A 288,358-nucleotide genomic window follows, 5' to 3' on the forward strand; every position below is an offset into this window, starting at 1 on the left:
CATTATTTATGTTCATATTTGTGCAATATTTAATTTTTAAAAACCCAAACCTATCTATACTATACATTTTATCACATATCTAGTCACTGTTTCCAACAGTGCTATCATTTTTCATGGAAGATCATAAATTTGTGCAGTCATTGTGTTCCTCATCATTCTGTGGTGAAATAAATCCCTCTCTTGCATTGCCCATCTTCTCTAAAAGTATGGAAAGATCCACTGGGGAGCCAGAGAACTGTTTAAAGTATGACTCACACATAAGGATGGGTCAGTCTTTGGTCTGACTTTGGAGGAGAGTTAGAAAAGTGAAAGAGGTAGAAATTCCACTTACTTTCATTTACAGATTTCTGCTTTAAAAAAAATAAGAACTACTGATATGAAGCAGAATATCACTGTTTCAAGCTATGCCAGGAATTTTCAAATGAAAATAATTTTAGGGTTTATTTTATAGTAAAAATAAAAGCAAAAACCTTGAAAAGTAATGTACTTGGTCTTATAATTAATTAAATATGATTGGTTTACATGCGCTCACATATACATATTAGTATTTATATGTTTAGATACATAACTGTGGAAAAACAGCTTAGTAACTATAGAAAAGATATATTAAAGTCTTAATTTCTTAAAGTAATTATTGTTGTACTAGGGCTTGTGTAGCAAGGGAAAATCAAACACTGCTCAGATTAATTTTTTTACCTGGTAGACTTTGACTCCTGTAGATAAGGTTTGGGTTAGCTTTGGGCTTGTTTCTGGAGGATGATATTATGCTTTGACAGGCATCTTTAGAGACTGGACAGCACGAGTTAAATCCTTGGTGCAAAGTATTTAAATTTGATGTTGTTTTTTCTGAAAATATGCCAAATAAATAATTATCCTTTATTTTTGCTAAGTGCAAAGAGTGCAATTCTAGGAAACTGGAAGTCTCAATCACATTTTTGTGTCTTCAAGTTGTATTATTAGGAATTAATCATTGATTTGCAATGAAATACCACAGCTGTGAGCTTGGAATTTTTCCATGTTCTTCTTTAGATTTTTCTTGGTCCTTCCCTCTATCTCCCGTACACAGAATTGTATTCTGCTCTGAAAACAGTGAAGAAATTCCTTAAGTTTTTCTTTTCCTACCCATATTTTCTAAGTTCTGTGGAAAACTCATGGTGTAAATATTCTGAACTCTCTCTCAGCCTTCTGATTCAGCATCACTTTGCATGCCTACACAATTTTGTCCTCTCTCTTCTATTTCAATGGCTCCACATTCAACATATTAATTTCTACATAATACATATTAATTTCTACATAATATATATTAATGTGAACCCTAAACCATGAATTCTGAAGGAACTCCAACCATTATTCATTTTGACTATTGAAAAGAAGTAATTTTGTGCTTAATGTTATCCAGCTTTACCTTCCAGACTTTGAATATTCTTATTCTTTCATCTGCTAGGGTAATGATGTTGTCTTCAAATATATTTCTCAGAAATATAGTTATTCATAGTATAATCATGTCATATTCTGATTGAAAATGTCAAATGCTTACAATCCCTCAGCGTCTCTGGTGCCTGCTGACTTTTGTATCCAAGTTTGCAATGCACTTCAAAACCTACTGCTGAGTTGCAATGTATGTAGCCCATCTTTATGCCTTACTTTACACAGTTTATGTCTTACTTTTTTTGTGAGACCAGGAAATCAAGACGCCTCTTTTTTTTTTTTTCCCCCTTTTGTCCTCTAAAGCTAAACCTAAAACACAAACAAGTTCTAGTTCTTTCTGAGATAATTAGTGGAGCACTGAATAACCAATTAAAACCCATTCTGTATAAACACCAGTAAATATAAAGGATATTGAGAGATTATATTATCACATAGTCCATGTCTTCACAGATATTTATTTAGGACACTTTTATTTCCATAAAAAATGAAAATAAAAGATAAAAAAATATAACCACAGATACCTGTGCAAGTTTTTCACATTTTACATGGTCTGAAACAACAACTTTTTCATTGTTCTCCTTTCATACAGAGAGAAGCATCTTGTTCGAGTAAAATTATTATGGGTGATTCAAAATAAACATTAAAGCAACCGATATCACATGAACTCTAGAGAGCATAATCTCTCAGTGTTATGACATTTTAATGAATTACTTAAGGTAATTGATGCAATTAAAACATTTCAACTTGATCTTTTCTTTTTGGGTAATCTTCAGTTCAAAAATACCTAATGCAATTGGGTCATTTTTGATGAAGGGCAAGTGTTGGATTCTGCCAGCACTTTGAGGTTAATCAGATGACCAAGCTTTCCTCAGAAGAGAAACTTAAGTCTTGGTTTTTAAAATTTTTTAAAACAGAAAGATTCTAGGCATATTTTTCTACAGAAAATTCATAGAATCATAAAAACACAGAATGGCTTGTTTTGGAAGGGTTCTTAAAGATTATCAAATTCTAAACCCCCTGCCATGGGCAGGGACACCTCCCACTAGTGCAGGCTGCTCAGATGTTGCAAAGGAATCACAATTTAGATAATACCATGTTTCATATTTTGGAAGCTGGGTGCAGATAAAGTGCCTCATCTCAGGCTTCTGTGAAATGTGCTCAACCCTTAACATTATCAGGTCCTTTGCTGGAATTAATTAGTCTCAAAGTCCTGCCTAATTTTTTGCTCTTTTGAGGATGTAAATACAGCCTGATTTACATAAAATACAGCAACACGTAAAGATGTTGATATGAATGACAGAGATTTGTTTTATCCAAACTCTAAGGCTCTGTGATTTTAGACTTTTTTTTTTAATTGTACATCCCATATTTTAGTTGGCAGTATTGAACAACAAAACTGTTAATTGAAATCCATAAATTCCCATTGGTGCCAGAAATGATGGTCTAGTCCTGTGAATTACATTGCTATGTTGTATTTAAAAAACAAAGTACTAATATTCTGGTAATTTTATTATTTTCTTCACCATTCTAACAGTTATTTTTCATTGTGCAATTATGGTTTAATTACTTTCTAACACTTTAATCTATCAGTGCTCTGAATTCAGTGAGGAGGAGGTACAGCTGTTAATACATTCATGGCCAGTTTCAGGGAGATCATTACTTTACAAGAATAGCCTCTAATCATTTCTTAGCACTAAGTTCTCCTGGGCGTGCATGGACTGCAACCGCATTTTTAAATCCCTTGATACACTTCTCAAGGAACTTGCAAGCAGCATTGCATTAGATTTTGCAAAAAAATATTCTCATCCCTCAAATACTATAGTTACAGAATCTTTGGGAATTTTTCCTCTAAAATTGTAGTTCTTCAATATAGATCAACAAGCCTTTCATGAAGAATAAGACTTTCAATCACTAAACCAGAACTGTAAGTGCTGAATAGCTTCTAACAGGTTTGCTACCAAAATCCCCTTTGTTTCTACAACTACAATGGGACAAATTCAGCCAGAGTATAATCTAAATGTGGCATTCACACTCTCTGAAAAAATTCCTTCACCCAGGATTTTTCTCCTGGGAAGCTGAGAAGCCTCAGAGAAAAGGAAAACAATTTTCATCTCATTTGCTTCTTCTGTGTTTTGCTCCTATGTGGGGAATGTGTTTGGAGATTGTTTACCCACTGCTGATTGTTTCATTGGACTCTGGTGTGAGTTGTTTTGACTCATTGGTCAGTTGGGGCCAAGGTGTGTCAAGACTCTGGAAAGAGTCACAAGTCTTCATTATTCTTCTTTTTAGCAGTGAGTAAGTATCTTTTCTGTATAGTATAGTATAGTATAGTATAGTATAGTATAGTATAGTATAGTATAGTATAGTATAGTATAGTATAGTATAGTATAGTATAGTATTTTTTAATATAGTATAGTATAGTAACATAATAAATCACCCTTCTGAGAACATGGAGTCAGATGCATCATTCCTGCCTTCGTCAGGGCATTCCAGCAAATACAATATCTAAACTTCACAAACTTCAGAATTCAGACATTTTACAGTAGGGCAGAATGTTAGTAAAAGTGGTATTTTCAGTATCACTTCTAAGATGTTAGTTTCAAAAATGTAATGGGAAAGTTGTGCTGAAGCTGTGCAAGCCCTACAGGAGTTTAAGCAGGATGAAATGGCAGGTTATCAAGGTTCACAATATAAGCCACATCCTGGCTTCAGAAGTAAGCAGAACAGACTTCATTATGGCACGTGAAGTTATGAAATTTGTAAAATACACATGAATATTTTTTCAGCATTCAAAATCAAAATAAAAACCTTAAAAACTAGAAGGAGATAGCTTTCTTGTCAGACATATTTTGTTTAAAATTTAGATTTATTTTGTCCATAATTTGAGTTTCTTACCTATCATCAAGATTTTTGTTTTAGTAAATTGTGCCAATATTTTGGTATTAAATACATTCCTAGACTAAAGACTGTATAAAATACAAGTTCCATGCTTACAGTCAGCAAAAATCAAAGTCATTGCTTTCGCCCTCTTTCTGTGCTCATTGATATTGCAAAGCTCAAGGAAAAGTAGGTGACCAAAAAACATGACAAACTCTCAAAGCACCGGCCTCCACACTGCAGTATGTACTTTTCATTATGAATGTTTTATACACGAGATGTTCAGCAGCATGGATGCTTCATTAGCCCTGGGTTGTGCAATCCCCAAGTATAAAGTTGGCCTCATTTTCATAGGTGCTCACAGCTCATTATCAAGTCTGTGTAATCTTACATTTGCTGTAGTGCTCTGTAAATCAGGCCAGCATCTTTCAGTAGGGGTAGCAATTAAAAAGGAGATGTGATGTTCAACTTGTATGATAAATAAAACTGAATGTAAGTACAACTCATTTATCATACACAGTAGGGTATATTCATGTTGTTGAATGGTTCTAACAGCTGTTGACAAACCTAATAAAAGAAAATATATTCTGTAGAAAACTTAGGAAAAAATATATTCATGTATGTACACAAATATACATACATATCCTCTAGCCCCAGTGCAGACTCCACCTCTTAATCCACCATCCCAGCATTTTATCTTCTCTCTCTTTAACCATTTTCCTCAAAATTTCTACTCCATAGTCTGTAGTCACTGATAATTCCCTGTATTTCTGTTGTACATCTCTGCTTTCCTTCCCCAAAATAAGACCAGCACCTCAAGTCCTTCAGCTATTAAGGCACATGGTATGTCTACAGTACTGAGTGTGTACATCACCATTACCTTCTTTCTATGTCTTGAAGTAAGGCATTTTCTGAGCTGCTTATATTCCTGCAGAAGCAGTACTACTAGCTCTTTAAAAGATGTGGCCCAAAGCAATTTGTGCATTCACAAACAGTTTTAGAATTTCCCTCCCTTACAATGACTCCAGTTCTCACATGATCCTGGCAGAATATTTCTTATTCTGTGAAAGAAGCAAACAGTTTGACTTACCAACCTCCCTGAGATGTGGGTTGTTACTGAGTGGGAGCTTAGTATGTAAAGTGGCTTCAGTTTTTCAGCCCTTCCTGCTCCTCAGGAAGTGCTTTGCTGCCGCTGCTCCACAGGGTTTTCATTGCCAGTACCACTAGAAGAGACAACCCCAAAAGGCACGTGATGCCTATGTGGATTGTGCTCCCCCTGCTTGGAGAGCTCTGGTATGATGGCAGTGAAGTAGCAGTAGCAGAAGTTACACCTTCATTTTCCACTTTCACAGACACAAAGAGTGTGTCTTGCTTCTAAGTGTGCTGTCAACTGCTACAGGAAATATTTCCTTCAGAGAGTTGAAGAGTTTGTTTGCAATTGCCATTATCTTAATTGTGTGTTATTTGCTTATGTAAAATCCTAAATGGGAAAAGCTCACATCATTTTAGAAACATTGACGATTTAAGAGTCATATGTATATATTTTGAGTACAGTCTTGTTTTTAAAGAGGCAGTTCTCTTAACAAGAAAATATTCTCATGATTTGTAGAGCATCATAAATAGTTGAAAAAAAATAAAAATCAGTGAAGAGTTTGATAATAATTATTGCCCAACAGGAGCCACCATAAGTTGCATTGATAAAAAGTGACCTCTTATTTGTAAAAATTCTTTGAAAGTGTTAGAAGTATATTATTATAAGTGTATAGGAAAAATAGGTAACTTGCATTTATTCAAACTTTGATTTAATTTTCTTCAGTTTGCTGATGTCCCAGCTATGCACTGGAAGGAGATTCAAGCCAAAATTTAGAGATTCTGAGCTGAGACAGAAGGAAAGGATGACGCATTCTCTCCTAATGTCCAGGACAGACACCTCTCTGCTTCTGGTCCTATTTTGTTCAACACCACAAGTGTCTGGGGGATCATCCAGTTTCATAAATTACTGTGAAAAACTCTCTGGCAGCCATCTCAGCCAATGTCTCCAAGGATCCCCCATGTTTCCAGGCAAAGCAATGTAAAATCACAGTAGTTACACACTTTCATGAACTAGAATTTTCCTGTTGCATCCAAAAATTTGTCCAGTATCCCAGACCCAACTTTTAGAGGGAACAAGTGATCCTGCTGAGGGCTGGGATCATAGGGGCCTCAAAAGAGGAGGTGGGTCTGCCCACATGACATTGCACGTTAAAGATTTACGACATGTATTTGGATGTCTGTCCGAAGTGGATATGGAGTGGGAGCTACAGGCCTGGAAGAAGGTGGGGAGAGTATGGGGGTCAAATGTATCTGCTAAACTCTTTTTGCTGCCTGAAAACTAAACATGAACTGGGAGGTAACAAAATAGTAGTCTTTGCAATACTTGGAAAAAAAGTTTAAATACTGGATAGCCTGGAGCTATGCATGAAGCTGCTACCTAAATTTAATAATCTAAATTAGAAGGTTAATGTGGAATTCACTGCACCAACTTCTGGCATTTACAACATAAGCTGAAGGCATCTGCACTTAAGAAAGTAATTTGAGTCTTCTTTTTAAGGTCAGCGGGAGAAGCAGAAAGTGATTCATTAGACCTATTACAGACATGCAGTTTAAAGAAGATTTACTCCCTATTTTTCCCACTGACCTTGAAAGGAAGCCTTAAGTGACCAGCACAGCTCTTCAAATCTGCATTTGCTTAGACAAATCTCGTTTTTAGGCTCTCTGCATAGAAAACTTTCAGTAAAAGAAACAAAGGAGAAGCCACCTTTAGGTACTTTGAACTGTCATCTTGCTCACTACTGACCACAAAAGAAAGCCAAAGACAGTTAGATTTAGCATTGCAGTTACATATTTACAAATTAGACATCAATAATTCCTCTGCCCTCATTTTTCACTGCTTATTTTTGCCATTGGTGACAATCTGAGAAGTCAGAATGTATTGCATATTAATGAAGTTGGTTGAAGATGTAGATGAGGTTTACATTACTTACAGCTAGAAAGGACAGTGAAAAAGACAATGAAAATAGACAAATTGGTAGTGTGGCAAGCAGAATACAAGAAACAGGAACTCTGGAGAGTTTAAATATTAGCATTATAAAATATAGATTTTATTACAGGTATTAATAACTTTGAAAAGAGCAGAATGTAGAGAATGACACAAACTCCCTGTGTAACCAGTGCCCTCTTCCTGTCTTTGAGGTCAGCTGAAGTTAAACACAGCTCCTTTAGTAAGAAAAACACAAGTTTGGGGTTTTTTTGTAAGGATTCAAAGATTTAGGTAGAAAGGTACTCATTAGAATGTAATCTTCATATTTAAGGATAAGTGAACTTTTGAAAGAAAATTGTTAAGATGAGAGAAGTGGCAAATACCCAGCTTCTCTTTATGTAAAAAGGAATTTAATAAGGAGTGGAAAAGTGAAATCTAAGCCTATGGTGAATACAGTAGAAAATTCCTGTAAGCTGCTCTGCTTATATACATGAATATGTGCCCACAACAAAGACACCAATTTCTGTGAATTGAGGTGCTCTGAGAAAGTCAAAGTCATCCTCCTGAACTTGAACCTGTCAAAGGAGATAAAAGCTCTCCAATCCATAATGAGATTGAAACTTTGATGGATGCCTGTCCTTTGGGAACAGCTCACAGGAATCATGAGTTTACAATGCTGTAGAGTAATCTTTGTTGCTGTCAGACAAAGAGATGATAATATAGGGTTATGCTCATATTTAGTGTATTCCCTTGATGCTTCAAATTGTCTCTGTGTACTATAGGCTGTAGAGTCACCTAGACTAAACAAGTTGCATAAATTAGAATATAAGGAAGGGCAGGGTTTTCTCCCTGCAGAAAGGCCTTTGAACTGAATCAGGCTAAATCTAGGTCAGTGCCTGAAAAGAATCTGTCAGCACTCCACATACTTCTAATAGTTATCAGCAAAAAGTGTAAAAGCTTGGCCTACAAAACCCCAGCCCAGCTTCCAGCTGTGACCACAGTGAAAGCACTTAGAGGTTGAAGCTTTTTTTTTTAATAGACCCATTTTGATCACATCCTCCAGATGGAGAATGTAATATATGTGCTGCTTTTTCCTGAAGGTTGATCCAAAGTGTTTTTTAAGGAGCCTTACACCTCAGCTTTTGTGACTTGCATCATCTGAACAGTTCACCTGTCCCTCGGCATTTTCAAGTGAGAAGATGGCTTGAACTGATGTAATTTGATAAATTATTTTCCAGTTACTTCTGCTGTTCTCTACATATATTCTAAAACAGGTGATTGAAAAAGCTTATCAGACACTTTCTTTAATAACCACTAGATCATGTTTGCTGCAATTCTTATTTGTATAGAGATTTTTAGCCTAAATATACCTATTTTACAACATTAATTACAACTATCCAGTATAATTATCTTTTTTTTTGTTTTCTTTTTAGGGTCAAGTATAAAACAAAAATCTTTAGAGCAGAAGTTGATTTCATCTTTTCGTCATCATAAATATCTGGTTACATGAGTTAGATTTTTCTGCTATATATGTTAATAATATTCATAGAATTCAAAGTCAGAGAAATATTTAAAATGTCTGTTTGAACTCTTGGATAATATTAATATTGAATTGCTGAGAGTCATTGCTACATCTGACTTTCAAAATCCTCATTTGAGTACACCTTTTAGAAGGACATCAGTCCTAACTGAAGGTGATGAAGAATTCATCATCTTCCATGATATACACCCTCACTGTCTCACTACTAAGTATGACATAATTTTTGCAGCTTGAAGTCTGCTAACTTCTTTCAGTTGTTGATTCAAATTCTGATTATCTGTAAAATTGCTTAATCTTTTTTGGAACATCATGATCTTGACACTTTTTAGGTGAGAGAGCAGTTGAGGGAAGCAAAAGGCCACTGAAATCTATTTCTATCTAAAAGGTGATTTGATCCTAAGCATCCCTCTTTTGACTCCTGGTCTCAGTCTAAAATGGAGCCTCTTCCTTTCCCTCATCTGGAAATAGCAACAACAGTGTTTTTCAGTCACTGTTTTGGCAAACCCAACTTTCTGTTTCCTCCAGGTGTTTATTTGTTCAGTTTTTTGATGCCATGGAAAATCATTTATCCCATTGCCATTTAATTGTTCTTCTCATGAGACTAGACACAATATACATTGAAATTCATTCTCTGCCACGAAAATATTATTTAATAGAATAAGACTAACAAAAATAGTGACATATTCTCATGTGGGTGTACAACTGTTCAAAATCAGATCCTAAAGTACACACTACAAATGACTAATATTTTTTTACATCTAAACTCCATTCATAAATAGTATCAAAGAATTTTCCATTTATGTTCACATACTCAGTGCGTGGGAGATGAAAGTTTATTTCAGAATTTTAAAGTATTTTAAGGCAGTCTGTTAAAAAGATGCCAGCCGCACAAAATCAATACAAAACCCAGAAGAATAGCAATCATGTTCTACTATTCAAAAAGGTGCCAGTTACACCACATGCACATTTCATCATTTGCTACAGGCCATATGATAGCAACTTTCTGTTTACTGTAATAACACAGAAGGCTGATAGTTTGCTGATGAGGGTTTGTCCAACTCCTAAATTCTTGGGGAAAAAACCCATTAATATAGAAAGAAACTGCCTCACCCAAATTCCACTATTGTTGTATGTCTATGTTTCTTCTCTTCTTTTTCATTAAGATCTTATGTACCATTTACATACACATACACACACATACAAATTTCACACATTCTTATTTTTTTTTAGCTAAAAGATAAATTCAAAGAAACAATTATCTGTGAAAATGGTACACCAATATATGATTTTCAGAACTGCCTTCCAGTGTGTAACAAGAGCAAGTTCATACATATGCTGTCTTTTATAACTTCCTTCTAGTTTTCTCTTCATAACTTTGGTAAAAGTAAAATGCAACAGGGCTGCTACAGGATGGAAATAAAAGAAATTGTAGACAACAACCTGAAAAACAAGAGAGCCTCAGACCTCAAGAGGGGAAGTGGTCTCACAATACAGTGTCAGATATTACTGTGATTCTGTACCCGAACATAGCCAAAGAACAATAAGCCAACATGCATATTATATTTTGAGCATGTCCTAATGTAGTAATAAGAGACTCTTAATACTCAGCTTTCTACTTGCTGTCTCTGTTTTCGAAAACTGCCTTCAAATTTACATTTGCTTCTACACTCTCTGCAGCACCCTTTTACACTTTGATTTTTCTTGTACTCTCTAAGAGCAATGAGAAGAAGAGAAGGCGCTCTTTCAATTACTTTTTTTGGAAAGAGTTGCAGAAATAGACTTTTTTTCTTCTTTTTGGCCTTCTGGCCAAATTTGCAGCTGCAATATTGAATAGATCTCTTTTGGGGATTAGATACTACTGCTGAGGTGACTTCTCAGATTAAACTGCCTTCTCCTTTCTTAGGTCTTTGAAATAAATTGTAATATTTGGGTTTGCTCCAGTTGACATTCCATTTGTGTTATCACATCCCAGATTAACGCATACTCAGAAGTTATTGCTAGGAAGAGACTTGTAACTGATAAGAAATGAAAAAACGCGCTGACTGTAAATGCAATTAATGCCAGTAGAACATTAGGGAGCAAAAGTTTTTTAAGTCCGGTTCTGTACAGTACCACTGGTGGTCATCTCAGAAGGGTATACAAAGCAAATTCAGATTGGTAGCCATATAAAAGAGAGGGAAACACATTGATAAAATATATCTTTTGTCAGAGTGGATCAGAATATGGTGAGTCAGGATACTTCTACTTATTCTTATATATACTTAGAAGATACTGGGTAAACAATCAAAATATATTACTTATGGAGCATTTTTAATCATGGTAGAGAATATTTAATCAGTTTTAGGCAAGGAAAAATATATTAAGAATACTCTGCAAGAGATTTATTTATGATAGCAACATAGTATTTGCAGCCTAAATAACGGTGCTTATATTTTTGCATCCATGTCAAAGTATTGGCATTATACTTTGGATAAAAACTGATGTTTTGGCCTTTATTTCTGAGAGTAATTTTAGTATTAGCTTTAAATAGCATCAATCTGTAGAAACTCACATTGGTTGTTGTGATTAATATAAACTCATTGAAGCTATTTCTCCTGACCCTAGGATCATAAAGCACTTCAGAGTAGCAATAAGAAATATTTTTACTGGATTTGTGCTGTTTTACATGTTTCCTGAGTGATTTTTTAAAGAAATCTAATGTTTTTATTTATTTTACTGATAATAGTGGCAATCTCAAAGTCTGTATTATAAAAAATGTGGTAAAAATTTGTTTGGCTACACAAGAACAAAGAACTACCCAGGAAGCTTGCACAGCTTTTTGACAGTGCCCAAATGCCTCTCTCAGCTATGAAGCCTGTTGGTTTCCCTGACTTTCTTTGAGGAAATAGATTTCAGGAAGGCAGAGAATAATTTTGAATGGTTTCTGCACTAATGCACTGATGGTATCTGCAGTCCAGAATAAGCAATTAATAAACTTGAGAATTACTAAGCTCCTTATTTCCCTAGTGTAGAGGGAAGATGTAGAGATTGTCTTGCATGAATGTAAAATGCAGCCCATTACAGAATTTAGCAAACTAGCAGTGTCCATAGAAACAGCAAGAAACTTCTCATGTAATCCCCAATTAGACTTTATTATCTACCTTTTGCTCTGTGTGGTGTTTCTAGATTGATGTGGCTGCTGGCATTAGTATAAACAGAAGCTTGGATTTTTTTCTGAATTTACTCCATTATGACAATCCAGTATGATAAAGAATTTGTATCTCTTCAACTTTGGAAAGGTTACTAAGTTACTAAACAGAGACGAAATAGCAACAAGGGGAGATGAATTGAAGGACCAGAATCCTGGTGCTCATTAATTTCTATTGTTCAAATGTAGGTTTCAGGTACTGAAAGAGAGCCTTCTGTCCTAACTGATGTGATGAAAAAGTGCCAATGTTGTGGCTACCACTCATGACCAAGGAGAAAACCCAGCACTATCAGATAACAATTATATACTCTACCTTCTCTGCATAAAATTTTGAAATGCTTTTGAAAATATATTTCACACAATTGTTGAAATGTAGGTGTCAGTCTGTTGCTGACACTTCTGTATTCTACAGCTTGCATGCTTTTCCTGACAAAAGGCACAGTTTTTCTCATGGTAGTGGCCTTTGTCTTCCATTGTGTGGTCTGGTTTTGCAGCCAGCAGCCAGAAAAGTTGGGCTGTTCTTAGTAAAGAGTGCAATTTAGGGCATTCATTTAGTACTGTCTTGTACAACTACAGTTTTACAGCCTCGTTTCTAGCTTGTAATAATGCCCTAAGGCTTGACTAGTGATGAAAATACCATAAAGCTTTGGAAAAATGAAGGTAACATTACAATATGTACTGAGATATTTTATAAACAAGGATGAGCCTCCGAACAGGAGCACTGCTGTAATTGACCATACAGGACAGAAGTAGTGAGGAAACGGACATGTTGCCTTGATGTTGTGGGGGTGGTTTGTTTATTTGTTTTGCATTCACTTTTGTTGCTCAAAATAATAATCAGAACAGCAATGCCAGAATAAAATCAATGCCCAGCAATTTTTATTCAGTTGTAAACAAACTTGCTCTCCTGTAGCAAAAATACAGAAGCATTTGCTTACATAACCATTAGGGAAAAAAAAGAAAAAAAGTTTTTCTCTCTTCACCTCGTTGTTGGTTTCATTTTCAGAAAATCTGGTTTTGCATCTTTTAAAACATGTTCTTTCCTCTTGGTCAAGAGAAACAAGGGGTTAATTTTACCATGAAAGATATTTATGTGTTGATTATGTCTAGCAGGCAAAGGACTTTAAGAAAGCAGGCTATCACAAAATGCATACTTATATGGCTCAGTTCAGCATTTTGTGTAAAGTCTGTCCAAGTAAAACTGTGATATAACTTTAGAGTTTCCTTTTCCCCCTGTGAATCCAAGAATGCGCTTCAGTACTTGTGGTGTTTCTAAGTGTCATATAAACCCACAGACAATAAAACTGAGAATCAGTTTTCTGAAGCATCTATATTGGTTGCTTCTCTGCTTGTTATGTAGATACTGTGTGTGCTCTCAGGTATGCAAGGCCAATCAGGGAGAAATTAGTGAAAATACCATAGAATTATCCATGACTTTTCTGATGTAGCACTTCTATGGATTTAGTGAAACCAACATGCTTTTTGAGCAAGTTTTTATAAAGTTTCATGATAATCATTCATGGGAAAGGATAAAATATCTAGTATCTAGCTCCAGAGGTACATGGAAAATACTCTGTGCGTAACTTCTAATATTTAGAATTTATAAAGAATTTATAAAGTTGCAGTTCACTTAAGTGGAGCATTAATAATATGTGCAAGTAATTATATCATAAGAATTCTATTTTCTTCTCCCTTTTTGTTGTTAATTTCTCATAAGCGTCACAAGCCAGCAGTAAAATCATGTTTATTACAAACTGGTGGTAACGTGCAAGCCAGTAAATAAATTGTTAAAGCACTCAGTGCTGTCAGCATCCTAAATTAATCAATATACCTCTTTGGTGAATATTTAGCTATCTTTTTTCATCCATCGGGAAAAATGCATAAAACCCCATTAAGATATGGTATGCTATGCATGAAAGAACTATCAACAACACATTAGTTGGCCCTTTAATTCAACCATGTTTATGAGGCTATTATTACTCAGTGCTGCACTTGAATGTAGCTTATTAATATTGTTTCAGCCAGTTGGATACTGAGCTTTTCCCAGTCCCATATAGAATTGGAAAAACTAGAACTACCTTTGCAATTTACTTTCCCACAATCACTTCAGTTATGGGTTGGGTTGTTTGGGGTTTTTTTTGACTGGGGAACGAAAACTGTTGCCCATGCAATATTAACCACCATTACAAAATGCATGCTGTGATGGTGATGGAGGGGGGAACATAAAGGACATAAACTTTTCAGTGATGCATGACAAGAAACGTATGGGACAATGATAATGTGGATGCTGTGGACATGTCAGCAATCCCTGGTTCCATCACTTCTTCAGCACAACTTGTGTTAAGTAGGAGAAAGATTTTAATTTTTTTTTTTTGTGGACTTAGAAATATCATTGTGAGGTAGAATTATTATTTGCCCATCATAAGAGATGATGGAACTATTGCAGTTTTGATAGTTTCCTGAAAACCACTATTCTTTGGAAAATGTCAGGAAGAAAAAAAAGGGGAGATTTAACTTTGTATATTCTCTGTTGATTAATCTTGGGGGAGACAGATTTTTAATTTTTTTGTATCTGTCTTTGGAATTGTATGGATTAGATCAGGATGCTGCCCAGTGATTCAAAGAAAATATAGGCAAATTATTTCAGAAAATTACAAAATGTGGTCAGCAGAATGCAAAATCATTCACAAAATGTTCAACTACCTTCAGTTTAAACAACGAATATTTCTTTTGATTTTTATTGTATTTGATACTTTTTGATGAAAAAATATTTGACATTCCAAAATCACATCTTCAGAGACTTTGAAGATAATACAGAAAGGCAGTAAATACGTGTTTGTACTCATCTCCATAAAAATAGGATCGTGCTTCATTCTGTATAGGAATTCTTTCCCTTGTGAACTGGGAGAGAATACTGTTAATCAAATATGAAAAAAAAAGTCTGGTGTTTGATGCAAAGTAGAATTGCACAATTTTCTCCCATTTTTTTCCACCCAGCATAATTTATAGTCCTGTGCAGTCTCAGTGAAAGAAGGTTAAGAAAATTTTGAGTTAAAATCTCAACTGCTCTGAGTTGCAGAAAATGTAATTTTCATTTTTATTTCATGAACCAAGAGTAGACCCAGAAAAATAGATCACATAGAACTTAGTAATTCTAACTAACATGCAATTGCCTGATTGCATTTTAAAACTACCTAGGCATTTCTTGAAATATAGTGTAGTGTGTTCATTAGTCATTGATCATCAATATTAGTTATAAAGCACCTGTTTAAAGTAATTTTTGTGGAATTGATGAAGTATGAAAAGAATAAGGTTTTTAACACAAAGTCACTGAAGAAAACTGCAAGGACACATCTCCATCGTCTTTATTTCATTTTGCTTACAAATTTCATTTTAAATATGTTTATAGATATTTCATTTACCTTAGTACAGCAATGATCACTTAGAGCATTACCAGCTCTGACTATTTAAGAAGTGGACAGAAGCTCAACTTCTGCAAAAAAAAATTCCCCTTTCTGATTGTAAACTGAATGAAAATAAAGGAAGAGAGGAAGCGGAAAGTGTTGCCTTACTTTGCAAGATTATCAACAATCTATTTTTTCTGTAGAAAATTCTCATTTTGAGCTTTTGCCTTCTTTTGTCCTGTGAAGCTATGTCCTACTTCCTCTTATGAGTCTTCAGGTCACCACAAGACACCAAAAATGAGATGGGAACTTGGGTGTATACAGTAAGACCAGTCTGTTAAAATTAATGGGATTCACAGAGAGGAAAAGTGCCACAGGCAGCAATGGGAATAAAGGACCATTTGCTTTCCTTTTGCAGGAAGAAAAGCCCTGCAGCCTAGAAAATGTGCTGCTGCTGCTTTTCTTTATATCCTTTTTTTTTTCTCTTTTTTTCTTTGTCCTTCTCCTCCGTGGGAGGCCAAGTGGACACAAGGTAGAACGTTGCTCCAAAGTACAGGAGTCATGCTGGGAGTTCAAGGAGAATTCTTAGCCTGTAGTTGTGAGCCCATCCATATTACTGTTTCTCACTGGGAGAAGGTAGAAAGGTAGACAGAGCTACAGTATGTAGGCCTATTTTGAGACAAGCATACAGTGCAGGGACTGCTCCTATCCTCTAGGTTATTGATTAATCCACTCTGTTCTTTGTACATGTTTAGAAATACAGAAGAGTCAAATAAATACCTGCTTTCTTCCCTTCCCTTCTTTCTCCTCTTTCCCTTTCCCTTCTCTTGCCTTGCCTTCCCTGCTCTATTGTACAGAATGAACTGTATGATATGGAAACATGGAAAATGATGAAGTTATTGCTGTCCCAGACAGCAGTTTGTACCGATATCCTAGCTTCCAAGTTTTCTGCCTGGTTTCTTTTCTATTTTCATGCTCTTTCTGTTTGTTTTTCAGTGTGTTGTTTTTCCTCTCTGATACAAAATGTCCAATAATGCCAAGCAGAAGACTGGCAAATGCTTCAGCTTTTAAGGCAGGCTCTGTAACAAGCTATTAGCTGTTCTTATTCTATGGTACAAAACTACAGAATCTATAGATATGTACTGCAGTCACAAATATTGTAGCTGATTTCCAAGCCCTAATGATAAGCCAATCTGTGAATTACAAAAGTAACAGCACTGCTCCTCACTCCTAAAACAGTCTGGGAAACCACAAATCACCTCAGGAATTGCTGTCAATGGCCTAATTAGTACAAAAGCAAGCAACTGAAGTCTGTAAGGTATCCAGGAAAAAAACCCCTTGTATAACATTATTGACAAATTCAATAATTTCAAGAGGATGAAACATGATATATCCCCAAATGCCAAAATATTTTGCAATATTGATCTTTTGTATTTGCTTTCTGTTTCTCTAAAACCATGAGGTGCAACTGGGTCACATTTTCATGATTTCTTCTACAAACCTAGGTTACTCCCCTCCCCCAAATAAGCTACATGCAAAATTCTTTGCAGAAAAATATTTTGCATTGGATTCTTTGCTTGGTTGATGTTTTTTAACAGAATATTTTTAATGGCATTAGGTGGTCTTCCAAATTACCATGGGTCAACCAGCTATTTGATTATAACCTCCTTAGACTGAGAAATAAAGCCATGACATGGCTATGGGATATGCTTGTATGAGACACAGTGGCCCCTGTAGTGTGCTCTAGGGATTAATGACAAGCCTTTCCTTTTTGTAAAATTAATTTTGAAATTTTCATAGTTGAGTTTCAACTGTACATAGTGAATGATGGTTCTAAATAAGAGGGCTGGGTAGAGCAGCTGTTCACAAAGTAAGGAGACTGCATTCTGCAGTTCAGCTTGAGTAGTTATGCATTAGGTCTTGGCATTTCTGCATAATCTGGCCTGGAGGGAATGGAGGATGCTCCAGATCTTCCTCACTTTGTAACTGGTACCGGGGTTATTTTACCCTGAATGTAAGTGTCCTCTCTGCCAAGCCCTACCCACAGCAGTGTTTCTTCTTTTGTTTGTGAAAATATCTGGAGGCACATCCCACTGCTCTTTCAGATGAGCTACATCAGATGTCTTTTCCAGCCAGTTATTTCAGTTCTGTAAAAGATATGTTTGAGAAGAACACTGGAGGAATATCAGCTCACAGTGCCTGTCTCTTTGCTCATAAGCAGTATGTCAGGCGGTTAGTGTTCAAAGAGTAATTTTTACCTTTTTTATTATGCTTTTCTTGTCCCCATTTTGAACTGCTTTACAGTTGGTATTACAAGAAGAAATTATTTAGGTTTACTGCTTTATTAGATTTGGAAGACATATTTATTATTATTAATAACCGAATTTTTGAAAAAATATTCTGTAAAGAATTGTTCAAAATGGATTCCCTTAACATATTCATAAATATTAAAGTGTCCTTCCATACATTACTGGTAGAGAAAAGTAAATATTAAACTTTTACAGAATTTAGTTCTTCCTTTTGAATGATAAAGCTAAAGTATATTAGAAGAGTGTTGAAGGTTATTTCAAAATCAAGTGTAGGTAGTGATATTCTCATCTTGAATTGCGAATCCCTCACAGCAGACTGAAAAAGTTTAATTACAGTTTGAATAAAGAAACTCTGCTTAGGGAGATCGTTACATCACAGGCACGAATGCTAAACTGTTGGTTAAATGCTAAACTGTTTCCCCAGCCTCTCTACTCACTCCTCAGTCCATTTTTCTTGGAATCCAGCTAGGTTCTATAATGTTGCTCAATTCTCTTCAGGCTAGTCCATGCTCTTTGTTTCTCATGCTCAGACTGGGCCCCCCTGTCTTTAACAGACTCGATAATGACTTCAGGCTCACTTCAGTTAAGACACACCCTCAAGGCAGGCAGCAAAGGAGGAAGTGCTGATCTCTCTCTGGTGACCAGCATTAGGACGTAAAGAAATGGAATGAAGCTGCATCAGAGTAAATTCTGACTGGACATTAGGAAAATGTCTCACCCTCCCTGTGAGAGGGTGAATCACCAGGCTTCCCAGGGAAATGGTGACAACAAGAAGCCTGCCAGAGTTCAAGGTGCAGCTGGATGACATTGAGCCACACTGTTTACTTTTAGGTAATCCTGCAAGGAGCAGGGATTTAGACTTGATGAGCCTTATGGGTGCCTTCCAACTCAAGATATTCTAAGATTCTATATAATACTGAGATTCGTTTATTGATTTTGACATGGTGCTAGCCAGTCAGTACCACATTTGCCTAAAGTTAGAGTTATAGGGAAAACTCTTGAAGTAGCCATGGAACCAACAGAAGGAACTTATGTTTGATCAATACTTTGATGGATGTAGCATTTATGGGATAGCCTCAAAACAGTATGTATTGAATTGCAGAAAGACAAACCTGAGACTTCTCTAAAAGCAAACTCTTGTCCCTTCTGGTGAAAACCCCCTGACTGCCTTCAGCCAGTCCTAATTAACTCCCACTTTGTAGTTCCCATTATCAGAAATAATATACTGTTTCTAAACTTCCTTTCCTTTTTGAATGGACTCTTGTCTTTTATGCCTTGCTGTTAAGACAGAGATTCAAGAAGAGAGAATCTTTTCTAGTTCTGGTTCCTAACCCCACAGAAGAAATAGAGACAGAAGAAGCCTGTGAAAACTCTGTTGGGACGTGACATTCAGGTATTCTTTACCTATATAGTTGCTTAGAATTTCATGTGAGCTCTAAGAAGTACATAATGGGCAAACTGTGTGAATTAGAAGTACAACATGGTCAGTTGTGGATGGATTTTTACAAGAAAGGAGGAAGCACATTCCTGGTACAAAATCAATCCCTTGTAAATTCTACTTCTCTACCAAAGCATGGAGCATATTAAAGCTCTTAAAAGAAGATCCCTAAAGTGGTCTTACTTTGATATCTTAAAACGTTTCAAGAATTTGAATTTGTAAATTCTAGAACACCTGATAAATTTGGTTGATGGGTTTAAGCATTTATGTAACTGCTTCAGGTTTTTCAGCTTCTAACTTTCATTACATAAGGGTAATTAAATACTTTATAGAAGAGAAGATGAGTACTGCAAATTAACTGGAAAACAAACAGCAATAACCCAGTATATCTGCTAAATTCTAAGATACCTTACACTGCATCAATCTTTTCTACTTTTTCCTCAGGACTGTCACAATTGTAAATGTTTTCTGCATGAAAAAATCTTAGTGACGCATCTAGGGATTATCTGAATCCTTCTTGTGCAGTACAAAAAGGGATCATATGCACCACAACAATTTTCAGGAAAGGGTAATATTCATACATCAACATTCAATAGCTTGAACATTTACAATTTCCAGGCTTTACAGTTGTTCAAAATTCGACTTTGAAAAAACTTCTATTATTTTTAATTTTCAGTCATCTAAAGAAATCTGGATTTTTTTCCTTTCTAGAGTAGAGTACACAAACTGTGATGACTGCAGTCCCTCCTTTGCCAGTTTTCCAACTTCACAGGAGTTTTAATATTTCATTTCAAGAAGATTTTGTTTAAGCCATCGAGAACATTTATGAGGAAAATGAACTCTTCCCTTTGAATACATTTCCTGTGGATTTTATTAGAATGAAACACATTTTTGTACCAGAAGTTGGCAAAGTTCAGCAGGAGCACATCTCACATGTCTTACATTGTGGCTGTGATAGGTTGGAGCTATGGCAATTCTGTCGGGCTCCGCATACAAGGGCCTAACCATATGATACAATGGAGGAAGCACTGCTTGCAGAGATGATATCCATGCTCCCTCACTCAGCTTTTGTCTTCCAGTATAACCTCACTCCAAGTGAGGGTACAGCAAAGTGAGGATGAGCTAAGGGTGTTTCTTTGAAGCTGTGGCTCTAAAGGCAAATGTATTGTGTCTATTTATGTTAATCTGATCCCAGAAGTTCATAAAAGGGAAGACTATCCCATATCCCAAAGATCTCAGACAGCTTCGGTCCTTTCTGAATCACAGTCATCAATGATTCAGTGTTGGCCACTTTGGTCACATTAATACAACTGCACAATCAGTGTATATTCAGATGGGTAAAATTAAGTATGAACCAACAGATTTTCTGGCCAGCTCCAGCATGTCCCCTTTTGAATTTGTTAAATGTAGCAGAAATGTATGTATGAGGAAGAAAAATAGTTTTAGGGCAGAGAAAAAGATCATTCATCCTTCCCCATTTTTCTGTAATGTGACATACTATACACATGTATGTTTCAATCTTGAAACCAACTACTGCTTATTGAGGTGAAAAGTTTTTGAGAGACAGAATATTGGCAGCTTTGACTCATGTCCCCTAATATAATCAAGAAACAAAGCTGAGCCTAATGAGGAGATCTGCACCAATGAAAAACCTAACCTTGACTGTTGGTATTTGCATTTGTTGCCTCCTTTGAACTAGTTTATCTTGGTAGAAATCCCCTCTAGCCCTCTAGCTGTAAATCTTTTTATGCTAGGAATCTGCTTCATTTTTGTTGTCAAGGTAGATGCACTTTTCCAAAAAAATTTATTTTTGCCTTGTATTGTTACAATCCTCACGCTAATACATATTGCTTTCTTTTTATCACCATCTTATTACAAGTGGGTTTTTTCCTGTTAGCATTTGGCACCCATAATTATTCATTTCCACCTCCTTCAAATAACAGCTGACATATTCTGCATTTTTGTTTTTCTGTACCTTAATTCTCCTTCATTCTGTGTTACTTTGTGAAATAGCATCAGGGCTGTAAAGTAATCAGGAGTTTGTAATGCAGCTGTCAACATCACATAATGAATTTACCGAGTCCTGTTGAGGCTGTACCTGTTTGACAGCACATCTATGGCATTTTCAGCACCTTTGCTGGTACTTACGTTACTAAAGCCCTAGTAGAGAAACATAGTGAAATCCTTTACTGCATGACTACTGGGCTGAAATTTCCTCTGTGGTGTGCAATCATTACCACAAAACCATGGTGCTTTTTCTGGCTAAAGAATGGAATGAATTCCAGGAGATCTTATCTCAATCTTTAGGTCTTTTACAGGCTACTTAGTAACTTTTGACATGTCTTCTTTGTATCTCAAATTTTATCTGCTAAAATGGCATAATTGCTTCTTTTCTTTCTCTGATCTCTGACTTGTTTATTCCGATAGAAAGCTCAAGAGGCAGAGAGTATCACTTATAATATATCTATGCAAAACCTTGTACACAGAATCCCAAGATGTCTGTCACAGCAAATGTGAATGAGACAGTGTCTGTAATTTTTTTATATTATACCTGAGCCATAATGTATGCTAGGCACTGAGTAACAAAAACCTTTAGAAAACTTGTCCTGAAACGTTAATCATGTAGGTAGTCTTCTGGGTCAGTCAAATTTTATATAAAATACACTTATTTATAAGGACATGATTCTCTGCAACTCAAGCCACTCTAAATCCAGGCTCCCACAGTCTGTTCTTCTTCTCTCCTGCACCAACTGTGTGAGAACATTGTCCTCCAACTCTGCTCTTCTGTGTGTAGCCGGTCTGATTCAAACACAATGACCCCAAATGCTGTTGGATCAGTTGGGCCATGGTACAAAGATAAGCTTGTAGTTAAAGAATATGTGTCCTATTGCCTCATGAGTCTTACTTTAGGTGCTGTCACACCAATAAGCATCTTTCTGGTCACACAAGGAAGTCTGATGTAACACAACATAACTCTTGTTGGGAAGAAATGTCTTTTGTGATCTAACTTTCTGCTTTCTCTCAGTGAAAAATATTTCAGTAAATAAGGACCCTTTCACCTGTATTTCACTGGAAGCCACCATCCAAATACTTATAAACACTTCAGTGAAAAAAGTTTTAAATCAACTGTATCTACAGGAGACAGGATGGTACAAATACAGATTAATCACTTTTTCTTCTAAGTTTTATTTCTAAGTTCTAAGTTTTATTAGAAACTTCTAAGTATTTATTTCTAAGTTCTAAGTTTTATTAGAAAACTTAGAACTTAGAAAACATGTTGTGTTAAAGCTTTTAATAGTGTAGCTTGCAGTTTTACATTATTTAGAAAGTCCTGAGCTAATTTCCAAAAGGCAGTTGTAATTATGTAATTTTCTTAAGTTCAGAGTAATATCTTCAAAAATTAGGCAGAATATATTGAAAATTAATTTTCTGTGTTAAGTTTTGGATTATTTGAAAGTATACTCTTTTGTATGGTAGAAAAATATTTTGTAAGTATAAATTGTCTTATAGGTAAGATTGCTTTGGATAATTCCTGTTTTAATACTTTTTGTGCTGAAAATTTTGCTGACTAAGTACAAACATACACTACAGAAGTACTCTGCTATTAAAAAAAAAAGGTTTTGTGCTATTTTGTTCTTTTTGAAATACATTTCTTTCTTTGCACCATATTAATCCTTGTGAGAATATACTTATGGAAGTGCTGATTTAGAGCCTGCTCTTTCCTCATTGCCCTAATCCATCCTGAAAAGAATATTCACTAATGTTTCCCTCTCTTTATTTTACTTCCTCCCCCCCACCTTCCCCCCCCAATTGAATTGATTTTCTCTACATTCTTTTTTGTTTTGTTTCTCTAGTAGCATTGGAACATACTGCTCAGGGAAGGATCACCATGCCTGGGAGTATTCAAAAGGTGTGTGGATGTGACACTCGGAGATATAGTTAATTGGTGAGCAAAGTGTTAAAGTTTTGATTCAATTATCTTAGAGCTCTTTATCAACCTTAATGATTCTGTAATTCATGAAAGGTTGTTCAATTTTTTCTCTCCTGTTCCTCCCTACACCTCAAGTTCTGCAGATGTAGAGAATATATCCCTTGTTATCAACCAAAATTTATGTATGTGTTGAAAGTAGAAGCGAAAAAGCATTCCTCTATCCCTGAACAACTGTTAAAAACCTGTCCCTTACAGTGTTTTTTGTCTGCTGACTGCCACTTCTCTGGAACAATTTTAACAACTCACTTCAGAGCAAGACTCCTTGAGAGCTCCGATCTTGTCAGAAGTCTGCTTATTGAACTTAGCTGCACCAACCAGATAAATTCTGCATGAAAAAAACAAGCTGAGGTAGGTGTGAACCTGCCCAGGAAACCGACAAAAAAAAGCCAGGACCCTTCACACAGCTGTAAAGGGTTCCATTCTCACGGTAAGTGGACACCTATTACTTGCTGCAGATTTATTTTAAAGAAATGTAGGCCAAATTTTGCCCCTTGGTTACAGGTTCATTATACAATTATTTTTGGTTCATGTCTCCGGTGGGGACATAGAGGTGGAATAGAGGACAGAATTTGGCCCAATTACTATGTGCCACTAATGAATATTATTTTAAAGTGCAAGATGAAATCTTGTCTGGACAAGATTATTGAGGCCTTGAACTGAAAACGTTCTTTGGCAATGTATGGATGGGGTGTGGGGGAAGGGATGAAGGAGAGGGGAAAGAGCAAAGGCAGAATTTGGTTTGAGATGGAAGATATCATATAATATCTCACAATCCCTAGTGAAAGTGAAAGCTCCCCAGTCCATGCTGGTATCCATGCAGCACATCACAGATCCAAGGGGCAGGTTTAGCACCCTCTTAGGTTACATGGAGATGGAGAGGAGGCCACAGGAGAAACATTCTAGGCCTGAACTTCTAGGGGAAGTGGTATTTTGATGATACTTACAGAATAACATTTTATTTCAAATGGAAGATGGATTAGTTGATGTCTCAGGTATTTTTCATTTAGTTTCTAAAGGTAACAAAGTTTATGCAATTATACTATTTTTCTGTCAGCCCTACGTTCTGGGACATGCCTTATTTCAACCAAATCTGAAAAGAGATGTCTCAAGACTAATAATGTTCCTAACACGTGGTTGTTCTGTGTTAGGGTTTGTTATGTGTTTGTTTGTGGGGGTTTTGTTGTGTTTGTTTGTGCTTTTGGATTTTTTTGTTTGTTGCTGATTTTTGTTTATTTTGAATCAGAGATCATGAAAAGAAGAAAGAGTTTGAAGTTCAAATTTCATGCAAGAGACACAGAAAAGTTTGGTTAATAGTTGAATTCAGAAAGGGCAGGCTAAAGCAGGGAACATTATCAGTATTAGATGATGTTTCCATGTTATTTCTGAGGTAGGTGTCTGATATGTCCATAACCTGAAATCTGAAGCACCTCCAACTCCAAAATTTCCCTTTAACTTTAGATTTGACCCTCCCATTTCATACTTGTGACTGCAATTCTTGTCCAAAAATCGGAGATAAAGATATAAAGGTTTCATATTGTGCTGCATAGGATTTGACAAAGCAACAATGCAGAAAGCAGTCTAGCTTTTTCTTACTTTTTTCCTACTGCACATCTAGTGACTATCACTATTCTGACCTTGTGCTTGGCACTGTAGGACATTGCACTATAGGGACAAAAAAAAAAATCTCTTTTTTCTTTCTTTTTTTTTTCCCCTCTCTGGTCCTTCCCTATTGCAAACCCACGTTTCAAGGATTGGCAGCTGCTTCCAGGATGTAGTAGCAGATAGGCTTGGAGACATGGCCAGCATATCAGCATAGAGGAAACAGCCTGCTGCAATTGGTTTTTTCTTTGTAGGCTGATAGAATTAGGGGGGCTAGGAAGGAGCTGGTGTTTTGGTAATTCTAAAAATTGAAAGACAATTAATTTAATCTGGAACAGGCTAGTGTTATTGGGAGGTTAAAAAGATCTGCCCATTTGAGTGTTTTTGTCAATTCCTAGATGAGAAAGCAAGTTCAGCTGAGCTGGGTAAGCAGGTGACAGTTCCCTTCCCAGCCGGCTGCCAGGCCCAGCGCTGCTCCTGGAGCTGGTGTCAGTCACAGCCCTCTGACTGGACAGCAGATGAAGCCTGCAAGGCAATTGCTGCCTGCTGTTTTGGTCAGGTGTAGTACATTCTAAAAAGTGGGTCAGTGCTGGTATGCAGCCCAGCTCTGCATTAGAAATTAGTACTTTGTAAGGAGGCTTTGAATCTATTACAGGTGCATACATGCAAGGATTGCTATGCAGCCAAAATAAAGTTTTGTTGTAGGAATTTTTATAGTTTTAGGTGTATGTCATTTGCTGATAAAAGTTCTAAGGTTCTTGTAGATATGTTGAATTGCTAAAACCCCTTCATAAAAAAAAAGTATGTTTAGAAAGCTGAAGCACAGGAAGGAGGTCCTTTAAAACTTATCTAGATAAGATTTTTGGAAGAAATAGAAGCTGTCTTTTTAAAAAAGTAAATCTGTTGAAGCCCTACCTACATGTTTCCACTTATATCCTAATTTTCTTTGTATTGGCCTGAGTTAACTCTGCCCCCTACAGCATTCATCCTGTTGGTATAGAAAATGGAAAATTCTGTAGATTGCTTTAAAGGAGTTCCTCTGAGTCTTGATAAGATGGGCAGCGTATTGAAGAAAATTGTAGCCTGAACCATGGTAAGGTAAAATCATATAATGATATGTGTGACTTGCATCTATTGCTAATTATATAAGTGTGATGTTTGTAATTTCAGTCATCCTTGCTGCTGTAGTCATCTGGGTATGGAAGCAAAGGGCCTTGACAGGCGCAGGTGTTTGGGTAATTCTGAAAATTAAAGACAGAAAAGAAAGACAGCAGTTTAATCCAGCTCATACAGCCAATTGGAATTGCTTATCTACTACAGAACTGATTGAATTTTAATGAGTTGAATTATCTTTGAATTAAGTTGGTTGATATGCTTGTGGTTGTTTGAACAAAACTGGGGGGGTTTTGCATAGATCTAACCTGGAAATAAACTGGAACACAAAATCTGGAAAATAGCTCTTTACTCTTTTCAAATTAGATTAATAACCATGTATTCACTAGGGACTGACATTGTATTCTTAGCTTATTACTTTGCCTGAGTAAAATTTTTTATGAAAACACAAAATTTTATAGTCATTAGATTACGTTTTTCCCACTAGAAATCTTTTCTGCTTGGGGTCAGCATGCAAGAAAGGCTTAGCAAGTATAGCTTGTTCGCATGATTTTAACAGACTTTTTCCATGCTTCTTTTTTTGCCTTTTCTCTCTCATTCCTAGTGAGAATAGGACTGGGATAATAATAATGTTGGCAGTAGTAGTAGTAGAAAGCAGCACACCTACATGTCAAAGAGGGTGTTTGGAAAGAGGCACAAACTCTCTCTTTATAGCCTAGAGACTAAAAGCAACTTTAGGACTCCATTATCTGGCTGTCCTGCATAGGCAGAAAGACGTTCCTCTGGCAGTTGAGAAGGTCTGCTGGTAGTGAAGCTAGGGGAGGTAGGATAAATGAACCCTACCAAATAGCTAATATATGTTCTAAAAAAATCTTAATCCAGTACGCATGGGGGAATGAGACAATGCCTTGTACTCAAGTATAGTGGCATATTGATTCTGTTGCAGTATTAAGGGATGGGGAGCAAAGCCGGTGGCAACTGCAGAGTGACACTAACAACTTTTCTTTATTAATATTTGCAAGCAGCAAAACCAAGAAAGATCAGAAGGATAAAGAAAAGGTTGAAGTGCTTCATGTACTGTTAGAGAAACAAAGTGAAAATTCTTATGCAAAAGCAGCATGAAGAAGTCCTGATTTATAGCACATGCAGTTTTTCTAAGAATTATATATATATATATATGCACACACACACATATATATGTATGTATATATACACCTGTTGGGATATTATATATTTGAAGAAACATAGAGGCTCTTTTGTTTTCCCTTCTTTTCCTTTCTTCTGACTGAATGTTTGCATTTATTCCAGTCCTTTGGGAGTAGGTGCATCTATGAGTATATAGAATTCCTAAATGGGCATCTGCAACTAAAGTTCAGTTCAGCAGATCTCTAATCAAGTTATTGTGTGTTAACTTAAAACTGCTGCAGCTGGGATGTGCCAGCGATTAAATCTCAGTGCCATCCAGTGTGTCCTGCATGCAGCAGGATCATTTAGGTCTCATTCTTGATCCAGGTGTTTTGAGGCTGTATTGACAATCCTGGAAATACCTACATTTCCTAACTGAAGAAACTAGAAAGTTATTAGAAAGAAAACTGCAAGTACTTTATACTGGTGAGTTAAAAGTATACAATATTGACAGTTCTGGTTGTTGGTATTTTGTTACACTCTTTTTTTGTAGTAGTATTTAGGTAAGGATTTTGTAATTGTCTTTCTAGTTTTAGAAGAAGATACTGTAATTTATATTCCTACCAAACTTCTGTTACTGTTCAGTTTATTCTTCCAGTATTTCACAAAGATACTAGTATTACCAATAATAATCCTCAATTTTGAGTTGTAATGTGAGTTTTGCCTTTGTCTTTAGAATTTTGACAGGAAAAAATTATTTATCTGTCCGGTTTCTGACCCATATTTTGCAATAATACACCTTAAGTCAAATCACAAGGATATTTTAAATTTGCCTTTTGATCAGATGGAAGTAGAGCTCACTGTAGATCAAGTGAGTAGCCAGGGATTCTTCTGTAATTTTCTCAGAAATGTGTCTGGTTGTACTTCTTTACCATTTAAAGGCTATTTTCAGTTAACTGCATTCAAGTGTAGATCTCTAGCTCAGCATCCCTTTATCAGAATAATGACATCAGTGTAGTTCTGTAGCAGGGGAAAAAAAATCTCCAGATGCCGATGTATCAATTGTACATACTCATAGAGACACCTATTTCCAAAGCACTGAAATACATGCAAACACTTGCCTGATGACAAATATCGACTAGGAAACTAAAATGTTGTTCTGAGCTCCAGTAAATATTTCTTGATGCACAGTGTGAGAAAGTTTTCTTGTCTATGCCTGATATAGCTTTACAGAGTGTGTGGGCAATTAGCGAGGTGGCTTTTCATAGTGTGAAAAAGGAAAGTCCTTTTTTCTGCTGAAACACGTTTGAGCTAAATAGCAACACACATCAACTTCTACTAAAAGAGGTGGCAGCGGACTATAGAAACCACCCTAGAAGGTCTTTTTATTTTATGAGAGAAATCCTAGATGCCAGGGATCTACGAATGTGGGCATCCCAGCGACCCTGTCCATCGGGACCACACAAGAGATTCGATTTCTGAGGTCTGGTGCTGGCTGAGCCGCTGCGGCGGCGGGGGCTTCCAGGCAGGACTCGGACCTGGACCGGAGCCGAGCCGGGGCTTTCGCCTGCTGGTCAGGCGAGGTGCGCTCCTGGCCGCCCCGGCGAAAGGGCCGGCAGCTCGGTCTGGCTACGCTCGAGAGAACCGGGAGCCCCTGCCCAGGGAGAGAGGGAGGGGACGCGGTGACGGCGAGGTGCTGCGGGAGAGGCCGGCGCGGTGGCCCCGGCGGCCGTAGCCCCGCATCCCCCGGCGGCCGCGGCGGGGCCGGGCGGGGCGAGGGGCACAGCCCACCCCGGGACGGGCAGGGCAGGGCAGCGGGCGGCGGCCCCGGGAGCCTCCGCCTCGGGCAGATCGGACAAAGGCTTCCAGGAGAGGGAGTGGCAAGCGGCCGCCCAGCCCTCGGCGGGCTGCGGGCGGGTCGGTGCCGCCGGGACGAGCGGAGAGGAGACGAGACAACTTCCCCAGGGGCACGGGGGGCACCGGGAGGGCGGAGGCAGCTCCTGTCAAAAGGAAGGGGCTCTCCCGTGCCGGCGGCTGCGGGGAGGGCAGGCGGGGGAGGAGCCGGGCTCATCCCCGGGCGGGCGGCGGCCCCTCCACTGCGCCAACCTGCAGGCGGGCTGGAGGCGGCAGCCCCGCCCGGCCTCGGCTGCCGGGGCCGCGCCGCCCCTCGCCTCCGTCCCGGGCAGAGCCGCAGGCAGCCGCTTCCCGCTGCGTCGGTCCTGGACTGCAGCTTCCTGGCGGCCAGGGCAACAAGCAGCGGCATCTTGGAGCGTCTTCTTGCCCGAGTGCCCCTTCATCTCTCCCAGCCCGCTCCTCTCTCGTACCTGCAGCCTTTCTTTCTCCCTTCACTCTACCTTGTTTCTGCTTGTCTCCCCCTTCTCTTACCATTTTCTGGTTTTAAGGGGTTTTTTGATTTTCTTCTCTTTCTTCTTCCCCCATCCTGCTCCCTTTTGGACCATCTTCGTTTAGTACCTCTTAATTTCTTGATTTCTTCTGATTTTTTTTCCCTTGGACTTTGCCTTGTCATGTCAAGATGGAAGTCAGGCATGACTGGCTCTCCTCATCCCCCCATGAGGGCTTCGAGCAGATGAGGCTGAAGAGCAGACCCAGGGAGCCTTCCCCAAGCCTCACCAGAGTAGGTGCGAACTTCTACAGCACTGTCAAGCAGCAGGACTACAGTGCCAGTGTCTGGCTGAGGAGGAAAGACAAACTGGAGCACGTAAGCCAGCTTCTTCCCCCCCCTCCCCCCTTTTTTTTTTTTTTAATTTCTAGACCTCTATCTAGGTACTCTGTTAGGCTGTCTGCCAGCTGGGACTCCAGAAGAGAAGTGTTGCTTCAGTAGTTGGGCATGGCATTTCCCAAATGATAGAGAAGGAGCTATTTAGAGGTCCCATAGTGGTCAGATCTGAGGTAAAGGGGATGTCAGTGCTGTTCCAAACTAGATGCAAGTCTCCTTCTAACTGGAAATATTTTTTAACGTTCTTGGCTGATGCCTTCTTCTACTCTAGCGAATTCAGCACTGATGTGGGAGGAGAAAGATTGGGATGGTGCAGATGGAGGTTAGAACATTTATCTCATGGTGATTATAATGTAGTTCTAGAATAGCTAAAAGAACTGGTGGTTGGGGTTTTTTTGTTTGTTTTGTTTTGTTTGTAATTTTAGATGTAATTTGCATTCTCCCCCTCCCCCATCTTTTTCTTCTCCATGCATGGGACTTTGAACATATTCTACCTATGTGGGGTAGAGATTTCCTTCAAGACTTTTCTTGCTGCAGCAGTAGTACATGACTTAACTGTGTTTGAGGCCACAATAGGACTGATACTGTGGATAGCTCTAGTGAATATTTTATGAGAATTTAAGGTGCTTCAAAGTGTTCCTGTCTCAGATGATGTTTGAAAGCATTCTTCATGTTACTTGTAACAGCAAGGAAATGGATTGAGATGACCTGCATGCTATGTAAGTTTCCTGAATAGCTTATTAGGTGAAACCCATTGTTAGAGTGTACAGTACAATCAAGACAGGAAAGTAGCTGCATTTACAGGGATGCAAAAGAATGTGGATGGGCTTGCATAATGCAACAGTCTGTTATTCTTTACATTAGTCAGTAATTTGCAATCACAGTCACATTGACTTCAAGAGGTACAGGAAAATATTTCTTCTGGAACAGCCACCTCAAGTCTCTTTGAATAGAAATGGTCTGATAAGAAGGGTAAATTGCCTTTATTACATGAAAATCCTAGATGGCATAGTAGAGTCCTTTAGAGATGAAACCTGAAAGAAGGTCCTTTACCAAGTACTTCATAGACTGTAACCCTCCCTTCTCCCTAACCTGCAGAGAGTATTTTATCCCTTTTAGTGAAATCTTAAACTTGAGTTGTTTATACTTCCAGGGAAATGACAAGAACTGATGATCTTTTGGAAAGATCACATTTCAAATGTTGAGGAAGGTATTGAATTCTGTCTGATTTTAAACACAATTTTGTGATTCTTCACCCTGACAACAACGTTTCACAGTAGTAAGCTTGTAAGTGGAGTATTCTTCCCATTGTCAATCAAGAACAGGTCAGTGCCTCATCTCAGTACAGCTAAAACATCAAAAGCACAGAAATCTGAGCTGTGTCTTTTGTAACAGATTTTGCTACATGTTGATATCTGTGATCAAATGAATAATTATTAATTGCAGAGGGGATTAATCTGTCAATGGTTTGATATCTGCTAGCTGAATGGTCAGATATCTGTATATTAAGCCTTGTCACAATATTAGCAGGAAGAAAGAAAATAGGCATTAACTTGTTTGAAGATTGAAAGTGCAAAACCTTTATTTTGTGAGTGGTTTTGTAGCTGTTTTTTTTTTTTTCTTTGGTTGTTGTTATTCCTGGGGGTTATGATTATTTTTATTCAGTCAGTATTTTGTCACAATAGTTGTCTTCAATATCCCTGCAGCATATGTGTGAAAAGCTTTCTCTGTAATGCATGTTGTTCTGGGGGTTCCCCTCTCATTTGATCTGGTTATTTTTACTCCCACAGCCTATTTAAACAATGCAAAGAGAAAAAAAATGGAGCATTGATGTCCCTTCTTTGCTGTAAAATATTTATTTAACTTATGTTTATTGTGACTACCCCAAAGGACACTGATATACTAACAGCAGATACATGAAAATACTTTTTTTATGGTTTATGGCAACTGCATTACTCATGAGTGTTGTAACAGACAGGCTATTGCATGAATATAAATAAAATGTCTATTTATTTATAAATTCTATTTTGCTTATACAGTTTTAGAGCAAGGTTATTTTTTGTTTTCAGATGAATTTTTGAGGGCTTTGAGCGTTCTCTTCCTAGAGAAGTTATTTCCTACACTTCACTCTTTCACTCCAAGAGACAAACTAATTACTCTGAGATGCACCATTTTGAATGGTACAGTCATTGACATGTGATCACTTATGGCCAATAATGAAGATACTCATATCCTCCATCCACCTCACAAAGTTTGCACAACATTTCATTACAGCTCCCTCTGAGATAATCATGTTACTTGAAACCTACAAGGAAAATCAAAATCCAAGGAGTGAGCATTCATGGAGGTACTGAATTTAAAAGTATGTAATCCCAGGCTTGATGCTGTACAATGACAGGTTAGGCAGAAGAGGGATATATAGTGAGTGCAAGTCAAGGTACACATGAACAGATTTTGAAGTTTCATATGTGCTCTTTCAGCATTATGGAGGGGATTGAGTTTTGCTTCATTGAAATGATTTCTTAAATTGATTTCAGTTGTAACAGGGATGAAATTGGGCCAGCATATTTTGTTCATTACTCATAGTTAGACCTTGTAGGCCACAGTAGGTATTTTCTACTGACTTTTTGTTGAAGTGAATAGCCTAACTAAATCATGTACAACACTTACTAATCCACATAGAGTTTGGTTTAAAAAGCATCTTCTGAAGCCAATTTGTATCAAATTGTTTAGGTAAAAAGATTGTCAAAGATAGAAACAGTTTGTTTCCAGGTCTTAAAACTGTAGCAAAGTTGTGAGTTTTGGTGCTGTGGTTTTTGGTTTGTTTTAGGCTTTTGCTATACAGACGTCAGTCTGAGGACTGTGGTAAAGAGGTTCAAGGCTATGGTAAAGAGGTTCAAAATTCAACTACTTTATCTCTTCTGAAAACACAGAACAAGTTCAGATGCACAAATATGACTGAGTTTCCTTAAAACTGATCAATACTTAATTATTGACTGACCATAGAGGAAGTAAAAATCTGTAACATCCTGCTGGTGTCTTGCTAATTAATTGTTCCTCAAATGGATCTTAATATAGTGTGGCTTATTGGCTAGCTGTTTTTGTAGGGCTTTCTTTATGCAAGTAGCAGCAACACAGCTTGTACCAGAAAAGATTTGAACACAACCCACCTCTGTTCTTTTGTGAACTCAGATGCTGTATTTAAGATTACATTATTTTGCTGTAACATGTTTGAAGGCCCAGTGAGGAGTTTTTGCTGAAGTCAGGCCTCAGGGTACATGCATGCTGTACCCAGTGTGCTAAAGAGGCATACTGTTAATGGAGGAATTTACAAGAGATGTGAGGAAGTCCAACACTGTAGATGTGACCACAGTGAGGTTGCAAACATTTGCCTGAAATCCCTGCAGAGCTGAAATTTTTCAGATTCCATGTATTTGCTTCAACTAGTTCCTTTTGCCTCTTCGTGAAATTGTTTGCCTGGTATTGGAAGTGTTGGAGAGAAAACAGTTGAGTGAAATATTCTTAATCTTCTTTGCATAGTGGGTTTTTTTTGTTTCTTTCTTTCTCTTTGTCTGGTGTTGCCTTGTTTAACTAATGTGAATTCATTAAGAGAAAAAGGAGGAGGTAGGGATTGGGAAAAAGTAGCTAACGGGGTAAACTTTAGCTGATAGGAGTTACTGGGTCTGGTTTAATTTGCAGCAGCTCCCCATCATGTCTCTGCATCCCACAGTAATGCCAGTTCTTGAATAGCTGTTTTCCTGGCACCTCAGCAAAGAATTCTAGAGAACTTAAGTTTAAATAATAAAAGCTTCAAAATGGAACAGATTTCTTTCTAAGCTACAAGAGATATGCTTCAATCATATATTTATTTTTGAAAAACACAGGTATTCTTCCTCAAGGATGTAGCGGTAGTCTTTCTCTAATAACATCTAAATTTAATTATTTGCTTAATTATGTTAAAAGATTGAAAAAATTCTCTTTTAAGAAACTGGTTCAAAACTAACTTTTGGGGAGACCTGTTTTCAGGACAGTGTTATTTCCTGGCAATCCTCAGTCTGTTATTTTTGAAGAATCTTAATTAGGAGAAATTATTGACAATTATTGCATCATTTTTTAGGTTTTTTTTCTGCTGAAGATCTGATCAGCAGCAAGGGCAATGTGATTCTAAGGGCTCTTGCTGTTACTTGACCAGTTGATGTTGTTGCTCAGCACACTGCTATGCCTTTGGCAGCAGTGCTACCCAGGGAGAAGAGTGGCCGTGAGGTACAGGGATAGCAGTGTCACTTGGCAGCAGAGGCAAATATCTAATATGCAACTCTTAGGCTTAAGACAGTTTACAAAAGTGCCTGACAAGCGTGGCCAGAGTACTTTTCAGAGCTGCATGAGCAAATCATAAATAAAATATAGCTTTATTTCACCTTTAATTTACCTTTATAAAAGTTGAAATTCCAAAATCCCATTTTGCCAGTTCATTTTTATTATTCAAAAATCAGTAAGTCTGTTAGGCAGCTTTTGTTTTTCTCTTCCTTTTTTTTTTGATATTGGAAATTCTTAACAAAAGCATTGTTGGACAGTTTCCAAATGCATTTCTGCTCTTACATTAAAATTAACACTAATGTTAAAAGTCAGAAGACAGATTTGTAATCTCCAGAAGGATGCAGAAGACACCATGTGCATATCTATAGCCTGCAACACCTAAACAAAGAAGGTGGACATAGCTTGATGTAAAGCACATAGCAGGGGTAGAACCCAGTGAAGCCAAAGCAGTTGCTGGACAGTGGCAATGGCTTCAGTTTAAGGAAGAATATTGCAAGGATATAAATCAGAATTCAAAAAACATTCCCAAAACAACCCTAGTCTTGAAATAAATGCAAACACATGTCTTCTTTTGAGTTAAATTAGTTCATGTAATCACAGACTATCCTGATTTGGAAGAGATTTACAGGAATCATCTACAACTCCAACTCTGGCCCAGCACAGGACACCCCAAGGATCACACCAAGTACCTGAGAGTGTTGTCCAAATGCTTCTTCAGCTCTGTCAGGCTGGTGCTGTGCCCACTTCCCTGGGGAGCCAGTTCCAGCCCAAGCACTCTCTGGGTGAAGAACCTTTATCTAATATCCAACATAAACCTCCCCTGACATAACTTCAGGCCATTCCCTCAGGTCCTGTTGCTGGTCACAAGAGAAAAGAACTTGCTTCTCTACTTTCTCTTATGAGGAAGTTGTAGGTGGCTGTGGGGTCTCCCCTCAATCTTCTCCAGGCTGAACAATCCAAGTGACCTCAGCCACTTTTTATGGCTTCCCCTCCGGGCCTTTCACCATGTTCATTGCCCTCCTTTGGACTCACTTTAGATCTTTCTTATACTGTGGCACCCAGAGCTGCACACAGCAGTCGAGGTCAGGCTGTGCAGAGCAGAGCAGGACAATCCCCTGCCTTCCCTGAGCAGCGATGCTGTGCTTGCTGCACAGTTGTCAGAGTCTTTTGTACTAGGCAGGTATAAATAATTTGTCATCTGCTATAATGTTAGATACCAAAGTGAGTAGCTTGTGCCATGTAGGAAGGTGATGGGGACAATTCAGAGGGTTCTAGAGAATTTGTTTCCTATATTTGAAGTTTTGATGGTGTGGTTGCAGATTATAATTCCAAATATCTGTCTGGTCCTGGAGATGGATGTCTATATTTAGGTTTCACCATTAAAACCAAAGGAACAAACTCTATTAAGTCAGAGGGATTTGGGATTTTTCTCAACGGGAGACTGGTATGTGGATTGCCTGCCTGGAGCAGTGGTACTTAGCATGAGTTGTGATTCTTCCTGAAGTAGTAGCATGCAGTTTGCTTCACTGCTGACAGATTGTGTGTGGAGGGGAATTTTTATGTTGAAATGCCAATTTCCTTGCAGGTGTCTTTCTTCAGTAATGCTTTGTAGACAAACATAATTAGAGAAAATAAATGTTCAGAAAAGTGGAAAAAGGGGACCAAAATAATTGAGCAGTGTTGGGAAATACTGAATAACATTTTAGAGCAAAAAAATATAAAATGTTTTCTTTTGAAAGTGGTACGGGGAATTTCAAATCCTGAGTAATTTATTACTGTAGTTACAACACACAAAAGTAATTTTGTATTGCAAAGCAGTGAAAATATGATGCCTAATAGGTTTTTTTCTCTTTTTAGCTGCAGTGGGTTAACCTTGGTTTTCTGCCAGCTGCCCACCAAGCCACTCTGTCTCTCCCCATCCTCAACAGGACAGGGGGAGAACATGAGATAAAATGTCTTAGCTTGAGATAAAGATAGAGAGATGACCAATTACTGTCACAGGCAAAACAGACTCAACTTGGGAAAATTAATTTCATCTCTCTCCAATTAAATATAGGCTAGGATAGTGAGAAACAAGGACAAGATTAAATCACCTTCTCTCCTCCCCCCATTCTCCCAGGCTCAGTTTCAGTCCTTTGTTCCTGAATCTTTAGCCTGTTTCCCCTCAATCCCACAAGTGGCACAGGGTTTTGGGAAATGGGGGCTGCAGTCAGTTCATAACACTTTGTCACTCCTTCTGCTTCACAGTCCCCAGCTGTGGTGTGGGATCTCGAGCTATTCCAGTGTGGGTCCTCCACACAAGCTATAGCTCTCCAAAACCTGTGCCAGCATGGGTCCTCCCTATGGGGTGAACTCCAGGCATGGACTGCTCCAGCATGGGCCCCCCATGGGCTGCACTTCCTGCACCTTTGTAGGCTCTCCACAGGCTACAGCTTCCTTTAGAGCACATCCACCTGCTCTGGCATGGGCTGCAGTGTGGATTGCTGATAAAACTGCTCTGGTGGGGTCCTCTGTGGGCTGCAGGGGCACAACCTGCTCTCTTCGTGGGCAGCAGCAGAATCTCTGCTCCAGCACCTGGAACTCCTCCTTGCTGTTCTCCTTCACTGACCTTGGTGTCTGCAGGGCTGTTTCTCTCACATTTTTCTTGCTCCTCTCCCATAGCTCCTGGGCAGCAGGTTTTTTTTTTCCTTATATGTGTTATTGACAGAGGCACCAAGCAGTCCTATTGATGGGCCCAGCTTTGGCAAAGAGCAGGTTTGTCATGGAGCCAGCTGGAACTGGCAGTGTCCAGCATGGGGCAGCCACTGGTCTCACAGAGGCCAGCTCTGCAGGGTCCCCTTGCCCCCCAAAACCTAGCCATGTAAACCAAATACACTAATCCTAGGAGCAGCTCTTCATTCTGTGGTGTATGAGAAAATAATTCAACATTGCATTAATTAACACATCCGTTCTGATGGTTTCATCAGTCACTTTCAAAGTCCAAATCTCTAAAGCTAAATTTAAAGTATTTGAGAGGCATATTCACTGCAACAATCTTAATTTATAGTGTCTGCCTTTATGTTGTTGCACAGGAATACAAAATAAAGTTTCAAAGTTGCTATTAAAATTAATTTATATATGCATATAGAAGTTAATTTATAATTTAATTCAGCCTATTCAAGACTTCTTAGAAATGAAAGTTTCTGGTTTCTGAAAAAAAGACATGCCTTAGTCTGCATTTCTTCCACATGTTAACTTCAGTGTAGGTATAGGAAAAATGCTTTCCCCTACTTAACTTGTCCTAATGCTACCAGCATTAAGGAAAATCCAAATTATTTTTTTGCTACTGTCGTCCTTTATTTTAACAGCATTTACCATCCTTGTTTAAGCATTTTGAAAAAGGAGCTGCAGAAACTTGCAACTTAATCTCCTTGTCTGTTACACAACCAAATACTCTGCAGTCTTCAGTGATTTGGTCTTGTAGCTGACCATTGATTGTAACACACCTAAGGGTAGTAGCAGTGCTTAAAACACCAGGAAAATTATGTTTCATGAATATCTCCTCAAAAATGCCATCATCACTGTTCGTAGATGATGCCCAAAGAAGCTAGTTGCTGTGGTTGGTTGTGTGTTTAGCTTAGGCCTTTTTCCATTCCATAAGCAGGAATGCGAAAATACTGAAGGTAAAATAACTTTACCAGACTATCAGAAGGATGGAAACAATTGGCCAATGATTAATAAGCCCTGCTTTATTGCCATTCATGATGGGAAATCATATACTCTTCGTTGTTCCTGAAAAAGAAAGTCCTGTGCTGGCAATAAACTGTTAGATCTGTCTCCCCTGATGGAATGTTTTCTTGAGGCACAAGAGATGGGTTTCTAACAGCCCACCTCTTGCTTTGCTTTTTTTGTAACATTATTTCAGGTCTGATTTCCATGCCTTTTTATGGTTTCGTTACTGAGAGGAAAAAAATAGGCACCCTGCTAATGTCTTACAAGGTCCGTATATCCATATACGCCAAATAGCTCCTCTGTCGTATTTCAGAGTCTGAAAAGATATTTCTTAGAATGAAATTTGGGTGGAATTTTTAAAATTTTTGCACTCCTAGATGACAGCTGGTAGAGCGAAAAAGTGTAGCATTCATTTTGCCATGCAGGGGCACTCCTCCAATGTCTGTAAGATTGCGAAGTCTTAGTGGACAATCAAGTTGTTTGCAACTTGGCTTTCACAGTTTCTGGGAACAAAAGTAGATTACTTGAGGATCTATCTCTGCTAGGCAATTAGTGTGTGCTGGGATCCATATTCCCTGAACAGCCAAGTCCAGGACATGGGCTGCTGCTTGCTTGAGACCTGCCTGCCCATGTGGCAGAGATGAGCTGGGTGTGTACCTAGGTGCTCCCCAGCCTGGTGTGGATGCAGTTGATCCATTCATTGAGAAATGAGGCACTCAGAGGCTCCCTGGTCATTTGTGTTTCAAGGGAAGGCAGTTAACCCACTGTCCCCTCAAGTGACAAATGCTGGGCTTCTTGTGGGCAGAGTGGCCACTCAGCTAAAGAAATGTGTGTAGGGATTGGGAGAAACTCAGAAATTGAAAGGGGGAAGAGAGAACTGAATTATACCTTGGTGCCTGTTAAGTGAACTGATTTAATCAGAAAATATTTTTTATTAGATTGGAAACTTATTCCTAGGCTTTGTTTGAGTGCTTATCCATCAAAACTTAGTCTATTTTTTTTTTCTTAATAGGATTTGCTCCTCAGAATACTTTAACTTTTATAAAGGCTTTCCAAATATAACATAGGATTTGAATATTTTTATAGGGATTTGTCTTCTTTTGTTTTGATCAATGCACTGTGAATTTGACTGTGTAGATAGCATCTAGCCCTGGACAAAGAAATATCAGAGTGGTATTTTTAGTAATACTACTTTGGCTTGCTCTCTGAAGATGAAAAAAATTTCCCTATATTTCCCCGCTCTTGCACAACTTGTAAAATTCTCTATATGCGGTATTTGTAGATGAATAAAGTGTATTTTATTAATTCCTCATCTTAAAAACAAGATTTTGAGAGAGCTTAGTAAGTTTCATTTTTGGCTGGATGATGTCAACATAATCAGCAGCTTGTTTTGTAACTGATAAAGTTGTTGTGGCTCATAAATAACAGTCATTCTATTTTTATTTTTGTTGCTATTCATGTATGTCTGTTTACAGTTGTAATTAAATGTTTAATGAAATAAAAAAGCTCATGTATTTGAGAATTGCTGCTAATAAAACAAATAATGATTTAGATAATTCTTGGCATTCTGATATATTAAATAGGCTGGATTTCCCCAAGGCATTTTTAACTGTTTGGAGCAGGACCAAATATAGAGCAGTGATGAGATGGTGATAGTGATCAGCTTAAAATTCATGATCCTGTTGTTATTGCAGGAAAGGCATATGTACTTGGGGTTGTACTCGAACTTAGTTTTCTAAAAGGCAGTTTATGCTTTACAAAACCTGCCATAATGAGCAGTTTTGTATTTGTTTTGAAACACAGGAATGTGTAAAAGTTAATAAGGCACTTCCAGCCACAATAAACATGCCTTACTCTGCTTTTCATGTTGCAGAAATTTTGCTGCTAAGTTTCCGTTAAGTTTCATGACTGATCTTTTCTAGGCAGGGTTTTTTTTTGATAGGGGAATATGGGCTGAACAAACTTCAGGCGTTACCTGAGCTGAGGCTATTTGCTTCTGAGAATGGGGTTTAAGGTGACATTATATCCTAAATGCAGCTTGTGCACTTTTGTTTGATCTTGTTCCAAAACCACTATCCATTGACTTCATTACTATAGATTTAAGTTGTATACGAGGTCCTTGAGAGACGACTGTAAAGACTGTACATCAACTTGGCTGTCATGGATTTGGAGCTAAAAACAAAGTACAGTATCTCATGCTAAGCAGTTGGAGGAAAAATCTGTCTTGGAATCCTCACCTGTTCTTGAGCTTTAAGTCTCTGGATCATCAGGCTGTTTGCTGTATAAATTATTTGAGAACACTGTGCAGTTAGCACAGGGATATCAGAAGAACAGAAGGCATCCTAATATAACAGAAGGGATGTAAGAATCTGTAATATTTATGTGAATATGAAAAAATTAGATAGATCCAATTGTTCACCATTTAAGCCCACCTTGCAGCGTTTCAGAAGGGAGAATATGCAAGTAAGTGGGTGCTGGGTGCATTTGAAACTGCAATTATGTGCCAAGAGTAATGAATGGATATCTTAAGACAACTCAGCAAAACAAGCTACCTGTGAAATTATTTTTTTGTTCCCCAGTAGAATATTTCTGTACTTCTTTAGAAAGTGTTAGTGAAAAACAGTGCTGATCATGCTAAAAAGCAAATCAAACTTAAACTGAAATACGATTTCAGATTAATGATAGCAGGTATAATCTGTTTTCATGTTTTGTGCTAATTTAAGTGGAAGTGTGCACCTGCTTCAATGGTCATAATTGGGGGGGGAAAAAAGAACGAAAACACCAAAATACCCTATTGCCTCTTGGGAAAAATTAATTAGATGAACAAATAGAAGAATGTCCATTGGAGTGGCTACAATAAAGATGGGGACTTGGGTCAGGCTCTGCTATTTCCCCACAGTTATTTATTAGCGAGGACTCATGAGCATCTAGAAAGGCTTGTATTCCTGGAATGTTAAAAAGAAACACAAGTGATATGGGGTCTTTTAGAAATTCATGTGGGTTTCTGGCAGCAGCTGACAGAAGTTGGCCTGTTTAGTCTCTTCCTGGGCAGTGATAAAATAGCCAGCATAGAAAAGGTTGGAAAGATGAGTGAAATGAAATAAGTTAAAGCTGATGCTCTGTCAGTTTGCTCTTGGGCTGGAACAGCTCAAACTGCCTTTGCAGTACAGTGGGTGAGGATTTCTGTCTTCCGAAACAGAAGTTGATGTGTATTTATAACCCTGTGCTGCCCATTTGCTATTGTCTTATGGAATAAAGTGTTGCAAAGGTTTCAAGCCAATGGGTTGGCAGAGAGCACACTGGTTTTTTTCTTCCCCTGAATCAGTACATTCCATAACTACTTCTTCCTTATTAAAGAATTGTCTTAGGCCTGCAGCCATGTGTTTATTTCTATAAGCTCTAATACTGAAGGCAGATTTCTACTTACTTTTGTCATCTTGGATGCTTATGGAAAAGTAGTTTCTCTGAGTTTTCAACAGGATACATAGTGCTAAATTCAGGCAGGATATTGATACCCTTAGCATCATTTAGATGTGGCTTCAGTCGTGGTTTAAAGTGTTTGCTAAACTGTATAAATTCTCTGTGTATCTTTTAATGGAAAATCAGTATGTTGTGTGACATCTGACTTTTGCTGTTGACTAGGTAAAGAGTTGTTTGGAGTCATGCATGAAGTCCTGTGCATAAGCGCTGCTTAAAACAATATGGGATGAAATATATTGAATTCTGCTTCTCTGTTAGAACTGTGCTTTTTAGATCCTTGAGAAGATGCATCTTTTGAGTAACTCCTGTTACATCAACGAAGACTACATAACTTCCCTGGTTAGTGCAACAGATGGGATGGTTCTAAGAAAAGATGACTTGAAAATTAATTACTTAAAACAAGCTGACAAAAAGACCACTGATGAATGAAACCCAAACAATTTTTAAATTACTTACAATTTTAAACTATTTTTGAGTGACTTATTTATAGAACGTGAACCAAATCTATGATGCTGAAGACTGATTGGTGCTTATTTGGGATGTTGTGAGCATTAAAATACATCGATACACCAAATGCTGTTTTCAGGCTTTTACAGTGTAAACAATTTATTTTTTGAATAACAATTCCTTTGTGTATAGCATGAAACAAAACCCTTAAGTGTTTTGGAAAACGTTACCCTTTTGAACAATGCCATTTCCTTTGCCAGTGTGAGCTGCTGTCCCTGCAGACTTTTCTTTCAATTCCCCATTGGGCTTGTGGCAGGCAGCTAACCCCTTCTGTGTTACTTTATCCCATTTTCTGCAATATTGTTCTCTCTAAGCCTTTTTGTCATGGCTTAGCTGCATCAAACTCCTGCTGCGGGAAGCTGGAATGTGCCACACTGTATTCTTTGGCCCTGTGTATATGACCTTAATGCATATCAGCCTAAATCACTTTGTTTCTGCTACCATATGACAACTGAGACCTTAGTCTGCTGGAAATGACAATTTCTAAAAAATACTTTTTTTTCAGTTTGTGCACTTTGCTCCTCTAGTGTGTGTCTGTGCTAGGGCTCTTCCAGGCATTCTGTTTCTCTTTAAATAACTGTTGCTCATATCCATTTTTTACAAGACACTGTGGCACAGCTGTTTCTCTTCTCCTTTGGTTTTCTCCAAAAACCTCAAGGCTCTAGGTTTTAAATTTTTTTCCTGTTTATATAATCTTATCAATTCTTTCAACACGCTTATTCTTAAATTATTTTTCTTTATTCCCTTGTCCCCATGCTCTTGCTCTGTCATCTCAAACGCCTCTAACAAATCCACAGCCTTGTTTTTGTATCGCGTGCCATGTCTGCAATGCATCTTGTGTGAAATACTCAGGGAAAATATGGTGTGCAAAATATATGTAGGATTTGCAAGAATGCACTTCCCTTACAAGGTTTATACATAATTTTTTTTCTGGCAGGGCAACACTTTCTGAAGTTCTTAAGTGATTTAAACTCATAAATCCCGAATATGCGCTTCTGAAAACCCTGAAGTTGCAAGGAAGATGGAAGTTTCTGAGTTGAGAGTGTGAGTTGGCTGACAGCCTTGCAAGTGTGGTCTATGGATCTGGTAATATAAAAGGCAATGATTACATGAAGAGCAATATAACTTTTCACCACTAGTTTGACTTCGTCGTGTCAGCTATCCGCATGTTCTTTCAAAATGTCTTTTCTTTGAGTAAGTAAGGACTCTGATATTTTCTTTTTTTAATGTGCAGAGAAATACAAGCAATTGTACCTTTGTATCTTGAAAGGGATGAAAAAGTTGTTTCTTTTTCTTATGGAATCTGTTTTTCAAGTGATTGCACATTTATTTCTGTTTTTCAGGAATAGAAAATTGAGAGTGCAGCTTTTCAAGTTAGTTTGTGCAAGTAGTAATTAGGATTTTCTCTGATCAAGTGAGAAATTTGTAGCAGATGCAGAAATACCTGTTTATAGAAGTACCATTATATAGTAATACCTTCTGATTTACAGGCCACAGTACCTAAGACACACGTGAAGTATTTAAAATTTTTGTATGTTTTAGCTCTCAGGTTACCACTGTTTGTTGTATTTTTGTTATTTCGGGTTTTTTAAATACATTGCTTAAATGAGGGGGGGTGAGGGGTGTGGGTTTTTTGAAAGGCTGTATGATCCCTTCTTGTTCGGACTAAATCTAGTTGTATTCAAGCTGATGCTTTCTATGATTTCATTTGTTTTGCTAAAAGTCTCTCCCTAACAACTGTTTGCATTTTGGGTGAGTTTCTCCAGTATTTACAAGGTTAAAAATGTTTTATAAGAACCTTTGGGAATTTACTTTGCTTTGTTTGTTTACTTAATGATTCTGTGTGGCATCAGATGTTCTTGGTTTATTTCTGGGCATTATTAATTTTTGATAACATATCTGGCTAATTTATTCAGGCTCATAGTGTGGAACTCCTGACTTGAGTAGAACAGCTTGATGAGGAACCAGTGTTCAATTGTTACCACCATGAAGGAAACACCTTCCCAAAAATCCATTCTAGATAATAATTGCATGTCTCATTTGAGATATGATGATGGCGATGTAGTCTGAAAACAGCAAAACTGCTGGCAGTGGCCTCTCTTCTGTAAGTTACTTTGATTTAAAGGAACTGCTTCTAGCTCTGCTTAATTAACTTTAATTTCTATATGTGTGCATACTTTTAACTATTGAGCATGATATTGTAACAGTTAGTTTTGTTTAGTTGTATTTATTGAAAAAAACCCCAAAAAGGTGGCTTGGTAGCAGAAGAAAGAGTCTCTTGTTATGCTGTCCTGCTGCTCTGCGTGAAGGGAGAGATGAGTGATTTTTGAAAGCAACTGAGCCATGAGGCCCAGAGAAGCTTCTAAGGGGGAGGTGGGGCAAGCAGAGAGGGAAAGGAACAATGAAGCTTGAAGAAAGTGAGGGAAACCATAAACTGGAAGATTGCTGAAAGGAGCAGAGAACTTGCTTGTAGGACTACACAGAAAGATGGAAGCTCTTTTAGGATGCTGGAGTGGAAAACATGATTGTTCAACTCAGCCTTTGAAAGCTTTTGAGTTGGATAGCCAAATCAGAGGAAAAGATCTGCTGTGCAAGATGGGAGGGCCAAAATCTGTTTTTTTTTTCAGATTTTTCCATGCAGTAGATTTTAGTTCTGGATTCTCTATTAGGTTAGTACTTTTGTGGAAGCAATTAGAAATAGAGTTGTGTACGGTTTTTTTTCTTCTTGCTTTTTGGTTTTGTTTCTTCTTTTGCTATACTCACAATGGTTGACTCTCTGATTTCCCCTGAAGGCTCTGCCTGAAATGAAGCTCCACCATCAATCCCCACATACAAACTGGCCAAATATTGCAAAAAGAACAGCAAAAGCAATTTTTGAGGTTGACTCCTTGGAATAGTGGGCTCTAAAAACATACATGGATGTTGATGCAGAGATTGATTTTCTTTTTTCAATGTAATTGGTATCATGGACACTAGTATTTTCCTGAGACATGTGGAGTCATTGGCTCATTGAACTAACTTATGTTGCATACCTTTAAGTGAGGGATGTGGAAGCTACAGAAACTACCACAAAGGGGAATATTAAGTATTTAGAGTGAATAGGGGTCACTCTTACTTTCTACAAGCTGGGGATATTCTAATTGTGAGTTAATTTTATCAAAGTCATAATGCATCTGACAAGTTCTGTAGGATTTTCTGTTGGTTTAAAGTATTTATTTGCAATTTGCTCTGTATGACTGGACACAAAGAATTCTGTCTGCACCTTGCTCTCTATTTTTTATATTTTATGTTTGCAGAGAAGGCACATGAGTAATTTCTAGGTGGCCATATGAACCTGTTAGACATAAGTCTTTGCAAATGTACATTTGCACAAACATTTCTGTGGTGAGGTTTTTTTTGAACCCTAAAAAAACTCATTCCAAAGTTTGTATGTATGGATATCACCTGAAAACAGAGGTAAAACACAATGGTCTCACCTAATTTGTTTAAACATACTTATTCTGAGATACAGGGTTTTTGGTTTCTTCCTGTGGTCGTTATGTCAGGCAAGTTGCCATTTATTTATGTAAAGATTCAAGCAGTTTTCATACCACTTTGCAAAAAGAAACTACATTAAAAGTAGAATTCCTTCCTGAGGACTCTAAAGCAAAGATTACAGAAATGAAATAATAGTTTTTCTTTGTTATTCCCTACCATATAATCTGTAAGGTTGTAGTTCTACTTGAAGCATGTAGGGACAACAATGCAGTCACTTCAGTCATGATTTTTGTCATGTCAGTAACCCATTACATGCTATGACTAGTCTCCATTTGTCACTTGAGTGACAACTTTGTCTTTCTGAGAGTTGAAATGCCTCTCTTTCTATTGTGTTTCATGAGCACTTTTACTTGATAAGAGAAACAGGAGTTGATAGTAATATTTCAGATAATCAGGAAGCTTTTATTTTCTTCCTTCCTCTCCTATATGTTGTGGGACAGGAAGATATAAAGAGTTCAGATAAGAACATCAGGTCTGATGGGAAAATGTGTTTTATGACCTGGAGTTGCCTCCAAGTACAGTATCAATGCCACATACAGCAATAGCAAGAGTTTCAATTCTTACATTACTTTCACTAAGTTTGCATTTTCAATAAAATTGTTGGTTGCAGATAAAAAGCATTGGATTGTTGTGATCTTGAAATAATACCAGTTCTTTCATTTTCTCTCTGTCCTTAATTCCTGACTATCTATGCATCCTAATGGACTAATTTCAGAGGGAGGGGAATTAAAATCCAACCTGTTTGCAAAAATTTTTTCAACGCTCTTAGGAAGCTGCGTTTTCCCCTATGAAGATGTGAATTTTAAACTGGCCTTTTCCTTTTGTCTCATCTTTTGGTATCTTAAACATAAGACTAGTTTATTTTCTTTCATATTCTAGAGGCAGTGGCAGGTATCTTATTCTTGCAGACCTCAAGAGAAGTTATATGCCACTTGGAAAACCCGTTCCTGAGCTTTTTAAAAGTTTTTGTTAACTGATTTAATTTGGCGTGACTTTTAGAGTCTACAGTGTTGTTACACCTCTGCAACCTTTTATACTCAGGATTATATGGAAGACTGAAGGAAGCCTTGCCAACGTCCAGCTGTGCAATACGATTACTTTCCTCTTGTCCACAGAGTTCACAGTCACATCACACAGAATGCGTTTAGGTTAGTTGAATACAGTTTGCTCTTGGTAAATCCAAGTGGTGTCCACATTATCTTCCTCACTTGTTGCCTTCTCTCTTCAAATATGAAAAGTCTGGCCTCTTAGTCTGGCCAATTCCTGAGCTTCACCTCACTTTGAATGTGGGAAATGTTTGCGATTTCTAATAAAGAAGTGGGTGTAATTTCTCCCCTGCACCTGCTCTTAGGTGCACCTGGCTATTATCTTTCTGGGATTACTCCCAAGGCAAGCTGTCTGCAGTTAGGCTGACTGTTACTTTCCTTGAGAGATTTCAGAACATATTTGTCACTAATTCTTTTTGTAGTAGAGAAAAGAGTATCTCACAGTAGAAGTACTTCTTTGAGACTCAAAATGTTGACCCAGTTTCCTCATTTGCCAGAAGTTTCTTCTGTTGAAAAGTTAGCTTTGCTTAACTTCCCTGAATTTTCCAGGAAAATGGCTAGTCTTTGAAAGAGTGATGGAAAGGAGCAGGGAAAGTATTACTCAATTTTCACTTCATTATGCTTTCATTATGCTTTTATATTCAGTTTCGAGATTCAGTCTCTTGATGTTGGCCTAGTATAAAGAAATGTTTTGGGCATAGGCAGGGAATAAAATATCAGGACAGGATCTCAGGACTACTCCTTTTAAAGATAGAGTGGAAACAGGTTTTATGTTTTTCTTGTGACCTTGGACAAGGTACCATACTCTTACTGCAACTTGTTTCCCTCTATGTATAATGGACTAATTGCATTACTTAGCTTTCTGTAAGGGTTCTGGAGATGTAGCCAATAAAGATGATAACATATACACATAGACAAGTTGTAAACCATGTGAATAGTCACCAGCTCAACAGAGTAGACGGTACATTGGAAATTTTGGATGCAATTCTAAGCATGTCTCCTCTGCAGATTGATAGTGAAATGGAGTTAGCCACATTTCTTGCGTTGCTGCTGGTGATCTTGTGAACAGAGGCTAAGATGATCAATTTGCCGACTTTTATCAAAAGTTTAATTAGTTTTCTTGCCAAATGGAATTGCTTACTTTCTTTCAGATAGGTGAAATGATCTAGCTTTCTTGTGGCTGAAGAGTGAGCAAATTTGATTAAAAGAAGGGAGCAGGAATGTGAGAATAGGAGAGGAACTGATCATAAACCTCTCTTTTGATGGTTGTTTGAAATGCAAAGCAATTCGGCATCTTTAGAGATGTGTTTGACTTTATCTTGGCCTCACACAGAGTATGCTTTTTGGTCTCTTTTTTTTTCAGAGTAGGAACCTGGATGGATGGCTGTGGCAGGCTGTTGCAATACACAATGACATTTGAGGACAAATTACTTCAATTACTTGTTTGTTCCATGTCAATATCAACATTGGCCATTAAGCAGTTAGCTTTCATAATGTGAAATTTGACTTACCCTAATCCAAAGTATAAAAGTTAAAATATTTCCCAAAATGACAGGACCAGGTTATTTTTGTAGACCTGTCTACTGACTTTTAAGGTAGGGCTCTGATGTGCTTGGGACTTATTGAATTTACAAGATGTGTCCTCACTTTCTTGTAGAACCTGGGGCTAAGAGCAAATTGAAGCATATAATTGTGTTCTGACAGGTGGAAACTTAAATGCTGTCATAGTACTTTTTAGCATTTTGCTAGGGCTCCTTCTTAGACTTTTTATCTGAACAAGGGCTTTTGTTTGGCTTTAGGGTAAAGGACAGTCTAGGTCCTAGTTTTGAAAGGCAATATTAATATGAGCAATTCTTAGTAACAGCTGCTTCAGAGAGCCTTAATGTGATGTTATGCAAGTTCAAATTTCTTGTCTTCTAGCATACTGATTTAGCTATTGTTTCCTTTCAGGAAGGGTGAAACTTTGAGGCATGTGTTATTAGACTTTTTTGATTAAACTTGCATAGCTAGTACAAATTCATAATATTACTTACCAGTCCCCTAATTTCCCACATAAAGTGCTTTTTATCTGTCTCCTTTGAGCAGTGCACTTATTAAAACAGGCACACAGGACACACACGCTCCAATAACTTTTATAGCATTTATTAGTATTTGCATACTCTGTGTGGCCATAGCTTCACACAGGTAGGAGAACTTATCCTCAAATACTTGGATAAACAGTGGACATCACTGATAACTCTGTATCAATTGTTTTACATCTGCTTCTCTTCAGACATTTTTACATACTGATAAATTCCCTTAACTGTCTTCTTCATGGCCCTTTGCTTGACTCTCTCCAGTAGCCCCATATTTCTGTTGTGCTGGGGAGCCCACGACTGGACACAGCACTGCAGCTGTGGCCTCACCAGGGCTGGGTAAGGGGGAAAGATCTCCTCTCTTGACCTGCCAGCTGTGCTCCTTCTGATACTGCTGTTGGCCACAAGGCCATCTTGGTGTCTGTCAGCATTCCCAGGGCCTCTTCTGCAAAGCAGCTTTCCAGCTGGCTGCCCCCAGCACATACTGACACAGGAACTGCTGAGGTTGTCCCTCTTCAGGCACAGGAATTTGTAGTTCCTTTTGTTGAACTTCTTGAGGTTCCTCCAAGCTGTTAGTGTTCCTCTGGGTGGCAGCACAACCCTCTGGCATATCAGCCACTCCTCCCAGTTCTGTGTCATCTGCAAACTTGCTGAGGCATTCTGTGCTCTCTTATCGACCACCACTCTCTGGGCCTGACCCTTCAGCCACTTGTCAGTCCTCACTGTCTGCTCATCCAGCCCATATTTAATCGGATTCCCTATGAGGGTCTTGCAGGAGACTGTGAAAGATCAAGTGCCAAACCATGCTTATTCTTGAACAGATCTGTAAAATGGAAACAAATTGCCAGTTCATTTCATTTTTCTCAAGTCACTTGAGCAATTTAAACCAACAGGTGGTCTTTACGAGATAGTTATTAAAATATTTAGTTACATTTCTCTTTAATTTAATAAAATACATTTTTTTCATTAAATTGTAAGCTACATATGCAAACAGCGTGGCACAGAAATGTATTAAGTTGTTGCACTGATAAAAGATCAGTGTAACAGCTGATCAAACTCAACAAAAATACATGTAATAGGTGTATTTTCTGAGAATATAAAGGTTGCTTTGCTGGGAAATGGAAAAAAAGAAAAATTGCTTAATAAGATAAAGTATATATTTTCTGTTAACTTTTACAGTTGTGTATGTTGTATAATTGGGTCGCTGGAAGCATGCCCATGAAATATGCCCCTCTTTTAAATAAATCATAAAAGACAAGACTGAAATGAAGATTGGGAGTCACATAGTCCATGCTTATACCTCTGGAATGCATTAAGTGTAATACTGAATGATGGATAAAATTATGTTTTATCATCAATGTAAAGACTTAATCATCAGGTTAAAGACTTAAAATAGCAGTTTCTTGTAAATAAGTTTTTAGAACTTGGTATTCTTGCATTTTTTCCAGAGTTATGACTAATGTATCTAATCTTTTTCATTACAGTTCGTATAAAAATGTTGATATTTTGTTCTTTGCTTACAAAATTACCACGTCCCTGTAGGTTATAATACATTTATTATTACTTTTTATGTTTGGTTTTAATGTTTTATCTTGAAATAAGCTGGAGATCTTCAGTTCAAAGAAACTGCTGCCTCTTGCACGCAAATGTAGCCTGCAGTATAATCGTATTAGGATTTTGAAATAAAGCAGGTGTGCAAATTGTTTCTCAGGAAATAAAGTAAACTCATTCTTACTGTTAATGTGTTTTTCTGTTACCTTGTCTTATATTCCAGTCTGCCTGTGCCTGCTTATTTCTCTAGGACATAATCCAAAGCCATTGAAAACTCTGCTAATTCCAATGAACTTGAGATCAAGGCCTTAAAATTCTCAATTTTAAACTCTGTGGGAAGAAATGTTGATGGCTTATGTAGTACTGATTACTGTGGAGCCCTTGTCCTGAGGGCTTTATTTCCTGTGTTTCATTTCTAAGATTATATTCAGCACAGACACTGACTTGGTCTTTAATTTGTCATAGTTTGAAATGGAATCCTTCTCTTTGTAAGTGTGTTGCATTACAGTTAGGGGTTGGGGCTTTGGTAGTGGTGTGCTTTTTGCTTTTGTTTGTTGGTTTGTTTTCTTGCTATTTGAATATTAACAGTAACACTGTTCCTAAATTTTACCTTTCCCCCTTCTATTAAAAGACTTTATAATAACAGAAAGCCACAGAAACACTTATTAATAAGAGAAAGCCATGTTTTACGTGAGGCTGTAAACCAGAAACCTGACATAATAACATTACCTTTTTTTTCAGAAAATGAATGTTACCTTTATTTCATTTTAAAAATGATGCAAGTAGGGCATATAGTTTTAAGTATTTTTACACTTCTGTGAGTCTGTATGCTAAAGCAAGCAAGTACTAGTTTGTGATTTTAAAAAATAAAATTTAAAAATATAACAAGATTACCTGTTCTGCCTGCCTAACACCTATCTTGATCTCTTCAGGTTTATGTTTCTGCACTGTTTGCCATGGAGTCCCAGTGCTTTCAGTTCCTATAGGTTTGGAGTACTGCAGAGTAGGGGGTCATGGTGCAGTAGGTGAGGGACTGTATAAATCAGGCAGTATTCAAAGAACCTTCATGGTGGCTGCACTCCTTCAGAGGGATAATTCTGTTTATTCAATTTTTCAGAAAACTGAGTCATTCAGTCATTTTCAGTAAGATGGAATTTGAAAAAGCAGCTTGGTAGAAATGTATTGTTATCAATCAGCAATTGTAGTGTTTGTCTAAGTAAAAAAAGGTAGAGACTGGGTAAAAATGCATGAGTACAGTAATTCAAAGAATGATTGACTGTCTTGGGTTACAGACTGCAACAAAAATGCTTTGCTTACGAAGTGTATCAGACAACACCTGTTTTATGTTCACTCTTATCAAACTTCTATTACAGAAAGGGTGGTTTTTCACTTTTGTTGTTGGGATTTTTTCATTGAAGACTAGTCATTTGTTTTACACCTCTGTGCAGGCACAAACGCCAGTTAAAACAAAAACCAACCATTCTTGTCTCATTTGATAATGCTGTCAGACTACTTCAGGTTACAGGCTTCCTTATTCTTCCCTGGTTTTTAAGGCTACATTTTCACTTTTTTAAAATTGTTTTTTTTAAATACCAGTTAAAGATATATGTTCAGTAACATTGATTTTGATAGTTTTTTACATTGCTACAGATTTGTCCATGTTCTGGTAGATGTCCAAAGGATAATGTTACAAATAAAGGCAGAAAAGTATGAATACCATTCCTTTATTTTGGAAAAAAAGGAGAATCTGAACAATTTCAGATGGTTTACTTTATCTTTACATTAAGAAAAGCCCCTTAGCTTGGGAGACTGCAATAGCCACTTCATATAATATTTAGTCTGTGTTCAGTGGTTGGAAAATGTGAAGGTTACCATTGAAGCATCTGCCTATTCTGTGAATTTTTTTTCTTTTTTTTATTCAACTGCAAAAGTTGCTTTGGTTGAAACTGGGTGGTAAACCTGCATTTAACTCTACAAATGTGAAGGTTTTTGAAGGTAGACATCTATTATCAGTTTTGCAGTTCTAGTGAAGATGGAGGGACTTGTCTCTGAGATTATCTTTTGAACACATTCAGAGATTTGGACTGGCTTCACAGGTCATAGCAACAAAGTTGGACAGGTTCCATGCTCACTGTATGACACAATCTTAATTTATGAATGTACGTGTCCTAATCTCACAGAAATTGAAAGCATGTAGAGAAAGTTAGAGGTTACCTTTATATTTTTAACAGCATATTGTATAATGTGGATTAGCATTCTATACTGGGATTAGGGCCTTTTATGCAGTATGCTGTACAAATGCTGTGAGAGGCCTTGTCAGAAAGGCTGAGGAGGTGAAATAAAGGCAGAGGATGGCAATTTGTCTCCGTTTGTTTGCTCTAGATTTAAATTAGCTCTCTGACTCCTAAATTAATGTCCTAGCCACTATATTTCACTTTTGGGCTTGTCTTTCTTTATTACAAGTGTCTGTAAGAAGAACCACTCTGCCCTCACTTTTCATCTGGCCCTGGCACTTGCACAGACTTATGTCTACAATCACAGATAGTACAGAAGCAATATAAAGTTCTAATTAAGGTACACCCATCATTTAGCTAAAAATAAAAGGAAAACAAAGGGTTTGCATTTGCATAACATATTTTACAATTTCAGTTCATGGGATTGAAGTTCTGGTCTTTGGATTGGGGAGGATATGGTTTTGGTTTTTTCCACTGAAATAGATTCTGTTTTCTTTTAAAATCAGGACTGAGTTAGCTGGAAATTCTCCTGTGTTCAGAGGGCTCAATAAGTTTTGAAAGCAGCCTAGTGAAAAGTGGGCAGAAGAGATTTCCAATGGGAGTATGTCCAAGCAGAACTTTCTTTTCTGAGAGACTGGTTTTCATGAAGTAATGAACTACCTTGTTTTGAGAGAAAGAGCTAGAACGTAAAACTGGTGCCAACAATTCTTTTCAGATTATAAGAGATCAGCATATAATCCAAATGTAGTTAGTTTAATTGTAAAGACATAGCAAAGCAAAAATTCAAATATTTAGATCTGTGGGAAGAAATTTGTAACTCAGACTAGTCTGATTTGGGGTTTTTAATAGTTCCTGTAAACTGTGTGTTCATGCTGTGGCTTTTTTTCCAATTAGTGTTCAAATTATTTATAGCAGATTCAAAGGCTGATACTGTTTTAAGGAAATTTATATATACAGGAAGCTTTATTTTGTTGGCTACATAAACATTACATGTAATTCTTGTAAATAATGAAAATTATTGCATTTCCCTCTCTCTCCTGCCCAAAAAAGACTTAACCAAGATAGGAGGTATTATATATATCATACAGAGGTTTTTAATTGATTTAAAATTAAGTCTGAGCATTGGATCTTTGAAGTTCTTTATTCAAGAAGATGCCTTTAGAGACAGGCTTCTCTCTGCTGTAAAGCAATGTGTGCAGCAACCAGGTGCAATGTGGATGTGTTTCCAATCACAGTTTTACTATTCAGATGTCTGATATACGGGTTCTTCAACCCCTTGTGTGAGGTATTTGGGTCTGCTCCCATTGAAGCTTATCCAGTAGAGGCTGAAAAGATTAAACAACATTAAACAAATGTAATATGGAGAGCACTGCTGGATGCTGCTTTAGTATGCTGCTAAATTTAGTAGCTGTAGTTTTTGCACATCATCAGGACAGAATCTTCCAATACTTTGGAAGTAGTGGTGGTATTGCTCTTGAAATGTGTGGCATTCTCTCTGTATATTTCTCAGTCCTTAGTTTTACAAAGGTTTTTTTCCTGGTAGGTCACTCTCGATCTCACCAACACCATATTTTTCAGCTGGGTAAACAATTGGAACATAGCAACAAGTGAAACACAGCCAAAACTACTGAGACTGTATATGCACTATGGCAGCAAAGAATTGGCCTAGGAAGAGTACCTAGGCCTTAATTACCTCTGGATGCCTTAAGATCATTAGATGATTAAGCTATTAATGAACTTAGGTTGTACCTTTGATTCAGCTTGACCAGTAATAAGTTCATTAAGTTATTCATCACCCAAGATTAAATTTCAGCTATACTGTTAAAATGTGGGTATTAATTTCAATTACTATAAATGCATATTATTCCTTTACTCCTCTGCCAGTACAGTGTGATGACTGTATGCACCAGGCACAGCATATTCTTGTTTTTGTATATGCCTTTATTTGTCTCTTGCTGCACTGCAAAATTTTTTTTTACTTTGCTACTCAACCACTATGCCACTGTCCAGTCACTTCCTGCTAGCCTGAAAACATTGCCTTACAAGCAGTGATCATTTTTCATCTGGAAGACGTGTCCAGAGAAGCCAAGCAGCCTTGATTTTGGCATTGGGTTTTTGCTACCTTATTGATCACTTTTCTTTCTCACTTTTCTTTCCTAACTGAAGCTCTTATGTCATCCTACCAGGTGACTCCAGAGAACCACTAGAAACATTTCATTTGAGAAGTAAGCAATGCTTTGGTGCCAAAGAGCAAGTCTGAGAATGTTCATGTATGAAGTTATATCTGATTTAATAATTTATTTCTCCATAGAGTCTTTTGAGTTGAACACCACTCCATCTATGGTGGCTTCAGGCAGGTTGCAACATTCTCTCTTGTATTAAGACCTGTCTAACACAAAGCTCTCCATATTATCCAGATTGCTCTCCTTGTCTGGTTGCCTGTCCTGACAGTCAACTTTCTTTCAAAATAGTTGTATTCTGTCCAGCTGGGATGTAATTAATTTTTTTCACAGTGCTGTGTGGTGATGTGGTTTGGATACATGGCTAAAACAGTGTTCATGCACTAATTGGCTGTTGCTGAAGAGTGCTTGCACAGCACAGAGGGTCTTTGTTTCTCCATCTCCCCTCAAATTCAGTAGGAAAGTAGGTGGGGAAAAGGTTGGGGTGGGATACAGCTATGACTGCTTACTTGGCAATAGAAACTAGGGGTAGAAGAAGGAGGGTGTGGGGGTGTGTGAGTGTTTTCCGTGGTGGTTGTTGCTTGAAGGGTATCCACACTTGTGGGAGGTAGTGAGTGACTTCAAGTCACTTGCTGCTTTGGAGGTGGTGTGTCCCTTCTTTCCCTAACCTGTTAAGCTGTCTTTATTTGATCCACATGTTTCCTTGCTTTGTTCTTGGTTTTGTCTCCTGTGTGCCACAGAGAGGGGGAAAGTGAATGAGCAGCAGCATGGGTGTTGATCTCGTGGCCAGGGTCATCCCCCCCACAATAGTTTATGTAAGCATAAACCATTTGCAGACCTGTGGTTGGAGCAGTGTTGCTCCCCAGGCACTTGTCTCTTGTGACTGTTAGGTCAAGAGTATCTGTGTGTAAGCAGATGAATCACTGATTTGTGTGTGGCTCTACTTTGAAGCTCTTGGCTGTTGGACTGGCAGCTCTGTGCATCAGTCTCTAGAGTGAGATAACCTATTCTTTCTCAGCAACTTCTTTTGTTTTAAAAACATAGATTTATAGAGTTTATTGTAAGACTCTTGATTGTACTTTTTCATAGGTTGGAGCCTCTTACTTCTCAGGACACGGAATAATCCATCTTCTGATCCTATGTGAAATGGACAGGTTTTAAGCTTGGTCAAATGAGTGAAAGATTTGGTCTGTTGATCTCAACTGTATTTGGCCTTAATTAGTTTAGGGTAAAGCCATAACTCACTGTTCCTCCATCTTTTAAGCCAGCAGTCCATCCCTTAAATTAGTTTTCTCTTTTTTGCAACATGGATAATATTTTGGTTAAAGAATTTAGTTCAGAAGCTTGTGCGCAGTTTTTAGACTCGTTTCAAAGACCTTGCCACTAAAATCAGCTCTTCCCTATTCTTCCTTCTTGTATTCTTAGCACAAGTGGGCCACATTGTCATCCACTGCTATGATCACTTTTTCAAATGATCTGTCATTTCCAGAGATTGTTTCTGTTCAGCTGTCTGACCACTTGCTGTGTCTTTTCACAAAATGCTGTCAGGTAAGGGGGATGTTGAGCTTGCATATGTCTTTCAGCACTGTGCAGGTCCATTTTTTGCTCAGCCTATGCTGGAGATGCATATTGTGTACACCTACACTTCTCAAGTTTTCACAAATCTGTAGCAGTCATTTGCCTGCTTGATTTCTTGCTCATGGCTCTTCATTTGGAAGTGGGTTTAAATCAGCATCACCTGCTTCATAGTGTCTGGTACCTGAGCAAGTGGTGGTGCTGTTCACATACTTTTCACTTCTTTCTTAAGATTGGTTCCTTCCCTGAGAAGCACTTGTGCAGACTCAAGTGTTGCTTTTCAAAGTAGGTTTTACCTGTCACTGAGCTTTTTACACTGGAATAGTTTGGCACTCTCCTGGCCCTGTTGCTTGGGATTTGCCATGTCTGACAGGCACTGTGTCACTCAGGAATACGAGCCTTAGACATCCAGTGCCTTTCTAAGCGTTTTCTTGTCCATATGACTTTGCAGTAGTACTCTGCTGTGCCTCCCATTTCATCTGAAGTTTTCCAGAGCCACCCATCTCTAGCATGTGTGTCAGGCATTTGCTTTCTCAAGACAGTTTTGGAGAGGTGTCATGGTCAAGGAAGTCCAACAGATACAGGTCACCTTTATCTATAGTAACCCTAGGGTCACAAAAAGCCCTGAAAATCTCCTTGGAGGCTGCTCCATTTTCTCCACTTCTGTATTTGACTGTTTCCAACTAAGCGGCGACACCTTTTCTCTTTCTGCCGTTTCGTCCCTCTTCTACCAAAGTTTGAGACTGGCATTAGGCAGAGTATTGCAGCAGAATGAAATGTCTTTTATGATCCAGTAAAATCATATTAAGTGTAATTTCACATGGAAACAAAGGTAATTACATCAACAGAGCTAATGTTGTTGCATGGGAGGCCAAATACTAATTGGCTATTTTTAGTGTCTGCATTACGTAGGCTCTTTCCATAAAAACGCTGCCCTATTAAGCACTCGCGACAGCCTGTGTGGGACCGTTCCTTCCCAGGCTGGTGCCGTGAATTCAGACCCCTGCGCCGCCGGTACCGCTGCGGCCCCGCGCCTGCCGCCGGCAGCGCCCGCGGTGCTGCAGCGCCCCCCGGTGGCCGCTGGCCGAGGCGAGCGCCGCCGCTCCGGGGCTTCCCAGCTGGAATTCGGACAGGGGGTCCTGCGGCCTTGGAAGTTTGTAAAGGAAATGCTGTCCTGGCAACCACATTTCTCAGTGACCGAATCGAATTGTTTGCTGAGTTACATTGATTGTATTCTCAGTATTTAAAGGCTGTGTCCGATCTTCACTAATGATGAAAAAAAGCAAATTTTTGTTTCCTTTTGCCTAAAATAAGAGGATCATGCTCTTTGTACTTGGATTTTTTTTTTTGTAGAAATGTCTCTTGTGCTACTTTGTGATGGAAGGATTGCTGCAAATTTGCAAAATAGTGATCTCTGATTAATGCTCAAAATACCATAAACTTCTTTAAATGGAACTCCTTCAACATCTGCTTTTGGCTTTAAAATATGATTACAGTGTGGGCTAATTTCAGTGGTTAGATCAAGAAATGCTGTGCTGCTCTGAGTAATTTGCCTGCAGACTGCAGAGAAACGGTAGCATCGCCTCTGTTGACACTGATGTCAGGAATTGGAAGCTGCCCCCCCCTCTCAGAGCAGCTCTGCATCTCACTCTGTGCCCTGTCTCCCCAGCCATCTCCCTGGAGTGAAGTGGCTCTTGTAGCCCACCTGGCTGCTCCAGGTGGAGGAGTGATGGGAGACCGAGTTTCTGTGCAGCATTCTCAGGACCTGTGCAGAGAGAAGGTCTGGTAACTCTGCTTTCCTTTATGAGATTTTGAGGGCAAGGATTCATGTGCATATGAGAGAGAGATTAATTCAGCTCTGTTTTGAAGCTGATACCTGTCTCTGCTGTTTAGGCAATACACAGGCCTGAATCTATGTGAAACCTGAGCTGGGGTGGTGTGACCCCCTCAGAACAGTGGCAGAAAGACAATGTAATTGTTGTTTCTCGGCCTTTTGAGATTTTCTTGGTCACTGAATCACTGTAAAAATAGAAAGACTTGTTCCAGGCAGCTGGACTCTGGGAGGCAGCACTCATATGTTTTTTCAGCTGCATCAGATAGATAAGGAGTCTTTCTACTTCTTTTTTTTTTTTTTTTTTTGTCTTTTTTTTTTTTTTTTTGCTGCAATGGACTTTATTTTGCAGCTGTTTTTACCTTTAACTCACACCTTCAGCTCCCCAAAATAAAGGGAAAGTATTTCTTTGAAACATGTAAACATCGTTTGTGCTTGATGGCAATGACAGCCCATCATCCTCTGTGTATTGATACTGCCCATTTAAGTAGCTGCCACCTGCTCCAGTTACAATCTGTGAGCTGGCACATCAGTTTAGGGCTGGGTGATGTTAGACATCCAGGGCCATGTTTTAATCTTTGGTTACTGCTTGAGCAGAGTTGAATCGGTAAGGAGCCTCTTCTATTCTGTAGATGCTGTACCAATTTCCTAAGATCTGAAAGTCTTCCTGCTGTGTGAGGTCTAAATCTCTACAAGCAGAATTTTGCATAAAAGTTTTCTTTCCTGCAAGGCCAGTAGAACATCTTAATCTTTTTTCTGCTTCACAACATTATATGAAGTATTTGAGGCTGTGCTTTTACAAGTCCTCTTGAAGAACAGGATTTTACGACAGGAAAGTTTCATTGATATTAATATATGAATCGTGAGTGAGTGATTTCAAGATGTAGGTTATATCTGAGATTTTGGTTAAGCCTCTTGCATGGTGAAATACGGCTGTGGAAGAGTAACAGACTAGGTGGGGATATCAGTCTTTTATTTTCAGTGTTGTTGGTTGTTTTTTGAGCTAGCTATTTATTTATGGATCCACCAAGTCTTGAAGATGGACCAAACTAAGATACTGTGAAGTTCTGTCCCTCTCTGCACCCTACCCCACCTCTGCCAGCTCTCTTCTTCCATCTTTCTGCTTTCTCTCTCTTTCTTTCCTACAAATTATTTTTTTCCTGCAAATCCTGTTGCTTTTCTATGTTGCTAATGAAACTGATGAACAATGAAGAGCTGATGCTGGAATTTATAGTTGTGTCAATTGGTTTCGGAGTTCCTGTTCTAGTTAGATTTTTGGAGGCATGGGGAATGTTTGTGTTCAGTTGACTTTTTTAGCCCACAGAATTACAGCATTTTACCATTTTGCACTCAGAGTGCCCTTTGGGCATATTTTTTCACAGCAAAAACCAATTAAAGTCTTTTATTGATAAATTTCATGTTTTGTCTAGGTGCCTTTGAAGTTTTGTATCTGTTTTGGTTTGCTGGCTTTTAGAATTCCTGCAGACTGATCTTGTTTGTCTTCATTCTGTTATGCCAAATAATATTGCATGTTTTTGTCTTATCACTTATAAAGCTGTGGTTTAATTTTATCTATTTACAACAAATTATTTATAGATACTTTCATTATTTTTTACAGCTTATGGGGAGAGAGGATGCTTCATAACTCTAGGGACAATTTGGACAGACTTACAGAGTACCCCAAGAGAGCCATAATTGCGTGTCCCTGAGGCATTGTGGCATCTCAAGCAAATCCAAAACAACTCAACAATTCTGCATTTTAATTTATTAGGATTTTTCATTTAACGAAAACCAGATTTTTTTTTTAACTCTTCTCTCCAGTCAACAATCAAATGCCAAAATAAAAGAAATTCTATCAGGGCAAAAATTCGGTTCTTTGATCAGTTGCTTTATGTTTGGTACCAGTTAGTACAACCATTCAGTTGTTGCAGATTGAGGGCTCCAGTCTGAATCATTACATGTTGCAAAGAACACTTGTGAAATAACTTGTATTGCCATATCTAACCTATTTTCATCACAAAAATAGATTACTTTTAATCCAACTTAAGGTTTTATAGCTTCAGTAGGCACTCCTTGATAATTTAGAGCATTCAAGGGCATCTTTATGTCATCTAAATAAGTGTTGAAATTATGTAGTCTGCTCACTACATTTCTACAGGTGCCTAAAGAATGTATCAGATGCCTTTGAGAGTTTTATTTTTATTTTGAAATAGCCTCCGAAGCAAGGAGCTCATGTTGGCAGTTAATATGCTGAGAGGGGTAAAGTCTGGCAATAGGGTTGTAACCAGTCAGCAAGGATTAAATTACAGGTTTTAACTCAAATTTGGGAATGAATTTGTTTCCTCATAAAAAGGAGAAATTCTGGACCTGTCTGGAAGATTTAAGTTCCCATTGCTTGTGGATTCTTAAAAAAAGGGAGAAAAAAATTCATCTTTAAGGCTTATAGATGTAGAAGTTGGAGTTCACATTTAAACTTTAGCAGTTGTATCAGTACATAACTCTTTCCCTTGGTGGTCACTTCTTTTTCTGTGTTAGAAGGAGGTCAAAGTAAATGGAAAAGGTGGCTTTGTTTTGAAGCAGTTGTGCTAATGTCAAAGTAAGTTAGTCAACTTGAATTGTTTTTTCTGCCTGTATTAGGTGCATGATAGAATTTTTTTCTGTAAAGAAATATCTTTTAGTTGAATTTAGGAGGTGATATTTGTGTTTGAATTTGGGATGCGTGTTTTAATTGTGAGAAAATTGTGACCATTCTGAAATTTGTATGCATTCAATAATTGAATTACTTTTCAGTAAAAAATGGAAGTGTTCTGGCTTCATTGGCTAAAAGGCAGAGTTGAAGATTGTTTGTGCGTATGCATAGGGCCATGCTTCCCTGTCCCATGCACATTTTGTGTAGAAATATGCAGGAGCACAACTTGGCTGCATGTCTTCATATGATCCATCTGATCACTGTCCCAGCAGACATCTTTGTGAGCATAAGGGTTTCATAAATTTCAAGGATTACAGGAAAGGTTTGTGTAGACTAGTAGGATGACTGAAAACTTTCTGATGGAAAAGTTTTTACTTCTAAAAAGTGCAAGACCTCTGTAGCCAGATTGATTGCAATCAAATAGTTTCACAGAATTCTCTGTTGACTCTCAGTGAGTTGTTTATGGACACTGCCTGAGTTCTGGTGTGGCACTGGGCACTGACCAATCCGTGCATCTTCTGCTCCTTCCGTGCTGCTGATGTTGCTTGAGACAAGGTATCTGTAGACAGCTTTCTGGTCAAACAATGAAACTAGGGCTGTCTACTGATTTGCTTGTCCTGTAAGCTATCTGGTATACTGCTGTCCATTTTTCTTCCTGAAATTTGGTCTCTCTTGATTTCATAGAACCCTGTTTGCTTGGGTTTTTACCCTTCTAACTGCTTAATCAGCCTTTTGGTGCCTCTTTCCACTTCATCTTGCTATTTTTCTTAGGGGTTGAACTGAGGTCCTTTTATTTGCATCAGACAAACTCATCTGTAAATACAAGTCAAATTCATCTTTGCCACGATGCCTTGCAAATGAATTTTTTTAACTCTGGCTGAACAAGAAGGGTCTGGAATAAAGAAAGCTTCTTGTGGCTGTTCAGCTACATGTCAACAGCTCAACATGGCTAAAACAGGCCTCCTGCAGACTCCCCTCCTGATGCTTCCTTGTCACTCTAGAAAACAACCTAATCTTGCCATGGTGTTCATAACACATGTCATTTATTGCTTTGTTCTTTCTATAAGTTCAGAAATGACGCTGTCAGGGTTATTCATTATTAAATCTTATTTTCAATGTAATTTTTTAAGTAAGTTCATTGCTGTTTCAACAAACATTCGGATATGCCATCCACCTCTTCTTCCCTATTAAACAGGCTTGCCAATTAGTCAGCATCCTTTTCCTTGCATTCTTCAGGTCAGTCCTGCACTTTCATACCCATTCAGATTCAGTGAAAATCATTATTGTTTCCTTTTGCAAACAGAATAGAAAAAACCCACAGACATCTCTTCTGAATTAATTTTCCCTCCTTGCACAGAACATGGTATTCACTTTTCTAGACCTTTATAAATTCTCAGCTGTTGCAGAAGCATCACTCCATCCTCTTTCATTATTCATTAAAATTTCAGACTCAGTCTTACACTCTCTTAGTACAATAATATGCTTTCTTCTTGAGACCATCTCCAAGGTAGTCTCCATAGCCTTTTGATAATCCTTTCTTTAAAACCCCTTTATTGTGAGGCCCAAAAAGCTTGGGAATTATTCTAAGTATCTGTTTAACTAGCCAGTAATATGACTTGGTTCCCTTTACCTCCCTCTTTGCTGCCTCTTACTGTGAGGTGTTATTTGATAACACCATGGAGTCAGGACTGCCTGTTTAGTTAACTTTTAGGTTTGTGGGTTTTTGTGGGTTTTTTTTTTTTGTTTGTTTGTTTGGTTTGGTTTGGTTTTGTGTGGACTTTTTTAAAATTTTATTTTATCACACAAAACACAGAAGCATCCTGAACTACCATTGAGAACATTAAGATGGTTATGATGTTAACTGAGTAATTAATCATAGTTGTGGCATTGCAGGGAAATTTGCTGTGAAATTTGCTGTGTGAAATTTGTTCTTGAGAGGAGCGGCAGGAGAAGTGCCAGTTGATCATTTCATCTCTTTGGAACTTACCACCTTGTCTTCCCTAGGGAAAAAAGTATTAAAAAAAAAAAGAAAGAAAAGCCAGCAAAGAGCAACCACACTGCAAATAAAAGATGCTCTTAGCTAATCTGAAGGGGCATTTGGCTGCCTCACAAAAACACTGTGTATTTTGGCAGTTAGGAGCTTTGGCTTGGGAAGATCCATGTTTGGAATAACAGGGTGTGTTGCAAGTCAAAATTCAGGTATCTTGGCTGAGATGTATGCGTAATCTGGCATGATGCCTTTCTGCACTGTGCCTAGCTATAGCAAATGCCAAAGTCCCTTGTGAACAATATATGAATCTCATTTTAGGGGAAAAAAAAAGAGAAGGAGGGAAAAGGGAGCCAGGATTTATTTTAACATTTAGTGGATATAAAAAAACAAGTATCAAGAAGCAAAACATTTCCATGAAGCATTCACTGTGGAAATTCTGCAACTTCTTGTTGCAAACCTCTTTATCACTTGGATTGGCTGATTTCCAGAGCATCAAGGCTAGGAATTGAGGGACTGAAATATAATCAGTGGTGATACATTTTAACCACATAAAACATTCTCTGCTTCCAAAGCCTCCAGTGTCTCTAGTAAGCAGTGCAACAGCAACAGCTCCTTGCTGCTGAACTCCAGAGACGTGGAAAATACTGGATCAGGATGGTAAGAAGCTCTTTACTTTTTCACCAGATCAAGGTTATTACTCTGAAAAAAATGTTTAAAAGATGATGAAATTAGTAAAGGTCAGTATTTAAAACAAGAAAAAACCTATGTAAGATGGAAAGGAATGATGATTTTTTCTGCAAGAGAACAGCAATGCAAGTTGGTGACAAATATATCTGGCACTGAACATGTTGTGCAGCTTATATAAAATATTTTAAAACTGGGAAAGATTGCTGATGAGTATTTGATGTAAATTGTAAGTCTGTCAACTTGGTTTATTTCAGAAGGACAGCTGTATGGGCTTTTAAAATTATTTTGGATTAATAATCTCTGACACAGACTTTATACATAAAAATATAAATAAACCTATGCCAATCACTCATGCAGGCTGTATGTTTATGTGGTTACTTTTGTAGGGGTTTTGGGGTTTTGTTTTTTAGAAAGAAGCAGATCTGCTCAGTACATGCCTTTGACTTTTAGAGAGCTATGAAGTTTTTATTTTTCTGGCTTTTCAATCCATGAAAACCTGTAAATTACATTGTTTCTCTAGTGCATTTATTTGGTGGGAAAAATAACCTGGGAAAAGTTTTTACAATAATGATTTTATTATTTGTAACAATTTAAATATTCTGATCTAAGCATTAAAACAATAGAAGTAGAATATAAAGCATATAAATGTGGGGTCTAAATAGAGTGTAAATTGATACCAATGCTAATAATGGCTTAAAAAATGCCTGAGAATAGAATAAAAATAGGCATATTAGCATTTTTCTATGTATTAAAGAATTGGAGGGAAGAAACATGTCCTGGGAGTGTTTACTCCCAAGACTCATTGTCAAGACTGTTTTGTTGGGGTTTTTTGGGGATTGGGGGTGGGTGTTGATTGAAATAAACATCAAGCCCAATCTCCTGTGTGGAAACTCAGCCGTTCATTTTAAGGGCATACTGAGTCCAGGAATTTATTGATTAGGACATTACAGTACGTCAGGGTGAAAGGAAAACAAATTACTAAATAAGTCTGAAGAGCACTGAAATACATTTACTTGACAGTCCAGCTTGATGTGTAGGGAATTATTCTCTTTGTGATTCAAATGGAAGAGGAGATTTTTAACAGAATAACTATGGGACTTTGAAAAGTGTACAGCAAATGGGAAACAATATTTGATTTATATTTTCTATCTTTGTTGTGTATTTGTTCTTTCTCAGCAATACAAAAATTAAAAAAAAACTAAAACTATCACTAAATTCTTTCTGATATTTTCCTTTTCTAAGTGGTTTCACTGAAATAAAAGTCATTAAGCCAATCATGTTATCGTAGCCTATATGTTTCATGTTAGACATTGCACTTGGATGTGTTAAAAATTTATGGTTTTCTTCCTAAGTATGCAGAATAGATTGCAAAATCAATAATTGAATGGCAACCAGGCTGTAAGGTTCTTGGAAAGATGTTTAGTATGAATCTACGTGTGGTGGTTGTTGTTGTTATTATTATTAATATTGGTTGCTGTTATTATTAATATTATTATTGCTTTTTTTTTTGACAAAAAATCCCCTATGTTGAGTAACCATTAAACAGTACTGTTGTACTGAAGGGTCTTGAATATGTTGTTGTTTCTTGTCAGAGAAGACTGTGCCCATAGTCACTTTTATCTTGCATCTAAATTTTCTTACAGGAAAATGCTGGAGGTAGGAGATCAGGCTGCATTTGCCTATTGTGATCACAGAACATAGTGAATAACAAATGATGTTACATATTTTTGTGGTTCTCTAGCTCCTACATAAGTCAAATGCAGATTATGCTTCTCTACCATCGAGTTAATAAAAACATTTCCTTCTAGAAAAATGGCATTCATGTCCTGCCACATACTTGCTGTTTTAGCCAAAGTAAACTTACATTGTGTCTTGCTTGACATGGATTAGTCAGTAACTAAAGCAGTGAGTTCACAAGGGGTCTATTTCTTTCAATTTGGATGGCCTGGGCAAGGATCTTGCATAAGTTACTGAAGGGGAAAAAAAAAAAAAAAAAAAGAAACATATACCACACACATCTCCCAAAAGTGTAATAGTAGTCAGCAATGTAATAAATTACATTAATAGTCCAGAGGGAACAGCCTCTCACTTAAACTTTTTAGATTATATGATGTCTTGTAGAATGTAAATAGTAAATGCAAGCTGTCAAATGCATTATATATCAGCTTTAATTATTTAAAGTGTTTTTTCTAGTAAGTCGAAAGAACAAAAGTAAAATTATAAATAATGTACTGGCTTTACCAGAAAAACTAAAAATTTGTAGACATGACTATCACAGTGCTAAATTCTAAAAAAGTATAATTAATGAAAGAGGTATGTTTGGTATGGCAAAGTTCATTTGCAATATCTTCCTGATGCAGAATTTAAAAAAGCTTATTCAACAATTGGATGTATAATTCCTCCAGATGAATTTAGGCTAAACTTTTTTTTTCATTTCAGTAACTAAAATGAAGTCTGATAATCTGCCTGAAAATGTAATCCTTATTTAAAGAGGTATATTATAAATATGTAAGCTGTGGACTTTATATGCAATATAAAATATGTTTAAAGAAAGGAAATATAGCTTTGCATCTGCTATGAACTTGATTCAAGACTTAATAATATTCTCAGGTTTTGTTCTTTTATGTTATTCTGCCACTTTTCTGGTAAAAAATAAGTTTGTTCATTCAGAAGTACTCATGCTGACAGTAGTCAGAAGGAATCTGCTGCAGTATAGCTTTGTGCATGTGTTTGGTATTAACTTACATGTCCCAAGTAACTTTTGATGCAATTTGGTTTAGGTTAAAAAACTGCATGTCAGGCTGTTTACCACGCCAGTAAGTCTGGCACTCTCCTAGAGTGAAATACACTCTTGGATGCTGCATAAATATTGTTTGTGAAGGATGACAATAAACCACATTGAACTTTCATTGAAATATAATGTTGAAATATCTCCATATATATATATGTATTAACATTTACTTGTAATGAAATAAGTTTATATTTTAAAATCTCAGCATCCATGTTTATGGAGCCTGAATACTTTCAGTGAATAAAATATGTCAGCAGGCAAGGTTTATGCAAGAGGAGTAGTTTTTTAGGTGATGGAGGATTATGTTTTTAAGCCATTTGCCTTTTGATTCTACAATTAACCTACTATGCAGATCAGGTTTTGCTCACTGAAATCCATCTTTTTAAGCTGTGCCATTACACTGGTAGTATAACTTAAAATGAGTTGCTTTCAGGAAGTTATAAATTATTTGTTGTGTTTTACATAATGTATTGGCATGCCTGCTGCATCTGTGTTCAAGACAGGGTTTTATTCCTTTAGCCATGGGTTATATGAAGAAACTATTAAAGACGTATGCTTTTAGTATTAGTCTGTCCTGTTGGCTTTGATCCTGTCATGCCATCAGAAATGAAGTTGATGAAAATGAAGGCAGGGGAAAAAGGTCAATCTGGTCGCTAGGTGAAATAATTGATGGGAGCAGCTTCCAGAGGAATACAGCTTTAATGAGAAGGCGGCTGGATAATACATATTTTTCTGCATCTGCTTAATGTTTGCATCATGGTGTTTGCATCATAGTGTTTTGAAATATCAGGACAAAATTGTGTTTCCCATGTATCTTAGGATCCTCATAGCAACATAGTATTTTGCCTCACATAATTGTTCTTGTACTTTATGACTATACTGAGAATATTGTTTTCAGTATTCTGTAAGGTTGAGACTTACCATGGACTTTTTATGTAAAAGAAGTCTAGAGAAGATAAAAAGGTACTGACAACTTTATACCCACCTGATACTGTGCACATGCAAAAAGAGCAAGTTATGGAGTTGTGCCCTGAAGGATATCTTTCCAGCACTTGTATAAGGAGTGAGCTCTAACCAGGGCTGGGGATGGGTAATATGTAGTGGTGGGAGACATGGTGCAGTTTGGGTAGATTTTCTGGTTTGCTTCCCTATACAGAGTGCTGATGAGAAGCTGCCATTCCTAAAGGAGTTCTGTAGACGTTGCACTTTGAGTTTTTAGTCTGCTGTAAATCTGTTGTTATGAATATTTCATTTAGATGTTTTTCAGTGTTGTGGTGTGACCTGGGGATACACAGCCCATAGGCAGCCCTATTGTATCTTTTGATAATGAAGTTTCAGCTTGGAGGTGAGAGCTGTCTATTCCCCTGGGCCTGTGTTGGAGCTCCACTTCACTCTTCTCACCAATATACACCTTGCATATCTGATTGGAGGTTTTGGATTCAGAAGGATTTTTGGAACCCACAGCAGAAGATTGGTAATCTCTGGTGTTGATCCTTATTCGATCAAAGATGGTAGATAAATCTGGTGGTGAAACCCTTAACACTTCTGACTTCTTTACCATAATAGGGTCGTTTTTTTAATAGCCATGGCTTTAACTTCATAGTGCTAACCTTTTGAATGGCTCAGAGAATTTGAGATCTTGTGTTGCAGCCTTTTTTCCCCTTATGTGATGTGGCTTTCATGACAGGATTTTTGTGATGATTTTCCCTGTCATAGGATAGGAGGTGGTGCATGTGTGTCAGGCTGCCAGACTAGAGGCTCTAGAGGCTGTTGACATGTTCTTCCTGTTAACTGGGCATACACATGTCTAGTAACATTGAGAACTCTGTCTTAGCCATATAATGGGGATTTATTTGGTCAGGTGAGGACTGAGACTACATAGTCATTTGGAGGAAATGGCAAGTAAGAGGATGTTATAAGACTACACCTCTGATTTAACTTCTTTTTCTGTAAATACCTACTTTTAGCAATTTTTTTTGTTGTGGTTCTTCCTTTTCAGAAAGAAAAAATCTGTCTAATGTGGTAGAGATTTTACTAGTAGTAATTCTAGAGATTTAATTTTGAAAAAATATATACTTGATTTGGGACAAACATGCTGTCTTGGCCATTTGATCTTGAGTAACTGAAGAGCTACTGCAGACCTCTAAATCATTCACATAAAAATGATCTTCCAACAAGTCAAACTGGCCTACAAAATTTATGTCAGAAAAAGAAATGTTCCTCATGTATTTTTTTTCTTTTCATTGAAGAAATAGAAGGGACTAATTTTAGAGAGTGCTTGATAACTTAAGAAAAGGTCTTTTAAGTCAAATAAACTTTTAGATTCTCTTCTGACTAAACTTGTTGTATGCATTAATGTTAATTTTCTTATTTTTCTCTTTGAAGGATTGTTGAAAGTATTAGGCATGTTTAAAGCACTTTTTTTTTTGTCCTGCTCCTCATTCCACTATTACAGCAGATCGATCACAAAATCAGCACTTGCATCTAATAATTCCTCTGCTGTGGCACAGGTACAAGAAAAATGGTTTCCTTGTACATGCAAAGTATGAAAAAGTGAGTTCTGTGTGAAAGATGAATACAACACACTAGTGATGTTTTAGGTAGACTATATTAAGGTCTCTACTAGCCTTTGTTTGCTGCAAAGATTGTCATGAAATTATGCTTGTAGCTGGCTGTTACCTCTTTGCACACTGGGGCTGCTCATAGACTGCATTTCCTCTGCCCATCAGTGCTGGTGTGGTCCTGTAGTCAGAAAGTGGAGCTCCCTTGTATCCAGCTGTGCCTTTTATTTTCAAGGTCATTCATGTATTCATCATCCAAAGGCAGCTGCTTAGTTTGGTCTTCTAGGAACTTGAAGAAGAGCTTGAAAGACTGGGTTCCAAAAGCGTTTTCTGTCTTAGTGATCCTGGTGGATTTTATGGGTTTGAGATTGACAGGTAGTTGCCATGTTGCTAGGTTCCAAGAAAGGAGGCAGTCATAATTCTGGGTTTAAGTGTGTTAAAACAACCCAAAAACTACTAGGATGTAGTTTTGTAGGGATTGAGAACAATGCTGTAGGGTGGCAGCAGTTTAATCCTTTGGTGCTTGCAATTAACAGCATTTGTTGTGTGCCGTAGAACAAATGTGTTGCTTGTTCTTTCCTTTAGAAGGAAAGAAAAACCAAACACCTCCACAAGTTTAATATTTATAACTTTCACCAAATGTGTATTTAGGTATTTTACTGTGGATAGGGAGTAGTCCTGCAGCCTAATAAGACACATTCATTTAGAGTGACTTGCTTGGAAAAACATAAACAGATTTAAGAGTGTACCAGCATAAACATGAATCCTTCTACTGCATCATTTTCAGAACTCCTTGAAGTCATGGCAAATGAAAGCCAACTGAATAAAACAGTTTTGGTGTAGTGCATCGTAACATAGACCATGCAATTTATAAACTGTTACAGAAAGAATTTTAATATACAATATTTTAAAATTTTATATGACTTTGGGAAACATTAGTTTTTGTAGCAGATTTTGGGTTATCAGTATATCACAAGTCCCCAAAATGCTACACCTCTCTTATAAATTTGCTAATGGAGTTGGCTTCGCTGTTGATTAGAGTCTCTTTTTAGTAAAAACAAATGTAAAAATATTTGTGAGAGGATCTAGAAGGTGAAAAAAGGCTAAAATACTTTAGATTCATATTCATGTAGAGCGACCTTAATAGTTTTACTGGTTGTTTCACCCTCATAGATTTTCTAGTCCAGGTTCAAGGAATTCGTGCATTTGCTGTGGATCATTTTAATGATCCAGTGAAATATTCTCTCTGATCTGTGTCAGTGGGGGTAGGGAAGTGCATAAAATATATGCTTCCAGTCAGTGATGAGAGAGTAGGAGGATTTTTCATGAACAATATAATTAAATTCATGCATGTAAAAGATACCTGCAAGGTGCTGCTTGAGAAAGTATTTTATAGCAATAGATAATTATAGTGAAAAAATTACTTTCCTGGAATGATAGTGCATAATACTAATTTATCAGTGGTATAAAGGTTTTCTAAGCCATTTGTTTCCTATCTGTAACACAGCATTTTTTTTCTAATAATCTTTGTCTTCAGCAAAATAATTTTTGATCAAAATTTTTGTTGAACATATTACACTGAAATTTTAATACAGCCCTAATATAGGCCACTGTTGTAAACATTTGCTTCATAGCTTAAAAATTATTTGCTCTTCCAGAAGTATGAGAAGCATGGAAATCCTCCAAAGTTTAGGCTTTCCTGTCTGTTTAATACAGTTTTAATTATGTGCATAGTTGCCACTGCTGTGGATCATACCCATGTTTGTTTAAAGGTATCCAGAAGAGGTGATGATATTAATTCACCTGCTGCTAAATACTCTCCTACTTAAAAAGTAACTCAGCAGTGACTCACATAAGAAATGAAAACGGAGTCAGTTGCTTAGGGCAAGTGCTTACTGCTGGGTATGATGTGTTGAGAGTTTTCTAGGATTAATTGCATCCTAAGCCAACAAAAAAAAAGGGTGTTCAGTTCCCCTCCTCCTCCCCACTACTTCTTCATTATCTGTGGGAAGAAAAAGGCTTCAGTGGATTTTGTTTCAGCTGTCTCCAAATGAAGCTGTAGGCAGTGTGTGTGGTAACACTTGTTTGTAAGAATGGACAGCTGAGATACACCTGGAAATTCTCTGTCAAAAATACATGTTGTGGGCTGTGCTCTTAGTGTTGCCCAAAGAAATCCTTGACGTGAGGAGCTGGAGTCTCCTGGGGATGCTCTGTGATGCACTGACCCTCAGTTCAGGAGCTCTGAAGGATATCAGGGGCCAAGGCTGCCACTCTCTGCCCTGACCCTGCCTGGGCCCGTGGCTGGGGCATCTTCACTAGAGTGCACTAAGAGTGGAACATTTTGGTTCTAGGCCTGTTGAAGGAGTGCTGGGGAGAGTATATGGTGAAAAGTAATTGGCGCAGCAGTTTAACTCTGGGGAAGGTTCATTGAGAGATGTTGCATTGAGCTGGCATTAATTTCAAGGAGGAATCCTGACCAAAACCATGAAGCTGATTGTTTTCAGGTATTAAGAGGTTTCAAAACCTAAACCTATGTAACCATCTCACCTTAAAAAAAGTCAGTGTTGTGGGTTTTAACGGTCTAAGTGAGACCCACAGCTGAATATGGCAAACTGGCAGAATCTCTTCTATTTTCAGTAGTGACATGTATATTTTCTCTTGAGTCTCTGATCTCAGACTATGCTGTATGCAAATGCAAATGTATTTTTTTTTTAAATCAAAAGCACAGTTTCTGAATGGACAGTGTAGTCTAAGGAAATAGATATAGCAGAAGACCATGCTTAGCTTGAGATTTTTACTATCTTTAGGGCCTGGCACTCACTAGGCTGCAGAGAGAAGCATATTATTTTTGTTATAAACACCCTTCTATGTTAAATTCGAAAATAGTTGTTTCCCGGAGGAGGTTTGGAATAGAAACTGATGTACCTGATAGTTAATTAAAATTCAGTGTTGTTTGTTCTTGCTTAAGTTAGTGAAAAAAACCCCAAACCTTGCAGGAAACACCACAGAGAATAACATTCTGAACATTTCAAATTATTTTTAAAGATGAGAATTCCCATGGCTCAATTCTTTAAAGAGTTGGAACATAATTCAAATGCTTCTTTGCCACCTGTCCCTTTTTTCATTTTTAGCATGTGTATTTTCTCTCATAGAGAAATAAAGGGAATGAGCACCTCATTTCCCTTTTTACACAGATTTTTTTCTGAATCCTAGTTACTGAACTACATGCACAAATCACTTCTATTGTAACACTGTAAACCACCTGCACAAATGCATACTTAGCAGGAGACCAATTTTTTCATTAAGTTACACCAGAATCTGGCTAGTATTGTTGTACAAACCAGAGAAAACCATGTGTAACTGGCTTTGTTTGTAATGCGAAGTTACTGATTAGCCAGCTAATATTTTCTTTCCCATGCTCACAGCCTCCCACACACAGAAAGATGCGAAAAACTAGTATAAAAATAAGGTTTTAAGCTACGACAATGAGATCTCCAGATGTCTGATTCCTTGGTTTAGAAAACTGCACAAGAGCTTATCTATTCCTGAAATAAAAATGATTTAGATAGTCCAAACCGTCTTTCACAATCTCCCATCTGCTAGGGTGTGCATTTCATTTTCATGTAAATAAAATTTCTAAGTAATTCTTCAAATCCTTGCTGCACAGTTCATTACAGAGATCTCATGCTTGCTAATACTTACTGCCAGAAGGCAAAAGGACTGATAAAGCCTGTGGAGAATTCATAGGAGGCTTGCAAGGCAGGAACTCCCTCATGGAGAAGGGAATATTTCAGTGGATTGATGTCTAGCATTAACCACTTCACCTGTATGTTCCTTTCAAGAAATGCAGATACCCAATGAGGGGGATGGTAAAGGAAATTTTCCAAGCTTCATTTTTGGATTTTTGCCATGCTAAATCAGACAATTGGATTTTAAGCTATCCTTTCATGTCATGTACTCTCTCACAGTGGACTGGATTCATACCTCTGTTTAGGTAGACAGGCCTCTATTCTCAAAGCTTAAATTGAAAGTCTTACATTGTTCAGATTTTTGAAAGGTCCCTTTAGCTTCAGTCTGACAGTTTATGGCTACTGACATGTTGGCAAATCGAACTCTTTTTGTACTTTATACTGGTCACAACTGGAAAAGAGGAAGATACTGACTTATATTTCCAAAACTGGACTGACTTGCTTACTTTGCTCGAGGTGCAATTAATCAAAACAGCTGTGACTCAGAACACCTGGAAGTTGTGGAACTCTTAAATGTCTGAATGTAGATTGTTAAGAATCTAATTTTAAGCAGGCAGATTTGATCAGTTTGCCCCATCGTTACCCAGGAAACCACTTAATTACTATGCCTTTGCTTCAGCCCTCTGCATGCAGCTTTTAAAACATTTTGTTATAATTTTTCTTTTCTTTTGTCTTAAGCTAGTGTTTGTAGAAAGGGCTGGCTTGACAGCTCTGGCAAATGAAATAGTCTGCCTGCCCACGGAATATGTGCTCCCTAGACAGTGGCAGTCCAAACTTCCACATGCTGTTTTTTCAGTGTGCTACAACTTTTCTTGGGGGAGTGGAGACAGGAGGGAGGAGGTAGGGTCCTTTTACGTTCAGGTCTTTGCCTCCAAAACGTACAAGCGTCGTCAGGAAAAATGGCCTGTATTTTTCTTCTAGCACTGAAAACAGGCAGCTAAAAAAAATGGATGAGCTCAAGCTTTGGAAAACCCATATGTATTCCGTAAGCTATCGTCAAGATCACAAATTCAATCCTGCTGTGTTGCAGTTAGCGCTGATGACAGATGATATCGTGAACTGAACAGTGTTTTCCTTGCTCAGTGCCAAGACAAAAGGATTTTTAAAGAGTTCTGAGTTCTGCTGAGCCTTCAAGAAAAACTCCTGGAATGATATTTGCATGGAAGTGGGAAATAGAGGAATTTAAAATATTAAGACTGGGTCTTCTTGTGCTTCCCTTTAAGAATGCTGATCTTAGCGCATACAGTTCATTACTTCAGTTTGTCTTGGTGATGACTTTTTTTGAGATACATGTATTAGATCAATTGTGATAGTTGTGAATCACCCAGGGCTCCTAGACAAATCACCCAAGACAGTCAGTCTTTTCAGCACAGGACTGTGTGTTTCATTTCCAAGTGGTTTACAGGTCTCCTGGTTCATTTAGCTAGTAGCCTGAAAATCATGGAAGATCATGGACAGAATCATACGGCTGTTCTTTAGTGAGCAATGTGAATTCACAAATGTTTCAACAAAAATTGCAAGGCATTACAAAATTTACATATCCATGACATCTTTTAATTTAAGAAATCTTTGCTCTACTATGAAAATGGAAATACAGAAGGACCATTTACATCATCCAAAATAAAGCATCTGTCTTAAACAGCTACAATACTTCATAATCACTGTTGTTCTCTGTAGCTACAAGAGGTTATCTAGGAATTTGTCAAGACCACCTCCACTCAAAGCAGTTGAAATGGTCCAGTCCAGGCTCATGTTGCTGCCATCCCCCAAGCCATGCAACCCCATTCTTTTCCTCCAGCCAATGCTATCACTTGTAATGAACCAATTCAAGGAGCTGCTTGCTTGAAAGCTAAGCATGAGGTTTGGACTTTTAGGGTGAAAGACATTGTCTGCTGTGAGGGAGAGTTTTGCAGACTTTGATTTAGCAAGAAATCTGTGATTGGGCTTGCAAAGGCAAGAGCATTGATAAGCAGAAATGAAAATTGCAGTATGTTAAGAATAAGAAAGCACAAAAGAAAACACTGGAATTTACTCTGGTCATGAAAGTCACTTGGGGTACTTGTGTTCTCTGAATGCTGTTTTGACTTACAGAATCATTTCTCATAGCTTTTTGTGTCAGACTATGCTAGCAGTCTGAGAAACAGATGGAAATTCTACTGGTTTTCCTTCTGCAGACTGTAAAACAAAGATACTTAAATTACTGGTGCTATAAACTAATGAACCTTTTCAGCATCTAAGTCCAAGATTCATTGCTGCTTTTAAAGTTGCTCTAAGAAATTCATGGTTCATTTATATAACTCTAACTGTGCTGTCAGCATTGGTCTCATACGTGCTGCTCTCCTTTAAATGAAGAGAAGTAGGGACAGTGCATAGGAGAAAATGGATCACATCTCACTCATCATCTCAATTAGAATATATAATTCCTACCTGAAGAATCAATATTTTAACAGGCAAAGAGCACTTTTCTTTGCTGTCTTGAAGCCTACATATTGTTCTTAAGTTTTAGAAACCAGTAATCCAGAAAAGAGCTAGAGAGTGAGTTTGCATTTGAAGATATAAAGATTATGGTTCTGTTGTGGACACATTAGAATGTATTTATAAATTAGAATTGAGATCCTGCTTCATAACACTAAAATTTTTCTTTTTTGAAACCTAATTAACCCCATTTTGTGTGCGTGCACGACTGATTTTTAAATTTAAATTTATTACTTTTCTCCTGTTTAAATAGCTTCATTTTTACATGGTTCTCTGATTCTAAAATTGTGGTCAGGTAAACTCTGAATTATTCACAGAAGTGATGTAGATTGTATATTTTTACTGCTAACTGGTTTGCCTACTCTAAATACTCCTCATACCTGAACAAGGAAGAAAGGGACTAGATTTAGAACATGGGAGTGCTGAAAAAATGCGGAATAGTCTAGAATATTTTCTTTGCTTTCTTGAGTTTGGCTTAAGAAATAGCCAGAAATTGCCCATCTGCAATGGATTTCCTGTATTTATTTCTCCTCTGTGTTGGTCAACCATCAACAGACACATTTTACGGAGCCATAAGATGGTGATGACAGTTTTCTTCCCTAGGCAGTTTATTAGTTGCTAATTCTGTTTAGTAGGAACTTGGATCAATTACAGCCTTGTCAAGTTTCCAGTGAGACTAGCAGATCTTTTTCATTCACTTTAATGATATTGACATAGTGAATTTTGTGCCAGTTCCATTAATTTCAGTAACACTTGCTTTGCCCACTGACATTGAGTGTATGTTTTGTCCTATTTGCTGAGACATTTACAAGCCTTTCATAGTTATACCAACTTAAGAAACTTGTAATCTATCCTTTTAACTTTTCTTTCCCAGTAGAGATGAGTATCTCTTCCTTTTGTTGCAATCAGAATCTATTCAAAAAGAGCAAAAAGAGTTTGTAAAATGTGTGTTATATGCAAAATAGAGATAATAGAGACTTCTCAGGTGGCTGTGGGGTACTGCCAAGATTAATTTATCTCCTTTTATTATTTGGGAAAGAGGAGCAGGCCATATAGCCAAAGTACACAGTACCTTTGTGCAGTTATTGAGACTCATTTGCATTGCTGCTTGTGTTTATATGAAAGGTTTATATATGAAATCACATAAACCCATAGACATAAGAGCTGTTCTTATGGTGGACAAGCGCTACTTTTTCTCAATAAACTTCATTCTTAAAGTAGAAAGCAAGGAGAAAATCAGTCTGCTGTCTTCATGAATGTAATGCATTTGCTATCTGGAAGGCTGAGTTTTGGCACAGAACATGTGGCAGTGTGTGGCACTGGGGAGCTCCAAGGTCTTGTACAATAATAAAGAAAAGTGTTCTTCTCTGAAGGCTAGGACTAATACATTAGTAGCTGGATTAAGATTGGTACCATTTCTTCTTTGATAGATATTATCAGATGTTGTTTGCATTACATCAGATAGTGTCAATGTTAACTCTAGCTTTATTTTTTAACATTTAAAGCAGTTCATTAAATTCATGTTGGTGCTGTTTGTATGTGGTAATTGCTGTTGTTTTTATTGAAGTCATAAACTTTAATGAACCCATACAACACTTGTCATAAATTAAATACAAATGGCCTTAAATTTTGACAGATTTATGTAAAGAAGTTTCTCTGTCTTCTTTCTCTTCCTATGTCAGGAATAAAATTTACTGATCAGCCCTAAGTTTTAATTTTTTATGCAAGTATTACATCTCCTTTGTAATGGTGACTGGATAAAGTTAGCGTTCACTGTACAATGATGTGCAGGAAGAAAGTAATCCTGAAAATGTTCTTTAGAATAGATATGCTGGAGGCTAGGAGAAGATATTTCCATGAAAGCCTCCTGGACAGTGAGACTTCAGGCTGACAGAAAGCTTAACACACTGGGGCCTAATGAACACTCTGAAATCGTGAGAAATGCAAGACAGTTCAACTAAACATTTTTTGCAATCTTAGGGCATGGAAAGAGTGTGACTTCATTGATGTGCTTAAGGCAAATGATTACATAATTAGATTGTACAGTCATTCTTCAATTAAAACATTAGGACAGCTTACATGTCATCACTCAGCAGTGAGATCTCTGGGTCCCTAAAGCAGGAGCTGCAGAAACCTCACTGTCACCCATGACAGCCTGTGTGCAGTGCAGTAACCTCTCCCTTGTGCCTGCAAGAGGGTGTCCTCTGGTGCAGATTTTGAGGGATCAATGACTGCATTGCCTTCCTGTGAGAGGTCTAGGCTGCTTTGTGCAGTGGGCCCCACTGGCCAGGGTGCCACATGTGCCAGGGGCACCCCTGGGAGGCAGAGGCCAGCAGAAATGGGACTCTTGCTGGTGGGGGTCTGTCAGGGCAGGTCCTGATGACCTGACCCCGTCCCACCAGCCCAGCTAGGGAGGAAGGCACCTGGGGGGCCGCCCTGGTGCTCCACTTTGCGCTGGAGGCAGCCCTGGCTCAGCAGTGCCCAGGGCAGGGTAGGGCAGGGCTGTGGGGAGCTGGAGCCCAGCCCTGCTGGGGCAGGGACTGACATCTCTGCTAGCTGCCATAGGCTCCTGGAAGGTGGGCTGGTAGGAGGAGCTGTGGGGTCTGGCTGGGACCTGTAATGTTCTGTTACATTCCTTGAAGCTCTTGAATGCAAATTCTAGAAAATTCAGTGTTTGTATTTTTTGCCATAAGTGACTGTGTTACTAATATTCAGTGGGCAGTCTTACAGCAGTATTGTCCTGAAATACAGTCTTGGAATGTTTTGCCAGAGTTGTTCTCCAGGAAAGGAGTACCAAGGGCCTCAATAGTAGCTGTATAGTTCAGGCCAAACATCTGGCCAGCCTTGTATCCTGTCTTTGACAGGACCCTGGCGAAGTGGGGAGAATATAGACCCAGTCATGTAATTTCCAGTTCCTGGAACTGGCATTTCTCTTTACTAGCTCCCAGGGCTTTTCTCATGAAAAAAAGCCAAAGATACTTTCAAATCTGTGTAAGCTTCTATCACCATGTGTCTCATGGCATGGGGTTCTACAGCTTAACAATGCCTTGAGTGCCCTTATTTGTTTGTTCATTCGAGTTTGCCAACAAAATTAATTTAATGCCCTCTAATGTGTTTACTGGATTTACCTTAATGTGTTTCATAGTCATCTTTTCCATGCTGCTTATGAATTCATAGTTCTGTCACATTCCTCTATTAGCTGTGTCTTTTTCTAAGCTGAAGATTACCAGTTTATTTAATCTTTCTTTATATAGAAACATTCTATGCTTTGATTGTCCTTTTTGCCTGTTTCTATACCTCTTCCAGGTTGTTCTGTGATTTTTTTAAAGGCGTGAACGAGAACTTTGTGACTTTCAGGGTTTGGGTCCACAAATGTGCAAAAATTCACAATGTGAAGAAATTTTCTTTGTTGTTCTGCACTCTTTCTAGTGAATTCAGCTTGCCTTTTTTACCTCCAGACACTAAGCTGATGTTTCCATAAGTTTACATGCTAAATCTGTCATCTTGCTCATAGATGGTTATAGTTTAAAAATAATTTTGAGGCAAATAAAATCTGAAATGTTGTGTGCATTTTTCTGCACTATAAGAAGCATAGAGTGTTTCAATATTGGACTGGTATTTTGGGATTAGGTATCACTGCTGCATAGGTTTTTATATGTTATTATAGATGGAATCAGCCATAATAAGTGCGATAAGAGCTGTGATCATGGACTGGGACAGCTGCAACTATTGGAAATTTCCAGGTGTTTATTGAAAATGACAATCTAAAATGGTAGATGGAAATTGCTTATGCTACTCCTCCTGTTTTGGCACTGTCCTGTATTCTTAGGGGACTTTGATGTTGTTTTCTGACACTTCTGACAGCAGTCAAAAGATTTTTGTAGAACATACTGAAGCCTTCCAGGCTATTTGAGTGGAGGTGTTGAGGCAAGCTACAAAGCCTCAATGCGTCTTTATTCTCCTGTGCAAAGATATCTTTTCAGAGATGAGACAGGGAACTTGCTGGACTTGAAGGAGAATCAGTGAGTGGCAGCAAAAAGATAATAACATTGCAGAAGAAATAGCAAAATATACTGTGATTGTTAAATGAAAAGATTGGAATTTATTCCTTGGGTGTGCCAGACACTTATGAAGGGATACCTTCTGAAGGTGTATTTATAGAGGTATACCAGATCCAGATAAACAGGGGAAAATAAATACAAGAAATTTGAGCATAGCTTCTTTATGGAAGAATTCTTTGAATATCAGATGCACCATGACAGGATTTTTTTTTTTCCTTCATTATGCTCTGTGCTCCAACATCAAGGCCATGGAGAGTGAGCACAGTTACAGTATTCATGTGATAGTGCTGAAGCCCTCATCCTGGGCATCCTTGGGGATACAAGCATGTGGCTTTAGGTCTTTTGCTAAACTTGCCTGCAAGTCAATGTATCATTTTCAGGGAAATTCAGAAACAAATACCAGTAGTATTTTTGTAGTGTTCATCTTTTCACTTTTCTAAAAGTAGTTCTTTAAATTAGTTGTCTTATCACTGCAGGTAGTTAGCTCCAGCTTTCATGTTCCTTTTCTTTTCTCCTCATCCCATAGATCTGTCTCATTCTAACCCACAGAGCATTGTTCTGTCAGAAAGCCTGTAAAGGATGGTTTGAAACCTTTAATTTTACATACAGGAGCCACATTCTTGATTTTTATGGCTGTGTGTGTACCTTGAGGAAATAAATAATAAAGATTTTTCAATTTTTTTTCTTAGCAGCACTGGCTGTTACGGACAGCCCACTACCTCCCATCTCAGTTTTAATCACTTTGTAGAATAAGCCAAGATCACTGTTCAGAAAGATGGCCTTAAATGACTTCATTATCCTAAACTGCCTTTGGAATGCCATCATCCTGGTGAACATTAATTTGCTTTGATGGCTTTTTGGTGTTGCCCTAAAGATGTTCCAGCTCTTTGATTAATGATGGGGCAAGGCTATTCTCTTCCCTGTCTTACCACAGCAGAGTGGCTTGGTTTGTCAACACATTAGGTGCCCTCCTTGAAGTAGCCCTGTGAGCTTTAGGACAGCTCAGCATAGAGGCTGGAGAGGAGACAGGACTTGCTTTTCAGAAAGGGCGCCATCCAAATCATTAGTTATATTTTTAAACAACTGTTGGACCACATGCTGTTCAGTCCTGTGATTAACTAAAGTAAGAAGATTACTGCAATTTTTTTCAAGCTCTTTCTTGTTTTTTGTATTTTTTTTTAAATGTTGCTTTTTTTTTTTTTAACCTTCAGACAGTTTCTTTTCTCTCTCAAACATGTAGATCTTCATTTTAGTCAAGAAGGTTACCCTGGTGCTTTCTTTCAGCTTGTGATTCTTCAGAGACTAGCAGAGAACAGAATACTGGAAAATTCTTGCATCAAGCCAAAAAACTTGAGATGCTTTTAGTCAAGTAATCATTTACAGTCTCTGAGCCCATTCTTACGTAGCAAAGAGATAAATTGCCAATCTTGCCATCTACAAAGCAATTTGCACAGCTACAAAACATCGGAAAGGGAATATATTAATTTTTGCAGATATAGCAAATAGATGCAATGTCCTTGGAGGGATGTCTGGATAAGCATGAGCATATTTATTGAATTTATAAATTGCTAGGTAATTTCCTTTAGTTTGAATTATTGTAGCTTTGATGGAAACTAATTATTTTTTCCCCTCATGTTTAATAAAATAGTTTTGTATGCTTCTCAGGCAGGACTGCTAAGCTCTATAATAACCTTTTGCAAACTACTTCTGTTTATTATTAATATGTAGTTGAGATAGCATGTGCATGAGATAGCAAGCTTAGTTAGTTTCCAGTTTACCCATTGTTTTGTTTTTTTTTTTAATGTAAGAATTGAGCTGAAAGCCATTCAAGAAGCAGATCAGAATGACATGTATTTAAATGTTTTCATCTTTACTAAATAAGTGGAGAGAAGTTGCAGCCATGAAGGAACTAAAAAGAACAAGGGCCAAATTCTGTTGATGTTTATACTAGCACAAATTTTGAAGAAAGTCCATGAACTTTGTAGGGTTATTATAGCAGTACCTATATAATAGTAGTACACAGTTGTAAGCAGAAAAAGAAATTACTGTAACACTTTATTGTTCAGATTGTTCACTTAGTAAAGTGCTCAGCAGCTGAGTGCAAAGCTGATTTTTATAAAGAGATTGAGCCTTGCAGTCCTAGCAGACAAAGGGAGTTGTTTTGCCCTTTGGTGTTTCTCCAAGAGGAGCAAACTTGTCATCTGAAAAACAAAATCTAGAACTTTTGCATGTTGTGGAAAGTTCCCTAAAGAGTAAAGAGAAGAAATGGACAAAGAAAACTATAAACATGTTAGACAGTCTTAGCAGCAAAGGAAAATGAAATTGCAACCTATTCTTGGTAATATGTCATAGGGTAAATATGTAAGAGGATAGTATCTAAATATTCCATGAAATGCCAGATGCTTTGAAGCATCAATTAAATTTTGATCAAGTCTTTTGTATTCAAAGTATAAATCAAGCTGATGAATTTACACCATATCTAATAGTGTTTCTTTATATATTTAGTGTAATTTCAAAATGGGATCAAGAGGTTTGTCTAGCAGAGAGCCACGTTAAACTGAAGTGCTTGAGCTATGAGTGTGCTACCTGCCTGTGGGATATCACTGTGGCAAAATGAATGTGGTAGATCATAGCCACAGTTTTATGTCCTTGGCAAAATCTGAATTTGGGCTCAGTGACATGGATGAGTTTTAGCTTGGCCATGTATCTAATTATACATTTAGGGCCATAGGGAATATTTGAATTTTCATAGACAGATAGAATAGACAGGAGAAAAGGCAAAGAATTTAAACAACGAATTGCATATTACCCCTGAAAAGGTTGTTTTGAATGAGTGACTTTTATGTGATTGTAGTCTGCATTTTAATACCCCTGAAAAAGAAAGTCTACAGTTTTATTATTTGAAGGAAATTTATCACATTATTATAGTGTATTTATGGCTTTTGCAATATAAATCCAACTGTATTCTTTCTGAAGGTTGAGCTGAGCCTTGTTCCTTTTAAAGACAGTGGCAAAATTGTTATTATATACAGAGGTTTTTTCAAAGCCAATAGCAAATTCAATACCAAAGAAAGGTGGGTAGCCAAGAAAGGCAGGAGCAGATGGGCAGTTTGCCATCAGTATAAAAATGGGGAATGTGAGAAATGTCATAGATCATGGCTCATACTGTGACTTAAATGTGCCTTGGGGAGTGCTAGCAAACGTGGTGGATATTTAGTAGGTATAGACAGCCTTTCAGAGCAACCCTCTCCCCAGTGACTCCTTACTGAACGTAACAAGTGTGGTGAGCTTACTGCAAAGCAAGTGTCATTTTTAGTGCTAGAATATTTTAGTGTGTTTGTGGACATTTCTGTCTGTAATGCATGCACATGCACATCTTTAGGTCAAAGCTGCTACAAAATTCTGTCCTTTGCTGTTTATTTAGAATACCTATTCCAAGCATCTCCACTGTGTGTTTGGGGAGTTAGGTTGTAGTGGGGTCTGCATTTTCCCCATATCTCTCCACTACAAGAAAAGGGAATTTTGACTCCAGATCATTAAGCTCTCTTGATGTCTGGCAAGGTTTCAGTGACCAAGAAAGTTTGGGAACTATTATGTGCCTTTGATAGACAATGACATTTTCCCAGAAATAAGCTCTGTAGGACATACATGTGTATACAGACATATCTCTTACAAATGCCAGCAAAGATATCTATTGATTTGCATGTCTACCAGTAGTTCATTCAGTGCATGTTGGTCAACAGAATGAAACTTTTTTTAGTTTATGGGGCAAGGCTTTTTGTGCAAATCTCTTAATAGATTAATATGGGAATAAATTCTTGTAATTAAAAAGTAATCTCTACATAGACATGACCATGGAGTATCAATCAGCTGATAATATGAGCAGGTGTGGCCTTTCATATAGCTTCTGCAGTAAGTCTGTTTTGTCTTGTTCAAATGGTGTCTATTATCTCAGAAAAAAAAAAGAAAGAATAATTTATTTTGAATGTGCTGTGGAAGAAGCACATACCTAATGTGTTTATACCACTGGATATTTTTTTTTTTTTATACATGGCTAGGAAACCAAGAAAAGCAATTAGAGTTACATTTCCTATACCGAGGGAATCTGGATGTGAAGAATTATGGGAATCGCTGTTGTCTCAACAAGTGTGTACAGGGACACATGGTGACACAGAGTAATCTGGAAATGTTACCAGTTTATACTATCTGAATTTGCTATTTTTGAGAAGTAGAGTATCTATGTACATTGCTTAAAATTATACTTGTTAAAATATTACACATTCAGAAAACAAATATGGACCAAATTTTACTTGAATTTCATAGGTTATTTTACCAGAATACACAGTAAACACTGTATTGATTTTTATTCATATGGAATATATTTACGCCTTAAGCAACACATGCAAAAATTATTAGGACTAAGCTTTTTTTTTTGTAAGTACAATGTACATGTGTTACACAGCTACTGCTTTCAGGAAATAACTTAAAATGCAAATTAATATAACAGTGTAAGATCTGCATATCTCCAATTACTTCCAAATCGCTAAAAATTAGTTACCATTTTGCTTCTCTCTGAGAAACTTCCATATTTTGAGACCTCTTTGAACATTATTTTATGATCATTTCTGATAGTGTGGCAAAATAAATGCAGATGTCTGTGTAAATTTTATAGGACTTAACAAAATGGCTGCTTTCTTTAGTGAGGGCTTCTAATAAATTGTTGCTACTACGTCTAGATTGGGAATGAGTCTGTCACCCTGAGACTGAAATTTCAGAGATAAATCTCTTTACCTTTCTCTGGATGCTTTGCTGTCTTAAAGCCTGATACTGTATTGGAAGCTTAAGCTGCACTTTATTTTTCAGTTTAGAAAGGGCTTGTAAGGTACTGTAAGACAAACCTGTGCCCATAACAATTTTCATCAGTTGATAGCCTGCCGTAAGAGGCTTTTTTCCAGAAAATTTAGTTTCTTTTCCTCCTGAGAAAGTATTCCCAAAGAAGTTTGTTGTCAAAAAAGAAAGGGAGGGGATAAAACACCTGCACCAGAAAAATATTGGACTTCAGAGTAGGATGAAAGGTGATAATGGTTAGTGGCACTCTTTGGCATGCAGTCACTCTTTCTTGGAACTCTGTCTGGTCCATCAACATCTCTGTTGGTGAGGTGCAATACACCTCCTCTGCTTTCAGGAGCATTGAAACCTCACTGAGGGATTTATAGCACCACCATGTCAAATTGCTGTGTGGCTTTTTATATTCAAGGTTCATCTTCCTCTCTCTCACTATTTTTACTTTTTTTGGGATTCTCTGGTACAGAACTGAGAATAAGAAGACAGAATTTCACTGTACCTTCATTCCATGTTTTATTTTACAGAATAATTAAAATTCCAAATTAGCAATCATTAAAAAAATCTGTAGTGATTGCCTACTTTAAAACAATAATAAAACTAGACACAGATTCAGCTAGGCCAGAATGTTTTATGGTTTTCATGGAAACAGTCATCTCCCAGGATAGATATTGTAATTAATTTATTTTTAGGCAGTAATGTATATTGGATATCATATTTAATCTCTAAGATTGTCTTTCTATTGAACTGAGATTTTTGTGGTCATGGCTGCACATGTAAATATGTATATTCATGTGCGTTCATAGTTTTCCTTCTGAATAGCTTCTAAATTCATAGGTTAACTTAAACATTATGTAATACAAAGGAGGAGTTCTTCCAGACATTTTCAAGTCAGATGTCATGATATTTGAAGGTGAGATGAGGGAAAGATATTCTCTGCCACCTAGTAATGGGAAATGTTTTACATAACTGGTCTCTATTTTATCTAGTTTTTCGATTACTTGAATGCAAAAAACATTGAAGGACAAATAGAAAATAGAGGAAGCCAAGTTAACATTTTTTTATGTCTGCCCAGTCAGTTATAATGTTAATAGATTGTCCTTATATATCTTGTTGAGGAGATTTTTATTTTTAAAAACAATTTATTTATTCTATAAACAGACTAAGAAAATAAAAATAAATATTTTGACTTGATAGTAGAACAATAGGCAATGAGCCCAATTCAGTAGAATGCTATGGCAATATATTAAACAAAGAAAGGAGTAGGACAAAGCCTTTTCCACAAAGGTAGCAAATGAGAATAACAAGCTGTGAAATAAAACCTGACAAAGTGCCATAAATCAGGACACCTTGATATCTCAACATACCAGAAGGAGTCTGACCTTATTAATATGGAGATAAGGCAGCACAGGAACGGCAAACAGTGGGGAGCATTGCTGCTGGTAGAAGAGGTGTCTGGTAATTCCAGTGAGAGGTGAAAAGTTAATCAGTGTACAGTAGTTTTCACTCTGCTGCAGGAACCTGGATGCAGCTCTCTCTAGAAAAATAATCTCTTTGATCCTTCAAAACCAGATCCTGATGATGCTGATTTTTTTGTTCTCCCCACAAGATACCCGTTATCTTCTGCAGGTTCTGAAACCTGGTGTCCATGTTGTGCAGCTTTTGTCTGCACTTATGAGGGCAGAAATATGTAAGATGGCAGAATAGAGTGGGGACTTGTTAGTTGGAGTGAGACAATGACAGTGATGAATTATTTTTTGCTGTTTGGTGAAAGAGGGAAAAGAGAAAAGATGAATATAGCTGAAATAGTGAAAAAAGAAAATATCCAGGAACAATTTACTTTTCCCAGTTAACTTGATTCTCTTACCTTTATCTCCTCCACCCATAATGGTGTGTGTCAACTCCACAAGGAGTAGAAAAAAATACTTCTACAGCAATGAGGACAGATCTGGAACAGATATCACACAGAAAGAACTATGGTAGAGGGAAGTAGAAGATGGAGGTCTTAAATGGCTGCTGCTGTTTGTTTCTTGTCTTTATTTCTCTTGGTGCTCTTTTTTTGTTTGCTTGATTGGTGTCTATTTGTGTGCTTATGTATATATATGTGTGTGTGCTTATAAATTTATTGTATTTTTAAATATTCAAATATTTGTAAATTTCTTGTGATTCAGGGAAGCTGAAGTCAATATGGCAGTCCCATCTTTACTCATAATATTACATATTACTCAGCCAGTAGAGGAAATTTCAGTCAAATGGAGTTACTTAAAATATAGTATGAGCACTGTCATTTAATTCAAATACAGAATTCTGTAGGATAAAAACCATGGTACCTAAATTACCTCTTGAGTCTTTCACAGGAAAGAAAGCATAGATCGGATACACTTAATCACTATAATTAACTAGTTTACCTTTATATCTCTGATTAGCTGCAGATCATAAGCCTCTGTTTTCCTTTATATCTCTTTACAGTAGAATATATATATTCCTATTGTGAATGTCACATTGGTTGTGCTCTTTGTGACAATAGAATTAACTTCTTGGCCAGATGGCAAATCTATTAGTTCAACATGTACTTGCAGTGTAGTTAAAAATTCAGAATGAGCTAAAATTAAATGCTTCCCATATGAGATAATTTCTTTTTCTGAACTTGTGTTAATTCATAACAGAGTTAATAGAACTTTCTCTGTAAGTGTATCTTGTCAGAATGAGTGAAAGCAAACTTTTATAAAAAATTAATTTGAAATAGTCTGAATTTGCTGTTTACACTTTATGGAAGAGAAATCGGTAATTTGTGATTTATGTAATAAAATTCGTTATTAGGTTCAGGTTAAGTTGCACCACCTGCCTTTGACTGTAGAATTATTGCTTTATAGGAACTCAATGTGATAATGTTGTAATTGATGGTAGATAGATTCTAAGCCTGTTCCAATCACAGGATTAAATGCTAAAATCTCATTGAAAAGCTTTAATGTAATGTATTTTGCCTTGTTAATTTGGATAAGAAGACACATGCTCCAGTTAGAGTGAGGAATTTGTAACTCTACAGAACTGCACTTGAGCTCAAATTTGTGTCTAACAGCCTCCCTGATGGAGACTCTGTGCCAGTAGCCACAGCTTTTTATTTTTAGTCTTTTTTTTGGGTCCTGTCTCATTTTGAAAGTATCTTAGCAAAACAAAGCTGTGTGCATGAAGCTTGAGCAGACTGTACATATGATCATTTAACGTGCCAAAAAGGACGTATGCAAACACTGTGAATAAACTTTCTTCATTGCTTTAAAATTTCACTTAGTTTCTCTTAAAGCTTTATTAGTAGCAGTATTATATAAAACACTTTCTGGAAAGAAAGTGACTTGTAGTTGAAGCTGTGCTGTCAGCATCTTGCATTACTTAACTGAGTACATTACTAGAATTTTTTTCTACAGTTACTGATCATACAAAAGTAAGTTATAGTTAACTTTGAACACAACAGAGGCATTGCCATTTGTAAATTAGAGTATTGTAATGTAATGTAATTTTAATGTAAATTAGTGTAAATCAGTGTATTCATCTGTATAGAGTCTGGTCTGCCTTCATGCTGCTACTGACTACTTCTAATTTCTCTTTGTGATTTAGAGACAGATTTATGTTGGGTGTTAATGGTCATTATTCCATGTCCGTTTGTGTATATAAATATACATATTTAAGAATACAGATATATACACAGACACACACACACAAATTAGTAACTGTTCTGGAACAAGAATCTACATTACAAATGCTCTCTGATTTCAGGAAACATGGCAACATGTGGGTAAGACACACAGAGATGTTTTGGTGCTTTTTGGCTGCCTCAGTGATATGTAGTGATCTGTCACAGACATGCTTCTACTGAAATTGTTAGGTTTACTGTATTTTCTTTCCTTAGCACATAAAAACTTATTTATAGTGTGCTCAGAAAATAGCTGCCCAACATTTTGCTGACCTCCTTTGTCAGGGAGTCTGAAACTCTTCGATGTTGCAATGGTAAATTCCATGGTTTGCCAGAGCACACTCTGTCCTGTCCTCTGTTCTCAAATGCTTCCTGTCCTGTATTCAGCCTGTTAAAATATACTGAATATCTGGATGTTACCATCTAAACAGGTTGTCTCTAGGCTGGAATGTGCCTTAATAGCGTGGCAAGGTTATCGTTAAAATTTAGAACATTTATGGCTGTTATAACAGCTATGTTCTAAATGTTTAGAACATTTATAGCTCCTTTAGGAGCCTCCCCTGAAAAGCTAAAGCTGGCTTAGTTATTGCAGTCCTGCCTAGTTTGGTGCAGAATTATGCTGCCAGAACAATATGTATTAGACCAATCCAGAGGAATTGGGATGAAATCATTCTGGAATCATTGTAGCCAATGGACTCTTCTGTGTTCTAGCTCACTTTTGTATTCAAAAGTGGTCAGATGAAAATAAAAGCTGAAATAAAACCTGAATTTAAAGCATGACTTCAAGTACTTCGCATGTGGGATGTCCTCCCTTTCCTAGTGAGACATTTAAAATTAGTCTGAAATATCTAAGAGAAAAAGTTTTGAGCATGTTTAACCAGCAACTAAGAAAAAAATTACAATTTTCCCCTTCTTTTTAACTTAGAACGTTCCATTTAACTTTCGTAGAAGTATAATTAATCTTTAGATTGAAAGTTGAACATGTACAATAAACAATTCACCCCGTAAGAGATTTAAGAAATTTTTGAGTCAGAGTTAGTAGAAAAATGTGATTTTGATGAATGCAAGCAAAGTATGGAAAAGAGAGTATTACTATAGACAATTTTTTTTCCACCTGTTGATTTTGAAAACAAGAGAATTGTTGGCTAGGAACAGATGTAATATGGCAAGTTACTACAACTGCTTGTTTTGTGTCCATGGAAGATTCTGTTTTTTATAGATTCTGATGTTTCTGTCTAGTTTTTCATTAGGAGTTAATACTGTCAACATCAAAATTAAACTAGGTGTTGAGAGAAGTAGGTCTACAATTCAGAGAAGGGCTTTCTAACCGCTTGGTTTGCATGCTGTAGACTCCAGAAAGATACATAAAGGGTGTAAAATTTGAAAGAGCATTTTTTGCTAGAAATTTGACTTCTACACTCTAGGCCAGTCTTTTTATCATCTGCTATATACCCCCCTGCCAGCTGTGCTCTGATGATTATAATTGATTTTAAATGGACTGTTCTGCAATAAAAAATGATTTGCATCTTCATGTAGTTATTAATTTCATTCTTTCTCAAAATACTGCCTTATGGGATCCAGCTCTTGATGGGAAATAATAGACCAAATGTTTGTTTGCTCAGTTATTTGTTGCTGGGTTTCATCTGATTTTTGAAGAGTTCAGTTTTTAATTACATTTGTGAAATAAAGTTGTACATAGAAAGTCTATCTGTACATAAAAGATGCAATATATTAAAGCACTTATGTGGAACACAATTTTTTTGTGCTTTTTTTTGCTTTGGTTTTGTACTGGTGAAGTAATGGCTGTAATGCTAGCTGTGGTAGGAGTCCTGACTTAGAGGGTCCAGGTTTAAAGATGCACAGAGGGATATTGGAATATAGAAATCTTACTTGCACTGTTTTTTCATACTAATGAAATATTAATAATCTTCTGAATTGGCTGTTCAGGCCAGGTTCATATTGTTCAATACCTTATTTCTTTTTCTCTTTTCAGGAGACAATAGATTTGAGCAGAGTGTTATTTTTAGGGTAGACAATGGCCTTTTTTTGACGTTGCCAAATTATAATACTGTCGTACATTATGCTGAAGGCTGAGTCGATATATCATGATGAGAAGTCAGGGCCCAATTTCGGGAAAATAGCACATGAGCACTTAAATGTACTCAGGCTTTTCACCCCTTCTCTTATGCCAGTTTTGGTTGACAAATTACATCAGAGGTTAGTTGGTTATGAGCTGGAAACCTTTTTTTCTTACAGACATCACGTTCTGAATGTTAATATCCTTCTGCAGTATAGAACCCTGTGTGGAGGAGGTCCAGATAAGTAACCTCTAAAGCCTTGGATTTCTTCCAAAGTAGTTTATTGGTTTTCTATTTATAGCCTTGTGCCTGTCCATGTGTTATGTGCCTGAGCTGTTGGATCAAAGGTTTGCTTGCCCAGCAGTGAAGCCAAGGCAGCTGCTTCGCTGTGTGTGTGCTCAGGGCCCACAGCCCCCCGCCCAGGGCAGGGATTCCTCCCACCCCTGTTCCACGAGGCTGCTTGCTGCTGAGCCCTGGGGGTGGGGGAAAGCAAACCTTTGGACTGTGTTTCCCTTGGTAGAGGCACTTATTTGTGTCTTTCTCAGCCAAGAAATCTTGCATTTGGATCTTCTAAAATTTTTGAGATAATTATATTATATTAATCTTTCTATATAAATCAAATACAGATTCAAAAGAAACTGGGCAGACATGGAGACTGCTGGACAGTGTGTCTTCTTGTTTGCTTGGAAAACACATTAAAGGATGTGTTCTTTGGAGAATTAGTTGGTGATTCTCTTGTTTCAGTGGGTAACTATGGGACTAAATATTTACTGTTGATTCTGCTTTAAACTGTCTGCATTTAATCTTGAAAGCTAAACGAAATATGCCAACTTGAAGTAGAGGCTAAGGATTATTTTTTCCTTGCATGCAGTTCAGGCATTATAGCAGGATGTAGAGATGTAAGTCAACACAATGTGATATGATGTGACATGATCAGGTTGTTTTCTGCTGTAACTCTTGATTCCTTCTGTGGAAAAATGGAACTATTTAAGAATGTAGAAAATACATTCTGCAGCTTGGACTCATGGTGTGTCTAGTCCTGTACTGTGTGCCTATCATGTGCCTACCATGTTTCCCATCATCTCTAGCAGAGGGCACGTCCCAGCCTGTTTTCTCTAGCATCTGATGAGGATGTATTTTTGAAAGCTTTGTCTAATCTCTTTTTAAAGCTCCTGCTGCTGTTTGCTTTCACAGCCTCCCGTGGCAACAAATTCCAGATGCTTAATATCATCTTCATTAAAAAATACTTTATCTTTTTGAAACGTAACTCCTGAAGTTTCAATAAGCGTCCACTGTTTCTGGAATTGTAGTACTGGGTGGATAATTCTGCCTTCACTATACCTGATGTTCATATGTAGATATTGTACCCCTTGGTCATATTTCTTCTTCTCTCCAAACTATGGACTACTACCATTTTTTGGTCTGTCTTCCTAAAACATCTGTTCCAGCCTGTTGATAGTTGTGGTTATTCTTTTTCCTACTGGTTTCTCAGTTCCTGTATATGTGCAACTGCTTGGTCCTACCTGCTTGTAGCTCTTTTCCTTTATTGAAATTTATCCTGGTTTTTTTTGACATACTCTCTAAAATATCAAGAAAATTTTTAAATTTTAACCTGGTCTTCAATTTGTACTGCTTTGGTTTTGATTGAAAATTTAATAAGAACTTTCCATTTCTGTTCCAGAATTTAGATTGTTAATGGAGACATGAGCAAAACCAGTTAAAAGCAGAATCCTCTGGATCCATTCTAAATGCAGAATCCTTTCTAAAATGTCCTCCCATTTTTTCAATGAGCTTCATTTTTCAACCAGCTTTACACCTCTCCTGTAATAATCTGGACATTGTTGCTGTGGTTTGTAAGAAAGTTTTTAATAAAGGTGAGAGTTATACATTATTTTCAGCTTCTCCAGTGGGACAATAGGGCTTGTGACTAGGAAAGATAGAAATCAGACTTGATCAATGTGACTTTTGCATGATAAAGCTTCTTACCTTCTACATATCTACATATTTTCTAGAGATTGAAGCTAGAATAACTAGCTCATTGTTTTCCAACCTCTACTGTCTGATCACCATTTTTTCTTGAATATGGGTTACACTTTTGCTTTTTCCAGGCTTCTGATACTTCGCTCAGGCTTGGGAGTTCTCAGAGGTGAGTCCTAAAGGTTCTCTGTTAGTTTCAGCCACTACCTTAAATATCCAAGGATGAAACTAACTAGGTCCAGCCAATTTAAAATTACCTTAGCAATCTGTTCCTTTTAAAGAGGATTTAAAGTGTTGATTGGCATTAATCATACCAGCTGGGAGATTCAAGGCTGCAATGAAGATTATTAGTGTATGCAGATTCCAGATTAGGGGGAAATAGTATTTATAGTAATGTTTTTCTCTAATAAACACATGTGACCAAGGGTAATCAGGAATGATTGCTAATTCTTCAAGTCCAGTTCCTTGCTTTCTTTGGCAGGTGTGTTGAAGCACCCCATAGAACCTGACTCACAAACAGCTCTTCAAAGGCTGTTGAGCAGTTACATGTTTCAGATGAGTGCTTTTGTTGTCACATTTGTGTCCACATTGTTGCAGGAAAGAGCAGACTAATGAAATGACCAAAGATGTGAAAGCCTGCCTTTTAGAGCCTATATTAGTGTGGTGTGTAAGTATTGCCTTCTCCAGTCTGTAAGTAGGTATGAAAAAATGAAGCACAAGTTCAAAGCCATGATGTGTTTTGTTATGTAGTCAGTTTTAACAGTAGATGCAGCATTACAATTTCATGGCTCCTTTTTTGGGAGAAGACATTCTTGTACTGCATTGGAGGAAGAATAAATTCTTGATTAAAATCTCAGTCTCAACTAAATGACTGTTGTTTGTGACGAAACTGAAAGCTTCAGGAGCCAGTGAAGTGTTCAGTGAAGCTTTTGAGCCATGTGAGTAAATATAGAGGCCTTTTTCTTGCTCTTATTCTCAATTCTGCATGGGTATCACAGGCTCTGATAAGCTTAATTGACATAGGCTATCCTTTGTCTTAATAATAAACAAGCAGGTCCTTCCCAGATTAAGCTTTAATCTGAATAGTACTGTACTGAGTAACCATTGTGCAGCTTTTGGCTTTTCTTCTCACTCTCTCCCTAGAGGTATAACAGCATGAAATAATTCCTGTGCTTTGTTTTAGTAACGCAGTGTCTTGGTGGATTTATTTTAACTTAGGTATTGTTTAAGCTAGTTGAGCCAGGTGAAAGAAACATTTTACTCACAGTATTTTTGATAGTCTTTGTTCCTGCAGGAGTTTCCTTCCCAATCTTCCTTAAGCCCTGAACAAATCTTTCTCTCATGCAACAGAATTTCTGGGCTTGCTCATCAGTACCGTCAAACTTGTAGGGGGTCTGGCCCTGGGCCTCTTAGCATCTATAGCAGTGTTTAAATATGTAAAAGAGAGAATGAAATGCTCTGTTCACTGTTTTCCATGAGTATGGAATGGAAAAAAAGAGTTGTTGCAGCATAAGAGTCAGGTGCTTGGATATGGGATAAGGTTGCCTGAAAAGGCTACAGGATCTCTTTCAGCTCTGGATTTTTGGGGACAGGCTAAACAAATATCTATTGGAATTAATATTTGTACAAATCAACTATGTATATGGACAGATGGACTGCATAAGTTTTAGAAGACTTGTTTGATGCAAGTAGCTGAGTTTTATTCTTTCTTTTCTAGTATAAATATGAATTTTAATGTGAATACTTTCAAACATTAATTTATAATGTAATATATAGATTTAAAAGCAATGAAAAACCCACCAGTCAGCAGGAGTAAGTTCAACATGAATGGTGAAACTTTATAAAATCTTCTTTACTCTCTTTAATTTTTTTTTACTGGTCTTTACTTGACCCTTCTGACCTGTGGCTGAAAATGTAGAGTTAGGAGAATCACAAACTTGGAATTTTTGCTTTATTTTGTTTACTATTTTGTGCTCTCCTTAGTTTGAAGAAAAACTACTGTAGTCACAGGGGGGGTTTTGAATGTTGATTTAAAAGGTTCCCTTTGCTATTTGTAACCACACTGTCAAGCTGGTACTTAGGAAAAAGTGAGATAATCAATCCATTATACTTGTCAAAGACAACTGCATGATATAAAGGATCTGTGAAATAAGAGCTCTATAATAGGTTTGTGTGGTTCTGTCTTTATTTTAGTGCTGGTAGAATAGCAGTGTTCTTACTAATGGTACTAAGCTGCTCACAGTGAGCAGTACTCACAAACTGCAGAGCTTGACAAGCTGTATCCACGAAAGAACAGGGCTTTAAGCTTCATACAATTTTCAGCTGCAACACAGAAGTCAGGAAAACTTGAATATGTTCCCCAAAATTATGTGGAATGGAAATTAATGTTAGATTAGGAGGATCCATTCAGAATTATTTTGACCTCCTAGAAATTGCTGCCATAAGATTTCCTGGTATTTAACTTTAAGCGTCTGTTGCAGCTGCCCTTTTTCCCCCACACCCCCTCCTCGCTGTGAGACCATATTATTTTTGGTACTCTGTAGATTTTATATTGATTTGGCCTTCAAGCTTTAAGCAGGCTGAGAGGATTCCAGAGGAGTGTTATGACTTACTACACTGTGGCCACCTTTCAGTGAGGCATTGCCTGCTATCTCCATGACTACTGGCCCAGCCTCGAAGGCTGATGCAGTCCCTGCTGGTCCAGTGATCCCACTACTCTCTGTGGTTGTTGTGCAGCTTGCATGGCAGCGTGACAAGAAGATGGGAGTTACTCCCTGGAGCAATAGCATGAAGTCTTTCACACCATGTGGCAGCTAGGATGCTTGTGCTACAAATTTATCCAGAGTAACTCAAAATTAGTCACAGTGTGTAGAATGGTGGCAGTTAGCCTGATTTGGGAGGAAAAAGAGCCCTATGGTTGCGAGCCCTGCTGGGTCACATCCCCTACTCCTAGGGACTAGAAAATGAGCCCAGGCTCTTTTTGGTTTGCTGGTTATGGGAGTAGCTTTGCTGCCTTGCTGCCATGGTGATACATTCAGCACATGGAGGAACCTGCATTAAAGCATTTCTGCGAGTACGCTTGCAGTTCTGCAAAAAAAATGCATGAGACAATGGTCATCCTAACAGCAGTCTGAAGTGTCCTGATGAAGAAATGGCATACAGCAGTGTTCTGGACCTGAATACCTACTTTTCTTTGGCAGTTCTTAGTTCTTCTTGCTAGTAGTATGAGGCAATGAGAGTGTTGAACAATTTTCTAAGTCCCACTGTGCAGCCTTAGTTCTGGTCACCCAGGTGCAGTAGTTTACAACTCTTCAAATGTTGGCATGATTCTAACTAGCAGCAGGAAAAAAAACTTTCTTTTTTATTTATTTCTTTCATGAGTTGGCTTTGTCATGGCTGAAGAACATTTTCTTATGCTGCATTCTGGTAAGATTTTAGTTAATATAATAGAAATATAGATTTAAACATATATTTCAAATGTATAAAAGTGTCTAATATGCATTATATTTGAAATATGCTTATAACCTGAATCACACATTTGGTGTTACTGTTAAAGGCTACATTTGTCACTAAATTTCGGATGAGTTTTTCCTGTTTGTCTGAAGAAGTTGTTTGCTGTGTTTTGTATTTTCGTGGACTGAAATAAAATGTTTATATCTGATTTATTCTGAAATGAAACATGAGCATGTTTCTCCTGAGAAGTGCACTAGCTGGGAAGTATTGGAATTTTTTTTATTTAAAAAAAGAGTTAGACCTTTTCTTTAGGTGTATGGGAAATGTTCTTATTACTCTGAAACTTACTGCCTCTTAAACAAAATATCAGGAACAATGGAAATACTGTGAATTTGGTTATCAGCTGCAAGTGTGATGTTGTTTCCTTTCCCTTACATTTTTCATGCTTTCCCACTTTCCCATTCCTTTATGAGGCCTTTTCCTCCATGTGACATTTTAATTATGGAGCAGTAATGAAAATTAAGAAAATTACTATCGCAACAGAACTTAGACATTGATGTTTTTATATTTGGGTGTGGTCTTATTTAAATTTACTTCAGTAGGAAACTGCATGGTATATTTGAACATTTGGTTTCAGAATAAAATATACTTTATGCAGCTGTGTAAATTGCATGTCAAGAGATTGTCTTTAGGTGGTTTCATGTTTATCTAGGGCACTCTGATTTATTACTGCAAGATTTCATAAGGCAGTGATATGGCGTGTTTTAATATTTAATCTGAAATTTGGAAGGCATTGCCTATCATACTGAGCAACAGTTTTCCATTGTTTCCTTGAATCCCATTTATCATCTGTGAATTTGTGTTCATTATATTATAGATATTGTGGGGCAAGGACTTCCCAAAGTGTCTGAGTGGCTGTGACAGTCATAGTGACAATGACAGGTACTTTTTGTAGCAATAGAAAAAAAAGACTTTGCTTTTCAGTCTTCTTGCAATGACATGTTTTATTTCAACCAAACACAACAAAACTTTTAAGTGCCATCCCAAGTGTGTACTTTACCTGTGAGCCGCAATCAGAAAATACTTAGTTAATGTAGGAGTCATTATTTTAATGCATAATGTTTTCCTTGTGGTACAAACAGAAAGCAGTTTAAATTATGAATATTATTTGTGACATGAATTATTAAACAGTGTCTGAGAGATTTAAAATACATCTCAAGGTGATGCATGAAGGACAGTTTTGAGAGTGTTTTCATCTTGAGGTGTGTTTCATGTTTACAGCTATTGCAGTAAGGTCTTCAAAGAAATTTAGATCTTATGTAGAAGTTTCAGTCTCAAGTCGTTGACTAGAATGTGCTCATGCCATTAAAACTTTTTTAATCTTAATCTCTTTCAGTCCCAGCAAAGATGCATTGTGATCTTTGCACTGGTATGCTGCTTTGCAATTCTGGTTGCACTGATATTTTCGGCAGTGGATATAATGGGAGAAGATGAGGATGGACTCTCAGAAAAGAACTGTCAAAATAACTGTCGGTAAGAGGTAACAAACAAAACTTCTCTTTTGGGGTGGAAAGGAACATATGTGTTATATAAGGGCATGAGGTAATTGCCATGGTCCTGTGGTGTTATTGGGAAGAGCAGCTAACAGAGGAAGAAAATGGTTTCTCATTTTGAATTTCTGGTTTTGGAGGTTAGTTTAACAAAATTAAAGCACACTTTTTGAAGTTATTTTTGGTGGTGTGTTCTGAGTAAGACTCTTGTGTTAGATCAATTATTTTGTAAGCTTGAGCCAAAGTCCATTAAGTTTCAGTAACTGAGTACTGAGGTGGATCACATAGTTCTCAATTCTTTCATGTCTATTTCTCATCAAGACCGCTTCTTTCTTTCTTTCTCCAGAAAGGTCACTGATGCCTTTTGACCTAAGATTGTTGTCCCTTCTGTGTAGGGGGAACTTTTCGATTTCCTGTTGGATGCATTCCTGGTATAGACACAGTGGCTTACCTATGAACTGTAAAGAAAATTAATGATATGATCAAAAAGATGTGTTTTGACAGTGTTGAATTAAGATTTGCCTCAGACACCTGCCATGGCTGTATATATCTTTTAGCTTTTGGTTCTCTTAGTTTTAAGTAGGTGATTAGTTTTTTGGGCCTTTCATTTCCTGGCTGTGAATCTCATTTTGCTGCACCTCACTGTCAGCTTCCTCCATTAATCGGTTCATTAGCGATGACCTGTGCTTTTCCTGGGTCATCTTCTGGGCCTTTTCTGTCCACCAAGCTGATGTAAAAATCATTTGTAGGCTTCATTCCCGGCTGTATTCTGTTTGGGATTTTATCAAAACTTTTAATTTTATACAGAGCACCCTCTCTGATCCACTGTGCAAAAAACCCCATCATTGTTAAATAACTTCACAGAAACCCATTCTAATCTTATCATGGAATTGCTGGAGTGGGAGAGGCCTCTGGGCATCCTCCAGTCCATGACCCCACTCAGAACACTCAGCTCCAGCAGGTTGTTCAGCCATGTGCACAGTCATGCTGTATGTAGCTCCAAGGATGGACTCCACAGCCTTTCTGGACAACCTGTTCCACTGTTTGTGCAGAACCTACCTGCCAATGGCTGGGTAAACATTGGCTAGGAGCTAATTGACATTTGCATTTTAGAATAATATAATGAAAGATTAATTTTTTTCCCAGCTTTTGATCCTTATTTGTGTTATTCTTTGTTCATTTTGTGTGAAGACTATTTTGGGACAGTACCTTTCTATGCTGCACCTGTTACATTGCAGACAGCACTAATTCAGAATCCAGAAAATTTTGTAATGTCTTTTCAATTATAATGGGGTTTTTAAAATATTGTTTGCATGCTGCTTAAGAAACAAAAAATAAACCAAAAAAAAAACAAACCAAGAGGATTCTTTAAATCTGTATCTCCTTCCAAACAGAATATACTTGCAGCATCAGGTAGTTTTGTCCCGAAACCAGCTGTCCATCTGGCACTTTTTGCCATAATTGTTTTTAGGTTTGGTTTTGTTCACTCTGTTGTACTCCTACAAGTCTGGGCAGGCTTCTGATATCTTCTCTGAATTTTCTAGAGTTCGGCCAGCTTTCCTTTCCCCATCAAAGTCTTGAGTGTCTTTTACTGTGAGGTGTTGCCTTCCAAAATTTTTGAAGATACTGCATGTGTCACCTCTACACCCACTGTCTCCATGTGTGAATCTATGACAGAACTAGGTCAGATGAGGGGAAAGTTTTTCTGCTCATTGGCTTCAGTGTGCTGCACACAACTTCAACACAGTCAGAAACTACTGCACCATGTTTCCTCTTAGTTGTATCAACTAATGGTTACCATTCTGTTGTGGGTAGCTGTGTGGGCCTAGACAAGGAAGGACTTCACCTTCTTCACTTTTTATTCTTCAAAGGAGAAAAAAATCAGAGTGTAGGTGATACATAGTACTAAGAAAAATGTGGATATTAATTTTTTTTCCATGTGAGAGATTGATTTCTTCTGTCTGTTTGTATGGGTTACAGCAATCTGCCTTTCCAAAGAATACTTACCTTTGCTCAGTGTTCTGTTGGTTCACATGTGTCATTCTTGTCCCCTCCTGGATTGTGTTAGAGGAGCCCGAGACCAAATTCAGCACCTTGACTTTAACCATAAGAGTCAATTAAACTGCTCTGTGTTTACAGGGCTAAAAGTGAGCCCAGACCCCAGCTCTATTTTAAGGTGCCTTTCACAAAGGGATCCAAGTGCGTGATCTAGCTACTAATGCCTGAACCAGAAGCACATAAATGCTGTGCGTGTAAACTGCCGAAACCAGTTCTAATAACAGTATCCAAGTGCTGGCAGCTGCTACCTGCTAACATTGAGTCCTTCTCTACACGATGAAACTGGGGTCCTTTATGTGTTAAATACATCACAGAAGTGTCACATTAGCTGAAGTGTCACAAATCAATTGCTGCCAGTGGCATATGTTTAGTACTTGGGCTAAGCACTTTTAATAAGACAAGAATTACTGAATTCTTACATTTCTGCTGTGTGAGTACTTTCCATGACGTTCAGGAAAAGGTGCTTACATTTGCAGGATGTGCTGAGACAGAATGGTAATAGATGATTTTTTAAACTTTTTTTGAAATGAAATGTTTGTCAAATATTAGTTTATATGCCTGAGCCTATAACTCTTTTTTTGGCTTTAACTGATTGAATTTGTGAAGAATCTTGATGGGAAAGGACGCTGTGGATTTGAGAACTTTGCTGATGGTTTTTAATGGCTGTTTTCTTTGGAAAATTTAATTTCTGTGTTTTTTGTTTTAAAGGAAAATACACCTGAAATAGAACTGTGGTCTAGAAAAGTTCTCTGGCTAGAAAGTTTTGGAGCTTGTGTGAAAAAATAGAATTTTTAAGAGAACGTAAGAAGACCTTTTAGAATCTAGAGCTTTTGCAAGATGTGTTTTCCAGTAAAGATTACATCTCTGTTGTTGTGATTGGATTGTTCAGAAACACAAATGCAGCTTTTCTGATCTGCTTGTAATTCATCATGAGGCTCCTCTTCTATAAACCATTCCTTAAGCTCTTCTTACATGGGGAATACTTACTGCATATGTACCCAAAATGACCTTACTCTTTATTGATGTATTTATTTCTCTTGGGGGCTTTGTAACAAAAATAAGTCAAGGAGTAAGAAATCAAGCTTTTTTGCATATCTTCTCTGATTGATGGAGACATTGATGCTACCCATCCTATTAAAAGGACTGAAATTAAAGGAAAAAAGTAGCAGTGACTGTGAAAAGTTGAGGCTTTGCGTTTGTTCTCAATATGTGATGGAAATTATTCTCTTGAGACATCCACAGCAATGTTGTTTGGCAGCCCTGATGGATGAGACTGGTTAAGAGGATATGCTTAGCAGTCTGGGAATGTTGCCTGTCTTGCTGTGGATCCATTAGACACTGAATCTATAAAATTAGATTATTGTAATTTGAAAATAGTACATTTTAATGGCTGATCTATTGTGAATAAATCTTGGCTAGCCTCTGATGTAACTCTGCGTCAGTTAAGACTTACTTGACTTTGTTGGAATTGACTGATAAACTCTAAAAATGGCAATTTGGAAAACAGAAGAAATTACAACTATTAAGAGATTGTCTCTGCTATCCAAACTATTTGAACTAAGGTTGTTTTGATTTATTAATGGTAACTTGAGCTGTTCAAGGCTCAACTTGAGCCTCTTCTCCTGCTTGTTGGTGCTGATAGCCACGCTAGGGTTCCTACAGAGTTTGCACATGCCCTTAGTTATCCTTGTCTCGCTGGCCTTTCCAATATCCATTGAAGCAGTGGAAGCATCTGGCATAGCTCCTACCTCTGGCTGTGGGTTTGGCTCTATCTCTTGAGAGGGACTACAGAACAAGGAATATAGGGAAGTAATGGTAGCTACTTTCCATACTTACCAAGCTAAAACTAAAACTGTTGTCGTGATTTTTTTTTCAATATTGCCTTACTCTGATGATAATTGGAAGAATTTTCTTGCTTTCTGTTTGTGTGTGTTTTCAAGGCAGATTCTGTCTTGCATTCTGTTCCAATGATGCTGATAGGGTAATTTCTTTTCTCCTCAGAGTCATATATAATGAAGACACTTGCTCTTTTGTGTTTGGGTTTGTGGTGGAAGAATTTGCTGTTCTTTATGACCAGAGTGGCAAAGCCTATTTAGTTCACTTCTTGATTGTAGGGAGGCTTTGACCAGTGCTGCCCTATAAAAAATAGGTGATGATACCTGAGCTGTGTTTGTGATTTCTTTAGGTATTGTTTGGATTGTTTTGGATAAGGATTGGTATCCTGGAGAGGAGCTGAATCTTCCTCTTGACGTGCAGAGGTTTAGAATTCAACAGTACCCTGCAACAATGAATTTTAGAGATTAAATCTAGTTGTATACAATAATTACTTATATTGAACAATTACTGTGTGTTGCATGCATTGCTTTCAGTTTCATTAGATGATTATTCTCTGGTTGTGAAAGAGGGCCCACAATTGATTTTTTTCTGTTGCTTTATAAATCTTTCTTTCAACTACTCTGCTATTTCACTAAGTAGGGTTTTGCAGGGTATTTACTGTTAAATAAGCATACTGCAGCACATGCTTACATTCATTTACCTTGGAAGTGCTTTGCCCCTGGCTTATTGTGGAGGAGATTTTCTCTGTGCTGCGTGGGTTCTGAACATAGCAAGGTTTATATTGACTGGTTTCTATTTAATAAACAAACTATGACAAGCATAATAGTTAAATGTCTAAACAGAACAAGATGCTCAGATTTTGAAAAGCCTGTTAAAGAGCAACTGAAGATTTCTATTTACAAAACAACTACTCCACTTGGCATAAAAATGCTTTCTGTCAACATGATGGACTAGAGCATCAAGTCTACCCTCAGTTTGCAGACACACCAATTTGAGCAGGAGTGTTGATCTTCTTGAGGCTCTGCAGAGGAATCTGGAGAGTTTGGATCAATGGGCCAAGGCCAGAGGTATGAAGTTCACTAAGGTAAAGTGCTGGACCCTTGAGTCACAACAGCCCCTTGCAGCACTGCAGGCTGGGGCAGAGTGGCTGGAAAGCTGCCCAGCAGGAAAGGACGTGGGAGTGCTGGTTTACAGCAACTGAACATGAGCCAGTGTCTGCCCAGGGGGCCAAGGAGGCCGATGGCATCCTGGTCTGTCCCAGCAGTGGTGTGGCCAGCAGGAGCAGGGCAGGGATTGTCCCCCTGTACTGGCGAGGCCACACCTCGAGTGCTGTGCCCAGCTCTGGGCCCCTCACTGCAAGGACATTGAGGTGCTGGAGAGGGTCCAGAGAAGGGCAGCAGAGCTGGTGAAGGGTCTGGAGCACCGAGTCTTGTAAGGAATGGCTGAGGGAGCTGAGGTTGCTTAGTCTGGAGAACAGGAGGCTCAGGGCTGATCTTATTGCTCTCTTCAACCACCTGAAACAGGCTGTAGCCAGGTGAGGTTCAGTCTCTTCTTCCACCTGGCAAGTGGTAGAGTAAGTGGCTTCAGGTTGTGTTAGGGGACGTTCAGGTGGGATATTAAAAACTATTTCTTCACTGAAAGGGTTATGAAACATTGAAACAAGTTGCTCAGGAATGTGGTAGAATCATCCCTGCAGGTATCTAAAAGAGATATAAATACAGGGCTCAGGGATGTAGTTTAGTGGTGAACAGGGTTAACAATGGTGCTGGGTTAATGGTTGGACTTTGTGTTTTAGGATCTTTTCCAGCCTTAACAATTCTAGGGTGACTGTTTTCTTCTTGGTTTTGGGTAAGAATGAGCTATAAAACCTCCTAATTTTTCTGATGATCTCTATTTGTAGTAATTCTTATTTTGCATCCAAAGAAGGAATACTCTTTCAGTTGAAGTTTCTTGGCTGGGCACTGTAAAGGCCTGATGTACCTCCTGCAAGTCCATCCAACATCTGAAGCCAGGGAGGGAAATCAAAAATTCAACTTGCACAAGAAGTTCTACTTATCCTGCCTTTTAGTTTTCTTTTTTTGAAATGCATTTCAATGGAAAAGATAGTGTATTAACAGTACAGTACCTGTACAGAGTACAATTTCTTTTCCTGTGTTTTGGCACAAAATACAAAAAACAAAGGATTTTTTTTGTTGTTGTTTTGCATTTACCTTCAGCTATAGGGAGTGTCTTCACAGATAAAAAAATGAGTGACAAAAGTCATGATCTGTGTAGATCTTCTTCTGTCTGCATTAGTCCCAGTAGATAGTTCCTGGTTAATTCCATTGTATCAAGTAGGTCTGGACTTCCACTCATTTTATTCAAACACACAAACTTATTATTTTTCCTACTCTTTGTTCCGTTCAATCGAATTATTTTCTATGGAGTTTAGGACAGACGGCTTTGGAGTCTCCTTAAGGCAGCTTTCCTGCCATGATATGTGTTTTTTAGGATGTAAGACAGAGATTAACATGTTTTTTGTTCTTGAAAGTTAGCTTTTAAAGTATGTGTTTATTTCTCCTTTTGTGACTTAAAATTTGTGAATAGATAGCAGAGAAAATGTTCCAAGCTAATAGAAATCAAATTCCAATTACTTTAAGGTTCCTAGATAATGCAGGTGTGATAAAGGAACAATTCATGTGTTAGAGTATCCTATCTCCTGTGTAGTTTGCTGGAGCTTCTCTGTGATTAAATCTTTTTATTTTCTCTTTTTTTTTTCTCTCTTTCCCTCTTCTCAGCTTAATTTGTTCTTTTCTCTTTTCACCTTAATGTCTTCAGAAGACTGAAATTACTTCATCTGAACTGGACTCAAAAGATTTCTGAGGTCATTTTCTATACCAGATTGTAAGGCTATACTAAACAGAGTTATTAAATCTAAGATTATTGGTCATTCTCATGATTTTGAAAACCGATTTATGACATTTCAGAGAGATTTTTATTCTGCCTGGTGAGAATAGCCACCCAGCTTAATAAGGCTCCCTGATAAATTGTTCTTCCTTTTGCTTGTGGGAAAGGCATTAAAAGTAGCTAAAAATTGTAGTAGAGTCTGTCTGAATTCCTGCTCCATTTCAGGGTGACTTGTTCGTTCAGCCAGAGCTGACTTTGCATCAGATCCTAGCAAGCACCTGTTCCAGTGACACCATTTATTTTTAATTGCTTCTCCACCCTCAGAGCAGTATATGAAAAAGATACTTATTATCCTGTCAGGTTACATTAGATGTATTGGGTTCTGCAGCTAATCCTAGGACAGCACTGGGAGTGTCCTCTGGGCTAGCATGATTTGATACTCATCAGGAGAGCAAGTGTATCGTGCTGGGTGATTTCTGTGACCTGCTGAGTAGGTGGCTGAGCCTGCCTTTCCAAGCACCAGGGCAGTGTCAGGTTCCAGAGGATTCAGGTGTGGTGCCTGCTGAAGCCCAAAGCCTTGTGCAGAGCTGGTGGGCTTGAGCTGACTCTCCTGTTCAGCCACGTGCAGCTCACTTGGCTGTGGTGGCCCAAGGTTGCACCCCAAGGGCAGCAGCTCCTGGTAATGCCCTGCTGGGAGGCATCAGGGAGAGCTGCTGGTTGTGGTTTGTTAGGGTTGGTTTTTCCAGATGCTCTTTACATGTACAGGAAGACAGCTTTTGGGGAAACATTTGGGGTTTTTCTTTGTTAGTCTGAAGATTTTCTTCCTGGCTTGTTTTCCTCTGAACACCTGGGTGAAATCTAGGTGAAGCCAGAGTCACCTCTCAGTGGTCTCTGGTATGGTGCCTATCTGTCCATGTTTCTTTAGTTAGTCAGAGTATTGTTGTGAGTAACACTTCAGATACAGATTGCTCTTGCATGTTGGGCAAGATGTCAATTGCCCGTGTTGATATGAGTTGGCTTCCTTTATTCAACTCACCCACATCCAATTGTCTTGACCAAGGGTAAAAAATGTGCTGGAGAAATTTTTCATTAGTATTTTTTCATTTTATGTTTTAGGGTTTTTTTCCCTGTCATTAATTTGCTTCCTGTCAACCATACTGAAAAAAGATAATAATGCGTAAAACCAGCTTTGGCATGTGCCAGATGCAGGTCTGTCATTTATTCTCTATTTAATGACCAGTCCTTTCCAAATAAGATTATTTCAAAATTATTATACAGCTAGAGTTCCTATGACTGACAGCATCACAATGTGGTAGGTTTAAAACAGCTTTCTTTACATACTAAGTGTTGAAATGGCTCTTCTGAGCACCATCAGTGATTTGCATGCCTTCTGATATGAGGGGGAGGATTCATCTTGCCTCAGACTAAACTTTTGATGGATATTTGATAGTACATTGGAAGCATTGGCTTTGACTTCTTTCTCTAGATCTGATTGTAACTCCTGGAATAAGTATGTGACTCTCTTGGAATAAGTATGTAACTCTCATATGTGACCACATATGCTATCTGATACCTTCTGTCACTTTGGCAGGTACAGAGTTAATTGATTTTCACTGATTTATCAAAATATTTCTTCAAAGAACCTGTTGGGGAAATAAAGTGATTTTAAAAAAAATTCTTTGTTGTCGTTTATGAAATAGCTCCTCAAGTTAGCTGGACTTGAATAAGAATAATTTTTAGAACTCTTCTACTGGCTGAGTATTGAAGAAAAGTGCACCTTTACCAGTATTTTAGCAAAATATGAACATGCCTAAGCTTCATTACTGATCATGACACTTTAAGGCAAGATGAATGTGTCACCAGCATCAGGCAGGCAGCCGTGATTTGGATTTTGTTCAAACGCTGTCAGAAACCATAGTCCTTTTCTCAGCCAGTTTTGGGTCACTTGTGTCAACTTGGCAGTGCATGTTTTACAGTTCATTGAAGGTGCTGGTGGAAAGTATGGTTCAATAAATGCATTAGAGGATACTTGAGGGGATGTATTTGGGCCAGGGGAGAATGAAGTGCTGGACTAGTGGAAGTGTCTCCTGAAAAATGGCAGCCAATGCACGTGGGACAGTGACAGACTGCAAGAGCTGCCCCATCTGCTGTTTCATAAATACATGTGAGCCACCTCAAAAATATCCCCATAGACCTTCCAGTTTTGGGCCAAGACAGGCTGCCAAAACTGGAGGCACTCCGTCACTACAGCAGCTTTGGGGAATGGTGTGGGAAAGCAGTAGAGATGTAACCTCTGTATGACAAGAGACAATCTATTAGTTTCCCCACTGGCACATCTGTTTGCATGTGAAAAGACTTCTTCAGGACTGTCTAGAGAGGAGACAAGAGGGAATTTTTCAATTTGCTCTTGGGAAGTGTCACGCAAATACCTAAAATGGGCAGCCAACTGATCCTGTGTCAGAGGTACTGCTCTGGCTGTGTACACATGGTAGAATTTCCAGAGAAAAATGTGCTTCTGATATTTCAGGGGGGTTTTATGTTTTCAGGCCTTTTTTAAGAGTCAAGATTTTGCTGTTAAAATGTATTCCATAGAGTAAATACCGATAAGTCAGTTAATGCTTTCTATTAAGATCTAAAGAAGTGACTGGTTGTTTGTTCCGTCTTTTTTTTCCTTTGATGTTCTTAAAACACTGCTTTATCAATCTAAATAGCTTGTGTCTGTTAGGGGAAGAGGTTCCTGACTCTGTTCATCTTGGCCAGAAATGTACTCATCAATTTTCCTTTTTTCCCCCCCGGTTTTAACTTGAATGCAACAAGTTTTAAAGTTGCATTTTTAATCAGATGCAATTCTAGATGGACCTAACTTAATTACCATTAAAAAACCCCCAACAAACAAACCCCACAGCGAAAACCAAAATTAAACTGACAACAACAAGAGAGAAATGCAAATAGATACCACATAAAACCATCTGACAGTAGTTAAACCTATCTTAGTACTCCTAAGGTGTCCTGGAATGTTTCCATATATTCTTGCCTCTGTAATTTGAGCACTGCAGTGTCCTTTGGGAATGGATACTTTAGGTACTTTATTCTTTTCATCTGTGGATTTTTATTACTGTTCCTACCTTGACTATATCTGCTGAATTTGCAGTGCTGATTTCAAATAGTTGCTGACTAAAGTTTTTACCTTCAATTTTCCTTCATTGTTTTGAAAAGCAGTTTTGTTTGTTCTTGCTGGACAGGAAGGGCATTAATTAAGTTTAGGGTGTTGTTGGGTTGTGTAAATGCCAACATCATAAAATATAATTTAATTTCTATTCTGAATAAGAGAGCTGTTACTTAGAAAATTCTCATTCAATTATTAACACTATAAAATCATGCTTATTTATGAGGAAAAATAATATTTTGATTCTTGATTGGTTTCTGCGACCATAAGCTAACACATTTATCCATTCCAAGTCATACCAAGATAATCAGGGCCTTTTAGAAAGATGCATGGGCCAAAACAAAAATAGTAGCAATCAGATTCCCACTTCTTGTGTATTGATATGTAATTATTCAGTCCAAATCAGTGTTGCTCTTTACAGTTACAAAGTGTCCATGAGAAGCTCAGAGGTTGTATGGAAGGAAATAAAAAAGCAACATAAATTCTGTTATTAAAAAAAAAAAAAGTTCTGTAATAATTTGGCATATTCAAGCCTTATGAAAAGGATTAATATGAACATTGTCACAAACTGAATGTAGAAATTAAATAAAAACATCTGGTTAACTAATTAATGTATATGAGAGAGGCTATTTATGCAATATTTGTTGTTCTTTTGAGAGGCTTTTTAAAGTTGTCATGTTAGGATATTTTAGTGTATTTTACAGATGGGTGAACAGTGAATGGGCTGCTGCTTAAAAGAGCTAAATAGGCGTAACAGCTGATGAGGGGCTCATGTGGCTGCTATATGGCTTTGTACAGGACTGACTAAATACCTCAGCTCTTGAGTTTTACATAATTTGAAAGTCACGGTAATGGTATTTACTCAAGACTTAAGCACAGTACAAACAAAGGAGAGAGGCTGAGGGTTTTTTTCAGTGACTAAACAGGTACCATGTGAGCACTTACTGTTGTCCTGGGAAGGCTGAGCTCCTGATTCCTGACTGATGCATATGCAGGGTGTTCCCTGAAGCATGCAGCTGGGTTTCCTTTGGCATGTCAGGGGCAAGAGTGGCTTCACTTAAGGAGGGCAGCGTTGCTGTCTCATCTCTGTCGGGAAGGAAGCTGCGTGCCGTGGGCTGGGGACAGAGCTTCCCCAGCTGCCATTTAGGTGCATTGACTGGAGTCAGGAAACAGGCACTTCACAGGGGGCAAACTGCTCTATGTTACTGTAATTGGAAGACTTTTTCTATAACATTTGTAGATAGTGAATTATTGGAATATTATTCCAATATTACCGGATAGCACGTGTCTGGGCTTGTCCGGCCCTCGCTGCTCGGCCAAAGGCAGCTGCTGTGGTTTTCCGCCACAGAGATCCCTCTGGCTAGTTAGGGGTTGCAGCTAGACACTGAGAAGTCCAGGCTGGTAGAAACTCAGGTTTACCTCGGTGATAGTCCTTAGGCTAGGTGAAGAACGAAAGGAGTGGATTCTACCGCAGGGTTTAATCCAGAGCTTTATTCCAGGATCATAGATGTCTGAATATGGTAACAGCTACAGTAGAATCCAGACCGCATGGTGCCCAGGTCCTTTTAAGCTCAGGAAGAGGGGGAGGGGAGAGGATAGGTGAGCTACCAACCAGGTGGGAGAGGGCGAGTCTCAGGGGACAATGACACTTGGACAGGCCAATGACCCCAGGGCTGAGGGGCATCTTTGAACTTCTACCAATCACACGACGCCCTTACTGGACTGTTAAGTTTGATGGACATCACTTAGGAAGAGAAAGGGGGAGGGGAACAGGAAAGCTATACCTGGGAAAGGACTGGGAGTTTGAAACAGGAGATTGCAACACACTGCAACAGTGAATCTTGAAAACATCAGCTCAGAATTAAGAATGTATGAACAAATAACATGTTGAGAAAACAAGCTTGGTAGTACAAGGGTTTTTTTGTGTATAAACTGAGGATATGTTAGAACTGTGGCATCAAACTGAAGATATTTAGACGTACAGGAATAAAACTAGGCCAGCCTTTCCGTATTCCTGGTAAGGGGTCAGAATTCTAATGGGCAAAAAGAGATTAAATAAAATGGAAATTGGCTGGTCCTTTCTCAAAACTAAGGAGAAAGTGGGAGGGGTAAAGCTGGGGTTTAAAAAAGTTTCCGTTCTGATGGTGTCCTTGTCCTTTTATGTCTAAAGATTAAACATAAACTTTTGAAAGATGTAGACAACGCAGTTGTGTGGGTTTTTTGATAAGCATATCCTGGAGATCTTCAATTATTGTAAGGTAGCGAACAGAGAAAACTAAATGATGCAGTGCCTCTTGGTTAATGGTATCTATGGCATTCTAGATAATAAACAGACATGACAGATAGATTTCTTATTCTAAATTCAACAGAATTGGGTCACTGTTTCTTTTTTTTTTAGTAGAAGTTTTGCAAAATGTACCTTATCTTTTTTCATTTCAATTCACCTCAGATCCTCAGGATCCTCATGTTTTTGTAGTTTATCCTTCAATGTAGCACCTAGCTGTCTACAATGTGATAATGTGAGCTACAGATCTGCTTTTTACAGTGGTGAGGTTTTAATTTTTTTTTTTTGAAGCACTGAGTGATGTAGCACCTTGATGTTATGAAAATGACAGAGGCACTGTGGCTGTCACATAGGCAGGATACTGGCAGGCCTTAATGCAGGGAATACCATTCCTCTCATTAACATCAAACCTGAGAAGCAAGCTGGATTTCAAGAACTTTCATGTGAGTGTGGATGTTTTGAATAATGAATGGTGGTGTGTTAAATTGTTAATACTTTATCTACAAACTCTGACTTGAAGTAGTTCATCTTACTGCTTCTGTGTATTTCATTTTTCGTGGCTTACACACTGATTAAATCTTGTCATGCGATAAAGACATTTCCTCATTGCTTTCTTATTTCTCATGCTTTTTAAAATTTATTTTCCTTCCCCTTGACAGGCATCTATAACTTGTTTTCCTTCTCTCCTTCTTTACCTTGGCATTTGAGTTTGGCTTTGTGAGATTCTGACAGTGCTTACCCTTCCCTTGGGCTTTTCATTACAGGCCCCTTTGTGGTCTTTCCCTATCCCCCAGTGGTTTAGAAAGTGGCATAAACTCCATTCCTTGGAATGTTTCCAGACTCCCTCCCACACACATGCGTGTTCCCTGCCTAGATGAGCTATCTCGAGTCTATATTTGGAGACTGAGTGTGTCTGGAGGATAAATCTGTGTTGGCCACAGAGCTGCAAATATCAAACGAATTCACAGTTTTAAGTATTATGTTAAGACAAGAATTTGGCTAATTAGTTTTGGTGTAATTATTAGAAGACTGTGTCATAAGATAGTTAAGCTAGTGAATATGCTTATGTGATGCCCGTTTTATTAGACTTGAAATCAAAATATATCAGCTCTTTTTACACCTGAGAAGGATTATATTCTGTCACAGCAATTAGTAGGCTTTAATAAGGTGTACTGACTGAAACAAGACAGACTCTTCTTGGGTTAGCCAAGGGGTGTCTTTTGGGGTGAAATGTGTAGGATTAGTGTTTAACCAAGAGACACTGTGGAGAAGATTTGCTATTCTGCTTTATGCAGAGGGAAGTGTCTTTAACCCCTACTTAGACTTGGATTCCTGAACTTAATTCACACTTTGAAACTGGACATCCAGATGCTGGGTAAGACCCCTGTGGAATGGCAGCTCCTGGTGTGCAATACTCTTCTGGCTCAGCTTGAAGCTCTTCTGGAGAGATTTCATGTGTTGATTAGTTCCTGGCATTGCTGCCACCTCTCAGTTTGCCCTTCACTCATACATTTAAGTAATGTCCTTTGAAGAAGCACCTTTAAATCAGCCACGCTGCTGTCCCCATCCCCAGGAGAAACTTGGGACCCTGTGGTTCTCTGATTTTGCTCTTGCTTGCAGTAGTTACTGGGATCTGTGACTTAAACCCTGTATACTAGGTAGAGCTTATGGGAATGGAAGTTGCAGTCGGCTATGTTTTTGTTCTTGATGAGTTCCTACAGAAAGTGGCTTTTTTTTTTTTGTTAAGAGCAAGAAAAAAAAGTAAGGATTTTAATGTTCCTTTCTACATAGGGCCCATGGCTCAGGAAGGGTCTTTGTTTTGGTACACTCATTGGAAGTGAAAGGTGCTGTTTGAATTTTCTGTGGAGTGTGAAGACTGGTCAGGTCAGCTGGTTTCTCCTGCCTCAGCACCCTCAGGCACTTGTCTCTCAGCAGTCTGCCATAAGAATCCGCTGACCAGTTCTCAATTCTCCCCACAGCTGCAAAACCCATTAAAATGTTGTACTGCTGACAGGCAGAAATGCTGTAAAAATGCAAATTTTCTTGTGCTGAAGGGCAAGATGCCAAGAAATGCTTTTCAAAATGTTTCACTGCTGCATAAGGATTTAGGGTGGTTGATACAGCTGGAATGCTAAGTTTTAAGCAATGGGAGGGAAGCTTTTACCATTAGTAAGCTCACTAGTATTTTGGATCTTCAGTCACCTGAGGACTTTGGTGCAAAGGGTTTGCTTTATGTGCTTTTTTTTTAAGTTTTATTTTTAAAGAGAAAATAATGGGCTAAGAGGTGATGTTCTGCTCTGCTGGTGCACGAAGGAAGGACTGCTTCCTAGGCTCACAAGTGGCACTGAGGTCACCTGCCTACATGCAGTACTTAGAAGCTCTATAGAAGAGCCCAGGATAGAAGGGTCTGCTGTGTTTCAGCAGATAATTTATCTACTTGTACCCACTGATGCTCTGTAGAACAGTGGCCAAGTCAAATGCACACAGTGCTGCCCATGACTCAGTCAGTAGAGTACTGAGCCAAGGAAGTTGTTTTTTCTTTAAAAGCAAGATGTTTTAACTAAGATAATTATGTCTTCTGTTGCAAAAGAAAGTAGTGGTGAATGCTTTGTGAGGATTTTAGAAAAGACAGTGACAGATCAGAACATTTAAAAATTATTTTTCCTTCATCTCTCATCTGAAATAATCAACAGCTGTGTAACAGTTGACTATCAAGACTGTTTCAAAGGATGTTGTTTTCTTCCCTTAACCACGGTTTAAAAAAAGGGAGGAGTTGATGATGTTTCTGCTTCTTCCCACTGTGGTAATGTACTTTCTATTGAAACAATACAATAATTTCCTCCTCTGCTAGTCCTCCTTTGCCCTGAATGAGCTGTTCAGGCATAATGTGCATGATAAATTTTCTCTGAAGTGCAGTCATCTGCATTGTTGTGCTGTATCTGTGTTGCTGTATTTATGTTGCTGAATTTTTTCTTAGCTCTCAGTTTAACATCAGATGATGCATAACAAGGAAGGTAGGAATTGGAAAGGGCTACTTTGCGGTTCAGCAAATTACTTTTCTGAAGATTGTCACTACCACCTTCAGAATGCTTTACACAAGTGTAAATAATAAGCCAAAATAATGTCTTTTCTGTGTCCATTCTTACAACATTACTGAGGTGCGTACTGGGTGTTTAATGAGCATTTCTTGATTCAGCAATATCAAGAAACAGGAGCTCTTTGTAGTGAAGTTTCTGTAGTGATCTCAACAGTACATAAATATGGGATTAATATGTATACCTCAGTATTGCCTAATTTTAATCTGAATAGTCAGGAAAGGAGCATACAAGATTCTCACAAGTTACTCAGACAAATCTGGGTTGCATAGAGCTGTCTGCAGTGTTTCATGCACATTGTGGAAGTCCCACTGATATGAGCAAAATACGAAAAAGGTAGAAAAAATTGTACCCTCCCACAGTGGGATGAAACTGAAAAATGTTAAATGTGGGATGTTTAACACTGTTTGAGAAGCTCAGTGGTGTTGGCACAAATGTACCCTGAAGGCGTGCGCTAATTACAAGAGAGTAGGTTAGCTTTTTTTGATCTCAGCAACCACAGACTTGCTTATTCTTTTGTAATCCTTTGGTAATCAAAGACCTATCAGCTGGATAATCTGTTGCTGTACCAAACTTGTTTATCCTTAAGCTTATCTAAGCAACCATATTGCAAGATAGAGGAGTTATCAGGGCCATACTGAAGTTTAATTAGCTGTCTTATGGTATTAAAGTTGTATGCATTATCTTCATTGTCACCCTGATATATTTGTGCAGTATTTGTGTGTTATAATAAAAAAAAAAATTCTTTAAGTTTTCCATATTTATATTGACCTAGTACACTATTAGATAAATAACATGTATGTACCAATTCTAAGAATGAGTTAGCTGTATATTCTTTACAAAAAACTTAGGTTTTAGTTGTTTCTATGATATCTTTTGTCTGGAAGTAAACTGGAACTGCTGTGTCTAGAGCCTTAGCTCACAAATTCTGACTTTACTGTTTTTAGTTATAACCAAGATGAGGTTATTTTAAAAAATACTAAAGATAATAAAAGCATTTAATCAAATTCAAAGACTTATCTACAAACAGCAAATTATTTTCTTTTAATTTCTTTGGGAGGCACATAGGTGCAGTGTTTAAACAGTAACAAAAATCAGAGTAAACAACCATTTTCTAAATGCAATCTTTTATTTGGAACTGATTTATTTCATATGGAAAATAAATTGTCCTCATAACAATCATTGTTGTTGTTGCATTTTCTTTTTTCCTCTCCTTTGCTCTCCAGATCCAGCAATCCATCATGATGATGGTATGTACCTTTTTTTCCCTTCTTCCAGGTTTCAGGTAATTCCATTCTTTGAACTCATACTGTTGCTAATAATGTGACAATGAAGAGGGACATTTGTTTGACATATTCAAGCTTAATGGACTTCCTATGTGTCTTGCCATCTAGTGAGGCAAGAATGCTGATTGGCCTTTTATTAATAATGACTCTAGTGTGGGATAGTCTTCCTATACATAAGTGACAAATTAGGAATACAAAATAGCTGGAGTTAGAGTGGAAAAACAACTAACCTTTGGTTATTGTTCCTCAGTCCTCAGGAAATATTCTGTGTTAGGCTTTGTTCAAGGTCAAAAGCAGTGGCAAGGCGTTGAGCTCTTCTATCCATCTCTTTTTTTTATAATGAGGTGTGTTGTAAATATCATTCTACAGTTTAGTGTCAATGTTTTAGAAAGCTAATACTAGAAGGTCATCGCATTGCATGCACAGTGGCCAGCCGTGAAATTGTGCAGAATACCTGACTGCATGAAATGTAGCTAAATAAAAATTACCTATCTCTGTATCAGAAAGAGAAAATATAAAGAAAGGATGTTTCCTTATTTTCTGAGGAACAAATTCTCAGCAGGGATTTTTTTACTATTATAATTAGTTAAAAGTCCAAGAAGGCTCTTTTCTGTTGGGTAAGCAGCTCAAGTTAAGTGTTCTAAAAGCAAAGCACTGCTCACCTCACTCTGGCTTGGTGTGATGGTGGACCCATACTGGTATTAGATGAAAGCAGTTAGGATAGTAATCAACCAGAGCAGAGCATGGAGCCAGAGTAACTGAATTCTCTATCACATTGCTAATGAGGCAATCATGGTTGTTTATGTCCCCCTTGAGACTTTAAATTTCACTGCCAGGCATTTTTCTTCTTTGGGGAACTGTGGTCACCTCTTTCCTAAAGTACTTCTCGCAACTCCCCTCCGTCAGACCATGGGTAGGAGAGGAGTGTGACTGTAGGAAAATGTGCTGTGACCACTGCTTGCACCAGCAACGAGTTGGGGCTCCTTGTCTCCATCTCTACCCTTTGGGTGCTTATTTCTTCTCTCTGAGTCTGCCTGCTGGGTATTGCTAATTATCTGAATCTGGAATGACCAGGTTTGAATGCAGTGACTCCTGAGTTGAAAGTTGAAAATACTGCTGCAAGTCTGTACTGGAGTAAAGTTTCTGATTGGTCTCTCGTTTGAAGAGAGAGTCTACATCACAAACTGCTTCCAGATTAGTGTAAGACACATGTGTTACCAAGTGTTTTCATTGTTTGAAAAGTTAATCTCTTAAAGCTACTTTTTCCCCCTGCACCCCTAAATTTACCTTATTTTAAATACTTAGTTGCTGCTTTTTTTGGGCTTTTTTTATTAACATGAGAGTGAAATGAATATTTTTAATTAATGTTTAAAATAACAGCATTTTTCTCATTAAGACTCAAATTCAGTTAAACGTAGGATTTATTTAATATGCAAGCTATTTGTCATAAATTCAGCACTACTTGGAAGTCTGTATTTTGGCATGGCACTAAAGTAGTGCAACAATCACACAAATTTTCCTATTTCATTGATTATTCAGTAGGCTTTTAAAAAACATATCCAATTTGCAGTGAAAAAGAACCAATTTGTGATAAAATAGAAAACATTTTCAAGCTGCTGAAACTTTACTCTGCATTTGAAGACAACAGTGGAAAAGGGATTTTCATTACAGATGCCATTATTTTGTGTATGACTACTAACTAGCAGCAAAAGGCTTCTACTAATGCATAGCAGCATCTTGCTGAAAAATTGCAGTAATTTTCTTTTATTCATGTGTGTTCATTCATGATTTTGTTGCTTCTTATGCTACAGTAAAGTCCAACTCCAGGTAGTTAATAATTTAGCCATTCAGTTTTTGGGGTTTATACAAGAAGGTGCTTTGTGTATGTGGTTTCTAGATTTGGGTCTTGATAGTTTTTGATAGAAAAATGTATTTTGATGTCTTCTACCTACAACATTTTTTTTTTAATTATATCCTCATGGAATGCTTGGGAGCAAAGGCACCTAAAAACCCTGGGTCAGTCAACAAAGTGCAGCTCAGTGCAGTCTTGATGTGTCACCAATACAGAATTAAACTATTAAACTGATAAAAGGCCCCCAATGTAATTTGTACAGAGCTTGTTATTTTGAGGGGTGGGACATGAGTGGGAGATGTTCAGCATTGCATTTTATGTCAGGAAGGTTTCATTGGTTTTTTTGTTGTTGATGGAGGCTTTTGTGTTTGTCTGGTTTTTTACAACAAACAACTGTAGTTCTAATCCTCATTTTAGTTGTTTGCTGTCTTTTAGTTATTTGACTTGTAGTAGCAAGCTTGCAATGTTTGATTTTCATACAGTCCCACCCTCATGGGACAATCTGTTTACGTGCTGAGGAGAAGAAAACAATGCCTATTTTTGGCTTTCATACGCTTTGAAGCTGAAGTAATTTCTTTTTCATGAGATCATTCTGTTATGGCTCACTGATATACTTCATAACAACAGTGTAATTACAAGTTATGTGGCTGTTTCTTCTTGGTTTTAGTAGATGAAATGACAAAATATAATAATGGGTAAATTTTTCATGTTCCCATATTTTAACAAAGATGGATTTACACTTAGCAATGTGATTCTTATGTATTCCAGTTCAGACTCTCTAGGGCTGAAAACTTGGCTAAAACGTCCCTCTATATTATGCAAGATACATTGTTATTTTAATTAACTAACATATTACTTCTTTCACCAGAGCTCTTGAAATTGCAATTGCAATGCCGTTATTAAATACAGAATTAAAATTCAGCAATAATGAAGGAGTTAAGGAAGAACTGTCTAGAAGATATATAGAGTTCATAAATGTAAAATAGTATTATGAACTTTAATTGATACTGAAAATTACTATTCCATATCAGGAGCAGAGGAATAATACATTAAAATGTAACAACAAATTACATTTTAAAAACCAAACTAAAATGCTTTATAATTTTTTTCATTAAATTTTAATTGGCCACAAAGTCTACACCTGAGTTCTCTTACTTAATTTCTTCTAGATTAAATGCCATATATTTTTTAAAAATCAAATAATAACCTACAATATTTTGAATTAATTTGATTAAAATATATAAAATCCTTCTTTAGCTTCATGCATGAGGCCTACAGAAAATCTTTCTAAGCATGCTATGTTTTCTTTGAAACAAAGACTAGAATTATTGAGATTTCTTTAACATAGCAAAAGTATTTTTAAACTGTCTTTTCACTATTTTATTCTGGTATTCTCAGGTTTTGTAGTATTATGCTATACTCTTTAAGTTTTATGTTTGATACAGCACAGGTGTTTTGTTCCTTTTTAGGGTATCATTAGAGATTTACTTATTGGAGTCTGAGCAAGTTTAGGGATGTTCAGTGTCCATGCTAAGCTGTGCTCAGTTGTGTCTAAAAGGCACAACATCACTTTGATGCTACTGAAGACCATCTCTGTTTTTTTACTGGAGTCTATTTGCTACTGAAAGAGTACTGTATTTTTTAAAGTATTTTTTAGACAAAATGTGCCCCACATTGTGTCATACTGTTCACAGTGCTACTATCTTGAGTCTGCATCTCATATTTCTCTGCTTTCATTGATGCTGCAGAGTGGAGAGTAACAGGAATAAGCCAAATCCATTTCCAAGTGTCAGCACCTAAAAGGTTGGTCCTAAACTTGAAAGCTTGAATGCACCATGGCAATTGGGAGTGCACCTCTGGCTTCTTATGCATTCTGCCTGTGGGGTTTTTTAGGGGGGTGGAAGGGTGTTGACAGTGTTTGATTCAGATCTGTCCTGCTTGCCTTGCTTTTTGTTTTAATAACCTCTATTGGAATTTATAATTTTGTAGTTTTCATTGATCTTACTGAATACACATACTTACATGGTGACCTTTTTTTTGAGTTTCATATTTACTTTAATTTTGTTCTTCCAGGGATCAAAGTAGTTTCTCAAAGATTTAGTAATTTTCCAGACATGCAATTATAGACTGATGGCTTTTTTACTGTGTATGTTTGTAAGGTGTCAAAAAGCCCCTTTCTGTTATAAATAGGCTTGTGGTAAAAATTGTATTTTTCTGATTCTCTTTGAGCTAGTGGCAAATAAAACAGTCATTTTATTAATCTAGTTATTCTTTGAAGCCAGATAGAAGGAAAAAATATAGAGAGTATAAAATGAGAATAATTTAAATTTTTTATATCTGTTCTCTAAGTGACAGTAATGATTGTGTTATTATCCAAGTGCATTTTTTGGCCAGGATAGATTTCCAGAATGAACTTTCAAAACCTGGATAACAAAATAAAGTAGTGAGGATGTGCCAACATAAACTTCTGAAACTGAGTTGGTGACTTCAAATATATTTGAGATTCCGTCAGCCAAGACCTGAAGGATTAAGGGAAATTGGTAAAGGAAGTTATGTTGCAACAGACTTGGGGAGAAAAGGCAAAACCATTTTTTGGCAAAGAGATGTAACTTTATATTGAAAGAATTCTTTTATGAATGCTTTGTAAGGCAAATAAAGCATTGAAAAGCATTCATCATAAAAATTGTTATTAATTGAGTCAGAATACAGCTCATGGGAGAGGGAGGGCAAATAGGATAGAAACTGTCCGGTCAAAGGAGTATTGTAAATTATTTATTTCTCATCTCTTCAGAACTCAAAACATGGACAACCCTAATTACCTAAGACTTGGTCATGATACTTTAAAACAAGTCAGTGGAATGTTGTTAAAAATTTCCCCAGGCACAAGAGTAAGTCCTGTCCTGAACAACTCTTTCAGTTAAAATAGAATATATTCTTTTCAGTATTTGTTTTTGAAGTTTTTAACTCTGTGGTCAAAAGTTTTTCACCATTTAATAACGCCAGAATGAGACCGTACAAAATGCTGTGGTGGGTTGGCCTTGGCTGGATTCCAGGTGCCCACCAAGGATACTTTATCACATTTCTCTTCAGCCGGGTGGGGGAGAGAGAATGTAACACTCAAGGGCAAGACAAGGGCAGAGAGAGATCACACACTGGTTACTGTTATGGGCAAAAGTGACCCTGCTTGGAGGAATCAGTTTAATTTATCACCAATCAAATCAAAGTAAGAGAATGAGAAATAAATCCAAAGTTTAAGAACCCCTTTCCCCCGCCCCTCCATTCTTCTCAGGCTCATCTTCACTCCCAGGTTCTCTCCCTCCTTCTCCCTGGTGGTGCTGGAGAATGGGAAAGGGCTGTGGCCAGCTCATCCCACGTTATCTCTGCCATTCATTCTTCCTCAAGGGGAAGACGCCTCACACTCTTCCCCTTCTCCAGTGTGGGTCCCATGGGGTCACAAGTCCTGCCAGCAAAGCTGCTCCAGCATGGAGCTCCTCTTTCCACAGCTTCACAGGTCCTGTGAGGAGCCTGCTCCACAGGGTAACGGCCTCCTTCAGGCACATCCACCTGCTTTTCCCTAAGGATGCTCTGTGGGCTGCAGGTGGATCTCTGCACCCTTGTGGACCTCCATGGGCTGCAGGGGGAGAGCTGCCTCATGGTGGGCTGCAGGGGAAATCTCACCTGTGGCGCCTGGAGCACCTCCTGCCACTTTGTCCCCACTGACACTGGTGTCTGCAGGGCTGTTTGTATCACATAGTCTCACTCCTCTCCCCAGCTGCAATTCCTCCTGCACTTGTTTTTGCCCCTCTTCTTAACTGTGTTATCCTGGAAGTGTTACTGCCATTGCCTTGGCTAGTGTTGGGTCCATCTTGGAGCTGGCTGGCCTTGGTTCCACATCCCAAACCACACCTTGTGTAGTGAAATGCAAATTTTGCAGAAATTAGGAGCTGAAGCACAGAACATAATCTATGTTGTTGGTTTTTTGGGGTTTTTTTAAATCTATTAAAAAATTGCTCTAATGAAAAATGAAATCCAACCAGGCAAGGTTTCTTGTACTCTACTCTGCTTTTCTAACACTGCTGCCTTTTTAGCAGATGTCTCCATCTTTTCCTTCGGCAAAATTGGGTTTCACAATTGAAATATTCCTCTGGGTAATTACTGATCTGGGAAATATGCTCAGATAAAGCCAAGCAGAGCTCACACTGCTGAGCTCATGACCTCTCCTTACCAGGTGAGGATGTGTGTGCCTGTCTTTAGCCAGTGAGCAGTAGATAGAAAGCAGGTGAGCTGAGCTGTAAGCTTTTCTTTGCGTCTCCCCTTTTGGATGGGCTCTTAATCGCCATATCAGGCGTGTAGCCAGGTGTGTGGGTTCTGGTGTGTTTTGTGCTGTCTGTGGAAACTGTGGGTAGGAAATAATGCAGAGTTCACAGGACCCATAGAATGAGCAGCTGTGTAGAGAGAAAGTGATTTATTAAATTTTATGTGTTGTGTGTTTGGGCCCACTGATGAGGCTGCTCCTAAGTGGATCCTGTCCCTTACAGCAGATATTACACAGCCTCAAATAGCTTTTTTTCTGCAGTGCTTTTGATTATCAATAGCCATTTAAACTAGATTGTTAAAATCATTCACTTGAAACTTTAATTCCTTGCAACCTGAACATTTGTAATCCTGCTAGATACTAATTACTTATTCTTTTTTTTTATATATGCATAAAATCATGAGGCGCATAAAATTGCTGGGCCAGAATTAACTAAAGTTGATTAATAATGAGATCAAACAGACAGTTAATGGATTTGAAAAGTGAACTACTACAGAATTCTTTATGTATATTTCCTGGAGGTTATTTAAAATGAGTAAGTTGGAGCTAAGTTCTGTTCCAAATGAAGTGTTAGGCATTTTGTTATTCACTTTAGGGAGCCTAGATTTTAATTTGTTTTGCTTCATCACAATCCACCATCTGCCTCCTCAGGTGAGGGACACATGAGGGATGTGTGAACAGTTTCCATAAACAGTTGGCTTGCACCTGGGAGGGCTGGAGGAAACCTATCACTTTTGTGAGAAGTTTTTGTTTGCCAATGGACAAACAGGAGAGAAAAAGAGGTGATATTGTGTTACCATTTTTCTTTCTCCCATCACCATTAATATAAAGATTTTTAGAGTCTCTTATTCTCTGTGGTGTTGTCTCCATTTTTGTCTTTGGTGCATCGGTAAAGGGCACCTTTGTTTTGAAGGTGCTGTGCAGGTTATTAGTAATTTGTGTTATTTATTGGTAGTCACTGGGACCAAGGGACAGAGACATACTTTGAGACATTTTTCCTGCCATAGCATTTCCATTGATATGCATGGTTTGATTAAAGAGAGTCATCAAAATTCTTCCTGCAAGACAGATATTGTTAAAACATTTATAATCAGTTATAACTGAAGTAGCACCTCACAGAAACAAACTCCCTTGCTCCTTCTCAGTCCTGAGTTTTCTCTGGGTTTGGGAATAGAGATCTGAAGTCTTCAGAACAATATCCTCTTTCCAAAACATCATCTTCCTTAGTGGTAGACTGGGAAAGTAGCTTCAAAAAATTTTGTGATAAGGTGGTAGGCATTCTACTCTGAATTGTAGGTTATTTGTTGAGGCTCTAGGTGTTTTTACCAGTAAGGCCTAGGAAAAACAAATTAGACCATTTGTAACCTATCATATTTGACTGTCCTTTCATCTATCTTTCTATCTTGACATAGTCCTAATATGGTGTGCAATGTATTCTTGTACAGGATATGTAAGATACTGCACAAAACCAAGAATGACACTATCTATACCTGACAGAACTTGGTCTTGAACTTGTGAGAATGTTGGATGCAATAATCTTGCATTATATCTCTGCAGTATCTACCAAAGGAATTATACTAGAGTGAATGTAGCTCCTGAGAAGATTGGAATGGAGCAAAGCAATTCCTATCTCAAAATGTTGAGTTTTCTTCAGATGTTTCTATTTTACAGCAGGAAAGTAAAATGTCAGCAATGTAGACTTGTCAATCTTTATTCTTTGAGTAAGCATGGATAAATTGTTTATGAGAAGATAGTACAGCACACAGTTTATGAAAAGTATTAGAGACAGAATAAGAAGAGAATGAGTGGTAGTTTAGTCTATATGGGCAGGCAGTCCTGATGAATTTGCCTTTAGTTGTGTTAACTGAGAAACTTTAGGTCCACAAAATACCAGAAATGGCAAAATTAAATAATACTGAGGGTTTTTTATAGGAAAAGGATTAGCTTGAGTGATGAGTAACCAATAAATGTAGAGGTTTTTTTCTCTTTTTGAATCAAAATAAGATGGTTTCATATCTAATCACTTTGTATTAGGCAAAACAATAGGACATTTTGTGTTCCTCTGATCTTGAACCTTTTTTATGCAGAGATTTCTAGTTGTGATATCCACATTAATTTATAAACACAAATGCTGCACTAGAGTATGTTAGGGAATGCTTTACTACTTAGTGTTCCTATTGAAGTTCCTTTGAAATATGCTTTATTTTTGGTTTTACGTATCAACCTTTCTTGTCTTACAGTTGGTTTTGTTCTGTAATAATTTAATTAATCATCTCCATACATCTCATTTGCTGTCGCAAGTGAATTTTCTACATCCCATCTGTATTGCTTTAATTTACTGATTATAATTTGCTCATTATAATTTATGATTAAGTCAAGAAAAATTCTTTCATCTGTTGTGATGAAAGTCAGGTCTCTTTGGAATAGGTTACTTGAAATTTTATGCTTCCCCAGGTAGTGTTTATAAGTTAACATCTCTTCTGCTTTAAAAAAAACCCCAACCTTTAAATTTTACTTCAGTGTTATACAATCCTTTAATGCAGATGTTGGAAAGAGGGATTAAAAATTCCCTTTATTTTGTATGAGGTAGGTTCTACCAGACTAATGAATTTCCAGTGATAAGGAATTGACTGTAGCAAGGTAAGGCAGTAGATGAACTCTCTATCAGTCTGAGCAAACCTCTTGGTGGGTGAGAAATTACCACAGGGGAGGGCAGCAGTGGTACTGTAACATCATGAACAGGGAATGTACAGCAGTGTCTTTTGAGAATCAGTGATGCTCACTGTTGCATATAGGTAAAGCCTTATAAAATTATAAAATAAGGCCCTTGTTACCCTTGTAAAATCATGGCTCAGGCCTGCTGCTTCAGCTAAGTAGAAGAGGACTCTGGGAAGGTGACTCAGCTGAGTTAGAGGTAGAAAAACAAGTTATATAACCTTTATGTGTTCACATTGTGGTGTATGGTATAGTTAGTTGGATTATGTTTGTTATGATTTAAAGCTATATAACTGATAAAGGCCTGACTGCTTTAAAAGACCTGGGTTTTGCAATAAAGCAGCTCTTCTTTGCACTGCCTGGGGACTCTGCATTGTACAGCTCATTATCAGTAACATTTCCTATCCTTATGAGTGTATTTTGTGCTCAAGGATTAGGATGAGAAATATTGTGACTGAAAGAATTTGGGAGTTCAGGATAATATCATAGAAGGCAAGGGGTGATCTTATGGTCTGGAGTTACAGAAAAGTCACTTAATACTGCAAAACTCAAAATCATTCGTTTGCAGAGGAAAAGCAAGAATGAGGATTAGAACGAGACATCTTACTTTATTATTGACACAGGTTCTTGGACTGTTCATAGACTGGGATTGAATGAAAAGCCTTATTAGATTTCTTGGGTTGCTTGAAATCGCTGTAAAACATTAGTCATTATCATAGAATCGTGTTCTTAAATTTAAATTTTTCTCCATTGTGAGAGTGTTAAAGATCAAAACAGGCACCCAGAGAGGATTGTGTTATCTCCATCCTTGGAAATACCAAAAACTTTACCAGCAAAATGATGGGCACCCTGTTCTAAGAGGACCTACATGGAGCAGGAAGTTAGACTGAATGACCTCCAGGGGTATCACCTAACCTGAACTATTTAATAATACTGTCTGCTGTTTTGTTTACTGGATTGCCAGTTGGAGCTCATCATTCTCTTCTGCAGTGGTGCTCTTCCTTATAGTCATGTGAGCTTTTTGTGTGCATTCTTGGAGGAGTGTTTGCCTTCCCTACAATTCAGTGACAGAGGTGATTCTGGCAGTCGTTAATCTCCTGTTAAGGATTAATCCCAAATCTTTTCAGCACAATTTCTTAATGTTTGCATTTTTTTTCTGCAGATCCCTTCATGCAATTTCTTACTGCATGGACTGGGTTAACACCTCAAAATTGTTCTTCACAGATTTTCTCTATTTTTGCCTCTTTTTTTTGTTGTCCCTGCCTAACATGTCTACTGTTTCATATTTTGTGGAGTTTATCAATCCTGAAGTTCTGAGGTTAGTCTGATCATGAATTATATGAAAATAATAGTAAACATTCTTAGAAGCAAGTAGGAGAAAAAGCTGCTTCAAGTGTCAGCTGTTTTATTGGAACATGTTGCTTACAGTTTTAAAACAGAGTTGTAGAAAGATTTTTTCTTATGCCTTTTACACATCTCAGCATCATCTGGCTTTTAGTTGGTTTACTTCTTTATTCTTGGTATCTTTTTACTTTATTTTTCTCTTTGAATTTTACAGACTACAGTAGTCATGCAGAAGCAGGAAATGACAATAATAGGGAATGGCAGCTGGCTATAAAGCCTCCTAAAGATATGTAAAGCCTCCTAAAGATACATTTCCCTGCAGAGATCATTAGAATTAAATTGAACAACAAATGATTTTTTTCTGAAGGCAGAAAATAATTGAATGATAAAAAAATGCCCTTCCCGTATGCTGAGAATAGAAAACCACTTTATTCAAATTGTTGAATTTGAAAATACATATTTTGGCTTCTCGTGGGGATATAACTACCGCTTTGGTTAACAGTTCAATTTTTGTCACTCCCAAGCAGTAGTCCAACTGAAATTTTACTAGATTTTACATCTTTATGCTGTTTAAGGGAAACAATTCCTTAGGGAAATTGTAATAAAACTAGATAGGATTGCTTAGAGGTAGATGCAATACTATTTATATCTGGCAAGAAAAGTGCCAAGTATTTCATGCCATTTTGAAAGGTATCAATAAGTTTTAATCTGGAATATTGTGTGTAAGTGACCATCAGTAATCAAGAAGGTTGAACTCGTGCTTAGTAGGAGAAGGTTCTAGAAGTGGAAAGTTGCTTTAATGAGAAAGATACTAAAAGCACTTGACTTTTAGTGCAGGGTGGCAGCTAAAAAGCAAAATTATTGTCATCCGTGAAAATAGTACAGGAGAGAGAAATTACAGGGTGGGATCTCAGTTATTGAGGATATGAGCTAGAGCAGGTAAAAGGATATCAAATGAGGCAGGTTTCTGCCTAGGAAAGCAGCAAGATAAAAATATTCCAGTATGACAAGCGGTGGTAAAAACTCTTGCTTGTCCTATTATCTTTTCCTCTTCTGCATGCCAAGGTCTTGGATTCAATCCCTCTAGAGGCCATTCACTTAAAAAGTTGGACTTGATGGTCCTCGTGGGTCCCTAACAACTCAGAATATTCTGTGATTCTGTGGTAATTTAAGAATGAAAGCCTATGAAACATTGCCTGAAGTAGCAAGGAGAGAGACTTGATCACCCAGGAAACCTTCTCCATTTGAGTTTGGAATACCTACTTCAGGTCCTACACACTGTCCACAGGTTCCATTTTTAAAGCGATGTATCTGATTTTGTATTTGCTGCAACTAAAGGAAAGTTGCAGGAAACTTCCAAAGAGTTATCATTAGAAATAGTAATTAGTCTTAGTTGTTACTACTGTGTTTCTTGTAATTAGGAATCTGCCAAGTTACCTGTAAACCCCCTTAAAAAAAAACAAAACAAAACAAAGAAAAAGCCATGCACAAAAAACTTCCACCCAAAACAATAAGCCAGATTGGATTTGTGTGAGGCATCTTATGTAAAGAACTGAATTATGACAATTTAGGTAGCAGTACTTAAAAGCATGTCCCTGGGTAATGTTTATTGTCAGCAGAGTTTTTCAGAGGCCCGTGCTGCTTCTTTCTAATGTAGTAATTCCTAGGAATTTGCCAAAAAATTCATCCGACTTTGTCACTACTGCTTAAGTAACAAGAAGTGCCACTAATAAGAGCTTTCTGTCCACCTGGACAAATCAGATAAGGAGGAGAAACAGAATAGAATGCACAGATCTGTCATGGAGGTTTAGTAACAGTATTAGGTTTTCTGCCAATTATATAATTTGGAAGAAATTTGTTGAAGGGAAGAATAACTAGATGGAGCAAAACAACTGAGGTCATCTAGGGTTTAATACATAGAAAAGGGAGGCAAGGGGAGAAGGAGCCACGAGAGTGGTAGAGTTCAAAGCAGGGCGCATCTAGAGCAAAAGATGGTGGGAAAAAAAAAGCTGGCACATGGTTGGAGCAAGCTTTTTTAATGCAGAGAATGCCCAGGAAAAAAATACAAGAGTAGGCCTATTGTCTTTAGAAAAACCAATGATCCCCACAAAAGGACTTGGCTGATTCCATTCTGGCTTCCTCACAGCATTTCTTTTCTCAAGAATAAAAAGAAAGAAAATCTTACAAGAATTACAGTTCATTCAAAGGGATGCATTTTGAGCACTTACCAACAAAGTTTAAGTTTCATTCTATAAAACATCATCACAATGAAGGATAACCATGAGAGGAATTGTCTTTGTTCCCTCTCAGAAAGTGCTCCACAAGGAGCTGGAATGAATAAGCATCTGGGCACAAAAATGAGGGAATTTATGAGAAATAAGGGAGCTAAAGAATAAAACAGTCATAGAGAAGCTGGTTAAGCTACTTGAAGTTTGACAGAGTAGATCTGAGCTCCAACACTCTGAAGTGCTGTTGTGACCCCAAATAAATTTCAGTCACATGCAAAAGTTGATATGACAGCCTTCACTGGTGATGAATTTTTTTAATAAGACCAAAATGCAAGCTGTTTTCCCTCTGTTGTTTTTAAACACTTTTGTGATATCACAGTCTGAAAGGAAGTTATTCTGGCACGTGATAGGGTGCTGAAGAGTTTTGTAGCACATTTTAGACATGACAAGGACAGGGGTGTATCACAGACAAATTTTAGACCTTCTTGTCATGATTCATCATAGCCTAACAATAGCCTAATGGAAGTGTCTTACAGAAACCCCAAATATATACGAGGAACAGATGGCAGTTTCTGTTCTTAGTCTGTGTCCATTAAATAGATTTCACACATATCCCTAAGGCTTATATCTCTTGTGCATAAAGAGAGCCATGAGCAGAACACTGCAGTGTTTGACCTCTGTATTGTGCCTTCTTGTATGTGAAATTCAGCTACAGCGTGCTCTAAAATTAATGATTGGTTCCTAGAGCTACTGTTGCTTTCTTTGACATAAAAGTGCCTTGGTGTTTCATTTTAAAAAAAAATTCAAGTAATTCAAACATGAGATTGTGAAATAAGATTTGCTAGAACACAAGATTTACTTCAACCTTAAGAATTTTTTTTTTCTGATGAAAATATAGGCATTATTCCATTTTAAATGAGCACAAATCAAAGCTCTGACAGCAACCACAGAATTGCACAAATGTGGTGCATGCTGCCTTTTCTATTGACTTGATGAATTTTGAAAGGTCAACTTCCATCAGAACATGGGGAAAGTGTGATGATGGCTGTGCCAGTTTGGTTCAAATAATATCTTTTTGACATTTCTTGTGGCCTTATCAAACATTCTACTTTTCATTAGGATGTTTAGTAAATGTACTTATCTTTGTGCTGAACTTTTAGGTAAAGTATGAAAGTTGTGGTATGCTTCAGCTCTGATTACTGATTAAACAGCACAGTGGGGCTTCAAGAACTGCCAACACAGGCTGGATTTAGATAGTAGTGATCAAGTGCTCATCAGTTCCTGCAACATTTCACCTGAAGTTAAATTATTAGATGCAACATCTGAATGTTTCCTAAATGGAAATCCATTCTGTGTCTTGGAAATTCAAATGTAGTTGTCACTATTGCAGTACTAGTTGTCACTATAACAAGTAATTCTTCCCTCACGGCATAAGGCACTGATTCTCATAGATGAAGATGGGAAAGCTGGGACAATAAATCATAGTGTTGGAATAGTGTAGTGCTTTTCCAGTCAAACCAGCCTTCACTAAGTCTGTGGTTAATCTGTTGTTAATTTCAGGTATTAAGTAACGTTATTCTTCATGAATCTATATACAGAATTGAAATTTAAGATCAACACTAAATCTCTAATATATCGGTTTTAGCTTTATTATATTTTTACACTTCTCTTTATTAAATGTAGCTATGCTTGTTTCTGTTTTGATGGCTTGGCTACTCAGCTTCATAATGTAATTTTCCTTAGCTGGTGTAAAAAAATTCTATCCAAGTAATAAACAATGCAATATTTATAATTATTCCATAAAATATTCATATGTTCTCGCATACTAGGTTTTTATCTCTTTGATAAGTATATATATAAATGGTTACAGAAGGTATAAAAAAGAGGATAATTTTTTCTGAGATTTGTATGTTCAGGACCTGTGAAAAAACTTATTTTACTGAATTGGTGAGAAATGCCATACTGAAGTCTAGAAGACTAAACTCTACATCCAGTAAATTAAAAGTCAATTCAGTAAACTAAAGACTTCTTTGGTTCTCTGCATTCTTATGATGACAATTCTACCAGTTACAGATTTCACAGTCTCAGCTGTTGATACTTATTAGTTCTCAGATTTATTTTGCTTGTATATGTAGACTTTAACAATCAGAGAAGTTAATTTGCTTTTGAAATGATTTTAAAATATCTAGTTTATTTAGGTATTCTTAGAGAGGAATGCTAATGCTGTGGTTCAGGCATAACAAAGTTAGAAACCTGAAGCAAGACCACACAATATTTTATTCCAAAAGGGCCTTTATATGTATTTTGTTGATCCCTTTCATTAGATTCTAATTTTTTTCTTCTTCTTCTATAAGGGTTTTTTATTGAGTCCTAATGATGCTAAATAGTTTTATACAATGGAAACAACAATTGTATTTCAACATCCTTGTGTCAACATTTAGAGAGAAAGGGGCAGTTGATAAGGATTATTTTGGTATGCACCTGGATTTGTAAAAGTGTAGAAAAAAAGAACAGTATTGAGTGGACTGTTCTGCATCATTCACAAGAAATCCTAAGTCTGCACAAATCATATGAAAAGTCCTAAGGCTGCTTAAGGCTCTGTGCTCATTGTACTTTATTTATATGTTTGTTTGAACTGAGACAAATATCAGTCATGTCAGTAAAATAAATGAAGATCTTTAATGTTTGCTATTCATTCTTTCTTGTGCTCCTTTTTCATTTGATACTTTATATGTCTGGTATCTTGGTTCCAGTATTAAAATGATTTTGGCAGGCTAGATTGAATTTCCAGCTAAGGTTCAGATTTGCATTGACTCCAGGGAAATACTGTCCCCAGGAGGTTGAAGTGACATTGTGAAACATCTGGTCAATTCTTACCTCTTTTGCATGCAGTTTTGCCTTTGGGAACTGAAAGCTGCATCTGAAATGCAACTGTGAAAACTTCATTTTATCATCTAAAATGTGTTTAATTAGAAATCATTCGCAGGTTTAAACCTTGGATGACTGGTGAATTTGTATAGCGGGTTCTTCTTTTAAAGCTTTTGTGCTTATGGTGTGTTACAACACAGCTACTGTGTTATTCATCACAGAAGGATTTTATTATTGGTGCATTCTTCAGAAGATGGTGGTATCAGAGGGGGGGTATCGTCCTTTTCACACATCCATGGGACAATTCAAAGCGAAGAGGTATTCCAGGAGTGCTTCTAGTTATTTGTTCTACAGAGCTACAGAACTGAGTCTAATTTTTAAGTGGTAAAAACCAATATTGTTCCACTGACATAAGTGCTGACTGAAAATCTTATTTTCTATATTGTATCAGCCGAGAATGTGGGACATAAAACCCGCCAAGATTAATGGATGTGGCCGTGCATGTCTGCATGCTGTATTTGTCTTCCAGACATCGTGATGAGTGGGCACAAAAACAATTATGTGGGCACAGCAGAAACAAAGTGATCTTCAAGTTGATTACAAACAATTTAAAAAGGCCTAAGTGGTGAGGATTTAAAATATGTTTTGAAATATAGTTATCATACTGCAATTGCTTCTGTGGACCAGTAAGAACAAAAGAAGCTAAGTGCAAAGAAGAGGCAGCGGTAGAAGGGGAAAGGTATAAGTTCTAATTACAGGAATTAACTGGTGTGCTTAAGGCTGGACTTCAGTGAATACTTGAAGTTGGCAGGGCTTTTTATTCTCACTCTTCTGCCACAGCCACTTTCTGCAGCTGCATGTTTAAAAGAATCAAGCCACTCACTTGACTGAAGAGGCCTGTGTTTTCTCAGTCCAGTCACTTCTGTGGCGTGAGCTGCTGGGACCCTTTCTTATGTCAAGGTGCCCTGGTGCCATGCCAGCCCACGTGAGCAGTGTGAGTGAGGAGTCACTGACTGGTTCCTGTAATGCAGAGCAGAAACCCAGGACCGGTGTGCCCTCTTTGTCTTAAGGCAGCACAGCCTTTCATTTTAAACACCACTCTAGTCTGCTCTACCACATACTTGGAAATGTTCAAATGAGACTTTGTACCTTGCATGTCTGCAGAAAAATATACTTAATGTAATATCATAAACCTGAATTTATCCTCATTCACCACAGATCTAATTCAAAGAATAATCTTGAACCAAGCATTCATCATCCCAAGATTTTGTCTCTGGACATCAAGGTCTTCATGACTAAAATTCAAAAAGCAGACAAGTAAATGCCACCAAAGAGCTCTCATAGTGTCCTTGTACTCAGGCACTTGCACACATACAAACATGCACAAGCGCGCACACACACACGTGCCTCACCAGTTGACACTGTCAGTGTTAGAGGACTGTTACAGAACTTGTGATATGTTCTCAGATGCTAACAGTCCAAGTGCTTTTGAGTACTGAGCTTGAGCTCACAGCCCTTTGTAAAGTCTATCTTAGCTGCTCTGCATTTCACTTTTAGCTCTGGTGCTCTGTCTTGAATTCCTTATAATGGGTCAGATGAATTTTACATAAAATTGAAATTCATAGCATAAGTATGTGATAGCACATTTTGTAACTTATACTGGAAGAATTAGATGTAATTGATTACAAAGTAATATTACATGCAATGCACATGCATTTCTTTACTGGATATACTATGTAATTATCCAAATATGCTGGATAGATACTTTTATGCACCAGTTCTGATCTCAAAGCAGACTTACTGCACTTGATCTTCCAAATCATTACCATTGTCTTTAAGTAGAATATCCAAACACAGTTGTGCTATACTTTCCCTATTTTTTTAGGATATTTTCTCTGTGAACCCAGAAAACAGACTTTGTTTTGCATCTTTTGGAAATTGTAACTGTACCCTGTCTAGAAGGGCATTTCTTAATCTCTTTCAGAATCAAGAGCTGGAGCTGTGGTTCAGTTGAGAACTGAAGAGAAGGTGCTCTTGGCCAGGATGACAGCTAATGATTAGATCTGAGGGGGAAGAGTGGTAGAAGAGATGTGATGAAGAAGGATGTGGAGGGTTTGAAAGAGACATGGTGAAAGCCTTAGTTGAAAGTACTGGATAAGCATTAAGACTGGTGTTATAAGCAAAACTGGAACTCTGAGTAGATGTGGTCCTTCAGGCCAGGGGATGGTGATTCCAGGGCTTCTGGGTTAAGAAAGAAAAAGGGGTCACAAGAGGGTATCTTTAAATAGGACCATAGTGTAGGGGCAGAACTCACATACCTTTCTCAATTATCTTCTTTTTTTTTTTCTCTCCCTTGTCTGAAATAGAGCAGCTAAAGTCTTTTTTCATCTCTTGTTTCTTTATTGCCTCATACAAATCATTGCAGTGTTTTCTTACTAAGTTTCTTCCCTTTAATGGTGAGTAAATTCAGATGATGTAGAGATGCTTAAGTACATATGACCTGGGTTCTCTTTAGAGGATGACTGTGGATTGAGATAATGTTCCAGAGTTTGCTGTTTTAATATGGTGTGAACCATCAAAAAAATTGCTTTTATACTAGTGAATTTTCAGAGCTAAGTTTTCTGGCAAAGCTACACATTTCTGTGAATAGCCCCAGATTTTTTTTAAGAGACAGACATATAGCATCTGTCTATTTTCACTTTCCTAGCCCTCTCTACTTTAATTAACCCATGTGCTAAATTAAGAACCCCTGTTTCTGAGGAGCAAATTGGTGTGACATCCGAAACAAACCTTCTTGCTTTCTGACCAAAGAACTGTCAAAGATGAACAAGAATCCTTAACCAAGTATAGAATTCACTTGGAATTGCTAAATGCAAGCCATAGCTGAGCTCAGAAGAGTCCTATTATTGAGGTCATGGTCTGTTCTGTGGTAGGCATTAAATACCATTCTATTTCCCCATTTCTGTGAGCTGAGAGGAGCTTGGATCTCACTCTGACCCTTGTCTCTCTAACTTCACAGGAATTGTGTAATATTGCTTTCTCAGTCTGTGTGAGGTAGTTTTGAGGATATTCAGCTGTAAAACTGAAGACGCAAGCCTATGTTGGCATTGTCAGATAAAACAGAGCACCAGGGAATCAGACAGGGGAAGGACATCTTCATTCAACAGCTGTAAGGTTATCTGCTAATGATTTTGAGGATAGGAAAAATCTGTTTTCATCACTGTGGTACATTTGTGGTTTGCTTCATTAATATGCCATTTTTGCATAAATGATGAGAATTTATAAGAATAAATTATGTCACTATGTCTAACTTTCCTCAAGGTCTTTGAGTGACCTTCTCTTCTGGAAATTTTTGTAATACGTATGTGAAGAACCTCTTTGTTGGTCATATTGAAACAAGAATGAAAGCTAAATTTAGCTTTCATTGATGGAATTGGGGCTTGCAAACTCAAATTTTTGCACAGAAGTTTTAACAAAACTCATCTTGACTAAGTACTGGAACTTTGCTATTGTGCCAAACAAAAAGGGAATATTATTAAGGCAAGATCGCTTAGTATAAAAACTTGGTGCTTGGCTTTTTGTATTACTTCTGAGCTTGGTATTGGGTTTTTACATTAGAATTTTATGGCAGAATCTATTCATTATTAAAGAGAAATCTATACTCTGAAAACAATATTTTAACTAGTGCCCTAGCTAGATGAAATGTCTTTTTTTTTTCTTTTTTTTTCTTTCATTTTTGCTAAAGTAGAATAATAGAATATGATGAGTTGGAAAGGCCCTCTCAGGATCATTGAGTCCAGCTCCTGGCCCTGCACAGGACATCCCAAGAATCATATGTTCCTGGGAACATTGTCCAAACCCTTCTCGGACTCAGGCTTGGTGCTGTGACCACTTCCCTGTACTTACTATTTGGTAAAATGGAAGAATAGGAAAAATATTACCAGATACTGTCTGTTGTGAATAACAGTTTGGTTAACTGGAATGCATTTCGCATCTAATGGACAACCAAACCCAAATTATACAATGGCAGGAGCTGTCAGTCATTTGTGTTACTTAGTGCTGGTCCCATAGCCTGGTGAATGCTACACAGATTTAAAAGTTGGGAGATGTTCTCCCAGTGAAGAGCAAGTTTATTCCAGTGGTCGGGACAAATTTCCTTGCAAAGAGGCATCTTGTCCTTGGCAAGAGTCCTTTTAGGAGGAGTTGAATTCCTTATTGCCCAGTAAATTTTCCTTGCTACTTTCTTTGAAAAAGTAAAAAGTTTTAACCCATGACAAATCAGGAAGAGCCAAATTTTTGTGAATATCTTGATGTATCTGTAACAAAATGTATGTGAACAGCAATGACCCAGAACTCTTCCTGCATTATAGCTTAATGCACACCTAAATAATGTGAAGTCAGAAATAAACATGTATGTATTTGGCTGGGTCAGGTCTGTCATCTCAAATATGATGAGTTTTGGGTTTGGAGATATTGGAAATATGCAGAAACCTGACTGGATGATGTACTGATCAACCTGCTGACATTGGCCCTCCTTTGACAAGGACATGACCTCCAGATCATCTTAGCCCTTCTGGAGCAGGGTTAAGTTTTTGGCGGCTCTCAGCCAGAGAAAGAGACAGGAGAAGTGGAAGTTAAGCTGATATTTTCAGATGGAAGTTAAGCTGATGAAATTCAGTACAGCCTATAGGAAACACTACTTAAAACCACTGGAAGTGATTGTGACAGATTCAGTCCTATCAATCTTTTTCTGGGCTCCTGTGTAATTGATTTGCATGGGTTCCACTAGGAAACACTGTGTATGTCAGGCAATATTCTAATGTTGGGAAATTTTGGTCACTACTTGTTCAAGGGAGTCATGCGCACTTTTAAATTCTAGCTAAATCAGAACTGCATTTGACATTATTTTATTTTTAAAAAATTATTTGGTATTAAGAATGTATTTGAAGCATACTCAGAATAACTCTTTACTGTATCTAGATGTGATTGAGCTGGGGATGGAAGATTTCAGAAAGAGGTGCATTCATTTCTGATCTTTGCAACTGGATTATGAGGGTGGTTTCATGTCCTTGTAGTCTCAGCTTCAATTTCTCACTCTTTGAAAGTGGCCATCCTATAACTCTCCATAAAAAGGTTCTGGAGACATGGGCATGCTAAGAGCTGCAATATGATTTGTAATTCTAACTCCTGAAAAGAACAAGCCAGGCTTTCAAGGGATCTAACCAAAGTTTAATGAAGTTCTGTAACAGGATTATTGGCAAAAGTAAACCTAAACCTCTGAGTGTTAGAGTAAAATATTTTATTTTTAATTTTTTTAAAAAGGGCACTCAAATTTTAGAGCACTAGTTATTTCAGAAAGTTTGTAAACAAGGTAGGTAGAATGTTTTAGAATAGAATATATACTTTAAAGACATTTAAAAATCTAGTTGTGTTTTTAACAATTTGCAGCTTATTTGCTGATTTCCAACTCCATTACTGCAATGTAGCTAAGTTAAATGTTAATAAAAAGAAGAGTGTGTTCAAAGAAAGTTGTGGAGAGTGTCATTGGTAATTGCAGCTTAGTGATACCTACATTGTTTGACAGATTTGGGGGAATAAGAAAACACACAGGAGGAGCTGTGCCTGTTCTGGTTTGGATGGTGGGATTTTTTGCCAGGCCAGGAGATTGGGTGTGATAATGACCACCAGTTTACTTTATCGCAGTTCTTGCTGGTTTTCTTAACATTGCTTAAGAGTACCAATCTTCAGTCTTTTCATGGGTTCACTTTACAAATGTGCTTGATATTCTGAAATAGCTCTAAAAGTTTCCATGTGAACCCTCTAGGATGAACTGAATTAATAGTATATACAGCACTAATCTGAGAGTCAAAACATGTACAAATCTCTTTTACCCTGGAATTTTGTAATAATGATTTACTTAAAGTTTACAAATTATATTCATATTACTGGAGTTGATAATTAACACTATTGACAAGTACAAAACCAGTGTGGAAATGCTTGATGTACTTGTATATAAGAGAGGAGCGTTCTCCGAGTTCCTATTACAGTTTTCCTACATCTGGTTTGTATCATTCACAGTGGAAGTGGCAGATGTTGGAGGCATTTATATGAAAATTTATTCTATTTACCTAAAGACAGAATTGAAGAAGTTGTTTGACTTTATTTAATTCTAAAATTCCTCTACTGAGTGTAGAAAGAAGCTTTACCTGCTGCAATTTAAGGAAATCTAGTAGTGAGGTGCTGAATAAAACACATCATTCCCCTAAAGCAGAGGAGTGTGTTTTGAGCTGTTTGCTACAATGCTTGTTTGGCTGCCTGGGTGTGATTGTATCCATATGAATTTGTGTACTCTAATTTGAAAATGTTTTGAATACTGTAGACAGTAAGATCAAAGAGCATTCCAAAAAGAGCAAGAAACTAAAAGGTCATAATTCTTTTTTTAACAACTGGGTCGCAGTTAGAGCCTTACACAGGTAAACAAAAGCCGAGAAATTGGGTAGCTTCGAGCAGCTGGAAAGGGAGAATTCATATTTAGAGACGTCCATGTAATAAATTGTCAGCTGTAAAAGCAGACCTAAGAGAATGCCAGGAGTGTACCTCTTGTCAAATTCCTTAGAAAGAAGAAATTATATTCAGAGATGAGAATGGCAAAGTAAAAGGAGATTGTTTCATTCTTCCCATGCTCACTTTAAGGACTGGTTCCCACTTACTGTGTTATAAGAAATAACCTTTTCCCTGTGTAAGCTAATTTTGCAGAGCTTTGAAAGCTTGACTGGCTTTGCTACATTAGCAGTAGGTCACTTCTGCACTTCATTGTTCTGGGAAGTGTGGAGCATGACAGTCAGATGCTTCAGAGAGAATTACAGGGTGGCAGACTTCTGAGAGCCTCTGGGAGCAGATGTTGAACCCCAGGCCCAAAATCTGAAGTTCTTTACAATTTGGAGCCTTCTAATAAAGAAAAGTGCTTTTGTTAAGTGGTTATTTTTTCCTTATCTATTCTCAGGGTTGCTCTCGTGGAAAATATTCCTGAAGGGATCAACTATTCAGACAGTGCACCATCCCATTTGTCTCTTTTCCAAGGCTGGATGAATTTGCTTAATATGGCTGAAAAGTCTGTTGACATAGTATCTTCCCAGTGGGACCTCAATCACAGTCATCCATCAGCATGCCAGGTATGTTCTAGCCTAACAAAAGAGTGGGACCTTAACAGTCTGTTCTTGTTGTCAAACTTAATTTTACAGAACTAAAACCCTTCCCTGTAGCAGAACTATTTGTTTGGGTAGTCTAAAGATCATTTTCTTATGGGGATTTTCCTGCCAATACAAAAGTTTTTAAGAGCAGTGGTGTGCTTGGACTCTATAACATTCAACATATACTTACAGAACTTCCATCTTAGGAAAGAAAGACATTGTGTAACCTTAAGAAAGCTGTCAAGTTGTATTTATATTAGCACATCTACCTATTTGGTAATATTCATAAATCTATATGATTATTTTCTATTTGGTGCTACTGATGAAATAAAAGGCAAGCATGTGAATTAATTCTCCAGGCAAATAGATGGATAGAATTACACTTACAAAGAACAATATCGTATCAGATGATTCATAGCTTTTTGAAATTAGTCTTGGGAGGGAGCAGTGTTCAAGATTTCTGCAATTAAAACAGGATAACAAATCATAAATCATAGTGAATAAGGCAGACATGCATTGCAGTGATGCTGTGCCAACCACCACTTCATTCATGAGAGGAATCCTCTTAAAAATATGGTCAGAGAAAGGTTTCCATTTAGCATCAGTTGTGAAACTAAGATATCAAAGAAGGGATGGGCTGAGAGTATCTCCTCTTTTCCACTAGATAGATTCTTTGCTGAAAGGAGCCACTCAGCTGACATGAAATGGTGCTAAAATGACAGCCAGGTAACTGTAAGGAATCAACTGTTATACTGTGGCATAAATTCTTGGCTTTCCTTTCTGGTTCTGTTGATGTGGTGCAGTAAAAAAATGCCTTTTGGTAGATAATAGGCAAATCCTGGTATTCTAACCAACTATATTCTGCTTCTTTTGAAATAGACTGCAGCCTAGTTGAGCAGCATACATTAACTTATCTTCAGAAAAAGTTTGCTGCATGTCCATTTAGAATACTGAAAATATAAGGTGAGCAGATGAATAGAAAATGTAATGCAAATCCTACATTTTAGAATGCTTATAAATATTGGAATGTGGTTTGTGAATAAATTTATGTGGAATATCAAAATATTGACTTTTTCACAATGTAATTCGGCAGCTAAGCTTTATTTAAATGTATTGCCTAAGTAGCTTCGAACCCATGTACTGTCATTCAAGCAGATGAATTCAAGAAGATATGGCCTTAGATGTTTCTAGGATGTGCATGAATTGACATGTGTATGAATCTTTCAGAAATATTTTGTCTGAAAAAAATTCAGCATGTCATTTGCTTCAAAACTGGCAGAGCCTAACAAATCCCAAACAGAGGATATAAAATAGCAAAATTGAAATTGGGATTCTAGTAGTTAAGTATCAAATCCATTCCCTTTTCCACATTTGCATTGCAAAGTAAAAACTGGAAGATACCATTCAGCAAGGAAAGGAAGAAGAGACGTCTAAGAAGTGGATTTGGTCTTTTGTCCTCAAATGCACAGTTAAAGCCAGAAAAATGAAACATTTTTCATAATACTCTACTCTAGCTATCTTCTTCTGCCTGCTAGTAGTCTTACAAAAATGAGTAATTACTTCTGTTTAAAGGCAATTAATATTCCAGTCATTTTCTCATTTGTACAGCAGCATGGGCTGAACAGCTGATAGATCTTTCTGTCAAGCTTGTCTATTCATGCTAAAACACTATATTGTTATTGGCCAGTCTGATTGCTAAAAAATTGCCAAGAGGCAGTGTTTCTAAGCAAATTGCTGTCCCAGAGAATGTACACAAAGCTCACTCGGTGAAAGGGAGGGGAGAAAACTTGTATCGTTACATCTGCTTTCTCCACTCAGTGAAGTGGAAGTGAAATTTCAGAGAAACTTCAATAACTATAAACTAGCAATTGTTTGAAAAATAAGTCCAATGCCCTCAAGTCTTTACAATTTCAGTTTGGGGAAATTTGCCCAGCATAGCAGAAGCATTATGAAAGGTAAGGGGATGAGATACAAAACTCACAGGTAGTAGAATGCTTAGTGAATGAGTTCTAGTTGTTCCTTAAATGAGTCTTGTTTTTTAGAAATTAAGGACATAACAATTTTCCACACAGACCCACATCCTGCTATATAATTAACAATTTCCATTTTATGAATATTCAAGTCATATTGGAGAGCAAGGTTCTCCACAAGAGCACTTGAACAGACATGGGTTTTTGAAGGAGAAAAGCAGAGTTGGCTAGATTTCTTTTTCTCAGTTAGATACGTTTAATTACATTCTCTATATACATCTGTGTATTCCCATGCATAGATGCATGAGTACATGTACACACACATATTGGCAATATACATATTGAAGAAAAATACAGCAGGAAACTCTGCAGCTTTGTATGCACACATACATATATGCACCCAATACATGTGTCATCTATATGTATACATATTGTCTGTCTTCTATTGGATATACATAGATATGTATACATTTGCATATATGAAATTGCTGAACTTCCTGTGTATTTTTCTGTATTTTTTGTTTGTGGGTAAATTACCTGGTGTCCTTGACTCTTGCTTGTCTGTATTTTTTTTTTTTTTTTGTTATAAATCTAAATAAACATTCATTGCCAACTGAGCTGTCCAGGTCACAACAGCCGTGCTCAGTCATCTGAGATGATGAGTTTTGCTAAATTGGATTCTCTAAAGACAGACACATGATGAGACAGTGTTTCTGTTCTTCAACAGATAAAGCAGTTAAATAAACAAATATTTGCTTGGCAAAATAGTGAGTTCTCTCTATGCTGCTTTTCTCATTCAGAAGAAATCCACATATTTTGGTGAGCTTGTGTTGTCATATGTGTGTTTTCAAATAGCAGGGTAGTTGTCATGTAGCAGCATTGAGGTTTTTGTGAAATGTGAGTATGTGGCTCTTCCTGTGGTAATCTCTGTTTAGAGATAGTAGAGAAAAATGGAAACTTTTTTTTGAGGATGGCTTTTGATTCATTTTCAGTGAAAAGAGAGAGGTGAATACAAGATCATGCCAGTTCACAATTTTCACAGTTCATTTCCTCTGGGTCGTCTTATGTTTTGAAACTTTAATTTAGAATGACCTTTTAGGTTTCCAGCAAGTCCTTCATAAATTTCAGTTTGTTTTTCCCAAATCAGAATCAATGCCATCATGGCTTATTGGTATTGCCATGTGTGTGACACCGTTGGCCCTGGATGGATATTTGGATAAACATAAGATGATCAGGGGCAGATCTGCATCTGATTTTTACAAGTATCACATTAAAAATAGATACTTCTGATTTTATTCACCAACCTACTGTGCATCTCCCATATGGCTTGGTGGGAGAAGTCCCCCATCCATCTGATACTCTGTTTCGTGTAAGGCAGCTGTCCAGCTTTGTAATGAATCTCTGATGAGAAGTCATGAGTCACTCACGCGTGCATTGCCCAAGGAGCTTAAGTGATTTGTTTGGTAGAACAAATGTTAGTGCAAGAGCTTAAGTTCCCTTCCTTGAAAATTATTTAAAAAGGCAAATAAATACAAAGAAGAGGATATCTCCAAATCTAGCAGCTCCCAGTGGAAATTGGATAGGATCAGCTATAGAGATCTGTAAGCTTATCTTTACATAAACATCTCTCCTCTTCAGGTGGTGGCATTTCCCTGGTACTGACTGAGGCATAGAAAATAAATTTAATGAAAGGAGGGTTTTTAAAATGAAAGCATATTCCTTTACTTTGCATTTGCTGTTTGGTTAGAAGAATTGAGGAAAGCATTTAAGTTTCTTTGTTCTGTATTAAATACCAGCTGTGAAAGTTAGGATTTCTTGATTTATTTGCTCTATTGGTTAGAGCAAATAAAACATCACTAAAAACCAGCATGGTATGTTTTTTTGTGATGTTTTAGAAATATACCCAGAGGCTTGATTATGGGAAAACTTGGGAAAAAATAGTAGAAATATATACATAAAACCAGAAGAAAAGTCTATGAGATAACCAGGCTTTTTCTGTGGGATTAAAAAGATAAGCATTTTCTAAACTGTGGGAATCTATGTTACTGAAGAATACAAAAGTGCAATTTGAGAGTCCTTCAGTAAATACAGCATTTTCATGTTTGTATTTTATTTCTAATGAGGAACCTATGGTGACAGAGACAAGAGCAGACAAGGGAAATCAGACAGGCTACAGTCAGCCTGTCTAGTCTGCCAATAAATTGCTTTGGGGGAAGTTTCAGGACCTTTTGGTATTGAGAACTTTGGGGTTATTTCAATTCACCAGTTTTCTGTGGCAGGTTCAGTTGGGACTGATGTTTCAGATTTATATTGGTTTAAAGCCACCATGCAAAAGTAAATTTTTTCATCTGATAAATACTACATTTTATTTTGTCACTTTTGATGTTTTTCAAACAGCCCAGTGGAAAGTGTAAGAGAATATTTTATCAGGATAAGCAGATTTCTGGTGGTATTGTTTGTTAAAATGCAGATTTTGCTGTAGGTAGCCACAGTTTCATAGCACTTGGCTGCTCCTATTTCTCAGTCCTCACAAGCTGGGTATATAGCAATGCTTCTGATCACTGTCACGTAGTGGTGCAGCAGCCTGGTATTGTCTCACAAAGGGAATGTGGTCTGAATGACAGCATAAGGGTTTGTATTCAACAGAAGCATTTCAAATGTTCTGACAGCAGTAACAAAACATTTCAGACCTTCTGTCCCGTCTTTTTTCCTTTTCATAGAACAAACCAGTAAAATTGCAAGTAAACATGTCAGAAAGTGTAGAAACTGAGTTTCAAATTAATATTAATGGAGAAGAAGTCTAGGTTCTTCAGCAGTGTGGGAAGAATTTCTAGTAACCCTATTTAGTGGAGTATGTACTTGCTTTTAAAAGCAAGTTGTGAATTTTTCATAGTTTGGTTCATCAAGCTTAAGCCTTGGGGGTATGAATGCCTGCTGAGGGATGATGCACTGACAGGTGAGACAAAGGGAATTCTTTCCAATTTTGTCACAGGTGGTGGTTTTTATGTGCCTGTATAAACACAAATATTTGTGGTGAGTGCACTCCTAGTTTTAACCATCACTACTTAGAGGTGTTTTAAATGTTGGATCAATCTGAGGTTTTACCATTCATAAACATTATTGGGGAAAAAAAAAAGCCATAATTGAATAGCTTGTGGTGTCCCTGATAGGAAAACAGATGTGTTTTCAGAGGAGATGGTTTCATTGGAATGCAGGGCTGCACTCCAAGCAATCTATGAACCCATAGGATGGGCTGTTCAGCAGGCAGCATGTCCTGTAGGAGACAGCTGTGTTGGTTACATCAGAGAAAACTCAGGAGGTGCTGCCAGATTCTTTTTTGTCCAAACTGCAATTAATACAGAAAGTCCAGGCTTGTTTATCAAAGCTTTTATAAATCATGCGTGAATATAATCTCCTGCAGGTAGAAGTGACAATAATACCCAAAAATAACTACTATAGTTCCCTGTGTAAAATTAGGAACCATCCCCTGAAGCAATTCATTTTATCAGTTTTAGACATTAACTTTCTAAACATTTCTTTGTCAAAACAGTTAACCTATTAATTTGTATTGATAATGATAATCATTTTCCATCAAATTTATGAATGCATTTTCCATGTTTATTTCTGTATGCCAGCGTTTTCTGCTGCTCTTCTAGGCAAAATCAGTTTTTACAGATAACCTAAACAAAAATGGTGCTTATCAGTCTACTTAGTAAATGGAATCCACACAGAGAACCTGAGTAGCTTTTTCTACTTACATGTATATTAGTTAATATGCATAATGCAAACCTTTTAATCCTTGAATTTCCCAGCTGACTTTTGCAAAGATGTAGCTAATGAAAACCAGAAGTGCTGGACCCATATGAAGCATATCCAAAGGCTGGCTGAGCTCTGACATGCCAGGAGCCTGATGCTTCGGAGTAGCTAGGGGATGGGGCAAAGCAAGGGTTGGGAATTCAGCAGACAGCAGGACAGCCATGGCTGTTCCCAGATTTGATTAGAGTCTAGCAGTGCCAGACAGTAGCACATGCATGAGAAACCCTCTTGGAGGGAGCAGGGCATTCAGGAACACCAGTCAGTACACCCCCGCTCCCTCAGAATCATGCTGGAACAGCTGTGTAACTCTATATGGAGCATCCATCTCCTCCACACTCTTATCTCATTAATTCTTAAATTCTCTGTAACATCTGCTCTTCTTCTTAAAAAGACCAAACACAATCTCTGGTGTAATAGTTAAGGATTTTTTTAGCTTGATGAGGTGTGTGAGGGAAAGCCACTCCTTAAACTTACAGAGCAACTCAGGACTTGGGTGTGTGAGTTGAAAACATCGATGGGATTTCTTACATGTGGAACCACCTTGTGACCTTGAGAAATGCTGAAGCTGAGTAGAAAAAGCATTTAGGACTTCATGCAAAGAATTTTGTTGTTTTTCTGTTCTGTTAGCTATTCTTTAATACTTTCACTATGGCAGCATTGTGTTCACTGCAAAGTTCTTGTGAGCCCTGGCATGAGCAGAGTACTATGGATTTGAGTGAGCAAGCAGGCGTACATTACAAAAGTAAAACAGTAGTTCTGTTTCCATTGCAGCCTCTGGCTGATTGATATTTTTGGCAAAGCTATATTTTAGGGGGATGGATATTTTTATTTTGCCACATATATTCAAAATAAGTGAACATTAGAAAATAGGTCTGTAGTTTAGACAGGGGAAGCATTACTTTCTGTGACTGTGTAATGCTTAAAGCCCAGCAAGGCTCAAAGTATCAATCTGTCCAGGCAATTACAGGGCAAATTTCTAGGCTTTCCACTGTCTGCTGCTAATGGGTTCTCAGAGTGTGGGGAAGGCTTTTGTCAGAGGTTTTGTTGGTCCATGCTGCATCATATTATATCAACCTGAACTGTTCTTGGTTTGGTCATTTTTATTGAATGGAAGGATCATTTTAAGATTCTTAGTTTGCACAGAGAATTATGTTACATGTTTCTGTGAAGAGCTTTATCTTCTACTTGTTTGTTTGAAAGTTGATCTATAGCTAGTGCTTTTTTGTTTTAGGTTTACCCTGGGGCAAGCAATGCATTGAATCTAAAGTGAACTGTGTAGGTAGGGCAGGCATTTTGTCAGGTGCATAAGCCCAAGGTTTTTCTGTACTGGACTGCTAATTGAATGTGGTGTCTGCAGTACTAGGTTAGAATAGCACCAAGGAGCTCTGGTTGTAATTGTAGTAACAACACAGGAGTTTATTCTTCACGTGGTCTAGTTGGATGTTACTAAAATTTTTTTATTTAATTTAAAAAATAAAATCTAAAATTTAAACATTTACAATGCAATCAGAAGTTTTACTTTTTGCTTGTTTATTGGATATGGAAAAACATGGTGAATAAAAATTTTGTTTCATATTAAATTTCTGTTTTGACATGTATCCAGCTCAGTATGACTTTCCTTTTCGTGTTCTGTGTTAGAGATAGGGTTTATATTGTAAAAGTTTACAGCAGCATAAAAATTAAATGCATATAAAATACCTATAGATAATTATTTTCCTTCTTGGTATAACTCATCTGAAGATGAGCATGCAACTACTTGGGAATGTACTGTGATTAGAACCACTTGAAAAAATATCACTCAATACAGAAAAAAATGTAATAAAACTGTTTTCCTTGAGCTTTTAATACTAAGTCAACAGACTGCGATTATTTAGAAGAAAGTTAATGTCAAAATGTGTCTATGCAGCATAAAACCCCTGGACACTTAATTTACTGCCTGACACCTGTCACCTTGTCAATATTGCACAATCTGGGAAAATAAGAAACCTTCTTGGCCTTCAGAACAGTATTTCTCCAAGAAAATGAAATTGAGTTGCAAAACTTTAGGGTAGGTTTAGTAATATCTAGGAACATAGTTACTCAAATGTTGTTTATAATGTTTTTGTTTTAACATGCTTTTTTTAATTTGTTGATATGCAGCTTGATCAATTCTGTGTCTAAAAGCTTCTGCTTTTCTTTAATGTCCTTCCCAGGGTCAGCGTCTTTTTGAAAAACTGCTGGAACTGGCATCCCGAAATATTGAGATAAAGCTTGTGAGTGATAAACTGCCCGTGGAATCCAAGGTATTAAACGACTTGAAAACAAAGGGTAAGACCAAGGTCTTTATGTCGTTCTGCCATTGGCTGCTGTGTTGTTCCTGCTGTTTAAAATGCAGACTCGGGTAGTGCATAAAATGCACACAGAAATCTGAAACTGTTACTGTAGCTGATGTTTGCAGTTTGCAAGCAAAGAAAAAGGCAGCGCATTAGAGAGGTGTTTAAATTCCCTGCAGCCATTTAACAGTAGGCAATGTAACCTGAGAGTCTGGGCTAATACCTTCTGGGATGAGATACTTTTCCTCTTTGGAGCAATAGCAAAGTAAACTTATAAAACAACACGTGTATGGTACTGATGATCCTGAAGCACTGGAAAATAGACCATTGGTCAGATTTAACCAGCTGACAAGGTTCTTTCTGCTATGTGTATTTCTTTGGTCTCTGCTTTCCTAATTGTAATTTTGAGGCTCCAAAACCTGTATCCACAGAGGGATTGCACATAGGCACTGCATGAATGAACTTCCTTTATGTAAAACGGTGTGGAAAAATAAATAGTAAAGAGAATTCAAGAATTGCTGAAAGAATTAGTCTCTCTTAGGAGTTGTAGCAATCTCATACAAATTTCTCCTCTTAGTTATGTATATCTGATAAAATCATTATTTTAAGGATAAGATATACTTTTCAAAGATCAAAAAGAATGTATGTGTTTTGATGGTGATCATTTTTGACAAAGATACCTGTATGGATCACAAAGGAAACTCTAAAGCATTTAATTAGGCAAAGGAGTTGTTATGTGTAGTAGCATCCTAACATAACATGACTGTTCATGGTGAAGAATAAAGGGCACCCTCTTTCCACGAAAATCAATCTATATTTGTTTAAATTCCTTGTAATCTCCTCACTGCACAAGTAAAAGAATATTACTAATGGAAGTCCTTATCTCTGAGGGAAATCAGCTTTTAATCAAGATTGACATGTTATTTAAATTTAATAAACTTAAATTTAATTAAATAACTAATAACTATAGATCCTCATCATTTCATGACATTACCTATTCCAGGGATTTGATGATTTCTGCTACATAACCAAAAGAGGTATTGATCCTTTGATAACCAGTAAGAATATATTAAATACTTTGTCAGATATATGTGGAACATCTTTTTCTGATATGTTCAAAAGGAAATAGGTATTTCAATATCAATGTCAGTGAAATTACCTTTTGAAAAGTTGTTTCTTTTCCATGTGATTCTAATATCCCAAATTCCTATGAGTCAGAGAATAGGAGAGGTAGGCCTGTACATTCATATCGTTGTACTGGCAACAGATATTTTAAGTATCATTTATTAAAAATACTCAATACCAAAAATTATCCTCTTTCAAAAAAAGATGAGGAGAAATTTTTAGCTAGAAAAGGAGGAGAAATGTTTTAACACTTCCTTCTATTTATATGGGAATTAATCTAACCTGTGAGTTAAAAAAAAAACCCAGAACACAGACTTCTACAATTTTACCAGCTTTAGTTTCCCTTATGCCTTTTTTAGATTTCTGAGACAGGAAATCTTACAGTATTTAAATGAAATGATCAATATATTTGTGCTCTAAGCTAAAAAGGATTGGAGAAAGTTGCTGGTAATTTTTGTGAGTTTTGTTGTCATCATCTTAAAACCCTGAAATTGTATATGTCATTGTTTACTATTGGCCTTTCTCAAACATCAATATTACAACTTTTAGTTTTTCTCACTATGACTTTTTTTTCTCATTCCATGTTCTGGTCTGCTGATTTCTGCACTGATATTTTTATTATAATGTCTTGGTTATGGCAAGGTGATTGCCAGCAATTGTTTCACTCACTTAGGTTTGTTGTTTGGTTTTTATCTCCATGGAAGTTAGTTAAATTTTTCTTAGCTTTTGCATTCCTGAAAAGAAATAAATTAGTTTTAAATTCAGTCAGATTTAGTTGTCTTAATTTTATGTTGAAATGAGTAGACCTTGTATGAGCAGCTTATGGTCCTGTTTGTGTCAAACATAAGCTAAGTATGAGGCTGGCTTAAAAAAAACCCAGATAACATTAATCTTTGCTATGCTATCCTGGAAAGCCTATCTACTAAAATTATTAATCTTTTTGCTTGTGAGGGGCTGGCCACCTGCATCCTCAGAAATCCATCAGAACTGCTCATTGAAAGGGAGCCGTGCATTGTCACTCAGATTTACATCCATGAAGAAAACTAATTTTTTTTTCCTGCAGCTGGTCAGATTTGTCTTTAAAATATGCCATGCACCCTTTTTAACAGATGCATTCCTCTCTTGGTGAAGAAAGCAGTAAACAAATCAGTAGTTCAGCCAAGCTGTGAAGCATCTCAGGATGGAGAACCAGAATATATTTGTCTGAGCAGACCCAAACCCCAACTTGTGGTGTCAGTCTGAATGGGGCAGCAGAGAGAACAAGCACTGCTCTGGGGTTCACCACCTAATAAACTACTCTGAGTGACCCTAAGCAGCAAACAGGATTGGCCCCCAAGCCATGGGCAGTAGCATGGACAGAAAGCACATACACAGCCAGTGGGACTCTGGGAATTTCATCCTTTCTGAGTCTGCCTTCACCTTGCTAGGTGGGCATAGGTTTGGCTCTTCTTTCCAAGGCAGATTGTATACACAAGTCAGACTGTCTCCAAGCTATTCTTCTGGATATGAGAGGATTGCTATTGCATGAAGAGGGTGGAAGAGTCTTGCCTTTCTTTTCAGCAGTGATCAGGACCCCCAGGCTGTGCCCTCATGTGGTGCAGACTGGTTCCCAGGGCTAGGACGAGGGATAATTTGGCTGTTGGCCATGGATGTACCTGTTAATATAATGCTCAGGAACCTTAAGGGAATCTTCAGGTAGCATGCTCTGTCTGCTTTAAGTAGGAGAAAAAAAAAATCCACCAAAGTGGAATTGGTTTAAACACATGGGATTTCTTGAAGACCAGTACTTCATCATCCATATGTTTTCATGCAGTTTTGGCTTTTTTGTACAAGGAGCCACGGTAGGCTCCTGTCCTGCTGCATCTCAACACGTGTTGAGACGATTATTCCAGCACATCTTTCCTTTTTCTAGGCAGGCATGCATTGAGTCCCCTTGCCTCTTCTCTCCATTTCTGAAGAACTGTAGAAAGCTGTTACTATAGATCTTTTCCACCACAACGGTGCATCCTACCTAGAGTCCTCTCCACACATCTTTCTTCTGCAGCAGCTGTCCCTACTGATTAATAGAGGAGAAGGTTGAAATCTGACTTCAAATGTGGGCTGATGGGGTAAGATAAAGCATAAGTTATGTGGAGGGGGGAGCAGAACTGAGCTGATGTGGAGTGAAATAAAATTAGTAATTCACAGTTGTAATGCTAGTGCAGACATCTGAGCTAGCTGTGAACCTGCAGGTTTGTCATCACTCCAGTGACTTTTTTTGCCATGTCTATGCTATCCTGACTTCCTTGAGGTAGCTGTAAAGCAGAGGAGCTTGATTACAGGAGTCCAGCGGCTGCAGTGTGAAAAATGGATTGATTTATTGTGCAAACACATCCCACACTGTGTCAGCTGTGGTGGCAGGATTCTCTGACTGCTGAGATAATGTACCTTTGCCAATAATTGCTGGACTGTGGGAGTGTTATTTAGTTGCAAAACTAAGTATGCAAAAATGGGGAAATACTAATCCCATAGCATATATTTATGATAGACTTTAATTACGTTATCAGATTTTTGCACAGAATACCTGGCTGATACTCGTTGTAATATTACCATATTAATCAGAGGGTTTTCCCTTATATTGAATGAGAATGCATCAAACATTTAATGCCTAAGGCAGTTGATGTTCATTCAGGGGATATTATTTCTGCTGGTAATGGCTAGAATCTTTTTTTATCTTCATATTTAATGTATGTCTCTAGGCTTTCTTCATTGCACATCTGCCAGATCCTGCACTGAATGTGGAATGATTAATTTCCTCATAGGCCTTTCTGTGCTGTTTCTCACTGTGGTATCTGAGTGCTCTGCAAATACAGTATTAATGAATTTCTTTTACAACATCCATGTTAGGTGAGGTTTCTTGCAGTTTCTATCTCTTGGGGACAACCAATGATTATTAATGGCAACACAGGCACCAGAAGCCAGATAAGAGCATTTGTTTTCTATAGTCACAATTAAAATTTTTAAAAGTATATTTGTAATTTAAAAAAAAAATCACATGTAAGTTTTCCCAGCTCATGTTGTCAAAATTACTACTAAACAGACTATAAGCTACAATGGTATTTTATAGGACATATTTATATCCATACTATACATATCTGTATATGACTCCCTTGTGAAAGGTAGGTCTGTCTTCAGACAAAATTTGTCTCATTGTGTAAACAAACGTGTTCTTCTTTATCCTCTTTGTACTGTGACAGTAGCTTATTAATGCTTGTTTTCATGGTTATTGTTTTAGCCTTTCCTCAGCTGGGGCCCAGTCTACTAGACTGAAGCGTTTCTTGTAACCCTCCCCCTCCTTTCACATAATTATGTACCGGTCTTTGTTCATCAGTAACATTTGAATAGCTCTGTCTCCAATTAGCAGGTTGTTGTATTATTTCTCACGTGTACAGAATCTAAATCCCTTACTAATTGAATTACTATCTTATTTTAGCTGGTAGTGTTCATGCTTTTTAATACATACCAATAGATTTTCCTTCTTCAATTTGCATTGCTTCCTTTCTTTTCTATTTCTTTTTTCCCCCAGTACTCCTTTTTCATGAAGCATTTTTCATATATTTGCAGGGAATATTTTGTCTTTTGTCAGTGGTGGCTGAGGCAGATAAGAAAAGAGGAGTCTGTCCATGTCACTCTGTGATTTTAGGAAAAAATATCCTCTAAGTCCTTTTAGTAATCACTTTTGTGTATTAGCAAGGAAAGCAGAGAATAATAGGAAGTCATTGTCATCGGGCAGGATCCAGTCACTGGATCACGTGTGCAGCTATTCACTGAGCAGTTCATGCACGTTTGCCCAGGATTACAGTCTTTTGTAACAATCAAAACAAAGAAACTTAAAAGGTACATTCAAAACAAAGAAACTTAAAAAGTACATTGTTGTAGGGTGATAAATAAATGAGTAGATAGTAAAGCTCTAGAAATTTTTTATGCATTGAGTTGTGCCTTTAAATTACAAATACTAACAGATACCATTCCATGACAAATTTAATCAAGTTACATCTGGGCAGCTGCACAATCCCAGCTTCCTCTTTGCTCTCCCCACCATATATTGTCCCTGCCTTGTTCCTTGCACCAGTGATCATGTGGTGAGACAGTTCAGCGGGCTGATTTGGCTACAGACTGCCTTTTTTTTGGCTAGCTTAATTGTCATTTGCATTAGATCTCTGCATTACTCAGTGTGTGTTCTCACAGGCTGGGGGCAACACAGAGAAAGGAAACACAGCTGGGGTGGACAAGGGAGGGAGGACCACTGGGACCTGGTTGCAACAGGTTCAATCTGCCATGTCACCAGAAAGCTCAAGCTCATGTAATGTCAAGGGATTTCTGGAAGTTTGAGGGTTTCTTGTACTTTCCTGTAGAGTCTGAACATAAGTGTAGCACAATGGACAGCAAGAGTAAATGCAGTTTATATAAATGATGAAAATGTGTTTGATTCCATATTCTGTCTGCTTCTGTTGGCACACTTAAGGTGCTGTATAGTGTTAGAGCTGGGATGCTTGTGGGACATGAGTTCTTACTGTTGGCCACAATCATCTTCTCTTTCCCTGTCTTCTTGTGGGGGAAAGGAAGATATAAATTTTAACATACCGTAGAAGAACTGAAAGACATTTGTTATGTCAGAAAAGATGGAGATCGTCTAGGAATATCAGAACATTTTTTTCTTATGAAATAAACAGTGAATTTGGTACTTTTTTGCACTAGAATCTTTTTTTGAACTAGAGCCTGCAAGCCCTAGAAATGTGAAATTGACCATTCTGGAGAAACTGACATTTTTTCTGGAAAAGATAAATTTAGAAGACTAAATGGAAACATTTCCTGATTAGTTTCCTTGGGCCTAAAACTGTTTGGGGTTTGGGCAACTGAAGTTTTTTGACAGCTATTTCTAGGGTAAACCATGATGATATGGATTTACTTTAGGCCCAAAATACTTGGTTTCAGTATTATAAAAAATTGCTCAAATATGGGGGCAGTGGTCTGTAAAGAGATTAGACAAGAGCTATCACTGGCAATTTTAAGAATAAAATGGACAGGCCTCTGTGAGGAATGGCCTCATAGATCTGGTGCATAGGAAAGATCTAGATTGATCTCAAAGCTGGGTTTAATCATTGTGTAATGATTTGGAAGGAGAACATAAGCCTATGTGCTTAAGAACATTTATTTCAAGATAAGATGGAATTTTTTTTCACTAAGAACAATCATTCACTGGAACAACCTTCTTCAGGGACATGGTAGAGTCTCCATCACTGGAGGTTTTCAAGATGTTACTGGACAGGGTGCTGAATAATCTCATATAGGCTTCCTTTTTCCACAAAAAACTGGGTCAGATGATCTTATGAGGGCCCTTTTAACCTGGGATTTTCTGATTCTAATTAAGGCTTTAATTTCCTCTTCATGTGAAGATAATGTTGGGAATCAATGTAAATACTCTGCAAAGACTAAGAAGAAAATACATTCCAATCATATAATGGGAAGCTGGAATTCTGAAGGTGGATCTTGAAGAGATTTCTGCCTGTCCAGATGGGCAGTTTTTGCACAATGCATCATAAGAATAATATTATCTGATGCATGTTCCATTGAAGTGCTCTTGACAGCTGATGTTCAGTGGATGGCTTTGCATAAGGCATTAAATGGATCTGCAGCTTCATTGGTTTCTTCATGCATTTCCTAGGCTGGATTCTCCAAGAGTGTGTGTGAGGGAAGGATGTTAAGATGGAGGAAGTTCCTGCAGCAGTACCAAAAGCAGAGTGGTTTTTCCCTATGATTTGCCATGAAGAAGTAAGCAGGATTTTTTGAAGGGCGAGTCTTCCTGAAGAAAGCAAGTAGTTTGGATCTGAGTTTCATAGAGCTAAATAAAGGTGCATGTGAACAGAGGGCAAGAAATCTCTTCCTTTCCTTTCAAATGGTAAATATTGACGTTTTTCTAAAACTCTAAGTCACACTTGAAAATATGAGAGTGTACAAAAGGCGGGTAATGAAAATTCCACTGGGAACACCTTTGACATCTGATTTTAAAATTCATTTTATTATTTTGATTTATTATGAATCATGCCTTGTTCAGTTTTTATTATTAATGTAGACAACTCAGGTACAAAAAAATAGTAGATGCATGATTTGATTTATCTTTTATTAGTTGCTATTGGAGAATGTTTTCTGATATTTTCTCAAAAACTTTAAGCTTGTGACAAGCAATCTTAAAGCCAGTTCCAAGATGGAAGATCTCAAAGTTCTTTGCCTCTTAGAATGCATAGTAACTTTGACTGTGTTCTATGTAGTGAGAATTGCCAAGCTGAATTTCCAAAGCTAGCTGCATCCCATCTTAAAGGAAAGAAGCAGGTCCTAGTTTTGCATCACAGATTCAAGCAATCATACCTAACATGTAGATATTAGGTTTGTTTTTTGGAGAAACGTCTTTCTCTTTAGGCACCTAAACTTGACTCACCCCAGTTTATGTTGCACTGTGTGCACACATCCACAAATATCTTGATCACAAAGGAATGTTCAGCACTGGTTTTGTGCCTAAATCCCATGAGAACTTATATGCAACATTTCTTATTTGTTTCAGCTGGGGAGCTGGGTCCTGCAATGTAAAGTAAACCACATCCAACCTTATGAAACATGACTGAAAAGTGCAGGTGGGGACTGTTTTTGTTACATCTGTGTCAGTAACCAAGCATCTTCAACACAGAACATCTGCCTGAGTTGCAGAAGATGATGTTGAAAATCTTGCTCTGTCTGAAACTTTCTAAACTGACAGTTTTTACCTTACAGCTGTCTGCCTTACCAGGCACTTGACAGAAAGCAAATCACTTAAACTAGTATTGAACATTTTATACTTCTTAAAACTGAGCTTGCAGTCACAAAGATTTAGGAAGAGCGGAAGGTATCTTGTAGTGGTGTTCCTTCAATCCTTCCTTTTGAGTTCCAACAGTTTGGAGAAAATCTTTTAATCTGTTTGCATTTAAAGATGGCTGTAGTAGTCATGCATTCACTTGGGGTCGAAGAAACCTGGCTTCCATTCCCTACTCTGCTTCTGCTCCTTCTAATGCCTCCAGATATATTTTGAAAGAAATGTCTTACCTTTAATAGTAACAGAATTGTTTTAAGGTTCTGATTGTAGGACAGAATTTTAAAACTTCATTGGAGAATCCATCCTTCTGTGCAATTTCAAATGAGGAACTGGTGTAAACAACATATTTTCCATCAGCATTAGGTGCTGCCTAGTTTGGATCTCTTTTAGCTCAAAAAATACAATAAACTGGTGATAATCTGGTTTTTGTTATAGGTTCTGCAAGAAACTAGATGCCTAATCTGGAAATTAAACTTTCCCTAGATACACAAATATCCTCATTTTAGGCACCATAGTAGTTCATAATGTGAACAGCTTACTTTCTCTTGTGAGCCTGAAGCACACTAACTTTAAAAAGATTTAGGCACAGCCTGACTTACAGAATTCTCTAGCAGGAGAGATTTAGCAGTATGAGGCTGTCACATCCACAGCCAATAGAGGGAGAAAAAACCACCAAAACAAAGTTCACAATAATTTAAATTCGAAGGCAGCCAGCGCCTTAGGTTGTATCAGCTTGTTTTGCAAAGAGGAAGGAGGAAAAGGTTCGCTTAAGCAAAAAATTCTGTCTTTTATAGCCAGATATGTAAGCAATAAATTCTGATTCTAAGCTCTACAGCTTCTGTGTCTGTAGACTTAGAAATGTGTACCTTTGCTGAGAGAAATGGCTGTGTACCATAAGACAGTACCTCTAATTGGTAATGTGTACTTTGGCATTATAAAATACCAGTTGTGCTTTCCAGTATCTGTAGTCACCATTTCAAAGATGCATAGGTAAATAATAATACATTCATTTAAATAATTTTCTTCATATAATCAAAGACAGTTGTACTGTGATGTGTATTTGTTAGGGACAGATGTACTGTGGGGCATTTTTAAGATGTTAGGTGTTCAGTAGAAACAGTATCATAATTCTTCTGCTTTGAAATTTGTAATGGAAAAGGTCTTTCACGGTAGATTGGTCAGTATTTTAGTATGTAATTTCATTTTGCAAATATTGCACTCAAGTCTGGTACTAAGGTGTGTGTATTCATGGATTTGGCAGCAGTGGGCACTTTTGTATTTAATAATCTCCAGCACAACTATGAGCATTTGCAATCCAGCCGTCTTGTGAACGGCCAAAGTGCTCTTGTCAGGTAGGACCTAGTCAGATCCAACATAGGAGCTTGTGCCACAGGGAGCATCTTCAAATCTTGCTTGGTGGTTTACATGCTGGAATGGGTTCTTCCCTTATGGCACTAGCTGCTTTGAATTGCTGACACTCTTTAGCACAGAGGAACCAATAACGGATGGCGTTAGCAGAAATTAGTTGTGACATTTTTAAAGCATATGGATAGCGTGCAAGTTCCTACCTACAGCTACTGAAAGAGTTGGTAAGAGCTGCCAGGCCATCTGAGCTTAGAAATCATTCGTTAGGTAGCTGTGCTCCCTTTGCAGAATTTTTGGCATCCCATGCTTTCTCTTGTATGCAAAAACACTAATGTTATCTCATCCTGCAAGGACATGAAGGCTAATGGTCCTAAAAGGGATCCAAGGAAAATAATTTCATTTTGGTCAATTTTGGTTTGTCCATTTCAGATACTTAATGTTCACTGGAAGCTTGACTGTTTTCTTAGAACTGTACCTAGGTCATTCAAAGCGGTGCTGCTGGCATGATTTGGTGTATTTTTGATTGCTGCTGTTTTGCAAGCAGGCTCCAACCTTCTCAGCGGGGCTGAGTGTTTTGTCTCTCACCCTGTTCAAGTTTTGTCATCTAGACTGAAGTGTAACATCAAACCTGGGCAGCTCTGAGAAGACCATCACCTGAAGTGACATGACATGACATGACATGACATGACATGACATGACATGGACAGTTGTACTATGTTCTTTTAGCTCCTTTGCTGCTAGCTCAATTTCTGCTTCAAACATTATTAAATACTGTGTGTTCAAAGTTATATAAGAAGCATTAACAAATGCCCAAACCCAACTGGCACTCTGACCAACACCACCTAGTTTTCATTTGATGAACACTTTTGAAAGGCTACTCAGCTTGGCTTATTGTGTACAGCACAACTGTAGCATAAAGGAAACCCGTGCAACCAAATCTTGCTGGTTTATACAGCATTAGTTACCCAGCCTGAAGGATTTGCCACTATGATACTGATCTTTCTGGTAATCTCCTATAGCAGTTTTCAAATTAACCTTTGCTTCTGCAGCACTTTGGTACGTTATGAATTTTTACACAGCCTAATGGTTGGAAAGCAAATTACATTAAGATCCTTCTGAAGTTATTCGACTGGAAGCAAAGTTCTCAGAGTTACTCTCCATCTTTTCCATGTCTTTCTGCATGTCCTTACAGAGCAGTTGTCTCTAATGTTTATCCTTGAGAACAGAGTGATTTCAGCCCCTTTTCCATCCTTTGGACAAAATATTAACTTTCTACAGTATATAAGTGTTAGTAATTATGTAGTACAAAAACCAACAGTCATTTCAGTGACTCAAAGCAAAACAGATCCCTGTTCTTGAAGCTTTTAATCTCAGTAGTCTTGTTAGCATTTAAGTGATGGACAAAAGTGCCAGCAGTTATGCGACTGCATAATAAGTATACTAAGCTTCAAAATCACTACAAAAGAACATTGTGATGGTTGCAATGAGAAGCTTTCAAAAATAACAGTTCCTAAGAAAAGGACCACAGAGCAACTGTTCTCAGCCATAAGACAAAGGATTGTAACCAAGTCCATGATTTGATATTGGGATTTGAGGTGCCTGTGCTGCCTTCTGGTCCTGCTTTCATAGAGATCCCAGCAGTCAGCTGCAAGCAGTCCAGTTCCATAGCCCCTGTCCTGTACACTACTGCCATCCCTACTGAACCGGTCCATCTCTGTCTCTTATTGTCCTCAAGCTAAGTCTGTCTGTCCTGTGTGGTTTGGAGTAGAAAAAGAAGTCCTACAGACCTGGTTATCCACCAGTTCAAAATGCCACAGGGGAGTAATATACCTGTATTCCTGTCCTTCAGGAGGAGTTGTTGATATTTACACTGGAGAAATGAAACAATATTTGTGGTCTAGTCCCTCTGGGGTGCTAAAATCTTCTGTGATTTCAGTCTGCAGTTACTTTTATTGACTGTATATTGTGTGTGTCCTTCACCCAGATAATAAGATAGAATCTGTGGGGTTGTGGCTTCCTTTTGTTTTGCTTTCTACATTTCAGGTAGGCTGTTTGGAAGAAAGTCAATCCATGTTAAAAATCTGCTAACTGACAAGCTATTGATCTGTATCCCCTAGGCATTTCCTCAAATCAATGTATTTTTTCCCTATACACTTTTTGTTTTTCCTCAGTCCAGTGTCTGGATTTTTCTGATTTTGATGTCAGGGCATGTCCATTTTTCTCTTGAAAATACCTCCATTTTAATGAATGAAGTGTTTGGGTGACCAGGCCAGAATAATGAAGCCCTCAAAAATGCATCTGACAGACTAGTTAGAGCAATGGTAAATCAAGTGTGAGACTCTTCAGTCTGCTACAGCAGAGCTGCAGTGTGTACTGTATGTGCTTACTTTGATAAAAAAGGAGGCTGTAGAAGTGTCTTGTTCTTTCAAGAACCTTAGATTCATGATAGTAAAAAGCTCAGCTTCAGTTGATGTTTGGACTAAGAAAGCAAGAAGAAATTCCCTGAGTCCTAAATTGCAACAACCAGCAGAAATCTATGTTTATTTTGGGGGTGTGTATCATGAGTTAATACCTGTAGAAATCCTAGCACATGTAAATAAAGTAAAATTAGGACCAATCTGGGTATCCCAAAGCCATGGATAGCCTTAGAACTCTTAAGAAAATTTATTTTTTCCTTTCCACAAATTTTTTTGTAAAAGCTTGAAGAATATACTATACTGCTTATGTAGTTATAAAACAAAATATGTTCCTCAAGTAACTGGAGCGAGAGGGACTGAATGAATAATTGGATGAATATATATGATAAATGAAACAATGTAAGAGTAGGCAAGGGCAAGAGTGAAATTCTGAACTGAGCATGAAATGGAAGAGAGCGAAGGAGAGGGAGGATGAATGACGTTGGGGGAAAGTAGTGGGGAAAATGAAATCTGAGGGAGGAATGAATCAGATAAAACTGAAGGTCAGAAACTGAAAACTGAGTAAATAATCTGGGAAAAGATCAGAACAGAATGTTGTCAAAAGTTGAAGCATGTTATTGGTGGACTTGTGACAAGATGGAGAGAAAAATAATTGCCATTGAGATAGAAATGACCTGAAAAAAATGTAGAAAAGTCAAATGCTGACTCAGCAAGATAACAAGATAGGATAGAATCAAAGGAAGGAGGTGGGGAAGACTGCTTAGAGACAAGGGAGAAGTAGTGAAAGGAAATGTCTGTGCCACTGGCAGACCCAGATTACTTCTGGCTGTGCCTCTGCTTTTCTTGTATGGCCACAGCCAGGTCAGCTGGTGCTCTTGGCTTTCAGTAGCCTGGAGATAATGTTCTGTTATCTCAGAGGCTGCTCAGAGAATCATCTAATGAAAGTTCAGGAAAAAAAAAAATAGATTCTGTTATGAAGGTATTGAAAATAATTAAAAGCAGTAGCCATGCAAGGAGGCAAACTCTGTCCTCAGCTCTTTGCCTGCCCTGCAGTATCTCACCTTCCAGAACTGAGATTTATTTCTCCTTCAGGAGAAGGAAACTGACAGAACCCAAAGCAGAGCTCCAGATGTCTGAGGAGCGCATTTTGAGAATAATGCACAAGTGTTGTTACTGCTAGTCAGCATATTTAGAAGAGACTGTTGCCAATACTGATGATTTTAGAATATATAAATATCAGAATGAAATCATGTTGCTAAGTTAAAAAGAGAGATAAATAGTCACTGCATTTTTCTTGGTAGAGATGTAGCCTTGTTCATTCATAAAAGGTTGTGATCCTAATTCCTCGTGTGTTAGGATGAAAAAATGTCACTGAATTCTTGGATGTTTCATCCAAGAAGTATATAAATAAATATAGTGGTTCATCATGCTAATCCAAGTAAAGAAAAGTCTTCACAAGGAAATGGGATAAGCAGTGTGCAAGTTTACTAATCTCTCTATTATATTTAAAATGGCTTTCTTTTATAGTAAAAACATATGCAATTATACTTAGGCAAAGAAAGAAAGCCACAATCCAGCTTTAATAATGCTTTACTGATTGTATTATAGTCTTCCTTTAAGTGGTAATATGCTTTGTCGCCTGAATCAACTAAGTAAGAAAATTACTTTTCCCAATCTCCAAAGCAATCACTTTTATAGCTTTGTCTAGTAAATGAGCAGTCTACTCTCCAATAATGAAGGGCAAAAAAAGATGTGGATTTTTTTTTTTTTTAATATTCTAGCAAACTTTGTTGTTTGAGTTCTCTTACAGACTCTACTGAATCATCAGACTCTCAGAGCAGATTTGTACTAAGAAAATGCTATTTAAAGGAATGCTGAGTTCTGCTAAGGGGAAAGAATTGAACTGATCATCAATGCTCTCATTATTCAAAATTTAATTCAAAATTTTCTATGACTTGATATGAAATACTCCAAATAGCCCAAAAAGAAGTAAAAATCGATGTAAAAATACTGATATCAAAGTCAAGGCTGTAAAAAATGAGGATTTTTCTCAGGTTTGCTGCATCAAGCAGCAGCACTTGTTAAAAGAGGCAGAAATGTGTGCTACTTTTGATAAAATTACTAGAAGGAAAGGAAAAGCTGTTTAGAGCTTTTTAAATTACACTAAATTCTTGTGCATGGGCTCAATTTAATTTTTTTTTTTAAGACAGACTAAAATGGGAGCCCTAAACTTTGGCCCAAACAGTAAGAGATTTTTTAGCAAATACAGTACAGAAATCCCTGGTTTCAGAGGCCACATCTAGGTAGGAAAGTGTAGAGTTGAGCATGTCTTTTCCTGCCTTGTTCTATGTAGTGAGCTATACTGTTGGCTGCTGGCATTTTCTGCTGGGGAGCAGCAAATGCCTCTCAAGGATATGCTGATGTCCTGGATTTCCATCATGGAAAAGATCAGAGATCTGTAGTTATATGAGCTTATTCCTTCTTTGCAGTCTAAAATTCTGTGCATAGGTTTAGTAAACACGTCCATGCATGATTTATCAGCTGTGAGGATGGAGAGGCATTGGAAAAGGTTGTCCAGAGAAGTTGTTGATGCTCCATCACTGGAACTGTTCAATGCCAGTTTGGATGGAGCTTTGAGCAACCTGGTCTTCCATCTGCTGGAAGGTGTCCCTGCCCATGGTAGAGGGTTTGGAACTAGATGACCTTTGAGCTCTGTTCCAGCCCAAGCCCTTGTATGATGCGATTCATGGGCGAGGTCAAGTGTTCTCCTGCTGTCTATTCTGCGGGTAAAGAGGTGAATCTCTATCTCTCTGCTTTCATATTTGTGATGGCTGTTTGCTGGTGAAACAAAGTTAGGTGTAGCTGGGTGGGTATTACAAAGAAATACTGTCAGGCCTCTCTTTTGTCTGGCCCATGAGATGGGATGGGAAGCACTTTGATTAAATTTCTGGGATTTGCTGCTGAGTAAATCAAAAGGGCCCGGCAGGCAGCACAAAATGCATTCACGTGGGGGAGAGCTGTAACACTCCCACGCTGAACTCCAGCTACAGCTGGGTACTTAGCTAAGAAATCAGTGTTTTGATTACTTGGGCTAGCAACAAAGGCCAACATTTGACTTCTTCAAAGCCAGTGTAAGGGTATATTTAGATAAATGTTACTCTGGGAACTAACTAGCTCCCAAGATGCCATTGAAGTTAAATCAGCAATTGCAAGAAATTAATTTTGACCTTTCCTTTGTTCTCAAAAATCTTTATCCAGCCAGCAAACTCTGCACATGAAGGTCCCTGAGGGGTCTTTTCTTGATTTTCTGTGTCACTCTCGACCCTTCTGTAAGCGCGTGGAGAAAGCCAACCCAAGCAAATGCTGGAATTGCCTTCTTATCTGCTTTGCACAAGACAAATGATTATGCAAGATAAAAGGCAAACAAATTCTGGAGGTTGCCACCTGAAATTACTGAGGCCTGATTTTGAGGGGAGCCAAGGCTGAGACGATGTGGGTGCACCTTTAAATGGCAGCACTGGCATAAGCAGTTCCTGCATCTTGCTGCACTCAGCCACAGCCGCTCATTCCCACATGTGCTCTCTTGTTCTGTGCCTTCAGCTGTTTGAAAAAGTTGTTTACTGCCGTGTGGTGAGCTGGACTAGTGAATTGTTCTACATTTGAAATAAGTTTCTTATTTTTATGTTTAACCTGGATCCATTTTCTGATCCAACTGATTCCCTGGAAAAGCTCCTTCGGCACAGCTGAGGAGGCAGTAGAGGGATGCGGAAGGGTTGCTGAAGATGAGATCTGTTCATGCCACTATTTTCTGGGGTAATTGGTGTTGGTTTTGGGGGTTGGGGTTCTTTCCCTTCTTTAAACATGCCAGTTGTAATTCTGTAATGCTTCGATTTCAGTTAGAGAGCTGGGTTTTGTAATGTTTTTTTGTCACTGTATTTCTTTTTATTCCTCCTCTTTCCTGTCCACATTCTCAGCTCTTGGCTTCCACAGCTGTGCTGTTGGAGCAGTTTCTGGGGCTGTACTGCCTCACAAAAATTATTTCAACCCACTGACTGATTAAAAAACAAAGCAAAAACCAATGGTGAGTGTAGAGGATATTTGTTCCCCCTGATCATCCAGGGCAGAGCCCATCAGCATGTTGCAGGCTGCTGGGGAGGGAAGGGAGCCAGGAAGAAGCTGGCACAGGGCCTGGAGGGGGGGCTGGGAAGTCAGACGGCAGCGATGGAGACCTCTCTTCTCACATCCTCAGCTCCACAGGGAGATCCTTGACTGCAGCCTGTCTGCTTAGGAGAGCTCTCTTGTAGCAGCCTTTCTTCCAAGCTGCAGCCAGACAGGGACACGTGAGCTGGCTGGGGAGCGTGCCAGTGGAGATGAACAGCAGCACACAGGAGGCAGAGTGACTGCGTGTTGTCCCTGAACACCCACGCCAAAGCCCCGAGCATGTGAGCCCATCCATTGCAATCCCAGTGGGTGCTGCAGGCACCTCTGTCTTTCCAGAGAGAGACCAGAGGGGCTCATGGAGCTTTGGTCACAAATTCCTCTCCTGGGCTTTGATTTCCTCAAAATTATCTTTGTGTCAGTGACCTCAGATGCTGTAAAACAAGGTTGTAAGCATTGCAGTAATTTTTCCGTGAAAAATTTCTACATCAGAAACAGCCCAGTTTTAATAAAGGCAGTTTTGAGAAGTTACATGTGCACATAGCTTATGGCTGATTGCACATTGGGATAAGTGCTTCTCATGCAGGTAGGTTTGAGTCTAAGATGGGCCAAGATGGCATGAATGTAAATATTATTGCAAAAGCTTTCTGGAGATTACTTGGACTTGTGCTAGAATGTAAATTCTTTGAGTAATTATGATTTCATTTTTTATATGCGTGACAGTTGAATATAGAGCTGCTAGAGAAAAGACAAGGTTTTGATTCTAGGCTGCTTTTTTTTTAAATTATTTTGTCTTTAGACTGATGAATAGCACATAATCCTAGAGTGACAGGATTCAGTCCTGGTAGTTTTTAAAAAGGACAGGGTGATATGTGTTAGAGAGAGAGAAGCAGAGGGCAAAATAAACAAAACAGCTGATTCAAACTTAAGGTATTACCATTAGAGATGTCCCTAAAAGTCCTTGAATGTTCTCTCTTTAAAATAAATCTGAATCATTAATCTTTCTGGCCCAGCAGATTTTTACATTGCATTTCAAATCCAATATTCCATAAAGAGCACAGAAATAGTAAATAGTCTAGTTTGTCTTTTAATCATTCAGAGACTTAGTAAAAATAACTTTGTTTTCAAGTTGTGCATTCTTCTGCTTTTGTATTTGTCCTCTTCTGAGTGAGGGCAGGTCACACTACTGGGGCTTCTGGAAGAAGTCCATAGTTTTTGCAATCAGTTGAGAAAAAGCTTGAAAATTCATGGGGAGGTGATCCTCCACCTGGATCACTTGTCTATAGTGTCATAGTCTACCCCAAATGAGACAGCTACTCCACCACTTGTGACCAATTGCATTGAAAACTCTGAATTTTTGTTGCAGTAGAATAAAAATTATGTTTATTCATGGGGGTACTTTGCGCTAAAGGTTATTATCTATCAAAAGCAAATATATGAAGTTAAAGCATATATTGCAAAATGTAGAGAAAGGGACATTTGTATCTATACAGACTTCCCAGATAACTCTGGCTCTCCTTTTACTCCTAAAGCTCTCCCCCTTATTTTTCTTTCTCTCTGATGTTAAAAACACTATACTTAAAGTAAGAAAGTTGTGAAGACAGAAGACCAATTTTAGGCATGGTACAAGCAAATGCAGCTTCTGTTTCTTGGGCGTTATGTTTGCTAACTCCAGAGTAAGTTTAGCCTGTAACTGGTACTGCTGAAAACTGTGGCAAGCAGAATTTGCATGTTTGCTTTCAAGGCAGCTGTGATAATAGCAGCCTAAATAGTTGCTCTTTCTCAGTCTCCCTTACAAAAATTATTTACTGCATCTGCCAGTGAGGGGATTTGGCATAATGATGGCCTCAGTCCAAGGACAATATCCTAAGCTGCTCACAGGTGTTGGATCCAAAGCCTCAAGAAAGTGAAGACTTCCAAAGAAGGTGCACCTTCTCCAGACTGTTGCATAAACTTGATGTGGAGGCCAAGTGGCAGCCCTGTGAGTTCTGACCTCCTGCAGTCTCTCCCATGAAGAATCTCCCACTTTGTGTAGCTGTCTGGTGACCTTGCTTGAGTAGCAGGAAAATCCACAGCCACAACACAGCTGTGCCAGGAATGTGTCTGACACAGGTTTTCATGACAGCATGTATGGGATGAGCTCTTGATCAAAGGGTCCTGCTTAGAGTTTAGTGCTTTGCCTCAAATATGTAAAAAATGTCCTAGCTTTTGGTTCATAGAATCATTAAATGGCTTGAGTAAAAAGGGACCTTAAAGATCACCTAGTTCCAGTCCCCCTGCCATGAGCACAGAGAGCTTCCAGTAGAGCAGGTTGCTTAGAGCCCTACCCAAGCCAGCCTTGAGCACTTCCAGGGACAGCGCATCCAGAACTTCTCTGAGCAACCTCTTCCACTGCCTCACCTCCCTCACAGTAAGGAGTTTCCTCCTAATATCTAATTTAAACTTACCCTCTTTCAGTTTGAATTCATTCCCCTTTGTCCTTCATTCTTTCCAACATGCCCTTGGAAAAAGTCCACCTCTGTCCTTCTTATAGGCTCCCTTCAGGCACTGGAAGGCCACAATTAGGTCACCATGAAGCATTCTCTCCAGGCTGAATAATCCCAGTTCTCTTCAAGTTCCTATTCTTGAAGTCAAGCTTGCCCTGTAGCTTTCAGACATTGTTAGTGAAGTATCTGAGAGCAGGCAACTAGACCAAACAGGAGGCTAGAAATTGTAAATGACATTTTCTCGGCCATCCCTCTTCTTTGGGATTACTTTGGGAGTTGGGTTTGGGGTTTTTTTAATGGATGAAAAGTAAATCTTTCTTGCAATACTACTGATGCCTTCTATATTCTTCCTCCGTTATGAGACAAAGCTAGAGGCTAAGTTGCTGTCTGGCACTTCCCAGGGGCTGTGCTCACATCACATGCAGAAGGCCCAGGCTCTCAATGGCAGGATCCCCTCCATGCATCCCAGACTGCATCAGTCATCTACTTTATACAGTGTGAAAAAATTTCTCACCTAGAAGAAAAAGTATCAGATAAATGTCTGTGACTTACACATTGATCCCTACAGTGTCTCTGTTCTTGTTGGCTTTTTTACTGCAGAAAATGTGTAATCTGTCCCAGCCCTTAAAATGCACAATTTTAAGGGACAGACAAATCCACTTGAGTTTTAAGTGGCAGCACTGGCTTTCTCTAAGTTCTCATCCTGAATTTTAATCTCCAGTGAAACAAAATAGTTAGATTTATTTGGCATGTTTATTAGCAATCAAGCCTACAAATGTGCCCTTCTGGTTGAACTCAGTAGACTCACAGCTTTGTGTAATTGAGACTGCAGCATGACAGAGAGTTCTGTTATGGCTTCACATATTGATCAGTCCAATTTAATTTCCTCATGGGACCTGAACCACACTAGGGATGGTAGATTGTGTTGAAGACTTGATAAGCCTTTTTTAACAAAGCATCTCAAGGGCTTCTGGAACAGAGGCAATTATCAATACTGATACACATTTCCTTTCTTCAAAAGGTAAGGGCTCATTAATAGGCTGCACAACAGCTGCTGTTTGCAACAAATTCCTTTTTTTTCATTAACATGGAGATACTGCTTCCTCACCTGTTCACTTACTAGTTGGCTTTTTCTAAAAGGAAAAGAAATTGGGTTCCAGGTTTTGCTCTTACTGGTATATGTGATAGTGTATCTTCTGCACTGCTATATTCACTATTTTGGTAATTAAAGCCTAGATTATATTTTAGAGTAATAGTCCCATCCCACTGCTTCTGCCCATGTCTGAGCAACCCACACCAAGAAATTCTGCTGTTTTACAACTTTTGAATTTTGTGTCAAGTTACTGATGATGTCTTCTATTTTTAATATTAATATTGCTGGTTAAATAGTCTCCTTCTATAGCTTTGGCAGTCAGCATTTTTGTTTGTCCTTGAATATTTCAAAAATGTTTTAAAATTTTTGGGTTTTTTAGGCTCTCAATTATGAGAAGGAAGCTCATTGGTACTTCCTATTGTTTTATCTTTACTATGCAAAAATCCTAACATTTCATTTATAACCTTTTTGGTGTAGGTGTATTGTGGGTGTTAAATTCATACTGCTCCTTAATGCTGCAAATTGGATGTATGGAAAGAAAACATCATCAAGGCAAATTGCTTTGTTAAACCCAATTTTAAACTCACTTTTCAGATCACTAGCTGGAAGTTTAGTGCCTTACAGAATGGTCATCCTTAGCTAATAGCAGTTGCTTTTGTTTTGTTTATTCACCAGGAAACAATTTAAACCATTTAGTAGCAGCTGTAGTTTTCTCTGATTTCTTTCCCATTTCACACTCATTTTCTCAATAATTAGCACAGTTCTGCTCGTTAATGCATTAATTGAAAACAGCAGCAATACATTGCAAGGAAATTGGAAAAATCTTTGTTTCTAAGCATAGATGAGTGTGGGTGAGTGAAACATACAAAAAATTGGAAAGGTAGCTGGGTTGCACCAAATGCAATTGACCAATGAGCCAAAGTCTGTAATGTTCTCAAAATGTTATTTTGCATGTTTGCTGCATCATGGTAAGTGGCACCTTTACCTGGTTTTTCTTCTTTTCTTGATGTCTGAACTTTTAGAATAATTTTTTCAAGGAAAGTTGCTGTTTTCATAATAATAAAGAAATATTTAGCATTGGTAGCTGTTGCCTAAAATTGCAAGTCAACGGTCTCTAAGGAGATCAAAAATAGGAAATTTTATGAAAAGAGATACATTTTAGTTCTCTATCTATCCTGGAATTCTTTTGAAGTTGTGTGTCATTTTCAGCCATCACTGGAGTTTGTGGTACCGGAGGCCCCATGAGTGTTTGATAGGAGACGGCTGGTACCATCACTGTCCCCCAGGCTGCTGTTTGCTGTCAGTTCTTTTCCCTGGTTAGTCATGACTGAAATGTAAAGATGAGTGGGTTACTGTAAAATGCCTTCAGCAAAGATTAATTCAGATTAATCACCTAATTTTTCAAACACTGGAGCGCTGAAAGAACAGTGATGGTGAGAAATCCCCTAAACTCACCTAATATTAAATATATTCTGGATTTAGTTCTGCAAAGATACAGATGGGACCAATTCAGACATTCCTAGTGATGTGATGGAGCCAACAAAGAGCTCCTTTGATTTCAGTAGCCTATAGTCAATAATAAAACTGTGCTATTCAAAGTGGTAGGTTGAATGTCACAGTTTAGCAGGATTAAGAGCACTTTCAACATACTTTATTTAGGGCTTTGCTTACTTCCTTAATTCTCCACCCATGTTCCTTTTGTTGGGGTCTGTTATGTGCCAGAACCACTGCAGCTACCTGCTCAAACCATTGCACAGGGCAGGAGGAGCAGAGCTGTCTGCTTTTTAGGCAGGGGTTTTAATTGCATTCATAATTTAAAGGTCATTGCTGCAATATGTGGTTTATGCTACAGAATAGAAATTTAGAAATGAACTATTTTTAGGAACATGCAGTGCTGGGAAAAAAAATCTATTATTTCATTCTAAAGTGGAAGGAAATTATGTAAACATTGTAACACATGGGAATGTTCCCTATACCTGGGACATACATTAGATAAATATTTCTTCATATAACTGAAATAAATGTTAATTAAAGTCTTAAATATTGGGACAGTTACAATGTTTTTCATTGCTTTTAAACCTTAGTGGTATGTTTCATTATACCCCTCACTAATTTTGGAAACTGAGGCTGTGAAATATGAAATCATTTCTTCTTTTAATAATTTAAATTATCTCATATTAAATAATGCCATTTATTATTTTATCCTTAAATTTCTAGGTGCTGAAGTGTTGTATATGAACATGTCAGCATATAATGAAGGTCGGCTTCAGTCATCGTTCTGGATTGTTGATAAGCAGCACGTATACATTGGAAGTGCCAGCCTAGACTGGAGATCATTGGGACAGGTAATTCAATTGAAAAAACTAATCCCATACCCCTTGAGTGTATAATGAGAAAAAAAAAGTAACATTTTGAGGACACTTGGATAGCTCTATTTTCTGATAGTTTACTGGCAAATGTGCTAACATCAAAAACTGTACTGCCACAATTTTGATGACTCTTCTGTGTTGGCAAGAATGTACTACTATAAATTTTGCTTCCTTTCATTATAACAGCCGTCTTCCATGGTTATTCTTAAATTTTAAATATTTGATTGTTTTTATTGATTTCTGTGATGGTCATTGTATGCTCCAGTTTACTTATTAAAAAAAGAAAAGGGAGCAAACCCACTGGTTAACAAACCACTATGGAAACTCTATTGTAATATCATGGGCAAGATGTAGTCCCTTTGATCTGCCATTTAAAAAAGCAAACCCCAGATTTGGAAAGACTTCCAAATGGATAGTGGGTATTATACTGGAATTCCAACTACCTTTGGGGAGGGTCAGATTTATGGGTATAAAATGTCAAATAGCATAATGTTTTTGAAGGCTGAATGTATTAGAGAGAATTCCATATTTTTATTCCTCATAAACATGACAGTTGAAGCAGTGCTAAGTACTCTATGCAGTCTGTGACCATTTTTGTAGGTATGTGTGCCTTTTTTTATTTCTGCAACAGTCTCAGGATTATTAGTGGCTGACATGTTCTTTTTTGCTCTATACCACTGACTGTGTGAGGCTGCTTTCAGCCACACTTCCAGTGAAACCTGTACTTTGAGATCTCAGTAACAGAAAAGCACAACAGAGAGGTAAAAGCAGCAGTCCTAGGTTGTTATTAGTTGCTATAAAAAAGCTTGCTTTCTAAATATGAGCAGAATCTCAGAAACACAGGAATAATTTTGAACATGATTTTGCAAAGAAGAACGTGTGTCTTGGTTGCGCTGAACTTTTTAATATTTGTTTTCAGCTAAGACAGGAAGTCTGACTAAAAGCAAATTAGCTAATTTAGTAAAAAAAGTGAATAAATGCATTTTTGCTCTTCTTATGACATTAATTTACTTAAAAGGTATGTTTACAAAGGAATCTGGAACAGTGGTAGAAAAAACAATGTTGTTAGAGAAAGTCTTGGAAAAGAGGATGTTGTATTTTCAGTCAATGCAAGAAAATATAGTCTGGGCTTTTGGACAGTTCAGAAAATGTTTTTACATTATCTCTTCCTCATGGGCTAAACTCTTCTGTCATAACAAAATAGCTCTTCATAGGTTTTATTTCACTTATAAATAGTTTGTCTTTGAAGCCTCTTCTATTTGGGGGTTTGAGTACCAGTGAAAATAATACATGTGGGAAAAAGAAGCACATTTACCACACAGATTATTATATTATTTATATATTGCTTATGTATTTATAATCTTCACCACAGATTATATGATTCCATATAGGTTTGCTCTTCTCATGCTGAAGTAAATCTTAAATCTTGTAACATACTCGCATTAAACTTCGATGCCAGTTACTTGCAGGCCAGTGTTTCAAAAGTGATTCCTTGATGTTAATTTTATCTCTCTTTTCTGCATGCATTTGGACTTGTTTTAATCTTATTGTCATATAACAGTATATTTTTATACGTAGTTGTAAGATTAAGCTCCAAAGAATATTTGTACAATGCAAAAAGAAATCTCTCTGCATTATGGTAAAAGAGAATCTGCTTTCACTTAGTTGAGAAGTGTATGCTGGGGTTTCAGAAGAGCCAAAGGAAATTAGATTCTTGGCTCCTGTTGATGCCAAATATGAGTGTCTGATTCCCTTACTCCAGAGTTGCAGGTTAATAAATTAGGGCAACTGTCAGAGATCTGATATGCTGTCCTAAAATAATATTCTGTCTTGAATTTTCCTTTTCACATAAGAAGCAGAATAAGCACAGAACTCTGTCATTTTATTTTGAGTCCTTTCCTCAAGCAAAATGCTTTGCACATGTGTGGGACTTAATCTTAAAACCCACGGTGAGCTGAGCCCTCGCTGGGGAAATATATCTCCCACGGGTTCTCATTATAAGAATCTCTCTGCAAATGAGGGATCAGTTCCCTCTCCTTCTCTCTCCCTTTCCTCTCTTGTCCCTTTGCCTGATACTTAAAAAAAAAAAAAAAAAAACAGAAACAAAAAAAACCCCAAGTCTGTTTAGCATCATTTGTCTCTTAGGAGGATAAATCTAAAGCTGAAACAATAATTTAACTTTTAACAGCTCCTTGGAAAACATCATCAGGACTTAAGTGCTTTGGGTTTGCAGTATTTGCAGAGAATTTTATGTGTTTATAAGCTAGATACTATAAATCAATCACATATGAAGCTTATTTAGTTTTGTTGCATTTTCTTGACTTGCCAGCAAGAAAGCAGTAAGAGTATTTTCTCAAGAAGCAATAAGAGTATTTTCTTAAAAGTAAATTTTCTGCATCAAGGAGAGACTTTCATATGCTGCAGATACTGCTTAAGAATATCCTTTAAAGTTGCAGATATCCTGTGCCTCTGCTGGCAAAGTTTTAATACTTGCCAGAGTCTCAGCTTTGAAATTATGAGCAAGGCTAAGAGCACATTATTACTTTTCAAGTAAAACTGTGTTTCAGTTAAATTGCAAGTTTGTCAAAACTGTGGTAATTCTGGCTGAAATCATCTATGCCAGCTATCTGCTTCAGTCTGAAATCAAACCCCACAGGGAAATTTTAACTATTTCTTTAGAGTTCCTGAAAGCATATTTACAAAAATAGGATGGGTTTTTGTTCATAGTATAATATTTTGAATTTTTCTTTGTACAGATCTGGATTTTTTGCATCTTTTTTCTATTGTTATCAATATATCCAAATATTACCTAATTACATAACCCATTGAAAATTGAGGATTATGAACAACCAGAGTTTTGCTACTTTCTTAGATATAGTAAGCTCTGTAAGATTTTACCAGTGAAATCATCTAGCTTCTTGCTGATAAATTTATACATACTGAGAAACAACTAAAAAATGAGTCACTCAAACATGCCTAAAATTGTGTATATATACTGATTAATTTTTTCCTGTGGCTTGAACTAATAGCAATCAAGATGGCCATGGTGCTGTATTCTAGTTTCTAGTTCCTTGACCCAGTAGCTTATTACTTAATAAAAGAAATTGGCTATATAAAAATTGTTGCAATCCATAAGCTAACAAAACGTATCATATATTTCTTTTGTTCCATGGCTCCCTCCAATAATTCCAGCAAAGCTTGAAAATGCATTTATCTCCTTAATTCTGTTAAGGAGCATGAGGTTTATAATACATATGAACATTTCTGGGGCTTTTTATATTAGCAACATTTTTGGGAAAGTTTTATTCACGTATGAATAATTGAATCCAGTGGGCAAACAACTGTAATGGATTAGTTGAACCACTTCAGAAAAATGCATTTATGTGCAACAAATAATCAGCTCTTTGAAAATACTCTTACTGAAAATTCCTGAAACAAGTAAAATTAATCCACTTGTCTTCACTGGAAGTGAAATCAGGCTAATATTAGCTAGTTTTGTCGGCAAAAAAAATAGTTTCAATTATGAATACTACCAGGTAGTTGAGTGTATGTGTGAAGGTTAGTGATCCAATTCAAACCTTCAAGATCTCAAGCAGAAGTTTGCTGTTTGCTCCCTGGAATTGCAGAGTCTGACTTTAAACATCTGGCCTGAAGGGAGGTGGCTTGTCTGGGGTTCCAGGAGGAAGTGGTCTTGACACTAAGGAGGGAGGCCTGAACAGAAAAAGGTGAAGTTCCTGACTGGAGGAGAAGTCCTTAAAATGCGAGAGATCCTGGAGATTAGAGAGCTGTGGGTAAGATGGAAGCCAGGGGATGCACCAAAACCACTGGCTGGTGATGCCTGAGACAGGTGAGCAGCCATGCAGCAGGGATGGACCCAACATTCTGGTCAGCATCTGGGGCCAGCAGCTCCTTCCCTGCAGGAAAAGAAGATATGGATGGAGAGTGTGAAATATAATCAAGTAGTTGCAAAAGCTCCCATTGTGTTGGTTCTTAAACAAATCTCAATATCCAGATCCACCTCAGGTAGTCATTTGCTCTCTCTTGCCTAGCTCATCTTAAAAGCATTATCTCAAAAATTCCTGCTTAAATTTTGGCTTAGCTGATGTTGAGGCAAAGTTCAAAGCATGATTTTTTTCTCTTAGCTGTGTAAAAACTGCTTGCAGAGGATTTTTTTGTATAAGATGCCTCTTAAGTCAAATGTATTTTCTGGATTGTTCATTCTTCTGATCTTTTAAATTCTGATAAATTTAAGCTGAATGGCTGCAGACTTAATTTTTTTAAGTACCAAAAGCAACCAGGCTGTAAAAATCACAAGATATTTTTATCCTTTTAAAGGATTAAAAGAACCCAACCAGGATGGGAAACATACTTCTTTAAGGACAAAAAAAAGTGATCTTTTTCTCATTTTTCCATTTATTTCATGTCTCTGTTGGATTCTTTCTGTGATTTGTTTCACCAATATAAATAAGACTTCAGAAAGGCATTTGATTTCTCTTAAAAATCTATCAGGATTTCTTTGTCAGTCAGTTTCCTCTCCATCCTCCTCTTACTCTCTTGTTGTTATAAGTTACAAACTGCTAATTTTATCTACATAATTTAAGGGAACTGGGAAATTAGATAAATTGTCCCAAGAGTTTTTGTCAGGTTGGAAATAGAGACTGTTTAATCTGAGGAGTTAGTGTTTTGTTTGATGCACCTAAGATGTTAAATAAATACCCAAGGGGGGAAAAGTATTGTGGAAGGTGAGATGTGACTGTGTGTGGATGAGAAACTCTCTGTGAGCTGTTTTTTCCTTATGGCTATTAGTACTTTAAAAATACTTGTCTCATTAGTATTGAGTCCTACAGCACATGAAAGTTGCAGCAATTACGAATTTTTCAGTTACATTTGAAGGATAAGGAAAAAAGTTTCTTAGTTCATTTATTCTGTTAATAATTCAGTTGAATCAACAGCCAAATTAGCTTAGATAGAGAGCTATGAGAATTATTCAAAAAAAGGTCTATTAAGCATCTGTAGATATGGTAGATAAACTAGGTTTTGTCTTTTACAATAAATATGAATAATCGAGTGCATGCTTACAGCGAAAGTATATTGGATTCTGAAATTTGTGAAATCAATAAGCCTATACTCACTAGGAAAACAAACAAAAAGGCAGGGGGAAAAAGGGAGGGGGGAAACCCCCAAAACTTAAGTTGGTCAAAAGATAGACATTTTCTGTCTGTCCATTTTAAGTACGAACTGATGAGCCAATATTTGATTTGTTTTCGTATGAGTCTGTTTTTTGAGCTAAGCTGTAGGAAGGTTGGCAGCAGGATATCTCCAAGAATGCTTGGAGTGTGTCTGCTTGTCTTGCCTGTTATCACCAGACAGGACAGAACTGGTTTGAGAAATAATGGGGGTTTCAGTTGAGTTGTTCAGGCTGTCCTTCCTGAAACATAGAAAAAAAGAGAAAAAAGCAGCAGCCTGAATTCATCTGTACCATCTTCTCCTCTAATCTTTTGTGACAAAAAGACTGATAAAGCCCAAACTCTTTCCCATCCTACTCTGAAATGAAAAAAGTTGGTAAATTATGGTATTTCAGGTATTAAGAGCTGCATCTGAAGGAGCAGGTTTGGGGCTATTTATGTTTCTGGGAATACTAGAGAAGCGACCCTTTCATTGATTGTGGTGGGTAAAATCAATTGGAAGCAATCCACGTGGTTCTTTACTCAAAACTCTCCTCCCAATTATATTGACAATACTCATAAGGAAGAGATATAGCTCAAAGGCCACACTTAATGAGGGACAAAACTCACCTGAGAATTATCCCTTCTCTTAGTCCTAATTTCTGAGGATATGGATTCTAGTAAAAACTTTTCCAAAATTCAAGAATCTATGGAATGCTGCCAGGAGCAAATGCAACTTGTGTTTCTTTTTATGTATCTCTCCCAGGGAAAGGGGAATGATGATTTCCTCAAATCATCTCATTGAACACTGTATTTTCTATTTATTTGTGGGAAAAATATTGTCCTCCAATAAAACCAGTATGTAGCAAATACTGAATTTCTATATATCTCAAAAATTCATCATGATGATCTTATTTGTTTCCAGCTTCCCCAAAATCTTGACATAGCAGAGCCACGTCTCAAAACTGATCACTTAGACAAGATCTGCACATTTGCAATTTCTATTGATGATCTTTACAGAACTCATAGAGCAGAAGCAGTCTGTAATCAGTCAGTGGTTTCTCTGAATTTTATCTGAGTCTCTTGAAGTTATGTAATGGTGCATCTGGTCCTTTTGAGATAAGATATTTTGTCTGGCATAGAATTCCATCTTTTCAGTCAAGCAAAAGTTATATTGAGAGTTTCCATTTGATACCATGTTGTGCTAGTATGAATTACAGATTTGTCCCTAATGTGCACTTTGTCAATTTTTCCCATCTTCTTCTAATACTTTGTTTAATTTTCTTACTATCCCAGTGGTGTTCAGTATCATATTGCTTTTAGTAAACTGAACACAGCCTCAAGTGTCCTATAATATGAAACAAGGCTCTTTCAACTTTGTTGTCCACTGAGGTTCAATCAAGCTCGGATGGGTAAATACTGGGCTGAAAGTACAGGCAAGAGAATACTGGTGTATTCTATCTAAATTCCTATTTCTGGGTTAATAAATCTCTCTTACATAAGACAGAGAGTATATCTTTCTAAAAAGTTTTGATATGTTGTTATCCATGTGATCCAATCTTAAAAAAATCTTCATGGGTTTTCTGTCTATGCAATCATTTCCTGAGCTAGCTAATATTTCAAAGATAACAGAAAAGTGGAACCCAGACCTTCAAGCGTAGGTAAATGAGGCAATATGGAAAGAAAGGTGGCATAGGGAGATATTACAGAGTTGTAGTGACAATTACTTTTTGTTAGTAATTTATTACTTAAACTATTATTTCCTGCTGCATAGAAATCTAGTTGTATTGCCAGAACTTTGCTATGATGCTATTACAGCTTGTCCTTCAAAGGACAAGTTGAAAATACTTTTATTATTTTCACTAAGAGCTTTTGGCTGGGGTTTTTATCTTTGACCAAATCTAGAGCACTTTAGTGGCTGATACATATCTCCAAAACTGCAGCTTTTCTATTTTCTTTCCTCTTTTTTTTATCCCCCAAAAGTCAGGGGACTGGGAGAAGATACTCTTGTAAATGTGCAGATCTCACAGCATGCATTTATCATGGTATAAAGTTTGCATTTTGGAAGTAGAATGTTTTGTTTGATTCTTTAACTGAGATTCTTTAACTGGTTTTTTTTCTCGGTTACATCCAGTAAATCAGAACAGTCAGTGTTGCCATTATGCTTACTCTGCTTGAAATTTAGTACCTATGCATCCAGTATTTACAAATAAATATCAGTGAAGCAAAAGGACTGTTTGTCTCTTGCTCACCATTGCTGTGCACTGCTCACAGAGGGCTGGTTAAAACTGGGCAGGAACGTGGTAATGTGGCTCTTCCACTTGTGCCTTGGATGTGCTTCATTGCTGCCTGGTAGTGCCATTGGTTCCTCCTTACTGCCGTGGGCTTCTGGTTGTGTGATTTACTGACTGAAAACAGCATGGGATCTATATCTTCATCTTGCAGTTGGAGCCAGGAAAAAAGTCCTCTCAGCTTGGCTAGTTTCTGTAGATGCAGTGCTGATTCCCAGCTCTGAAGAACTCAGAATTTATTCCCCTTTGTCATACTTCTCCCACTGTTGTGCCCCATTCTCACATGCACCAACGCATTGTCGGTATTATGTGCCTGTATTTAGTGTAGGAGAGGGCAAAATACATCAACAGCTTGTTGCATGTTTTTAGTTGATTTCTGTTGACTGTAGGAATATGCTCATCACTGTTTCTGACCTTTGAAATTACAGATCTTGTCTTTTTGATTTTTTTGTTGATTTTTTCAGTTTCTCTGAAAGTTCTGTGAAACAGGTTTATCTGCTGTTGAAATAATCAATAGTAAATTGAAAATCAATAAGTAATAAACCTTCAGAGCAAAATGATAAAATATTTGGTTTGAACAGATAAACTGACTTCTTTCCAAAGCAGCATGGCATTTTCAGATACCTGGGTACCTGAATATTGCTGAATGCCAGGCTTAATGTGAGTAGATTTACATTGGATTTTAGGAAGAAATTCTATACTGTGAGGGTAGTGAGGCACTGGAACAGGTTGGTCCAGAGAAATTTTGAATACTCCATCCCTGGAAACGTTCAAGGACAGGTTGGATGCGGCCCTAAGCAATCTAGTGAATGGCATCCCTGCCTATAGCAGGGGGTTGGAATAGATGATCTTTATGGACATTTTGAATGCAAACCATTCTATGATTATATTTTCTTCTCATCTTTTATTTTTAGTTGCTGTGGAAGTCCTGTGAACAGGTTTACCTGCTGTTGGAGTAATCAAGAATAGATTGTAAATCCATAAATAATAAGCCTGCAGAGAAAAATTATGGAATATCCATTTTGAATTGATAAACTGACTTCTTTGAAAAGCAGCATGGAGTATTCACGTAGTTGGATCTCCAAAACCCAAAGGAAAATATAAGGTTCTTTCTCCAGTAAAACTAACCTCATAATCATTTACTTACTTTTTAAAACTTGCCATACCATTACTATGTCTTAATTAAGAGTCAGATGTTACAGAGAGTGTGATTGGTTTTGGTTTATTACAGTTCCCTCAGATACTTGACAAATAATATCAGTTTACAAGCATTATCAGACTTGAGAATTTTGGATGGGTTCTAAAAGTGTTTAGGGAACTGGAGGCACGCAGGAATTTGCTGCCAGAACACAAACGGTACCCCACTGCACACAGGATAGAAAATCAGACACAAAAAGTGCATGGAAAAAAGGAGACAGCTTTTAAACTCTCTTCTGCTATCTTGAAGCAAATACTGGTGAATAGACAGCATTGGTGAGGTGTGCTTGCACGCATCCATGGCCTAGGGATAAGGCACAGTAGCCTAAGAGTTAAGTTGTTGAAATTTATAAAAACTGTTTGGGAGGATCTCCCAGAAGCTGCATTACAAATAGTTCACCTGGCAGTTGTCTTGCCTTTAAAAAAATTAATGAAAAAGACAATGGTCACAGAGATGAAAATTGTTTCTAGGCATATCTCTGCAGCAATCTACCCAGGGGTAGTCTGAAATAACCAGTAAACTCACATGGATATAAAAAAGGCAGTAAATCCACCACTTTCCCAAAAATTTGATTTATGTTATGGTAAAAGAATACTTGTTTGTTTAACCCCAGCCGAATCTCTGATGGGGGAGCTAATGCACCACAGTTTATTCTGTTATCTTCCACAAGAATTTTCTGGCAACTAATCTTGGTCAGCGATGTTAACAAATGGAGGCAGATTCCTCTCAGAGGGATTTAGTGATTAGCATGCCCCATCAGATCAATCTTGTTCAACTAAACAATTAAAATAACAACATTAAAATAATTATGAAAGTGTATTCCCAATATGTGATTCCACCCACGCACACACACTGTGATATTGCACAGATGACAGTTCCCCCCTAGAAAAATGTCTTCATTCAGAACTGCCTTAACTCCAAAAGGTTCCCAGATGGAGCCCAGTCACCTTCTGCTTGAAAGTTTGAATCCTTTCATGGAAAACTGGATTTGGTATTGTCCTGTGAAAAAGACACACAGTAAATCAGGCTGAAATACCATGGCATAAATCTCCAGGAGTCGGGGTAAGGAAGGACAATCATTTCAGTCATTTTATAAAAGACAAATGATTCTGCAGCTCAGAATAAAATCTCATCTTTCTATACCCATAAGTCATCAAGCAGAACAAAATAGACTCTGACAAAGCATTCCTTCCATATGAATGTGCAGCATTAATGTCATCACTAACCTTTTCAGATTTTGGTACTGTCGTCATAAACATCAAGGCCTGGTTTAGAAGTCATCATGCAGTCACCTTTCTTAACTTTTCTACGTAAACAGCAGTCATCAAAACAGTGAAGTCGTTGACGTTTCCCTGGAACTGCTCAGTGGAAAACTATTAATCCCTGCATGAGGGAGGTGTATTGGGCAGGCAGCCCCTGCAAACAGAGTTGTCAAGCGTCTTCAGAGAACTGTGGAAGTCATAGGAATCGTGATACTGGACAGGCAACTTTTTCTAATCAGTAAGATGAATTACTAGGCATTCCTTTCAAATGTAGTGCTAGAGCACCTCACAAGAAATAGCTGAGGAAACTCACCCCATTGAGCCTGGTGAAGAGATGACTGAGAGGGGATTTCATCAGTGTCTGTAAGCCTCTCAAGGGAGGGTGTTGAGGGTGGAGCCAGGTTCTGTGTGGTGGTGCAGGACCAGAAGCAATGGCCAGAAACTGATGCACAGGAAGCTCCACCTGAATATGAGGAACAACTTTACTGTGTGGGTGTCTGTGCAGTGGAACAGATTGTCCAGAGAGATTGGGGTGTCTCCATCACTGGAGGTATTCAAGAACTGTCTGGGTGCCATCCTGTGCAATATGCTCTAGGATGACCCTGGCAGGAGGGAGGCTAGACTAGATAACCTCCAGTGGGTCCTTCCAGCGCTACACAGTCTGTCATTCTGTGTTCCCAATTTTACTGCTAGAGCCAGGAGGCAGAAATATGATGTACTAAATTCACTACAATTTTTCTTCCTAAGGGCCCATATCAGGATTGTGTCTTTACAAGAGAAATTGCTTCCATGTTGAAGCAGCCAGAAATCTCACAAATATCCGAGATGGTTACTCAAGGAAAAAGGACAGAGAGCACAGTGGATTTCTAAAATTTTCATATAGACTAGCCATTGTTCTGGGGCTGCCTGTGTACCATTTGGCTAAATTGCCTTATGTATCTAAACTGCTTAGATTTCTAGCTTACCTCAAGCTCCTGTACACTGAATTTAATCAAGGCTCAGTCAAAAATGAATTGGTGCCTTTGGCCCTCTGCTTACACCAAGAAAATAGGTTTCTTACTCTGATCAGGTAGTCTGGCAAAGCTTAGCAGTTACAGCAATAATTCATATGCAATGTCATTGTCCTGGTTTGTGTCCTCAGCATGTCTGCTACCAATCTCTATTCAGTTTGCAAAAGGAAAACCCACTGTGTGTGTCACTAACGTTATAAATAATGCATCCAATTAGTCAACTACATGCTGTTGCATTTCCCTGAAGGCCATGGATCTGAAAGCCCCAAGAAACCGTGGGCTTTGAGAGAAATGTTTGGATGTAAATACTGCCCTTACTCTGAGATCAGCCCTTTGCACTCTCCTCTCTCTGTTGCACAGCAGAAGATGTGTGCAGACTGCCCTTTGCAGCATTGCATCGCATGAGAACAAACGCTAAGGGCTCCTGCTGTGACTGCCTGCTGCGTGGAGAGACTGCCAGATAAGGGCAGCCTCTGGTGCAGGGGAGATGGAAAAGGCTTCAGGGAGGTACACACATGGAGGTGGTGAAGGAGAGTCCAGCCCTTTTTAGAAGCTAGCAGGGTCTTTCACTTCACCTGTTAGTTTTCTTAGGGTTCTGCTGGAGAAGGGAATTTTTTAATGTCATGTGAATGACACCAAGGGTGAAATATGATGCAGCTTGCCAGCAGTGAGATGGGAGGCCAGCACAACATGATCCTTTTCTTTCCAGCCTGCACTTTTCTTTGACAAAAGGAACAAAATTGTTTCAAAAGAGAAACAAAATCAAATTAGAATTCACATTAATTAGATTTCCTGCAGTAAAACAAGAAATAAATCAAACATGATCCTGGAAAAATGTTTTCTTGCAGTTGCAAGCTTCCATTTCCCCTAAAGAAGATACTTGTGCCTGCTTTGAGGGGGTAATGAAACTATAAACTGAAAATTCATTTGAAAATTATAAATTAGGCTGTGATTATGCCAAGTGATATTAATTATGCTGATGGATTATATGGCAATGAATTTTTAACTGATTCAGTTCTGCCTCTGGCTTGCTCTGACAATTAGCCATGTGTCAGGCTTGGTTTTAGTGACCTTAAACAACAGCAGTACAAAGCCCAAACTTGAACTCACAATTCTGTGCTAGGGTCTATGTAAACATCATCACAGAGTGGTCCATGGTTTAAGCAAACTATATTTGAATTTTTTCTGCAAACAAATTTATTTTTACTGAGTTTTTAGTATCAATAGAACAGATGGCCAAAAAAGAAAAATCATGATGGGGCTTCTTTCTAATGTGATGAGGACACAGGGGATTTCTGCTTTTCTGCTTTGAATATGCATTGCTACCGCTTCATCACGAAATTCTTTTTAAACCACAGCATTTTAAAATAAGCCCCTCTTCTGCCTGGGTGCCTAACTTGCTTTGTGTCTCAGCAGAAGTACTTTTCAGCAGGAATGAAATACTAAGCCTATCTTTTTTTTTCTCAGCATGGTTTTCTTAAGATTAGGGTGCTATGAAAAATAATGGTGTGGCTGAAGTGAACTGGAAATTAGTAGAGCATCACAATGTAGTTTTGTGTTCTTTGCCTATGGACCACTGGAATTAAAAGAACAGAATACAAAAATTAGCAGCTCATCAAAGATGTTCTCTGCCTTTTTTATAGCAGCTTTTTGTCATTAGGTAATACTAGTAAAAATAACATATGAAGTTGTAACTTCTTGGGACTTTTATTCTGCATGATCTACAGCTCCAAATCTATCAAATGTACTTTCTGAAGGTGAGAATTAAAGACCAGTGGACTGCTGGTGGCTGACAATTCAAATTTATCAACTTCAGTGGTACAGTCAGTCCATTTATACCACTTCCTTTCCTTTGGTGAAAACTTGTCATGGTTTTATACTGACATTCAGTGCCAATGCTGGGTGCACTCTCTATCAAATGCATCACCTTTTCTTGGTCACATGCTAACAATTATTTCCAGCACAGTGGCTTGAGTGACAGTTTTCCATTTTCAGTGATGAAATTGAGTTCCTAGCTCAGGTTGAAATTTCATTTTTTTGTCAAGTGGAAGGGCTTTTTTTCTAGTTCATTAGAAATTCTACCTGGCAATTATTTTTAAATTACTTAAAACCTACATGATAGAAAATTAACTTTTAGCCTTAGATGACAGACATGTAAAACCTACAAAACTGTAGGACATAGGCCAGGCACAAGAGAGATCCAAGTGCAATCACAAGGTGATTAATTTGAGAATGGTTGAGAGCTGAATGTAAGATTTCAAAAATACCATTGATTCAGTAAAATTGTCTATAGAAAACAGGAAAGCTCCACACTTAAACAATGAAATAGTTAATCTCAAAATTTAATCTGTTTGAATTCTCTAATATTCAAAAGCAATTTGTGGCTGTCAAAACAACAGGGAATTCAAGTAAAAACATTTATTGTGCCCTAGATGATTTCTGACATCCAAAGATGCTGCTAATTTAGATTTATTCACTTTCCAATGGTTTAAGCTAGATGGAGTTTTATTAACTTCCTGAGAAAACAATGCTTTCCCATTTGTATTAATGTTTGTGTTTAGTATTTCCCAATATCAGTGTAGCTCCCATTTTCTTAGCAAAGGAAAAAAGTGGAACTTGGAGCAGAGACAGGACTGTGCTGGATTTGGATTTCACTGAATTACTTTTGATTTTAGTATAACAAAGTGTGAAGTCTCTGTACCGCATCACTAGCCAAGCATAGGAGGAGGAGTTTTGTCTCAGGAATGTAAGGGTAGGTTGCAGTTTCTAGTGAAGTGTTAGCTGAGGCACATCCCTTTGCTGTTGTGGTGGGCTGCAATGCCTGCAGAGGTTTTGTGAGAGAGGGGCCAGGCAGTGCTACAGCCTTCTCAGCCTGTTCAGCATCAGGTTGCACGTTTGGCTTGCGTCAAAACTGGGCTGCCTGAATGGGGTCGTTGCACCGAGTGCATTTGGGATGAGCACTACTCCTGCCAGCCTCTCCCAGCAAAGTGTGCTACAGCAAACAACTCTGCACAGAGAAGCACTTCTGACCTTTCTCAAATCTCTGACTCTCTCTTTCTGTGAATGGTCACTCCCATCAGAATGCCCTTCTCCTCCTGCACTGCTGCCACAGGCCAGCCCTCAGCTGTCACCTGTGCCTGGCAGGGGATGGGCACACATATCTGTATATGTCGGTATATATTGGTAAAGAGAGGCAGAGAATAGCTGCACAGAGGCAGCCTACAGTGGTGCTATGTATGATGAGGAAATATTTACTCAGTATTAAAGGATACCACATGAAAACATAAGGGAGGCCTGCAGTAAGGATCAGGTAAGCCTGATAATAAAAAAGAAAGTATGTTTGGAGTTCTGGGTAACTGAATAATTAGAGCATATTTTATAAAAAGATTCGTGTACCAGTGTAAATATCTGTGAGTTGTCTTAAGCTGATAAGGAATACATTGTATATTACTTTTATTTAGAAGCTATTGAAATCTTAGGATATAGTAATTGATTTATCAGTATGGAGTGCTTTTTGTTACTGCATTAGTTTACCCTGTGGTGATTCTAGCTTTGCTCAGTCATTCATATAGAAACTCATCATTAAAAAAATCAGAGGCTCAAATGCACAATTAAATACGTTTTCAAACACAGGCAAATAACAGATTCATATACTGTCCCGTATGCCAAAATTCTACTTTAGTAAATTTTGTGTGCAATAGGCTAGCTGTAGTTAATCCAGAGTTTCTGTAGCACAGACAGTGGATTCCTGGCATCTGCCAGCAGCCAGAGCTTTTGGGCAAGCTTTTGGGCTGCCTGTTGTTTACAGGATCAGGTTTGGGTGTGAACAACTACTAAAACTTTTTCTTTAAGCAAGGGGTTTTCTAAAGCTTCCTGCTACATTTGCCACAACTCAGATACTGCAAGCTGTGAGCCAGATTGTGTCGCTCTTATGTAGGTCAAATAGTACCTTGCCTACACAGCGGGGTTGTCTCTCAGAGTGTAGCTCAAGGTAAATATAAAATGAGCTGTCTGGTCTGCACAGTGCAGGGTAAGGACATATGGAACAGCCTCTCTGGCCCGTGACCCAAATGTACCTGAAAAGTCCTGCTAACTCTGTTTCTCAGTGTAGGAATCTTACAGAGCTCTGTGTTCACAGCCTGGATTGTTCTTTTCCCATGTTTTTTCTTCCTTTTGCATAGGATGCCTATGAATGCACATGGAAAAAGAATAAGCAAAAATTCCTGTTTGTGAAATGCTGCTTTTTGTCCAATTTAGCAAGGAATTCCTCCTCTTGTCATAAAATTTACTATTTTTCTATCTAGGCCATATTTATTACTTTCCATAGCTTAACTGAGTTCTGTAGTTAGAGTATCATTGTACAGTGGGAGGAAACCACATTTCTTAAGCCAAGTATAATTATTCACTTTTCTGGTGCTTTAAGAAAGCCCTTATTGGCAAGGAAGTCAAACAGTAATTTGGTAGTCTTTAAGAGCTGCTCTAGACGAAGGTAAATGGCATGGGGAAAAACAAGGAAAACCAGCTCCCACATTTTCCATTCTTTGATTAGAGTATGCATGGTAGTTCTTAACAAAGAGGAGAAGAAACCTACTGAAGAGAGGACACAAAATTCTCTCTGCAGATAACCATTCCTTTCCCCAGTCCCTGGCACATGCCCTGGAAATGTCACTCACAAGCAACTGTGCAACTTTACTTTCCAAAAACTTTTGCTCCATTTTGAGTTAATCAAATTTATGACTCTATATTTTCATTTCACATTTATCTTCCTTAGTTTCATTAAGCTTTTGATTTTTTGAGATCATCTTCACTTTAATTTTTAGTGACATTTTCATTACTGTATTAATTGCTCTTAAAAAGTAGGATGGAGAAATACTTCCCTTGCCTGAAAAGCTCCTGCCCTGAAGGGCTTTACCTTAACAGTTACCTCAAATGATGTTTAGCTGAAGGTTTCCATGATGACAAGTCAGGGAGCAACACTCAGATTTTGATTCTTACAATATAGATGGGGTTTTTTTGCTTTTCCTCTTGAGACTACTAAAAAAAAAGTCTGTAATGACAGCAGCTCTCAAACAGAAGAGAAAGTCTTTTCCCTTATCTAGATGTCATACCACTTCATACTAAATCTGTCACTACCAGATTCCTGCTGCCCCCTATGCCTCCAGGATTATAAGGCTTCATGATTAATAGGAAGAAGAGCAGTTTCCCCTCACCTCAGAGTATGGGAGTAAAACTAGGCTTAGTGTAGAAGGTGCTTCTGAAACAGGTTGGTTGTTTTTTTTTTTTTGTCTCCAAACTTACTGGGGCTGTTACACAAGAAAGGAGACGGGTGGGGCTTTACTACAGACATGTATCGTTTGCATTTCAAGGGGGTGTATCACGCCTAAGCTGAGAGGGTCACAAAGTGACAGGCTGGAACTGAAACCTTTTTCTTAAGAAAATTCAGTTTGTGCAACAAGCATCAGAGTCGCTGTCTGTCCTCTTCCTATAGCTTTGAATCTACTGTTCAGGTTGAGTTAAATTTGAACTTAAGTTTATAAAAGCTTAATGAAAACAGGCAGCAGAGGATATCTGTGTCTTCCCAGCGAGGGAGAGGAGCCCTGCCTCTATGATGTATTAGGGAATCCCCGTGGGGAAAAGCTTCAGAAGGAGGAAGAGCTTTGATCAGTGCTTTGAGAAGCCAGCTGCAAGACGCAACACCTTGGGAAGGCAGCGTTCATTACTGCGCTGGAAGCGCATCTCTGGGTGGCTTCACTGCAGCCCGTGGTTCGAGGCTGTTCCCTGCAGGGGGAGCGGCCGTGCCCCAGCCGGGCATCCCGCGGCTCCCGCAGCAGCTCGGGGAGGCTCCGGTCCCTGCGCTCCCCGTGCGCTCCGGGCCGTGGGGAGGGGCTGGCGCTGGGACGTGCCTAACGCTGCCTTCGGTACTCCGGCTGCGTGGTGATCTGTGAAAGTGGCATTTAACAAAACCCATTAGCGCCCCTGGCTTCCTCCCTATCTCTACATGAGGAACCACTTAGGCAGAAGGGCACTCTCTTAATTCACGGGGAGGGGACGCACTGCAGGCACTCCTGTTGCGAGGGGAGTTGCTCAAGCAGATGCAATCCTGGCAGCTTCTGGTGTGCAGTGAGGACCCTTTCATCTTTACTTTTAATAGAATGGATAAAGTGGAATGGTAATAATGAGACTGATAAATGAAAGGAAAACTGTAACCACGTAATTATGTCAGAATCAGCTAACAGCCATGAAAAGCCGATTAAACCACATTATGCAGATAGATGTAACAGAGTACTATTAGCAAGTCCTCTGCAATGGCATGCCTGGCAATTAAGAGAGCTGTATTGGCAGCACACAGTGAAAACAGTGCTAATGTATAGTTAAAAATATTTGGAGACAAATAGTGCCCAGACTATGGGGACAGCCTAGAGCTGAATACAGGAGCATCCTCAAAGATACCAGCACCCAGGGGAAAAATTAAAGATGTTATTCCAAATAGATTCTTCAGCTAGGATGTTGGTCATATTTATATTTAGCATCAACATTAATTTACTGGCTTATCCTGAAATGATAAGGCTGCAGTGCAGTATGTCTGTTTTTTCCAGCTCTCTGCAAATTTCAGGTTGTGGAGGCTAACAGATTAAAGAAACTTGCTGAAATATTCTGATTTAGGTAGCAGTAATATTAGGTCTTGTTCCTGTGGTTACAACTATTTGGCAAATATTTAGGAACGAGACAGCTCAGTGTTGTGTATTCTTAGGGATGTGGTATTTCCAGGTCGGGGACATGAAGAATGTGTCACCCACAGAATTTCCTTCTCACTGGAGTATTGTGTTCACCCACCACAGAAGGAGTCAAGGTTCAATTCTATCCTTCACTTTCCCTCTGCCCACTCCTGCAGAGAGGTTCTCATCTGCAGTCAGGGAGAATTGCACTGGAACAAGCTCTGAGATATCATCAGTGTAGGGTTCAGGGTTCCCACAGGCTTTACAGAAAGATATGCTTTTACCAGAAACTAGTCCATGTAACTGTGGAGATCTCATCTAAGGGAATGACATCAGTGGGAATATTTTGGATTGAAAGGGCAAGCATGCTGGAGAGTTCATATTAACCTTATTTTCTTCATCATGCCAGGCAGACTTCACAGGCATGCTACCAAGAGAGTTTGCCTAAGAAAACCAGCATGGATTTTTTAAATATTTATCCTATGGTTTTCCAACAGATACATGCAGATTTTCTTCTTGCTTTGTTTTAGAAGATGACTGGAGTATTATTAAATACAGGAAATGAGAGGTCAATAGCATCCAGGACCACAGCAGTCCTTTCTTGACCTGTTCTAAAGCAAAGGAAGGGAAGAGAGTGAGCATGTGGTTACACTTTGATTACAAAAGCCAGACAATACATTCAGCATAAAATTCTGTCAACAGTTTAGGTACTAGGAGTGTACAGTTAATGAAATGTCTGCCAAAAAAAGATTTATGATGATCAGGAGACATGCCTTTACCTAAATGAGAAGTGGGACTGTGCCTGTTGAAAGCTAAAGAATTTAATTGTACTCTGCTGTCTGTATTTACTTGGACTGTTTTTCCTCATAATTTATATGTGAGAATGTTGATGCTTACAGAGTACTTTCTGTGAGAGAAAAGTATCATTATCTCCCTTTTAACAAGTGAAGAAACTGACTCCCAGAAAGCTGGGGTACCCAAGGTGAGGTTTTTGTGTTCTTGCTGCATGCTTCCACAGAAACATCAGCAGAAATATCACTAATGATCCAACTTTTAATTTCACAGATGAAGGAACTTGGTGTCATTGTATACAACTGTAGCTGCCTGGTCCTGGATTTACAAAGGATATTTGCCCTGTATAGCTCATTAAGGTATAAGAATAAAGTACCTCCAAGTTGGTCTAAGAGACTCTATGGAGTGTACGACACTCAAAATAAACTGACGCTGCAGCTGAACGAGACAAAGTCAGAAGCTTTTGTGTCGGTAAGTTCTGAAAGGTGTTCCAAGGTGGGGGGGGAGGATAGAGAAGAAGTGTACTTAACCCATAAGATCTTTGAAAGACCTGGAAATTCAAAAAAATCACTTTCTTTTTTTTAATTCTGGTTTCTATGACATGCAGTTAGTCAGGAGTTTGGATGCTGCAGGATTTCATTTGAGCATTATTCAATTTCCCTTTCTCTGCAATGTTCAACACTTTTCCCATCATGTTCAGAAAACCATACAGAGACCCTTCAAATTAAATTCTTTTATTTATACTAATAGGTAGAATGTGAATGACTTGGGAGTAAATGAACCATGAATCAGACATAGAAAATGATACAGAATAAGCAGAGTTTGCATTTTTATCAGTGTAATTTATAAGGATTCACCCTATTGCAAAGCATTCATACTTCTGTACAAGATCATCTACTTCAGTTTTATTTTTAAATGACATTTTAAAACTTCTAAATTCAAGCAGTGATCCCCATGGAAGCACTGCCTGTGAATGTATTTTTAACGGAAAGAAACTGAGTCTCCATCTCATCACTGATGTAGCAAAACTGGAAAAAAAGTACCCAGTGAGATAGAGGTGATGGAAGATGTGGAGTGTCATTAATTTTGTGGGTAATTACGTGAGTGTAAACCACCCCACCCCTTCAAAATCAGGAATATAAATTAAGTTGCTGAGGGTAATTTTTCCGTTCTCTATAAAACAAGGGCAAAACCGCTGTTGCTTTATAGCCATGTTATGTTACGTAGCCCACTATTAAGTTTACAGCCACTGGCATCAGACAGTGCAGATGAGTGGTCATACAGGGCAGGGTTCCCCTTCACCTGCTGGGCACCAGGCAATGTTCTGCTGTCCAGGATTTTTGCTACTCTTACAATCAGTGGACAGACAACAAACTATTTTGGAGTGAGTCTGGAAGTGCCTAAGACAGCCAGAATTAATAGTGGTTTGAAAAAATGGACACTTCCATTGATTCTGGAGAATGTTAAGGACTAGCTTATATGAGAGACAGAATTTTGGACAGTTTGCTAATGCACTGTGAAATGAAATCCTACTCCTTTCTAAGAAATCTGTAAGAAATGGAGAAGTCCTGCTGAAAGTCGATCCTGGAGGAGAACACAGAATTGAAAGCTGGTTAAGGTCCAGTTTAAGGAATCTGGAATCCTAGGCAAAGGCATATAGAGAGAAACTCTTCCTTTTTTTTTTTTCAGTTTGCAGAGTGTTCTTTTCCTCTGTGATTCTTTCCTTTCCTGAAGGCATGGAAGCCTCTTCTCTTGGTACTTCACTTTAGAAAACAAAAGGAAGGACTCAGTGGTACTCAGAAGCTCAGATCACTGAAGTTCAACTCCAAGAGCTAACTGAATTTGTATCCACAGCCACTTGGGCTGACATGCCCCTCTAAGTGCAGTCCTGGAGTTGCTTGGGACTGACTTGGTGGACCGAGTGTTAATGCTGCTGTGTGTTCCTGAACTAACGATCAGAAGGAGGTTCCGAGGAGCAGGCAGTTCCCGTGCTGCTGAGACAGCCCTGCCTGGGGCAGAGACAGGCTGCTGCCTCCCTGTGGGTTCAGGATAGCATGCCCCTGAGCAGGGGCATGGAAAGGTGCTGTTCCCAGCCAGAATAAAAGCCTGTTCCTGGTAGGTGAAGAGGAGGAACAAGTGGGAACAAGTGGGTGCTTGATCAGAGCAGCAAGTGCTACACAACATGGAGACAAGTCCCAAGCCAGTCCTTGGCTGCAGGGCAGGGATTAGCTGTGCCACAGAGTAACAAGTGGCATGCCAAAGCACAGTGCTACACTGAGAGTTTTTACTGAGATTTTTCTTCTAATTATCTTCAGGAAGATTTTGATTTCACATATTTATATTAAATGCAATTGAAAAATACAAATGCATGACAATTTCTTTCTTCAGCTGTTCTGTAACTTAAAAGTTCAAGAAAATAATACAAGTGTTAAGAATAACATCTCGGAGCAATAACCTCCAAAAAGTGTCAGATAATTGAAATAAATGATATTCAATATTTTAACTATATTTAAATCCCTTTGCACTTTTTTCTTGAGTTGAAATTAATTTTTTGAAAACTTACTGCAATGTTTGTGCTATATAAAACAAGCACCATACACAGTCATTGAATTTTTTGTTATACTTGGGAATCATAGCTGAGTGTTGCTTAGCAACAAACTCATCTTCCAGCCTGGATAAAATGTAAGAGGCTTTGGTTGTTTAGTGTTCAGGAATGGATATGGAATATTGGTCTTGAAATCTTGCTATGGTTAATTTTCTAATATTTTCTGTACTTAGTTGTAGTAAATCCTTAAGAACACCAGTCAGTAATAAGAAACCACTGTGACAGGCAGTGTACTGAAATTAAGGAAGACTAATAAAACCCCTGGGATCTTTCCCTAAAGGAAAGATGCCCATCTGGATGCCAGCTACAACCCAAGCAAGTAACAAAGGTGAGAAGGTGATACAGTGGCAGGAGAACACCTGTTCCAGCTGGGTTAAAGTGCCTTCAACAACCTCTGTCCCAGGAATGAAGTTGTTGCCTGCAAGCAACTTGAAAGGGGGGTTCACTTTTCTCTCCCTGCTTATGCAGCAGAGTAGAAAGTCCTGGGCACGTTTGCTACTGATGAGCAATTTCCACTGGCTTCACCTTGCCTTTGACAGCCCCAGGCAGAAGGCAGAACAGCTGCAATCTGGGCTTGTACCAGCTCTGTACTGGGAAATTCATACCTGAAGCTTTGTTTTAAAGACAAGTTTCTTGCAAAACTGCAGTATCTCCCTGCAACTGACATAAAGCACTTAATTCCTGCTCACAAGTGAAGGATCAGGCTCATGTGGCAAGAACATATGAACACCCCATCTAATAGACACCAGTCCTGGGGCTCTTTGGAACAAAATTCTCTGAAGTGTAACTTCAATTACAGCTTCTTTCATGACAGTGGATGTTTTGAAGTCTGTGTCTTTTGCATTTTACCCACAGTTACACCTAAATGGTGAGGCTTTTGAGGGCCAAGTAAGCAAGTAGCTTGCCTTTGTAGTTTTGAGTATTCTAGCAGGACAGCTGAAGGCATTAGTTAATAATCTCTGCTAAAATAATGGATACTACTTCTCATCTCAAGAAGACTGAGGGGGAGAGAAAATAAATCGTTTTTAATGCCGTACTTGAACTTTTCCTTTCACAGAACTCACCTAAACTCTTCTGCCCCAAGGACAGAGTCCTGGATATTGAAGCTATCTACAGTGTTATTGATGATGCCAAGCAGTTTGTGTACATTGCTGTCATGGACTACTTGCCCATTGTCATCGACACCAACGCTAAACGGTGAGTGTCCACGTCCAGGCCCAGCTGGTTACCATAATGCCAGTGGGGTCTGCTGGAGAAAATGAACCCACAGGAGGTTAGTTACTACTGTGCACCAATTTCTTGGGGCCCAATTCTGCTCTTATTGAAATCAGTGAGAGTCCTGCCATTGACTTAAATGGGAGCAGAATTGGGACCTAAGAGGACATTTCCAATTCTGGGCCCTAAGCTTTGGATCTGCCTGTTGAAGGAGATCAGAAATTGTCTAGTCTGACCATCTGCACTGGGACCCAGGAATGTAACAGTCTGCTTATACACAAATCCTGTTTCTTACGCTGTTATATTGACTATTCTGAGACCACAGCTACTGGCATATTATGAGTATCATGCAGATATTCAAAATGACAAAGTGTGTGTGTGTTAAGAGAGAAATAATTTGTTGTGACTTGTATCCAGTGTGGGAAATGTCATTGTCTTACTGGCATACCCATATAAACAAAATCTCCCAGTTCAGAATAGATTACATTTGAAAGATATTACAGTTTGGCTAACTGAGAGGTGCTAAAACAAACAAAACCACATAATTTTTGAACAGCCAGTTTGTATGGACCATTAAAAAACATTCATGGGCCCAACACTGTAGCCAGAGCGCATCAAAACCATCCGGCTCAGGAGGCAAGTATCCACTGGTCCCTCCTACTCTTGATAATGCTCACAATTCATTTAGAATCAATCTAGCAAAGCCTGCTGTTCCATCTATGCATTTTATTTGAACACAGTTAAGCCAAACTAAGCATGTGGTTATGTACTCTTTTCTATTTAGAGCTGTTCTGTTCAAATTTTTCAAAAAATAATTATTATATCACTGATACCAAGCATAAACTGCTCTAAGTCTATGAGAGAGCTTTTCCAATAAACTCATTATGTACAGCCTCCATCACAGGGAAGGAATCATGGGCAGTGCTGTAGGAACCTCAGTCTCATGATATGTATCCCTCCTACTTCTCCTTTATGTTGGAAAGCATCTTAGTATGTAGAACCCCTACAGTGTTGTATGTTATCTCCTATACTACTCCTTACTTTAGTCTCATGGTGGAAGAACTCTGAAATATACTGGATAGGGACATCCAGGAAAGACACCAGTGTGAATTCTTCACCATTTTTCCTTCATCATGGCTTTGTGTTTGAGGCACTGTCCCAGCTTTTCTGCCTTGCCAGCTCCCAGTTTGTGCTTCTAAGTTATTTTCAGGTGTGGTAGAGCTCAGATTTCATTAACCCAGGTGTTTTGATGCTGCTGGAATGTAGAAAACATGCATTTTTCTTTGTTTAATTCTCTCTGACCCGCTCCCACCAAATGTCAGGAATACAAAGCTAACTGTCAATTGTGACAATAGCACCGTGGAAGCCACCATCCCATTCCTGGCAGAATTCCTGCCAATCCTCATCACATAGCATCCTCCTTAAGCGACCCATCTCCTCAGCCGCTCCTGAAGGATGCAGGCACCCTGCACAGCGGCTCTGTTTCCCAAGGAGAAATTACAGGAAGCATCCCAGTGCCCAGGCTGCGCGGTGCCAGTGCCCCGGGGTTGAAGAAGGGATGTCAGCCCGGGAGAGATGCGGTGTTCCAGCTCCGGACCCGTGCCAGCCGGGAGAGCCTGGGTGGCCGTGTCTGGGCTGGCCAGCAGCGCCCTCTGCCTGCGGCTCTCCCCAAATGGTTTCAAGTTTTTAAAGTTCTCTGCGAATGTCACCTTCTTTCTCCACAGGTACTGGCCGTATTTAGATGGGAAGATAAGAGAAGCATTAGTTTTACGAAGTATTAAAGTACGACTTCTCATAAGTTTCTCAAGAGACACAGATCCCCTCACTTTTAACTTTGTTTCATCTCTGAAAGCTATTTGCACTGAAGTTCCAAGCTGTAGTTTGAAAGTTGTAAGTATAATCCATATTGCTTTAAAATATAAGATATTCTCCACCCCCCTAAAAAAATTTTTTTTTTAATTTTTTCTGTTATTATCAAAGTCTTTAAATTCCATTAAATATCAGGAAATGTAAAATATTGAAGATAATTTTCTCCTAGTAGTAACAGAATTTGAAATTAAGACAGAAAAATACATTGGTGCCAAAAGACAGTCAGTGTAGTGGACAGCTTGTACAAAACACCACATGTGGTCTTTCACAGCAAAACCAACAGAGTAAACTGTAGCCACTGGTCATGTTTATACTGTAAGATAAGAGTCAATCTGACAGCACAAAAATATAATTTAGTCTGCAGTCTTGTAACCTTACTGTTAAGCTGTGTAAGCATCTACTTTTCCTTCAGTCAAGTTAAAAGTACAAGAAAAAATAATGAAGATTTTATGTTAAATTCAGTCTACAAACTCAAAACTGTGAAGACCAGAAACACCACTCTGGGGCCACATTAGGCATGCAGACAGGAAAGTGAGAAACACCATACAAATGGATTAGAGAACAGAATGTATGGTAAGTGCTACTTCCAGTGTGACACACTTCACTTTTATAAAATTGAGGCACACTGGAAATCAGCCACCTTGGATCCTGGGGTGTTTTTTTTGGTTTTGTTTTGTGGTTTTCAGGTAACAGTTCTAAATAATCTGCTGAATTATTTTGATTTCCTAAATTGATATTCCCATAAATCCTTCTGGCTTTTTGAAAATTAACAGCAATTCTAAAAAGGAAGTACTGTTTCTTATACACACAATAAGTGGTATCATGCATATCTAGAAATAGGGCTTTTTTGTTTTAGTGTAAGTTGTTATTATAAGTTTCCTCAGTAAAAAAGCAGCATAAAGTGTGGTTTTAAGTAAAAAACCCCCATACATACCTGACTCTGTTTAAGCCACTTCCATTTTAAGTAACTTCTAGCTTTTTCCATATTTATAATCTAAATTCTATTTATGTATTCAAAATTTTTTTTGCAAGTGGTACCTAATACTTATATCCATTGTCATCTATTTACAGCAGGTTAATTCTTTTGTACAGAATTTATCTTGTCAAGAACTAAATGATAAAAGGAAAAAAAAAAACTACTCCTGAACATCTGTTCTAGGTGAATAGTGCAGCTAGAATCTCTGCAGTTAGAAAAGACAAAAACAACTTTCAGTAAAAAAATCAGCTGTAGAGAGTTGTAAAGGTACAACACTAAGTCAATTACCTCTGTGCTGTGCATCACGTTTCCCAGTCTGGGTGAACCACTGCCTTAAATAAATCTTGGTATGAGTAATAGCCCAAGGGTCAGAGTTTGCTGGTAGGATTTGATTTTGGCTGAAAACTGTGCCATAGGCTCCATCTCAATACTCTTTTAGTTAGAAAAGCATGTCAGAAGAGCAACTGCTTTTTAAAGCTGCATTTCTTCTGTATTCATCTGTTATAGCCAGGATCAAAGTGAAACAAAACCATGTGTGTGTATGGAGGAGAAATAATAGGTTTAAAAGGTAAAAACTAAATTACCTTTTGAACTATTAAAAAGACTCCTCTTCCCTCTTGGTTCTGCTTTGGCTGTGAGAAAACATAAAAATACTGTCTTGCAGACATGTATTGTGTGTGTTTATATACAAAACCACTGAAATTTTAAGAGAAACCTGTTACAAATTCTGATTGAAATGGCACTTAAAATTGCTAGGCTGCCACAATACCTCTGTGTGGCTCTGACCAAAATGCCACACACCTGCACCACATGACCTCCTATCCCCCTGTTGTTTTGTTCTTTTGGGGATCCTAAAAAGCATACTCAGTAACTTCTTATTTTTCATTTAGCTTTTGATCCTTGTGATATGTCTTGTCTTGATTGTTTCCTTTTTTTTTTTTTTTTTTTTTCTTATCCCTCTGGAAAGACCAGTTTGGCTTGAAAGTTTGCAGTGAGTGGCAATGGCTGGCTGCAGCTGCAGGATGCACTGGTTTGCCAATGGTCATCCTGGAGAAGGAGATGCAGATGTAATTTCTCTGTTGGATGGGAATCTCCTCCTGGTTTCTCCTGGTTTCTGACCAAGCTAATGCAAGTTTTGGTATTGCCTTACTGCAACTATAGAGTTAGGGCACTGCAACCCTGTTACATCTGGCATTTTCAGCATCTCTGAGTCATTCACAGAGGCATTCATAATTACTGGTTTCAACTAAAACTGTTTTGAGAATGCAAACTCAATACAAGTATTCTGAAGAAAATGGAAGAACTTGAACCTAGAAAGCTTTGTTTGAGGACCAGCTAAATGCTATAAGCACACAGCCAAAGGACAAGGAGTAACTTATATATCAAACTGCTGCTGAAGCAGGGAGCTCTGTCCTATGCACTTGTGGTCATGAAATTAAAGCTTGAATGAGAAAGGGCAGTCTCACCACTGTGAGCTCTGCTTCTTGCTCTGCTCACCACTGCTTCTTGGGACCTTAATTCTCATATTCCTTGAGTTTTGTGTACTTGACCCTGTAAATTAATCTTGTGTGCACAAATGCCTGCTCTAACTCTGAAAGGAGAAGCAGGAAGGGACCAGCTCTGTGGGGTGCAGAGCTGAACAGAGAAATGTGTGTGCTTTGAAAGGGCCTGCAGAAGTTATGACCTAGAACAAAACTGTCTCTAGACAACTGGAAAACACAAAGGAGTGGCAAGGAACATCTATCTACAGCCAAGTCATTCTTGGGCGTCCACATGAATCTATTTTTGAGTTGTGCGGGTGTATTCTTGCTCATTTTTGTCTGTTGGTGATCAGAAAAGGAGTGCATATAGCTCTAAAATTATAAATAAATAAAGAAATAAATAAATCTGCTCATACTTCACTCTCCAGGGTAAAACATTTTCCTCTTGTTGCCTGGAAAATTTTATCTCTTTATACCAAATTCAATCCTGAGAAGCTTCTAAATTTCTGAAATGGTAAGTTTCCTGTTGGAAACTCTGCAATGTGTGATTGCAGAGGTATTAATTCAGCTGTTGTTGTGTCTGCTGATCCCAATCCTGAAGCAGACTTCAAACCCCAGTGTCCCTTGAAAAATGAGGAAATGAGTTAAAGAAAAATTTGTGGCTCTTACCCTGGAGAACAGAAAGATGGGGTGGTTTTTTTTTCATTTTATAGCCTTTAGTACCTGGCACTGTATTGCTTTTAGCATGCAGTAGCCATATACTTTGTATAGTTCAGAATGCCAATGCAGGAGTATCACAAACGATGAGAATTTAATTAGAAATACAATGTGCAGCATTTTATTAATGTTAATGCTTGGCAATAAGCTGTTCTGTAGTACCAACTCATTTTCAATAAAGATTAGAGAACAGACTGTATTTTTTCTGTCTCTTCTAGAGCAATTCTCATTAACCTGTGCTTCCTTCTATTTTATGGCAGAAATTCTTTGACCTTGAGGAAGAGAGTGCCTGCTTCCTTAAAGAACAGAAGAACAGTTCCCTTCCCAAACTGAATCGTAACAAATACATGGTGACTGATGGAGCTGCGTATATTGGTAAGTAACCACATCTCAAGAAATTCTAGTTTGTATCCAAAAGCCTGAAATAACCTTTTGTAGATGAGCAATCTACAGCTGATATGTTCTGTAAGTGAAGATAATAGTTCATTTCTTTGGGAACCTGGATGATGACTGAACTTTGAGACTCTTCTCATTTTAAACCTTTTTTTCCCCTCTGAATCAGTTTCTCACAGCCAACATTCTGCTTTCAGTATATTAAAGCAGACTGAAAACACAGATATAACACAATTTATGAAGCAGGTATAATTATTAGCGTATTCTCTTGTTCTGCAATCAAATGAAGATGGAGTGTTCTCCTTTCCCCTCGTAATTACTAAGGCTATGGTCAATCCTGTCAAATACTGTACAGATGCTCTTCATCCTCATCATCCAAAGCCTCACTCCATTTACTATAATGACATTTCAGACACCCTCCTAACATTAGGTACGTATCTAACTGGTATTTTGGGTTAAAAGTGTATTTAACTAAAATTGCTGTGTCGCACCTCACAAAAGTTGGGGTTTTTTTACTTAAAAGCACAGGAAAAATTGTCCCTTGTGATGAGGTTTCAATTTACCATCCTTGATAACTTTAGAATTCTTAACATTTCCTGCTGAAGCAACAGCCTTGTTTGTCCAGAATACTGCATGTGTTTTAAGTGTATAATTTAAAATACTTACACTTTTAGTGAAATTAAAATAAAAAGTAGCTGAAGCACTTGATTTACCTGTTTTCCATTAGTCCAATTAACCTTTTTGCCCTGCTATCCCCAGGATTCAAAGTGCTTTTTTGTTACCTTAGATTTCCACAAAGATTGTATTAACTGGCATAAACCAGTAAAATCTATTTTTCTTTCCTCAAATATTATCTGTCAACAGGTAAGTTGTAAACTATCTCCTGAATTGTTTATACAGAAAAAAAAATATTCATTCTTAGCACTGAAAAGGCCAATGAGGAAAGTAAATGGAGTAATAATGTAATAGATGTAAAAGGAAGAACAAATTAGTTTTGAATAAATAGAAGAGCCTGTTTTCACTTCTGAAGTCTTAGAAGTGTTAAAACTTCCAGAAACAATCTTCACTATACATGGTATGTATCGGAGCTTTTTTTTTTCTGGTGCTATTAAAAAAACCAAGCTTATTTCCATCTCTGCACCGGAGAAAATGGTAGTGTTTCATTCTGGATTGCCTTTAGGGAGATTGGATTTTTATTTGGTTCTTTTTTTAACGTTAGAAACTCACTGTTTATTCCTGCCTTTGCTTGCAGGTAATTTTGATTGGGTAGGAAATGCTTTTACGCAGAATGCTGGAGCTGGCCTTGTTATCAACCAAGCAGACGCGGGGAACAGCACAAGCATCATTAAGCAACTCAAGGCTGTTTTTGAAAGGGACTGGTATTCACATTATGCCAAAAGTTTACAACCAACAAAAGTCCCAAACTGCTTTAACCACAAACTCAATAAAGGAACTTCAAATAAGACTTCCATGAGCAATTTGAATTAGAAAGACTATTTTACCGTTTAGTATGGCAATGAAGAATTATGTTGGGGTGTAGCCTTCTTTCATATTTACAGACAAAAGACTTAAAGAAAAAGCAAAAAAAAAAAAAAAGAAGTTTGGTTTGGGGGGGGTGTTTTTAGGAAAAAGCACACTTATATTAAATCTGTCTAACCTATATTCTCTATATGGATTATTTAAGACTTTCAAATTTGTTACTTCTGACACTGAATGTCATTTCCGCTTCCATGTAAATTTTAATGTTCCACATTTGAATTTATCAGCATGTGTCAATGTTTCTGTTTCAGGACTTTCCCCAATTGCCAACCTGGCTAGAGCAAACCTTGGGGCAAAATGAAGATTCGAGCTATGAAATGGCATTCTAAGATCAGTTATTATTGACATTCAGATAGATGGTAGGTTTACTGTAATAGAAAATGTAAAGGAATTAGCAAAGTTTCACCCATATAAATAATTCCCTTCAAATAACTACCCTGTCATAAAAATACTTACTGGTTTTGAGCATTTACTTTGAGTATCACTAGTCCATGTCTTCTAACTAGCCTTAAAACACATTGGAGTTACAGGACTGGTAATTCTTTCATCTCCTAACAGTATGAGAAATTTTTAAGGGGTTGAGGTTGGCCTCATCAAGTTTGTCGTATTCCCTAAAGCCTCTCAGATTTTTTATCAAAGTACTGTGGATTCCTTTCAACAGAATAGTTATTTCCAATTACATGCATTTAATCTAACAGTGAAAACCTCTGGATTAATAGCTAAAACCTAGGTCTGAGGGGTTTTTTATGTTTTTGTAATCTGAAGAAAATTTCTTCCCCAAGTTAAATATTTATCCTGTGTGAGTCAGCAAATATGTGATGACTCATTATTAAACCAATGCACATCTCAAAATCAAATACTGCTTTTTAGAAAGGCCAAGGGTTATGCAAAATCCTGCAATAATTGTTGTTAAATTATCGTAATGTTGTTGATTTTTACACCTGAAGAATTTGCTTTCCTAACTTCTACTTTAAAAAGAAATAAAAATTTTGAAGTGACATTTTTTTGTTAAAATGTCATCCATATAGGTAAATACACCTGCATGGACAGAAAGTGATGCCTTCCTTTAGACTACAATTTTAGTTTAGTTTTAGTTGGTGTCAAAAGTGTGTCTCTACAATCACAACTAAGTTGCACCAAGAAGCAAATGCTCTATAAAAGTGTGAATTTGCTCTTTGCAGAAATACACACAAATGTTTGATGACAGATTTTTCTCCAGTCAGAGATGTAATACAATCGTTTCGTAATAAAAATATTTCACTACTATGCCTCTGCTTCTATTGAAGAAACACAGCCTGAAAGCAAACTGCATTCTGCGTTTTGTGAAATATTCACAGAACCTTTTCCAAAATGATGACTTTTCTTCTCATCTCCTGAAGGCACACTTCAAAAGCAGAGGGCAAAAAGAGAAAGAAACCCAACCACATTCCAATATATTAGTTTAATCTTATAAAGAAGTTAAAAACCCACCTTGACTTTCAAAACATAGCTTACACTTATAAGGTAAAAAAATTCAAATTTATTTCACAGTGAGCACAACTTAAGAAATTCTAATAAATTAACATATGCACAACTTCAAATTATCGGCTAGAGATACCCCACAAGACTCATTATGACCCCAAAAGGCACACTTTTGACAGAGATTTTTTGTTTATTTTGCCATTGCAAAGATTTACATCATCTTACTGAAAATAATGATAAATTAAAAAAAAACTTTTAATATTGTCAGCTTTTACAGAAAGTATTTTGCACAACTCCAATAGTCAATAACATTTTCTGATATTCAGATAAACACATGGCATGTATTAGTCTCACACACACCAGAAAAGCATATAATCTGACAGACTGATAAGAAACAAGTGTTTTAAAAGAAAATGGTTTCCTGTGTTGCTATGAGGAAAGATCTTTGTGAGGAGAAATTTCTGGATTTTCTTCCTTCTGCATTTAATTTAGAGTATGTACAGCATGTATGGGAGAGAGATTCCCAGAACTTATTGTGGATTTTTTGTTTTGTTTAAGTAATTAATATTAGTCCAGATTAATTACTGATGAAAATTTCAGCTGAGTTGTACCACCAATAACTTTCGTCCTGTGAGTTAAAAAAACCACAAAATGAACAAACAAAAAGCCCACCACATTTTTAAAAGCAGGTTGAGATAGTTGTACAGTTTCTGAGGTCCCTATGGATAGGTGATCTTAAAGTTTGAGATAAACTTAATACCATGACCTTACATAAAACACAAAATAAGTCATGCAAACAAAAAAAACCCCACTGCCTGGAGTTGTTAATTGTAGCACCTAATGGCAATAATATACAGTAATCAATCAATGTAGGGGTTTTTCCCCTGTCTTGCATTATGGATACTGCAAATGTGTTAAGTTTTTTAAGTGACATCTTGTGTAAAAAATGGAGGATCTGAGTGGAACACAAATTTGTCAGGTGGTAAAGCTAAGCTGTTTACAAAGCAGGATTTATTGATGAAATCGCCGACCATTGACTGCTTTACTATAACAAATAATTGTTAAAATGGTTTTAGTGGACAGATTCTAGGAAAATGCAGATCATGACTACTAACAAGACCTGTTAATTTGCAAATATTTTCTTATTGGCTAGATAAACAGATTCTTGGTGCTTCAATGATGCCCTCAAAGAGCAGATACATAAAAGTATTTTTTAAAAGTGGCAGTATGTTTTGGTTTTATGAATGGAAGAATTTGGGTGGTTTTGAACAACTTTCAATGCAAAACACTGGCCAGCCATCCTATAAATGGAATGGCAGACTCAAATTTCATTTGGTATAAAGTATGGATCAATACTGTAATAACTGTTTAGAATGGTGTCAGCTCCAAAGTAGTACATAAGGCCTTGACCTATTACATTAGCCAAAAGACAAAGTGCATCCTTGAACTTCAGCAAATAGGAAATTTAAAATACCAGATTATTTTTTAAACCGTATAAGGGGATTATTGCCAATTCTTTGGCCTGGGCCAGCACTGTTGCTGTTTAACTAGATTTGCTAAAACAGTCTCAATTTCGGCTTCAGATCCTTCTACCACTGTAATAAATTGGAAGCAAATCCATTACAGCGATTTCACGCTAGTTTAGCAGGAATCAGAATCTAAACTAGTTTCCTTTTGCTTCCAATCTCCTGAGTATCACCACTGCACAGGCTATTTCCTAATTTAACAAGGGGTTAAATTCAGGGGTTTCTCACAGACCTCACAGGCATAACCCAAAAGATGCACTTTCTCTAGGCCCTTCTAACTGGCATTGGTAACTCTGTCATATTAAAGGCAATTTCCTAAGCAGAACGGTTTTATTCTTAAAGAATATAGACTGCAATTGTTGTTTGCTGCAAACATTTACTAGTGCCTTATTCATACCAGTTTTTGTTTAACTGTTCCTCACATGAAGTCCTGCTAAAGATCCTGTATCTAGTACTGAGGCATAGAGCAAACTTCCTAAGTAAGAAGACATTGTGATGTTTACAGTTTAGTACCTAAAACTAGGGTCACAGAAAGACAAAAACTGATTGCAAGATGTTGGTCCAAACCACAAGCACATCTAAACTGGGGAGTTTTTATCCAATCCCAGTTCAAGAACTAAATTTCACAATTTACTCCTGACTTCTTTATCCAATAATCTACAGCACAGTTGAATTATTCTGTTCCTGCCAAGGTATTAAATCTGAATTCTCCCAACATCTGGCTGCTATCAAAACCATAATCACAGAAATTCCTGTAAGCACAGGTTGAAGTCCAAATGTCACACAGTGGCTACTTTCCAGATCTTGCATGTTAAGCCTCAAGCTGTTTTGGGCCAACTACTTTTTCTGCCTGAAGCATGAACTAGGATCCACAACTACTCTGACCTCTTGTTTGAAGACCAGAAAGGCAAGGATTATGTGCTGCAGCACAATGGCTATAGCTGTACCCTAACAGTAACAGATTTAGGTTTTACCCAAGGTAGGGCCAGGTATTCCTCCCAGTAAATCTGGGTGGTTCAGAAGAGAGCTTGAGAAACAAGTAGAAAAGCCTCCAAATGCTATTTTTAAGACCAACCCATTATTTGCTGTACTAACAGCTACCTAAATTCTACTACTTTGTTGAGATTTGCACACATAAAAACTGAACAAATAAGTTTTGTTATCTTCAAGTTAACCCTAATCTAATTTTAAAAATCCAGAAAATTTATAGGGTTTTTTTGTGACTTTAGCATGTGCTTACTGGAAAGAGTGATGAGAATGCACTCTCATCAAGATGGTAAAAACATCAGCTGGCTCTTCCAGTTTTTCAGCTTGAAGTTCTAATGATTATACACTTGACTCCTGAGAATGGCCTTATAGAGTGCACTAAGTTATCTTCAAACTTTCTGGTCTTCAAAATTAACTCTTCATTTTAATACAAATATACTGATTTAATGTTTAGTATGTTTCCAGATGGTAATTTCTGGTGCTGTGTTTTTCTTCCACTCTTACCCTTTCTCTATCTACAGCTATCATATATTCATGGTTTTTCAGTCATCATTTTTCCAATGCAATCTATGTAAAGAAACCAGGATGAATCCTTGGTGTGTTTAAAATTCACAATGATGCCTCCCGAGTTGAAGGTAACACTTCTAACACTGCTCCACTTCTAACACTGCAAGGTATAGCAGCTCAACTGATACTGTAGGAGATTGATTTTCTTAGCTGTAGTTTTTCACCTTAATTACTGCTGGATGTTATTTATGAATTTCTCAGTATTGAATCAGGTTGCTCTTGGATCATCACTTTGCACAAATGCCTTAGAAGCTTGCCAAACTAGCATGTAAAAGAGACCTCATTCAAAATAGTTTAGACAAGAAAAGAACAACTCATGTGCTTTACACTCTGAAGGGTGCTGAAGTCAATGGATAAACTCTGGTCCTGTAATAAAGTGGAGCTTTCTATTGTACCTCCTGTTTAGCTTAATCCTGCACGGGCTTCCAAGAAAGTCTGTGAGAATTGTTTGTTTGAATTACCTTGCGATCAGGAATTTACAGAGAATCTGAAAATAATCCAGCTCTGTTGAGTGGTTCAACACAGTAACTTCAAATGGGTTTTCATAAAAACACATTTGTATTACCTATCCATATGATACAAACTGCATTAACGTGCTAATGTCAGGTTTTCCCTAGGTTCAAAAACAAGTAGGACAAAAATCAAGCTATGGCAGCCTATTTCTGAAAGCATCGTTAAAAATAGATTTTAAGAATGTAATTCAATTCTGGCTGCAAGTTATTCTGCTATAGTAATGTAGTCAGCTCTCTTTTGTTCACAACAAATTCTACACTGCGATTTTACAGGAAGACTCAATAACTTTTTAACCCTGTAAAATAACCATGATCATTCTGCCTTTAAGAACAGAAAGAATGTTGATGGCCAATTCAGGCTGCAGACCACAACAGAATATAATAAAATAGCTGTCAACTGCAGCATTCCATAAGATATGTTTATTTGTGTTAATTTATGTTGCATGGTCACAACCATGAACAACATGAATGACATGTATCACAGTGGTGTTGCATGAACACATGGTGGACATTGAATCTCATACAGTAAAATCCATCCCTCTTGTAACACCATAAAACGTAGTAAGGGTAGAGAGGAAGGGGCAAAAAGAGCCAGAGGCACATTAACTTGGATCAGCCTGAGTTAATGGACTGGATGCTGACATAAAAGCTCTGGACTGCATTTTATTTTGTTCCTTTCTTTGCAAAATCCAGTGTTTCTTATGCATCCTCCTTGCTCATCTTTATATGAGTGAACTCCCAGGATTGTTTTCAGAATGAGGAAGGGACCTTTAACAACTATGAACTTATGCTTAACAGAAAGAAAACAGCATGAATTTAAGTCCATTGATTTCTGTCCAGCAGGTACCAAGTAGTAAAGCACTATTTGAAATGGGACTCCTCCTTGGACATTAGAAGTTTCTAGTGCAATATAAGCAAAAATTGACAACGTAGCACACGCCTGCAAATTTCACATCCCACGTGGCATTTGCTTGTGATTTGTTTGGTCTCTCAATGTACAAATACAGTCATCAGACAGATACCATTCTGAAATACTGATAAACTGGTGAAAACTAAGCACAAGTATCAGGCACACTCAAATGAGGAAAAGGAATCCTCCCAGAAGAGCTAACTGTATAAAGTTTATAAGTCACTTAGAAGCTAGAATTATTTTCAAATGTAACTTTGAGGGACTTAATGGGGGTTTTAATGGGGAAGGTAGGTTTCTGTTAAAGATTAAAGGCATGCACTGTTATATGTAGTGCCTAAGCAAAACAGCATAAAAAATGTAAAACGAGAAGCTCTTCAAATGGAAGTATGTAGACCAACTTTTTGTTGACTGACCTGCTAACAAGTATTTTCTGGTAGATTTCAATCTAGTAGATCTCAATGTTCAATTACTTCACAATAATATCTTTGAATTACTCTGCAAGTATTCCTTATTTGTATTTCTTCAAGTAACTAACGCTGTACGTGTGTTCAGTGTTTTACTTGAAACTTGACAAAAGCAGGATGCTTCTGGAAGTGATAGCTGTTTCTTTCTAAAGGTCAGAGGACTTCCTCTCATCTAACGCGTCCTTTTATTGTCTCCTACTTCTTCAGCAGCCCAGTCCAGGCTTACATTTGTCATGGCCTGAGTAGCAAAAAAAATGAAGTATTTTTAGTCACCTGCTGTTTCTGAAAACTGCTGGCTGTTCAACATGTTCTTGCCCTTTGAGAGATCACTCATCTAATGAGATACTGGAAGTATAATAAAGGAGGCCAAGCACATAATTCCAGGTGCCTCACATAATTCTTGACCTGGAAAGACACGTATGCAAAATCTGGAAAAAGAGATGGAGGGCGGGGGTGGGGAGAATGCTTGGGAAGCTTCAAATGAGGTAGAGGTTCTTCTGATGATATAAATACCTCTTGTGGTGAGCTTACTTTATTCTAGAATAATCCATTCTTTACCACACAGCCAGATTTGCAATGACAGAAATGTGTGGCTAACTTCAGCATGAAAAGGTGAGAGGTCAAATGCCCCTCGTCTTTATGAATTGAACTAATTTCTTCACTGTATAAAAGAGGTGGAAGAAGCAGGTAACATTCCCTCTTCTGAGGGAATAGGCCAGGTTGCTGCTAGAAATAGAGCTGATAAGGTTTCTAAAAGAAGGAAAAATCTTATGTGTCTGACTTCTATTAATTCTCACAAGATAGTGCATCTCTGTGGGAACTTGGGGCTCACAGCTTTTGTACCAGTTTCTTTACTGCAAACTGTCAGACTTCTCAAGAGAGCTCCTTTTCCTCCTTCTCACTATGCTCAAGACAGTTGTGACATCTGCTTTTAACAATCTCCAGATTCTTCAAAGACATTTCTAAATTAGGCTGTAAGAATTTTTCCCTGTGAAAAGGAAACATGAAGGGCAGGTTCAGGAAGGAATCCAAATAACCTAGTACAAATATTAAAATATGTAAGAAATCAGGATCAAAACCACAAGGCATGCTCATTTTTGCCAACAAATGAGACTTGGGAAGGTAAATGAAGGGCTAATGCAGCACCTCAGATTAATGGGACTGGACTTTATAAACCAAAACTCTTACTTTTATGGACAGTCCCCACATCTGAACTGCTGCTCTCAGTATGCAGAAATGCAGTGAAGAATCAGAGAACTGCTTTGATGTGCTGTAGAAAGGTTTCAGCATTCAAAGTCTCATGTCCATTTCTCAATGTATACAGCTTAAAAGGTAGGCTAAAAAATGGGATTCTGTGTATATTTATGCAGATCTTACTGCCAAATAATCATTGAAAACCAGTCACTTCTCTCAGCACTTGTGTCTTCAGATGTCACCACAGAGATCTTACTGAACACGTCTGGAGAAAGGCAGAAAAGCAACATCTGTGGCAGGCAGCAAGTAAGCCAACCAAAAAAAAGCTGCAAGCCCATTTTCCAAGTGCTAGTTGATACAATAAAAGCATTCAAGTGCCCCCATCCAGCTCAGATTCCAAATGTCCTTGTATCAGATTCCAAATACAGACTTGAGGCTCCTCACACACTTACACTCAGAGACCTGTCCTCAAAGGAAAAATCAGTATCTTTGCTAGAAAAATTAGTATCTTTGCTAGAAGAGCTTGGAAGATCTCTAGCACAATTACTTGTTCCACTGCTGTCCCACTCTTAAACAAGGCTGACAGGAAATAGTACAGCTGTCTGGAAAGGGCCACATAGCCTTTACTAGAAAATGCAAATCTGCACACAAAGATACTCAGAATAACGAGTTACCAAAGTGGACTCCTGGCTGCAGCACAGAGGGACATCAGTGTCACCATTTATGACAGCACACACCAAAGCCATCTACTCACCTTGTCATTCCCACACTCCATGTGGGCCAAAGCTCACTTTAAAAAAAACAAAGGGCAGTGTTCCTCTCTGAATGAAACATTCCAGAGAGGATTATACTATTCCTTTTTTTTTTAATAGAGAGAACAGCAATCACTGCCCCACTTTTCTTCCCTTTCCACACTGCCCTTCTCAAATTAGCAAATGTTTCCACCATCTCTGCCTCACCTGTCTTCTTCCTTTTCAAGCTATTTTCTGAATGCTGTTTCTGAATCCCTTGCTGCTGCTTTGTACACAAGGATGAATCCCTGCAACTTGCATTGTTGGTGCTGTAACATCCTACAAGGTTGCTTCCACTAGCTCTACCTGAAGTGCTCAGAAGAAGGAAGTGCATGCACAGACTGTTTAAAGACACACAAATGACTATGTATTAAGACAAGGGAAGTCAGGGCAAAAGCAGAATGCAGGCACTACTGAAAAAATACCTGGACAGGGAAAGGGTCTAAAGTCATACTCCACAGTCCGATTTCACCTTGCCACCCCCAAAACCTGTATCAGGATCTAGAGCTCAATTTTGCAAACCTTGCACAACTAACACAAGCCTTGCCTCCAGGTGTTCTGTTTGCTGTTGGCCTGGGGTCACACTCCAGGTTAACCTGCCAAGCTAGGCAATAACAAGCGAGTCAAAACCACAGACAACTTCAAGCCTCGTGACCTCAGCTTTATCCTCCAGATGGCATTTGGCCACAGAGGGGGTCTAACCTGGGTACTTGTTGTCTTGTGACAGTTAATATGGTCCAAGCTCACCATCATATATAACACCACCACATTCAAAAGAGCAAATGAAGTAAGATCATCTCTCTGCAAACGTATTTTAAATCTCTGAGTGTGACTTTGGCACTGCATTTTATTTCCCAACACAATCTAAAAGTAACAGGAGTCCTGTGTAGGGTTTGCAGAGCAAAAAGGGTGTGTACTATATGTTTCCTACTATACCTCTTCTGATGAAATAAATATCAAATAGAAAAATCTGTCTAAACTTATTTTGAAAACTGCATGGCCAGCTTATGCAGTAGCTAGATATGTGGCAAGGTTACAGCATTACTCTCTAAGGAGAATACAATTAATATGCGTATATATTTTGTTCAATTCAAGCACTGTGTAGTCTCCAAGTTCTGCTGTGAGAAGTATGGATCACTTCTCATTATCCTTCCTATCCCAGAACACAGTATTTACCACAGATGTGTACGATACAGCGGCATAGCTTAGGCCTGTTATATAGGTCAGTATCTGCAATGCACATGAGAACATAGTTTGCCACTGCAAAGGAGAGTGGCTGCAAAATCTATTTTGGATAATCCAATTTATATTTGAGGAAATCAATGTGTGGTCATTTCTAGAACTGTGAATATAAGGCAACTGCTGCATGCTTGTATATTTGATAAGTTTTATTATACTATATCCTTATATGAATGCCTATGCAGTGTAAATGCTTTAATATAAGATACTGAATGTTTTTTTTACACATTATTTTCTAAACAATGCTACATTTTACTGCATGTTTATTCACCTTTTTGTGTTGGTACAAAGTGCAAGCTGCAAGACACATGATTTTAATAACTTGCACAGCAGCTATTCAAATCCATTATAAAAACATGTTCTTATGTAAAGACTTAATTTGGCAAGAAATGTGCTTCCTTTAGACAATGGGCTTGGTTCACAGCAATACCTGTGTACTTAATGTTTATTTATTAAAAAAGAAAAATACAACATTATCCCTGAATCTGTAACTGGGGCCATTGAGTCTGCTGCGAGCCACTGTGTTGGTATGCTTTTGTACCTTTGAAAATGTAAGTCTGCATTTACTAGGAAAACAGATGACCTGTCCTAATGCGAGGTAATTGAAAAAATCCAATCCTGAGCAGCCACTGTCTTTGGTGCTGCAGTATGACAATGTAGCAACCTTTTTTTTTCCTTTAAACAATACTTAAAGTTCATACTCATGACCTTAATACAAATAGTTCACGTTATTTGATTGTGAACTGGGCCCACTGTTTACAGTATTACTATTAATAACCAAAGTTCAATGCAATTAACAAAATTGATCAAATTCATTTGTTTGGAAGAAAAAAGAGAAGAGATTGATTCTGCTGATGTTTTAGAGAGCTGGCTTGGTACAGAGTGTTACTTCTGTACCAATGCATTTTAAATGTAAGGAAATCACTGGCTGAAAGACCGATGGCTAATACAGCATTGTCAGTGGTAATATACTGCTGGAAACTGTTACCAATGATATAACATAAATCAAGGTAGTATTTCATTAATTTAAAGATATGTAAATACTGATTTTAATGCTGCAGCATCATAGAGATCATTTTTCACTGCTTTGATATCCAAGGATTCCTAGTACTACACAAAGGTATTTTATCTGCTCCATTTTTTAGGTTCGGTATTTTCATTCAAAGCAAAGTAACTCCCATTTCTTTGTACTGCACTGAAATAAAGAATCTTGTTTCAGTACATAATGCTTTTCTTATTCTCTGTTTGACTGTTTGTTTCTATGAGTACAAAATCCCAGATATTAGCCCCTACTGTCAGCTCCCAGTGCCCTGGCTCCCAGTCCTCTGTACACACCCACCCCAAAGGCAGACCAGGTAACACTGACAGACTCCCTGGTGCCTCCATGCCGAGCTCTGCAGAGCCTGAGCAGGGCTGGCACTGGTGCCAGACCACTGGGACTTCTGCCACGGGATCCTCTTTCCTAGCAGATCTGCACTAAAGTTCTAGCTGGAATCTGGGAAAGCAGGCACTACCCCGGATTTCTCATTTCTCAGGAGACTCACAGAGTCTTTGTGATTTTCTGTTGCCAGGACTGCTGTCACATTCTGTTAAGACTAGAGGAGTCCTAACCAAATGAACATAAATTCCCCTCTGATCTGCATCTAAAAAGCTGCTACCAGGTTTAGAATTTAGCAAATTCTAAATAACTTGCTCTATGGAGACTCATGTTCCAAGCAGTTTGGAAATGAGAGCACTCAGCAGCAAATAACACTCAAACAAAAAGGTGAAGACTGACAGGTGTTGGGAGGAAGCTGAATTTCCCAAGATAAACACCGGCCTCAGCAGCATGTGCTTTTTTAAGAGCTGTTTTCTGTTGCACCAGGAAGTGCTTTTGGCTGCACAGGTCCCAGTGGGTGAGCTGCTGGCCTGTGACCCACAGAGTTTCAAACACAACACCTGAACAGATTTCAGGTACAGCAGGAGTGATGAGGGCAGAACAAGGAGAAGGAATCAATTCCCATGAAGAGAGCAGAACGAGAAGGAATCAATTCCCAAACTACTTATGTCCCTGTTTGGTTTTGGGGGTTTTCTTTGACAATATCAGAGCACCTCACTTTCACATTTTGCATGCTTTTTGCAAGACAATTCTTCTACTTCATTATTATTTTAGTGCTCATTTTCATGACAAATGAAGTATACACTTAACAAAAATATGCATTTAGGAACTCAATATTCTTTTCAGATATGCAGGTTCACAACAATCATATGAAGCAGGAAACAAAATATTAGTCCTGTTTACAGACAATTAACAGCTATAATTGCTTACTGTGCACTGTATCACTACAACTAGCCTGCAAAATACACAGAATTTAAATTCAGCTGCTGACATCTATTTTCATGTTAAATTCCCTTTCCAAATATGCATTTTCTCTGGAAACATGCTTGGAAATGTTCAGATGCATTCCATTAGAAGAAAAAAAATTCAATTCCAGTAGCTGAAAAAAAATCAGCTGCAATGTCACAGCTGCAGTGCAGGCCACTGCCACTGGACTGATTCACAGAGAAGGAAGGGATTTTATCCTATTTCCTGCCTTTGATCACAACAGGATTTGTGCTCCTATGGAGTGAGATGGTCATGATGAAATGGGTGGGTCCCCTCTCCATTCAGAATCACATGCAATAGAAAGGCCACCCTTCAAGTAAAGACAATGCTTCCTTACAATTCTATAACGTTTTTCATAGCATACATCCTTTTCCAACTTGATATCCACCTCCAAGGCAGCACATACATTTTATCAATTAAAGCAGGGCACTGATCCCAAAGACATCTCCACGAACTTTAGTTTCCTACAAAAAAAGAAGCCCTCCCCACCCCCTGATTATTTTTTGAGTACCAAAACTCACTTTTCATGGAGTGCCACATGTATTCAAGCAATGCTGCAATGAAAGAACCCAGCAAGTGACAGCACCTGTACCCCAGCAGGAGCAACACCAAATCAGCTGTGCTGTGCTCCTGGACTTTGCTAACCCCTTTGGTGCCAAGTGACAAAAAGTAGAAAAGCCATTTTCTTTCACATATGGGTTTCTTAACAGTATTGCCATGGTTTAAGCCCAGCCAGGAGCCAGGCCCCCCAAGCTGCTCACTCACTCCCCCACCAGTGGGGCCAGGGAGAGAATGGGAAGGGTAAAAGCTGGAGAACTCGTGGATTGAGATAAAGGGAGTTTAATAGGGAAAGCAAAAGACAAACACACAGGCAAAGCCAGACAGGGAATTCATTCACCAGTTCCCAAGGGCAGGTGGGCGTTCAGTCATCCCCAGGAGAGCAGGGCCCCATCACAGGTGCCAGTGACCTGGGAAGACAAATGCCTTCACTGCAAATATCCCCCTGCTTTCCTCCTCCTGCCCCCCACTTTATATCCTGAGGAGGATCTCAGATGGGCTGGAATATCCCTTTGGTCAGCTGGGCTCACCACTCCCAGCTGTGTCTCCTCCCAACACCCCATGCACACCCAAATTCCCTGCCAGCCATGGCAGCAAGGAAAGCAGAAAAGGCCTCAGCTCTGTGCAAGCCCTGCTCAACAGTAACAAAGACATCTCTATGTTGTCAGCCCTGTGTTCAGCACAAATCCAAACCTAGCTCCTGGGAATAAAATGAACCCTACCCTGACCACAACCAGAACAAGCATGCTCTCTAAAGTAGCTGAAGTGCACAACACACTAGTAGCGTGCTGAGACAGACTGTCCCTCGTTAAATAAATCCTGAACAACCTTTGCTTGTTGTCCCAGCACAAAACTCCAGCCCACTTAGAGAATTCTTCTAAATGTAACCCAGGTTTTGGAACTGTATTATAGACAGAAGAAAAATATTCAGAACAGGTGTTTGGCTCACTGCAAGAAATCTTCCAAATCACTTCATTCCTGCTGCCCCACAACCAATGGTGGAACAGTGCCATCAAAATGATGCACAGGAGGTCTGAAATCAGAGGGCAGAAAAATCATTGAACAGCAATAACCAACTTTTCAGGCTCCCACGTCTCAATTTTTTTCCTCTGAACCAAGTCCTATTCTGAGACAGAAAAGGGATGTCTCTCTTCAAGCCTTGCACAGCCTTGCACAGCCTTCAGTTTAAAACTCATTCATGATGCTAGAGAACACAGAGATGAAAGCACAAATCATGGCTCAGTACCAAAGAGTCATGTTCCAGTCCCTACCCTGTATCCTTTTTATGGATGTAGCCACTAATGAAGCAATATAGCAGTGAGCCCTTAGGTAGATTTTACTGCTGGTGTTACATAATATTCCCAAAGACTGTGTTCAGCCTGCCAACAGCATGCCAGCAGCATGCCAACACATCCCCAAGCTCCCAGAAAGGTCATGTCTTCTGTAGCAGAACCAGCTCAGTGAGCTCTGTTTTAAAGGCTTAAAACCAGAGGATCAGCACATTCATTTCTGCTCATATTGATACAGAATTTAGAGAGTTGCAAATACTGAAAATCTCAGGGACAGGCCTTTCAAAATGGGCCCTGGTTGTATTAGAACCACAGCAAATACTTTACAGATAACCAAAGCAGCAAAGTCTACATCCAGTGGGTTTCAGACCAAGAATACTCTCCTGAACCCCTTCAATTAAAAAATATATTCTCATCTACAAGCAGAAGAAAGAGAGATGAGTAAGGCTGTGGCATCAGCTTAATGAAAAAAAAAAAAAGGCAATATAGGCCTTTTTCATCTAGGCAATGAAAATAGCATCCCAAGCTGTGGATACCATCCTGGAAAGCCTGGTCCTCAGCTCTAAGTATCAAACTCTCAGCAGAATAACCTTTCAAAAATACAAAAATACCATGTTTTCAATCAGCTGACTTGGAGAAAAAAGTTATTCTTAGTACAGTGGATTCACCCATATCATGGGACACCCAAAACAGTCAGAGTGCTGCAGCCTGACCTCCTCAGGTCTGAACATCAGTGCTTGCCAGAAAATGCTGCAGAAGAGTCAAAGTCTGCACCCCATCACTGATCCATACTCTGACCTAAGTGCACAGCAAAAGTCAGTTTTCACACTGAAGGGTGAAATTTATCTCAAGGCCTCATGTTTTTTGCTGTTACAATACCTTGTGAGAATGAATGCCTGCACAATGGTTCTGGATATGTCTGATGGAGGGAACTCTTTGACATGCACCCTTCTTTCTGGTGACTTGATAAAAGTCACTCACACAAGTAAAAACCCTGCAGGTTACAGGGCAAGAAGCATTTTACACTCTAGTGAGTGAGTAATCCAAAAAAATCATCCGAATTCTACACTGCACCACAGGTGCAAGGTGGAAGGCAGGATAACAAACAGGAAAGTGGAAAAAATAACAAAATGAGGAAAAAGTTGAAAAGCATTTCTAGGTATTCACTCTGCCATGAGGTTTCAGTCCCAACATGCTTGGAGTCCTAGTCTGAAAGCTCCTTAACTAAACCAATTTGTGGAACAAGCCAAGTAAGAAATGGACATCAATAGAAAACTACATTTCAAGTACAACCTTACATGCAATAGAACAAAAGATAAAGTAGAGCCTTAAAGTTTTGATAAGGATGGAACCCTTTGAAGATTTTGGCTTCTCTACCTTCAAGCAGGCAAATGAAAAGTTCAGAACAGCTGCTAAATAGTATGCTTTACAGGAAAATGTTTTCAAATTATCTATTTTTCCTGTGAACTTCAGGTAAAAATCTATTAGAATAATATAAAAATAAAAGAACAAGGAACAAAATGGTAAGATTATGATCTTTAGTACTTAAAGTCTGTATTGTCAGGAATTCACATTGATGCCTCTGGCACACTGTGGCCAGATGCATCACATTAATAATAAATGCCAGGACTAGAGGTCAAACAAATTGGAAGTTGTTCCATTGCCATTTCTATAAGGATGAAACAGAAAAGTCAGTTGTCACAAGTTTTATTCATATATCCTATAGAACTGCTTATTTGCAATTCCACCGAGTTTTGTTAGCCTGTTTTGCATTTCATTAGGTTAATGACCTGGGAGAGGGGTTTGCTATCATTATGGCTTCTGGAATGTGTATAGGAATTGAACATGAGTTATATTAACAGCAAAGGAATTAATGAGAGAATCAGGAGCTCCAATCTGGAAGTGGGAAGCATTCATTTAAGCTACTACCCAAGTGATTCCTCTTGGTCTTCTGCCCACCTGATTCTCTACACCTGCTGTACACAAAAGTCTCCTTTAGAATAAAGATTCTGTAACAAAACCAGGACTCAAAGAAGGAAGCACACAGATTCATCCTGACATAAGTCAGCATTCCCACAGGACCTGTGCAAGTTTACAAGCAACGAAGGAAATTCTCTGCAAGGACCAGAAAGGTTTCACTTGCCAGAGTCAGGTACCACACTTCAGTTTTGGATGGGGGCTCAAGAGTCCCCAGGTTGGTGCCAAAGTGCCCCAGGGGATCTGATTGCAGCCTGGCCAGTGGCCATTAGACCAGACTGTGGTGCTAAATGCTGAGCCCTGTCAGACACATTTCCCTAGAGGCAGAGGCCAGAACATGCAGTCAGCAATGGCCTCTTCCAGAGGCAGAACCTCCTCCTCCCACAGCAAAGGTGTCTGGTAACAATTTGGAACAATTTATGTACTCCACATAAACTTAATATCCCTCTCTTTATCTCAATTAGTCTTATTTTTCCTCAAAACTGCATACAGGCTTCCTGACTTCACAGGCAATGTGCCCATAATTAGGCCTGTCTGATTTTATAGCTCGACATTTGTAGCAAAAGAAACCATTTTAACACTTTAGCCCAGCTCTGAGGTCAAGCCAAAGATCAAACTCAAGCCCCAGTTGCCCAGTGACCTAAACAATGTGCACAGTGACTGCAAGCCCCAGTGAGACTGCGTCTCATCCTGCTGCATTAGGAATTCTTTGCTCTCAAGAGTAACACTTGAGAGATTACCAGAGATCAGTTCTGTCATAGCTCAAAGGAACAGCAGCTCACATCAGGAATTTGTATTTGTTGGTCTGCCATCACCACAGTACTCAGTGACAAAAGTCTGAATAAATTCACTGCACATCCTTTAATTTATTTATCTGGGCTATGGTAGGTCATAAAAAGCATGAGATCAGATCCCAGACAAAAAGTTACTACATCTTAGAGTAGCAGTCATTAAAGGTCTGACTGTAATTAGACAGAGAGAAACAGAGCAGGTTTTTACTGCTCATTTAGTCTCTCTCAAGAATACTTCAAGAAACTCTTTCTTCTTTGAAATAACGAAAAGAAATGCTTGTACACTGTGAAAAGGGAATTATAAAATGGTAACATCAGAAAAATAAACAACTTTTGTTGTAGCAGCAGTGCATATAAAGAATTTCCAAGATGTCATGGCTGATACTAACAGCTTTCTCTGGCATGCTGAAGTATTCAGGTACTCCCAGATGGCACAAAGATATTCTTATACATTTTTGTTTGTCCTGGAACTAGATAAAGTGTTTCATCTCATATCAATCTCTCCTCGACTTGCCATAGCAGACAATACCAATTTTCTGCCAGGTGTTCTAGACTTATGCACAGCTAGTAAAGCTCTTTTCCTCAAATTTGCTGGTGTTCCCAGATGAGCAAACCTACAGGTAACCAGAATTACTTTGTACTACAGCATCATGGGTGATGAGCAGAAAAAGTGCAAAGCCAATAAATCTATGAAGTATAAATGACCTAATGTACCATGAAGTTCTTAACAGGTTTTTTCCTTGGCTCTGTGGCAGAGAACTACCTCACTTCTCACCAGAGCTTCAATTCAAACCCTACAAGACCTGCTGAGACACTTTCAGTTTCCAAACACATATTGTCCTGCTCCAATGCTTCCCCTCTCTGAAACAACAATGGAAAATTATGGGGAATTTGACAAAAAGAAACCTGCCAATTTGAGGATTCCATCACAACTAAGCTGGCACCACATATTTTAATATTGCTTTGCTTTACACAAGGTCCAAGCTTAAGCAAAGAGAAACATCTATTTGTCAGTGTTGTATGGTGCTTTTCAGCTCTCATCCCAGCACACCTCCACTGGCCTGCCTTAGGGGCTAGGGCCAGCATCAAAATGAACAATGTTGGTTAGTGCTGTTCCTCAACATTTTAAAACTGTTAGCTCCTGAGACAGAGAAGTAGCAATAAAGAAACAAAGGTGGGCTCTGACTCAAGATGATTTCTGATCACAGTTGCCACATAAGGGTACCAGGCAGAATGCGCCTACAAACAAAAAAGCCTGGAAGTCAGCTCATGTAGCATCATTTTCCTGGCCTTTGTATGTCTCCATGAAAGGGTGTTACCATTTCATTTTACTTCAAACCCATTTCAAAACCAAATAAATCTTTAGAAGAGGGACCACGCAGAAAAAGTCACAGCCCACGCTGGCTGAGCACCCTGTGGGGGTGCTCAAAGTGGGGCAGGTGAGTCTAGCAGCTTCTCAGGTATTTCCTGTCCAAAAATGCAGGTATTCTGAGAAGTAGTTCTCAAGCCAAATGAAAAAATAGGCAGGTGCCACCCTTCTGCCAAGCTGCTGGAAAATGGCTTTCACAGCAGAAGCATTGCATGGAAAATGAATGATGCTCCCAGCATATCCAGTTATTTGCTGTGCAGAAGAGCAGCCTGTGCAGTCCACTGGCCTGGCTACACATCCCTGCAACACGAAATCCATGCTGGGGGAAAGCTTGGTGTCTGCAATGTAAGGAAAGGAGAAATCCAAGTAAAGCTGATCTTCCAAACAGCAGCAGTGCTTTCTGCCCATGGTCACAGGGCTCCTGCGCTCCTTCCGTGCCCAGCAAGGAAACAGAGAGCAAGGCACAGCTTGGTCACTTTGCTCTCCATACCTGGGTCTCTCACAGTCTGGAGCTGCTCCCAGTCCTCCTGGAGAGGGACAGAACACTGTCATTTCTTTGTGGGATAGGTTCCTTTGTTTCTAGCAAAGATGTATTCATATTTCATTTCTCTGGGAAAGAACAAAGGCAGTTTCTCTGCAGGGTTTTAATTTTAGATCTTTTCAGTCCCCAGACTTGCTCAGGCTATTGCTCTGGGCAACAAACCAGTCTATTGAAAAGAGTGTAATGAAAAGCTGGCATTGGTGAGGTCTGTTACAACAAGCAGGAGGCTCTGGAGGAATTTAACAAACACGAACAAAGCACAGGAAAAACACTGAAGAGAAAAAATCCTTTGCTGGCCAAGCTAACACCATATGTCATTTGCCCTTAAAAACCTATGGCCTGTGCAGACCTGAAGCCACAGGGGATAACATCATAGTAAGTCTGGAAGGTGATTCAATAGGTTATCTAGGGCATTCTTCTTCTCCTTTGCAGGATTAAAAGTCCCTTTAAATCCCACGTGCCAGGTCAGCACTCACTAGCCCTTCTTTTACCACAACAGCAACAAAACTAATCCCTGCTTATTCACACCCCTTAGTCTTGATTGAGACAATCTGAAAGATTTAACAGAGACTGGAGTGAATTTCTTTCATTAAGTAATTGCAGAAAGTTCAAACCGAGTTTGCAAACCCCTTTAATGATGCTAATCACCTTCTTATTTCTGTCTGTGTTTACTTGTTTTGCTTATCATTTAAATGCAGGGAGTGCCTTGCCTCTAGGTGAAGTTCAAGCCTGCAGAGAGCATGCCTTAAACCAAAGAATGAGGCTGCAAAAATGATGAATCCTCACACATTGCTGCTAATTGCCTGCAACCTTTCTGAGCATTCACTGCAGCCCTCCAGGGACAGTTCGAGGATAAGGGGCTCAGTGCCAGTTTTACTCTATGCAAGAATTTTCACGAAGCCAGATGCCCTTTTTGCTATCCAAAGAAGGAAGCCCAGAAGCCCTGAATATTTTTCTTTCACATATTTGTTTTGTCCTGCCTTGAAAATAGCTGAGTGTCAGGGTATTTGCAGAACTAACTTCAGATGGTGCCATTTTTAAATTTCAGAGTAAGATCACTCCAACTGACTAAGCCAACTCACATTTCATCCTCCTCAAGCATCTGAAATGGCTTTTCTATCTGGAATGCATGCATGTCCTACAAGGGGCAAAACAAAGGCTCCTACCATTATGCAATTTTGGGCTGGAGTTAACACATGAAAAAGAAGAAAGCTGTTCATGAGATATAGGAGTTTTCCCTTGGCAGTAGATTTTTCACTTAACCTTTTCTGCTTTTATGCAGTGCTTCTGTTCACACAGATGCAGGGAGACCCACAGATGGTCACAGGGCTGCTGTGATACAGACCATAGCCAGCAGAAAAATTAGCTCTCAGAGAGTGTTCACTGCAAACCTGTGCTGTGTTATGTGTAACTCTCTGCAAATGACCCTTAATAGTCATGGAAATGAGTTCCATTTGGCATGAATCACAGAAGCTGCCAAGCCAAGGCCTCTAAACTGGGCCTGTTAGGCAAGAGAAATGCTGAGCTGTTGTACATTTTTTTAGCAGTCATACAGTGGGACAGCTGCTGTTTAACAGTTAACTGCAGGAAATAAATGCCAAAAGTCACAGATACTGCAGGTAAGGAAGGCTACCTGCCCTGTATCTGAGCAATTTGCATATCAGACCTGAACCACAATCAAAGGTTGGTATTTCCTGCAAACCATCTCTTAGTGGCAGCTATCAGGTATGGCCATTACTAAGAAGGCAGAAAATGCATCACATTAAAATCCTCAGAAGTTGTCACTGAGCATTTCCAGGGAGGCACAGTAGTACTAAGGAAGCACGTTGAGTGCCATTTCAGATCCAAAAAAATCACCATGGCTGGCACCTCTGGAGTGAGAGCCCTTAAAGCACATGTAACAAGCAGCTCACAATCCCTTAGCACGTGTCCCACGGCTATGGGAAGCTTCTGCTGCGGGTGGACACTGCACCTTGCTGCTTTCATTGCAAGTCAGCTCTGTGTGCTACTGGGGACTGCCTCCCTCACCTTCCTGGCCAATAATGAACAGAACACTGATTTATCATATATCAGCTCAGAAGTCCTGCTACAGCTGAGAGGCAGGAGCTCTGATTTAAATCCTTGCAGGCAAGGGCAAGAACAAGAGGCAGATCTCAGCCGCTTATGCCCTGAACATCAGGTTCAGGTATTCCAGCTTGAGGGAAGAGGCAGCATTACCCTCCCAGCAGCTGTTAGGAGAGGCAGCAGGAGCTCTGTTCCATGGGAAGCCACGTGTGCACCTGGTGTGTTCTGAGCATCCTTTCTAGATCAAACCTCTGGGGAGGAAGAGCACCTGGTTGGAGATGTTTGTATTTGTAGGTGTGCAGCAGTGACTAAGCTACTCCTCCCTGACAGACTCAGGCAGCTGAGGCAACAGGTTGCCTAAAACCATGCCTCCTCAGTTAAAAAAAAAAAAAAAAAAAACAAAAAAACAAAAAAACAAACAAATCACCAACATCTGCCCTCAGGGGAATTTCTTCCAAGTGTGTTGTCATCAAACAAAAGTTATATGAAGAAACCTCTCATGGGAACAGCTTGGGAAAGTTCCCAGTTCCTCATCTGTCCTCATGTTACATGGCAGTTTTATGTTAGAATAGGATTTGAACTCAGAGAAGTCTGGCACTAAAATCTTACACTTCTAATCATATAAGTGATCTCAACTCAACCAGCAAATGCATATCACAAACCAACATGCTTCCAGGATCATACCTCTGGGAATTGTGGTGAGTAAGAAATCCCGCTAGCTGGTCAGAACATAAATTTCACAGACAAGTCTATCCTATCTCTGTCTATCCATTCTGTAGGAATGACACAGGAGTGACAAATGCACTGTTTAATGCACCCTGGACTTACAAGTGACACAGCAGTGAACCCAGAAAGTCTCAACTGCTCTTTAATGATACCACATCTTTGGTTTTCACCCCAGAGGGAAAAGCTTACAGCCGCAGCAGCCAGCCTGAATGCAGCACAGGATTATGTACACTGTCATACTCCATGGCACCTGCTCTATTAAACCCTATAGAGCAGCTAACTGCAGATGCAATCCCACTCAGTCTGTGCTGACATGGCTGTGAGGCAGCAGGTGTGTTCTGGCTCTGCTGGACTGGCACCCCAAGTTCATGTGCACTGCCTCCTCTGCCAGAGCGATGGCATGATGTTACAAGGAAACATTACCCTGGTGCCCCTTGCCTTCCCCTCTCCTTCACAAGTTCAGAGGGGAAATCTCTTTGCTTGGCCATATCCCCAGCTGCTTCTTGCTCCCATTGTTTTGTGAAGCCTAGCATCCAGCTGCGACATTTCAGCTGGGTGCAAACACAGAGGGACAAAGCCAGAAAGAGATAGGAAGTTTTATAGATAGGTGACTTTCACCTTCATTCTTTCAACTCTGTTTCAAAATTGCTCATGTCCTTGTGCTGTTTGAGGCCAGAATTATCTTCACACCAGCCCCAGCACAGTATACAACAGGCTGACAGTAGCTGTTGTCTCTCTTGATACCCTGTAGTGCCTTCTCTAAGAGCCAGACGGTAAGCAAGAGTAAACTCTTGCTGAAATGTCTCTGAATTCAGATGCCATTGAGACATAAAAGGTTTAGTCACAGGCAGGCACAGCAGCCCCCCAGAACTGGTGCAACTGCTAGCACTGATACCCAGTTCATCCTCATCTGTCCTTCCCTCCATTTTACCAATTCCCTGCTGATCCAGCTCCCCTTTGTCTCCAGGACTCCTGCGTGGCTGGCTTTGCTCCTAAGATTAGCAACCACCTCATGCAGGTGGAGCAAAATGCGGCTGTGACTCAAGCTGTAGAGGTTCCTCCAGCAGTCCTTAGCTCAGTCCATGCCCCTGCCCGCTGCTGAGCCCCCCTGAACTGCTGTGCCCAAGCACCAGGAGCTGCCCCCAGCATCGGGATACCCTGGTGGGACTGGTGTGACCCAGCAGTCGTTCAGGACCACACAAAGACAAAAGGGTCTGCCACTGTGAGATATCATTTCCTCATCTTTATCACACAGCTGGTGACCATGAAAGACCAAGCTCCCTAAGGACTGTAAAATCAGTGAGAAGCATGCACCAGCAAAGGACTGGAATAAACAGAATAATTTAAAAAGGAAGATATTTCACTGACACCAATCCACTCCGCTGTGAAGATGCATGGAAGCAACGAGATCAGGTTAATTCTGGCTCACTAGATAGAGCTTCCTCAGCATCCACTTTGCTTAGTACCCTGCTAGGTTTTTGTAAGGCCCCCAAAAACTTGCTCAATGAGACTCTTAAAAGGGCTTACATTTTTTTTATGTACTCTGAGTTAGATGCAGGGGAGAAATACCAACAAGATCTTCTCAAGAGGTCAAAATAGCAAAAAACTTTACTGGCAACTTTAGAAAATCAGAGAACTTCAGCAAAAGGTTTAGAGCAGCATTCAATCAACATAAAACATTTCACAAAGTATTAACTTAGTAAACTACAAGCCTGTCTGATTTTAAGTTACTGAAAACTCTAAGAAGAAGGAATTGGAAGAAAGACTGAAACACTGTAGAAAAGAACAAGAACAGTTACCACTCCCAGTTCCAGCAGTATTCACCTCAGAGATGTTCCAAGAGGAGGCAGGGCCAAGACTGGTGCTTGCCTCATCCTCATCCTCAGGGCCCTTCGGCTTTCCCGGGCCATTCCCTGGGGTGGGACTTGCTGCCATCTGCCCCTTCTGGGGCTGGGTGTGCAGCACTGCCTGACCAGAGCACGGCCCCCCCTGCCCCTCTCCCTCCCACCCACCCACCTGAGATGCTTTGAGGCAGCAATCCCCTCCAGCTGCTGCCCAGCTGAATTAATGCCCCCAGTTCAGACACTCATCTGATACATATTAAAACCTTCCAAGCACCGGTAATTGTAAAGTGCTAAACAATGACAAGAACATAGTTGAATTTACACTAGAAGGAAACATGAATTTTAAATTTGAATCGTGAGAGAAATGAACAAATTAACTTTGAATTAACTGCTGCTTTTCCAATGGTCATATTCTCCTAGGAGCAGCCCACTTATCTTAGCACTACAGACTTGATTTTTTAGAAAAAAACCATACACGCTCACATTACTTGCATGCCCATCACACAACTCTACTGTGTTTTTTAGCCTTCCTAAATATTAAAAAATAGAGTGATTTTTCCATAACTTCCATGACTGAGGAAGTTCTACTACTTAACTTACAAAAAGAAATGTAATAAAGATGAGTTCAGTGAGCCTCTGTTTAGGATCATAAAAATTAAACTTTCTGAGTCCTTTTATCTAGTAAAAATAAATAAATTGAAAAATAAAATTATATTTCCTCTTCATCTGGGCTGTACCTTCTGCATTTATGATGCATACATCAAGATGTAATCACATAATTCGAGGACTTTAATCAGGAATAATTAAAAATAATTATATCAATTGTCAACAAGTTATTTGAATAATTGATTGCACATATAGGAGTGAGGCCTTCTGTAGAAGCAGATTGCAAATAAATTTTTTTCTTTTGCTTTATCTGATGAGTGGAGTTGTTTTGGTTTTTTTTTTTCATTTCTAGTTTTAGGGATTTTTGCTACATCCAGCATTGCAATATGATAAATCTAGGACTGGCCTTCTGACCCATATATTTTCTCAGTATCTTAAAAAAGAGAAAGTCTCAGAAACCCAGAGACACAGCAATTAAACTGAAATTTAAAAAAAAAAAGGTAAAAAAAAATGTTTATTGCTTTGTGATAGATCTGGCTCTTTTTCTGCAAGCTCCTTCACTGGGGTTATTTTCATTTTTCATCTTCAGTGTCTGTGGCATGCTGTGTCCCTGAATTACCTCCTAACTGATTAGCAGGTTCCCAGATCAATGTGAAAAAGGCAGAGAGAGGGTTGATATTAAAACCTTCTCTCCCCTCTCCAGGCTGTAAGCAGGTAAGAAACACAACCTTCCAATTTGCAGCCTCCTTACCAGAAGGACAGTCACAGTAACTCAGTAGAGAAAACTCTGATATTTCTTTCCTCTCCCTTCTCCTCAAAGCAATTTTTTGGCAAAGTCATAAGGTCATGAGTGATTACAAGGGGACAGGTACCACGTGCTGCAGGGGAGGAGAGCTGCACCCAGCTTACAGGGGTTGTGACAAAGTGGTTTTCAAAAATCCTCAACAGTTCCTGACATGTCTCCCTTTCTGATATATGAGATTGGACTGAGCTTTGAGCAGCACCAAGGGACAAAATTCAGAGTTTCAGGATGTAGGAAGAGGCAATGCCACAGGAAGGGTGTTACTCAAGGCAAGCTGTAGCAGCTGAGAGCTATCAGAAGTTGTGGTACGGTGGAGGGACAAGCCGCTCTTCCTTTGCAAGGAATTACGTACGGATAATTTTGCCCCACAATACATTCCTCCCTCCTACATACACACACCTGTACATGACTTGAGCACCTGGCACCCAGCCAAGCCCAAACCACTCCAGTCCTTTTTGGCTGTGAAGCTTGGAGCAGGGTGTGATTATGCTGTGGCGGTGCATTGCAAGACCAGAGGTGATTCCCTTCGGAGTCCCAGCCGCCCCTCTCAGTGCCAGACCTTGTCCAGGAGTCCATGGCTGCAGCAAGGACAGCCAGGCACAGAGGGCTGGCCAGGCATCCCCTGGGGGCAACTCCACACAGAGCCGGGCTGAGAGGGGTGGCAGAGCCCTGGAACAGGCTGCCAAGGGAGGCCATGGGCGTCTCCCTCTCTGGAGATGTTTAGAACCCACCTGGATGATTCTCTAATCCCACCGGATTGCCTTGCCTTGCCCTGTGGGGCCAGCACAGGTGTGCCCAGGGGTCATTACTCACCTCTGCCACAGGGCTCGGCTTTGCCCCCACTCCTGAGCAGCTGCTGCTGCAGTCGAGGGCTGCACTTCCAGCCTGGCCCCTGTGCTCTGGCTCTTATGGCAACCAAATCAATTGTTCCATTCCCCCAGCCCACACCAGCTGGGGGAGCTGGGATGTGACTCCAAACCATGGACCTCTGTGGCCCCATGGGCAGTGCAGAGGGGTGGAAGCTGCCAGGGAAGCTGGGGTGTTACACAGCAGGGCCAGTGCCAGCAGGAAATCCACCAGGAAATCCATCCCTGCTGGCTTGGGAGGGCCCTGTGCCTCCCACTGTTGGACACTGGGGATATCCAGGAAATTGCCACCATGGGTGTGACCTCTTCTCAAATTATTATTGAGCTTCCCCTTCCGGCCACTTGACAGTGGCAGGGACTGGGCTAGAAGGACCCACTTCGTGTGTATGACACATTTGCATCCAAAAAAGGGAAACCTGAAACATTAACTTTAGTAATTTTGGTGTGTTCTCTTAGGACACTTTGCTGTCTCCCTCTATGGAGAAGATAGGGCAATGGTGAGCCTCAGTCATAAAAATTAAATTGCGAGACTGCTTCAGATGGAAAAGATTTCTATCCATGAACTCTAAGTAATAGGGGAATCTGTGCTGCCTAATTCCCAAGTCTGAGGTTCTGCTTTGCAGTCAGTGAGTTTTAAGGTGGAAGAAGAAAAAAGGATTTCTTACAGGGTTTTGGGGATTTTTTAAAGCGTGTAAATAAGGACATTCTAAGGCAGGTGAATATAGACATTCTCTTTTGCAGTTGAATGGGGACCTTGAGATCCATGTCACAAGTGGTTGTCTCTCAAACTCGAGGACTGACAAAATGACACAACCAAGGCCACTGCCCTACATTAAGATGTGCACTGTAAGGTACAATTTATCATCACTGTGGCTTGCTGCTATTTACCATCCATAAAATCCTGGAACTGAGACTCTTGTGTTTTTCCAGGGCCGGTAAACAAGCTCAGTCTACTGGTGGTTGTGCATGATAAAGAGTTAGGACTGAAGACATTATTCATGATACATAATGATGATACCACATGATGATAAAGCTAAAAACACTGACATAAAATATATTGGAAAAAATAAGTAGTTTAAGATCGTGAAATCTTTTTTGAAGGTTAAAATATTGTGCTGATTATCCTGTCCCCAATATTCTGAGATAAACTGTAGCCAGGGAAATGGAATTGTTGCAATGTCTTCGCTGTGCTTCACTCCAGGAATAGCTGCCTTTTCCTGCAGAGGACATGATTCCGATCAGTGTGCAATGCTTGAAGTGGAGTGCCATCACCAGTGAGCTCTGTGATGGTTAGGTCTTGTACTGCTGTGAGTTCATGTGCAGCTACTGTGCCATCAAAAACAGCCATCAGCAAGAAGAGCTTGCAAATTCTTCCTCTGGTTAAAGTTCAGCTTACTGCTACACTACGGCTATTTTTGATCATGGCTACTCTTTGGATTACTTAGGTTTAATGCTGTGTTTCCCAAACAAAATTCAGCTCTCTTGAGGCTTCTTGGAAGATGGTATCCCTGCCTGCAGAGGTACTATAGTGAGACTAGAGAATTATTAGCAACTAGAGGAAGGAATTACAGCCCATGTAGGTAGGTGGCTGAAGAACCTGCAAGGTGCCGAGGTACAACAGGCTGTGATGTTTCCAGGAGACCATGGCAAAATTCTAATTCTTAGCACTAGGAAAAAGCATAAAGGTTGGGGGAAGAAGGTCTGGCCTAAACATCTTAGAGTGAAATTACCTATGCAAGGAATGTGTGAAAAGAGCCAAAAGGGCTAGTTCATGCTGCAGGGAAAAGATACAGGCTGCTGCTCTCTCTCTAAAAGACTTTGAGAATCAAAAGACCTTTTACTTCAGATTTAAGGGATGGCACTAAGGCCATTAATACCTGGGGCTAAAAGGCAGCAAGCTGCTACTGATAAATCTGGCATAGGTGAGATGTCAGGATCCCATCTACATACATGCAAGGCATGTGCAGGAATTTTGTGGGAGCTCTGGTGGACAGGATCAAAAGGTCCCAGAGAAAATCCTGCTCTGAGATGCTGCAGCAGATTGTCTGATGAAAAACAATATTTTTTTTCCCCTCTCTCTTACAACCTCTAGTGGCCAAAATGCACAAATCCAGGCAGAGCTACTTGCTAGAGTAAGCAAGGCTGCCTTCTGCTGGATTTGATGCATATGCTGTAAGTGGAAAGGGGAATCCCACAGGAAAGGATCTGCACAAATGTCTCACTCAGAGCATCTCCCTGTACTGGAGCAGGACACCTTAGTTAAATATGTCTCAGCAAATGTGTTTTTAAAAAGCCTCCTTGGAGCTCTATTGGAAAGTTTTCTGCCTCTGTCATGATGCTGTGATTTTGCTCTTCAGGCATGGGAAGACCCCAACAACAAAAAGAACAAAATAACCAGGACAGAGAATAACATTTTATATACTGCGTCTCATTATTGCATCTCCATCTAAATTTTCAATTGTTGCCATCCTGTAGTCTCTTTCCAACTGGTGTAATTTTATAAGGGGATTTAATATGTTTCCACTGCCCAAATCACATACTAACAGAGAGCTTGTTTCCTATGTTTTAGTCTCGCTCTTGTCACTGATCTGCAGGATCATCCCTGCAGCAATGACAAAAAACGCGCACATGGAGCTGCATAAAGTATTTTTTCAGCTGGTTTAGCAGCTGGATACGTGCAGGAGGAGCCAAACACAACATAACCTGCCAGCTCTCCCAGGACCATTCACTGCTGCTGGAAAAAGCACTCAAAGGCCGAGCAGGAGTTCTGCAAAATGCTGGGTGCTCACTAGTGGGAGAGAGGAGCTCGCAGAATGCATAATTGCACTTTTATTTCTATTCAGGCACTTTTTTTTTTTTTAACTTTTCTTCTTTCTCATTTCCAGTTGCATATAATCATAATCCATAAAGCTCCATAAATACTATTAATACCAAAACCTGAGACAAAAGAAGGAAATCTGGTGGTTTCTGGTTATGAAATGAGCTCAAAAACACAAGTAAGAGTGGACCACAAAAGCTTCAAGCCCAGCTCTTTTATAACCTGAGATTCTGTTGCAACTCAGAAATTATTATTTTGACCTTTGAAGTCATTGCAATGCCCTCATTGGGTGTTATGGCCCTGGCTGTAATGTGCTGGTCTTCACCTCACAGCTCAAATGCTTTGCTGCATAGTTTTCTTTTTTCTACGCGCAAAATTAAGTTCACTGTCTTAAGAATGTAACCAGGGAGCCGATGGTGCTCATTGACAAGGGATCTTTATGAATAGCAGGGATGAGCTCACCTGGAGAGTGGCCACTACCAGTGAGCTGCTGGCCAGTGAGGTCTGAAAATTTAAGATCTCCCTTCTGCTCCTGCAGGCATCTGCAACCCTGCTTGCCTCACAATTTCACTTTGAACTTCACTTTCTTTCTTTGCTTTTAAGGAAGGTCCTGAAGGCTGACAAGGCTTTGCTTCACTGGATATTTGTTCCCACAGTCCAGAGATACTGAATGATGCATTTCCCTGCATAACTTCTGAAGGGGGATGGTCCCCAAGGTCCAGTGGGTCCAAGCTGGGACTGTCCATACTCCCACAGAACTCCTCTCAATTGGCATTGTGTGAAAAAAGCCCTGCCCAGAAATGGAACTGCATGGGAAAAGGCAGAGAGCTTAGCACACTGTCCTGGGGATTAAGGAATAGCCCCAAGCACATCACCACACCGCCAATGGACCAGGAAAGCGTTCCCCTCCCTGTAAGGTCACAGGACATCCAGCTGGTTCGTGGGAGACTTGTTGTGCACCCAGTCTACTCCAGTGCTGAATGGCAGGCTCTGTCCTCCGCCCCAGCGATCACGTCCTCAGAGGAAACACTGAGCTCCTAAGCACTTCCAAGCTTTTAATTCCTGAATCTTATTAACAAGAGCCAGCTCAAGCATCTGAGAGCAGATCGCAGCAATGCCTCGCTCCTGTCTCAGCCAGCCCACGAGGCCTCTGTGTTTCTCCACGGTGTTTTACATAAAACTCAGGCTGCAGGAGAAATGGACAACCCCGATAATCTCTCTCATTCCCTCCTCCCTCTTCACAAATGCTATTTTCTTGCCTAGAAAGTCTCATAATTTCTATAGATAGCTTTCCTCCAAATTTCTCTTCGGTCCTCTGTTCTGCGCCGCAAGTTGAATAAAAGTTAATGTTTTCCCAGCTGGGAACGGCCCCTTCTCTGCTTCCCTCATTGTCACGGGACCTCACAAATGTTTCACGGCTACCTCCAGGACTGGCCCCTTCTGTTGCTAATTAGGGAGCTCAGAGGTTCCCCCAGGCACTTCCCAGTGAAACCGAGCCCATTAAACCAAGGGCAGGCAACATCTCTGGGGGTGGGGAGCCGAGTTACACAACAGCTGTTTGGAAACAGGCGGTCTGTTACGTGTGCTGGATTTAGAGACGTGGCATCATTAAAAACAAAGGCAACTTTCAAGTCCAAACCAGCGTATTTAGGTCAGTGATACCCCCGGGATAATCTCAGGGATGTTGGTGATGGCAGGCAGGCAGCAGGCACCGGGAGCTCGGGCTCGGAGCCCGGGTGTGCAGGTCCTTCCTGGGCTCCGGGACACGGCTCCTGCTCCTCTGCACAGAGCGCTGACCCCGGAGCACAAGGGCAGGCAGAGCCCCCTTGGGCATGGACACACGGCTGGCACTCTGGGAAGCGTGCCGGAGGCTTCAGGGCTTGTGCGCTGGCTAACCCGGGTGCACAGCAGCCTGGACACAGGGAATTGCTTAAATAGAAGGAAACTCCATCCAACCAGCAGAGAAACAAATTTAAACCCTGGTCAGTTTAGCCATTTTTATTGTCTTACTGTCTTGGCAGGGCACTGTGTATCCCCTGCAACCATGGCTCCAAGCCATCTAAAAGTACCGTCTTGCAAAGAAAGCAAAAATCATTAAAAACACATAATGCAACTGGTCAAATGCACTTGAGGGAAGGGCTAATCCTAAGATCTGTGCAGCAGTACAGCTATAAATTTCTTATGGAAAGGAATATCCTGGGTGATTTTTTCATTATTGTAGTACCAGCAGTATGGGTGGCAGAAACAAAGGCCGTGTCTTCAACAAAGGGTTGCTGATAAATCAGTATGTATAGGGGGTCTATTCTCAATAACTTATATAATTTACAAAATAAAATCTAAAAAAGCAATTATCACATTTGTCTAAGTCAAAAAGAATCAGCAGAGAATGATTGCCATCTTTCTCAGAGGGAATTACTGCTGCTGAGGATCCTTTAATAGTAACTGTAATCACTGGCCAGATCCCAAGTTCCTTTCCTCCATCCTGATCTTGGCAAACTCCGGGTGTGGCTTTTGGTGAGCATCAGTGGGATTTGTGGGATGTGAGAGATAGGTGCATAGCAGGAGAGAGGCAGGCTCTCTGTCCTGTTGCTGTGCCATAGCTCCTCACAGGCAGCCCCCCAAAACCAGTCCTTACAAAGACGGGGTTCGGAGGGGAAAGGAGAAGCCGATCCCTTGTCTTGTCCCTCCAGGCACTCGATTTAAGCACGGTTCTGCAGAGATATCAGCTGAGCATAAGGCACCCACAGGGCTCCCACAACTGGTTTGGGAGGCAGCCAAGGGCTGCTGGAGCGTGAGCTCCCTTTGCAGGCCTGAGGAAAGGCACAAGAGAAGACGAGTGTTTAGAGAGGTCGGTCTCGAGGTCTGTGCACTTCAATGGAAATTTTGGAGACTTCTCTGCTCCGATTCCGTGCATTATTTCCTCCTCTTTTGGGAACTGCACTAGCTGTCTGGAAATACTTCTGTGGTCTTCTTTCTGAGTAATTATTTATTCTCCTTGTGGTAGCCCTGCTGTCCATTATTAGTTGTTATGCCTACATTGTATAACAACAACAACAACAGTAATCTGAAGAAACTCTTCGGGTCCAGAGGCATTAAGAAAATGAAGATTGAATCAGCTGAACTTCTAACATAAGGATATGATTTTCTTTTTTCATTGAAAACAGCTAGTCTGGAAAACCAGGCATGTTTGAGTATAATGCAATAACAGCACTGCAGACATCTCACCTAAAGAAAATAGCCCTATGGACCCTGAGGCCTATATGAGGACCCAGAATGCAGCTGGGAAAATAGGTAGGGATTGTTTTTTAATGTATCTGTGTTTTTTAATGTATCTTTTTACTGTATTACTGAATACCATAAACAAGACACTACCAACAAGTCTGTAAGCATATTTTTATCCCTTCATCTTTTCAGCATTCTTGCAAAGACTTAGCTAAGTCAAATCCCAGCATAAATAACTGACTGGCCCTTCCAAAAAGGCACAAGGATAAAGCCCTTTGCAAGTGGCTCTTAAGAAAACTTGGCAACAACAGCTTGCAGGATGAATCCTTGCCAAAGATTAATAATCAGTTCCACAAGGAGCAGAACTAATGAAGCCTCATTTTCTACATGTATTTGCAAAATGCAGCTACTATTTGCAAACACAAAGACTTTGTATTTTGCACCTACAAACACAAAAACTTTCTAACAGAGTTGTTCCAAGACTTTGTTCTCTAGGTGTGCATATAAAATTTCCCCTGTACCTCCCCAAACCATCAGTTTTCATGAAACATGTAGAAACATCTTTCAGAACTATTTTTGAAATCTCTGCTTGCTGAAGTTGTTGAAATTGGCAAACAGATCAAGACATTACTGGAGGACACACCTATAGACACACCAGGTGATTGTACAAGCATTGGTTCTGTGGGAAGCAAGGAACTAAAGTGAGGTTGTGGGAGAAAGTGCAGAAGAAAGCACCCGTTCCTTAGCACTTAGGGATTGATGGGATTTGCACGGCAACTCCCATGATCGAGGCTGAGACACAGTAGCCGAGAATGATCCAGTTCCTTTGGCTCCAATGGCAAAATCTTCAGTGCCATTAGGGAGATGAGAGCTTACTTTTGTGCCATATCCAAAGGATGAAGTGTTCAGTGAGGTGACCAAATTTATGTAAGATATGAATGACTGGTAAAACCTTCCATAGGCCCCAGTAAATGCCACTCCTTTTAAACCAAGTGAGGGTTTTGGCATTTGCATTCAGTGGGAATGAACCAAAAGTTAGATAAGTGGGACAAAGTGATGGCAGATGGAGCTCTCTGTGTGCCAGTATAAGTTGAGGGAAGCTGGAAAATTGTATTTCAGTTTCCTAATATTTAAATGAAAAAGAATCCACTTAGAGGTGATGTGTGGGAAAAGCTCTGGGCACCTCTGTGGAGAACAGCGCGGTGTGGAGAGAGGATGCTCAGTGCAGAACAAAATAAAACCAGACCAGATTGCCATCTATTTAATGGGTCAGGAATGTATACACTACGGTAAGAATCTCTAAACAAATCAGCTGTGTGGCTCTACACTGAAATCAGTGACAGGCATGATCACTTCCCTAACAAAGGCGCAGAGAGGGATAGAAAAGGCTGGAAAAAACATAGCACCATAATCAATGAGGCAGGGGAGGCTGTGATGGGAGAAGGGAATGAGTGAGAATGATGGTTTAGCTTTGTGAAGAACTGAGTCAGGGAAGAGACAACATGGTTAGTTCCTAATTAGACCTTTAGCAAAGTCTCTTGTCACCTTCTGGCACCTTCCATGGGAATTATAAACTAGGAATTACACAACACCTGGTGTAATAAAGAAAGGAAATCCGATTTTATGATGCATAGAGTTTTGAGACAAAAAGAATTACTGAAAAGTGCGACCAAGACAAGCAGCTGTAGTGATAAATTAGTATTATTAAAGCTGTTGATGGTGAAAGTCTCTCAATTCTTGTGCCTCTTGTCCTAGAATTCCCTTTCAGCTTTGTGTAGTTCACCAAAGCTGAGCTTCTTCCTGGCGCTCTTTAAGCACAGCAACACCCACATCAGGAAATACCCTTCAAATGCAGAAGACTGGATGAGGAGCAGAAAAAGCCAGTGTAGTCCTGGTTTCTGTTGCAAAGGCACCATGTCAGAGCACAGAGTTACCCTTTCCCCAGACCCTGTGCTGTTACAAATCTGCCCTGAAATAACAAAGGCTTTTTTTAGGCTGCGTTTTCTCTCTGGAGTAACCACCTGAGGGCAACATCACACACACAATGGGACATATCTGGAATATTGCACTCATTGGAATACTGCTCTTGCTTCAAGGAATCACTTACCAGAAAAATCATGACAAATGAGAAGCAGATCAAAGAACAGCAAAAAAGATGATTAGGAGGCTGGAGATACTATGCAGAAAAACATTCCAAAAGCAAAATCTAGTTTGCCTAAGTCTAGTTGGATTAGGAGCAGAATCCTGGCCTCTAAGTATTTGAAGAGTGATGAGAAATTATTCAGCATAATAAAGGAAGAGAGAACTGAGTAATTGGTGGAAACAAAGCAAGGAAAATATGTGGTTTTTCTCTTGTACTTTGCCTTCATGTGAGATGTGAGGCTGTGAATGGGAAGTATTCCTATTCTGCTTCTCTAAAGAAAGGCTCTGTTAGAGTAAGCATAGTATGGGCCAGGAGTAGAAATTCTTGGGCAAGAAGAGAGCATACTTGGTCATAGCACACTGGACTGTCAGGAGGGGACTGGCAGGTAGAGCCAGCCTGTGACATGTTTCAGGGGGGTGCTTCTAGAGCAACACTGATTTCACAGGAGGGCTACTTTCCCACTTTCCAATGCTGGTGTTTAAGCCCTTGGTTGGAGGCAGTCCATGGGACACCTCACCATTTGCTCTGATTCTGGAGAATTGCTTTTCTGGTGAGGAAGGTAGCCAATTTCCCTTCATTGATTTGGGATTCATTATCTTGAACAGTGTAGAGATATAAAAGCTTGGGGTGATCTGAAGCCACTGGAGAGCCCTGGAAAACATGTCCTGGCACATTATACCAGGAGGGATACTCGTAGAGGGATCCACAAGATGCTCCTTTTTAAAATGCAGTTGGAGAAGAGAATGGTGCACTGGCAGACTCATCTAATGCCAAGCAGTCAGGATGTCAACAGCAGTCAAGCTGCAGCAGTGTGGTCTAACAAGCTTGCTCAAGCCCCTGACTGGACTTGACAGGCCTCCCTGGATGTCTGTCTTGCTGTTACTTCATCCCTGTTAGAGTTTATATGCAGTTGCTATGCTGCAATTAAACACTGATGCTGGGGTAGGCATGCCCTGTGTGTGACAGAGCCTGAAAATTTGGGAAGGAAAGCAAGCTTAAGTAACTAAATTGCCTCCAAACAGAAAGCAATAAAAGACAGCAATGCCTCCTTCCCTTCTTAGATCCCATCTTTAAGAAATGAAATCCTAATTCTTCTAACAGTACCATTATGGGCCTGAACTATATCAATGATCACAGGTCTTTAAAAAAAGAAAAATAGAGGGAAAATCTATTGTCTTCTCTCAGAGAGACTATTTGCAAACACAGCTAACCAGACATGTTTCCTACAGTCTGAAGCAATATTTTTTTCCCTGAGATTGAGAAGTCAACACTCAAATACATCAGCCTGCATCTCAGATCCTGGAGGCACTAATGCACCATCTCTAGTACAGCATTATCCCCACAGTCCACTGTTTACAGGTTTCTGTTAAAGATTAATAATCAAAGAACAAACAGCTTTTGTTTTGACTCTAATACTGATTCAAGCCTCCTGTTTAAGCAAAAGCAAATCAAGTGAGGGTTCACTTGTTCTGAGAACCACTGATTCCCAGGAAAGAGGACAAATTTCTCTGTATGTCCTTTGGCTAACGGGTGTGGGCAGCTCTGTGCCCAAAAGGCTTTCATGCCTCCGAGGCACAGGAGCCAGGACCCAGAGCAAGTAAGTCCATATGACATGTCCCTAACCTGCAAAGTTAGAAGCAATTGCTAGGAAAAAAAAGGCATAGTGATTTTCCAATAGAGACTACTAACCCACGGCCCTTCTGGTAAATTAAAGCCCCATCTGTTCTTGATCAGCATCTTCTGCAGGTTCCCAGTCTGGCAATCTCTCAGAGGAGAATGACAAGCGGGAAGGGACAACCAATACTGAAGTGCTTATTGCTCTGTGGTTGTTTCTCCTACTCTCACATAGCAACATACAAAGGGTGTCTGGCATCCAAGTACCTGATCTGTGCAGTGACATGGAGCAGGGGATACAAGCTGTTCTGTTATGGAGGACACGGCAGAGGTTTCCTAGCTGGAGGGGAAGTCACTGCTAAGAGGCAGTTTTGTTTTTCCTGGCAGTTCCTTCTGGCTTTGTAGGAGCCATAGGCTGTTTTCCTGGGAGGAGCAATCAGAGAGGTTCACTTGATGTCATCATATCCTGTTTTCACTGGCTTCTGGAAAATGAAGCTATCATGAGCATGAAAGAAAAAACCAAAGGGTTGAGCCCTTGAACAGCTACCCGTGGAACAGCAATAGCTTCCATAGCTATATGCACTCCCCAGCCATCACAACCTCCCTGCTGCGCAGACCCCAAGGGAGGAGGTGTGAGGAAGTCCAGCATCCTCCCCCCAGAACAGAGATGGGGACAGGAAAAGGTGCCCAAATATCCACTGGTGCATCATCAACAGGTCACAGCCACCACTGGCTCCTGCCTCTTGGATGTGTAAGCAGGTGTCATGGTTCAACTTCACGTGGGTGAGAAACCTTGTGAGTTGAGATAAAGGCAGTTTAATAGAGAAAGAAAAAGCCACACCCACAAGCAAAGCAAAACAAGGAATTCATTCACTGCTTCCCATGGGCAGGCAGGTGCTCAGCCATCCCCAGGAAAGCCGGGTTCCATCAGGCATAACGGTGCCTTGGGAAGGTAAAGCACAGCAACTCCAAATGTCCCCAGTTCCTCCTTCTTCCCCAGCTTTATAAACTGAGCACGATGCTGTACGGTGTGGAATGTCCCTTTGGTCAGCTGGGGTCAGCTGTCCTGGCTGTGTCCCCATCCAACTCCGTGTGCACCCCCAGCCCCCTTGCTGGTGGCAGGGGGTTGAGGATCAAGAAGGACCTTGATGCTGTGCAAGCCCTCAGCAGTAAAGGAAACATCCCAGTGTTACCAACACCGTTTCCATCACAAATCCAAAACATAGCCCTATACTAGTTACTATGAAGAAAATTAACTCTATCCCTGCCAAAACCAGCACAGCAGGGCAAGCAGCTCAGCTTTCCAAGTCTTTTCTTGCTCCCTTTCCCCTTCTGACTTCAACAGGAGAACACATCCACCCAAGCAAACATGCTGGGCTGAGTGATGTTGGTTTAGAAAATTTGGAAGCCAGCAGCTCCCTCTTTGTAGGGCCTCATGTTTATTCATCCTCCCTTGCTCTGAGTTTTGGGACTATAGATCCAGCCAGCTTTGTCTTAGAGCTGGACATGGAGAACGGTCATTTCACAATCCTTTGGAACTGCTCTAGATTCACTACCCTCCAGTATCTGTCCCACTGTGTATTCCTGACATCCCTTTACCATCCGAACTGCTCTTCCATGTGCGGTACTGCCATCACTGCTACTCCTGACTGCAGTGGGCAGGCATGCAGAAACTGGTGCCTCACTACTTCAGCTCAGTTCAGTGCCGTGTATGCTCCTCTTGTTGGTGACTTCCTGGATGACAAACATTTGTAAGGATCCCTCATGTTTCAAAAGGCTCAGAGGTGGAAGGTGATTTATATTATCCTTATGTGCTTCCCAGATTGGAGGAGTTGCAGGCAAACCACCAGACACCAAGGCAGAAGGAAATTATCTGGAATTTCATACATTGCTTGGAGGGGAAAGAGCATCCCCTCCAAAAAACTGTCTAAACCCTTTGTTTCACAAGGAGCCATCACCCTCCAGGTTGCTGCCCTGGAGGCTGCTTTGCAAATTCCTTCAGGAAGGGGTTAAATGGAGAAATATGCCACAGAGTATCTGTGAGCACTCTTCTCATGGAAAAACCATCTTTAGCTCCCTAAATGTACTGTTAGTACATTATTCCCCTTCCTATTCCTCCTAAAGCAACTGAGTGTGTTCCATGGCATCTGCATGAGGTGAAAAGCAGCGGTAGCTCCGGGCTAGTGGACCTTGCAGGTGCTCTCCTTGCAGACACTGTGTAACAGGATGTGGATGAAAGGAAGCCCTGGACACTGTCCTGACTTGCACCCCTCGTAATCAAAACAACTGGAAGCAGTGACATGAAGGGGAACCAACTTTCATGGTTCAGCCTCTTCCCGATGGGGTCTGGTGAGCCCCGGGAATCCTGCCAAGTCCAGAGGGCAGGAGGAGCTGGGCCATCAGAAACACACTGGAGTCTGCACCCCCTTCTAACACATGCCAGCCTCTGAGTTCCAGCAGCACTGCCTGCTGAGGAACCACCGTCCAGGACAGTGGCTGGGGATGTGCCAGAGCATGCAACTTCTTATGCACAAAAGAACGACACCAAAACATAAAGGAACAAGAGATTAAAGGGGAACAGATGTTGGCTGGTCTTGTCCACCCTGCTCCTGGGAGGCAGCCCAGTGCAGCTGCTGGCTGCCCCAGGCTCTGCTAGATCAGGGTAGCAGGGCTGGGACCCTTGCAGCCTTGCACTGCTCCTTGAGTGACAGTACAGAGTGTAGCCCTGCTGGTACCCTTTTCTGGGGTGGCAGCTTGTTTCGTATCCTTTTTGTGAAAATTCGTTTAAATGATCCCCAACCATCACTGTGGGATGCTGTGCCCCACTGAGGGGAAATGTCAAATCCATAATGGCAAAGGAAATCTGAACCTCTGGGTCACTAATCCCACACCACGTTAAACCAGGCATGATGCAAAGCGTGGCATTAGAAAAGCCGGAACATGCTACTGACACTGCTTGGCTGCACACACAGCTCTGCTGCCAAAACTCCCCTTTCTCACTTAATGCATGAACTATTATTCCCCATTTTTGTATCATTTTCTCCTGTCTTCCTTTCATTGTTCATAGCTTTTCTTTCAATACCTGATCTATTGCTGCCTCCCTTATTCTACACGCTGCTGTTTCCATTCAGTGGTGAATTTGGCAGTGCTGGGTTAACAGCTGGTCTCAGTGATCTTAGAGGTCTTTTCCAACATAAATAATTCTATGATTCTATATAATGTCCTGACTACCTGTCCTCATATCCTCCTTGCTGACCCTCACATTTCCTAAATCCTCAGGGAAATGTTGCCACCAACACTGACATCTCTGAGGGACTTTTGAAGGTGTCTCAGCCAAATCTGGAGAACCTATTGTGCCATCCTGTCACTTAAACTGTACAAAAAGGCCCAGCTTTCAGACATTTAAATTTCTTTCCCTATGGTCCTAATGGAGAAGGATGAAAAAAAACCCCTAACCTAGAAGAATCCCAAACTGAACAGTTTATCCTTTTCAGAGTATTCTCCCTCAGTGTGTCTAAGCCTTTTCTACTGTTTACTAATCCCTCCCTTCTGCCAGTCCCCACCACTGGGAGCTATTGTCCACCTAATGCAGAGCAGACCATGCCACTAAGCTCCAGCCAAATTCAAACCATTAGCTGTAATGTGTCTACCACTAAAGTATCTGCAAATTGCTGTGAAATCCCAGAGAATTAAGCTTGAACACTAAACGTCAGAAACTGGCCTCTTGATTTTTATTTGCAGATAATGGCTCGCTCAAACACATCTGATAACTGAGGAACTGCAGCTTCGACTGCAGAAGAGCTCAGTGCCTTCCAGCCCCTGATAGCATCTTCCCCTCGAGTGTGTCCTGCATCCTGCCTTCCCTGTTCTCATCAGAAACAGGAGAAGGGGTCAATATTGCTGCTGCACCTCTTGGACTGTCATTTTCCCTCCAGTATTGCACCCACAGGACTCTGCTGAAAGCCCAGTGACACAGCTACAGCTCTGAGGTGGCACTGTGCCTCCCCCTGAGGGCACCTCAGCAGCTCTCTGTGCACCCCTGCTCACAGCTGGGCCTTCCCCAGCACCCAGCACCTCCAACAGCACCTTTCCTGTGTCTCTCTTGATACAGCATCAGAAGCTACCTGATCCTTGAAAAAAAGAGCATCTTTCTCAGCAGGTGTCCTGAGCCCCCCAGGAAGTGTTTGCTGTTCTCTGTTTGCAGATCTCTTCCCATTTATCAGGCCAGCCTGGTCACTCATCACCTCCTGATGTTAATGCTGGAAGATAGGGCCACTGAGTGCATGAGTGGCAAAGCTGTCATGCTCCAGCTGGGCAAAAGTGGAGCCTCACTCAGTAAATATTGACATGTCTGCAAGCAAACAGAAAGCAGCTTTCAGCAAGCAGCTCTCAGGCTCCCTGAGCTGATGCTGGAGCAGAGACGCCTGATGCTTTGTGGTTATGAGCTGCTGTTTACAGAGGGCAGGATACAGGAATGGATCTCCAGCAGCTGTGATGACAGTGGCAAATTGATGGACTCACAGGAGCCACCAGCTGCATGCCCACTGCCCACCTGCAACACAACAAGTGGCTGCAACCACTTCAGCTTCTGGATAAACAAGCTGTCTTTTCCATCCCTCAGCAGCTTCCAGACAGGCTTTCTTCACAAGGAGAGTCAAGACAGTCTTCATTAAAAAATAGGCAGCTCGAAACAGATTTTTGTTCCAAGTCTTTAGTTCCCCAGCTTTTCTGTCCTAAAACACTGCCGTTGGTATTCAGGTGATTGCACATTCTGTAAGCTGTGAGATTTAGGCAAATCACAGGTGCAAGTGAGTATAATGTGAGTTCTTCTCATGGACCTATGGAATTGAGTAGTCAGTCATTAGCAGTATTAGTTCTTACCCCTCACAAAAGCTACAATTTAACCTACATCCTAAACCAGGAGTTTTATGCTCCCATTCAGACTATTGCCTAGTAGCTATATGACCACATTCCCTGCACAGGTGGAGCAGAGCCCTTATTTAAAGAAGAGATGGGATTGCAAGCTAAGGCTGGTGATGGATTGGGTTCATTTCCTGACCCACCCTCTCGAAGACTTTGAGCAAGTTATTTGATCTCTTAATGCTCTAGTTCCCATACATGAAAAGGAAGTGATAATGCTTTCTTCTCTCCAGGTATTTTTTTAAAATCTTCTTAGACTGAAAGAAATTTTCCTTTTTTTTCCTGTGCTTCTGTGTTTTCTGTTTGTTTGTATTCCTAGAACAATTAGATTCTGATACACAGCACAAGTTCCCTAGTACAGCAGTAAATACAAATAATTGTCTGTTCTCATTTGGAGTCTGTGGGCACCATGAACAGCCAATAAACAAATGGATGACGCAGATCCTTAAGTGACGCTGTATGGATCTTAGATAGAGCACTGAGGAGTGGAACAGTAAGTGCACAAGTAAATTCCAGGAGTCACCATGCGTTTAATTCCTTTCAGCTTTTGTGAATGTGCAAGTTAATTCTTTACACTACTTTTCCACTCCCTGGAGTGTTCCTACAACCTGCTGCTTGCCTGCAGAGTAAAGACAACAGCTAATCCCCAGCTCCTTTCCCCTGCATGAAATAAAACACTCCAGGTAGTGCTCTAGGGAGAGGGCGGGTCTCTGCCATGGAGCACATCTCTTCTTTCTCTCATTTTTCACTTCTAAATCAAGTTGACAATTTCTTAGAGGAGAGATGCTGTCTGTGTAAGGCATCAGGCACAGTGTATCTATAGCACTGCCATATGCTTGGCAGGCCATTGTTGTGGCAAAGTTTCTCATTTATTAATTAGATAGAATAAGTCAGTCACAGAAAGTTTTCTGCCAGATAGCTCTTTTGCTGAGCCAGGTGTTGGGTGACAACAAGTACCAAAAGCATGGAAGAGGTGGGTGGAAACCACAGACTTAGGACAGTGGAAGGGAGACCAAGGGTTTGGATGGAGCAGGACTGAATGTTCCACTGCTACAACAGCTGCAGCCCCAAGCAGGGCCAGGGGGCACCTAAGTGCTGCTTCATCAGCACTGCTCTTCTGCTCCAAGCCTCAGCTTAGACAATGAAATTGTTTGATAGGAAATAATTTCAGCTGTCCCTCTCCTTTGGTCACCTCTGCTCTGTGGGGCCTCTGCAGAGCCCTACAAGGAAACCCACAGCTCCAGGCTGGGGTCAGCTCTTTCACCAAGATCACTGAAGTTCACATCAAAGCCAGTGCCAAAACTTCTGTGTGCCTCCAGGCCTGGCAAGCCCACCAGCACAAATGAATTGCAGGGAACAAACATTACAAAGCACATTTCTGGAGAACCATAGGAAGGACAGAGAGAGAAGAGAGAAACACAGCAAAGGACAAACAGAAAAAGAAAGGGACGTAGCAGACACAAAATGGACCTATGAAACCTAATAGAAGCACAAAGTGTTGATACCTTTTGTCAAATATTCATTGAAGGATGGTTTGCACAATTACAGCCAGAGGCAACACTAACAGCTGGCACTGAAACACTGCTGGCAAGCTGCATTCTTCTAAAAGCCACCCATCCCTACCACTCCAAAACTATCAGTAGAGCTGTCAGTGTAAACAATGCAGAAAATTATTCCAGGCAAGTTTTCCCTACAAACTGCTTCCATTACACACAGGTAGAGAAACTACACAGTATGCCACCTATGCATTCAAAACAAAGTGCACAATCCTGTTATTTGGTCGCTGGTCTCTCCCCTCAACACTGTAAAAAGTGGGCCTGGACTGCACCTTTGCCTTCAGAAGAAGATGAGCAGTAAATAATTTATTTGGAGGCACAGACAGATGTGTACAGACAGAGAAGGGAAACACTGCTTGTTGAAAGGTCAGCAGATACTGATTATGAGCAGGGGAATGTTCTCACAGGAAACACTGAAGACTGTGCAGAAGTAAACATACCTCCAGTGTGGAGTGGCGTGGTGTGGTGATCCAACTGAGTCCCCCTCTGGGGACTAGCTTCCCAGGGATGATGCACAAGGCTCTTGGGGTATTTACACAGCCTGTTTTCTAAAGACCAGCTGCCACTCAGCACAGTTTATCTTCTTTTCCTGATTATTCAATCTGTGTTTTCTTTGCTCCTTCTGGCTGCCTCTTCCTCCAGTTCCTGGAACTGTGAGCAGCTGAGGCTCAGCAGCACCTGTGTGCGCGCCAGGCACAGCAGCTGCCGCATCCACGGATGCCGAGGGCAGCCTGTCCACCGCACGCATTTCCACACCACTGGGAAACAGGCTACTCTCAGAGTCTTCCCATGCAGATTTGTTTCTTACTCAGATACTTTGTGCTTTCCTGGAGTTTGAAAACTCTTAGCTTCTGGTACGTCTGCGCTTTGTGTTTCTTTCAGTGAGGAGGGCACTCCGAAAAGACCCATCTTCTCCTTGCTACCAAAATTAGGAGAGGAGAGGCATTTCCAGCTTGTGCCAAGCCTGGCTGAACTCTAGCAGAGGCAGAGAATGCAGCAAGCGAGGATCTCACTGGATCCTTGCATTTGGGTCCCTCAAATGCTCCAAACTCCAAGAGCCTTTCAACTGACAGAGCGTTTGAAGCAAGCACAGTTCTGGTGCTCCCACAGAGGGTGAAAGCCGCTCTTCTGCTGGCAAAGGCTTGTGTGTCCATGTCTGACAGATGTCCCTGCAGGGACATAAATGTCTAAGCTCAGATATTCGTTGCAGTCACCACTTTGGCCTGGAGGGGCCCTGACTTGCACAGCATTTCCAAACACACAAAGATTAAGGAGGAGGCCAAGTTGAACAGCTGGCATCCCTTCAACATAGTTCTTAGCTAGAATTTTGCTTCTTTCCTGCAACAAGGTTCGGAGTGATGCACTCTTCTCTGTGGAACAAAGAGGGCACTGTGTACCAAGCTTTTGCTATACAAAATCAGTTCAGTGAAATTCCCATTTGCTGTTTGCCTGCTCCTAGGCTGCCCAAAAGGCCTGCTGTCTCCACTACCTCCACTATTTTTTTGATCCAACAACTGTAACAATAAAAGACGTCAACGAGTTACCCATAGAACACAATTCACGTCTGTTTCTGAACACAGTACCTGAGAGAGAGATAATTTTGCATCCACCCCAGACCTTTTCTAGCCATAAGCTTGCAAATAAAAAATCCTTATAATATATGATTTTAAAAGGAACTTTAAAAAGCACTTACTAAACAAACAGACAAAAGCTTCCCTTGCTACCTTCAGGTTGTATTAACTTTTCTGCTTAAAGACAGTGGAGGGGAAGAGAAATAGTAGTGTTACTTACAATTCATGAGGTGTTGTTTAAACTAAACAAAAAGAGATTTCTTTATTCTGCCTTCTCCCAAACCACTTCCTATAGGGTAGGAACGACTGCTTGATGTTCCTACTACTGAGGGAGCAGGGGGCTGCTCTGGTGGGGGCAAAGTCTGTGAATATTTACCAGGCAGGATTTCTACAAGATACAAGGGAGCTCATCATCAGCCAAGGTTACTTCTGGCTTAAGCAAGCAGTTCAATGGACTTTAGTATTGTTATACAATTGTAACCAGAAGTCCCCTGGGAGTTTGAACCATGCTGTTGTGCTCTCACAAGTAATTTGTGAGGAATCTCTCCCCTTAGGAGTCTGCTTTAGTCAGTAATGTGAGACAGCTGTGAGTTTTCTTTGGGAGAGAGGATCTCCCAGTGGCCAGAGCCTGGACTGTGCTCTAATCATCTCTGATGATGTTACCTTACAGCTTCTCTTCAGAACAAGTAGACACCTCAAAATCACTTTTAACTTTCTCATCAAGTTCATACTGTAGGTTTGTAATTTTGTTTCTCCATATGAAAACATTGACCACAGCTGCTTTACTGCTCTTTCTGCAACTGCAGCTCCATTGACTCCGCATGTGCCCTCTCCAGATGAGATCCTGATCCAGCAAAATCAATGAAAGCTTTGACACTGACTTCTGCTGGACCTAGGCTTCAACCAATAGCCTCTGGCTGCTGTGAAACCTGTATTTTAACCTGTTCCTGATGCACATGTCTAACAGCATATCTGAGTTCCTATTTCACTTCACATCAGGTAGGTGGTGTTTAGAAAACGGCTGCAGCATTTGCCTTCCCTCAGCCAACTCCATATAGCTGTGGCCCATAATTTCTAAGACAAATGATCTCAAGGTGAAAGGATGTGATTCTGGGTTAACAGGAGCAAAAATAAAGCTGTGGTCAAATGAAAAGGAAACTTCAGGTGGTTTTGTATTTTAAAATTGATTATTCATTTGCACACAGAGACCCAGTGAAGTCCTAGCACTAGGCAGATTGGTCAGAACTGACCCTAATATACCTCTCCCGAAACTATTGTACTTTAGCTCATCCCTACTGGTAATGGTAGCTGTAACACAAAGAATGCTTGAGGACACCTCCTGGTGGTTGTCTGGGAAAGGAAATTTGGTTCAAAAGCACTACCACAGTCCCACTCTGCAGGTGTCAGGTGCTCAGAAGCTGGCAACAGCCCATCCCACAGCAATTCTACTGCGCCAGGTCCAGCTTTGCAAGGCGCTGTTATTAGTCTGAGGTGAACTGTGTGACATTCTGAGGCAGTCTAAACCAGGACCCCGCCACACCACCCACCCTCCTGCCCTCAATCCGTTTTCTTTCCAATGGAAAGGCAGAAGCATGGCAGGGAGGAGAGAGAAGAGAGGGCAGACAATCACCCACCCGAGCCGCATCCTGCCAAACAAGCAGCCTGATGTGACTGCAGTGCACATCTGGGCCCCCAAGCTGGAAAACAGCCCCAGGCCCCACGGTTCAGATGCACCTCTCCACCTCACAAGTGGTTTTAAGCAGGAAATTGCCCTGTGGAGGGCTATGAAGCCCAAATAAGCGGCTGTGAGAGACCCACACCACCTTTCATGGGCATTGACAAACTCACAGGGGGGACTCACAGGGCATGTGGTTTCTCTTAGTGTCACAAGGAAACTTCCTTGGCTCAGATCTGCAATGACCTCCAGACCTTGCTGGACAAGGTCACCCTGCTGCAGGAAATTCTGAGGGAGAGGCTGATAGAAGCAAAGGCAAATGAACAGTCACTGCAGGAAAGCAAGCTGGTGCTTATTACCGTGACACCACTCGCAATCCCTTACAGACTAAAGGCCAGACTGGGAGGAGGATCCATTCTGCAAGGTGCCCAGCAAACCCAGAGGGACCTCCACCCTTGCAGTTGTAAGGTGGGCTCAGGTAAAGGAAAGCCTCCAAAGCTGCAACATTTACTTGTTCACTTTTTTGTTTTTGCTATGAATTGTTTAAAGATCAAAGAACTGGAAAATAAATGAAACCAAGAAATGCAGAAGTCTGAAAAAAATGTGGTTCGAGCCTACAACTTATGATATTATAGAGTAGGTCAGATTTTGGGATTGATGCAGACAATGACAAACAACTCTAGACAAGAATGAGAGAGAGAAGAAATAAATTTTAGGGGATTAGGACCATGGATCAGGTTATTAAGAAGAGTCTTCAGGCATACCCATGACACCAAAGATTGCATTCTGTCTTTAGACCAAATAGAAGCCTCTGTGCAGACAAGAAGGAAAAATTACTCCTACCAGAGCTCTGTAAATCAAGAAATGTCAATAAAGGTTCAGTTGATAAAACAATTTCCCAAAGCAGAGGACAAAATACTTTTTACAGGGTGGTCTATTACTTCTTACAGTGACAACCCTATCCTCTCAGTTACAAATTATTTCTTAGCTTTTCAATAATAGCTATGTTGGAGGCACTTATCCATTTAACATTTGGAATTTTTCACAAATAATTCCCTTATGAATGAGAAATGTGTGTTTAAGATTACTAAATGAACAGAGACAAATTCTGCCCTTTGAAAAATTGATGGAAAGTATCTGCCCTAATATAGATTTCCACTTGTAGTTAAATCAAAGTAAATGAGAACAAACTTCGGCCTCGTGATATTCAGCACAGTGGTGGGAATGTAACACAAGAAAGGGTTACTTTCTAACTGCTTGCAGGATTTAAGGCAGATAAATAAATAATAATAAGGCTCTGTTTCTGAAAGGAGATATTCAGTCTGCCCAAAGCACCATCCAAGTCATTAAAGGATTCCCAGGTGCCAGCACTTGGAAAGGGTATTATCTATTCAAACAGTTTAGGCAGAGGTCTCTGCTGCTCTCTCTCGTGGGTCATCTCAGATTTCCTCAATTTCTGCCCGGAGCTGAGTTGAGGCAGGAAAGAAAAGCTGGAAATTTCAGAGGAGTAACATTTTCTCCTGAATTAGACAGAACATATTTTTCAGTCTTGCAGCAAAAATGAGGAAACCCCTCCTTTGTTAGTGCAGCTGCAAGGCTGCCTGGGTGAGGGCCACACTCTGCATGTGGAGGAACAGCCTCTGCAGCAGATGCTGTGCAAAGAACCCTCTTTTCCACCCCTTTTTTGATATAATTTACCTGGCTCATCTCTATTACTGGGAATAGAAACCGCATCTAAATGTCAGCACAATGCAGCTGGGTTTTTGAAACAAAGTGATTCAGCAGCAGGTGGAAGAGTGAATCCACACAATGGCAAAAGGCTTGCTGAGGAGATGGCTAACCTTTGCTGGCAAGAGTCAGTGCTCCAAAGATGGAGATGCAAACACCTCTCTGGATGTTTGATGCTTGGAGGACACAGACAGTAATCTGAATTGTACACCCCACCTGAGCTGGTCTTGGGCTCCTGTACATTTTTAAGGGTTAAAAGACATAAGCAGGTGCCTTAGACTGAGTAGAAATTTCATATTGGGAGGTATTTTCTGAGGGAAAAAAAAAAACCTGTTGAAAATGGCAATCACTATGGAAAGTGACATTGGAAAAGGCCAGCGATCTCTGGCTATCTGGCAAAGAGAGACATGCAGATGTCTCCAACAGGAATAAGCTCTGCCTGGATAAAGACCAAGACTACTACAAGAAAAATATTTTCTGGAAACCTTATCTTTAATTAATGAGATCTGCCCTGTGAATCATTCTGATCCCAGAGCTCTCTGGTGCACAATTCCTTACTTCTGCTCTGGGCTCTCAGGCGCTAGGCCAGAAACACCCATCCCATCATCAGCTTGCCACATGCATCAGGCATCACCCCAGTCTTCGCTGCTTTTTTGCTTAAACCCTTTAGAGAGATTCTGCCTGGAGCCACCCGAAAGCTTCAGACTTGTTGAGCTCTCTTCCAAGGACAAGTTGATTAAACCTTGCTCCACCAAGACTGTGGTTACTGCTGGCTGCTGATTCGTTCCATTCTGTGATGTGCAGTCTTGGTCATGGTTCTGAAAAGCCTAAATCAGTCAGGTCCCTGCATTATAAGGCATGCTCTTCTACCATTTTGCTTTAGCAACTGCAGCTTGTAGACTTGAGTGTCAGTCCTAAAAATTGAACTTATAAGGACCAGAAAATGTCATCAGCAGGTTGCTTCCAGAGAATTGCCAAGACAATTTAGCAATCTTCCATGCACTGCCCATCCTTGCAGGATGTCTGAAAAAACCCTGTATTAGTTATTTGTAAATATATTAAATCCTAGTGCCAAGACACCAAAATGATGGGCTGGATAATACCCATACCAATGTGGATAACACCTATACCAATGCATTAAATCCTCCTGAAGCCTAACCCCATTCAGAGCTACACTGACATAGCAATTTCTCCCTGTGCTGTTCTGTCTTTCCCAGGATTCCTCAATAGCACCTTCCTGCTCAGGCTGTCAGCATGGCAGCATGGTCTGTGCAAAGTCACAGTGCTACATCTCACCCCTCTGGGTACCTGAAAAACAACCAAGACAGACAGACATGTGTGCTCAGCTGTCAGCTAGAAGTATCACAGCAACTCGAGTGATGCCTGGGCAGGATGATGTAATCAGCACATTGGTTTTTCTTCCCCCAGTAAACTCTACCTGCCCCCTGTGCCAAGAGCAGTCAGTATGATAGATGCTATTAGGGGAGTGATGAAAAGCATGAAACAAACCTTAAAGAAATAGAAAATTTCATGTCACAAAATGACAAAGCTCTTTGGCTGTTGTGCTTGTCTTTTCCTGAGTAAGGCAGGATAACCACTTTTTTTGGGCATATTGCCTGCCCAGGATTATGCCAAAGAGAATCTCCAGGGAAGGCTTGTGACAGTCATTCTGCAGATTTTCTCTGTATCTCAGCACATCTGCTCCCATCCTGACCTACTAGCCAAATTTCTTGCTGAGTTGTTACTGAGAGTGATATTGCAGGCATTCCAGAAGTGGAGGAGCCCAGCTCACAGCACACACTTCATTATCACCCCTTCCTCTCTATGTCTCCCCATAACTGCACACAGCTAGCTCAGGTCCCACTGATGGAGAAAATGGCATTGGTCCTGGACAAGCCAAAAGACCCACACTCTTTTCCTTTGAACAGTGTGCAGTCAAGGTATTTCCAGCATTTTTCCATGTTTAGAACAATCTCCAAGACAGAGGAAAGTGTCTGCAGTATATCAGGTAGGGACTCTCCTGATCCCTTCTGTTGCTGTTAAACCGTCACTTGGCTCTAGTTCCTTACTTTTTGTGCTCAAGGCTTCACTTTGCAGTTCTCGAAGTTTGTCCAGCTGTTTGTCATCCACAGTCTCCTCCCCTTCTGACCAGCAGCCATCTATCTTTCCTTCCTTATTGAGAAAAACCCCATACTTTCCTCTCTTGCTTACTATCTTTTACTATCCTTAGCAGTAATGACTTACAAGCAGTAAAATTATTCAAAGCTGAAATATTTATGAAGTCAGAGACAGTCTGAAATTTTGAGATGATTTGAAGGAAAATTAGACTTTATATTCAACACACCTTGGGGGAATAACTCTTATCCATTTTTTTGCTGCTTCAGAACCAGCTGCAGATTTGTCCCCACCACACAAAAAAGCAGATGATGTATGGCACTGTATCTTGTGATCAGTGTCAGCCCAATGGATGCCCAGGACAGTGCAATAGTTGTTCTGCAAGGGGATTTTGAGGACAGCCTTATTAATTTGTACCAGCAGAAACGGAAGTGACATAGCTGTTTTTCTTTCTTTGGAGATGAGGTATACTAAAGGACACGTAGGAAGATGAGTTCACTTCACATATCACTAAAAGTGTTTTCAAATGTTTTGTGAAAGGTGTGCAAGCATCCAGGAGCCACTGTGCACACAGCAGCAACTCACACATATTTCAAGATGCTCAGTTCTGTAAGCTTTGCTATCTTGCCTGAGTGATGAGTGGAAGGGAACCTGAGACTGTTTTCTCCCCCAGAAGGATGTCAGCTCTAAAGGGTGGAGCTGGGAGAAGCAGAAGCTTTTTGGCATGCAGGGATGTGCATGTTCTGTGCAAAGGCCAGGAGAACTCTGTCCTCTGATGGGAGCTGCTGGACTTCCCTTGCTGAAGCAGGTGTCTCAGAAATGCCACCCAGCCAGCTGCCAGGTGAATGATGCCTGGTGCCTCTCTTGCCTCTCTTCCCTCCTGTCTGCCCAGTGCTGAGCAACTCCTTGTTTCAGCCTAGGATGGCAAGGAATGGGAGAAACTGCTTTCAAACTGTTTAATAACAGTGATGGTAACCTTTGACCTTACTGAATAGCAGCGCTTTTGACCTTTCATTTGTTAAATAATGCAACCACTTACTTCCCGATCCTTATCAGTGTTTAGTAATTGGGGTCAAGACAAAGGGGAGCAGAGTTGCCCACCAGACTTTACTAAACCAGGAAGAATTTCCTTAAGCACTAGATATTATTTTTGATAATCTTCACTCAGGGCAGGCAAAGACTAGAGACTAGGTGGCTTAGCAGATCCATAACAGGCTAAAGAGCCTCTCAGCTGTTAGCATCTGGTTTGAATCCAGCTGTGGTTGACAGTGGCAGAAATTCATTATGATCTTGGGTTGCCTCTCTTGTCTCATGTGAAATGAGTCCAGCTTGCAGTTCTGCTGTTCACTGGACAATCGTAGCCCTAACATAAAATACTAACACACACTCCTAGAAATGTCAGTGATTAAATGAGCCTACAAAGCCTGAAAATTCCTATTCCATTGAGCAAATCGGGCACAGGTAGGTGGCAGCGTGGACAAAAAGTCTGGGGTCACTCCTGTGCGCTCTGCCTGATTCCCGTCAAAGAGAAAGTGGTTAACCTTCAGGAATCTGAGTTGCCTTTTGTACAGGGTAAGTAAAGCTAATGGGTCAGCCTGTGCGCTGTACAGCCCATTACACATCTCACTTGACAAAAAATCAGGTGACAACTGTTACAGGCAGCGGTCCCAGGATCAGTGTTTTCCTTATAAGTGAGCAGGAAATGGATAAAAAAGAAAGAATTTATGACTTCACAATGGATTTAAATGTAAGTGCATGCACATATTTATTTATATAACACACATATATAAAAGCTTAAATTTCCTGAAGACGTCAAACAGAAATTCTATTTGTCTAAGCAGCTGCACAATCTCATTACTTATTTATTGTATTTTGTGTTAAGCCAGACGGCAAGGTTTTTAGGGCAGGAACTGTTTCCTGGATGTCTGTGATTCAGCAAAATGAGCTGCCAAAGAGCAATCCAAATGCTGTAATTTATAAATAGTCCATTTATTTATAGAGGTACATGAGCTAGATAAGATCACAGAATCATGGAATGTTAAGGGATTGGAATGGACCTTAAAGCTCATCTAGTCCCAATACTCTCTGCTATGGGTAGGGGCACCTCCCACTAGACTGGGTTGCTCAAGGCCTCACCCAACCTTATCCAACACTGCCAGGGCTAGGGCTTCCACAGCCTCCCTGGGCAACCTGTTCCAGTGTCTCACCATGCTCACAGTAAAGAATTTCTTCTTAATATCTAACCTAAATTTACTCTCTTTCAGTTTGTACGTGACACTCCTTATCCTATCACTACTGTTCCAGATGAAGAGTCCTTCTCTGGCTTCCCTGTTGGTAGTGGAAGGTTGCTATGAAGTCTCCATAAAAACTTCTCCAAGCTGAAGAGTCCCAACTTTCCCAGCCTGTCTTCTTCGGGGACGGAGTGCTTCAGTCCTCTTATCAATTTCATGGCCCTCCTCAGGATCTGTAAGAGTGACATTGTAAGCAGGGAGCTTCAGAAGCGGTTATTTTTCCCTGTTGTCCATGTAAGGAATAAAGCAAACGGAGCCCTTTGCGGTACCCCGGTGCAGGCGCAATACAACTGTATGCCCGCCTGCGTTTTGGACTTGGCTTTGGATTTAGGCCTCCCGAAACCGAGGAATACAGCGCAGGCAGACACCCATAACCGCATCCTTATTGGCATGCTGCTCGGCAGCGTCTCTGCGTCCCGGGCGGGGCGGGCTGAGCGCGGCACCTCCGGCGCCGCCCGCCTCGTCCGTGGCTGCAGCGGCGGAAGCGCGGGGTGACGCCGGCCGGCCGGGCTGCGGTCTCCCGGCAACGGGGACGCGGAGCCGATGGAGGCGCTGTCGCTGCCCGCGGCGCTGTCGCTGGTGGCGGGTGGCGGCGCGGGGCTCAGCCCGGAGCTGCGGGCGGCGCTGGGCGCCTCGCTGCCGCTGGTGCAGCGCGACTACCGCTTCGAGCGGGTCTGGTTCTGGGGCTGCATCCAGGGCGTGCGCGGCTCCTACTACATCGCCCAGGGGCTGGGCCCCGACCGCGCCGCGCCCCGCAGCCGCCTGTACAGGTGCGGGGGCCGCCCCGGGGAGAGGGAGCGGCCGGCCGGGCGGGTCGGGGGGCTGTCCGCATCTGGGGAGGGAGTCTCAGGGAATGCCCCCAGGGGCATGGCGAAGTTTTCTCGAGCCCTGTCCTTTACCGGGCTCGGCCCTGAGTCGTGCTTGTCGTTGGCAGCTTGAACTGCTTGGACTGGAGCCTCCTGACGCCAGCCACCGAGGAGATGCTTGCCCTGGCTGAGGAGGTGAAGGGCCGCTTTCAGGGGGATCCTTCTTTTGAGTACAACTTGGCTGAGATAAACGCAGAAGCTGCTGCAAGACTGGTGCAGAGCGGTAAGGAGGTAAATAAAGCACAGCGTTTTCGAACTCTGTTCACTACATTTGTGCCCCTCACACTGCGCAGGTGGTGGCTTCTCCGCGCTTGTAATGAGCAGCGTGAGCATGTGGTCAGGCAAAGGATACACAATTTCCTCTTGGTTAGAGCACAGTGTTTATAACACCAAAGTTGCAGTTTCAATCGCTGTATGGGCTGTTCACTCAAGATGATCCTTCTGGGTCCCTTCCAACTCAGAACATTCTATAACCCTGTCTGTAATTCCTCGCTGTCATTGTGTAGCAACACGATTGAACCCTTCAGTTTTTGCTGAAGTTCAACAGGCCTCAGAAATAGTAAATATGCTTTATTATGCACAACTGGTACAGATCCTCACTGCGGTTTCTGAAGTTTTAATAGTAACTGCAGGCAGCTTTCTTTATAAATGAATATGTAAGTCATAAGTAGGTGAATTGAGAGGCAGGAAAGAACAGATGAAGAGATGGACAGTTAGATCTCTGGTGAGTCTAAACTGTCTGCTTCTAACCATGTTTTCTGTCCTATGCTATGAAATGTCTTCTGAGGTCCTCTTAGTGCCATTGGACTCCGAGATGATAAGTCCATTGTGTCATCTCAAGTTTATTTTCAGAAATGAAAACAAGGAAAGCCCTGCCTTTAAAACTTCCCTATTTTTCTTTAAAGCCTGTGATCAAGGAGGAGGCCCGGCTCATAGCTACGATAGAACAGATAGACAGAGCAGTTGGTATCGTCCCCCGGGGGGCATTTGTGAAGACTCCTCTTGGGTCTGTGCATGAAAACAGACACTTTGAAGGTAAATTCTGATTGTCTTTATCAGGATCAAATGTACTTTGATCATAAAGGCTGTAAATTAAGATGACTTTCACTAACTGATGTTTTGATTTCAATTGGTTTTTTTATCCTCTTGGATAAGATGAACAGGGAGGAGAAAATCCAGTGCCACTAATGTTCAGGCATATGATTCAACTCTGGAAGGTGGGAAAAGAGTCAGTAATAGTTCTGAGTCATTAAATTGAGTAATTTGTCTGTATAAATGGTAGATTATGGCAGTGTTTAGCAATTGCAGAAGTAGCCAGTTGTCCATGTAGATAGAGAATATGGCCAAATGGGCACAGAAAGTTGTCCTCAAGTCGGTACCCACTGGTTATCTGGGGCTGCAGTCAGTGTGGTCTCCAATGCACAGCATCAGGGAGTGCTGACAGCTGTTTCTGACAAGCCTTCTGTGGAGTCTATTGGAGAAAGATTGTGATTCTGTTCTGGGCTGTGGGCATTAGAGAAACAATGTCATACTAGATGGTATAGTGAATGTTACCCTAGTTCATTCATGTGTGTAGTAATGTTCACCAATGGCTGTTCACAGGTCTGTCCTTGGTGGAGGCAAAAAAGTTAAGTTCCTATTTCCATTTCACTGAGCCTGCTAACCTGAAGAATAAAACCCTGCTGGAAAAGGCTGACCTGGACCCATCCACCGACTTTCTAAATTCTCTGGAGCATGATATCCCACAAGGTAAAGGTAGCAAAATCAACAGATGCAGTGAGAGGGGAGGCAATAGGGAAGTTTGAGTAGCCTTGGAAGCACTGAGGGGACTGGTGTGGGTTACTGTCGAGGTGGTATGAGAAGCTTCTGTGACTCTGTAAAGGAACTTTATCCTTTATTAAATATTGTAGTTACTTCCTGTTTTAAGCAATGCTACATGCTTAAAATGGAAAGATGTAAGTGTACCAGGGCTGTCACATCCTCTCAACAGGTCTGTCCACGCTCTGCCTCAGTGCCATATTCCCTCCTGACTCCTGTAAAGCCTGTGACAACTGGTGACCCTATTGGGAGAGATAACTCCACCAGTGATAGAGAGAATTTATGTGGTTTGAAGTATTTCACACCTCTTGATCCACCCAGTATTTCTCTTCTTTATCTAAATGGGGTCTCATTAACACCAAGCTGATATCTTGAAGAGGCTGAATTCAAATGTTCCTTGGATAAACTTTGTTGGAATAGTCTGCACTGTGGAAGGATTATACACCGTGAAAGAAATAAAAAATACAGGCATACTGGATTGTATCTTCAGTTTACATCTCTGCTGTTCTGCTGGACAACTGCAAATATATTTAAAGTCTCTTCCAGGGATCCCTCTGGCAAGATATTTCTCTAAAGATATGGGAGCGGCTTGTTATTTGTTTCTGTCTGTTCTTGCTGATTTGCTACAATTTTTTTGGATTGGACCAAGTGTTTTCATGTCCTCTGTCTAGGGAGATTCTAGGGAAACAATTCAAACTTAGATTTTTTTATTTTATTCCTGTCAAGGAATAGTAGGATAGGACACTAGGTGACTGTGTCAGATGGAATCGAGTGGATGGACAGTGAATTGCCAATGCTGTAAATAGCTTTTCAGATTCTCTCTCCCTCCCTTCCTCTCTCTTCTAACCCCCTCCTCCCAGTTGTCCCTTTGGCAAAAAGAAGAACTGGGAATGTGAGCTCCTGCCTGAATTCTGAACATTTTTGACAGAGCATAAACTGCTAAAATCTAAACCACTCTTCAATTTACTGGGAGTGTCCTTATGCAGCCATTTTCCAGAGGGGTAGTCTGGACAGACTGCACATTTTTACATACACTGGCTCATTGAGGTTGCCCTTTTCACTCAAAGCAGAATTGCAAGAGGGATTAGATCCTAGATAGCTCCTAAGAAAATTTTAGCTGCAGTGTTGTATGGAAGTTCAGGTTTTGCTACTGTTTGCCTTCCCACTGCTCCCCCCTCTTTTTTCCTCCCTTCCTCACGGTGGGGAGACACACCGTGTGTTAGACATGAAGATGGTGGCTTTGTCAAAGTCTCCAAATCCAATTCGACTTGTAGCTGTATTTTACCTGGCAGCAGATAGAAAGTGGGGGTCAGCTGTGCCACTGTCGTGATTGTGTTCCTGTGGCAGATTGATGTCTGTGTAAGCATGAACCTTTAGCCCCTCCCCAGGTGGATGTTGCTGTTAGTGTAGATTTCAGTATCCTTAAAAAAGTTGCCTCTGAAAGACTACCTGAGTTAAAGTGCAGCTGAGTGCTTCTTAATGCCAGGGAAGATTCTTCATGGTGCCTGTGCAGCTCTGCCTGCTCTGTCCTGAATTCGGGTATGGGGTGAAGGAGGTGAGGGAGGTAAGACAGGAATTGGTTACAGGATCAGCAAGGCATGTAGCCTCTCTAATTGCATTCTATCACATGCAGATAGGAGCTCTGACATTAAAGAAAGGTCAACCCAGCCTCCTTTAACAAGCATTCAGTTTGCCTAAAAGTACTGGTTGCTTGTGAAAATGTGGGGAAAAAAAAAACAAAACAGGATAGACACAGGCTTTCTGCTGATTTTATCAGCATGGCTTTGCCAGATTCACTCCTGGTTGTGAGATACTCAAACTCTGGTTCTCAGATTACTTTCCTTGAGCTCTGACAGTGCTTGTTGGTCCTGACAGAAAAGGAAAAGTAGACAGTGTTTTTTTCTATTTATTGACATGTTGTTCATAGCTCTGGCAAATCCCCTCATTTTGACCTGAAGTTTTTCTTGACTCTCCTGGTTAGATCCTGTCTTGAACAGTTATTGTCAGAGCAGAAGTAGGAATTCTCAAATTTATTACATCTAGAATTGTGACTGAAGCTAGAATTGTCTCTTTTCTCAATAAATACATAAGAAGTGATTTGGGAGTAAGTGACATTGGAGTGACGCTCCCAGCCTTAATTGGCTAAATTCCCCAAGCATCTTAAAAGACCTAAAGAACAGAACTGAGAGATTAAGGGTTGATTTTAACCTGTCTAAAAGTAACAAGTCTGTTGGAATAGTTTTCTCTATTAATTGGAGACTTAGCATCTGTGATGGCTGTCAAGGGGGTAACTGTTGTAAGATATATGGTGTGTCATTATAGGAGAGCAGAGGTGTCTTACAGAATGGAAAGTTGGAGGCAGAGAGAACATTTTATATGACAGCTGAGAGGTGGGAAGAAAGGAAGTTAAAACTGGGTTGAATAAAGGCAACAATGGTAAAAGCAGAGTTTAGTGCAAAATTGGAAAACCTGGAGTTTTGTAACAAAACTGTCTGGCATTCTTATCTTTACCGGTGATATCTGTGGTGTTTGCAGGTTCCAGATTCTGTCTGTGTGTCTATTAGGTTATCTGTGCACTTTAAAAGTTCAGAATATGTTGCTGCTCCTCCTTTAAGCATTCTGTCTGGTTTTTTCTTGGCGTCGCAGCTCCCACAGACAAGTGACCAACTTAGCTTTTTTTTTTAAAAAATGCATATTTAAAAATTATTCTAGAGAAAAGTGGGAAATGAGAACCTTGTCTCAATAGCATGAACATGGAGGAGTTGTGATACAGATCTTCTGTCACCACAGTATCAGATCATGTAATGCTTAATCCTGATCCAAATGGCCAGCTGGGCAGAACGTTGCATGCTGGGATCTGTAGGTTTTGCTGGCCATATGTCTGCATTAAAGATAAGCTTGTTTGCTCTAGTCTAAGCAGACAATCTGCTCAACTTTATGCACAATTAGATGTGGCCATTCAGCTACTGGCACATTGCCAGAGTTGTCCTTTCTGCTGCATGGAGTTTGGAACCCTGGACATAGTATTTCAGGAACTAGGGCTGTGGCAGTTTTACATCTGCTTGTAGATAATGGAATGGCAAAGCAAATAGCAATAATTCCTAGCATGCCTACAGCATTTTCACTTGATGACCTAATGTTGTGAAGATATGAAATAATAGACACATTTCAGGCACTGATAATAATGGGGAAGTGAAAATGGAGGGGGAAGGTTGATCTCAGTGTGACCCTGGTATCAGATCAGTCTGTGCCCCATTCTGCAAGGATAAAGAAAGGGGATGAGTGAAGGCCTGAGGAAGGAGTGTAGAATGGAAAGCTTGGAAGGAAGTGAGACAAGGGATGGAGAATTCAGGTCTTTGGCACTTTCAAACTGCAATTCAGAAAAGCAATGACTTGACTCTGAGGGTTTGTTACAGATTACTGAATCAGATCACTTTGATATGGAGATAAGGGACACCAACAGAACAGTGCTAAAAACTGATGTTGGCGGGGAGGTATGTCTAGATAGGAAAAGATATGAGTGGAAATAGGATTTATATGAGAAGACTTTCTTCAAAAGTCACGACCCCCAGTCAGTAAATAGCTGCTTTTGGCTGAAAACCTACCACAGTTCACTTGTAGATGAAGAGTAGAAATTAGAATTAAAAAAAGACATATAAAAGGAAATGCAGAAGGTTTGGAATGATTAATGATTGATATAAATTGGAATTTATAATAAGTAGAGTATGACAAAGGGAGCCAAAATAGCTAGAGTAGTCCGTGACAACACTAAGGCAGATATTTTTTTAAACTATATTGAGAAGAAAAAAAAGCATAGTAAAGGTACTGTCACTAATTGGTGATGGTAAAAAGGCTGAAAAGCATGTGGAAGGGCAGAAGAGCTCGATTTTTTTCTGGTTTCTTTTTGGAAAGAATATGGACTTGCATCAAGCAAAGACAATAATGTACTGTGTTCAGACAGTTTTCAGACTGTTTGCTAAAGGAGTGTAGAGTTAAACAACATTTACTGTGGATCAAAAACATTAAAATGGCAGAGTCAGATCAGTTACTTCTGAAATCATTATCTCAGGAGACTTGTGGCATAATAATCTTTAATAAATCCTGGCATTGCAGAATTATTCCCCTAAATTTAATCTTCCTTAGCAGCTGTGATTCAGAATCCAGTGAATGGGTGTATTTCTGGGAGAGGTCAGAAAGGGGCCAGTGCCAATATTGATATTATTCAACTTATTTATAAATGATCTGAAAATACAGGGTTGGTGTAGAGATAAATAATGACAAGGCAGGATGGCTACAGACATCTGGAAAACTGGGCTTACTTAAATACAGTACATTTTGCAAAGTCACATGAGGAAAGTAAGGACTGTAAGTCAGACTTTGGGATTTGTATTCTAGAATCTATGGTTCTGAAAGGAAATCCAGGCACAACCCACTGAACATCAGCTCCCAGGCTGATCCTGAGACTTAAAAGGGTAACTTGATCTGCAGATACATAAATAAGGGTCTAGCAACCAGGAACAGGGGGGTGACTTTACTTTTGCATATACAGTTAGTGGAATCATAACTAGATTACTGCATATTGAAAACCTGGAGAGTTGTAGAAAAGAGTCACAAAATTATTCAAGGGCTGGTGAGAGACATAAACAGTTCAATCTGTTTATCTTGAGGAGAAGCCTGTGAGAATGGCTGTATTACACTGTGTAAATACTCTGTGGAGTTTAAGTATTAGGTACTGAAGATGTATTTATTATAGCAGAGAAAGGCATAACAGGAATCAGCAGCTAAAAATTATATCCAGAACTAAAATGAAAAATGAGATACAATTTCTAAGAGTGAAAAGATTACCAGTTAGCAAGGGTAATGGATGAGCCTATGTCTCTTGGTATCTTAACATCATGCTGGATGTCTTCCTGGGAGTTGTGTTTTAGTCAAATGCAAATACAAGTTGATAGCCCCAGATATGCATAAGTGACTTCAGTTTAATGGGCAGTGGTTTGTAGGAGTCCAGATTCCTGGTGTGCCTGGCCATAAACTTGATGGCAGCCATGGAGGGTGATGTTCAGCTTGGACTTCTTCATTGTCAGTGACAGTAACACAAAGGTGACAATGGGTTCCAAGTGCAAGTCAGCTCATTTCAGCTGGCAGTGCTTTCTGAACTATGATATGTGAGGGCTCAAAAGAGGGCTGAGGAGATTCTGACTTACTGCCATTGTGGCTCTTTATTCCCGGGAGAGATTTTATAGCATCAGTCCAAATGGGTATACAGTGACAGGGTGAATCAGTGAGTCTTGTCTACTTGCCATTTCAAAATGAAGGTAGGGTAGAAGAAGTGCCTAGACAGAAGATCATTCCAGCTCCTTTACCATTTGACTGGGGAGAAAGTGACAGCCACTTGGATTGTAGCTTTTTCTTCACCCAAAAGTGCAGTGGTTTTGGAGCACTCCTTTTACAACATTACAGACAAAGAGATATGTGGCCATTTCTTTGGCTGAAAACTTTGAGCACGAGCTTTTCTGTAGGCTTGCTGAACAGTAGCCTCGGTTAGAACAGTAACCTCTGTCATCTGAGGTTCATTAGCACGGTCTTTATCGGTTTAGCAGGAGCTGGTGCCTAATGGGTCCTTGAAGATGGAGGGCTGCCTTTCTAAGTGGGAGATAGTTTCCATGGCTGCTCCCAAGGGCCATTTTGGTAGCCCCATCATGGCTGTCCCAAAAGTCAGGCTGCAGGAAGGAAGAAGGCCAGGAGGCACGACCCTGCTTTATCTCCATACATTAACACAGCTAATTAACTTGCTTTCGATCCCCCTCCCCCCTCCCTCCTCCCTTCGAGGCGATTAATCCCCTATCAGCCTCGGTCTCCAGCCATTTGAAGAGTCTGTGTCTGCAGAGGTATTTACAGCCCCCAGCCAGCCACCAGAGGCAAGGGCCCTTTATCAGGGCTCTAAGACAAATGGTTGCCTATCTCCCTAGTGGCCTCGCAAAATCCAGCGAAGTGCTATGCTGTGCTGGCCACCTACTTTCACCCAGCCTCCCTTCTCCACTAACATTTCGCAGATGTGACCTGAGCCCTCCCCTTTCATTGCTTAACAATAAGCAGCACCTCCCCAGCTCTGTGAAAGCCGAGAGCGAGAGCACTTTACTCCTTAGCCTGCCAAGAGCCACACGGGGACAAGGCTTTTCAAGCTGTCTCACTGAAATCCAAACTAAAAGACTCATAATAAATGAGAGGGCAGTACTTGATGTTTGCAAGGACAAAAAGAGGTAGCGAAAATGTAGACTGAAATATCTAGCATGGCTCACAGCTATCCTCATTCCTCGTTAGGAGATGTGATCCTTAGGCTTGGTGAATGTGTGAAACTGAGCTACAGAATCCCGTGGAGTTACCTGACATTAATACAAGTAGTTTTGACAAACAAGCTTTAAAATACAGTGTTAGAGAATGAGAAAACCAGATGAGCGTACATCAGAACAGGAGGATTTCTGATCTGAAAATCGAACCCAGTAGCTGGCTTAGCGGATTGTTAGTAAAAGCATTGGTACCTGAATTTCTCTGTTCAAACTGAAGTCGGCCATCCCTAGAAATAATTCCAGGACGACTCTAGCTGCTGCCTTCCAGCAGGGTGCACTATGATGCCAGCATTGTCAGTGCTGAGCACAGAAAAGGAAACCACGAAAAAGTAAAATGAGAAAGAAAATCACCAAGAGCAGCATCAAATCAAGGAAAAGGTATGTCCTGAGTTTCCAGACTGTGTGTGGCATACTGGCCTCCTGAACTGTAGGTATAGAGAATATATTCTCTCCCTTTTAAGGTTAGCCAATTTCTGGAATGGTCACTAAGCTTTTCAATGGCTTTCTCAGCATCCTTAGAGATGACATGCATGTGAATGGACATACACAATATATAAGCATGTCCCCTACATTCTTCAAAAGTAGGGTCACTCTTAATTTTTGCCAGTGATGTGCAGAGGCTGTTAAGGCCATTCCTGCAGTGACCCCAGAAAGTTGCCTGGGAGCAAGACAAGATGCTATCCCTCCTGCAAGCTGGGGTGCTGCCTGCTCAGGAGTTCAGGATCAGACTGGAACCTGTCATGTGGCAGCACGACTCATGGGGTAGGAGGACTCCTGGGCCAGCTAGTATTAGAGCTTCTGGCTGATCATGGTCTGCTTTGATTGCTGGAAAGGAGTCTGTTTGCCTTGGGCTTTGTGTCTATGTGTAATAACGCAGCGTATTCACTGCTTTTGGGTCCTGGGTCTGTATCACCTCAGGCTCTTGTTTAGTCAGACCTTGGATGAGTTTATACTGGAACAGGACTGCCCATCAACTGAAACCTGTGGTGGAGTCCTTCACCCTCCAGACTGCTGTAGGAAAGAATGAGGACAGAAGCAGAGCTTTCGTAGTAACTTTCCAGGGTTGAAAAGGGTTTTATTTAAAGGTTTTTATTCTCCTCAGTGAAAGAAATCATGACCCACCCTGTCTCCATTTAAGCTCCTAGTTCCTTTGACATAAAAAGGAGATGAACTTTCTTGAACTAAAATAATGGGAAATGCTGGTAAAGCCTTATAGAACCAGAAGCTGCAGGTTTATCACCACATCAGTCTGCCTTGGCCTAACGTTTTCTCTAGGGAATGATGAAAAATTACTTGTGGGGAAAATCCTAGGACAGTTTGTGTGTCACTGAAGTCAGAACGAGGTCAGCTTTTGCTAGGAGTGATCTGTTTCTGAAGGGGCTCCAAGGAGTGGCAAGTCATGTCTGTGCAGTCGTTGGCATTGGTGCCAGCCCTGCGTATAGCTTTCCTTTGTTGTTTGCTGCCCATTTGGCCACAGGGCTTTTGAAAGAAAGAAGCCAGTTAGCATCATCTTGTTTTACTGTACACAAATATCATGTGGATTGAAAATCTGCATGCTGAAGGTGTGTGTGGCAGTGTGTAAAGGGAAGAGGACAAATGACAGTTCATCTTTGGGTATATTTGTACAGCAGTTATGCTGAGCAGAAATAGCTAGGCTATCACGGGCATTAAAAGATGCTTAGCCTTTAGTGTTCAGAATTAGCACTGCACTGTACTATGTGGAAATGCTCAGTGTGACATTCTCAGAAACTGGTAAACTCTTCGGGTAATTTGGTCCAGCATTCGTATCTAGTTTAGTACAAAAACATCAACAGTTTATAATCCGTGCCATCTGTTCCTCATTCCAAGCTCTTTTAACTAGCCTTGCTAATTTGATGATGAGGTAAGAATTACAACTGGGGGACTGACAGGGCTTGTGGACTTGCCCCTCCTGCAGGAGAGCAAACTGGATGTGCTCTAAGCATTTGGTGGGTTTTGAATCCCAGCATCGACTCCTTTGTGTTTTCTCAGAATTCAGAGATCAATGTGAGGTTCTTTGCCCCTAATCCAGCCCCTGTTCATCATTATCACCTCCTCAAAGTGGCCAGTGCTTTGTTTCCAGGAGAGGAAAAATCTTACAAGGTGGCCATAATCTCCTCTGAGAGTCAGACAGATATTCTCCCGTGGGTAAGAAAGTGACAGTGACCAAAAGCTCTAGGGGAAGCAGGCTAGAACAAAGCTGCCCATTGCATCCTTTCATCAAACTGTTAATCTTTCTTTCAAAGACATCACATTTGTTTGGTGACAAAAGCCCCAAAGAAGCTGAATTGAGCCTGAAATCCTGTAGCAAGATTTAGAGGAAGCGTCTTTCATTCAGAGCAGGGAGGGGCGAGAGACTCCTTTTTCTTCCCACCGACCAATGGGCTCAGAGAAACCCACGAAGGTGACGGATTAATGCAGGGGCTCCCCAGGTAGATGCTACGTGACTCCTGGCACGCTCCAAACACGTTTCCACAGCGACCAGCTGAACAAGAAATATGGAGCGTGATGAGACCCAGCATAAACTTGTGCTTTGGAAGGAGGTGATTTGCCACTCCAAAAGATTTCTAAATTTATTACAGAAAACCCAAGATTCAGTGATTCTGTAATTGTCAGAATACAAATAGCATGGATTTTAATCAGTTTTTCCTACTCCTTATAAGTTTTGATTTCATATGGTCTTGCTGTTTCCTCTAGTGCACAGCCCTATTCCCAGTCTTTATTCTAATGCTTTCTGTGCAGTCTTCATCTTTCTCTTAATTAGAATCTTTTTGTTTCATTTTGATTTGTTTTATCAGGTGGATTTAGGACTAAAGGGCAAACTAACAGAGCTATAAGGGAGGCTCTAATTTGATGTGTATTACTTCAGTGCTAGCTTTTTCAGTCCTTCCCATTCCCTGGTGCTCATTTATTTCTGTGTATTGTCCCTTCTTTTGTGTTGGCATTGCTGGCTGTGCAGATTCCAGCTGGAAAAATAATGTTATTTCCCTGTAGTATATTTTTCAGCCAGATTATTTCCCCTACCTGACTCACTAAGCAGTAAATAAACACTGTTGTGGTCTCTATGGCAGAAAAATGATGAGGGTGGTAATAAGGGTTTGAGGGCAGAGGCTGCTTCAGCTGGATTAAGCAGCACTGTTGTCAGACATCTAAATAACATTCAGGCCTGAATTTCATTTTTACTTGGAGGTACCTGAATACTGTGTATCAGGTACAGCACTGCAATCCCTGAGTCTTCCTTGTCACCGGGGAACAGGTTCTTCATGTGTAAATAGAAGGCCTGGGCCTGTCAAAATCATTTCTACTGCAGAGGCATCCCCAGTGGGAGAGGATAATGGAGAGGAAAAGCCTCTAAAGTATGACCATTTTACTTTGGGTTTTGGGCATGGTGGTATTTGTGTGTCAAGGACATGGCAGGCATTAGGACCATGCAAGACCCACTTGGCAGCATCTGACTGTAAGCTGTGCTTTCTTGGCTCTGGAGGCTTTTAAAAATAGTACTGAACCTGCAACCAGTCTGTGTTTTTATTTAATTATTATTAAATAGTTATATGGGGAATTGGAAATATTGACAGCAGTGTTAACATATGGGGTGCAGGTGGTGTGTCAAGCAAATGGAAGAGATTTAGTTTGCAGCCAGTAAGTGGCACGAAGGGGTTTGGGCCCCACATAGGACTGTTTGGATGTGTCCTTATGGCTGGTAGGCTGTGCGTGAAATGTCGGTGTGGCACAATTTACTGAGAGCCAAAGCGCGGTGACCTTTCCTTACAGCTGCTCCGGTTTGCAATTTGTCTCTGTTCCCTACAGACAACAAATTAGAAGTAGGAAGCTCTTCCCCGTGTAGGATTTTCTGTTGGAGGGAAATGGCAGCTAAATCCCACGGGTGTAGTGAGGCTTTGTCAGCTCTAAGTGCTTGGGGTCATGCAGCCAAGCAGCGGCTGCTTTTGCAGAGGGAAATGGTTATGTTGCCCCTCTCTGGGTGTTAATATTTGTCCTGTGACTCCATACTTCACTCTCATTCAGGACTAACTGCAGCAATAGATGTTGTAACCTGCTCTTGTGGCAGCATAATGTGTTAATGGTAAGTGCAACCACGCTGTGGCTGCTTTTCCCTTGAGACATTTCCTCCTTTGAAGAAGAATTGATAATGTCACTTTTATGACCCTCTGCGAGCTTTTGCAATGTGGAGCCTCTCTATCAGGCTGTCTAGCTCTTAAAGCTGTTTCTTCTCAAGCTTGCCCTGAAATGAGGCATTGCTGAATCACCTCCAAAGCAGCAGTGTTATGAGAGGTCATACTGCAAGTGGACCAGTTACAGCAGGAAAGTTCTTCTGCAAACAGCCCTCTTGGAAGGGTTTTGTTTAAAAGCTCATGTCTCACGCACCCTCTTGCTTCTGTGGATTACGAGATTCAGCCCATAGCTGAGGCAGACATGGGGGATGAGACAGGGATTTCTATTGGCGACTGGAAAGGAAGAAGAAGCTGAGAAGGAGGTTGACTTTTGAAATTCAGCCCTGGTGTTCTGGCAGCTGTTGAAGGGCCATAAAAAAGGCAGTGGTTTAACACGGGGTGAGCATCAGGATCTTCAAAGGACTTTTGTGTTTGGGAAAGATGTAAGGAACTCCTCAGAATTCCTGCCTGAGTTTGGAGGGGTGGAGGCTGCAGCCTGATCCAAAGAGGGAATAGGAAGCTCCAGATCTTCATCCAGCGGATACTTTTCCCATGCTCTTTCCTCCCACACAGCAGCTCCCTCCCTTCCCTTCTGGAGCAGCAACAGGCAATACTTTCAGCACAGAAAGCCTGCTTGGCTTTCTTAAGTTTGCTGGGTGCAGCTTAAATATTAATTTGCTCTTTTCAGAAATGTGTTTTGAACTTTGGGAACCTCACCAGAGCAGTGTTACTGATAGGAATCTCTTGTGTGAGAGCAACGACCAGTTCCCTGCACCTCAGTGAGCTTTACATGATGTGTGCAGTTAACTCTGCTGCCTGATTTAGAGACAGCACACACAGAGATGCAAGTAAAAATCAGTATTTAAGTCTAGGAAATCCAACCTTAACTTGCTGTCCCCTAATTTTAGTTGTATTGTCTCCAATGCAAATCTTACAATAAAATCTTATTTTCTTGACAACTTATATCTAGGAATCTTGATGTACCTTACAGACTGATGGTTTGAGCTTCCCAGTCTCTCAGTAAGAGGCATATTGTCGGACACAGGGACTGCCATGGAATATTCTCAACCAGTGATAGAAAGTATTTCGACCCAGCAGCCTAATTCTAGATTTTTATAGTAATGGAGACCTGAAGTTATCTGTGTGATGGTTCTCCCCCAACAACCATCTGTAATAGCACAGAAGTTTAAAAAACAAAAGAGAGAAAAAGAAAAAGGATGAAAGTAGCATTTAATTTTCATACTTCTCATTCCTTTTTATATTGCTTCATTAAATGCGTTTCTAAGATTTTCTCTTAAGGAAGAAAAGGTGGCATATTTATTTTAAGTGATTATTGCATCCTGTTCATTAGTTACTTTCTGGAGTGATTTATGACATCAATATTTCAAACTCTGACAAGAAAGGTGGGCCCTCCCCCAAAAAAAGCATATTGTTTGAGTGTTGTGAGGTTTGAGCTGTGACAGAAGACAACACAAGTGTCCTGTATCTTTCTCAGAGAACAACTTTCTCCATGTCTCACAAGTTCAAATTTTGTTTTATACAGCATTTCCTCAAATACAACTGATGTGGTGAGGAATGGCGGGGGGGGGGGGGGGGAACAAGTAATGAGATAACAGGTTCTAAATTTTTTTCCTTTATGAAAAAGTCTAAAGAACCCAAAGAGGTTCCAAAGAGGTTCCAGAACTTTAATGTAATCTCTTCTTAGAAGATACACCAGCATTGTGTATCAAATGCAGTTTCTGAATGGGTTTTGTGTATTGCAAAAGTCCAGTCTGGATAAGTATATTGAAAAAATCACCTTTGATGATTAAAATAGAAAAATGTGTCTAGTGATCCAGTTAGTAGAAGGTGGAAGGTGGCACCGCTGCTACTCTTTGGCTCTGCAGAATAAAGAGCAGCTCTAGGATTAATCATCATTCTGGCTGAAAACAGGATGCCAGTGAAAATGACATTACAGTTCCAGACAGCTTCTTGTAATTTTTTCCTGTGCTCAACCTATGTTGTGCTAGTCCAGATGGGATTGCCCTTACGTAACCTGCCTGGTTTTGTTCAGGCCTTCACTTCACAGGAAGGCTTCTGCAGCATCAGCAAAACTTTACTGTTCATATTTGTGTAGAACTACATGCAGAATGAAGGGCCAGAGAGGAGCTGGAAAGTATAACAATAATAATTAATATTCCCCAAAGGTTTCACATTTTTGAAATGACAAATTCAAGCTCTTTGAGAATTGGCAGCTTGGACAGATGACAGGGAAATGTAGAAACTGTAGATCACAGCCTTCAGAGATGTACTGTGAAAGTGAATGGAGCCATCTTCAATTGTATCTGTCCCTTTCTGCCAGGTGTGAAGGTGCATGGGAAGTTCCTTTGATCAGTGCAGTCAACTGCTGATGAATACTCTGCTGAGATTGATCAGCCTGTGTGTCTTGTCTCTTAGAGACAAAGTTCAAGAAACTGAAAGCTTGTCCTTTGACAGCAAATGGCTGTAGTGCTTCAGTCACTGGATGATCTGCCTTGTAGCAAAGTGTTCCTCATCTGGGTTTCTATGCTATCCATGTGATGGAATTTCTTAAGAACACGCAGATCCCCTCAGTCAGGATTTGTAACCCCAGTGGCTGAACCATAATTTTTACTCCAGGTATGAAAAAGATCCAGGACGGTTTGTGTCCATATGAGTGGAGACTGGAGAGACTGGATGGGAGATTGGGGTTGCCTTGTATGTGAAACCACTGCTTGTGAAGATATTAGCTCATGTTGTACCTAGGACTTGTGTAAAGAATGTCACAGTGCAGGGAAGGTGAAAAGATGGCACACACCTGTATTGACTGTCTGATATGAAGTAGTCCTCTACTTTACTGCAACCCCAGTTGTTTGTCTTTAGTGGAAATGTGGAGGAGAGTGAGTCAGAAGTAAGTTCTCCAAAGCAGAAATCTCCTGACTGTGAATGTCTGTTTTGTACTTCTGTCCAGCAGCTCAAGTCAGTCTGTCAGAAAGGAGGTAGGTATTCTTGCTGTTCACTGACTTCCACATTTGCACATGACTGAAGAGGGTACTTTGAAAGGTAGCAGATCAGAGATGACACAAGACTTGCATATTATAACAAACATGTGGAACCTGCTACTGAAGGAGGCAGAGGAAAGAGTGGTGGCCAAGAAAATTTTGAGAAGTACAGAAATACGAAGTGAAGAGTTCAGTAACAGGTGAGCAGCACAATTCAACACCTGTTTTTACAGGGTTTTGAATTGTATTGTTCCTTTCTGATTCTATAGCCACCACATTAACATTTCCCCTCAACTTCCCTCCTTCCCTCAGCTACTGTAGTTTGCCATGAACTGCATGTGAGATAACATCTACTGCAAGGGAGCACACAAGAGCCCAAGGCTGCACCAACGCGGACTGCCCAGCTACCTGCTGCCTCGTGGCTGCCAGGCAGGCCTGGCCGCCTGTGCTTCCTTGCAGCTGCTGGCAGACCAAAGCTCCAGGAGCTGCAGTCAGCCCTTGGGCCACATCCCAGGGAGACCTGCTGTAGGAACTTGAGGTGTTAAAGTCCTTCAGCCCTTTGTCAGATGTGACTAAAATTGGCCAAGAGTCACGAGTGAGTGGGAGCGGGAGGACACGCAGCTGACAGCAATCACAGAAGCCCTTCCCCAGGCTAACCGTGACATGAGTAAGCATGAATCATAGCATAAATTGATGAGCCTAAAATTAATGAGCCTAAAATTATCTACAAAGATGAATACCGCCTAAATAGCCCAACACATTATGTGCTTTGTGCTTATTCTGGAATTGGCAGATTTTGGCTTTGGGTACAGATAGGCTGACTGCTTGACTCTAGGCCAATTGTAGCCTGACAGTTCCAACCACATTTTTTTAATTTGGGCCTGCTCCTGGTTTTTTTTAGATAGAGATTCAGGAAGACCCTTCTTCCCTACATTGTAGTCTCTAGGTATTACTGATTTGGTGCTGAAGTTGGTATTTTCTTCTCCTGGCAGCTCCTTGCCCTCCGGCACTGAATCCAAGCTGATGCTTCAGCCCCCTCCCTCTGGCACAATTCCCAAGCTGTCATGTCAGATGCAAAATAAATACTCAGAGGCTCTGAGCTCCTTGTATCCAGAAGAAACTGCATTTTCACACTGGCTCTGAACCTCTTCTGTGGAGCCAAAACAAAATTAATGTGGAAACTAATCCCTTTGCCCCTACCACGCACATCCTCTTCAACGGTGGAGCCAAGAAAGACTGAAGAGAATTAACCTTTTCCATATATTTCTCAGATAGGAAATACCCTACTTTTCATTCTCTCATTTTTTTCCAGTTGCTGCATCAGAGAAACCAGTCTTCCCTGAAGGAGGAAAGCACCTTCTTTCTCTTCCCACTACTAATGCTAGAAGTTTATTTTAAGGACAAATTTCATTCCTATGCAGGATTGCTATAGCTCATCTTGGCTCTCTACAGCTATTAGCTCCACCAAGTAGGTGGCAGAGCTTGTTGGAGTAACTGCTGCCCACTCAGATACAGCCAAGAATAGCTGCAGCCTCTCCTGGGGATCAGCTATACCAGTCTGGAGCTTGAGGGTCCCTTCCTGTGACACATAAAACATCACCACCATAGCCATGGGAATATGCTACTATGTGAACCTAGACAGACATCTGGAAATGAGGGCAGCCTGCAATGCTGAACTGACAAAAGGAAAACAGGGCATCGAGGTTTATGTTCTCCCCGACTTCCCTCCTTTCAGGTGTCACAAACCCTAGTGCAGCCTTTCAGGCAGAACCCATGGCAGCCCTTCTCTCAGCTGAGGTTAACTTGCTGCAGGAGCGCTGCCTCTTTCTCTTTTCCTGTGATTCACTTGCACATCTTCTCACAGGCTCCTGGAGCATCCAGCTGGAGAAGGGAGGCAGTGTGGTGGTGCTGCGGAGCCTGCTGTGGCTGGGACTGACATTCTACCATGTCCCGATGACCAAGCAATTCGGCTACGTCTACTTTGGTACTGGTGAGAAGAATCTCGATCTGCCCTTCATGCTGTGACTCTTCTATCTGGAAGAAGGACTCAAGAACTAGAAAAGATCTACATTTTATACTTAGGAAAATTTTGTTTACTGCTTGCTCTAATAAAAATGTGAAACCTCTGCACTTTGAGCAGGATTCTGTGCCTGGATGCTGGCCCTGATTCTTTCCCTAGGACTACATTGTACGCAATCCTCCCTGAACTCCAGATGGAATTCAGAGAATCACAGAATATTCTGAGTTGGAAGGGACCCACAAGGCTCGTCGAGTCCAGCCCTTAAATGAATGGCCCGTATGGGGATTGAACACAACCTTGGCGTCATTAGCCCCAAGCTCTCCCTGTAATGTGTCACTGCAGATCTTTTAGATAGTAACAAGTGGCATTTTCTTCCCTGACAGGAAAGCTCTAGGTCAGAAATCAAACCTAGACCATCTGTCTGATTACAAAAGCACCTTGCTTACACAAGAACTAATTTGGAAATATGAATGAATACCTGCTGTCATCTATGACTGACAAAAGCAGAGGGAGTCAGGGCAGAAAGCTGATGTATACTGTAAGAGATCTGTATTAAGCTCTAGAAAGGCATACTGAAGAGAGTATTTTGCTCTTCAGATGTTAAGATTTCACCAGAATTAGAGGGGTCTTTCTAGCTCATGTCACTAAACTGTAGGAAAAAAATAACTGTAGGCATTACCTGGTCTTGAAAAATGTCCTTTTTAGGTTCATCTCAAGACAGTGGTTTAATTCAGTGACTTTTGCTTTAGCAAAGCTCACTGAGCAGAGCTACCTGGGCTAGAATACAGAGTAACTTCTGTGTGTATGAGAATAAAGAAAAATATTTTCCTTTCTGAAGGGCTGTAGCTTTCAAAGCTTTATAAAACAGATACAGTCAGCCAGAGATTTTATCTCAGTATGGTTAATGAAGTCTTGGCTCTGTCTCCTAAAGCAAAAGGTCTTGGCCAGCTCAAGGGGCTGAATCTAGGGCTTTTATTTCACAAAATAAGGCTAAAAAGAACCATTTAAATCTAATTTGATTTCCTGGATAATACAGGTTTATCCTTACCTTTTGTTCCTGTCCATGCTGATGGTATTAGCAGATGATTCCGATAAAAGCAATACAAAGTTAATTGGCATAGTAGTACATAAAAATTTTGGATTGATTTGAAGCCCCCAGATAAATACCAAAGAAATGAAGCCAAAACAATAATGATCATGATAAATTTAATGAACCTTTCCTACCAGGTGCATAATTAGCAATGGTCAGTAGGTGGAAGATCACTATGTGTACTACACAGGGAGAGAAATGGTGCCATTTTTTAGTTACAATATGGATAATCAGTTCCAAAGTATCCCAGGAAGCAACCATATCACTGACATGAAAGATTTAAGAAAAATTTATTTGCCAGGGGTAAAAAAAACAGGCAGTCATCAAGGATGTCAACACTATGTATTTGCCAGATTCAGGAGCGAAGAACAAGCTAGGAATTCTCAAGGGGACATGTAAGACACACACCTGTTTGCCACTGCCACAGGTGTTCTGGTGAAAATTTGGATAGTACAGATGATAATAATAAAAAAAATAATAATTTCAGTAGTCAGTAGCAATTTCTGTTACTGCTGAGAAAATACAGTGTGCAGAGAAATTTTTCTTCCATCTGTGTCACAGGTACAATTTTCTTCCATCTGTGTCACAGGTACAAAAGCCCAAATGAGGCAAATCTGAGTTGAAACACACATTACTGGGGAAACACCACTCACTGCTGGGAAGAGAAGGAAACATCCTTTTCCAAACCTATTTGTGGAGCATAAAGAAACAAAAGCCTACAGATTCTTTCTGGTTTTGAGGTAGAAGTCTTTGACCCTTGCTTTCGTCAAATCATCCTGCACACTGAACTTTGCTTTGATGGCTCTTGTATTTTCCTAGAGGAAAAGATCACAGCTGGACACAATATAGAGTACTGAAGACAATTTTGGAATAAGAAAATTGGAGATATTGACAAACTTGAAAAAAATCCCAGCAGAACAGTGGACAACATGTGCTTACTGACTGTGCTAGTTCTGGCCACTAGTGGTTTAAACAAAGAGGCTTTTGTGTATATTTGATATTATCCTTCAGCAAAGGGTGTCCAACTGGAAAGGGCTTTTTGCACCACTTAGGGCCCCTCTCCCAAATGGGCTTTGCAGATCTGACGGGCCAGCGGGTCAGGTACCTGTCAAAACAACACAAACACAGTTCAGTTTGAGACTGATCACTGAGAAAATGTTCCAGCTGAAGCAGAAGCAAGGCACTATAGCCTTTGCCTCCCTAACATACCTCTTTATAAAAGGAATAACCATGAGCAGAGCTCCCTCAATTCAGAAGGGACCCCTGGAAAGGAATTTTTGTTTGTTTTGGAATTTCTAAGCTCATCTCTCTACTGAACCCACGGGCACCTGCTTGCTTCCATTTTCACAAAACAAATCAGGTGTAGTCTCCAGGCTGCTGGCAAGTTGTCCACCTGCAGCTAAACTGGAGTGCCAAATCCCTTCATTGCAACTAAGTCCAAGACTGAATGCATCCAGCCTCTGGGGGAAGTGTTATTTCAACAGCTGGTCTCAATAAGGTAAACTAATTACAAAGGCTAAATTCTGTGAGAAAGCTTCTAAAAACGAATACATTTACTTTGGGGGGGATAATTAGCTATTATTTCTGCATGCAATGGGTTTCTGGCCTAGTCTTGTATTTTTATATGTCCATATTTGCTCTAGTGTTCTCTGTGTAATGCTGTAAGAGCTTGCTAGTGCAGGAAATCAGCACCTACAGTGTAAGAGGTATTAAAATGGAATTATCATCAAAACTACAAATCTCTGTGAAGAGCAGTGTCTGGCAAATATCCTCTGCTTTTTACCATTTGAAGTTTTAGACTTGGCTTTGCAAACAGGCAGGGGATTTCAGATCCAGAATCAGTTACTGGAAATCTTACCCTGTGGCTGGGTGGCCTGGAGTTTTGTTAGGCTTTAAATCTTTTGCTACCAGTAGAGAGGGGAATAGAGGTCCTTAGAGAAAGAGGAGTCTTTTCAGACAATAAAGATCCAAAGTAAAACCTTAGCATAATCTGCACAAACAATGCTCCAACAAATTAGAATTTGGAACAGACTGATAAACTTTGTCCAGCGATGTTTGCATGCCTCTGTTGAGTAATCCCATGGTCTTAATGTAACCTCAATCACTCATCCTCCCCACAAAAAGCTTTGTTACCTTTTATTTGCATCGTGCAAATTTGAGATATTAAGAACTTTGGACAGAGACATTTGTTTGAAGGCATTTAGCACATTCCTGAGAGCTACAAAGAAAGCCTGCTATGCCAGGCAGCTACAGACTGCAGAACAGCAGCCCATTTAGCACTTTTCTTCCTCAGTACTCCCTAACAGCACGAACTGAAAAATTAATCACATGTGGAGCTTTCTGTCTCTGAAATCAAGCCACTTTCAAAATGCTTTGTTTTGAGGAGTTTATGACAGTTAAATCACCTAGAAGCACAAGCAGGAGGGGTCTGGATGATGACACACAGCAAGATCCAGCCACGTTTTCCTATATGTGCATTAAACTCGTCCCTTCTGACCTGTAATGCTATGCTGGTGCATTAGTGGAACCCCTTACATAACAGCATCAGTACAGGAAGTAGGAGAGACTTTCCTGTCTCTAATTTCACATGCAAGGGGAGTTCAGAGAGACCAAATACAGGTCCCCAGTTTGGAATGTGGCAAAGGACCATGGCAAGGCAGCTTCTTGGGAGAAGCTGTAGAGGTATTAGATAAGCACATGGGCTAGGTCCTCCTTTTCATATTCCCCTTGCTGCAAGGGGGGTGCTGTAGCACAAATTTTGGTATTGTAAGACTACACTTACAGAAAAGGAGGGAAAAAATCCCAAATTGTTTTAATGCATCAATGTGCCAAGTGCAATTCTGGTCACGTGTCCACACGATTACGGGAAAGTGCTCCTGTGATAATAAATGATCTCACTGGGAGAGTAGTGAATGTGTGAATGTGAGATACACATCAATGCTGTATGCAGGTTTAGACAGACAGTGGCTTTTTAAGAAATCCCTCTGTTTCTGTGTGGGGGCTGGAAGTGCACACCCCAATTCTGCATAGGAAGGAGGATTTAGTAATGGCCTGATTTTAAAGCTTTTGTTATTTCTCTTTTGAGCAGGTCTAATCCAGCCCTCTGGTCCAGGCTTTTGGCTTCCTTTGGGGACTGCAGGCTGGGGCTTTTCATTGTTAGCTGAAACAGACATTTGGACGCTTTCCCTTCCTGGAGCACATTTGCTTTTAGGGCTTTTAATACTTGCTTTGTCCCAAACTCAAACTTGTCCTATTTTGTTTGCTGCCTCCTTTTTTTTTTTTTACCTTGATTCAGCAGTGCAAAAGCCTGATGCCTGGGAGCAGTCAGTCTACAAAGTTCCTTCTCCTCTTTGACTAACTCCGCTTCCTACTGATTTCACAGATTTGGGGTTTTTTTCAGTGAGTAAAAACAATCCACAAAACTCACAGAGGAGAGCTTCAAAGCTCAGCACACAGGACTTCCCTGCAAACTCTGCCATCCATGTAAGGTAGGGTACAGCCTTTTCTCACCAAGTGCCCCTACTTTTCATTTTAGGTTTGTCTTGGGGAGTCTTTATGATCACCTACAAACACACACTGGCAGAGTGTTTGAATTTCCTTGAGTAGCTGAAGGTTGTCAAGACAGACTCTTCAGGTGGATGCCAAATGAGGCTGGTCCGCAGTGTCCTCACCTGTCCCTTCAGTGTGCAGAGCTCCCACTCTAGGCAAAGGGGGAAATAACTGCCAGACTTGGGAATTGTGATTCACCTCAGGGCTCTGCTTGCACCCTTGGTAGGGTCCTGCGCAAGAACAAGAATTCCTAGACTCCAAGTGCACAAATTTATGCAAAAAAACGTGATAGGAACTCTGGTGGGATTTCCCTGATGGGAAACGGCAAGATACAATCAGGATGGAAACAACTGTGGTTAATTCACCTGCAGTCTTTGTAACAGCCTAAAATCTCTGTAGCGTGTGGAAGTCTGCTTTCATGGATTCTGTTCAGTGGGCAGGCCTTCCCACTTGGAGGCTGCCACTTCAGACCTAGAAGTAGGCACAAGGCTTTCATGTGCAGGGTAAGGGAAATGGGAAAACCACATAGACAGCTCAAGCAAAGGCCATGTTGGTACAATTCAAGTCTGAACTTCTGAACCCTCACTGAATTTTTTCAATATGGCTTTTGTTTGGATTAAGAGCAGAAGGCAGAGGGCTACAGACTGCAGGAAGCACTCGATCAAAGTGCTGGCGAGACTGCCTCCTCCCTGCCACATCCCTTCCCATGACACCTCTTGGCTTTGCTCACCTGCAGCCCCTCTGGCTCTCTGCTTTTGAATACACATGCTATGCACAACACAGTTCACATGCAGATGAGAGGAACCACATGCTGCTGGAGTGAAATGCTGATCGTAGGGAAACCAGATTCTGCTCCCAGGGATGAGAGGGGTCCACAGAGCCTGAGAACTTTGTAATTCATGAGGAATTTGTAGGGAGCCTGCCTCTTGCTTAACACAGAACGACTCCTCCAGTTCAGGTGATAGAACCGGGACTGACTTGGATACTATCTGCGTCAAGTTACGCTCTTCCAGTAGGAAGCTGGAAATGGAGTGGCAGCTGAGCATCCAAAATCAAGTACTCCATAATCTTACAGCACCTCTTGATGACAGACCCCCGAGTCAGGGAACCTGTGACAACCCCTAGTCCTTTTGGATAGGGAACAACTTCACGACACAGTATTGTGTTTTAACCAATACTTTGGATGTGCCAGAAGAACATGAGCGCTATATTCATATTAGAAGAGCATCTAGATGCTGGCTTGAATTCAGAGACTGCTTTGGGCTCTGGATAGACTGTTAGTCCACATTTTCCATGCAAAAACTTCCATGCTGAAAAGAAAACTGCTGAGCTATTCAGGTTTCCATTACTGAAAGGAAGACGTTTGACCTACAGCTGAGCTCGACTGTTTCCCAAATGGTTCTGGTGTGTGGTAGCCTGCACATACATAACTCTGGAGTATGGGAACAGTCTGTCACCCTACACAATGCTGGTGAAATCGCTTAGAACTTCCTCAGCCTCACAGGCTAGTGAAAATATTTTGTTGCTGCAGCACTTAACTGGAACATGCCAGGCTGGAGAATGAACAAATGCAGAAATAACAGCAGGAAGTTTTAAAAGGGAGAATACAGGCTGAGGATGAGGGAACAATCCTTGGCTGCATGACAAATTTGCTTGTGAAATGATCCCCTGGAAAGAGTGAAAGCCCCAGACTGGGCCAAACATGAGGAAAATTAACTGTAGGGAGTAATTCTGCATTGACAGGGTAAACTTCATTTGTTTTCAATGTCCAGCTTCTGCAGACAAATGATACGTAAGAGAAGGTGAGGACATGAGACTCAAGAGTTCATGGATGATGGGGGTTACTCCCATGGCCCATTCTTCAAAAGCAGCATAGCTAGTAAAGCAGTTAAGTGCTAACATTCATGAGCTATCACTGTCAAAAACGAATCAGGCAGAAAGCAAAAAGGCAAAGAACTGAAGTCCAAGAAATGAGAAATATCATGGCAAGTCTCACCTGGACAGTGTCCCAACTGCATGGGATTAGAAGAGGGAGATTTGGAATGCTCCCCAGTTGAATTCTGGCCACAAGGTGTTCCTATATATCTCCTACCACCCTCAGCTTAGCTGACCACAAAGCTTAGCGTTTCACTTTCATCTTATGCCTTCTTCTCCTCTGTGTTACATTACATCATGGATGAATGCTCCATACTATGCTAGACAGCTATATAACCAAGTACAAGGCAGGATTTGCAGGTCAGATATTCTCAAAGCATTCTGCTCTTCTTGAATTCCAGCAGTGGAAACAGGATAAGGAGATGGAGTGGGTAGAAGAAGGCCAGCTGCCAACTGACCCAGTGCAAAGCAGGGAAAACCTTATCGCTTTGCAGAGAAATCTGGGGCATGTAGAAGGGAATGTCCAAAGTTCGTACAATTGAGATAGTACAACCAGTTCAGAAAACAGAGCAGGAATTCTGCTTTTTGGAAAACATCATTGAATAAGCACCAGAAGAGCACCTTCTTGAGAGGCAGAGGGGTTCTGCATGATAAATCCACACTTCACAACACTAAATCAATGGCATGTCAGCACCCCTGACCCTTGTTAAAACAAGGCAGTTTGCTGATAGTTCCATATGGTGGCATGATACCTTTTAATCCCAGCTAGGTGCTAGCCAGTGCATGCCAGACTCTTTGGATTTGAAGCAGGCTCACTTTAATCAGGGTGACAGTGACATGGGCCACACATTCTGGCCAAGACAGCCACAACTGCAGTAAAAATATAGCTGAGGAACTTTTTTTTAGTGCTCTCAAAAGTATACATTAATGCAGCTCCTCAGTTCTTTACACACTTCCTTAGTACATTTGTCCAGGAGCCATAGAGTTCCTCCTGTGTAGCTGGCCTTAGACAATGTACACATTGTCTAAGGGACACATCAGTTTTTCATCAGGCTCATTTGTCCCTCTTTTAGCAACAAATGAAGCTGCTCTCAAAAATACTGAGCCTTGGAAGAAGCCTGGCCACAGGGAGCACCAACCAGAACTTTGCCAGACAGGAAAAAAATGAAAGGGATTGCTCCTCCAAATGAAGTAATCTGCCAGACTTCAGCCAGGCCAGAGTTGCTGCTCCAAGTCTATGCGCAGTAATTCAATGCTCAGGTCTGTATCATGGCAGAGGCACTGGGCTCTGAGTCCCAATTGACACTGAAGTGATGAATCTCCTTTGGTCTCAGGTGGTGTGAGTGGAATCAGTCCCTAAGGCTATCTTAGGCTTTACTCCTGTCATTCTAGCAGTTGATGGCATAGTATGTCAAGAGCTCTACCATGAGCAAAACATTCTTCACCTCAGTGTAAGATGGCAGGCAGCTCCCAGACACTACAAAGTCCCACAGAAGTGTGTGAGGTAACATCTAAATAGACAGTGACTTCTCAGAAGCCCTTCCTTTACAGAAGTGAAGATTTTCCCCATTCAGAATAAAGAGACAGACAACAGATTGCTTACATTACCAGTGTTTCTGTCATGGAAAAGCCTTAACAAGGGGCCCAAACATGTTATGAGGCATCTAAGTTTCTCCCTGTTAAAATTCCCACACCCATAGCAGCACTGCAGAAAGGCACTGCTACCTCTCATCTAAGCAGAGTGGTAAAGATGGCTAGAACAGCCAATACAGTGATCTCAAAAAGGGACGAAGCTCAAAGATTTGGAAAATACATCACTTAACTGTTATGCACTGCCTGCTATAATAGGCTCTCTTTAGATCCTGTTGATCTCTTCTTGAACTGGCACTTAAAAATCCAGTAGACATAAACACAATGAAGGAACAAGCTAAGTCAAGTGAATAGCCCTGATATTACATGTTTAGAGGATGATGCAGACATGTTCTGATGGCATTGAACAAGGCAGCTTGTTTGACTCCAAAGTTCAAGCCCACTTCTGCTCCTTTTCTTCCCTGTCAGTTCACTTATATTTGGCAGCACCACAGATCAAGTGCTTCCCAAGCTACTGCAGACTTACAGGAAGCTTTGGAAACAAGTACAGAGGCAAAGACAAGGTAAGCTTGGACAAGTCATTTATGTGGGAAACTTCTGATAAGAGCTCTGGCTTCATTCCCAAAATAAGTACCAGCTAAATGACTTCAGTCATTCAGCATGTGGGTGCACTTCAGGCTAGAGGAAGGAAGCAATTTGTAACTTCTACCTTATGCCATGCCAGCTACTGCTCCAGAGAGCAATGAGGGAAGTACAGGTGGGGGTTCACATGGTCAAAATTCATACAGAATGGCCAGGATTTTGCAAGGCTCCAACACACAGAGCTCTCCCCTTCCAACAGGCTGATAAGACAGTATCATGAGGGACCAGAAGAACCGAACTCCTGAAGTACTCCTGCACGTTATCCTAGTTCTTGGGACTCATTTGTATAGTGTCAGCTCCACCATCAAAACCTTCAATCTCATTTCTTGATCTTATTCTCTTGCCTCCACTCAGACCCCAAAGTCTGCCTACTTCAATGCTATTCCATATTGTCAGCAAACAGCTCTGCTCTCTTCTTCTTAACTGCTTCCACTGAGCCTGCTACATTCCCTCTTTGGGAAGAGAAAAACAAGAGTAGTGTAGGGAGGGGCTAGCAATGCAGTAATCTCTAATTTAATTAATTTAGAGGCGCAGCACACCTACTTGCATGCAGAATGCATCCGGAGGTATTCATTCTTTGTTCTTACTAAAGGTCTATAGAACAATTTGTAAGAGTCAGGGCATCAGATCTGGAGTCCTGGTGTGATTCCAGCAAGATACTGCATTTACCATGTCCAGTCTCAACCTGCTACTCAGGGTTCCAATGTGAATGCTAACAAGACAATACACTCCACCCCATAGCTGTCAGATAAGACACAGATACTAAAGAATCCTCAAGACTTGTAAGACACAAGGAAGAAGTTGAAGTATCTGATGGCTACAGAGCTGCATCAAACGTAGAGTCCTTTAATGTGACCCTCACTGATACCCATTATGCAGCCCGCCAGCATTTCCAGGAGCCTCTCTCAAATCTCCACTGTAGAGTCAGACCTGAAATGCAGGAGTCTCCAGCCTTGCAGTCTAAGCTCTCCCAGCGGCAGCCCCATGGCCTCTGGTAACCCCACGGTTTGCTAATGCGAGGTTCGTACACCGCTCTGACATCCCCATGGAAACAAAGTGTGAGGGTATAAACAGGGGATTAGCACCTCCAAGCGCCCAGCACAGAGCAGGAGGCGGCTGCAGGCTTTCCCTTTGCCCACCAAAGGCCAGGGGCCATTCAGGTTGGGGAGGGGGAAGAGCGGGCAGAGGGCGAATCACTGACTGGAGGAAACTGGAATGGGGCAGAAGGTAACAGGCCTGTGATGGGCCCCTGCTGGCTGCTCAGCCTGCCCTCCTCACTGCTGGTATCACTGCCTGGGCACCCTCCTGCTGTTGGGTGCTCAGCAGGCTAAGAGAGAAGGGACTGCTCAGCCTGGAGAGAAGGCGAGTCAGTGAGGGCTTACCAGTGTTCGTAAGTACCTGAAGGGACGGTGTAAAGAAGAGAGGGACGGGTTCTCCCCCCTCACTGGTGCTCCGTGACAGGACAAGAGGCAATGGGCACAAATTAAAAAAGGAATTCTGTCTGAATGTAAGGAACACTGTCTTGTATGAGGCTGGTTCTCTGGAACAGGCTGCCCTGAGAAGAATCTGGGGAAGGTCTAACCTTAGAACTATGTCCAGCCAGGTTTTGAGCATATCCGAGTAAGCTGCTCTAGGTGACTTGGCTTAAGCAGGGAGCTTGGACTAGAAAATCTTCAGAGGCCTCCCTCTTCCAACCTCAGCTACTCTGTGCTGCTGTGAGTCCATCTGTGGCATCCTCCTGTGCCTTACTGACTGTTAGTGATGAGGAGGTGAGCACAGCTGAGGAAGGGCAGGCAGACTCTAACATGTGTGGCAGTTTTAATCTTGTGTGAATAAATGGTTTATATGAGATACGCCTTGTCCTCAAAAGACTGCCAAGAGAATATCGTGACAGATCTTCTCCAAAATGCTGAGCACTCTTTATGAGCCCTGCTGCCTGAGGCATTTCTCACCCAGTTGTGAGGAATTTCCCTTTCCAATTTATTCCCAAATAAGAGAAATGTGGAAAGACAAGACTATTCACCTGTTCAGCTTGGGTTTCTTGGGAACATGCCCTTCAGGAAGTGGAGGCCTGTGGTTTGGCAACAAACCTGAAACAGAAAAAGATGTGAGAATATTTTGCAGTGTCTCTTTGCTTCTATTGCATTCAGAAGTCACATTACACCTCATAAGCCAGGCAACAACACAGCAAAAGCTCAAGTACATTAGAAAGGGTATTTTATCTTCAGTCACTGCTGAACCTGCACCCCAGCCAGAGAAGCTGGGAAGTTGTGCTGGGCATAGGGAGGAAATACACACCAAAGACACTGTCACTTGGGCTCATCACAGAGGCTTTTACAGATGACACAGGGCACTGTTGTCTCATCAGATTCCATCTCCAGGATGGAAAATCTGACTATGAAAATTCTCAGTCCATTTAACTTGGATACAACTCAGGTACCAGGCACAAAGATCAGCACAATACTCTTGACTGTGTCAGCCTGGGAAAACTAAAAAAGTCATCCCATGGCAGATGGCAGAGTTGCACGTTACTAATGGGGTAGGTCAAGCTTAGGTAAATCAAGTAATTTCAGTGCAGGTGTTTAATCATTAGTTACTGGAGACTGAACCATTTCCTAGATCTTTCTGCAACACTTGTCTCATCTACAGGGATAAATGCCTGCTGTCAAGGCAAGAGTCAGGACATAGAGAAAGCAGAACAAGTAGAGTCTGTTCCATCACCCTGTCCTAGCACTTGGACCGTAACGGGTTTGCTGGGTAACTGGACAATGACAACTCACCGAGCTATACCAACTGGGCAGGAGACCCCTCTTAAGGGGTTCAGTAGGTACCCTCCAGTCAGGGGTTATCTCTGGCAGAGTTATGTACCTGCACGGTGAGCCATCTGCACACACACAGCAACCTTCTTGTGCTCCTCCAAGCAGAGGCCTGTGACCCTTCGTGGCAGCATCCCTCCATCTGAACGGATAAACTGACTCAGCAGCAAGACATCCTGAGGGAGAAAGAAGGGCAAAACCATCAGTGCCCCAGCTACCTTCACTGCTGTGACTGCAGGTGTTGTGCTGAGCCTTGTGTTGTGTACAGAACTCAAAACAGGGTAAAACAAACAATGATTCCTCCCTACTCATTTTGCCTGCAGCTTGGCAACAAGTAGTTTTTTGCTTGCTGTCACTGCCTGCCAGTTTAGCTTAGTAAGGTCACTCAGATGGTTTGAGCCTTCCCCTGACTTCACTAGCGTAAACACATGATGTCAGCTGCAATCCCTGCTCCTTCACTGTTTCACTACTTGCTCCAAGATTCTTGCTAAGATAATGTGTCCTAGGTACTCAGAGTTACACAAGACCTACAGATGAATATTGTTTACACAACTTGAAAGGCCATCACAGCTGCTGTCCTAAAGTTCACAGATATGTTAGATCACCTCTGACTCCCTCCTTGTTCCCTTAGAGCAGGACTGCTCTCTGCTATCTACTCCTCAGACTTTTATCTAGTTTCCCATGGTGGAGCTTCCCTCAGGTCTCTCCAGAGGGGTGGAGAGCAGAAAAATGGTCCAAGATGTTGCATGAGGATACTTTACGTAAGAAAAGAATATGTGCTGATGAGAAAGGACTAATAGGATAAACTGCTGCACTCAGTCCTCCAACTGCGTGTGCATTAGGTGAGGCTGTGACAGTCATAGTGGACAAAAGGAACACTTGAAGCATGCTGAGGGCTTGTCTGTGATTCAAGAACAATTTAGACTACGCTGCTGCTGACCTTTACAATGAAAAACCCTAGAAATGTAAAACAGCCTTTTTAATAAAAACAATTTAAAGGGATCTCTAGGATCAGATAGTATCACAGGGCTGGAATGACAAATTTTTAAACACAGCAGCAACAGCTGTTGCACAAGTGTCCCATTAACTGTACATAGTACAACAGCCCAGGACTCAGATCCATGCTCTCCATTTCCACACACAACACCAGAGCTAGATACCCAAAGGGGTATTCAAAGACACCCCTCAGGCCAACATAAGCAGGCATTCTTGACATCAGCATAAGTCGGCCCAAATGGACTCCAGAGACTTCCCACTTGTTATTTCCCTTTCAACAGACTTGTTGCTGGTTGAGAGCTTACTTCTCCATGGCTGTTTTAAGTATGTCCCTAGTTGAGGCAGCAAGACTATGCAGAGGCTGCCTGCAGGCTGAGGGGACCAGCCAGCGAGCGTCTGGACAGAGCAACTTCAAACGAGGCATGGCAGAACTTTGCACCCCTCAGCCAGGGCAACAGGCAAGAACAAAGAGTACTTGTTGCTTCTCATGTTGGCTGATCCTGACTGCCAGTTCACAGATTCACAGACCTGCTCCTAACCCCCCACCCTTGCTGTTCCACAAAGAGCTCCCTGGAGCATTCTTACCTTCATTTACTGGCCTGGCAAAAGCAAATAATCATGAGTGAATATAAAGTGAGTATTCAGAAATCTAGCTAACTAGGAATTATTCACCCAGCCTACTGCACAAGACCAGCTCAGTTGTCAAGGGGGCTGCTGGAATTCAGGATGCCCTTCTGGTAATGATGGATTCTGACAGATGCTGTCGTAGAATCGTAGAATGGTTTGGGTTGCAAGGGACCTTAACGATCATTGAGTTTGCTGGGCACTCTTTGTTTGATGCAGCTCAGGACAGAACTGTGTTTCTAGCCTGTGAGTGCACATTGCTGGGTCATGTCCAGCCTCTCATCCACCAGCACCCTCAAGTCCTTCCCAGGGCCGCTCCCCATGTGTTCATTCCCCGCCTGTCTTGATAGCAGGGGCTGCACTGACCTAGGTGCAGCACTTTGCAGACGTTCTTGTTAAACTGCATGAAATTCCCAAGGCCCACTTCTTGAATTTGTCCAGGTTCCTCTGGAGAAGCATCCCGCCCCTCAGTTGTGACATCTGCAAACCTGATGAAGGTGCACTCAATCCCTTTGTCTGTGTCATTAATGAAAGTATTAAATAGAACTGGCCCCAGTAAGGACCCCTGAGGTACACCACTTGTCTATCAGACTCTGAGCAGTTGACCACTACTCTCTGGATGTGACTGTCCAACCAATGCCTTAAGCATCTAACAGTCCAGCCATTCAGTCTATCTCCCCACAATTTAGAAAGAAAAATATTGTGGGGACCACATCAAAGGCTTTACAGAAGTGCACATAAATGACATCTAAAGCCTGGAATCACTCCATTGCCGAAAGCCACTGGGTTGGCCAGGCAGGACTTGCCCTTGGTGAAGCCTTGTTGGCTTCTCCCTGTAATCCATGTGCCTTAGCACAGCTTCTAGGGGGATGTTCCAGGATCTTCCTAGGCACAGAGGTGAGGCTGATAGGTCAGTAGTTCTCAGGCTTCTCCTTCCTACTCTTTTTAAAAATGGATTCCAGTCACCTGGGATAAAATACTGGTTACAAGTGTTATAGACAAATGTTGAGGGGTTTTATTTGTTTGGGGGTCTTGTGGTTTGTTTTTGTCCTTCCCACCCCCAAGCATGACTATTATCATGATGATAATAGTGAATATAGTATTCACTATTATCATCATGACCCACAGTTTCCCTCTTCCCATTAATTGGCTTGCTTTCTGCATCCAGTTGTCTATAGTTCAGAACATGTTCAGACTGATTTTCAGATCCAGGTCCTTTGAAAACATGGAATGTCATGTAGGCCCACTGACATTTAGACACTGACTTTAATACCTCACTGATACAAAATTACTTAGAGGCACCCTATAGAACTATGTGTATCCAAAGGAGAAAAGCCCCCACAACTGGCAGTGGGCTCCTGGGAGGCCATCCATGGTTAAACGGAAGCAGAGTATCCCTCAGCCCAGCTAAACATGGTCCAGCCAAGGAGAACAGTAACCAGGGCACCAGATGGTGCCAGCTGCACTAGTAGAAACTGGATGGAGGCCAACCAAAATGTCCAAGGGCATTGGCTTTTGACCACTCCTGAAGTACACTGGATTGGATTCAGGAAACCAGAGCAGGACTCTCCCCCTTTTTCTTCTTCTTTAGCTGTCTAGATCTTCAAATCACTAACTCAATCTGCCATTTAGCACATAACACTTCCCTAGGTGAAAAAGGACTGTTCAGCTCTAAGTACCTAGAAAGATAAAAACTTGCAAGACTATGCTACTAGCCTGCTTCATTACTCAGGAGAGCTGATGGCAAATTTGAAGCAGTTTCAGTCTTTGCAGCCATGAAAGCCTAAGTAGGCCACACACTCTTTTGAAGGTTGTGTGTGTGGTCCAAGTGATTTCTCATATTACCACCACACCTCATGGAGTCACAGGCTTGTTATCAAGTGTTTCCATGCAAAGAGGGTGGTAGGAAGCAAATGGAGATAATATTTTTTTCCTCCCTGTGGGAAAAAAAAATCAAGAAAATCTGCTCTCTGTTATCATCTCTGACCAACAGTGTCACCAACTGACCAACACCCTGGTGTGGCAGTCATTTCTTGACTGAAATCATCAGTCATGTCCCAGCTGCTACAGCTCCAAATCACTGTCACGCTGCTTGGCTTAAAATGCTGCACACTTGACCAAAGGTTTGTCCATTTCTGAAGATTCCCCACAGTTAACAGGCCAGGTGCCTCTCCCAGAATATTCACACAGATGTATCTTACCACTGGGACAAAGCAGACAGGTACAGCCAACTTCATGGGGCAGCTGTGGAGGAAAGTTAACAAGTACATGGAGCGGTCAAATTAAAAAATATGTCTGGCAAGTTCTCATGGTGCCGTCATGTTCCATGAAATTCACATTTTGTGCTAGTGGACAGCCAAGACTGTAACCACTGATTTGCTTTAATCACTGGACAGCTCCCATGAGGCTGGACCCACATTCCCACCCCTGCAATCTGCAGCATTTGATGAAAACAACTTGGACAGAATTAATGTAGGGCTAATAGGCAAAGCCTGCAGTTCGATTTCCCCTAACTGTTGCCAAAGCAAGATGACATATTTACTGCCTACTCAAACTAATGATGTTTGAAGTGGATAAGGGGGGGAAATGAAAAACAAGTTTAGCCTCCACTTCTAAAAGGGCTGGACAAACTTGCTGGATGGAGCACTACGTACCACATATTCTTGTGAATAGATGGTAACCAAAATGCAGAGGCACCTGCATTTTAATGTCTGCAGACATTTGGAAAAGCAGGATCCGTGACTGACACGTGATTCATTAAAACTTTCATTTACTGCACAGATAGAACAGTTCTATCTGTGCAGCCAAATTACTACTGGGCTGTATCAGGCAAGTCTGTCCGTCATTATTTCCAGTTATACAAGAGTCTAGTTTTTCCTTTCCCCCTTACTCCAGGGAGCTGTACACCATTCTCCACACATTTTGCAAAAGATCTGCAGGTTTCAATCCAGTTGCATTCCTACAATGACCAAAATAATTTTTTTATTTCTGATGGATATGAAAAAAAATCAACTGAGATCTCAGTTTCACTGGACAGACAGACATATGCAGACCACAAACTGTGGGAATTAATATATAAAGCTTTGTTATCCTGAGCCACACCAGAGGATCAGGATTGAACTGGGAAAGACAACTGCAGCCCTCTACACCACAGCTGAGACAGGTTGGAATCATGACCTGCTAGGGCTCACAATGCCTGTTCAATTGATTAATGACTCTGGAGACACTGGTCCCCCAGTTCTCTGACAGCCAGAGTAACTCATTATGCCACTACTTTAGACTGTGCTAGCTGCACATGACAAAAGGAAAGTCCTGTGAGGTCATATTACTCAACTCCCTCAGGGGCTAATTCAACACTTCCCTTTTCATAGTGCCTCATTCAGTCCAATTACAAGCATCCCAAGCAAAAAAGCTCACACTTTCCTTTCTGTGCAACAGACTGATCTCAGCTTATCAATCTCAAAGGAACACCATCTATTCCAATCTCTCACCAAGCTCATCTTATAGGTTATGCTGTACGAACTAGGCTATATCTTAACAAAAATAGCTGCTCTCAATTTACAGACATTTAGTACAATTAACCATCATTGAGAAAAACGTCCCACTGTTTAATTGCCCTCAGAGTTAAATGCCTGCACTTCACTACTTAAGCATCTCAAGATTCTGCTGTTCACCACAGCTGCAGCAGAGAATAAAATAGCAGAGAGTACTTTAGTGCAGAAGAGGGAGATTTTAACATTTGAAAATCCTGAAAATATGTGACTAGTGCAAAGCATTCAAAAACATAAGGGACAAGTGAGAAGTGGTCTTCTCCAGAACTCAAATTTCTCCTAGTTCTAATCAGCCCCAAGAGAAATGCTTCTAAATATGAGGTAAAAAACATCTGCAGTTTCAAAATACCAGTTCACAGTGCCCTCTTTAGCTTTGTCCAGAAGGAGCACTGGATATATACACACTAGATGCACATGCATTCAAAATCTACGTGACAGCTGAGATGAATCTACATTCATAGATTGCCTCTCAGCACCACAATTTCTTATCTAAGAAATTATCTTAGCAATGATTCTCAAGCCTGGCTGCAGAATCTCTCTTCATATTTAGTTTTGTCTTGCCTCCTTAATGCACAGTAGAAATCAGGATCTAACAATCAAAGTGAGATGTGGAAGAAAACTCGTAACTTAGTTCACCCTACAAACACATGTAAAACTCATGTTTCACACTGTCTGTGGTGACCAATTGCTAATCCTGGAACTCAGACTCTACAGAATCACATTGTCTAAAACATCTTTGGTTCTTGATGGCATTACCTCTCCAGATACTCAGTGGAGTCTTCCACCACACATGGCAGCAGGAACTGAATCTATGTAAGTCTACATACATATTTTCAAGATGTGATCCACTGCCATAACTTATTTCATCCCTGAACATCACTTTATAGTTTCTCAAGGGTTGTAAATGTGTGACTCATGGAATGCTTTCTGTAAATCTCTAGAATTACTGAGTTTAATTATGCTGTTTATGTCTTGCATTTATAAGTCACATAAAATGATATGAACCTTAAAAAAGTATTTTCCAGAGTAAGTAATAAGTTAGTTTTGATCACTACACAATTAATAACCACGAAAAAGAATTGCAAGGAATCTCTGCATTCGGACACGGGCTACACAAAACAGACATGATCAGGTTTTGTAGTACTTTACAAAGCTTAATGGTATTTGTCATTTCACCTAATTTATTATGATCTGCAAACTCATTGTATATCACTGTCATATTTTCTGAAAAATCTCTTTGCCCAGGATTTCTCTCCTGGGAAGCTGAGAAGCCTCAGAGAAAAAGAAAACAATAATTATCTGATTTGCTTCTCCTGTGTTTTGCTGATTTGGAATGTGTTTGGACATTGTTTACCAACAGGTGATTGTTTTATTGGTTTCTGCTGTGAATTGTTTTGACTTAATGGCCAATCACAGCCAAGCTGTGTCAGGGCTCTGGAAGGAGTCACGAGTTTTCATCATTATCCTTTGGCATTCTGTAAGTATCCTTTCTGTATTCTTTAGTATAGTTTAGTATAGTAATCTTTTATATAATATAGTATAATAAAAAAATAAATTAACCTTCTAAGTACATGCAGTCAGATTTATCCTTCCCTTCCTTCATCCGGGGGTCCCAGAAAACACAAGAATTGTATAACCAAGTTTCCCACATTGTTGAGAAAACACTAAATATTCCCCTGCCCCCAACTTATTTCAGTGTTTAATATTGCACCCAGCCTGAGTAAGAATCCCTGACAAATTAGATTCTAAATGCCTCAATTTCTGCAACACAGGCTTTGAAAGACCCTAAACATTATTTCATTTACATCTCACATCAGTTGTTCCACCTGTCTGGAGTAATTGCAACTATCTTGTCTGGTACTATTGCTGTATTCATATTCTTCATAATTCATGAGTCTTAATTAGTCCTATCCAACAGGTTATTTGCTTTAACTCCTAGCTGATACCTTTTATTTGGAATCTGCAATGTTTTATTTACCAATCAGTAATCATCAGCATCATTCTCCTTCCTCTCTTATCTACTCAGTATGTCACTTGCAGTTTTCAAACAATTTGGTTATTCCCTAGAATTATTTTTTATGCTTTAAAAAAATCCTGTGAGTGAAGTAGTGTATTTGTTAGCTAATTCCTCCAAGACCTTGCGGCAACAGGCAAGACAGGCCTGCTGGTCTGTACCTAATTCAATGCTTGAGTTATTTCTATATTTGTTTTTCCCTGTTTTACATTTGCACATTGCCATCAATATACAGATACTAAAACATAATTTTTCCTTTGCATGTGTACACTAGGAGTACACACAAGCAGCACAGTCATTTTGCAACCAAAGTGGCTTTCAGTCCCCCTCTCCTCTCAATAGTGGACTTTCTCACAAACATTTCTTTTTCTCCAATATATTTGTATCCCCCTCTCTAATCCTATTGACATTAGCTTATTCTGAGTTTTCTGTTGCCTTATCTTAGTACCAGCATGCTCCTGTCTGTTTTTCTTCTTTTCTAATTCCTGTGCTGGGTTTTGAGCATGCAAGGGGGTAATTTAGTTCTTTTGCAAACTCTGTGTCTGAGTGACCTCTTGTAAAGTTACATTCTGCATCTGCTATATCATGCTTCTTATTCTGAAGCATTTATGACTCTTGTGCTTTTGTTTTATAGCACTACAGAATTTCCTTCCCATATTCTAGGTTTAGTATTAGTTATCCCCTCCTTAGTTTATAAAATTCTTATTAGCATTTCCTACAAAATGCTTGAATAAAACCTGTTTTTTTCTCTTGCAAGTTAAGTAAAAATGTATGCTCTTTCATACTCATGAAGAGTTTTGAAAGCTGTATGAAACAGTTACTAACTTAGTGAACAATGACAAATGAGAAATCGTAGTGCTTGAAGTCATATAAGCGACCTAGCCTCCTGGCCTCTCTAGAGCTGGGCCTGTATCCACCAACTGCTACATTTCAGTTTGATTCTCTGGGAAGCGTAATGGTGAAAGGCAGCTGGGCACAGAAGAGCTATATGGCCTTTCAGATCAGAGAGCCATGTGAGTAAATCCAAATCTCCTATTTGAGACAAGCTTATCCTTTTTCCCAGGAACACCCTCAGCCAAGGCATACAATTACTGTGTAGGAGCTCTTGCTGCACCCAAGAGAAGCAGAGCTGGAGTTAAGTAGCTTTACTACACCCAGGAAAACTCGAGAGGGGCGGGTTGTGGGGTTTGTAGATCTGAGAGCAATACTTGTCCAGTGATGAGGGTTGGGGGAACTCCCTCATTAAACTTACCACATAATCATACTTATGCTTCAGGTTCCAGCGACAGATGGGACACTGGCCAGAGGGGTTTGGAGGAGGTGGTGCTTCAGCATCCTCTATAATTCTCCCTTCGATCTAGGAAACAATTCAAAGCATGGAATGATCAGGCACAGCTTACAGCTCTACCTGCACCTGCGACTCAAGGAATAGTTTTCATTGAATTCACAGTAGGTTGCCCAGTTCTGTGAGGATGTAAGAGGAACAGCATGTGCATCATTCAACTCACTTTTATAGAGATATAACAAGCCCTTTGGTATGCTTATGCCCTGACTGTGGGGAGAAGGACAAAGGGTGTAGAAAACCCTTTGGCAAACTCTTGTGTACATTTTTCTAAATGTAAACCAGTTGACAGTCAGTGTGCAATTCTCATATTCACCTGAATTCCATTTATTGCAGTACTCTTTTGAACCACCACGCCTTTAAAGTGTAGAGGCCCTTTAGCTAAAAGCTTTAAAATAACTTTTCTTCTGGTAATATGAGAATGTCACAGAATAGCAGATGCATGTTACAGATGAAAACATATAGGGGCTTGCTGGATTATAAATCATCAGCAGGGAAAACGCTGAGCAAAATTTAAATTTAAGAAAGGATAGTTAGGAAATGTCTGTGGGGCCTGTAGATTTATTTTATAATACCGATATTTTATCCAGTTTAATTCTCTGAACAATTCTTTTACGAGATTATAAAATTATATTTTGTACATCACTATAAAGTGGTGGTATCTAACACTCAAATTTTCTCACAAGTAGCATGCAAAGAGATGTACCAGGTATGTAAAGGAAGAACTTGACAAATTTGTTTCCTATTCAGAGATATGTTAGAAATATGAAGTTAATCTGCATGTGCACTTATCCTTTTTTTCTTTTTTGAGGACTTACTAATGGAAACAAGAGCTATCTCAAATTGCACCCAAATGAAGAGACAGTAAAACCATGCTATTTTTTTCTCCAAGACATTTTGGAGTTTTCTCTGGTCAAATTAAGATTAAAAGCCAATTCTGACCACTAACTATCAGCCTCAAAGAGTGTAAGCACCAGAGTTCAAAAAGAAAACCTGGGTAGAATGCAAGATTACTCTTAAGAAAACTTCAGGTTCTGTGCCTGAAAACCTGGGAAGAGAAAAGCATGACCTTTCCTGTAAGTGTGCACTGGAAACTGGCATCCAGCTGAACTCACAGAACTATTTCATATGCCAGATTTTTGCCTTTCTGATGATAAAACAGAAACAGGTAAGTTACTTGTAGTTTACATCTCAGTACCTCAAACAGAATTGTCAATTTTAAAGTAAGATTCCTCCCCCCACAAGTACAACAGCCAATTTTACAAAAACAAGTACTTAACTATGAATATAAGATGTAGGCCAGTATCTAATTTTCTATAAATCAGTAAAGTTATTTTCATAAAAAATACTACAAAGCCGGTGTATCTAGTCTTGATTCTTGCCAGTCTGGCTTCAAGACTGTACTATGACTGTAACTCCATCTTGGAAATAAATTAAGATTCAGAATGCTATGTCAACATCAATTTTTCCTGAGATAAATTGCGGTGTACAAGTTTTGGCAATTACTTCCCAACTGCTGAGGACTTCTATACTGTTAATCCACTCAGTTGCTATTTTTCTATTACACATCTAAAAGGCAGTGTAGGGGCTCTACCTTATCAGTATGCTGATGAAATCTGTATTTCTCTGGGATTTATCAACTGGTTCACATCAAACACTTGGTTCAATACTGATTAGAAACAAGGACACAGAAAGATAAGCAGGGAAATATGGATTCAGGGAAGAACTCATGCAGAATTGGCAGGATAAATGGAGTGACCAATGGATACACTGAGAAACATATCAGCTTTGGTTTGTCAATTAACACAAACATCTGACAACATTTTCCTCATCTAGGGGCATTGATGGATTCCAGACTGATGCTAGGATATTACACAGCAAGTAAAACCAGATCTCCAGGAAGAGTTATTTTCATAAAGGGCTCTGCTAATGTAATGCTTACTTTTTCTGCTTCAAGCACCTCAGTCAATGTTTTGGACTTTTGAGAATATAATTTACATCCCCTTTGAAACTGATTGAGTGAGTGCAAAATACAGCAATCCACTGAGTGTGTTTTGTTGGTGTGAACACTCTTGTTGGCGTGCACACTCCCCTCTTGTTTTGGTTAAAACAACCTCAGGTCACACTTGCAAGCTCTTCTCTTCAGGTTTCTGGGCAAAGATTAGTAATTTGGCACTTGAAGGCAAAAAATAGATACTTTCCATCATACCTACTGCCATACCTTAAACTTATTTTTTTTGTTGACAGTCTTATGACATCTTGCTAGCTGCCATATATTTTAGATATGTAGTCTCAAATAGAGTAAGGTATCTGCTCCATGGAGGTTTCAGACATGACAATGTCTGCTAGCACAAATACAACAAAACTTTCAACAAAATATTTTTCTGACAAAAATATTTAAGAGTTTCAAAGGCACGAACAAGCAGGTTCTTTCTGTTTCATTAACAAGCAAAACATCCCCATCCCCTTATTATTATTTATGTATATATAGATTAATATTTAAGTGCACTCTCCTAGAGCTATTCCCAATTTCCTCCTCAACTCTCCTCATCTTATATATATATATATATATATATCTACATATCTATATCTATATATATAGATATATATCTGTGTTATCACTCTCCAGCCAAGACATATAGTGCTACTGCCCCATGCAATGTGAGCAGAATAATGCAGTCTCCTTTCCCCTTCAGTAATTTTCAGTGCTTCTAAAAAATGACAAATCTCTTGATAAAAGTATAACACATCAGATGGTGCTAACTATGCAAAGTTCTAATTCTACTGCTTTAATCTTTTCCTTCCTGCATCAAACTGTAGCTAAGAAGATGCTCTTCTTTATCAGTTACTTCAGAACTTCTGTTTCATTTTCAGGAGTAGTTTTCCTTTGAAAACACCCCTTTCATTTAATTTTTTTTTTTTTTTTTTTTTTTACCACGTGTGTTATAAGATGGAAGCTCTGTATCGCCTGAAGCCAGTATGGCAGAGGCTGCAGTTAACAAACACAACACAGATCAAGGGCATGAGATGTGTGTGGCACACAGGTGGTACAGACATGTCCTGCAATGCCACATCAGACTGCCAGCGCAGGATGAAGTGACAGAGCCGCTGGCAATCCTCGCTAATGCCTGTCCACACTCAAGACGATGCCAAATGGCACCAGTTTAGGAAACGGCCCCACTGAAGAATGGCCTCTAGTGTTTTAGATCCTGAATGCCTCTGGTCAGGGATTCCGACCTTAGCCGGGCTGCAGTGAGGGGTTTGGTGCTCCCGAGTGGCTCTGACTGGAGGTACCAGTCACCAGCAACAGGGGGATAATCCTGTCTCCTTCAGCAGCCAAACCCTCCACATCCAACCTGCACTCCCAGCAAATCCCTGCCCTGGCTCTGCCTTCACATCCTGAGAGGTCTTTCGAGCAGAAATGCGCCCCTTTTTTCCTTTCCTTGTTGGGTAGGGCACGGACACACACATGGCTGAAGGAGCGAGAAGCCACGGCAGAGGCAGCTACCAAGGAAAAGGGGATGCAGGGACTTACTGTGGTCGTGTTGCCTTCAGTCACCTCCACGACTGCAAAAGAAAAAAGAGACGGGAAGCCACAATGAGACCCAAACAGCTGAAAGAAATAGTATTTTGGGAGGGGGCGAGGGAAAAGGGCAAATGACAGTGACCGCAACCAATTTTCAAGGACAGCGGCGAGGCAACGGGGCGCGGGGCCGTGCAGAGCCCCCTGCGGACTCACCCTGGCGGAGGGCTCGGGCGGGCGGCGCGGCCCAGCCGCTCCCCAGGAGCCCGGAGAAGATCCGCCGCAGCCCCCCGCGCAGCAGGCTGGGCGCCGCCATCTTGCCGCGGCCGGCGCTGCCGTCAGGCCGCTTCCGCCGGCGGGGGGCGGCGCTGCCGCCGCCATTTCGGGGCACGTCCCGCCCGCCCCGGAGCCCGAGGGGCAGAGCCGGGGGAGAGAGGAGGAGTCTGTTCTCCTGCCCCGCGTCTTCTCCGCGGGCTGGTCCTCCTTCTTGTTTTCGTTTGTTTCTTTTAAGTTTGTTGTGGTTGGTGCTGAGCTTGTGTTTTCCTGGGTTTTTTTCTTTGTTTGGTTGGTTTAGTTGTTTGTTTGTTTAGGGGCTTGGGTTTTCTGGCGGTCATATCAGCTTGGGATCACAGCATTCAGCTAGGTTGGAAAAGACCTCT

The 288,358-nt window shown here is 39.7% G+C and overlaps 3 protein-coding genes across 4 annotated transcripts; 2 read left to right on the forward strand and 1 right to left on the reverse strand.

The window, feature by feature from the left end:
• Positions 1 to 29,563: 29,563 nt before the first annotated feature.
• On the forward strand, positions 29,564 to 194,697 carry PLD5 (phospholipase D family member 5; the record flags this gene model as incomplete). Of its 2 annotated transcripts, XM_084202186.1 has the most annotated exons (10): positions 29,564 to 29,749; positions 96,249 to 96,385; positions 135,339 to 135,507; positions 143,504 to 143,618; positions 165,368 to 165,495; positions 184,227 to 184,424; positions 187,616 to 187,755; positions 189,498 to 189,663; positions 193,077 to 193,191; positions 194,462 to 194,697. In XM_084202186.1, the coding sequence occupies 10 exons, from the start codon at positions 29,564 to 29,566 to the stop codon at positions 194,695 to 194,697; spliced, it is 1,590 nt and encodes a 529-aa protein (XP_084058312.1). The 2 variants fall into 2 exon arrangements, with proteins under 2 accessions (XP_084058312.1, XP_084058313.1); XM_084202187.1 differs by lacking the exon at positions 29,564 to 29,749 and having other exon boundaries at positions 96,343 to 96,392.
• Positions 194,698 to 246,393: 51,696 nt separating this feature from the next.
• RSPH9 (radial spoke head component 9) lies at positions 246,394 to 264,092 on the forward strand (the record flags this gene model as incomplete). Its single annotated transcript, XM_084202192.1, has 5 exons — positions 246,394 to 246,620; positions 246,785 to 246,947; positions 247,622 to 247,751; positions 248,319 to 248,465; positions 263,932 to 264,092. 5 exons carry the CDS (start codon positions 246,394 to 246,396, stop codon positions 264,090 to 264,092), a joined length of 828 nt encoding a protein of 275 aa, XP_084058318.1.
• A 1,358-nt stretch (positions 264,093 to 265,450) lies between these two features.
• On the reverse strand, positions 265,451 to 288,051 carry MRPS18A (mitochondrial ribosomal protein S18A). The gene is made up of 6 exons (XM_084203290.1): positions 287,916 to 288,051; positions 287,712 to 287,743; positions 284,087 to 284,191; positions 275,702 to 275,825; positions 274,857 to 274,923; positions 265,451 to 266,282 (listed from the first exon to the last, which is right to left on the reverse strand). Exons 1-6 carry the CDS (start codon positions 288,013 to 288,015, stop codon positions 266,138 to 266,140), a joined length of 573 nt encoding a protein of 190 aa, XP_084059416.1. The 5' UTR covers positions 288,016 to 288,051; the 3' UTR covers positions 265,451 to 266,137.
• Between the last annotated feature and the right edge of the window lie 307 nt (positions 288,052 to 288,358).

Source organism: Fringilla coelebs, assembly GCF_963513975.1.
Source record: "Fringilla coelebs genome assembly, chromosome: 3".
NCBI lineage: Eukaryota > Metazoa > Chordata > Aves > Passeriformes > Fringillidae > Fringilla > Fringilla coelebs.

Excerpts from the sequence above, each read along its gene's own strand:
- MRPS18A (XM_084203290.1), bottom strand. The coding sequence starts at position 288,015 with ATGGCGGCGCCCAGCCTGCTGCGCGGGGGGCTGCGGCGGATCTTCTCC. Across the intron at positions 284,192-287,711 it reads CTGAAGGCAACACGACCACA|ATCGAAGGGAGAATTATAGA; the intron begins GTAAGTCCCTGC and ends ATTGTTTCCTAG. Across the intron at positions 274,924-275,701 it reads GCAGATGGCTCACCGTGCAG|GTTTGTTGCCAAACCACAGG; the intron begins GTACATAACTCT and ends TTTCTGTTTCAG.